At 46.5% G+C, this 286,334-nt stretch overlaps 7 protein-coding genes, 1 long non-coding RNA gene and 1 other non-coding gene across 30 annotated transcripts; 5 read left to right on the top strand and 4 right to left on the bottom strand.

Moving 5' to 3' along the window:
- The first annotated feature begins 11,810 nt into the window (after positions 1-11,810).
- Positions 11,811-13,946, top strand: NR0B2 (nuclear receptor subfamily 0 group B member 2). The gene is made up of 2 exons (XM_069578915.1): positions 11,811-12,412; positions 13,358-13,946. The coding sequence occupies exons 1-2, from the start codon at positions 11,872-11,874 to the stop codon at positions 13,597-13,599; spliced, it is 783 nt and encodes a 260-aa protein (XP_069435016.1). The 5' UTR covers positions 11,811-11,871; the 3' UTR covers positions 13,600-13,946.
- Positions 13,947-25,511: 11,565 nt separating this feature from the next.
- Positions 25,512-32,477, top strand: GPATCH3 (G-patch domain containing 3). The gene is made up of 7 exons (XM_069578916.1): positions 25,512-25,987; positions 27,319-27,737; positions 29,499-29,673; positions 30,007-30,066; positions 30,781-30,902; positions 31,014-31,141; positions 31,730-32,477. The coding sequence occupies exons 1-7, from the start codon at positions 25,552-25,554 to the stop codon at positions 31,983-31,985; spliced, it is 1,596 nt and encodes a 531-aa protein (XP_069435017.1). The 5' UTR covers positions 25,512-25,551; the 3' UTR covers positions 31,986-32,477.
- GPN2 (GPN-loop GTPase 2) lies at positions 31,771-44,216 on the top strand. The gene is made up of 5 exons (XM_069578917.1): positions 31,771-33,300; positions 33,882-34,038; positions 36,292-36,452; positions 40,054-40,184; positions 41,648-44,216. Exons 1-5 carry the CDS (start codon positions 32,890-32,892, stop codon positions 41,718-41,720), a joined length of 933 nt encoding a protein of 310 aa, XP_069435018.1. The 5' UTR covers positions 31,771-32,889; the 3' UTR covers positions 41,721-44,216.
- A 6,610-nt stretch (positions 44,217-50,826) lies between these two features.
- Positions 50,827-52,849, bottom strand: SFN (stratifin). Its single transcript, XM_069574909.1, has one exon. It carries the CDS (start codon positions 52,084-52,086, stop codon positions 51,340-51,342), a length of 747 nt encoding a protein of 248 aa, XP_069431010.1. The 5' UTR covers positions 52,087-52,849; the 3' UTR covers positions 50,827-51,339.
- A 3,778-nt stretch (positions 52,850-56,627) lies between these two features.
- ZDHHC18 (zinc finger DHHC-type palmitoyltransferase 18) lies at positions 56,628-101,591 on the bottom strand. Of its 8 annotated transcripts, none has more exons than XM_069574934.1 (10): positions 100,710-101,591; positions 88,758-88,995; positions 79,855-80,015; positions 65,512-65,661; positions 63,767-63,904; positions 63,592-63,640; positions 62,999-63,101; positions 61,457-61,569; positions 60,496-60,595; positions 56,628-57,373 (listed from the first exon to the last, which is right to left on the bottom strand). In XM_069574934.1, the coding sequence occupies exons 2-10, from the start codon at positions 88,925-88,927 to the stop codon at positions 57,275-57,277; spliced, it is 1,083 nt and encodes a 360-aa protein (XP_069431035.1). In that variant the 5' UTR covers positions 88,928-88,995; positions 100,710-101,591; the 3' UTR covers positions 56,628-57,274. The 8 variants fall into 8 exon arrangements, with proteins under 8 accessions (XP_069431035.1, XP_069431032.1, XP_069431031.1 ...); XM_069574931.1 differs by lacking the exons at positions 88,758-88,995; positions 100,710-101,591 and adding exons at positions 57,945-58,022; positions 84,216-84,634 and having other exon boundaries at positions 56,628-57,001; XM_069574930.1 differs by lacking the exons at positions 88,758-88,995; positions 100,710-101,591 and adding exons at positions 57,945-58,022; positions 84,216-84,634.
- A 58-nt stretch (positions 101,592-101,649) lies between these two features.
- PIGV (phosphatidylinositol glycan anchor biosynthesis class V) lies at positions 101,650-113,607 on the bottom strand. Of its 13 annotated transcripts, none has more exons than XM_069574923.1 (5): positions 113,477-113,607; positions 110,304-110,388; positions 108,474-108,608; positions 103,998-105,119; positions 101,650-102,461 (listed from the first exon to the last, which is right to left on the bottom strand). In XM_069574923.1, the coding sequence occupies exons 3-5, from the start codon at positions 108,549-108,551 to the stop codon at positions 102,180-102,182; spliced, it is 1,482 nt and encodes a 493-aa protein (XP_069431024.1). In that variant the 5' UTR covers positions 108,552-108,608; positions 110,304-110,388; positions 113,477-113,607; the 3' UTR covers positions 101,650-102,179. The 13 variants fall into 13 exon arrangements, with proteins under 13 accessions (XP_069431024.1, XP_069431025.1, XP_069431015.1 ...); XM_069574924.1 differs by having other exon boundaries at positions 110,304-110,393; positions 113,477-113,541; XM_069574914.1 differs by lacking the exon at positions 113,477-113,607 and adding an exon at positions 111,397-111,473.
- Positions 110,792-122,822, top strand: LOC138433010 (uncharacterized). The gene is made up of 3 exons (XR_011254081.1): positions 110,792-110,923; positions 121,093-121,205; positions 121,671-122,822. It is a non-coding gene; the product is annotated as an uncharacterized lncRNA (long non-coding RNA).
- Positions 117,664-186,606, bottom strand: ARID1A (AT-rich interaction domain 1A). Of its 3 annotated transcripts, none has more exons than XM_069574911.1 (20): positions 185,044-186,606; positions 161,538-161,750; positions 159,579-160,031; positions 158,259-158,375; positions 134,851-135,091; positions 134,492-134,581; positions 133,770-133,937; positions 132,746-133,058; positions 131,283-131,428; positions 131,085-131,194; positions 129,676-129,885; positions 126,841-127,048; positions 125,549-125,681; positions 125,188-125,360; positions 124,710-124,860; positions 124,488-124,622; positions 124,311-124,404; positions 122,958-123,849; positions 122,482-122,612; positions 117,664-120,749 (listed from the first exon to the last, which is right to left on the bottom strand). In XM_069574911.1, exons 1-20 carry the CDS (start codon positions 186,187-186,189, stop codon positions 119,019-119,021), a joined length of 6,855 nt encoding a protein of 2,284 aa, XP_069431012.1. In that variant the 5' UTR covers positions 186,190-186,606; the 3' UTR covers positions 117,664-119,018. The 3 variants fall into 3 exon arrangements, with proteins under 3 accessions (XP_069431012.1, XP_069431011.1, XP_069431014.1); XM_069574910.1 differs by having other exon boundaries at positions 125,188-125,363; XM_069574913.1 differs by lacking the exon at positions 129,676-129,885 and having other exon boundaries at positions 125,188-125,363.
- A 29,716-nt stretch (positions 186,607-216,322) lies between these two features.
- LOC138434961 (U6 spliceosomal RNA) lies at positions 216,323-216,429 on the top strand. Its single transcript, XR_011255007.1, has one exon. It is a non-coding gene; the product is annotated as a U6 spliceosomal RNA (small nuclear RNA).
- The last annotated feature ends 69,905 nt before the right edge of the window (positions 216,430-286,334 follow it).

The following is a 286,334-nucleotide window of genomic DNA, read 5'->3' on the forward strand; positions in this document are numbered from 1 at the left end:
CTCTGTTCGTTTCCAAGGCAAACCATTCAATATCACGGTAATCCAAGTCTATGCCCCAACCAGTAGCGCTGAAGAAGCTGAAGTTGAATGGTTCTATGAAGACTTACAGGACCTTTTAGAACTAACACCCAAAAAAGATGTCCTTTTCATTATAGGGGACTGGAATGCAAAAGTAGGAAGTCAAGAAACACCTGGAGTAACAGGCAAATTTGGCCTTGGAATACGGAATGAAGTAGGGCAAAGACTAATAGAGTTTTGCCAAGAAAATGCACTGGTCGTAGCAAACACCCTCTTCCAACAACACAAGAGAAGACTCTACACATGGACATCACCAGATGGTCAACACCAAAATCAAATGATTATATTCTTTGCAGCCAAAGATGGAGAAGCTCTATACAGTCAACAAAAACAAGACCAGGAGCTGACTGTGGCTCAGATCATGAACTCCTTATTGCCAAATTCAGACTTAAATTGAAGAAAGTAGGGAAAACCACTAGACCATTCAGGTATGACCTAAATCCAATCCCTTATGATTATACAGTGGAAGTGAGAAATAGATTTAAGGGCCTAGATCTGATAGATTGAGTGCCTGATGAATTATGCACGGAGGTTTATGACATTGTACAGGAGACAGGGATCAAGATCATCCCCATAGAAAAGAAATGCAAAAAAGCAAAATGGCTGTCTGAGGAGGCCTTACAAATAGCTGTGAAAAGAAGCGAAGTGAAAAGCAAAGGAGAAAAGGAAAGATATAAGCATCTGAATGCAGAGTTCCAAAGAATAGCAAGAAGAGAGAAGAAAGCCTTCCTCAGCAATAAATGCAAAGAAATAGAGGCAAACAACAGAATGGGAAAGACTAGAGAGCTCTTCAAGAAAATTAGAGATACCAAGGGAACATTTCATGCAAAGATGGGCTCGATAAAGAACAGAAGTGATATGGGCCTAACAGAAGCAGAAGATATTAAGAAGAGGTGGCAAGAATACACAGAAGAACTGTACAAAAAAGATCTTCACGGCCAAGATAATCATGATGGTGTGATCACTCACCTCGAGCCAGACATCCTGGAATGTGAAGTCAAGTGGGCCTTAGAAAGCATCACTACGAACAAAGCTAGTGGAGGTGATGGAATTCCAGTTGAGCGATTTCAAATCCTGAAAGATGATGCTGTGAAACTGCTGCACTCAATATGCCAGCAAATTTGGAAAACTCAGCAGTGGCCACAGGACTGGAAAAGGTCAGTTTTCATTCCAATCCCAAAGAAAGGCAATGCCAAAGAATGCTCAAACTACCGCACAGTTGCACTCATCTCACACGCTAGTAAAGTAATGCTCAAAATTCTCCAAGCCAGGCTTCAGCAATACTTGAACCGTGAACTTCCAGATGTTCAAGCTGGTTTTCGAAAAGGCAGAAGAACCAGAGATCAAATTGCCAGTATCCACTGGATCATGGAAAAAGCAAGAGAGTTCCAGAAAAACATCTATTTCTGCTTTATTGACTATGCCAAAGCCTTTGACTGTGTGGATCACAATAAACTGTGGAAAATTCTTCAAGAAATGGGAATACCAGACCACCTAACCTGCCTCTTGAGAAACCTGTATGCAGGTCAGGGGGCAACAGTTAGAACTGGACATGGAACAACAGACTGGTTCCAAATAGGAAGAGGAGTCTGTCAAGGCTGTATATTGTCACCCTGCTTATTTAAGTTATATGCAGAGTACATCATGAGAAACGCTGGGCTGGAAGAAGCACAAGCTGGAATCAGGATTGCCAGGAGAAATATCAATAACCTCAGATATGCAGATGACACCACCCTTATGGCAGAAAGTGAAAAGGAACTAAAAAGCCTCTTGATGAAGGTGAAAGTCGAGAGTGAAAAAGTTGACTTAAAGCTCAACATTCAGAAAACGAAGATCATGGCATCCAGTCCCATTCCTTCATGGGAAATAGATGGGGAAACAGTGGAAACAGTGTCAGACTTTATTTTGGGGGGCTCCAGAATCACTGCAGATGGTGACTGCAGCCATGAAATTAAAAGATGCTTACTCCTTGGAAGAAAAGTTATGACCAACCTAGATAGCATGTTAAAAAGCAGAGACATTACTTTGATAACAAAGGGCCGTCTAGTCAAGGCTATGGTTTTTCCAGTTGTAATGTATGGATATAAGAATTGGATTGTGAAGAAAGCTGAGTGCCGAAGAATTGATGCTTTTGAACTGTGGTGTTGGAGAAGACTCTTGAGAGTCCCTTGGACTGCAAGGAGATCCAACCAGTCCATTCTGAAGGAGATCAACCCTGGGATTTCTTTGGAATGAATGATGCTAAAGCTGAAACTCTAGTAATTTGGCCACGTCATGTGAGATGTTGACTCATTGGAAAAGACTGTGATGCTGGGAGGGACTGGGGGCAGGAGGAGAAGGGGACAACAGAGGATGAGATGGCTGGATGGCATCACTGACTTGATGGACGTGAGTCTGAGTGAACTCCGGGAGTTGGTGGTGGACAGGGAGGCCTGGCGTGCTGCGATTCATGGCGTCGCCAACCATCGGACACGACTGAGCGACTGAATGAATGATGATTTCTTTTCCATATGGTATTTTATTTAATTTTGGCTGGACCAGATCTGCTTTGCTGAGTGGGCTTTTCTCTAGTTGTGGAGAGCAGGGGCTACTCTCTAGTGGCGGTGCATGAGCTTCTCCTTGCAGAACACGGACTGTAGGGCGTGTGGGCTCAGTAGTTGTAGCCTGTGGCTCAGTAGTTTCGTTTCCCCACTCTCGAGTTGCAGATGCCAGGTTCTCGCACCCAGGCTCAGTATTCACGGTACCCAGACTTAGTTGCTCCATGGCATGTGGGATCCTCTGGGACCAAGGATAGAACCCATGTCTTCTGCATTGGCAAGAGGATTCTTTACCACTGAGCCACCAGGGAAGCCCTAATTAGTCTTTTCTTAATACTCTGACCAAGGTTACAATGACCTATTTATTGCCAAAGCCAGTAGACCACTATTATCTTACTCACCTTCTCAGCTGCATTTGACACAGTTGACCCCTTCCACTTTCTGGAAGCAATTTTTTCCCATAGGCTTCTCTTATGGATGGAATTTCATCCCCCTCCCCAAATTTTTATGTTGACACTCTAACTCCCAATGTGACTATTTTTAGTGATAGGGCTATTTAAAGAGGTAATTAAGGTTAAGAGAATTCATAAGGACGGGGCCCTAATCCAATATGACTAGTGTCCTTACTGGAAGAGGAAGACACCACAGAGACTCCTAAGCAAGCTGAGGAAAGGCTGTATGAGGCAGCCATCAGCAAGCCAAAGAGAGAAGCTTCTGGAGAAAACAAACCTGCCAACACCTTGATCTTGGACTTCTACCCTTCAGAATTATAAGAAAATAAATTTCTGTTGTTTAAGCCACGCAGTCTGTAATAGCTTATTATAGCAGATGATCTCATGATTATAGGTGATCTCATGATGCCTCTGGCCCATATCAATCCTGAGCTCCTGGACAACCCCACTTGGGTTTTACAGTTTTTTTTCCCTTATTGTTGTTGTTCAGTTGCTAAATCGGGTCTGACTCTTGCAACCCCATGGGCTGTAGCCCGCCAGGCTCCTCCCTTCATGGGATTTCCCAGGCAAGAATACTGGAGTGGGTTGCCATTTCCTTCTTCAGGGGATCTTCCTGACCCAGGGACTGAACCCGAGTCTCCTGCATTGCACTTGGGTTGACTAGCTAATATCGCAAAACTCACGTGGCTGGTGATGGGTGCTGGGGATGGTTGCATAACAACGTAAGTGTGCTTAATGCCAGTGAACTGTACACTTAAAAATGGCTAAAATGGCAAATGCAATCTTAGGTGTATTTTACCACAGTAAGAAGTTTTATAACTTTATGAGACAATTTGAAATCTGAACTCTTTATTATTATTTTCAAGAATTATTATTTTTAAAAACCAACATGGCCAATACTGATGCTCCCAAACACACAAATTAATTCTTCCCAACATCTTCCCCATTAAACTAAATGGCCCCTTCAAGCACCGATTTGCAAAAACCCAAACTTACTCATCCACCAATTTTGACCAGTCAAAATCTGACCTCATCTAGTCCATTCAGTTCAGTTCAGTTCAATCGCTCAGTCGTGTCTGAGTCTGATCCATTAGTAAGTCCTGTTAGCTCTCCCTCCAAAATACATCCTGATTCTCTTTCTCACCTTGCTGTGTGAAGCAAGATGCTATTACTAGTCTAAACCAGCATCGTCTCTTGCTTGACATCTACTATATCCAACTTCCTCGCTGGTCTCCTTACTTCCTTTTTTGTCACTTTGTAGTCAATCCCAGTTTGGAACCAGTTTGGAACTATTTCAAATCCTAAAGGATGATGCTGTTAAAGTGCTGCACTTAATATGCCAACAAATTTAGAAAACTCAGCAGTGGTTCATCCAGCCAGCGTCTGTTTACAATGCGGGAGACCCAGGTTCGATCCCTGGGTTGGGAAGATCCCCTGGAGAAGGAAATGGCAATCCACTCCAGGACTATTGCCTGGAAAATCCCATGGACAAGAGGAGCCTGGTAGACTACAGTCCATGGGGTCGCAAAGAGTCGGACACGACTGAGCGACTTCACTTCACTTCACTTTACCTGTCTCCTGAGAAATCTGTATACAGGTCAAGAAGCAACAGTTAGAACCAGACATGGAACAACAGACTGGTTCTAACTCAGGAAAGGAGTACATCAAGGCTATATATTGCCACCTGCTTATTTAACATATGCAGAGTACATCATGCGAAATGCCTGGCTGGATGAAGCCCAAGCTGGAATCAAGATTGCATGAGAAATGTGAATAACCTGATACACAGATGACAGCACCCTTATGGCAGAAAGCAAAGAAGAACTAAAGAGCCTCTTGATGAAAGTGAAAAAGGAGAGTGAAAGAGTTGGCTTAAAATTCAACATTCAGAAAACTAAGATCATGGCATGAGGTCCCATCAATTCATGGCAAATAGATGGGGAAACGATGGAAACAGTGAGAGACTTCATTTGGGGGGGCTCCAAAATCACTGCCGATGGTGACTGCAGCCATGAAATTAAAAGACGCTTGCTCCTTGGAAGGAAAGCTATGACCAACCTAGATAGCATATTAAGAAGCAGAGACATTACTTTGCCAACAAAGGTCCATCTAGTCAAAGCTATGGGTTTTCCAGTGGTCATGTATGGATGTGAGAGTTGGACCATAAGAAAGCTGAGAAAACTGAGTCCTGAAGAATTGATGCTTTTGAACTGTGGTGTTGGAGGCTCTTGAGAGTCCCTTGGACTGCAAGGAGATCAAACCAGTCAATCCTAAAGGAAATCAGTCCTGAATATTCATTGGAAGGACTGATGCTGAACCTGAAACTCCAATACTTTGGCCACCTGATGTGAATAACTGACTTATTTGAAAAGACCCGGATGCTGGGAAAGATTGAAGACAGGAGGAGAAGGGGATGACAGAGGATAAGATGGTTGGATGGCATCACCGACCTGATGAACATGAGTTTGGGTGAACTCCGGGAGTTGGTGATAGACAGGGAAGCCTGGCGTGCTGCAGTCTATGGAGTTGCAAAGAGTTTGACACGACTGAGCAACTGAATTGAGTTGAGAAGCCAGAGCAATTACTCTTAAGGATAAGCCAGGTCTTGTTACTCCCTTGCCTGAAAGTAGCCCTTCATGGATCACCACTGTATTCAGGATAAATTCCAAGCTCCCAACCACGGCCTTTGAGAAGCAGCAACATCAGGGCCCTGCCTACCTGGCCAGCCTCATCTTGTCTCACACGCTCCTTCACACACCAGAATCTCTCGTCACTGGCTGCTTTCACTTCCTCAGATGCCCTGTGCTAATTCCAAGGCCTTTGCCAGCAACTCCTTTTTACCTATCAGGTCTCAACCCAAATGCCACTCCGTCTGTGAAATTTTGTGCTTAGTTGCTCAATCGTGTCTGACTCTTTGAGACCCCATGGACTGTAGTCTGCCAGGCTCCTCTGTCCACTGGGGATACTCCAGGCAAGAACACTGGAGTGGGTTGCCATGTCCTTCTCCAGGGGATCTTCCCAACCCAGGGATCGAACCCAGGTCTCCCGCATTGCAGGCAGATTCTTTACCATCTGAGCTACCAGGAAAGTGACCCTAATAGACAGATTGTCTCTATCTCCATGATTTTCACTGATCCTCTGTAATTACTTGCCACAGTTGAAATACACAATTAAGAAATGTTGGTTCTACATCCATTCCCTCTCCCTGGAATATAAACTTCATGAAAGACAGAACCTGTCTGATTTATCCGAGCGTTCAGCACAGAGCCTCAGACATGGTAGAACCTCAATAAATATTTGAGGAATGAATAAATGGTCTTTGCCTGATACTATTGATTTTCATTATAAAACTTATCAATAAATATTGGTAAAGTTTATTTTACAAATTTTAAAATTTATTGTTAAAATTTATTGAGCACCCAGTACTGTGCCAAATGCTTTATCAACATTATTTGATCTAACATAATGTTCTCTTTAAGGCTTCCCTGGTAGCTCAGTTGGTAAAGAATCCACCTACAATGCAGGAGACCTGGGTTCAATCCCTGGATTGGGAAGATCCCCTGGAGAAGAGAAAAGCTATCCACTCCAGTATTCTGGCCTGGAGAATTCTATGAACTGTATAGTCCATGGGGTCGCAAAGAGTTGGACATGACCGAGCGACTTTCACTTCACTTCACTTCACTTCAGTGCTCCATTTAGTGGAGAGAAAACAGGGACAGAGAAGTGAAGTCATGTGCCCAGGGCCACACAGCTGAAAGGGAAGAGCCAAGATTCAACCCCATGCAGCCTGACTCCAGAGGTCTTAGAGTTCTACCTCCCTGAATTGGCATTCTGATTTTAGAATTCAGACCCAGGTTCTTATTTGATGTAACTACGTCCTGGGAGACCAAGGCCTGATCTTGGATCCTGCTAATTCACTGAAATAATAAACATTGCCCAGGAAAGACTCTTGGTGATAAGTCAACCTCCCCTATTGGTCTCTGACCCCATCTACATTTGAACACCACCAGCAGCAGGTAAATGGGTGATTACATCACCCACTAAGTGCTCCATTAGGACTAGACGGCCGCGGGGATCTAAGGGAGGAAACAATTTATTCTTCCAAAGAGGCAGAGAGGGAAAACCCGTGAAGCCTGAGCTAGACCATAAAGAGTGACCCAGGAGCTTACCAAGGAGACAGGGTAATGGAAACACAGCCCAGGCACGGGGAACAGCTTGGAGGCACAGAGTTGCAGGACGCATTCAGAGCATGCAAAGGCACCTAGTCCTCACTCTCTACTTCGCAGTTCCAGCCCTTAACCCGGCCCTCTGCTGCCCCGGGTCTCCCAGCTGTACCGTCAAGTAGTCTGAGTCCTCTGTACAGAACGAGAGCAAACATGTGCACCCTGGTCATAGGACTGCAGAGTATGCCTTAATTTCCGAATGGTGCCCAGCCCAGTGCCTGACCTGGGCAGTGGGCGCTCAGTGTCCCTGGTAACCGTGATGATGATCGTTGTCCCTGCTTGGATAGTAACAGCTTCGTCCCGTTGTCACATGAGGATTAACTGAGGTAACTGCTGTGAAGGCACCCTGCAAACCAGACAGTACTGCACAGATGGGAGAGTGCTGTCATGAACTTTTCCTCCCAAAAGCCTTTCAGATTCAAGCTCTTCAGCCCCACTGCTCAAGGTAGCGCTCCCACCCGCCCCCCCCCCGCCACCTATGCAGGCATCCTGGCTCCCCTCTTGGAGCTACTGGGAGTGGGGCTGTCTCTCTCTCCTCATCATAGGAGGTCCTGGGACCTCCCTGGTGGTCCAGTGGTTAAGACTCCATGCCTCCACTGTAGGGGGCCTGGGTTTGATCCTGCACAATTGCACTCATCTCACACGCTAGTAAAGTAATGCTCAAAATTCTCCAAGCCAGGCTTCAGCAATACTTGAACCGTGAACTTCCAGATGTTCAAGCTGGTTTTCGAAAAGGCAGAGGAACCATAGATCAAATTGCCAACATCCGCTGGATCATCGAAAAAGCAAGAGAGTTCCAGAAAAACATCTATTTCTGCTTTATTGACTATGCCAAAGCCTTTGACTGTGTGGATCACAATAAACTGTGGAAAATTCTCAAAGAGATGGGAATACCAGACCACCTAACCTGCCTCTTGAGAAATCTGTATGCAGGTCGGGAAGCAACAGTTAGAACTGGACATGGAACAACAGACTGGTTCCAAATAGGAAAAGGAGTCTGTCAAGGCTGTATATTGTCACCCTGCTTATTTAAGTTATATGCAGAGTACATCATGAGAAACGCTGGGCTGGAAGAAGCACAAGCTGGAATCTAGATTGCCAGGAGAAATATCAATAACCTCAGATATGCAGATGACACCACCCTTATGGCAGAAAGTGAAGAACTAAAGAGCCTCTTGATGAAAGTGAAAGAGGAGAGTGAAAAAGTTGACTTAAAGCTCAACATTCAGAAAACAAAGATCATGGCATCCAGTCCCATCACTTCATGAGAAATAGATGGGGAAACAGTGGAAACAGTGGCTGACTTCACTTTTCTGGGCTCCAAAATCACTGCACATGGTGATTGCAGCCATGAAATTAAAAGACACTCCTTGGAAGGAAAGTTATGACCAATCTAGTTTCAAAGTACTTCCCCAACAAATACTGATTCATTACAAAGAGGAAAAGAGTAACTGGTACATGACAAAGTCTAGCAGAAATCCCCTTAATCAAGTAATCAAAGTGAACCCTGGGACAAATGGAAATGGGTCCTCCCTGATATATCAGGGTGTATCAAGAACACAGCATCACTTCCAGGGACAGTCCTAGTAGGATACTAACCTGAGTCTAATCACAAAAAAGCCACGGACAAAACCCAATAGAAAACCATGCTACAAAATAACAACTCTTCAAAAGTGTCAAGATTGTGAAAGGGGAGGACAGACTGAGGATAAGTTTTCCTGACCAACAGAGGCTGAAGTGGGGCTTCCTCGGTGGCTCAGCAGTAAAGAATCCACCTGCAATGCAGGAGATGCAGGTTCGATCCCTGGGTCGGGAAGATCCCCTGGAGAAGGGCACGGCAACCCACTCCAGTGTTCTTGCCTGGAGATCTAATGGACAGAGGAGCCTGGCAGGCTACAGTCCATGGAGTTGCAAAGAATCAGACACAACTAAGCAGCTAAACAAGAGGCTGAAGTGTCATGGTGAAGAATTGCAACGTGTGATTCTGGACTGAGTCCTTTCACTACAGTGATTTCCCTGGAGCATTTGATGAAACTTATTAAAAGGTAAAAACTAGAGATTAGGTATTAATTTCCTGATGTTATTCAATGAAATTAGATGTTAATTTCCTGGCTTTATTCAATGTCTGTTTCCTTATGTTGATTTTTACCTAGTATATGAAAACGTTCTTTTTTTTTTTAATGTTCTTGTTTGTAGGAATTGCACACTAAAGTATTTGGGGGTGCTGGGGCTCAGGTTGGCAACTTACTTTCAAATTATTCAAGGTAAGAAAAGTTCCCTGTACTATACTTGCAACCTTTCTGTGTCAGGCAGGATCTTAGTTCCTTGGCAGGGATCGAACTCACGCCCCCTACAGCGGAAGCAGAGTCTTAACCACTGGACCACCAGGGAAGTCCCAACAACTTTTCTGTGTTAGCATTGGCTTAAAAATAAATATCACTAACATGTGAAGAGATGAGTAAAGAGTGCACGTAAAATATGTTGGCAATTATTGCCAGGCACTTCATCAGTAAAAGTACTTTGGTGTTCTTCTGGGTTTGTGATGTCTGTATTTTTGGTCAGCTTATTTTAGTTTATAAATTGTACTAACTTGTTTTTTCATTTATTAAATGTTCACTTTCACAACTGATTTTTCTACTCTTAAAGAAGGCCCTACAAAATCATATGAGTTTCAGTCCCCATAAAACCAATATTCACGAGTGGCTTTTCTTACTGCCCTTTTAAAGGTAAGGAAGCCGAGGCACAGAAGCACGAAGTGACGTGCCCAGGTCGCTCAGCCAAGTGCTGAAGCAGGGTTTAGACCTAGCCCATCTAACTCTAGACTCTCCTTCCAGGGGATGCTGTGAAGACATAGGAAGATATAAGGGCATTAAATGAACTTTATAAGCGCAAGAATTAAGATTACTATGGGATTTCCGAAAAGGTCCACTTTCACAAATTTTATACAATTGTATGACCATGTGAACACATTGCTAGGGCTTCGCCCAGCATCTTAGACTGGCTTTTTTAATATGTATGTGTGGCCATAAAATTGATGTCCTTAGTTTCACATTAAACCTAGGTGATCAACCTAATTATAATTTATCAAAATCTACTTGTGCTTTTTAAAAAAAGATTATTATGCGATTAATTGCATGAAAGATGCGTGCCTATCTGTGGGCCTATTTGCCTTAGTTCCTTAGTCAGGGGAAGGGGGGAACAAAGTCCTCCTCCAGTATGCCAGAAACTGCTTGGAATTTGACACCACTTTGTCCTCACAGCATAGCCCTGCAGGCAGGCACTATTCTGAGTGAAGCTCTGAGGCCCACAGAGATTTGGGGTTTGGCCCACAGTCACACAACTAGGAAGACAGAGAGCCAGGAGAGGATGTCAGGGGTGGCGACAGTTGCCCAACAGTGTGTCAGCAGAAGGCTTGCCAAGCTGGCCTTGCCAAGGTCCACAAACCTGACATAGCCAAGGACCTTGCCACCAGCATTCACTGCCCAGGCCCCAGCATCCGAGACAGCTGCCTGGGGACAGAGGAGCCATGCAGCTGGAGGCCAAGCAACGTTTCTGTCCAGATCGTAAGTGGGCAACGTCTACAACAGTGAGGTGGGGGCCCAGGTCGTCACCAGCTCTGGCTGCACAACTGGGCCAGTGGGTCCAGGGGTACAAGCAAGGATTTTGGAGTCAGACTGATCTAGGCTCTGTCTCTTTTTAGTGATGTGAACTTGGACAAGTCACTTGACTTCTTTGAGTCTCAAAAAGCAAGCATTTTGCCTCAGAAGGAAGCTCTGAATATTAGAGTGGAAAGTGCCTGGCGCATAGTAGGTGCTCAATAAACAGTAGTATTTCATCATCATTCTGCCAGGGCTTCTCAGCAGACAAGGGCCCTTCAAGAGGTCCAGGCTGGGGAGAAAGAGTTCTTAAGGACCTTATTTTTGCAGGCCTCTCCGCCACCCAGAACTTGGGGTTAGAGGAAGGGGGCCTTCCTCCAGACTGCACAGCCAGGCAAAGTCCTCCCAGCAGCCCCAGGATCCTGGCTCCCTTCCCTGCAGCCTGTTCCTTACTGACAACAGGAGCAGGGCCTCAAGGTTAGGCAAACAAGCAAGTGATAAGGCGCTTCCAGGTTGGGCCCTGCGTTCAAGGCTCGTCGGCTCTGGGGCTGGCTCCCCTGCTGAGCGCGAGTCCTGCAGGCACCAATAGGGACACCTGCCACGGCCACCTGCTGATTGTGCACCTGAGGCCTTGGTGCCCTGGTACAGCCTGGGTTAATGACCCTGTTTATCCACTTGAATCATCTGATAAAGGGCAGCGGGGCCAGCGGGCAGGCGGCCCTGTGCCCTGCACCCGCTGCTTCATTGACTGAAGTGATATCGGGGCCACGTGGAGCTCCCAAGTCTCCCTCCCCCACCACTTCCCCCTGGGTCCTGCCAGGGTCAGTGTGAGTTTCTTTTTTTTTTTTTTCAATGAACATGACTTTTGGAGTCAAGGTTGTTGGGCGGTTCCCCCCTCCCTCCCCCATTTGGGGATATAAATAGCACCCACAGCACCAAGCCGAGGGTGGGAGAGCCAGCAGGAAGGCAAAGCAGATCCTCGACCATGAGCTCCAGCCAGCCAGGGTCCTGCCCGTGCCAGGGTGCTGCAGGCCGCCCGACCATTCTGTATACACTTCTGAGCCCCAGCGTCAGGGACTGGCCCTCCGTGGCCCCAGCCCGCGGCCGCTGCCTGTGCAGGCAGCACCGGCCTGTCCAGCTGTGTACGCCCCATCGCACCTGCCAGGAGGCCTTGGATGTTCTGGCCAAGACGCTGGCCTTCCTCAGGAACCTGCCGTCTTTCTGCCAGCTGCCCTCCCAGGATCGGCGGCAGCTGCTGCGGGGCTGCTGGGGGCCCCTCTTCCTGCTGGGGTTGGCCCAAGACACTGTGACCTTCCAGGTGGCCGAGGTCCCGATGCCTAGCATACTCAAGAAGATCCTGCTGGAGAAGCCCAGCAGCGGGGCAGGCAGCAGCCAGCGGCCCGATCGGCCCCAGCCCTCGCTAGCTGAGGTGCAGTGGCTACAGTGCTGCCTGGAGTCCTTCTGGAGTCTGGAGCTGGGCCCCAAGGAGTATGCCTACCTGAAAGGGACTGTCCTCTTCAACCCTGGTGAGATCCCAGACACTCCTGGATGAGGGGGGACAGGGCTCAGCCAGGGAAAGACGCATTCTAAGGACTTAACAACTGAAATCCCTCTGGGTCCTGATTATCTCCAAATAGCCATCTTGCAAAACAAGCTCAGAGAGGCAAAGCGACTTGCGAAAAGTCACATAGCCAGGTGGGGGAAGAGAAAGAATGGGGACTCAGGTCTACTGATGTCAAAATCTAGTCCTTACTGCTCTGCTAAGAAATTTCCCTGACCCTTAGGGCAGAAGGGGAGGGGAGGGTGGGCAGACTATGCCTCGGTCACGCCTTCATGAGCAGACTGCATGGAGAAGTTCTGAAGATGAAACTGCGGTTTCAGAAAGACCACGTAGAGAAGAGAAATGAAAATGGGGGTGGGGAGGGGGAAGAGGGAGGAGTCTTCGTAAATTTCAGCCAGGACAACAAATAGAGGAAGACTTCTTTGTGATCTGAAAGGCGCTTAGATGAGAAATCATCAAAATGCCCCCAAGGAATGCATGATCAGAGTAATTCATTATAGTAATAGCAAACACTCGCATTACATTTACTGTATGTTAGGTCGAGTTCTAAAGGTTTTATATACACTAGCTCATTTAAATCTCATAACAAGCCTAGGAGATGGGTACTATTATTTGTCCCAGTTTTATCAACGAGGAACCCAAGGCACAGAGATTGAGTAAATTTCCCCAAGGGCACACAGCTAATAAGTGACAGTGTGGGATTAAAAGCCAGGCCCCCCAGGGTCTTACCCATGGCTCTATCCTGCGTCTCCATGAAGGATGGATAAATGAAGTGAAAAATAAATAAATGAAGGAGGTAGTGATGGGGACTCAAAGGCGCCAAGCTGGTGGCCTTGGGTCTTGGGCCAGTCTTGCCCTGTGGTATTGGAGTAGGCCACTCACCAGCCATCTTTGCCTTCTCTGTCCGCAGAAGTGCCAGGTCTCTACGCCTCCTCCCACATTGGGCACCTGCAGCAGGAGGCGCACCAGGCGCTGTGGGAGGTCCTGGAGCCCTGGTGCCCAGCAGGCCAAAGCCGCCTGGCGCGTGTCCTCCTCATGGCCTCCACCCTCAAGTCCATTCCACCCAGCCTGCTTGGAGATCTCTTCCTTCGCCCCGTCATTGGAGACGTTGACATCGCGGACCTCCTTGAAGACATGCTTCTGCTGAGCTGACCTGCTCCAGCCCAAGCAGGGCCTGGGTGGAGGCTGGCAGCGCTGATTCGGCCTGGCTGTCCCCTGGGTGACCCAGTGCTCCCAGAGGCTTCCCCAGAGCAGCTGGCTCCAGCCCAATCAGGTGGGCCCTCACTCAGCCACATCCCACCTTGACCCTCCTCAGTTTGGACACAGTGCTCCAGCTGTCTGGCCAGCCCTTGGTGGTTCCAGAGCCTCTGGGCCAAGACTCCTCTCCCCTCCTGGGGCAGGGTAGAAGTGTCCGCTGTTGGGCCAGGAGTTCTACTGACTTTGTACGGAACTGACTTAAGTTATTGGCTTTTGTAATAAAAGGTGTGACACCCTTGGAACCTGACAGTGTAGTTTGTACACGTGGAAGGGACTGGTTCATCTCCAGAGTCCCCCAGCCCACCAGAGGAGCCCAAGAGGAAGGAGCTACAAGTGACACACAAGCCAGAACTCAGGAAACTGGAGTTTTGATTTTTCAGGGTGGGATGCTGATTTCATTTCTGGCAGTGAGATTTATTTTACATGGATCTGATCCAGGAGTTAGTATCAGTTCAGGACCCCACACATCCTTGCCCTTATATCAAGGGGTAGGAGTATCCCTCCCTGTTCCTCAAATCCCCTGCTGATCCCTCCCTCTGCTTCTGCCCCAGCCTCCCTCTCACCTCACTGAGAGTCACCAATAAGGAAAATGAAGCAGCCCATTTCCAAATTGAAAGTTTCCGGGAATCTCTGTCGTGTGGGATCATTCACTTCCCCTGTGGCATCACCGACCCAATGGACATGAGTTTGAATAAACTCCAGGAGTTGGTGATGGACAGGAGACCTGGCGTGCTGCAGGCCATGGGGTTACAAAGAGTCGGACATGACTGAGCGACTGAATTGAACTGAACTTTCCCTATTCTTTCAGCAGACAGAGGGGAGTGGTCCCCTGTTCTCCTAATGGGAGAGGGCAAGGGCAGTTAGGGCTGACCTGGTGGCTGCTTAGAAGCCAAGGCAGACCGAGGTTTAGCTGCCGCACCAGCTATTGAAGTCTGAAACGCACTTCCAAGGCAGCTGGCTCACAGCCACTGCCTGGAGGCCGCCTGCATTCCCTCCCACTGCTCCTCAGTGCTCGCCCTTCTCCTGGTACCCATCCTCCTGTCCAGCACCTAGAGAGGCAACACTTGGCACAGCTATGGCTTCCAGGGCCGCTCCACTCAGAACATGGCTTGTGTCTATTCTGATTGGTCAATGTCTGTGCCTCACTGTTCATTAAATATTTTGAACATCACCCAGGTCAGGGTCAATGACCTGCAGGATGGGCAGGAGGGGGTGATAGCAAAACACACGCCTATAGGACCCCCCTTTCTGGCCTCCCTCTTTCTCCAGCAATGAGGCCTGACCTGACCAGTCCCCACCCCCTCACCACCACAGTCTGGATTCTTCTCACGGGGGGCCAAGTTAATGATTACTCCACAAAAGGTCATTCACTCAGGGACAACAGTCTAGGAGTCATCACTCAGACCTCTCCCTAAGGCCCCAGGGAAAGAGACCACAACCGAATGGGCCATGGACCCATTATGGGCACCCCGTGCTAGCAGCAAGGGTGCCCCGTCCCTTACCCAATCACCCATTCACCACTCAAGACACCGGAATGAGGCCGAAACTCACGGCTCAGACCCCCCCAGTGAAGACACATGCGAAACTCAGGCCTACACGCACACCAAGCTGAACAACTCAGACGTTGCCTACATTGACCCACAAAACAGACCTTCCATCAGCGCACACATCACAGAAATGCACGGCCCAGATACACTCACCCAGTGACACACGGCAAACACGTTCAGGGAAAGGAGAGACGTGCCCAAGCCAGATGTTCACACCTACGCCAATTCTGCAAACGAACGGGACACACCAGGGCATGCTCACCATCTTCTGTGTCACGGTAAAAAGATCAGTGGCCCCCAGCACAGGGAGACCGCTCACCTCCAAGGTCTACCCAGAAGCTACAAGTCCAGGTCAAACTGCTCTGAACAGCATTAGGGCCTCAGTCACTCCCTTTTCCCATGGTGACCCCAACATCCACTGTCAGAAAGGCCATGTCCTGCTCAACAACCACCCCCAGCCAGGACTAATCATAATCCTTAAATAGAGACATCCTCTAGAGACCAGGAGCAAGCCCTACATCGCTCCACCCTCCTCCCCTCCACCAGAACCCCAGACCCAGACCTCAGCCCCAGGCAGACCTCAGCCCCAGGCACCCCTCCCAGCTCTGCCCCCCTCCCACCCCTTGGGCTCATCTCACCTGGAAGATGGATGAGGCAACCCTTTCAAGAGCATACACCTTGGGGACTTCCCTGGTTTCCCAGTGGTTAAGATTCTGTGCTTCACTGCAGGGGGCATGGATTCGCTCCCAGGCTGGGGAACCAAGAGTTCACGTGCCCCAGCTAAGGCTCCTGCACGCCACAGCCAATGAAGAGAGAGGAGAGGCTCGTCTCCCCATGGGAGCCAGTTCCAGCAGGTTCAGGGGTCTGGGGCCATTCTGTCTCTTATGTCCCTTCACTAAGCATCCCCAGTAGATTACTGTGGCACCTCTCTGAACTCTCAGGCTGAGTTCTTCCTGCCTCTCACCCACTACCACGCCCCCCCCCACTCCAATGCTGAGCAGCCATTAGACAGTGCTCTTCTCTGCTATCCACCCCAGCCATTTCCCTCAATTTACCTAATGTTTCCATCATCCAAATAGCTTTCTTTACTAGCCTACCTTGTTCCTTTGCAAATTTCTTTCCTACCCCTCCACATGATTGGGGAGCCACACTTCTGTCTATTTTTTGTCTGTGTCTCTTGAGTCACACTCCTTGTACCTTAACCAAGCCTTCTAGATGAACATAAAGAGAGAGAAAAACTAGGGAAGTAAATTATGATACAGTTTGATAAAGGCAGTAATTCTCTCTCCATGAGACTGCAGGGTTTCTGAAGGTGGGGCACTGTGCCTTCACTATCAATTTCTTAAGAGCAGGAGTAATGTCGCATCACTCAGAGAGAGTAGAGGAAGTAACAGGCTTAGACAGGGTCTACAACTTACTCAGGGTCTGCAGTGATCACCCTCTGTGCTGGGATTTGAACTGTGTGACTGTGGAGGCCAGGCTCCGGCCACCAGCACAGGCTGGAGTGAGTCATGGCCAAGATCAGACTGTCTAGAGCCAGCTCAGCCACTGTTTACTGTCTCTCAGTCTGATTCCTATCCTCAGGCCCAGCCAGGGATGACTCACTAGGAAGCAGGAGAATGGGTATGGCTCTGGGTCGGCCTCAGGTGATTTGATTATCATCATTATTTCTACCGTCATTAGCCAAATCATTATTGCTTATTAAGCTATCAGGTTGCTGACATGTCCTGTGCCCTGTGCCGACACTCCCTGGCCTTGAAACAGTCACATAGCCTAGAACCTATGATGCCAGCAAAGCCAGTGCCCACTATCCATCCATCCTTTCCTGCCATTTTCAACATCTTTCTCTATGTCCACTTGTACCAGACCCAGTGCTAGATGCTGAGGAGCACAGAATAAATACGATACAGTCCCTGCCTTCACTGAATATCCTATTTACCGCAGAGAAAGACACACGAGTACTTGCAGCACAGAGTGATCTGAACTGTGATAGAGGGACATCCAACAGGCAGCAGGGGCTTAGAAATGTGCGCGTCAGTGCTCACTCAGTCATGTCCAACCCTTTACGACTCCATGGACCTCCAGGATTCTCTGTCCATGGAACATTCCGGGCAAGAACACTGGATCAGGTTGTCATTTCCTACTCCAGGGGATCTTCCTGACCCAAGGATCGAACCCGAGTCTCTTGCATCTTCTGCTCTGGAAGGTGGATTCACTGCGCCAATCCGTATGGATTTGGGAAAAATTCTTCAGCCAGGTGGTGACCACTATGACCTAAAGAGATTGAATAGGGCATTGCCAGGCAAGCCAAGGGGGTGGGCATTCTAGACAGATGGAACAACAGGTGCAAAGGCACAGAGGGGTCAGAGCCCAAGAGTGTTCCACTCACTGCCAGTGGTCTGGGGCAACTGGCTCCCAGGAGACCCAAGAGCACCAGAGGATCCTGGAGAGGTGAAAAGCAAGCATGTCACAGAACAAGGCAGCAGAGAAAAGCCATCCAGTGAAACCGGTGGAGGCAACAAGGTTAAGGTGTCAGGGAATCAGAGTTAACAAAGGGAACCCCTCACTTCTGGCAAGTCATTCTGAGGAGCTATTAAACAGTTATGGAGAGCTATGCTCTACACGTTACATCGATTATGTTATTTAATTCTTACAACTCAATGCTGGAAGTACTATCATTATCTCCATTACACAGATGGAGAAATCGAAGCACTGAGAAGTTAGATAACTTACTCAAGGTTACAGAGTTAATAGTAGTAGGGTCAGGATTTGAACTCAGATGGTTATGATTTAAGTGCTGTGCTCATTTTCTTAAATTGATTAATTATTTTTGGCTGCGCTGGGTCTTCGTTGCTGCGCGCGGGCTTTCTCGAGTTGTGGAGAGTGGGGGCTACCCTCTAGCTGCGATGCCTGGGCTTCCCATTGCAGTGGCTTCTCTTGCGGAGCCTGGGCTGTAGGTGCTTGGGCTTCAGTGGCTGCAGCACAGGGGCCCGTTAGTTGTGGCTCGTGGGCCCTACAGCGTGCACACTTCAGTAGTTGTGATGCACGGGCTTAGCTGCTCTGAGGCATGAGGGATCTTCCTGGACCAGGGATCAAACCCATGTTCCCTGCATTGGCATGAGGCTTCTTATCCACTACACCACCAGGGAAATCCACAGGTCCTGTGCCCTTAAACACTATGCTATCATGAGTCTTTAAAAGTCGGAGATGATCAAGTGGAGAATAAATAATGGCACCTAGACTCTTTCCTCTCCTCACTGCACTGTAAGGCAGGATGAGAGTGAAAGTACTGTCTTGGTTACTTTTGGGTTTAAGTTTTTGATGAGAAATCTGGCCTGCTTGTTCCCCCAGGGAAGTGGCCAATTTCTCCTGGAAAGAGTCCTCAGCCACACTCAACAGCACATCCCCATGTTAGTGCCAGGAATATTCATTCCATCAATGATGATTTACTGAGAATCTACTACATATTGAGCACCATTCGAGGTCTTGGGAATTTCATCCCACAAATAACAATTGTGTGTAATCATAAGTGCATAACTTCTTGGGTCATCTAACAACTTTTCCAGAGCATACCATCTTTATTTTGGCACACACTGTTTACCGTATAACACTTACTTTTCAATTTTTGGATATTTAAAAAAGATAGTTTTAACTAAACATTTTCTGTGTAATATAAAGTATGCAAATCAGACCTGTATAACTTGGTGAATTCTCATGAAATGAATACAACCTTGTAATCACCACCCACAGGAGGAAATAAAATACCGGCAATGCCCCAGAAACCCTTCCCATCACTATCTCTCCCTCCTGCCCAAAGGGTGTCACTAACCCCTGATTTCCAACATGATAAACGAGATTGCTCACCTTAAACTTTAAAAACTTTTTTTTCAATTTACTTATTTCTATTTGTGGCTGCACTGGGTCTTCGTTGCTATGCACAGGCTTTCTCTAGTTGAGGCAAGTGGGGGCTGCTCTCTAGCTGCGGTGCCCAGGCTTCTTATTGCAGTGGCTTCTCTTGTTGCAGAGCACAGCCTCTAGGGCATGCAGGCTTCAGTAGTTGTGGCACTCAGGCTCAGTGGTTGTCGTACATGGGCTTAGTGGCCCCAAGGCACGTGGGATCTTCCTGAACCAGGGATCAAACTGGTGTTCCCTGCACTGCAAGGTGGATTCCTAACCATTGGGCAACCAGGGAAACCCAAATTTTATATAAATGGAATTGTACAGCATGTACCCTTTTGTGTTTGTCTTCTTTTACTTGATATTGTATCTGAGAGCCATTCTATGCTCTATGTAGCAGTAACCTATTCATTTTCATTGTTGTAAAGTATTCCATTACACTACAATTTATTTATCCATTACACTACTGAAGAACATTTGGTCCATCAAATAATACTGCTAGCATTATTCCTGCACACATGTTTTGGTACACATATGTTTGCAGAACTGGTGCTATATAATAGGAATCGGAATTATGGAGTCACAAAATGAGTGCTCAACTTGAGTAGATCATGCTAGTTTTCTAAGAAAGTGAAAGTTGTTCAGTCATGTCTGACTCTTTGCAACCCCATGGACTATACAGTCCAAGGAATTCTCCAGGTCAGAATACTGGAGTGGGTAGCCCATTCCCTCCTTCAGGGGATCTTTCCAACCCAGGGATCGAACACAAGTCTCCCGCATTGCAGGTGGATTCTTTACCAGCTGAGCCACCAGGGAAGCCCAAGAATACTGGGGTGGGTAGCCTATCCCTTCTCCAGTGGATTTTCCCAACCCAGGAATCAAACTGGGGTATCCTGCATTCCAGGCAGATTCTTTACCAGCTGAGCTGCCAGGGAATCCCAACAATACTGGAGTGGGTTGCCATACCCTCCTTCAGGGGATCTTCCCAACCCAAGGATCAAACCCAGGTCTCCCACATTGCAGGATCCCTGAGAGGGATCATTTCTTGATCCCTTCCAAAGGCAGCAAGTCCTCCAACAACCAACCAGCTTTCCCTAAGCATCTACTATGTGAAAGGCGTACAAAGATGAATACTGAAAATAAGAACAGAAAGCCCTCTCATATCTGCAGCTCCCCATTATCATGAAAATAACAGGTAACTTTTAAGGAGGGCTAAATGTATCCGATATTCTTGTCTGGGAACTCCCATGGATAGAGGAGCCTGGTGGGCTACAGTCCATGCTGTTGCCAGAGTAGGACACGATTTAGCAACTAACCACCACCACCACTGTATGCTAGGCATTTATGCTAGGCTTGCATGATGACATTACATTCTCACCACAATCCTCCAAGGGGAGGTAGTAATTTTCCTATCCAGGAGATGAGGAAATTTAGGTTCAGAGAAGTTAAGTAACTTGCCCAAAGCCACATAGCTAGCTAAGGATTGAATTTTTGGCCATACCATGTGGCTTGCAGCATCTCAGATGGAACTCAGGCCCTGGCAGTGAAAGCCCAGAATCCTAACCTACCAGGCCACCAGGAAACTTTCTTTTCTTCATGATCTTAAAGCATACTTACATGTGTATCCTTAAAAAATGTTTTTGATTTGTACTTTTTGAACTTTATATAAGTGGAATATTCTGTGCTTTCTGACTTGCTTATTTTCATTCAATATCATACACCTGAAATTATTAGCACTAAATGCCAGTTTTTGTTCTTATGAACACTGCAGCTATGAATTCATATATACTGTCAAATAAAAAGAAACCTGGACTAAGGAAGGAGAGATTTTATTTGTAACAGTTATTGCAAGGAAGGAAAAGAACTACTGTAATAGACACAGGGACGCTATTGCAAAGAGAAGCTCTAACCATAAGATCCACACGTGCCTCAAGGGTCAGGCAAAGAGTTTGTCTTTCATCAGTTCAGTTCAGTCACTCAGTCGTGTCCGACTCTTTGCGACCCCATGAATCGCAGCACGCCAGGCCTCCCTGTCCATCACCAACTCCCGGAGTTCACTCAGACTCACGTCCATCGAGTCAGTGATGCCATCCAGCCATCTCATCCTCGGTCGTCCCCTTCTCCTCCTGCCCCCAATCCCTCCCAGCATCAAAGTCTTTTCCAATGAGTCAACTCTTCGCATGAGGTAGCCAAAGTACTGGAGTTTCAGCTTTAGCATCATTCCTTCCAAAGAAATCCCAGGGCTGATCTCCTTCAGAATGGACTGGTTGGATCTCCTTGCAGTCCAAGAGACTCGCAAGAGTCTTCTCCAACACCACAGTTCAAAAGCATCAATTCTTCAGCACTCAGCCTTCTTCACAGTCCAACTCTCACATCCATACATGACTACTGGAAAAACCAGGGCCTTGACTAGACGGACCTTAGTTGGCAAAGTAATGTCCCTGCTTTTGAATATGCTATCTAGGTTGGTCATAACTTTTCTCCCAAGGAGTAAGTGTCTTTTAATTTCATGGCTGCAGTCACCATCTGCAGTGATTTTGGAGCCCCCAAAAATAAAGTCTGACACTGTTACCAGTGTTTCCCATCCATTTCCCATGAAGTGATGGGACCGGATGCCATGATCTTCGTTTTCTGAATGCTGAGCTTTAAGCCAACTTTTTCACTCTCCTCTCACTTTCATCAAGAGGCTTTTTAGTTCCTCTTCACTTTCTGTCATAAGGGTGGTGTCATCTGCATATCTGCTGCTGCTGCTTCTGCTAAGTCGCTTCAGTCGTGTCTGACTCTGTGCGACCCCACAGACGGAAGCCCACCAGGCTCCCCCATCCCTGGGATTCTCCAGGCAAGAACACTGGAGTGGGTTGCCATTTCCTGGGGTTATTGATATTTCTCCCGGCAATCTTGATTCCAGCTTGTGTTTCTTCCAGCCCAGCATTTCTCATGATGTACTCTGCATATAAGTTAAATAAGCAGGGTGACAATATACAGCCTTGACACACTCCTTTCCCAGTTTGGAACCAGTCTGTTGTTCCATGTCCAGTTCTAACTGTTGCTTCCTGACCTGCATACAGATTTCTCAAGAGGCAGGTCAGGTGGTCTGGTATTCTCATCTCTCTCAAGGGAGGAGTAAATAAGGCTAGAAAGAACTTAGTGTGACGAAGCGGGATGACTGGGAATGACATATGGGACAGTAGATCAGAAAATGCTTTGCTCTGAACCCAGACTATTCTTCGGGGGCAAGGGGGCTGTTAAGGAGGAATTGCACGCAGCTCAAGCTGGGGGAGAGCAACACAGTGCGAAGTTCATGGACCTGGAGGAAGGAGAGCAGCTAAGCTAAACTTTAGTTAACAAGCATTTTGTTTTTATTGATCTGTGGGGAAAAGCAGTTCATCTAAGCATTTATGAGGCAAAGAATTGAAATTTGTAGTCTGTATCCAGCCTTGCCATAGGTAAACAAGAAGGTACTCATGAGTTTCATCTAAGTCATAAAAGGAAGGTTGTCTCTTTGCAACAAGTTGGTTCCAGAACACAAAAGGGTGGAGGGGGTTTCTTAACTTTCACTGTTTTCCAGGATCACAGGGCTTGAGCAAGGTTCAGCACTGTTACTACATCTCCTGATAAACACAGGCAAGAATTTCTTTAAAATGTATAACTAGAGGACTTCCCTGGTGGTACAGGGCATATGAATCTGCCTGCCAAAGCAGGGGACACAGGATTAATTCCTGGCCTGGGAAGATTCCACATGCTTCAGAGCAGCTGGGCCCAGGCAACTCAACTACTGAAGCCCATGCACCTAGAGCCTGTGCTCCACAAGCAAAGCCACTGTGATGAGAAGCCCACACACCACAACCAGAGAAAGACTGCACATGGCAGTGATGACCCAGGGCAACCAAATGAATGAATAATTTAAAAAAAAACAAACATATAACTAGAAGTGGAATTTCTGAGTCAAAAGATATGTGGAGTTCCACTTTTACAGAGTAATGCCAAACTGTTTTCCAAAACAGTGGTACCAGTTTACACTTCTAACAGCGTAAGGAAGCTCCAGCTGCTCTGCATCTTCAGGATTTAAGAGAGGATTTGAGGATTTTAAACTGTTTGCTAATCTGCTGGCTATGAAGTGGGTCTCATTACATTTCCTTGATGAAATGAAATTGAGTATCTTTCATTATTAATTAGATGTTTCTCTTCTGTGAAAGGTCTCTCGCCCACTTTTCAATTGGATTGCCTTTAGTTGCTTCAGTCGTATCTGACTCTGTGCGACCCTATGGACTGCAGCCCGCCAGGCTTCTCTGGCGATGGGATGGATTCTCCAGGCAAGAGTACTGGAGTGGGTTGCCATGACCTCCTTCAGGTGATCTTCCCGACCCAGGGATAGAACCTAGGTCTCCTGCATTGCAGGCAGATTCTTTACCATCTGAATCACCAGGGGAGCCCAATACTGGAGTGGGTAGCCATTCCCTTCCCCCAGGGATCTTCCCAACCCAGGGATCAAACGCGGGTCTCCCTGGGAAGGATTATTTCTTGATCCTTTCCAATAGCAGCAAGGCCTCCAACAACCAAACAGCTTTCCCTAAGCATCTACTATGTGAAAGATGTACAAAGATGAATAATGAAAATAAGAACAGAAAGCCCTCTCATATTCGCAGCTCCCCATTATCATGAAAATGACAGGGAACTGAACCACCAGGGAAGCCCCGGATTCTCTTTTTCTAAATGCTTTTTCCAAATCATTTTCTAAACGTGGGAGTTCACCAGCACGTTTTGGAAGAATGAATGGATTAACGACGGAAAACACTCTAAACTGATAATTACAATTAGGTTTGGGAAATCTTAAACACTGTCCCTCCCTCAGACTTCTGATTTGATCCTCACTAATACGTGAACCATGAACTTCCTGATGTTCAAGCTGGTTTTCGAAAAGGCAGAGGAACCAGAGATCAAATTGCCAACATCTGCTGGATCATCAAAAAAGCAAGAGAGTTCCAGAAAAACATCTATTTCTGCTTTATTGACTATGCCAAAGCCTTTGACTGTGTGGATCACAATAAATTGTGGAAAATTCTGAAAGAGATGGGAATACCAGACCACCTGACCTGCCTCTTGAGAAACCTGTATGCAGGTCAGGAAGCAAGTTAGAACTGGACATGGAACAACAGACTGGTTCCAAATAGGAAAAGGAGTACATCAAGGCTGTATATTGTCACCCTGCTTATTTAAGTTATATGCAGAGTACATCATGAGAAATGCTGGGCTGGAAGAAGCACAAGCTGGAATCTAGATTGCCAGGAGAAATATCAATAACCTCAGATATGCAGATGACACCACCCTTATGGCAGAAAGTGAAGAGGAACTAAAAAGCCTCTTGATGAAGGTGAAAGTGGAGAGTGAAAAAGTTGGCTTAAAGCTCAACATTCAGAAAACGAAGATCATGGCATCCGGTCCCATCACTTCATGGGAAATAGATGGGGAAACAGTGGAAACAGCGTCAGACTTTATTTTGGGGGGGCTCCAAAATCACTGCAGATGGTGACTGCAGCCATGAAATTAAAAGACGCTTACTCCTTGGAAGAAAAGTTATGACCAACCTAGATAGCATATTCAAAAGCAGAGACATTACTTTGCCAACTAAGGTCTGTCTAGTCAAGGCTATGGTTTTTCCAATAGTCATGTATGGATGTGACAGTTGGACTGTGAAGAAGGCTGAGCGCCGAAGAATTGATGCTTTTGAACTGTGGTGTTGGAGAAGACCCAAGAGTCCCTTGGACTGCAAGGAGATCCAACCAGTCCATTCTGAAGGAGATCAGCCCTGGGATTTCTTTGGAAGGAATGATGCTAAAGCTGAAACTCCAATACTTTGGCCACCTCATGCGAAGAGTTGACTCATTGGAAAAGATGTTGATGCTGGGAGGGATTGGGAGCGTGAATCTGAGTGACCTCCGGGAGTTGGTGATGGACAGGGAGGCCTGGCGTGCTGCGATTCATAGGGTCGCAAAGAGTCGGACACGACTGAGCGACTGAACTGAACTGAACTGACTGACATGCACTGGAGAAGGAAATGGCAACCCACTCCAGTGTTCTTGCCTGGAGAATCCCAGGGACGGGGGAGCCTGGTGGGCTGCCACCCATGGGGTCGCACAGAGTCGGACACGATTGAAGCGTCTTAGCAGCGGCAGCGTTCTTGTAAAGGAACGCTGTAACACCACTTCTCGGGAGACTTTTTTCATCACCACTTGCCTGTCTGTGGGAAAAGGACAGAATGACTTCGTTCGAACGTTCCCAGCTCTGGGTTCCATAGCCACAATCCCGGCTGAGTCATCACCGGATACGCAATATTGCTACGTCTCAGCGCCAGCTCGCGACGTTCTCGCGAGAGTTGGTTCCAGCCGATCATGTGACAGCGAAGATGGCGGTGTCCAGTGAGGCAGAAGAGGAGGCGGTAGTTTATTTAGTCGTGAGCGGTATACCCTCGGAGTTGCGGTCAGCCCAGCTTCGGAGCTACTTTAGCCAGTTCCGGGAACAGCGCGACTGTGGCTTCCTCTGTTTCCATTACCGGCATCGGCCTGAGCGGGCCCCTCCCCAGGCTGCTCCCGACTCTGCCCCAACTCCTATCCGCCAGGGTCTTGCCCAGACTTCATTCGACGATGCCGGTGCTCTCTCAACTCAGGACTCTAACCCCACCCGGACCCGCACCTGCTGCTGTGTTGTCTCTGTACGGGGGGCCGCTCAAGCCCAGAGGTTTCTCCGCATGTACTCGGGCCGCCGGTGGCTGGATTCTCAGGGGACTTGGTTACCTGGTCGTTGTTTCATCCGCAGACTTCGGTTACCTACTGAGGCATCAGGTACCCGTGGGAAGGAGGCTAGACTTGGCCTACAGGCACTGGAACAGAGGCACCTTTCCTGAGGAGTGATGAGGATAAGTTAGGTCCCTCGTTAGGGCTCTTCAAGAGTTTAGATAATTTGTGGACAAAGTTTCAGGCTTAGTTTGCACGGTAGAAAAACTTGGGGAGAGGGGGGAAATAGAGGCCTATTCAGATGATCTTTCCAATTTGTTAAGTCTATTCCTAGATCCTTTCGATTTTGCACTGACATAGAGGGGTGAAAAGGAAGTCAAGTATTGTTTTTCTTGCCCCTTCTCTGTTGTCCCCGGCCCAGTCCTCTCTTGGCAAGGCATAGTTGTTGCTCAGTCTCCAACTCTTTGCAGTCCGATGGATTGCAGCATGCCAGGCTTCTCTGGCAAGATGCAAATGAAGAGACAAGGTTTTTTATTTGGACTGTTCCCATTTTCTTGGGAAATCACTTTGATATGGAAACAGGAACCACAGTGCAGGGCCCTCAAATGTATTAGTTCAACAAATCTAGCCTGTATTGATAGACTGAGTGTGAGTCTAGCTGGTATGTAGAAAACAGTCGGACACAGTCTGTGCTTCGCATTCAAAAAGGAACACAGATTTATAAAAAGATAATTGTACAGAGATGCCATTCTAATTGTTAACATTTACTGATCGCTTCCTTATTAGGCACTGTTCTAAGCCTTTCATTTTCTTATTGACGCCTGACAACTATCCTATAAGGCAGGAGCTGTTGTCACCTGTTTTGTAAGTGAGGAAACTGAAGGATGCAAAAGTTATGTTACAAGATGACAGTCACAATATTAATCAGACATTTTGCTCCAGAGCCTATGCTCTTTATCTCCCTCTGCTGTGAGATGACAGAGGAGAAACCGATTTCCTAGAAGGATTAGGAAATGTGGCTTTTCATCTGGATCTTGAAATGTAAACAGGAGTCTGGGAAAGAATGGTATTCAAAGTAAATGGTATTTACAAAGATACAGAGATGTGAAAGTCCAAAAACTTTCAGGGCATGTTAAATTGTTTGATGTGATTGGAACACATGATATGAGGGTGTGCATGGGGTGAGGGTTAGTGGCAGTTGAGAATCAAAAGGTCATCAGGAACCAGATCTGAAAGAAACCTGTGAGCTTACCGAGGTCATGAGAAATGGCATAAAATTACTAGGTGGTTCTGGTCAGGAAACAGAGGAAGGGACTCTGGAAAAGTTTGAAAGGGAGAAACAGTATTAGCGAAAGGATTTAAACCTTGTCCAATTTCTGGCTCACGTGTGGCTGGAGACTTTCAGGTTTCAAGTGCCATTCTTCTCCCTGCTTTCCAAGGTTTGGGCTCCTTTCCCTTCAAGACCCGGAAGGAACTGCAGAGTCACAAAGCTAAGAGTGAAGCCTTCACACTGGCTGACCTGAGGCAGCTGCCAGAGCTGAATCCACCGGTGCTGATGCCCAATGGGAATGTTGGCACTCCCCTGCGGGTCTTTTTAGAATTAATCCGGGCCTGCCGCCTACCCCCTCGGATCATCACCCAGCTTCAGCTCCAGTTCCCCAAGACAGGTTCCTCTCGGCGCTATGGTAATGTGCCCTTCACTTATGAGAACTCAGAGACTGTGGAGCAAGAAGAGTTTGTGTACACAGCCGAGGGTGAGGAAATACCCCAGGGAAGCTGCTTGGCAGACATACCATCCAACTCCCGTGAAGAGCCAGAGGAAGAAGAGGAAGAGGAAGAAGAGACACACTCAGATGACGTGAGTACGGAGAGCCATCTTGTCCTTGCTGGCAGCTTAGTGAGGCAAACGCGTGGCTAGTGCCAATCTTCAGTTGTGTATTCCGAGAGTTCTAAACCTGGGTCCTCAGGAGGCTTCTAAAGACTTTGAACTCCCTGACATTGAATATAAAACTGCATTTGCTTGTGCAGGTATATGTTGCTTTGGGAAAAGGGACCAGAGCTTTTATCCAAAGATTCTCAAAGGCGTCTTTTCATTGCTTCAGAAGAAATGTGAGGAGGGTCTCTTTCATTGATGAAATCTACTAAGAGATACGATCATCTAGGGAAGTAGAGGCAGAGCTCAGATGTGAACCCAGTCCCCTTCACTCCTTGGCTAACCTCTGTGTGCTTTCATCACGTTGTTGAGAGGTCACCTCTGTTTTCTGACCTTGAATCTGGATTGAACGCTAGCCTCCAATCTAACCTCATCAGTGAAAGAGATATTTCTTCTACCTCTTTCTCCAAACTTCGTTGTTCACCCATTGAATCAGGAGATTTTGTTATTTAGTGAAGTGAAGTCACTCAGTCGTGTCCCACTCTTTGCAACCCCGTGGACTGTAGCCCACCAGGCTCCTCCGTCCATGGGATTCTCCAGGCAAGAATACTGGAGTGGGTTGCCATTTATTGGGAAACTTGTTTTTTAATGCGTACCTTGTGTAAAAAGCAATTGATCTATGTCTTCAAAGCTCCCCACTGGGAGTTACTAACACATCTGGACCACATCCTTAGTGTGATACTGTTATGCCTTTTCTCCAGCACCTTCTCTGCAGCAGTGATTCCTGAGACCTCCTGGAATTTAAGTGGGGCAGGAGGCCCCCAGGATTTTAAGCCAGGAGTCATTCTATCATTCCACAATTCCAGTCAAGCAGCTGTAAACACGGGCTAGCACAGGATTCTAGAGACCCTCTAAGGCTCATTTCCTTCCCTCAAAGAGCCTTCAGTCTCCCTGAAGAGGAAGAACAAGTATCTGCAAAGGGTACATGGTATAGAATGGGTTTGCAGGCTGGTGCTGCCCCTCTCTTGGTGTATCATCTTGGGCAAATTACTTTGCTTCACTAAATTGAAGTTTCCTTATCTGTAGAATGGGAATAATGGTACTTATTCAGAGTTGTTGGAGTGATTAAAGGAGCTAAGGTATGTGAAGGGCCTGACACAGTAGACAGTAGGTATAAAGGCATAAACAGTGTATATTGAGTAACACTGAGAAGTTCACAGACCAGTGAGAGTGCTGTGGGCCTCAGTGTGGGGGACTTTATGTGAGCTCTAGCACTTGAGGAATGAGGAGGATTTAACCAAGTGTAGAAGAGGTGGTGGTGGGAGAGCAGGGCAGAGAGGCCAGGAGAGCGACGTGACCAAAAGTGCAACGATAAGAGTGAGTCAGGCTTGGGACTTCCTGGAGGTCCAATGGTTACGATTGGATGCCTGGGAATTGCTTCCAATGCAGGGGACACAGGTTCAGTCCCTGGTCAGGGAACTAAGATCCCCACCTGCTGTGTGGTGCAACTTTAAAAGAAAAAAAAAGACTAGTAGGGGAAGTGGCCAAGTATGTTGAGAAACACTCAGGGCGTGGAGAGATGTCAGGTCGGGCCTCAGGGGCCAAAAACCTGCTGCTTCTCTGAGAAATTGGGAGGAATAGAGCTGAGGTCCCATCTCTAGGACCTCCTGTGCAGCGAGCTGCCTACTTGTGGGCCTTAGGTCAGGAAGCTGGACAGGCAGGTCTCCTCTCTCCACCTTCTCCCAGGATGATGACCGGGGTGAGGAGTGGGAGCGGCACGAGGCACTGCATGAGGACGTGACGGGGCAGGAGCGGACCTCTGAGCGGCTCTTTGAGGAGGAGATCGAGCTCAAGTGGGAGAAGGGCGGCTCCGGCCTGGTGTTTTATACCGACGCCCAGTTCTGGCAGGAGGAGGAAGGAGGTAATGCTAGCACCAGGCAAGGGCAGGGGTGGTCCCTGCTGCATTCGCTCACGGCGCTCTGCTCCACGCGGTGGGTTCCCTGGCGGTGAGCCCGACTAGTGGGCTAGGAAAGAGGCTTACATTGTTGTATTTGAGAGACCAGCCATCCTTTCTAGGGGTGGTGGGTCAGGGGAGTGGAGAGAAAATGCCCTGTTCCCAATTCTGAGTGACCCTCCCAGAGGAGAGATTTGAATATACACTCCAAATTCTAGAATGTATGTCTGAGTCTAGATTTAACTCTTGATAGAACTGAGAGTCCTTGGTTCACTCTGCTTGATGTTTTTCTCTCTGCAGACTTTGATGAACAGACAGCTGATGACTGGGATGTGGACATGAGCGTGTACTACGACGCAGGTACTGGGCCTGGGCTTGCAGTACTCGGAGATGGAATGGTGCCCTGGCCATGCAGTGACACTTTACCAGACCTGCTTAGCAGAGTCTGAGACAGGGCACGAGTCTCTTAAAAAGATCATTAGTTGAGTGCATTAAGTGCTGGTTGTGGGCAGTGTCTTTTTCCTTTCTGTGTGGAGGAAGGACATGTGGGCATAGCCCTCAGGGAGGTCTGATTCTGATGGGCAGGCCTGAGTAGAGTGGGAGGATCAGGAGTTCAGGCTCTGGTTAAGAAGTTAGATTCTGGAGTCAAGAACCACCTAGGGTTGAGACCTCCCAGGTGTCAAGTGGTTAAAACTCCCAAGTTTCCAGTGCAGAGGGCTTGGGTTCCATACCTGGTTGAAGAACTAAGATCCCACATGCTGTGCGATGTGGCCAAAAACAAACAAACAAAAAAAGACCTAGAGTGATTTACAGAGTGGGAGGTGAAGACCTGGGTCCTAATTCCATCTCTCATTTTTTGGCTCTGTGACTTTTATGCACCACAGTTTTTCCTCATCTGTAAAATGGCACAGCCATGGTTCTTACTCTTGGTGAGCTCCCAGTCTAATGAGAGAAATACAGTGATGACACGCTATAAAGATGAATATGTAAATCTTGTGAGGAGGGCCTAGAAACCTGATTTTCCCTACTTCTGCTGAGAGAGACCCTTCCACAAACTGGACTCTGCTTCCTCAGATAGTGGAGACAAAGACGCCCGAGACTCTGTCCAAATGCGTCTGGAACGGAGGCTCCGTGATGGCCAGGAGGCCGGCTCTGTGATCAGACACCAGGTGGGCACCTTCGAGCGCCATACCAAGGTGAGCATTGTGCCCAGCCCACTGACCCCTTTCTTTCCTTTCTTTACCCCCATTCCCTCCCCTGCCCCGACAGGAGCCCCATGTCTTGAGTCTTCTCTCTTTCCTCTGCAGGGCATTGGGCGGAAGGTGCTGGAACGGCAGGGCTGGGCTGAGGGCCAGGGCCTGGGCAGCCAGTGCTCAGGTGTTCCTGACGCCCTGGATAATGATGGCCAGCACCCCAGATGCAAGCGTGGACTGGGGTGAGCATGGCTGGGGGACTTCCCTGGGAGGCTAAGTGAGCCTTTCAGCTGTACCCTGGTTCCCCCTTCCCTCTGGTTCTGGGTTGAGTGCTAGAGACCCCCGAGGGATTGAACTTTAAAGCAGAATTAGAAGGAAAAAGTAGATCTGGCACTAGTCTTTTCAAGACTGGGTCCTCAAGCTTGATTAAGGATGATTAATCTCCTGAGGGAGTCATTCCCTCAAGTCTGAGGAATTTGCACTTGATGATTACTCTTAGGGAGTGACTGTAAGTCACAAAGTGGTAACAGTTGTTCTGAATTTTGTGTACTATTTAAAATGAAAGCAGTATGTGAGGCCCCTGGTTGCTGGCACCATCAACAGATAAGATGAGGGGGCAGGAGATTTCAATGCTCTGTCTTTGGGACAAACCAGATATTTTTGGTGATGGACAGCGAAGCCTGGCATGCTGCAGTCCATGGGGCACAGAGTAGGACACAACTGAGCAACTGAGCTGAAAATACATAGTAGCTATTACCCTGTTCTTTCCCAGCCCCTTTACTGGGGTAAGAGAGCAGCCCTCTCACTGAAAGCCCTTTTTTTTGTTTCAGGTACCATGGAGAGAAGCTCCAGCCATTTGGGCAACCGAAGAGGCCCCGTGGAACTGGCTTGGGGCTCATCTCCACCATCTATGATGAGCCCCTACCCCAGGACCAAGGAGAGTCGCTGCTCCGCCGCGAGCCACCCACCAGCATGAAGTTTCGCACTGACATGGCTTTTGTGAGGAGTTCCAGCTGTGCCTTGAACAGCCTCTCAGAGCCTGAGTGGCAGGTTCAAGGACTCCCCCTTAATCAGGATCACTCATAACTGCACAGTGGCAGCCTGTGCCCAGCCTTATCTTCCACTGAAGGCAGAGAGAACTCTGGGAGCAGCAGTCTGCACGGTTGTTCAGAATGCTTTGTTCAGAACTTGCCTTCTGGTTGTCTACCTCAGGGACATTTTTACAAAAAGCCCCCGTTATATACTTCCCTTTAATGAAAGGAATTAATGACTCCTCCTCCTTGGTCTTCTAACTCTAGTCCCTATTTTTTGGGCTTGCTTCTGTTGCCTCCCCCAGCCCCTTGAAAAGCTGGACTGACTGAGGTTATCAGCAAAACCTTCCTGGGAGGAGGTTACCATGAAGCCCAGAAAGAGGTGGGTTAAGGACACGGAAGAGGAGAGGGCTCGTGCTCCTAAGAGACAGTCTTGGGGCGGGCTCCAGTGTCTACCCTTCACTGGCTGGGACCGGGCAGCGGACAACCTGCCGCAGATGTGCCGGGTCTGTGACCTAACGGGAGAATTAAAAAGTTCACTACCGAATTTCTCTTTCTCTTCGGATTTGGGCCAGGAGTAAGGTGGGGAAACCCCCGGAAAGGTCCCTGCAGTGCCCCCAAGTCGGCCCCATGCCCTGGCGTCACCACTTGGGGCGCCACAGCTCCGGCGCCAAGCTTTGTCGTCATCGTGAGGGCGGGACTTCCTCTCCGGGCCGGGCTTTCCCGACGCCATCCGGAAGTCAGATGCAGGTCCCGTCGGTACCTGGCCTTCTGATCCCCTCACAGCGCGCGGGTTCCGTCCTCTTCCTCAGGCGAGCCCCGGGCATCGCGGCCAGCCCGGGGCGAAGCGCACGTTGAGGGATCCCGTCGTTGCCCTCAGAGCTCGTCTCCAGTGTGGCTCCCGCCTCCCTCCCCTGCTGCGCTCAGCTGCTCCGCACGGAGCCGTGTGCCGGCCGCCCATGGCGGGAGCCGCTGCGACCACAGCGTTTGGGCAGGCAGTGATCGGCCCGCCGGGCTCGGGGAAGACCACATACTGCCTTGGCATGAGCGAGTTCCTGCGTGCGCTGGGCCGGCGCGTGGCGGTGGTGAACCTGGACCCAGCCAACGAGGGGCTGCCGTACGAGTGCGCCGTGGACGTGGGGGAGCTGGTGGGGCTGGGCGACGTGATGGACGCGCTGCAGCTGGGCCCCAACGGCGGCCTGCTCTACTGCATGGAGTACCTGGAGGCCAACCTGGACTGGCTGCGTGCCAAGCTCGACCCCCTGCGTGGCCACTACTTCCTTTTCGACTGCCCTGGCCAAGTGGAACTCTGCACGCACCACGGAGCCTTGCGCAGCATCTTCTCCCAGATGACGCAGTGGGACCTTAGGGTGCGTCTGGGGTCTGGCGGGCCTATTTTGCAGATGGAAAAACTGAGACAGGGAGGAGGACAGATGCCACGCCTCCATGTCCCTCAGTGAGGTAGGGGGCCCAGACGCTTTGAAGTAAAACAGGTGTGAGTTCGAATTCTGGCTTTGCCACTGACTCCACTTTGCCACTGGACCACAATGTGGTCCTGGGCAAGTCAGTTTAATCTTTCTGAACCTGTTTTCTCATCTGTAAAATGGATGTGTCACTACCCAATTTGGGATTATTGGGAATTTGAAGGGGTTAAGTGAAAAGTGGCGTGATGATTGTTGTGACTTGGTAGGCAAAAGAAAGTGAAACAGTGGAGTCAGATGCAGTGCCCACTGGGAGGCTCAGTGCAAGGCATCTTGTAGGAAAAAGTGTTTCACCTCTCCTGGAATAAGGGTTAGCAGTGGCTGTTAGAATGAAACAGAAGGAGGAAGAGACTAATGGGAAGAGTTGCCCTTTGCCCTCAGAAGTCCCCAATCTGATGGGAGGGACAGAGGCCCAAATGTTCCCTGCCTCCCCAGGCCACTCTCATGCCTTTCCCTTCCTCCCTTCCCAGCTGACTGCTGTTCACCTGGTGGATTCTCACTATTGCACAGACCCTGCCAAGTTCATTTCGGTACTGTGTACTTCCCTGGCCACCATGCTGCATGTGGAGCTGCCCCACGTCAACCTCCTCTCCAAGATGGACCTCATCGAACACTATGGGAAGCTGGGTAAGAGATCCCTTTCTGGCAGCCCAGGGCAACAGCTAGGCTGGAGTGATGCAGAGATCTCTGCTGAAGGAAGCCGCTTCCAGGGACCCTGTATGGCCTGGTGATAGTAGCCACAGGCAGATCTGACCCCTGCCCATTTATTTTGTGCCCCTCCGTGCCAGATACTATTCTGGGTTTTGGGGACAAGAGAGCTACAGATGGTGATATATATTATGAAGGAATTAGAAGAAAATGATGGATAATGAGTGAATGAGAAGGAGGGTGTAAACTGCCATTTGAGCTGAGTAGTAAAAAAAAAAAAGCCAGTCAAGGCAGAAGTGTCCTAAACAGGGGATCCAGTAACGGTAAAGGCCCTTAGGGAAAGAGCTTTTTGTGTTCAAGGGAAAAGGGGTGGGGAGTGGGGGAGCCCAGTTGTAGCTGAGAGAGTGATAGGACGAAGCAAGGTCAGAGGGGTGGCCAGGGGCTAAAAAGGAAAGCCATTGATGAATATGAAGCAGGAGAAACCATGAACTGAAAAGGCCCTTTTGGCTGCTTTGTGAATTGAAAGAGGCAAGAATGAAAACAGATCCTATAGGAGGTTTTTGCAGCAACCCAGGCGGTGGTTAGTGGGAATGAAGAGAAGGAGATAGATACAAAACTTAACTCAGGAAATAGGATTTGCTGGTGGATTGGACACAGAAGAATTAAGAATGGCTCTCACATTTCTGACTGAACCAGTGGATGGATAAAGGTGGGAACAACAAAAGGAGAAGCAGGCTGGCACGAGGCAGGGGTGTTGCCTACGGTTCTAACAGCCAGCGTTTTTCTCCTGCAAAATTAGTGCTCTGCTGACTGCAGCATCAGTCTCTAAATACCATCTTCAGCCACAAAGGAACGGAGATAAGAACAGCTGAAAGGAGGCTGTGGGGAGAGTGAAGTTTTGGGGCCTTGTCCAGGGAGGATGACTGGCTGCCAGTTGGGACACGGAAGGATGTCAGCACCTTGGAGGGGCCACCTCAGCCCAGAGTCTTGGTCCATCTCTTGGCAAGCCCAGACACCCCATTTTATCTGTGTACAGATTTATGTCCTTCCAAGCCTCTCTTCCCACTTCACAGCCTTCATTCCAGAAGGCCACATGTTTGTCCTTTGCATTTCTAGCTTTGAGTCTTGCCAGTCATCCTCACGAGAGATTGAGGTACACACCAGATCAGGCAGTAGAGACCCAGAGAAGTTACATGAATAGCCCAAGGTCAGTCACTCAGCTAGCATGTTAGCTGAGAGGAAACCTAAGTGCCAGTGTACCTGGCTGCAGTTTCTCCATTCTCGGTGAGAAACATACCTGTCAGGCAATCCAAGAAGTTTGTTGGAATGCCCACATGTTCTTCCTTGCAGGCACAGGGGTGTCAGTTTCTAATCAGGGCTGGTAAGAATACAGAAAGCAGAGCTCAGGGTGTGAGTCAGTTGGTCCTGACAGCCAGATTCCCTCAACTGACTTTAGGACAGATCTGCTGAGTTCCTAGCTGCCTGAGTCTTCCAGGCAGAAATGGATAATACGGGAAGGCCCACTTTCCTTCTCTTAAGAGGAAGTTTGTATTCATAGAACTGAGTTCAGGGACCTCTGAGTCATCTATTCTGATCTTCTCATTTTATGCTAAGAAGGAAGTGGCCCAGAAAGGGAAAGTCATTTTCCCAAGAGGCCAGCTTGCTAGATAGATGACTTAGAGTGTGTGTGCCTGGTCCTGGGGGCACTGCCTGGCTGTGAGCCTTGTGAGGCAGGGACCAGGCAGTGTTATTGGTACATGTTCAGTCTTATTACCGTTGATCAGGCACTTCTCTGAACCAGGCACTGAGGTTTATGGCAGTTAATCCTCACAGTAGCCTCATGAGGTGGGTAACTGCCCACGGAGCTAGTAAATGGCAGTGCCAACAAGTGAAATCAGTTGTTTTCTTCTTAGTAAGTTCATTTCACTGCCTCAACAAATATTTGTTGAATGAATGAATGAACGAGTGAGTGAATGAAGGTAAAGGAAGAAAGAAAAAAATACATTCCCTGTTCTCAGGTCTTTCGCCTGATGCCAGCTGCTCCTAATACCAGTTTCTCTTCTCTTTCTTCTTTTTTAATTGAAATATGATGGACTTACAATGTTTTGTTAACAAAGTGATTCAGTCATACATATATATATATATTCTTTTTTGTATTCTTTTCCATTGTGGTTTATCTTTAACACAGGATATTGAATAGGGTTCCCTGTGCTAACCAATTTCTCTTCTTAGCCTTCAACCTGGACTACTACACAGAGGTCCTGGACCTCTCCTACCTGCTGGACCATCTTGCTTCGGATCCTTTCTTTCGCCACTACCGGCAGCTCAACGAGAAACTGGTGCAGCTCATTGAAGACTACAGCCTAGTCTCCTTCATCCCTCTCAATATCCAGGTACAAGCATACTTTTTTCTTTTTTCTTCTTTCTCTCTCTCTCTTTTTTTGGACATGCTGCGCAGCTTGTGGAATCCCCAACCAGGGACTGAACCTGGGCCTTGGACAGTGAAAGCTCAGAGTGCTAACTGCTGGACAGACAGAGAAGTCCCTAAGGACGTCTCAGTTTTTTTGCACTTCGCTTTACTGTACTTCACAGCTACTGCTTTTTTCTTTTTTTTAACAAATTGCAGGTGGCAACCTTGCATTCAAATTGCAGGTGGCAACCCTGCATTCAACAAGTGTATGTTCCAACAGCATTTGCTCACTTTATGTCTCTATGTCACACTTTGATGATTCTCACAATATTTTAAGCTTTTTCATTATTATTATTATATTTGTTATGATGATCTGTGATCAGTGATCTTTAATGTTACTCTCTACAGTCCTTTGGGGCACCATCAACTACACCCATATAAGACAGTGAACTTAATCCACAGATGGCGTGTGGATTTTGACACGTATTTTGACAGCTTCGCTGACTGGCTGTTCACTCATCTCGCTCCCTCTCCTTGGGCCACCTTATTCCCTAAAACACAGCAATGTGGAAATTAGGCCAGTTAATAATCCTACACTGGCTTCTGTGTTCAAGTGAAAGGAAGAGCTTCACGTCTCTCACTTTAAAAGCTAGAAATACTTAAAATCAGTGAGGAAACCATGTCGAAAAGCTAAGAAAGGCCGAAAGCTAGGCCTCTGGTGCCAAATGGTTTGCTACGTTGTAAATGCAAAGGAAAAATTCATGAAGGAAATCAGAAGTGCTGCTTCAGTGAGCACAGGAGTGGTAAGAAAGCACAATGGAAATCTTTCAGCATATCAGAAAGCTGATATGGAGAAAGTTTTAGAGGTCTGAATAGATCAAACCAGCCTTAGCATTTCCTTAAGCCAAAGCCCAATCCAGAGCAAGGCCCTACCTAACTCCTTCCAGTTCTTTGAAGGCTGAGAGGTGAGGAAGCTACAGAAGAAAAGTTTGAAACTTGCAGAGGTTGGTTCCTGAGGTTTAAGGAAGGAAGCCATCCCAGTAACATGAAAGTGTAAGTAAAGCAGCAAGTGCTAAGGAGAAGCTGCAGCAAATTATCCAGAAGATCTCGCTGAGATAATTAATGAAGGTGACGTCACTCAACAGATTCTCAGTGTAGACAAAACAGCCTTATACTGGAAGATGTTATCTAGGATTTTGTAGCTAGAGAGGAGTCAGTGCCTGGCTTCAAGGGACAGGCTCACTCTTGTTAGGGACTAATGCATCTCGTGACTTTAAGTTGAAGCCAGAGCTCATTTACCATTCTGAAAATCCTAGGGCCCTTAAGAATTCTGTTAAATCTACTTTGTCTATGCTTTATAAATGGAACAACAAAGCCTGGATACACAGCACATCTGTATATATGTTTTACTAAATATTTTAAGCCTGCTATTGAGACCTACTACTCAGAAAAAAAGATACTTTTCATATTGCTGCTCATTGACAAGACACCTATTCACCCAGGGGCTGTGATGGAGAAGTTTTCATGCCTGCCAACACAGTATCCATTCTGCAGCCTGTGGATCAAGGAGTCACTTTGACTTTCAAGTCTTAGTACTTAAGAAATACATTTCTGAAGGGTATAGCTGCCATAGATGGTGATTACGCTCATGGTTCTGGGCAAAGTAAATTGAAAATCTTCTGGAAAGGATCCCCATTCTAGATGTCATTAAGAACATCTGTGATTCATGGGAACAGGTCAAAATATCAACATTAACAGGAGTTTGGAAGACGTTGATTCCAGCCCTTGTGGGTGACTCTGAGGAGTTCAAAACTTCTGTGGACGAAGTAATTGCAGATTGGTAGAACTGGCAAGAGAACTAGAATTCGAAGAGCCTGAAGCTGTGACTGAATTGCTGCAATCTCATGAAAAAACTCGAATGGATGAGCTCCTTCTCAGAGATGAGCAAAGCACGTGGTTTCTCGAGATGGAAACTACTGGTGAAGATACTGTGAAGGACAAAGGGTTTAGAATATCACATGAACTCAGTTGATACAGTAGCAGCAGTGTTTCAGAGGACTGCCTCCAAGTTTGAAAGAAGTTCTCCTGTCATGCTATTAAACGCTGTCAAACAGCACTGCATGCTCCAGGGAAATGGTTCATAAAAAGAAGAGTCCATTGATGCTGCACACTTCACTGTTGTCTTATTTTAAGAAACTGCCACAACCATCTCAGCCTTCAGCCACCACCACCTTGATCAGTCAGCAGCCTTCAACATGGAGGCAAGACCCTCAACTGGCAAAAAGATTATGACTCACTGAAGGCTCAGATGGTTAGCATTTTTTAGCAATAAGGCACTTTTTGATTAAGGTATTTTTTTTTAGACATAACTGTACACTTAGTAGACTACAGTATAGCATAAACACGACTTTTATATGCACTGGGAAACCGAAATATTCATGTGACTCACTTGATCGTGGGATTTGCTTTATTGGAATACTCTAGAACCCAACCCAGAGTATCTCCGAGGTGTGCTTGTACTAGGCACTAGAACGACTCCTCCCTTGGCTATTGGTCTGAAGTGCCTGGGGCTGCACTTCCAGACCAAGGCTATAGGAAGCTTTGAGGCCTCAAACAGTCGTCTTTGTCCTGGGTTCAGCTATCATTCAGTCTCGTTGGTTTTGAGACCAGTGGGAGGCAAGATTCCAGTCAAGAGGGTGGACCAGACTTTGGCCCTATCTGTTCTGTTTTGCTGGGTTCTCTCCACTTATGTTACCTCCTCTGTGTGAAAATGGATAAGTTCAGAAAGTCCCCAGCAAGGGGCTTGACCAAGGCCTGAGACAAGTCTTTCAGGCTTTTTCCAGATGGGCAACTGTCTGTTGACTTTGCAAAATAGTACCCAACCCTTGTGCCTCTCACCTTGTACCCTGCAAAGGGAACCTGGGAGGAAAAGGTGCGTGTTAGATTCCTTTCTTCTGTGGGTGGACTTAAAAGAACTTGTCTTTTCTGTTCAATGCCACACTTTTCTCCTCTACAATGAGGAGGTGAACCCTATAATATTAATCGTACAATTTACAACTTGTTGAAGGCTTTCTGTGTTAGACATTGTGTGTGTGTGTGTGCCGAGGACTGTGTTTTGATCTCTTTCCCATCATGTGATGTAGGGACCATCCTTACCATTTTTATATGGAGGAACAAATAAGTTACATGCATACTTACTGGGTGCCTGCTGTGAGCTAAGTGCTATGCCAGGCATTGGGGATACCTGGGCAAACAACTTCCTGACCTCAAGGGGTGCACAGTCCAGTGGGGGAGTTACTAACTTGTTAATAGTAAGATGGTAGGCTCATAGCTACAGTGGGGATAACCCAGGGGATGGTGAGTGTGCATGGAGGAGCTTATCTGTTCTAATTTGGGTGAGTTGGTAGTCAGGAAAGAAGGGGTGTAGTCGGGCCTCTGGCGACACTGTAGATATATTCCAGGCCAAGGAAGCTGCATGGACTAGAGGCTTCACGAGGCAAGATGGAGGGAGCATATTTGGAGAATGCAGTTGGTTTGGTACAACCTCAGTTCCACATACCTCTGTTTCTCTCCTCCTTGCTCAGGACAAGGAGAGTATCCAGCGGGTGCTGCAGGCTGTGGATAAAGCCAACGGCTACTGCTTTGGGGTCCAGGAGCAGCGGAGCCTGGAGGCCATGATGTCTGCCGCCATGGGAGCTGACTTCCACTTCTCCTCGTATCCTTCCTCACTAGCGTCCACCATGGCCAAGAGCAGGAGGCCGGGGCTGAGGAGTGGCCACGTCTGCCCTTACAGATGACTGGATTCCTTTTGACCAGGGGGCTCCCTGGTGGCTGGTCCCTTGGAAGGCTTCAGGGTTGTTTGTACCTGAGGATAAAGTAGGACACTGATCAGAAGGAGCAACAAATACAGAGGCCCAGCCATGAAAGGCACTGGTCACGTGGGAGAGACACAAGGGCTTCAGTTTGCCTGGTGTCTTGAATGTGAAGGAGAAGGGGAAGATGCAGTGGTCAAGGGAGGTGGGAAGTGGAGGAGTGTGGACTTCGGTCTGTGGGTGGCCAGTGGGAACCAGCATCCTACCAATGAGCTGAGTGTGATGTGATCAGATGTCCATTTTTGAAAAGCACTGATGGCTCAGAGGTTAAAGCATCTGCCTGCAATGAGGGAGGCCTGGGTTCAATCCCTGGTTTGGGAAGATCCCCTGGAGAAGGAAATGGCAACCCACTCCAGTATTCTTGCCTGGAAAATCCCATGGACAGAGGAGCCTGGTAGGCTACAGTCCATGGGGTCGCAAGGAGTTGGACACGACTGAGCAACTTCACTTTCTAAGTACAGAAAGTGCATTTAAGGAATGTGATTGGGAGCAGGAGCGTTTTTAGTCTCCAGGTGAGAACGGAGTGAGAGTAGAAAAGTAGTGAGTAGAAAACGGAGTAGAGAGTAGTAGTGAGAATAGAGAAAAGGGTGTGGCCTGGGAAAAATACGAAGGCGCCAGACAACCAGAGCTGGTGACCAGGTGGCTCTAGGATGGAAGGAGGTGGAGCAGAAGTTAGGCGCCCAGGTGTAGGGGTGGTTGTAGGGCTTCCCTGGTGGCTTGCATGGCAAAGGATGTGCCTGCAGTGCAGGTTTGATCCCTGGATGGGGAAAACCTCCCACTCCTGGAGGGGCATGGCTACCCACTCCAGTATCCTTGCCTGGAGAATTCCCTGGACACAGAAGCCTGATGGTCTGTGGTCCATGGGGTCACAGTCAGACACGATAAGCGATTAACACTTCGACTTTTCAGGGGTGGTTGTGTTCACTGGGGCAAGAAAAGGAAGAGGAGCGGGCAGGTTTTTCAGGTGGGTAGCAGGGATGGGAGCTGAGGGCTGTGCCATGTTTGAGGGGCATGGCTCCAGAGCATATGCCACAACACAGAGCCGGAAGGTTGGCGCGCTCCAGTTCTCTGCTGCTCAGCAGTGTGGGGAAAAGGCACAAAGAGGAGCATGTGGGTCTAGATGCTTCAGGGGACTTCTCAGACCAGTTGGTCCCCTTGGCCTGAAGCTATAATTATGAGGAAGGGAACAGGATGGGAGAAACCTGCTAGACAGAGTTGGGAGGCAGGCATCACAGAGATCAGATCCTGCCCAGACCAGTTCCCCATCCTTGCCTGTGCTGTCAGCCTTGACAAGCCCCCCCATCAGCACCCTGGGCCTCCAGGAGAAGTACCTGGTGCCCTCAGAGCAGTCAGTGGAGCAGGAGGCCATGCAGCTGTAGCAGCGAGCTGGGCTCCAGAGGATGAGACACACGACCCAGCGCTGGGGGGAGTGGCGGCTCCCAGTGACCAGCTGGATGGCTCAGCAGCTGCAGATCCAAGAGCAGCCCTCCAGGCCAGAGCTGGAAGACAGGCGCGGGGATACTCAGGCCTGCGGAGGACTTCTGCCCTGAAGCCAGACGTGCCGCCAAGCAGAGCACCAGTCACACCCTTGTGAGCTCTGGGTGCTGCCACCGGGCGTTCAGCACTGACGCACTCGGGCTGTGATGGAATGTGCTGCAATACAAGAGCTTATTTTCTACTTCCTGTGGCTTCCAAACTTGCCTTCCGCCACCCTGGCCAAGGGAGGTGGGAACGTGGGAAAGCTGCTTTTCCTCAGAAGAGGAACTCCAGAACAGGGTTGCCCCCAAGCTGGAGGGATGACTCAGCCTCCAGTTGGGCTCCTTTGTTCATCTTCAGCGCTAACAGTGAACTCAAGCCTGAGCTTTCACAAGCACCACTTCCTAGCAGATCTTGCATTGTTTTATTTTATTGTTTATTTCAGTTTTATTCTTTTGAGGGGCAAGTGTTAGTTTTCCATTTATAGTTATGATTAAAGTTGAATGAAGTTATTTATACAAAATGAGTTGTTGAAAGAAAAATATTAGTATATAATATGGTATCATGAAGGCTGTGACAAAAATTATGATGACTCAGGTTAGAAATACTGGTACTTGCTTCTGGTTGGGTGTTGCAGCTAGTTGGGTTCAATTCCTATTTTCAACCATAGATGGCGCTCCAGGCTTTCTTTTCTTTCTTTCTTTTTTAATTTTAATTTTCTTTCAGTTGTAGCCTGGAGGCAGAAGGGGACAGATGGCAGTTGTGCCAGTAGTCTTATTTGCAGACACTCAGGCCTGTTAACACATGGGATGGGCTTCGCATTTCACAAAGAGCTTCCACACAGACAGTCCTCATATGACTCTCACAGGAACGCCTAGGGATACAGATGAGATGGGGAATAGTGCTAAGCCCCACTTTACATGAGGAAACAGAAAACAGAGGAGTTTGAACCTCGGTCAGCCTGGCTCTCTCACACTCACTCTGCTGACTTCTTAAATGGTGAATCCTTAGTGGTGAAAAGTCACGGCCCCTTCTCCCACAGGATTTGTAGCCAATCAGGAGAAAGAATTTAGACACCTGTAGAGTATCCCTGAGTCGTAAATCAGGGGGAACTGTTCTGAAGTGGCCTTGAGATGGCAGTGACTGAGCTTTGCTTTCTTAGTTTTGCCATCAGAGCAGAAGGCAGAGGGGAAGGGGCCATAGGAGGCTTTTCAGACTGGAACAGTATGAAAGCAGTCGACCTCGACTCCCACGCCTCGCAGGATACAGGATAATAAGTGGGTACTACTTCCCCCGCCTCTTTCATCTGAGGAGTTCAAAGCACCTCACCCCTATTAACACTGTACACAGTAGGTGGGGAGTATCAACAGGGCAAGCCAGGGAAACTGAGGCCAGGAGGCACTACCTGGGGCTGTCTGTGAGTCACCTATGAGGCTTGGAGCCTGGGAATCATGACGCCCAGGCTCTTGGACAAATCCCTCATCAGTTAAGGCGTGAGGGTGGGTGCTGTGTGTTTGAAGCTGGTACCAATAGTTGTGGTCAGGGGTTTTGATGCTTACCCCGAACTAGAGGCCCCAGACACCACCAAAGCACACCAGATGGAAGAAAGGCGTCATGTAGAACTTTATGGCCTCATATGCAAGCACCCTCAGCATCAGCGAGTGGGAAAGGATGGAAACACTCCAAGCTTTATTTTCAGGCCTTGGTGTGACAACAAGGGTGTGTCTCCTCCAGTGGATGGAGCTCTGACCACTTCCCACTGATAACAACATGATTTTCTGTTCCCCTGTTAGGACGAGGTAGACAGCACAGTGCAGAAAAGCAGAGGCATCTGAGTTCCAGGTGAGGTCTGCTTAGCGTGATAGAGGCAGGGTCAGAGAAAGACTGGGCTTTCCTGTGGTAAATCCTCCTGCAACGCAGGAGACCTGGGTTCAATCCCTGGGTTGGGAAGATTCCCCTGGAGAAGAGAGAGGCTACCCACTCCAGTATTCTGGCCTAGAGAATTCATGGACTGTATAGTCCATGCGGTCGCAAAGAGTCGGACACAGCTAAGTGACTTTCTTTAGGGCTTCTCTTGTAGCTCAGTTGGTAAAGAATCTGCCTGTAATACAGGAGACCTGGGTTCGATTCCTGGGTTGGGAAGATATTCCCTGGAGAAGGAAATGGCAACCTGCTCCAGTATTCTTGCCTGGAGAATCCCATGGACAGAGGAGCCTGGCAGGCTACAGTCCATGGGGTTACAAAAATCAGGTGCAACTTAAGAGACTAAACCACCAGAGAAAGAATACCCTCAGTTTGGCAGCAAGTGACAACTGTCCTTAAGATTTTTTTTTTCCCCTAATAGAAAAAGAAAATACTTGGGAAATGAAAGTAATAAATTTTCTGTTCAAACATATAAATATATTTTGTGTTTTTTCTTTCAGTCTATTTTTCTATACATTCAGAGGGATAGCTATAGCATTTATATATGTGGGATATATTGTATTGCTTTATAACCTTTTTTCAGTTAATATTTTTTCGTGTAATTAGAACTAGAAAAATCTTAAAATCTTTTTTAACTTTTATATTCGAATATGACTGATTTTTTAACAATGTTGTGATAGTTTCAGGTGGACAGCAAAGGGATTCAGCCATACACATACATGTATCCATTTCCCCCCAAATTCCCCTCCTATCCAGGCCTGCCACATGATATTGAGCAGAGCTCCCTGTGTGTACAGAAGGTCCTTGTTGAAAACTAGAAAAACTTTTTTTAAGGTCGTGATAATATTTTATAGTATGGTTAAAACATTGCTTATCCAGACTCCCATGGTTAGCCTTTAAGTTGTTGCCAGTTTTTCGCTATTATAAATAATGTTGGGATTAACATCTTTGTCTGAGTCTCTGACTTTTAAATTACGATACATAAGTCCTAGAAATAAAATTACCAACATTTTCTAGGTTCTGGGTTCATATTCCCAAAATGCCTCCCAGAAAAGTGCCACCTTACATCTCACAGGCCCTGTCTGGAAGTGCTCTTCTCAGTTCCAACCTCACCTGGCAATCATGACTTCTGAAGGGAGGAAACCATCCCTGAATGTCTTCCAAGGGACCTTCTTGGTCATCTCTGCTAACCACTGACATTATGGCTAAGCTGTGCATTTCCTGGCTCTGAACTGGGAACCTCCAACAATCGGAAGATAGCATTTGGAACCTATCAGACCACAGCTCACTGGAAAGCCTTCCAGCCCGGACAAAGAGGCTGAGGAGTGAGGATGACACCCTGAAGCCCACAGAGCTGAAGCACAGCCAGTCTGCCCTCTGCTGTTGCTGAAGTAGCAAAACGCTCATCCACAAGTGGCTGAGAATAGGAAGCCTGACCCCATTAGGGTCTGTGGGAAGATGAGGCTCCCATCAGGGTCTGAGAGATTCTCAAGGCTTCTGACAGAGATGGGAGTGACTTCCCAGCACCACTCAGGCCCACCCTGTTTTTGAAGAAGCAGGGAGGCCTACCCACCTCAGAATCCTGGCGGGAAATTCCCTATCAAGCTGAGTAGCTCTCCTTTTTCTTCTCTTGCCCCTGGTTGTTGAACCTTTTACTCAGCCAGGTCTGGGCTGCTCACCTCTTCTTCGAGTCCCCTTTGAGTCCCAGATGACACAGACGTCAGTGGCATCAGGCTTGATGAGGGTAGGAGAGAGCCATGTACTTCACTTCCAACCCACTGTGTCCTTCACGTCCGGCCAGCTGCACACAGTCCCAGAAGCCCGAGTTCCAAGTGACCTAAGACTGAGGGACTGTGAAGGGATAGGTTGGAGGTTTGGAGCCCAATTGAGGTGCAAAATACAAGTACTGGTAAAATGCTCTGGACTAGAACACAGCAAAGTTGAACTTTTTTTCTCCCCATCACAAACCCTGAAGCAGTTACAGAGGAGGGAGGTGAGAGGGCCCTTCGGAGTCATCCCAAATAAGCAAATCTAAAGTGGTGTGCTCACTGTCCAAATACGGCTTCAAGAAACGTTCCCTAGCGCTCCCTTTACTCTGGATTGTCACCTCTGCCCGTACATTAATCCTGGAGCCTCCACGTTACTCTGTGGGGTCACAGAAACAGCAAAGGAGATGTACTGGGACAACTCATAAGTCACACCAGTGGTCACATCATCGATTCTGAGCTAAAAACCAGTCCCCTTTACAGTCAGACAAGGAAATTTCAGGTTAACTTTATTCTGGAGGAAGAAAAGGGGGAAATATATCTTCCTCTTGCCTTCTCTTTTAGCAAATATTTATTGAATACCATAATCTGATGTATTTTTAAACACTGTACCTAGCCACATATTGAAGACTCTGTGTTTTCAGAGTCTGGGGTTTCTTCTTTTATCCCTAGACAAAATCTCTATATTTCTTGGGAATTCCTGGGCAGTCCAGTGGTTAGACTCAGAGCTTTCACTGCCAGCAGACCCAGGTTCAATCCCCAGCAGAAGAAAACTAAGATCTTGCAAGCTGTGGCCAAAAAAAGGAGTTAAAATTTTTCAGAGAGCAGTAAGGGGAAGATTGGGTGGAGATGAGAGATGAATCAGCCCTCTGACAACCCCAGGGCGATATACCTGTCTGCTGCCCCCAGAGACATTCCTGGCTCCTGACTCAGTGGGTAGGTGGGGCTAGGGGGTTTGTGAGAGGAGGGGCACTTACCCCTGCAGAATCCTGCCTTCCTCAACCCCTCTCCTCCTACACACAGCAGGGCTGGGGGTGAAGACCCTAAGAACAGGGTGAAGAATTGAAAAGGAACAGAAGATGTAACCAGGTTAAGGAAATCTTAACCTGATGAACAAGCCAGAGAATTCGTCCACTACACATTTTCTTCTCATTTAAAACATCTCCTTTTGCTGGGCCCTGGGGTGGCTTTAGATTAAGTAGAGAAAGAAGCCTCTCTTGATTCTTAGAAAGTCCAAGATAGGAGCAGGACAGCATAGCATAAGGTGTTTCTTTTCAAATTTATTTTTAACTCATGAAACTCCCAATATACAAAAAAGGCATATGTGTGGCTATTTTAGCCAAAGTGTGGGGAAACTGGGGAACCCCTGACCACTGAGCCCGTGCCCTGTGGCAGCTGCTAGGGAAACCTCTGAGCAAAGTTTGAAAATAGCCATTGTGGTTTAAAAACCATGAGCCTTGGAGTTGGACCTGTTCTACTCCCCGAGCACGTAAGTCACGTGTAACCTGGATTATTAGGTTATTTAGCTGCTCTGAGCTTCAGTCTCTTCATAAGCAAAACCAAGGAGATAATATGTAAGGATTAAGGTATGAAACCACCTGGCATATAGCAGTCACACTGTGTGCTCTTAACAACTGTTTTCTGTTCTCTAGGAAGAAGCAAGAATAGGGACTTTTGGTCAGAAGAGCAATCTTGGTGCTAGCATCTGAAATTAAGTTCTTCCAAAAAGGCACTGGACACTTGGGCAGTATGTAAGTTTGTGTGTGAGTCTCTTGCCTTTCTGCCTTTTTGGAAGGAGCCACAGTAGCCTGCCTGACCCCAATGCCTTGGCCTTCCTAGGTGCCTATTTAGTCCTGATAAAGTACCTTAACCCCTACACCTTGCTTCCCATCACCTACCCCTGTGGATTGACAGAGCCAGTTTGAACTTTGCTCTCTGAAGTAACTACATGTAAGAGAGAAGAGTAGATACCTTCTCGAGAAATCTTAGGTTGCAAATTTTCCCCATACAAGGCAAATTCTTGGCAGAGGAAGATCTTTGTAAGCCCTGGGTCTCTGTTTCCTGGGGGATTATCCAGCAATACAGAAAGGATAGGACTCTGTTTACTTAACTCTTGGTGAGCCCAATCTCTGTCTCCAGCCTTGCTTTATCCCCGAACTAGTTGTATTTCCATTTCCACAGTAGAGGACCTGGTACTAACCTATGTTAATTTCCAGGCATTTGGAAGGATGATTTTAAAACTAAGTTTTGAGCTCCTTCCGGTACACGAAACCTTGCTGGAGACTCTGTGGGAAGGAGTAATGGGACAACATTACCATTTTAAGGGAGCTCTCTGGGGAGTTAAAAAAAATAAACCCAGGACATAATTGCAAAGCTAGAGGTAGAACCAAATAGATATGAAACCATCGCTGAATAAATATACCTAAGAAGTGAAAAGAGTTGATAGGCTAGGTAGCATATCCAAAGCTCGGTATGTGTTAAAGGGAAAGGCGTGGTGGCTAGTCTTTTTTTGACCTGAAGATGGCTTTGAAATTTGGAAAAGTTTAGAAGAAAGTGATCAAGTGGAGAGGACGATGAGAAAAGAAGAGTGGCCATCATGAAATTTCCATCGGAACTTTGCATTCTTACCGACTTTGCCCTCTGGGGCTGATTTTTTTTTAATTGAGCATAATTCACAGATCATAAAATTCACTATAAAGTTTACAGTTCAGTGTTTTTTTTTCCCCATATATTCACAAAATTGTGTGACCATCATGCTGCATGCTCAGTCGCTCAGTCTTTTCTGACTCCTTGCTACCCCATGGACTGCAGCCAGCCAGACTCCTCTGTCCATAGAATTTCCCAGGCAAGAACAGTGGAATGTGTTGCCATTTCCTACTCCATCACCACTATTTAAATCCAAGAAGATTTTATCACCCTAAGAGAAATTTCATACCCAAGAGCAGCAGGACTGAAAAAAATAAATTTTAAAAAAATTTTATTGGAGTACAGTTGATATACAGTGTTGGGTTATATAGAACTGAAAAAATTTTAATGTCAAATTTAGGCCAGGAAAAGAGGACCAGAATGCCCACTGAGGCCCTACCCTGGGTAACCTTAAGAAAGCTTTAGATAGAAAGGTCTGGGACCCAATTCAGAAGCTGGTGCCTAAGGCAGCTCACAGCTAGCCTGTCTGGTGATATTCCAAACCATAGCATCTGCTTTTAAAATCTGTCAACACCAACAGGCTACCTTAGAGTAGCTCGTTTCTTTCCCCATAGAGGCCAACCATGGGTGGCATAAAGGGAGTAGGCAAAAGTCAAATGCAGAGAGAAAAGAGAAGAATTTGCTTTCCCAGGACCTACCTCATTAAGAGAAAGTCACCAGACCTGTCTGGTAAGAGAAACCAGGTCACTTCCAAAGCTGAGGGGAAATCACCTGCTCTTTCCCAGAGTCTTTGACCGGTTTGAAACCTTAACACCTAATACCCTTCTGAAAAGAGAAGACAAGGGACCCAGAGAGCATCTGAGTGGTCCTGCCAGCGTCCCGTGAAGAATTAGAAATTCTGATAAGAGCCTTTTAGTCCATGAGTGTGACCAAACTTGGACTCCACCTGATGAGGCTGGATGCAGTTCCCCCAGTATTATCAGGTGAAGGACTGCCCACTTGTGTCAGGCCAGTATTCTCGGGTGACCCAGTGATCAAGAGGGTTGGATTTGGCAGTAAAGCTGTTCCTCAGGACTGGGCCTGATTATTCTGCTTTTGGCACAGAAATGCTAGATAAATCCTGGACTACCGATGCTGGAAGGATTAATAATAGGTAACATGTATAAATATGTATTATGGGCTACTTTACATACATTTATTTTTCTCAAACTTCACAGCAACTTTTAAGAGGAAGGTACTATTTTTTAATCCTCACTTCACAAATAAGGACAAAAGGTAAGCATGGTTAAGAACCCTGGACAAAGCAGGCTTGGAGTCAAACTAAAAAGCCGTTAGTTCAAGCCCCCTATGATACAGAAGGTAGAAACTGAGGCCCAGGGTGGGGGTTAATGACTTTTCCAAAGTTGGTGGCTCAGTCGGTAAAGAATCCGCTTGCAAATGCGGGAGACCTGGGTTACCTCCCGGGTTTGGGAAAATCCTCTGGAGGAGGGCATGGCCAGAGAGGAGCCTGGCAGGCTGCAGTCCATGGGGTCGCAAAAAGTCGGGCACCACTGAGCGACTAAGCACATAGCACAGGGTTGCAAAGCCAGTGAGGGTCACATCCAAGCCTCCTGGCCACCAGGTCAGGGCTGCTTGGGCTCTAGAGTGCGATGGAGACACCTTGGTGGCCTTTTTCCTGCCCATACTGCCAGCCAGGCCAGGCCCAGGCACCGCCGGTAGAGCGGATGACTCAGAGGGCGGGGACTGCTTTTACCGCACTACCCCGCCCCGTCCCGCTGCTCTCAGGATGTAGAGCTCTCGGGTCTGGCGGGTGGCAACTCGTCCGAGTGAAACCAGGAAAGCTCCGCCCCTGGCACTCGGCGGGTGGCGGGGGCCTCTTCTCCCGGCTGCCTGTCCCGGCGCCTGCAGGGCCCGGCGGGCGATGGGGAGACGCTCCCAGCTCGGTCCGCCGCTCCTTCTCCTATTGGTCAGTCTGGCCCCGGGGGCGGTACCCTGAGCAGCTCCTTCCCGTGATTGGATGATATCAGCCTCGGGCCCGCCTCTGGCCTCAGGCTGTGAAGGTAGGGCTTCACTAGGCGGCCGAAGGCGGAGGAGCGTCGCTGCTGGGAGCAGAGATGCGGAGGCGGTGGGCTTGGCCCGCCGCGGCCGAACCCGCTCTTGGCGGCTCTTCGCACTCAAGTTGCACTTCTTCGTCAATGGCCTGTTTTATTTTGTCCCCATCTCCGAACATTGGAAGGCGGTCTTCTCCTCAGACCTGAGCATTTAATGGCGGCGTCATACCCGCCCCCTGGTGATACTTCCCTCCGCTCAGATCTGATGGGACTGTTCCCCGCTTTCAGGTCTGAGGTGCTCAGTGCCGCTCACTGCGGCGTACCCCTCCGACCTCACCCCGGCGACTGTCCCCTCACACCTGAGCGCTTCAGCCTCCCACCCCACGTTCCTGGCAGAGGAGTCTCCAAGCCGCCTTGGCGCTGCTCACCCGACCCTCCCGGGATAGGACCAGTTTGAGGGGACTAGACCAGACCCTGATGGAGAGGGCTGGATCCCCAGCCTCTCTCCTGGCTCCAGAGTCTTGCCTGCGAGTCACTGAGCCAGCCCCAAGGAGGTCAGGGTCTCTGTAACTCACACACCAATCCCTGTCCCACCCTTCCGCAATAACTGAAAAAGACAGGCGGAGTGTCACAGGGCAACTTTATTGAGAGGAAACATGGTCACACCCAGCAGACATGCTCTCCCTCTCATCCTGGGTCCTGGTTGCTGCACAACACACACACACACACACAGGCGCACACACACACCTTCATCACCAACCTCTGCCACACAGTTCGGTTTTCAGCTCTAAGGATGGGACACTCCTCAATTCCTAAGATCCATAGGTAGCAGGGGCGGGAGGGGGTTGGAGTGGGGAGGAAGTGGTCAGGGTGGGGGGGTGTCTGGGACGGGGGGCGGGGGTGGAGACAGAGCAGGGCTGGATGATGACCAGTGGCCAGGAGCCCCTGACAGCTGCAGGAAGTATGGAATCCTCTGGCTCCAGGGGGCTCTGCTTGTTCCTCTCTATGGAGCCTTTCTGAGCTGGGCCAGAGCGTTTGGGGAGAAGGGTCGGACCTCCCACCCCATACAAGTCCTCTCTGCCGGGAGTGGGGGACTGGAGCGGGCAGGGTAGGGCAGGGCGTGCAGCGGGTGAGGCTCAGCTCTGGGGCTCCTCGGGAGCCTCGCCCCCTTCTTCCCCAGCGTTGTCGGCCGTCCACAGCGTCAGGTTGTCTCGCAACAGCTGCATGATGAGGGTGCTGTCTTTGTAGGAGTCCTCGCTGAGGGTGTGCAGGTCGGCCATGGCCTCGTCGAAGGTGGTCTTGGCCAGAGAGATGGCCTCCTCGGGGCTGTTGGCGATCTCATAGTGGAAGACGGAAAAGTTCAGGGCCAGGCCCAGGCGGATGGGGTTGGTGGGCGGCATCTCCTTCTTGCTGATGTCCATGGCCTCCTGGTAGGCCGACCGGGCTGAGTCGATGATGCGCTTCTTGTCGTCGCCCGTGGCCACTTCGGCCAGGTAGCGGTAGTAGTCGCCCTTCATTTTCAGGTAGAAGACCCGACTTTCGGCGTCACCGGCCTCCTTGATGAGGTGGGTGTCCAGCAAGCCCAGCACTGTGTCGCACACGCCCCGGAGCTCCGTCTCCACCTTCTCTCGGTACTCTTGCACCTCCGGGCCCTTCTCTTCCGAGCTTTCTTCATTGCTCTTTTGCTCGATACTGGACAGGACCCTCCACGCCGCCCGCTGGCCACCCACCACGTTCTTGTAGGCCACTGAAAGCAGGTTGCGCTCTTCGCAGGATAGCTCCTCGCCCTTTTCCACAGCGCTCTTCATGAAAGCTGCCATGTCTTCATAGCGTTCGGCCTGCTCGGCTAACTTGGCCTTCTGGATCAGACTGGCTCTCTCCATGGCTCTGGGGACAGGCAGACAGGCAGGCGGCGGGCTAACTGGCTGCCTCGGAACCAAGGCCGGGTTCTGTGCCTCTCCTGCTCTCTGCCCGCCTTTTGGCTGGAAGGCCAGGCCCAGAGAAGGGTGGGAGGGGCAGAGGGCGGGGCTAGGGCCCCGGACCTGCCTCCCTCTCCTCTTCGCCCCCACACCCTTTCCGCTCTTCCTTAAAGGTAAAAGGGCTTGGATGGCGGGTAGGGAGGCGGGGGCCGGGGGTGACTCATCCGGACTGTCAGCGGGAGAGATTTGGGCGTTGGCCTCACCTGCACCGACACCTTTCCAGGCCCCAGGCTGCCCGCTCTGGTTCAGGGCTTCTATTACATGCCTACCGTAGGTAGCTGTCCCAGTTGCTGAAATCAGATCCTCCTTCACCGTGTTCTTACACGGGTTGAGGATGGCTTCAGCTACCTGGCCGCTATGGGCCTAGGCAGAGCCCATAAAGCCAGGTGCAGGAGGATGGGGTTCCCAGTCCTGCCAGGTGTGTTTCCCGTATTGGTTCAGGAGAGATAACTCTTTGTTTAGGTAGGGCGGTAGCTAGCTTCCCAAGCGCCTTCATACCCATGATCTAACTTAATCTAACCTGCTCTGTCTGTGTGAAATGGGCAAGTCTGTGACACTACTCCCACTGTAGAGGCGGGAACGCTAAGGCTCAGAGAAAGATGAGAGTTGCTCACAGTCACACAGCTACTAAATTTGGCTTTGCTCCGATCAAGTCTTTTGACTTGTGAGCTCCAGACTATTTAAAAGTGACATGCAGGCTTCTTCCGGAGTCTACCTGAAATGGTTCTACCCACCACCCCTCACTCCTCCTCAGGATCCTGTCCCTTCTGAGCTCCCAGAATGCAAAAGTGGCAGCTTTCAGAGTGCCACTTAATGAGGTGTTTAACGAGCGGCCTCTGACGCTCTGGCCCAGCCTTTGTAATTAGTCACCCAGTAGGTTTTTTGGATACCTTCCCCATCACAGCACAATTTTCCCTTTCAAGTTGGTGGCCTGTTGCCACTTGTCTGAGGACTTGCCCTCTGGCTGTCCACACCAGGTCACCTGCCCCCCCCTGTCTGCCATCATGTGTCAGTGGGGCGCACAGAGGGTGGGGACCCAGCTCACTGGCTGTTCCACTTTCCTGCCTAACTCAGCCCCGCCCTCTGTCAGAGGCAGGGATGCCCGCCACCTAGGTACCCTGCCCAGCTGGGTACCAGGAGGGGGGGAAACGCTAGCAACTGGGGAGAAAAGACAGGACCAAGGCGATGGAGGCGGCTGTGACGCATGTCGTTTCGTTTTATGGGGCAGCAGTCCCAGCTGAGCGCTGCCTTCCTCTTCCCCCCAGCTGAATGAGCCTACCTCTCAGAAGTTTCCCTGCCCTTCCCTCTGACCACGGCCCCACTTCTGATTCCTGGCAGAAGCTTCAGAGATGGAGACTTCTCTGTTGCCAATCTTTTGTCCCTGTTCACTGAGACCCTGTCTCTGTGTCAGTTGAAATTTTCACCCAAAGGTGTTGGCATTGCACCTAGGAGGGTGGGTTCCTGCTTGTCTACTCTACCTCTAGCCAAAGCTCAGATGGGGCTCAGGGTGGGGCTCCTCTCTCTGGGATCCAGCCAGTTTAATGCTTGAACCAGAACTGTTTCACAAGCCTGTCCCTCCTCAGTTCCTCTTGGTGTCTGAACACCCACCCTCTCCTCCTGGAGGGAGGCTTAGGCCAGAACTCTGAGGCCCAGAGATGAGATCTGCCTCTTTGAAGGGAAAGTAGGGACATGTCTGAGCTGATGCCATGTTTCCCAAGGAAGCAAGCAGAAGGGATTTTAGGCTTGCCATCCTGAAGGCTCTGCCTAAATCACATCACTGACAGAAAACAATGAAAAAGAAACATACTGGAATACCAATTTACAGTGTATGTTTAGGTAGTAGGATTCTAAGTGGGTTTTTTGTTTTCCTTTTACTTTCCTAGTATCTTCAGGTTATCAATGGTGAATGTGTATTATTTTTCTATGACAGAACAGCCTACAGTCTTGGAATCACACTGCCTGGTTTCAGTTCTTACAAGCTACTGTGGCTTTGGGTAAGTGACTTGGCCTCTATGAGCCTCAGTTTTCCTGAATAAAAATGGGGCTTGTTGTGAGAATTAAATGAGTTGATGGAAAGCACTTAGCAGAGTGGATGGTAACTATTAACATCATGTGAAAAGAAAACCGAGCCTTATTATAATAAATATACACACTTGAAGCACTAATATGGAGCTGATTTCTATGAAATAAGGAAGGGCCGGCCCCAAACCAAGTCTCAACCAAAGGCTAGACCCTCCCCAACCAGAGAGACGATGAATGAATGGTCAGAGGCACTCACTCAGCACTACCTCCGCCCTCTCCAGCTCACACATTCCTCTGGCCTCCACAGGCCTTGGGCCCTTGAGGACCTTCCTTGGTACTAGTCATCCAGCCCGGGCTTTCCCAGGTCCTGGGGGAAAGCTGGAGATTCCAAAACATTAGAAACCTGGAGGGCAGGGCCTGGTAGACCCAGGGATTTTGCAGCTGTTTCTGTCTCAAGGCAGGAAGACTTACTTCTCTTCCTACCACTCTCACCAGAGACCTGGTGGCGGCTTACACCACAAGCTCCAGGTCCTCAGCACAGCACTGGGCATGGGAAAGGGAGCCTTGTCCCTCCTTCCCCTCCCCTGCTGAAGCTCAGGGGTGAATTTGGGAGCCAGGCTACCTAACACCTCCTGCCCGCTCTGGCCTGTCAGTCCTGACTCAGTTCCTGTCTCAGGCACCTCCCTTTGCCTCCAGGCCTCCCTTTCCCAAGTCCAGGAGCCCAGGCAGGCAGGAGGCAGCAGGCCCTGACAGGGCATGGGGTTCTACTGTCAGCCGCCTGAGTCAGCAGGGCAGGAGTGGGGTCTGCAGCGCAAAGGGGATTTCCTCATCCTGCCTGCTACCTCCCCACCCTCCCAAAGAGCATCCTTCCTACCCGCAGGATCAAAGCCTCTTGTCCCACAGACAACCACTCCTTCCTAACTGGTAATAACAGGCTTTGAAGGGTTGTGGCATAGAGAAGGCACCAACCAGTTGCTATCTACCTCCATTGAGAACAAGGACAGGGCTCTGATTGCAGCAGGAGGGACACTGGTTAGACTTCAGAGTGAACTTCCTTGGAAATTTTTTTCAGTTTTGGAATGATCAATCAGGTAACTAGAGGAAACTAAAGTGAAAGAAAGTGAAAGTGCAGTTGCTCAGTCGTGTGTGACTCTTTGAGACCCCATGGACTGCAGCCTACCAGGCTCCTCCGTCCATGGGATTTGCCAGGCAAGAATACTGGAGTGGGGTGCCATTTTCTTCTCCAGGGGATCTTCCTGACCCAGGGATTGAACCCGGGTCTCCTGCATTGTAGGCAGACGCTTTAGAAGAAACTAAGGGCTTCCTCAATCCCTGGGTCGGGAAGATCCCCTGGAGAAGAAAATGGCACCCCACTCCAGTATTCTTGCCTGGAGAATCCCATGGACAGAGTAGCCTGACAGGCTACAGTACATTGGGTCTCAAGTCGGACATAACTTAGTGACTTGAAAGAGAGAGGGGAAACTATGGTACCTTCTCCCATGGTTAGTTGTGAACAAGAGTTCAGTTATTCAGCTAAGAGCTCACTCCACTAGTTGGCTGTCTTTGGGAGAGATATTAGATCACTTTCTATCTGAGTCTTGTTTCCTCAAGGCACTGCTGTTTAGAGTACCCTACGTCTGCTTGGCCATTCTAGGACACAGTGTGGAATTACTGGAAAGAGAATGGAATGAGGTCTGGGTGTGGAACTGCATCCTAGCTCCATTATAAGGCCTTGAGCAGGTCCATTCCTGTCTTTTGGCCTCAGTTTCCCCATCAGTTCAAGGAGGCCAACACAGATCATCACTCAGCCCCTGCTAGCTCTGAATGACATTCTTTGATATTAAGGTTTCTTTTCTGAGATCCCCTCCTTCCACCGCAGCCATCTTCATTCCTTGGGTGGTGCAGAAAAGTCAGAGATTGGGAGAGACATGAGGCAGGTGCAGATCTTGGATTTATCAGCTGCGAGACACTGGGCAATTCCTTAAAAGGCTGTCATCACCTTCTTCATAGGTTTAGGCGAGAGAATGGGCCTCGGCGTGTATTCTGATGTGGGGTGTCAGCTGGGGAAAGGCAAGATTCCATTATCACCCTGGGCTGGACTCAGTTCAGGGTGGGACAGCCCCAGACTGGAGTTAAACCCGCTGCCCCAGCCTGGACTGGGACCTCTCCAAGTTCAGAGGTCAGCTAAGACTTGAAGGTCTCTGGAACTGAGACCAGGAGTTCTGGAGGGGCAGAGTGAAGACAACCCTAGCCGCTCTGCCTGTGTCCCCTCTGGTTTCATCGTGCCTCTTTTTAAAAATCTCTAGAACGGCTCTGACCAGTTGACTAGGCTGGCATTGAGGATAAGCCAGATGATCTCCTGCAGATTCATCATAGGCCCCAGCCCTGGACCCCAAATAAAGGTGGTACCAGACACTCAAAGGTATGGCAAGAAGATGGAGATCTTTATTTTGGTTTAAAAAAGGTACAGGACAATAGACAAGCAGCCCCCCACCCCCACCCCGCCATGGGCTCAGCAGATTCCCTAGGCCCGCCTGGTTGCCTTCAGTTCCTCTGAAGAGCTCAGGACTGTCAGCGCTAGCCCGGCCCCTCGGTGCCTGAAGCAAAGGGGGACAGCGTCCTCCTTGCGTCCTACCCGCTGGGTGGGGGGCGGGGGGGGGGCGTGGGAACAGTGTCAAACCAGCTGTGCTCAGAACAGTCACCAAACTTGTTCAGCAGCGTCATCAACACTCCAGAAGGCTCCTGAAGAAACCTGCTCGGCTAGACTAGAGCTCTGCCTGATCCTGGGGTGGGCAGGCTGTAAGGCAAGATTCCTAGAGTCTTGACTCCTGACAGATCTGGGGAAGGGGAAGGAAGGTGGAGGAGGGGAGGGCGAGTTTCAGCAGAGTCTGACATCATTGTGCTGACAGCTGCTTTCTGGCCTTCTACACTCTGGCCGTGTACGCGGAGTGAGAGCGGGGGCAGAGAGGCCAACTCCTGTCTCCTCTGGGGGGTGCTCTAGAGAGAATACGTGTGGGGCAGGCTTGGGGGCAGACCCTGTAGGCACAGACGGTGGCAGACGGGCCACGGGTTAGGCAGGTGGAGGTGCGGGGGGCCTGGTGCCCCCCAGGCCGCTCCTGGAGAGGCAGAGAGCAGCAGTCCTCAGGAGGTCCTTAAGCCCCCGCACACACTGGAGATCCCGGGCAGGACAGCAAAGGAGGAGAAGAGAGAGGGTTAGCGCGATGGGGAGGAGAGAGGAGGCTGGCGGGGAGCAGGGGGTGGCCACAGCACCTGCGTCTTCCCCACAGAAGGACTGAGGCTCGGGCAGCAGGCAACCAGGCAGAGAGAAAACGGGCAGGTGAGAGAAAAAGCTCAGCAGGACAGAAAGCCAGGACACAAGTTAGTGACCGAGGGCCCCCTCGCGCACCAGGACCCGTGAGAGCAGGCCCCAGCGCCTCAGGGCAGGTACGCCATCCTCTCCCGACCTCGCCCTTCACCTCCTGCTCCAGCTGGAGAGCTGCTCTGCGTGAAGCCACTTCCTCCGTGCAGGGTGGGGCGGCTCCTAGCCCTGCGCCCACACCCCGGCCCTTCCGCTGATGGGGGGTAGTCCTGAGGGCCCTACCACCGCCAGCACACACACTGCACCACACACCAGACAGATGAATGGGCCCCGTGGGGGCGGCGAGGCATGCGATGAGGATGGTATGGTGTGTGAGGGGAGCGGGCAGTGCTGCTGGCCGACAGGGGAGATACAGTCTTACCAGCTAACCCTCTGCAAAGAGGCCTGTTAGCTCCCCTCAGGCTGTGCAGGAGATGGCAAAATCCTGACAGGTGTCCTCCTGGGGGAGATACCAGAGAGGTGGGCCAGGGTTACGAGCTGTCTGGTGGGGCCCTGCTGCCCAGGCGGGGGTGGGGGCCAGGGAGGCTCTGGCTCTCAAACTGGAATCTACTTCTTTACAAACATTTTCTTAGCTAAGCAGCCACTGGAGGTCAGAGTGGAAAGACAGAAAAGAAAGAAGAACTTAGGGGTCGCAAGCCCCCAGGGCTGGAGAAAGTAGAGGGCATGGAGAGAGGACAGGATGGCCTTTTCTGCCCTGCCTGCGGGGGCCTAGCTACAGCCCTCTGTGCTCAGCCTCCAGCAAACAGACTCCAGCCAGGAGAGAGCTTCAGCTGGAGCACTGGGCTGCCTGCCCTCTTTCTGTCTACCCAGGCATCACCAACTCGATGGGCATGAGTTTGAGCAGGCTCTGGGAGTTGGTGATGGACAGGGAAGCCTGGCATGCTGCAGTCCCTGGGGTCGCAAAGAGTCAGACACGATTGAGTGACTGAATTGAACTGAAGAGGAAAGATCAAGTTTGGCTAAAAGAACAGAGAGCTGCCAGTTGGGGGTCTCAGCAAAGAAAGAGCAAACAAAAACCAAACCAAAGCAAATCAATTCTTAAAAACAAAAATTTTATTACAAGCAGGAACAAAGAATACTGGCTTAAATAAAAGGCAGGTCGGAGTCCCCTCCTCTAGCCAGCTTCCTCCCCACCCCTCACTCCCACTGCAGCAGAGCCCAGGGCCCTGAGGCTGGGGCAAAGTGGTTTCTCCCAGAGAGGACTCTTGGTGGCTGTGACTTCTCAGCTGCCTGTGACCCACCAGGCTCTGGAGCAAGGAAGGACAAGGTGCGGGGACTTCCTATGTCCTTTTCCAAGGGCTTTGGCCCTCTTAGAGGGCCAAGGAGGGGGATGGAGAGACAATTTCCTATCTATTTTGACAAGAAACTGTCGCTCCCAGGAGAGAAGGGCCATCCTCTAAGTTTCTGGCCCAGATTTAGGCCAACCTTCACTCGTTTCAGCCCACCCTGGTCCTTCCTGGAGGGAGGCCCTCAGTTGGCCATGCTCTAGCCCCTGGCGCTGGGTCCCATACTCAGATTCTGGAGGAGGGGGTGTGGTGAGGCAGCCACTCCCACAGCCATGAGCCCATCCAGCTGACCAGGCCCCAGCCTGTCTGGGCAGGCCCAGCTGGAAGCCTGACCTGGGGGCTGGGTGGCCAAGTCCCAGCCACTGTTTGAGGTCCTTGGAGGGGGGCAAGGAGGATGGGCCGCACTGCAGCAGGAGCCCAGGTGTCTCCTGTGACCAATGCTCACAGTCCCCGTCCCCACGGCTCAGGCCGCTCCTGCTGCTGCCACCACTGGCTGGCACCCAAGGGCGATGGCAGAGAGTGAGCAACCCAGGGGGTGTGGGAGCCAGCCACATTCGTACAAGAGCACACACACGCGCGCACACACACACTCGCTCACTCACAGCCAGAAGGTCTCTTGTAATAAACTTATTAAAACTAGGGTGCCTTCAGATAATCCTTCACCTGGCACTACAAAGATAGCAATGTGGCTGACTTTTTCTTTTTGTCTTCCATTAAAAAAAATGCTATGTAGAAAAGAGGTCTATAAAATTGTGCAAAATACCCAGCATTAATAAACCCGTTTCAAGTATTGCCAGCATGAGTAAAACCTGCCCATCCCCAGACCTGACCTGGGAGGGAGGTGGTGGTGGGGGCAGGTTGCGCCCTTGGAGAACCCTCCATGGGCAGAGGGGGGCGAGGCTCCCCCTTCCTAGTGTGCTGCCCAGGAATCATGCAGGAGCTGAGGTCTCGGGTGTCTGGCTGGCTGATTTGGCTTCCTCTGATGCAGGCTGCTCCCCCCCACCCACCCCCAACTCTGCCCTCTCTACCTGGAGCCCCAGCTCTAGTCTACTGGCTGACTCCATACAAAAACAAAAACGGAAGAAAGAACAACAGCTCTCCCAGAAGGAAGGAAGGGGCCCAGACGCCCAAGCAGCCCCCAGAGGCATCCTCTCCGACAGCCTGCTGTCTGGAGCCGACTTCTCCTCAGTCCGGCTTCACCCACCTCGGACCCCGGCTTAGCAGGGCCCAGCAGCTCCCCGACCCGGGAGGCGTCACACTCAGTCCACAGCCTCACTCACACAGGGCACGGCTGGGCAGAGGCTTGGCGTGGTCCGCTGGGCCTCAGGGGCCCTGGCCTCTCTCTCCTGTTAATCCTGCCACTGACCAGCTGGGGGAACTTGGGGCCCCCGGCCATGTGAGCCTGGTCTGGGGAGCAGAGGGCACAGCCATGGCACAGTGCGGGGAAAGCCACGCAGGGTGGGAAATAAATACGAAAAGACTCAAGCAGTCTTGGGCGGCTCTGCTTCCCTTCGGGTGGAATGGGGAGGAGGTCCTGGCAGGTGTGAAGGGTGGCAGGTGAGTGCGGAGGGGCAGACAGGCCAGCAGGTGGCAAGTACTGAGCCCGGTTCATGGGTGGCTTCCTACCATGCTGGCATCAGGCTTGGCTCCGCAGGCTGGCTCGTCGCTTCTGACGGGCGAGGGCAACACGGTGTCAGACTGCACAAATCCCCTCCGGTCAATCAGGCTTCCAAAAGACAAGGTGGGGGGACACATGAGGGCCCTGCCTGACACCACAGCTCCAGGCCGGGGCCTGGACAGCTGGGTCCATCTCCCAGACGAGGCAAGACCCGGCCCTAGAAAGGCTGCTCCAGTTGGTGGCTCAAGACCCTTCCTTTCTGGAAGGGCCTTCTCTGTACTCTGGACACCTGGCTTTGGGCCACAGAATTTATCCACTGTTAATTCAAACTGCCTGGCTTTCTGTCGGGCTCCCAAGCTGCAGGTGAGAAGAGCAAGGACGAAAGGGCATTGGGAGATCCTGCAGTTCCTACTGTCCTTTCCCCAGGGGCGGGATGGGTGACAGGCAGACGGGATATTGGGCGGGAGGAGGTGGGGAAGATGTGAGGAAATCTTACCCCACCCCCAACCCGCCCCCAGGGCTTCCAATTGAACTCCTGATCTGGACATCTGGCGCCCCCTAGTGTCCGGACAGATGGGGCGTTTCCCCGCAGAGCTGAGCCACCAGGAGGGAGAGGAGGCTCCACCCAGTCCAGCCATCAGCACCGGACAGCAGTCCCTCAAGGTAGACACAATATTCATTGTGGTTATCCCTGGGGAGTAAGATTACATGTGATATCTACTACTCTTTCTGATATTTTGTACTTAAATTTTTTCTACAATGAGCACACAGGATTACAAATTACAACTCTACTGAATTCCTTTCTGTGACAAGTGCCCTGAAAGCACACAGCAGGGGATGATGGACAGAGGGCATCTTTGGTGTGGAGAGATCAGTGATTCCAGAACCTCTTTGAGAGGAGTAGACTCACAGAGCCACCCCACCCCACTCCACACACCGCACCCCCCCCCCGCCCGCCCCCCGGCTTACCTGGGAGGTAGGGGGCCACACAGCACAGCACAGCAGTTGGTGATGACACTTTTATGGCTGTAGGGGTTGACAGAGGCCTCGCCGCCCCTCTTGTTGGACCACGAGCCTTTGATCTGCAAGCAGGAAGGAGCTCTGAGTCAGGTACCTCCCTTCATTTCCCCGGTTCTAGAGGCTGGAGAAGACCAGCAAATTCTGAAACCAATTCTAGCCTATTGCAGGTAATGTGCCTTTACCCTTTAGTCGTTCTGTGAGAATGTGGAGGACCGCTGGGTGTTGGGGAGGCACCCAGAAGAGGAGGCAGAAGTCAGAGCAGAGCCAGAGAGACGCCTCCAGAGGAAGCTTTCGTGGTGCATCCTTCCTTCTCTTGCCAGCCACGCAGGAAGGAGGCTAGTGCAAGCACCCAGGGCTCAGGCTGACCTGGCTGTGAACTCTGGTTCTCCCAGACTTGCTCGTGACCCCGGAGAGAGCACCGTTTCTGAGTCTCAGTTCTCATTTGAAAACCAGGGAACTCTAGCAACGCTGGCGGAGCATGAGATGAAACCCTGCCCCTCTCTAGCTCCACGGAGACCAGCAGTGAAGGAGACCGGCTTGACTGCACCGTGGAGTCTTCCAAATGTATCTGGCCATGACGCCCTTTTTGGCTTAACCCCTAGTGATATCCTACAGAAACAGCCCCCAGGAAATCACCTCGGGGGAGGCTGGGTGACGTCATCTCTGCTCTGTACCAATCACCTGGCATGTGATACCCTGTCATGCCTGTTAAGTTCCTTTCTCCAAATGACAGGCTGAGGTCAAGGAACGTATTTTCTGTTGGTTCATGGGCCTCTGAGCAATATTAGATGCTGGCCCTGGGACAGATGCTCTCATTTGCTTTTTTGTTGTTTGGAAGGATGGGAGGGGAGGGGTCAGATCTGGCCCAGGGATCAGCACATAGTGGGCGCTCCAACAGACAAGGTTTGTTGGTAGAGATCTACAAGGCAGCAGGTGGAGTGGGGAGGCTGATGGAGCTTCAGGCTTCTCTCTTGACCGCCCCCCTCACTAAGGATGCCTCAGAGAGCCCCAGGACTCCCTGAGAACAGTGGAATTGCTGCTGTCTCCAAGGACAGCGTGGTGGGCCTGAGCTTCCGAGTGCAACCCTGGCTCTGTCCCTTTACAGCTGGTGACCTGGGGCAAGTCACTCAGCCATCAAATGAAGAAAAAGCATCTCTGTTCCTCTGCCTCAGAGGCGAAAGGACCCAAAGAGATGATGGAAACTGCAAGAACTCTGGAAATGGTAATGAGCCGGCCAAATATGAGGATAGCAATGGGGTCAGTGCTGGTCTGGTGGGGTTAGGGAGAAAGCAAACTTGGGGACCTGCCCAGGGTCTCCCAGAGCCCAGCCCTGAGCCCTGGAAGGAGATCCTGGGCTACCTTGTCTGTCTGCCCGCATCTGCCCAGAAATTTGGGGGTCAGGGCTGCACTGTGGCTGCCCAAGCTCCTTCAGCCCTGCCCCGATCCCAGGATCTGGCCCAGGGGTAAGCTGCTGCTCCAGCCTTTACTCACATCTTCATTAGTTGTCAGGTTGGAGGCGACGAGGTAAGTGTGAAACCCTGAGAGGCCCAGGATGGACCAGATGGAGAAGAAGCAGATCACCAACTCCAGCACGGTGAGCAGCGCAGTCAAGGACCCACACGGGGACCAAGGCTGGGAGCCTCCCTCACTAGCCTTTCTCACCCATTCCTCTGTGCAGCTACTCCCCCAGAAGGGAGGTAAGTTTGTAACCATCTATAATCTCAGCAGATCCCCTCCTGGGCCACAAAGAGGGTTCAGGAGCACCCAGAGGACAGGACAAGCCCAGGGTCATGGACAGAAGAGGGAACTGAGGGTTTCAAACACCAGAGCTATGGACAGGGCACAGTCCAGACAGCTGGGTGTCTAAGGGGGCTCCTGGGAGTTCTTGGCAATTCCGGCCCCACAACAGCCCATTCAGAATGGGCTCTAGCCTGGGGGTGAACAGGAGCAGCTGGCACGCTGGATTCCAGAGGACAAACAGCAGCTCTATCCCACTGCCCTGTTTACAGGATGTGGTGTGGGGGCCTGCCTCAGGGAAGGGGCCTCGAGTCCCACCAGGGCTCCCCCTTGCTGACAAAGGATATCTCGCTGGTGTCTCCTTCAGAGTGGAGAGGAAGTTGCTTCCCTGAGAGCCTGGGGAGGAAGAGACAGGAGAGGGCGCGGCTCAGGGATGGTGGCCAGGGCGCCTTGAGCTGGCTGCGCTTGCCCCCGGGCCTCCCGCTCAGCCCCGGCCCACCCGCACCATCACCCCCAACTCACGCAGCGTCAGGTGGGTGACCACGCAGGCGAAGATGAAGGCCGTCAGGAAGGAGAGGGAGAGGATGAACGCGTAGAAGAAGCGGTAGTTCCGTTTCCCCACGCAGTTGCCCACCCAGGGGCAGTGATGGTCGAACCGCTCTGCAAGGGCCAGGGAGGCAGGTCAGCGCTGGGGCTTTAGCGGCCTCTCGCCACAGCGGGGTGACCCCACCCCCCGGCTCTGTTCACATGCGACTCTCAGTTCCTCGACACTCCTGGCCTCTGGTCCTTCACCCGCCAGTTCCTCTGTGTCTTGGCTGAGAGGCGACATCCTTGAGAAAGTTCTCCTTCAACCTCAGAGGAGAGTGAGGCCCCTGTTATTTGCCCCACTGCCCTGGAAACTTGTCCTTTGCAGCACTTTGCCTACATGGGCTTATATGTTTATTTACAATGAGCAGGTTGGCTTGTAACCCCTTCCCAAGTGGCGTAGTGGTAAAGAATTGCCTGCCAATGCAAGAGATGTGGGTTCGATCTCTGGGTCGAAGATCCCCTGGAGTAGGAACTGGCAACCAACAGTATTCTTGCCTGGAAAATTCCATGGACAGAGGAGCCTGGCGGGCTACAGTGTGTGGGGTTGCAAGGAGTCGGACGCAACTGAATATGATAAATGCAAACTGTAACCCCTGCTCCACTGTAAGCGCGATGAGGGCCTGGGCTGAACCCCAGGGCCTGGCAGAGTCTGCTATGAAGAAGACCCACAGAAAGGACTTGCTGCCTACGATCCTGGCCCCTTGGCAACAACCAATGAGCCCTGCTCCCTAGCTCTAGAATAGAGGACCGGAGAGGGGCGGGCCCGCTAGGTAACTTGTGGAGAAGCGGCACTGGAGGCCTAGTCAGAGGCTGAGCTCACACCAGCACTGTGTCCCAGGGGTGGGGTCATGCCCAGGCAGGTGAAGAAAGTCCCCTGTGGGAATGTGGGTCACAAGCCTGATGCAGGCCTACACCGGGCCAGCGCCCTTCACAGAGGGTGGGTGGGGCGGATTCTCAGGGAGGAACGACACCCACTGAGTCACCCACTTCGAAGCCTGCCGTCCGGGTGCTCCCCCTGCTCCCCAGCTCAGGGAGTGCTGAGCTAGCGTCATGAGCTCACCGCCCTGGGGACCGTGTATAGTCACCAAGGCTCAGCTCACCTGGGTCCTCTCGCAGAGCTGCTCCCTTACAACACCCTCCCAGAGGCGGCGCACCCTGGGTCCCTGTCTGAGCTGCTGGGCCTCCAGAGAGCAGTGAGAGGGGAGGAGACAGTCTCTGGCTTCCCAACAACCACGGCAGTCGTGGGTCAGGAGCTTAGCTTCCAATCCCAGCTCTGCCCTCTCCACCTCACTGGCATGAACTCCTTGGTTCCCAGATTCTGGTCAGTCCAAACCCCAGGACCTTCAGCAGAGCTGGCCCTGGGCCACATGTCTAGAATGTCATGCTCCAGACTCTGGACCCTGGACCTGCTGAGGACCAAACCAAGGGCTGGGAGGAGGGTCAGGGCGTCTCTATGTCCACTTTAGAGCTGGGGGAGGAATCCACCCATCCCGGGCCGAAGCCGTGATACCACTGGTCACATTCAGGGCCCCTCCCTGCAGCCCCTCCTCAGTCAGAGCAAATCTGAGGGAACCAGACTTCCTGCCCAGACGCCCCCGCCCCCCACAAGCGACTCCCGGTCTCCAGGGCTCCATCCCTCTCAGGACCGCCCTCGGCCCCCTCTGCTGCCGCCCACTTACCCACACAGTTGTCGCAGACACTGCAGTGCGAGGTCCGGGGCGGCCGGAACATCTTACAGGTGAAGCAGTACTTCAGCTTCACCACCTGCCCGTTGATCGTCACCTCCCGCGTCCGAGGGGGCGGCCGGTACGTGGAACTGCCTGTGTTGTCTGAGAAGGGAGGAGAGCCAGATGGGGCATGGCCAAGCCCCGACTGGGGGAGGGGGGAGCCAGTGCCGCCCGGCCAGGACGAGAGAAGCTTCAGGGACGCTGCTTTGGGGGGACAAACATTAGGGCAAGATGGCTGCCGAGGGCATCGAAAGCTGTGACCACCCAGCGAGACTTGCTGTCAAGCACTGTGGAGAAGCTTCACAGGCCACTTTAGGAAGGGTTTTCAGGGAGGGAGACCTGGGAAGGCTTAGTGAGCTTTATCTGCATCTAAACATCTTAGTGAGCTTTATTTGCATCCTTATAGTCTGACCCACCAGGGACTGTAAAGACTCCACCTGCAATGCAGGAGACCGGGTTCGATCCCTGGGTCAGGAAGATGCCCTGGAGAAGGGAATGGCAACCCGCTCCAGTATTCTTGCCTGGAGAATCCCACGGACAGAGGAGCCTGGCAGGCTACAGTCCATGGGGTCGCAAAGAGTCGGACAAGACTGAGCAGCTAACACTTTCACTTTCTTTCACACAAGCCCAGATCTAAGTTCTGGTTTCCAGGAGGGACAGAGGACACAGTGAGAGCAGCGCTGAGGAAGCAATCAGATGCAGAATGTGTGGCGTCTGCAAGCCACTGCCCTGTGGCGCGAACGTCAGTGCCACACTGTGTTTCAACTCTGCTTCACAGTCAGTGTCGCTTACAAAAGGAGAAGGGAGATGCTTCTAAATTTAAAAAGGTTTAAGAGGTAGAAACCAGTGCAATGCTTGATCCTAGAATGGAGCCTGTTTTCAAAAACAAAACAAAACAGGGGCATCCCTCGGTGCTCAGCGGTAAAGAATCCGCCTGCCAGTGCAGGAGACACAAGCCCCGACCCCGGGAGATCCCACACGCCTCGCAGCAACAAAGCCTGTGAGCCACGACTACTGAGCCTGTGCTGTAGAGCCTGGGAGCCGCACCACTGAAGCCCGTGGGCCCGAGAGCCTGTGCTCAGCAGCAGGAGGAGCCGCGGCAATGAGACGCAGCCCAGCCAGGGTAGCCCCTGCTCCCTGAGGCTCGAGAAAAGCCTGCGCAGTGATGCAGACCCAGCGCAGCCAAAAAATACATCCATGAAAGTATCAAAAACAAGCCAGCACAGCAACGAAAGGCATGTGGGGGGCAAGGGGGAACAAATGCCTATAGATTAAAAATCTGGGAACCGTTAGTTTTCCTAGATGGGATAATGGAATTGTCATTATGGACTAGGGTATCCTTAAACATTGGAGATACATGTTGAAGCATTTATGGGGTAAGTGTATATTTCACTATGTGTATAATTAACCGTGAAACGGTTTAACATGACATATATGTTTGTGTGACACATATGACACACTAGTATTTAATCTAGATGCTGAATTTATACAAATTTGTTATACTAATTCTTCCCACTTTTCGGAAAGTTTGAAATTTTTCATAATAAAAATTTTAAGAGAAAAAGAAATGTGGAGATATATGATATTCATGGACTGGCAGATTCAGTATTAGAAAACAATTTATTCTCTCCAAATTAATTTTTAGATTCAACATAATCCCAGTTGGGGTTTTTGTGTGTATGTGTGGAAATCAACAAACTCATTCTAAAATTCATATAGAAATCAAAGGGCCAGGAATAGCCAAGGCACTCTTGAAGAACAAAGCCAGGTCTTATACAGCAAGACATTAACACTTATGATAAAGCTTTAGTACTTAAGACAGCTGGGTTTGGGTAAAAGGGTAGAAATGCTGACCAGTGAAACAGAACAGACTGCAGAAACAGGCCTAACATGTATATGATCATGTGATTCAGGACAAAGGCAACATCACAGGGCCAAAGAGGAAGATGGTCTCTTCCTGATGAAACCATGCTGGATCCACTGGATACACAAATGGGGGGGAAATGTGACTGTTAGAAGGGCTTCCCAGGAGGTGTAGTAGTAAAGAATCTGCCTGCAATGTGGGAGACGCAGGTTGGATCCCTGGATCAGGAAGATCCCCTGAAGAAGGGAATGGCTACCCACTCCGGTATTCTTGCCTGGAAGATTCTGCAGGCAGAGGAGCCTAACAGGCTACAAGTCCACGGGGTCACAAAGAGCTGGACATGACTGAGCACGCACATTACTGTAACCCTGCCTCCCACTTAATACAAACTCAATTCCAGATGGACTACGGTGCTCAATACAAAACATTTTGGATTAAAAAAAAGAAAAAGAAAAACAGAACAGCTTCATGACTCTGGAGTAGACAAAGACTTCTTAAATAAGACATAAAGGAACTGATCATAAAAGAACAATTCAATAAACAGCATTTCACCACAATTAAGAACTTCTGTCCATCTAAAGAAATTATTGAGAATGAAAATGTGACCTTCAGAGTAGTAGAAGATATGTGCAGTATGTTTATCTGACAAAGGACAAAGGATGTGTATCCAGAGTCTATAAAGAAGCCCTATGAGTCAGTAAGAAAAAAATCAGACAGCTGAATCTGAACGCGGACGGAAGATTCAAACAGGCATTTCATAAAAGAAGCTGTTCAAATGGCTAATAGACACATGAAAAAGTGCTCATACTCATTAGTCATCAGAGAAATGCAAATTAAAACCACAATATGCTACCAGTACATATGCACCAGAATGGCGAACATGAAAAAAAAATATCTCAAGTGTTGGCAAAAACGTACAGCAACTCAAAATCTCATCTGACCACTTTAGACAACAGTTCTGCACTAACGACTAAAGCTCAGCATGTGCAGCCCAGCAGTCAGAAATGCACATGAGTTGATGTGCACCGAAGCCAAGTGCAAGACTGTTCTTAGCAACAATTCTCAAAATAGCCAAAATCTGGAACGACCCATCAATAGTGGAATAGAGAAAAAAACTGTAGTATATTCATACAACGGCATTCTATACAACAGTGAGAATGAATGATCCTTAATTATACACAACAATATGAATGAATCTCACAAATGCGTGTGCACAAAATGTTCACAAACAGGTAAAAGTAATCTATGGTGTTAAAAGCCAGGATCATGGCGGGGGGAAGGGTGACAGAGATTGGAAAGGGGAACAAGGGGGGGCTCCACCACTGTTTCTTGGTCTGGGGGTGCTAATTACATGTGTGTGTTCCAATTGTGAACCCTCAACAAACAGAACACTTATGAGTTGTACACTTTTGGAAAGCCCGTTATACTTCAGTAAAAGCCTAAGAAAAAGGAAAAAGAAAACAGAAAGTAACTTGTCCAAAGTCACATGGTGGGTCTGCTGGCAGAACAGGGTGCTGAACCTAGATCAAAACCCACGGAGCTACCCAGGGAGCCTCCTGGTGCCCCAGGCCAGGAGGACCAGTGTTCCCCAGAGCAGCGGCTCCTCCCCAGCTGGAATTCTGCGTCCCAGGGGCACCTGGGAACCCAGCCCTTGGCTATGCTTCCAGCCATCACTTCCACGGGATTGACTCCCTGATAATATCTCTACTTTGGCCACTTGCTCCCAGTGACTACTTACTGAGTGCCTACCATGTGCCAGGCACTATTCTAGGCGCTTGGCATGTATCAGTGAACCAGATTCGTGTCTCACATTCTTAGCTACCAAAGAGACTTTTGCTAGGCTGTCTCTCTACCATCTCAACTGTGGTGTGTTTAAAGTGGAACTAAGCATCTCTTCCTTAGTAATGGCAGTATGGCCAAGGCAGGGGGTTTGAGGCAAACAGACATACTCTGAAACTCAGTTTTGCCACAGGCTGTGTGTGAGGCTGCAGTCAAATGAATTTTTCTCAGTTTTCTCATCTGTAAAATGGGAATAACAGGGAGGATGAGACGTGAATTCTAGCTGCACCTCTTACTAGCTGGGTTTCTTCTGATGATGCCATTTGCGAGATGTGTGACAAGGCGGATCATTTAACCTCTCTGCCTCTGTTTCCTTGCTCACTGAAAGGGAGTAAGGGTACTTACCGCATAGGGCTATTGTGAGGATTAAATGAGTTAATGCACGTGAAAAGCACAAAGCAAATGCTTAAGAAGTGTACACTGGGGGACATCCTTGGTGGTCCAGTGGTTAGGAATCCACCCTGCAATGCAAGGGACACAGGTGCATCCCTGGTCGGGGAACTAGATCCCAAATGCCGCAGAGCAACGGAGCCTGCGCGCCACAACTGCTGAGCCTGCACGCCACCGACTAGAGAGTCCGTGCACCACAGTGAAAGATCTCACATGATAGAACAAAGGTCCCACATACTGCAACTAAGACCCCATCCAGCCAAATAAAAATGAATTAAAAAAAAAATGTGTGCACTGTTATTATCAGCTCATAGAACTACGGAGAGAAAGAAGGGAATGAGAACAGGTCACTGAGTGCTATTGTGTGCTAAGCGCTTTGCATAGATTCTCCTCTTCAGCCTCTCAGGAGGGGAAGTTATCATCTTAATCTCCAGGCTGCCATTTAGGAGCCTTTCCCTGGTGAGGCTAGCGAATTGCCTAAGGCCACACTGTGACAGAATCACGATGTGAATCCAAGTTCCCGAAGCTTGGGCTTGAGGTCTTTTTGTAAATTTGCAATTGCCACAATGAGTGTTATTCTTCCCTGCCCGGTTCCTTCTGTCTCCTGATGGTGCAATCCAAGGGCCGAAAGGCACCTTGAAGAGCATGTAACGTGGCCCCCAGCAGACACCCGCCGCTGCTGCTCCCACTCCTTCAGCTTACAGATGAGAAAAGAGGCCCAGAGAGGTTACGGGATTCGTCGGAGGTCCCACAGCCAGTGAGTGACTGAGCCAGGGGAACCCAGTCTGGAGTTCCCCGGGCAGACCCTTCCTTCTCCTTCATCCGGGCCTGGCCAGTCACTAGGTCTGGTCAAGTTCTTTCTTCATCATCCATCCCTCTCCATTCCCACCCCCCATCCCAGCCCAGGCCCGTATTACCAAGCAGCACCCAGGAAAGGCTCCTGCTTCCAATCCCGTTGCCTTTTAACCTGCCCTGCACACATCATCACATTCCCCTAAATAACCCCTTTCAAGTCACGTCCCAGCTCAGAAACCGTTCACTGGCTTCCCCTAAAAGAAACAGGATAAAGGCAAACTTCTCATCCTGATATCAGGGCCCTCCACAGTCGGGTGCAACCTCCGATTCTAGCTTTGCTCCCGCCACTCTGCCCTGGCTTCCTGCCCTCCATGCCCCAGCTGGGCCGCCCTTCTCTCTGCTCGCCAGGACTCACCGGGCCTCAGCAGCAGCCTCTCTGACCACAAGAGCCTCACACATAGCACAGAACATGCTCTTGACTCCATGCTGAGTTGTGACAGGACTGCTGTGTGTGTACGCTGTCTCCCCAGCTGGACACCACGTCGCTTGAGAGCAGAGACAGTGGGACCAACAGGCACCTGGAGCCTAGGACCTGTGAGGCAGCAGGCAAGGCGGAGAGACACAGGCGGGCCTGGAGCTTACACCCTGACCCTCCCACGTAGGAGCTGGTGCCCTCTGGGAAGCTGCTTAATCTCTGTGAACCTGCACCTGTCAAAGCAGACAAATGACGACAACCACCTTGAAGAGCGGAAAGGATCAGAAAGAGTACAGGTCAAGGAACTGGCGCTCAGTGAGTCCGTATGTGTGAGCTCAGACCTCTGCGACTCCATGGACTGCAGCCCGCCAGGCTCCTCTGTCCATGGGATTTCCCAGGCAAGAATATTGGAGTGGGTTGCCATTTCCTACTCCAGGGGATCTTCCTGACCCAGGGATCGAACCTGCGTCTGCTGCATTAGCAGGCAGATTCTTTACCACTGCACCACCTGGGAAGCCCTGGTGAGTACTTACAACTAGCTGTTTTCATGACGGGCAGCAAGAACGTTCCACCTACCACACAACTGCACTCATTTCACATGCTAGCAAGGTCATGAACAAAATCCTCCAAGCTAGGCTTCAACAGTATGTGAACTGAGAACTTCCAGATGTACAAGCCAGATTTAGAAAAGGCAGAGGAACCAGAGATCAAATTGCCAACATCCGTTGGATCACAGAAGAAGCAAGAGAATTTCAGAAAAATACCTACTTCTGCTTCATTGACTACACTAAAGCTTTTGACTGTGTGGATGACAGTCAAACAAACTGGAAAATTCTTAAAGAGATGGGAATACCAGACCACCTTACCTACCTCCTGAGAAATCTGTGTGCAGGTCGAGAAGTAACAGTCAGACATGGAACAACAGACTGGTTCAAAATTGGGAATGGATTGCGTCAAGGCTGTATATTATCACCCTGTTTATTTAACGTATATGCAGAGTACATCATGTGAAATGCTGGGTTGGATGAAGCACAAGCTGGAATCAAGATTGCCAGTAGAAATATCAATTATCTCATATATGCAGATGACACTACCCTCATGGCAGAAAGCAAGGAGGAACTGAAGAGCCTCTTGATGAAAGTGAAAGAGGAGAATGAAAAAGCTGGTTTAAAACTCAACATTCAAAAAACGAAGATCATGGCATTCGGTCCCATCACTTCATGGCAAATAGATGGGGAAACAATGGAAACAGTGACAGACTATTTTCTTGGGCTCCAAAATCACTGCAGATGGTGACTGTGGCCACGAAATTAAAAGACACTTGGTCCTTGGAAGAAAAGCTATGACAAACCTAGACAGTGTATTAAAAAGCAGAGATATTACTTTGCCAACAAAGGTCCATACAGTCAGCCAAAGCTATGGTTTTTCCAGTGGTCATCTATGGATGTGAGAGCTGGACCATAAGGAAAGCTGAGTGCCGAAGAACTGATGCTTTTAAACTGTGGTGTTGGAGAAGACTCCTGAGAGTCCGTGGACTGCAAGGAGATCCAACCAGTCAATCCTAAAGGAAATCAACTCTTGAATACTGGAAGGACTGATGCTGAAGCTGAAGCTCCAAAACTTTGGCCACCTGATGCGAAGAGCTGACTTATTTGGAAAAGACCCTGATGCTGGGAAAGACTGAAGGCAAAAGAAGAAGAGGGCAGGCAGAGGATGAGATGGTTGGATGGCATCACTGACTCAATGGACATGAGTTTGAGCAAACTCCGGGAGATGATGAAGGACAGGGAAGCCTGGTGTGCTGCAGTCCATGGGATCACAAAGAGTCAGACACGACTGAGCAACTGAACAATAATAACAAGCAAGGCATAGGACCTGGAGTCTGAAATGTTGGGTCTGAACCTTGGTTTTGCTAGTCACTTGCTACTTTAGGAAGTGCCTTCACCTCTCTGAGCCTCAGTTTCCTCATCCATAAAATGGAGACAAGACTGTCTCACTCTCACAGAGCCACGGTGAGGGCTGAGTGAGAGGCTGGGAGGGCAGCCCTGAGCACAGCACTGGGTTCACAGGAGCCTCAGCCCTGACAAACAGCTCAGGCTGTGACACGTAGGGTATAGAACTCCCCAGCTCCTCCCAAAGCCGTTGGTGCTGCTGCAAACTCAACCATAATCCTGTTCCTCAGGCCCTAGGTCCCAGTACCTGCCCCTCCCCACTGGTGTCTCCCAGACTTGGATACCGGCTTTGGAGCCAGACAGGCGTGTGGATACGAATCTTGGCCCAGACGCTTACTAGCTGTGTGATATGTGTCAAGTCGCTTAACCTCTCTGTGCCCTCATCTGCTGCAAAAGAAAATGGGCCATAATCGAATCCACCTCCTAGCGCTGTTAAGGAGATCAGGCAAGAATTCATCAAGTGGGTTTAGCAAAGTGTCAAGCAGCTGGCAAGAGCCTAATAAATACTAGCCATTACTATTACTGGTGTTGTTTCTATGGAACAGTATATTCCAAACAACTGATTTATGAAGACACTTGACAACACAACCCAGCTCTGAGTGAAGAACAGCCACAGATCCTCTTCAGGGACCAAGAAAAAAGTTACTGGACCCCTCACTGGATTCCCAGAGGCCCTCCCAGGGCAGATGGGTGCCCACACCTCTCCCCAGGGCAGGAAGAGAACTCCTGCCTGTATGCTCTGGCCTCCAGCAGCCAGGCCTCCTCCTCCCTAGAACTCTGAGAAAGAGGAAGTAAGGCTCTGTGTACCCAGTGCCTTCAGGCTGCTGGGAGCTGAAGGTGGAGAAGAGGAAAAAGGGCCACACTGGTACAAGGGTGCCACCCAGATGCTGAGTAAGGTCACCAACTGCAGGGTCCTAGGCGGGGCAAAGGAGGCCTTGTGGGCATGCTGCTACACAGCTGAGTCCCATGTGGGGTAGGGGAAGACGAGCAACTGTTTGCTTTTTCTCAGGCCAGACAGTGCTGACCAATAACTGCCCCGGAGTTGGCCTCAGGATCTTCCTCAACCCCATTCCTCCTGCCACCCATCACCAGTGGTAACTTGTCAGTGCTCCAAGCCAAGGCCTCTAACCATGCCAACCACGAGGCTCAAGCCTCTTCACTTTCAGCAGAGGAAAACTACTTTCAAAGCGAGTGGACATTCCCTGTTTCACTTGTACCCAAACACCCTGGGCTGGTACGTGTGCCTGAGTTTTATCCACTTCATTCCAACAGTACAAGGTGGGGTTGAAATTAGAACCCTTGTCCCCCAGGGCATTCATTTGTTCCTTCTTCCAGACAGAAGCATCTGTGATGTCAAGTTACTGTACAAGGCTAAGGAAATAAGGCTAAGTACACAGAGGTGAGTCAAATGTGGTTGCTTTGTTACTCAGTGCAGAAAACAGTCGTTACAGAAATGAATGAAGAAGCAGTAATGAGGGAGGCTGTCTCTGCCCTGCGGGAATCTAAGATCTCCTCCAGGGCTCTGTCTGGTGCAGGCTCTGCCCCAAGAAGAAAAAAGGCACCCCCGGGTGGGAAACTAAAGCCCCTCCCCGGAACGTGGTAATGAGTGGGAGGCTCCTTCTCGCTAAATGACTGGGAGAAGGAAATGGATCTTCTATACCTTTCTCTTGACCAGGGGGCCTGCTCTAGGTCTCTTCACCCCAACCTCAGCCCCACAGACACGCAGCCCCAGCTCTGTAGAGTGAGCCTGAATGGCTGGGGCTGAACCAAAACCCCGTGGCTGGCAGGGAGGCTCCTGGGGCTGGCCATGAGCTACTGAGGAGGTGTTAGGAGGGGAGACCTAGCACCTCTACTCGCCCTGCTGGGCCCCGATGCTGCCTTCCCATTGCCCCAGCTGCGGTGGAAACAGCTGTGGGTGCCCAGCTCCCAGGCTTGTCGTCAGCTAGGGCGGCCAGGCTGTGGGCACCGAGGTTGTTGCAATCTCCGCCTGAACATCTCTGTTCCTGCTAGAGGTTTATGGAGCTCCTGCCACAGGCAGGCTTCCTGGCAGGCCTGGGGATACAGGAAGAGCTTGGCCTGCGGGGCAGAGTGAGCAGCAGTTGTGGACAATTACAGAGTCAGTGCAGGAGGCACTGAGTCAAGTACAGTGACTCTGGGACCAGTGTGACCTTATTGTGAAACCTGGCCTGGCCCCTCGTTAGCCTATGATTTGGAAGAAGTTGCTCAACCTCCCTGAGCCTCAGCCTCCTCGCTGGGTGATGGCAGTATTGACCCTGTCACATGATGATGCCAATGAGAGATGGAAAGATGAGACCCAGGGATGGCCAATCAACGCTGTTACCAGTGTCTGCACTCAACACCAGGAAAAGACGGACTGGAATACATGGGGCTGGGGGCAAGAGGCAGCATTCAAGAAAGCAATGAGAGGGACTTCCTTGGTGGTCCAGTGGCTGAAAATCCACCAGGCAATGCAGGGGATGTAGGTTCAATCCCTGGGTGGGGAACTAAGATCCCCCATGTTGCAACTATGAGCTCGTAAGCCTCAGTGAAAAGATCCCAATAGGGGCAACAGAGATTCTGCATGCCGCAACCTAGACCTGGCGCAAATCCACAAATAAATTTAAAAATAAACACTGAAAAGAAAAGAGAGCAAGAAGGGATGAGGAAGCTGCACTGGATGGGAAACTGGGAAAGAGTGAGACCTCAGGCTCATGCAGTTGGGGGCAGAACACGGCAGCAGAGGGGACCCCGAGAGCCAAGGCAGGAGAGTGCAGTGTGGCTGGGGAGCGGGGAGTGGAAGGAGGTGAGGAGGGAAGGGTGGCCCCAAGCCCACCTTGATTCTGAAGGCCAGTGTGCCTCAGGGGGTGAGCTTTCAGGAAGGTGGGAGACAGGTGTCTCCCGGTCATGACAGTAAGCCACACTGAATCGCATGATGAGAAAAGGCACTCCCAGTTTCAATTCTCTTTCACGCCTTGACTCCACCAGGGCAAGCTCACAGCCTCTCAGCTCACAGGCCTCAAAGTAACTGCTTTCCACAGGCAACTGTAACCACCAAGGATTCTGAAACACTGTTACGCTTTTGTCCTTATGATAATCTTCTACTTGGAGCAAGTGGCTTCTGCTAACAGGAGTGATACACATTTTCCCATGGGAAAATACATTTAAAACAAGCTATTTACAGGAAAACTCTAAAGAAAGGAAGGTACCAAGGTGAGATGCTGAAAGGACAAAAACCACTCAGGTTGTACGTCAATGGCCGGTCTTCAGGAAATGGCGCTGAGAGCACTGGGGGCGGCCCACGTTCTAGGCTGGGGGCGGGGGGCCGGGTCTAACGTGGGTCTTGGAGAGAAGACTGTGACCAAAGGAAGAGCGGCCGGTGGAGCACTGACCAGCCGGGTAGACAATGAGCTGTCTTCCCCGGGGCAGCGGGCTTCAGAAGGACCCCCATGGGAGACATCCTGGAGACAGACAGGATGTGGTTTGTGACCTGCCGTGTGGCAGCGGAGAGAGAGATGGCTTGTTTCTGTCGTGTGAGCTGTAACCGTGACTAGGGGAGTGTCTGCCACCCAGATTCGGGTGTTTCCATGACCTCCCATCACACCAGGGGCTTTCAGGGGCAATGCTGCCGCCTCCTACACCTTCTCCAGGTGCCCAGAGCCTGCAGGTGGTCCAGATGCTGGTCTCACCAGCTGTCAACTCAGGGGCTCAGACCAGGGTGGCCCATCAGCCCCGTCGGCCTGAGCCTCTGGGGTTTCCCCAGACGTCTACCGCTAAAACAGGGACCGCCCTGGGCAAACTGTGAGGTGCTGGCCACCCCACCCCAGACAGTTCTTAGGGGGTGGGAGCCCTCGAACCAGATCCTGTGGGGCTGGAATTGCTGTCTATGGGGCCAAAGCGAGAGGGTCACACTGTCTGCATGGGTGCAGGCCCCCAGTGACCAGCTCATGTTTATATAAACAACATCACCTGCCTCAGAGTCAGCCCCCAACCTTCTCAAAAAGCTCAGGGACAGCGTGGGCCATGACCTGCTGGTCTCTCCACAGCTCTGGGTGCTGCTGTGGCCACCACCTTCTCCATGACCACCGCTATAGAGACAGCTAGTGGGAATTTGCTGTATGACTCAGGGAGCTCAAACTGGGCTCTGTAATAACCTAGAGAGGAGGGAGGGGGACTCCAGAGGGAGGGGACACAGGTTCACCGGTGGTTAATGCATGTTGATGTATGACAGAAATCAAACCCATGTTGCAAGGCAATCCTCAATCGATAAAAAGTAAATAAACATTTTGTAAAAAGGCTCAGTGACGTTAGTCCTTTATAAGAAAATATGTTTCACCTTGAGGAGAAGCCTCCAGCTCAAGTTCAGAATTCAAAGGCCCCAAAGATGCTACCTTCCAGGCTAGGTAACTGTTCTCAAAGGGATGTTTCCAACCCGGACACTCAGGGGTCCACAAGACTATCTCCACCCCTGCTCCAAATTATCCGAAGCACTCGTGTCCAGCTAACACTGCCTGCTCAGCATCCACACTGGCCCCTTTGTCCCACTGTCCTCTCCTCGGGCCCCACTGACACAGGGGGCTCCCCTCACACACCTTCCTGTTCTTGAAGCCCACTCACACTGCAGGGTTTGGCTCAGGGCACCTCTCCAGGAAGCCTCCCTGAAACCTCTCAGCAGAAGACACCCCTGGTTCCTTCTATCCTCTTCCAAAGCCCGATCTCACCTGTGGCGGCCAGATGGGGCTTCCCCCGGGGACTGAGCGAGCCTGGAGACCCCCAGAGGGAGGATTCACATCAGATTCACACCCTCACTCCCCACCCCCACCTCCGTGCCTCCTCTCCCGGCAGTCAGGAGTCAGCATACAGAACTGACACATGAATGGCCAAACCGATGACATCTACTGGGAGACATTCCAACCGTCTTTCCACCGGTCACTGAAGGAAGCAAGGAGGGCCTCACAGAGGCTGGTGCACTCAGCCCCCACGTGCAGACAAAGTGGACAACACACTCACCACCCAGGAAAGACTGCTGGGCTTGCCTGACGATTCTGTAACGACCCAGGGCCAAGCCGGAAGGACGAGGCGCTCTGGGAAGCTACTACAAAGGTACAGCCCCACTGGGGTCACACAGGGTTCCCAGACACTTGAACTGAGCCCTAAGAAGAAACAGCATGTGGCCGTGGAAGGCCAGGACGTGTCCCGGCCGCGATCCCAGAAGAGAAAAAACACAGGGTTTGGGAGCCAAGGCTCGGGGGCCGTGGGACCCCCTGCCTTAGTTTCCACAGCAGCACAGCCAGCCTCATAGCTGTGAGGATGTACAGGAATAAAGGATGGGACTCGCTCAGCACAGTCAGGCTCTCCCCGAACCTGGGGATTATTCGGGTCAGTACGACCCAAACAGCTCACAGGGAGGCCGGAGGGTGCCAGGCAGCCAGGCCTCTGTGGCCCAGGCTGAGTCAGACATTAATCCGGCCTCATTAGCCCCAACCTGGAGGGAGGAGAAACAGGGCTGCCCGCGACCAGCTGCCGGGTCAGACCTGGGACAATGGAACGGCGGACACCAGGAGGCTGAGTGGTAAGCGGCCCAGAGGTGCAAGAAGGAAGGAAGGAAGCTGGATGCAGGCCAAGGAAAAAGGCAACCGAGGGTGTGGCTGAGGACAGGCCAGGGCAGTGGAAGGGGACAAAGAACAGATAGGCGTGGGCGAGCATGCCCCCTGAGCCGCTCCAGAGCTTCAGTGGACCGGCTTCCAGGACAGATGCCGCAGGGCTCTGCCCCTCTCGGGGTTGCCAGGGCTCTCCAGGGGCCGCTGGGCGTTTATTCAGTCTGTCTGAGAGTCACCCTGTTAGCGGAAGGAGCCAGCCACGGACCGGAAACCCCCGAGGTGTGCAACCATCCACATCACTGCTCGGCAGGAAGCAGCCAGGGTGGAGCAGGCTGAGATTAAGGCCCTGGCTGCAGCGGTGCCCGGCCACCTGGGGGGCAACCTGTGCAGCAGCTCCGGGAGGCCAAGGGCCACCTGGGTGCTGCTGGCACAGGTCCTCTGTGGCCATGCTGGCCTTCCTGCCATCCCTCAAACATACCAGTCTGCTCACCGCTCCCAGCTTTTGCTTTTACTGTGTCCAGGCCACATGTGACTGCTCAAGTGCCACCTCCTCCCGAGGGCCGCGCTGACCATCTCATCTAGACCAGCCCACTCCCCACCCCAGCGAGCTCTCCCCAGACAGCGGCGGCGGCTCAACCCCTCATCTCTGCGGGTGCTTGTGTCTTTGCTCGGGTATCAGCTCCTTCACAAGGCCTTCCGCCCCCCTGTTTATAATTGTACACCCTCCCCCAGCTCTCACCCTGCCTCCCCAAGCTTCCTTCTCTGCGTCGCAGCCTAGATATTTGTTAACTGTCTTTCTCCTCCCACTGGAATGTCAGCTCCAAGAAGACAGGGATTATCATTGGATTTGTTTGCTACTGTATCTAGAAAAGGTGCCTGGCACGTAGTAGGGGCTCAGTAAATGTTTGATGACTGAATGAATAAGTGTGTATGAATTTTTAAGAGCAGGGGTTCTGGTTAGAGTGCCTAGGGTCCTATTCGGGCTCTTCCACTTACTGTGTGACTTGTGACCATTTACTTAACTTCCAAAAGACCCAAGGTAATCAATCAGTAAAAGGAGAATAACAACAGTACCTGTCTCACGGGATTACTGTGGGATTAAATAAGATCATGCATATAAAGAGGTGAACACAGAGCCCGGCCTCCTGTAAGTAGTCAGGACTGTCGGGCTGTCAACACCCGCCCTCCCATGCAACTATTTCTTGGTTATCCGCTCACTTGCTTATCCTCTGCGGCTTGCACTCTAGCATCAGCTCCAGCTGGCCCTGCTTGCCCCCGGACCCCCAGTGCCTAGCACACTGTGGGAAGAGAAAATCAGGCCTCCTCTCAAATCAAGGAAGGCGCAGTTTGCAGACACAGCCACAGCTGGAGCAGGAGCCTCACCGATCTGTTTCTCCAGGGCAGCTGCCTCACAGACTGTGGCCCGGGGCAGGATTCCGGGGTCGGTGAAACTTGTCTGCAGCAGGCAGCTCATGACGAAGAAAAACAGGATGGCAGCAATGATGGGGATGGCGAGGGTCAGGTGGCGGGCCAAAAAGGGACAGCTGGAAAAAGAGAGGGAGAGAGATGTGAGCAGATAGCCCGGGGGCTGCCTGGGGCACAGGTTGCAGCTCCAGGCAGGCGCTGTCATCCCAGCAAACACCACCATAGTCCTGGACGGATGCAGAGGTGCAGCCCCTGGGTGAGTGCGGCCACACGCCTTCACGTCCTGCTGCCCTGCCATTCCGTGCCTAGAGCAGACATCACTAATTGGTCCTCGCACTTTCTCCCTGAGCACCTGGCAGACGTGACCAATAGGTCCTGGCACTCAACCCCTGCACTTGGCTGCAACCTCCGAATCCTTCTACACACAGAGCTCAGGCAGCCGCCACCAATAAACTGGACTGTCACTTGGGATGACTCATCCATGACGATGTTCACTCATTTATTTGGTCACTCCACATGTGTTTACTGAGGCTCAGGCGGTAAAGAATCCACCTTCAATGCAGGAGACGGGAGTTCAATTCCTGGGTCGGGAAGACCCCCTGGAGAAGGAAATGGCAACCCACTCCAGTGTTCTTGCCTGGGAAATCCCATGGACTGAGAAGCCTGGTGGGCTACAGTCCACGGGGTCGCAAAGAGTTAGACACAGCTGAGTGACTAACACAACAGTTCCAGTCTTAAAGGCAATACTTTAACAAGCAGCAGGGAGAAGGGCTGCTTGTGAGGAAGACAAGAGTCCCCCTGCTCCTTCAATGAGGCTTAGTCTAGTGGGGAAAACAGATACGTAAACAAAGAATTGCCACACAGGGCGTTGCTTGTATAATGGGGAAGAGAGAAGCAGCGGGACAGTTAGGAAAGACTGGCTGGAGGAGACAGCCTGAGCCAGAACCTGAATGAGTCGGGCCCGCCAGGTAGAGGGGGGCTGAGAGAAGAGCCTGGTCCGGCCACTGCCACTGTCACCCAGAGACCGGCATCCCTGCTCGGTTCCATCAGGCTCCCTGGCCCCAGTGACCCAGCAGCCCGCGCACGGGTCTAATGCTAAGGCCCACCCATAATATCAACCACCGTCCTGTGTGGCCTTCCCTCCCAGATCCAGAGTGGCCCCTGGTGGGGTGGGAAACTACTATCTGGGGATGACTGGCCGCTGGGAGTCCTGAGTCAGCCCAGGTTCCAGGAGCCGGCGAAGCAGCAGGAACAAACCTGTGGGTTATCTGCACACTGTTTCTGGAGCCTCTGCTGTTGGAGGATCTGGCCTCCAGAGAGGCCCTTCCCTTGAGGAGCAGAGACTGCCGAAACCAAGGGCTCCCAGGGGGCCACGTGCTGCTCCAACACATCAGTGGTCCCCGGGCCTGAGCCTCAAACAGAGCTGGGCCCTCCGTGTCACCCACGTGACAACTCAAAAAAGTTCATGTACAACTAGACTTCTTGGGAGACGGAGAAGACCTGAAGTCTGAGACTCGAAGAGCCCTCAGAGACAGCAAGTCCTGGCCGCCTGGTTTTACTGAGGGAGGACCCCAAAGCCCATGGGCAGATCCCAAGTCACCCGGCCAGGCTCCCAGCAAATGCTCTGTCCACTTCATTCAACAAATACATGTAAATAAAGTAAAAATAATAATTAAAAAAACCCACAAATACATGCATTTTCTATTGTACTGTAAAACAGTTACTGTATTGAGTGCCTACTACATACCAAGCCCTGTTCTTGGCACTGTGGGTACAACAGTGAGAATAAATTCCTATTCTCATAGAGGCAAGAAGCTAACAAAAAGCATAAGTACCGTATGTCATATGGAGGTAAGTGTTTTGGAGAATAAGCCAGGGCAGAGGTGACAGGAGGCTGGGGTGCAGCTGCCTCTATTATAGGGATGGTCAGGGAAGGACAGGAGAAAGTGTGGGAGGGAGCCAGGTGGCTCTCTAAAGGAAGAATATCCCAAACCACGCAAAGGCCCTGAGGTCGAAGCATACACGGAGGCCACCGTGCCTGGGAGGGAGGGCACAGGGGACAGTGGGAGGAGACGGAGACAGGGAGGAAGCCATCACCAGGGCTCCAGCTCTTATCTAGAGAGCCACAGGATATTCAGATCTACCCCAGTCCAAGCCCAGTGAGCTCCGGGCCCGAACCCAAACCTTCTTGCCAACGCCACCAGCCCAGGTGAGGAGGAGCAGAGACAAAGAGGAGATGCTCTACCAGCCCTCCTGGAACCCAGAAGTCCTCGCTGCCCCTCCCTCTCTGGGGACAAGCCTGGCACCCATGAAGATATTCCCTCAGCCCAGAGGAAGTCCTGCTTCTGAACGGACCAGATCCCACACTACAGGGTCACAGGGCCCAGCCTGAGCAAGCACCACTTCCTCCTGCCTCAGCTAGGGCCCTGGCTGGGAGGGCCTGGTAGAGCCCAAAGGAGGCTGGAAAAGGCACTTTCAAAAGACCCACATGGGCTGGCCCAAGGAGGTGGATCTGAAACTCAGCCCAGGGGCCGTGCTGGGGACTGGGGGAGCTTCCCCAGAGCTTCTGCTTGCTCATTATTCCAGAACTTTTTAATCCACCCTGAGTCAGAAAGGCAAGCTGAAAGGGAGAAGCTAATTTGTAGAAAGTCCTCACCTTGCTTCAAGGGGAAGCCCAAGGTTGCAGAAACAGGACCTGGGATCTGGAAAGGGTACCTGGGGGCCCCTGTCTTTGTGGCAGCCTGACCTTGGCCCTTGGGAAGGGTTTTCTGGTGATGACAAGTAATAGCAGCAGCCAGCTCTAAACGCCTATTACCAGCTAAAAGCTTACAGGCCTAGATTCATGTCATCTCATGACACCCTGAGGGGGTGGATAATGTCATAAATCCCGCTTTATAGATACGGAAACTGGGGTCTGAGAAGCAAAGTGACGCCCTGAAGTCACTCACTTAATGCCTGGTGGAGCTGAGATCTGAACCCGCTCTGCAGGCTGCAGAGATGGTGTTCCCGACCACCTGGGTAACTGAGGAAGACCACAAAGAAGGATGGGCAGCAGAAGACGGAGAGGCGGGACTCAGGCAGCGCGAGCGTGTGCGCATGCAAGGAAATCAGGGAGCAGGTGGCTCGAGCTGGAGATCAAGGGTGCAGTGGAAAGCTTCTGATACAAAGATGTGACCTGGTAAAGGGACACGCATCCCTTCCTCCATCCCTAAAACGGAGAATCTGTGTGGGCCAGTCCTGGGTCACTGGGGACATGAAGAGGTCAAACGGCCACGGAAACAAATATGACCTGTCACACAGAAATACTTCGGACTCGTGAAAAATAACAAGGCGCTACAGCTGTTCCTGCCATGGAACCAGCCAGAAGGTGCTCTGGAGTGTTAGGAAGAGAAAGAAAGCCAGGAAGTCAGGAGGTAGGGGCAGGGGCCTGGGAGATGTCTGGGGGGAGGGACCACAGGAGGAGAGGGAAGAGCAGAAAGCTTTGGAGAAAATGAGGAAGGTGCTGAAGGGGAAAGGGGCAGTCTGAGAGGCCCAAAGGTGAGGGTCTAGGGTGAGAACCACTGAGGGGAAAGTGAGGGGATCGGGTCTGAGAGTAGAGAGATGATCAGGGGACCCTGGAGGGAATAGGGAAGATGGCTGGGGAAGCTGGATGTGAGAGTATATAGCCAGAGGCCAAGGAAGACATTCAGAAGTCGTCTGGAATGGATACAGAGATAAGATGCTTGGAGGGGTCGGAAAGAAGCTGGTGCCAAGAGACAGTCCAGAGGCTAGGATAGGAGCTGCAGAGGCCTGGGGCAGCTTATGAGAAGGCAGAAAGGATGGGCGTCCTGGGGAGACACGGGGAGGGCAGTGTTCCTGGCCAGAAGCTGGCAAAGGCAGAGTGCCAGGGAAGGAGGGGGTACTAAGGGAGGGGCAGGGATGAGGCGGCTAGCAGGGACGGAGGGGACCAGCTTAGATGATGATCCACATGGGCAAGGGGGAGATGCCGAGTCTGGGAGGGTTGGGGGGGACCAGGAAGGACAGATGGGGGATAAGCAAGGAGACCGGAGAGGCCTGAGGGCAGACTCTGAGAGGCACAGGGAAGATGCCGGCCAAGGAGGGGCTGGGAAAGGAGGGTGCCTGGCAGGTGCTGCAGAGGGTGGAGAGTCGGGGAGGTGGAAGAGGAGACGGGGTGCCCGGCAGGCGACCAGAGGAGCTGGAGTGTCCATCAAGACCTGGGGAAGGAAAGGTGAGCGGCGGAGTGCAACCGGGACCGGAGGGGACGGGGCGCCTAGCGGGGCGGGGACAGGGAGGGTCGGGGGGGGCGCCGCGGAACTCACTCGAAGACGAAGAAGAGGACGGTGGTGGTGAGGATGAGCAGCAGCGTGAGTGCGAAGACGCCGCCGTGGCCGGCCAGCATGAGGCGGCCGCCGCAGTAGAAGCGGTTGCGGCCCGGGAACACCTCCCACTTGCGCCGCGGGCGGCGGCCGAGGCTCCCGCTGCCGCTGCCGCTGCTGCTCCAGCGCGGCGCGGCGGCGGGCGGCGGGGGCCCGGGGCCCTGGCCGGGGGGCGCGGCGGGGCCGGGGCGGCGCGCCCCGGGGGAGGCGGGCGGCGGGGCGGCCCCGGGGCTGATCTGCTGGTACTCGCAGTCCTTCATGCGGCCGGCCGCGGACCTCGGCTCCGCGCCCCGCGGGCCGGCCGGGCCGCACGGGGACCGGGGCCGAGCGGAGGAGGTGGTAGCGCTGGCGGCGGCAGCGGCGGCGGCGGCGCGCGCGGCGCTCGCTCGCAGGAGGCGGCCTCACGGCCGGCCCGCCCCGCCCCGCCCCGCCCCGCGCGGCCTCCCGCCGCAGCGCCCCCTCCGCCCGGGCCCGGGATGGCGCTGCGGCCGCGCGGCGGCCCGGTCCTGACCCGCCTCGAGGTCCCGACCCCATCCCCCGCCGCCCCGATCGCTGCCGCAGGAGCACGCGGCCGCGGAGGCACGCTCCAGGACGCTTTCTGCTCTTTTGCAGTCAGACCATTTGTTGGGCGTCCCCTGGGTGCCGGGCACCGTGCCAAGCCCCGAGATTTGAGAGATGATCTACTTCTGGCAATCTGGATTTCCAGGGCCAGGCTTCACCACCCATCTCTGAAGACTTACTGGACAGGCATCTCCGGGGCCGGCAGGGATGGGCTTGGGACATAATCTGCTTGGAAGGCCAGCGACCTGTTAATTACTGTCGTGAACTTCAAAGTGCCCAAGGAGTCTGTGCGGCACATCTTCTCTGCCCGCTTCACCCAGCTCTGCAATCTGGACCCAGACCCAGATTTCCTATCTCCTAATGGGGGATGGATGCCACAGGGCCCCAGTGTTTTTCAAGAGTTCAGGGTGTATTCCTTTTCTATTGCTGTGTAACAAATTACCACACATGTAGCGGCTTAAAACAACACATCTTTTATCTCACAAGTTCCAGGTCAGCGGCCCAGGACAGCTTAGCTGAGTCTCTTGCTTAATCTCAGAAGACTGCAGACAAGGTGTCAGCAAGGCTGCATGCTCGTCTGGAAACTCAACTGGGGAAGAAAACACCTGCAAACCCACTCAGACTTTGTGGGCAGAACTTATTTCTTATGATTGTCTGACTGAGGGTCTGGCTGCCACCTGGAGGCCTCTCTGGGGTTCCGGAGGCCATCTGCAGTCAGTGGCTTGAGGTCATCCCAGTTCCTTGCCTCGTGGACCTCTCCAACACAGCTGCTTACTTCCCCAGGCTCACAAGGAGAGTCTCTAGCTCCAGGCTGCTAACTCAGAGTTTTATATAACATAGCTTATATATGTAACCGAAGTGACAGCCTGACACCTTCACCATGTTCTATAGGTGAGAAGCAAGTCACAGGTCCCACTTAAAGTTGAGAGAATTACACAAAAGTGTGAATACCAGGGGGCAATCACTGAGGCTCACCTTAGGGTCTGTCCACCACACTGGGATTACTGGAAAGCTTAAGGAAAAGTATAGGAAAAAGAGACAACTGGAGACTAGGATAAGAGAAAGGAAGTCAGAATCCAGGATGCACAGGGGTAAATACAGCAACTGTGACCTTAAGGACCCTTAATTGTTACACATGCCAAAAGCCACTGAACCATGTCCTTGGTGCCACAGATTCTGGATTTGATGAGCCTCCCCTCTTGCTCCTTGGCTGTGGAAAAAAGTTACAAAGCTCGACTCACAGGTTCAAGGACAGATTCCTGTCCCACCTCAACTGGATCTTCTTGCAACCCTAATTCTGGCTCTTTGTCACTTTATAGAAACCAAAACAATCCTGTTTGATTGTCAGCTCCCCTCCTGTCTACTTCACATTTCTCTGCTTGTTTCTATCCTTTTCTCTCATCTTAAAGATGCAGGCCTCATTCTGTCCATGGCCAACCCTCCATGGATGTCCTATCTCTCTTCCTGTTCATTGAGACTACAACTCATGCTCAGTTCTCCTCAATCAATTAAAAAGCAAAACTAAACTAAAAAACCAACCACAGAAACAACTTTCTATGTTTGGCTACCTCCTTAATAGCTTCAGATTTATCTTTTTCCCTCTCATTTGTTGTTTTTCAGTAGTTCAATCATGTCCGAATCTTTGCTACTCCATGGACTACAGCATGCCAGGCTTCCCTGTCCTTCACTATCTGCCAGTTTTCTCAAACCCATGACCTCTGAGTTGGTGATGCCATCCAACCAGCTCATCCTCAGTAGCCCCCTTTCCCTCTTGCCCTCAGTCTTTCCCAACATCAGAGTCTTCTCAATGAGTTGGCTCTTCATATCAGGTGGCCAAAGTATTGGAGCGTCCACTTCAGCATCAGTCTTTCCAATGAATATTGAAGATTGATTTCATTTAGGATTGACTGGTTTGATCTTGCACTCCAAGGGACTCTCAAGAGTCTTCTCCAGCACCACAGTTCCAAAGCATCAATTCTTTGGTGCTCAGCTTTCTTTATGATCCAGCTCTCACATCCGTACATGACTAGTGGAAAAATTGTAGCTTTGACTATATGGACCTTTGTCAGCAAGGTGATGTTTCTGCTTTTTAACATTATATCTAGGTTTGTCATAGTTTTTCTTCCAGGGAGCAAGTTTGTCATAGCTTTCTTCTTTTAATTTCATGGCTGCAGTCACTGTCCCCAGTGATTGTGGAGCCCGAGAAAATAAAATTTGCTATGAAGTGATGGGACCAGACACCATGATCTTAGTCTTTTGAATGTTGAGTTTTAAGCCAGCATTTTCACTCTCCTCTTTCACCCTCATCAAGAGGCTCTTCAGTTCCTCTTTGCTTTCTGCCATTCTTGTCTCTCACTCAGTTCAGTTCAGTTCAGTTGCTCAGTCGTGTCCAACTCTTTGTGACCCCATGAATCATAGCACGCCAGGCCTCCCTGTCCATCACCAACTCCCGGAGTTCACTTAAACTCATGTGCATCGAGTCGGTGATGCCATCCAGCCATCTCATTCTCTGTTGTCCCCTTCTCCTCCTGCCCACAATCCCTCCCAGAATCAGAGTCTTTTCCAATGAGCCAACTCTTTGCATGAGGTGGCCAAAGTATTGGAGTTTCAGCTTTAGCATCAGTCCTTCCAATGAACACCCAGGGCTGATCTCCTTCAGAATGGACTGGTTGGATCTCCTTGCAGTCCAAGGGACTCTCAAGAGTCTTCTCCAACACCACAGTTCAAAAGCATCAATTCTTCGGTGCTCAGCCTTCTTCACAGTCCAACTCTCACATCCATACATGACCACTGGAAAAACCATAGCCTTGACTAGACGGACCTTTGTTGGCAAAGCAATGTCTCTGCTTTTGAATATGCTGTCTAGGTTGGTCATAACTTTCCTTTCAAGGAGTAAGCATCTTTTAATTTCATGGCTGCAATCACCATCTGCAGTGATTTTGGAGCCCCCCAAAATAAAGTCTGACACTGTTTTCACTGTTTCCCCATCTATTTCCCATGAAGTGATGAGACCAGATGCCATGATCTTAGTTTTCTGAATTTGAGCTTTAAGCTAAGTTTTTCACTCTCCTCTTTCACTTTCATCAAGAGGCTTTTTAGTTCCTCTTCACTTTCTGCCAAAAGAGTGGTGTCACCTGCGTATCTGAGGTTATTGATATTTCTCCTGGCAATCTTGATTCCAGCTCGTGCTTCTTCGAGCCCAGCGTTTCTCATGATGTACTCTGCATATAACTTAAATAAGCAGGGTGACAATATACAGCCTTGATGTACTCTTTTTCCTATTTGGAACCAGTCTGTTGTTCCATGTCCAGTTCTAACTGTTGCTTCCTGGCCTGCATACAGGTTTCTCAAGAGGCAGGTCAGGTGGTCTGGTATTCCCATCTCTTTCAGACTTTTCCACAGCTTATTGTGATCCACACAGTCAAAGGCTTTGGCATAGTCAATAAAGCAGAAATAGATGTTTTTCTGGAACTCTCTTCCTTTTCCCATGATCCAGCAGATGTTGGCAATTTGATCTCTGGTTCCTCTGCCTTTTCTAAAACCAGCTTGAACATCTGGAAGTTCACGGTTCACCTATTGCTGAACCCTGGCTTGGAGAATTTTGAGCATTAGTTACTCTTATTAAATAAGAGTAGCTATTACTTCTTTAGTAAGAATAGCTACTACTTCCTTGTCACTTAATCATTTCTTAGCTTTTTGCAGCTTGGCTTCTATGTCACTCCCCCAAGAATTCTGTCTCCAGTGGATCCCAGTGGCCCATGTAGTGTGGTATAAACTGCCCATTCTCATCAAGGCCCACAGCTCCCAGCCTCTGCTACAGAGAGACCCTGGCTCCTGGCTAGTGGGATGTGAGCGGAAGTGGCATTTGTTGTTTAGTCGCTCAGTCGTGTCCGACTCTTTTGCAGTCACTGGATTGTAACTCACCAGGCTCCTCTGTCCATGGGATTTCCCAGATGAGAACACTGGAGTGGGTTGCCATTTCCTTCTCTAGCAGACCTTCCCAACCCAGGGATCGAACCTGTGTCTCCTGCATTGACAGGCAGATTCTTTACCACTGAATCACCAGGAAAGCCAGAAGTGATAGGCTGTCTCATAAAACTCGCAAGTGCTGATCGCTGCTCTTCGTCCCATCTGCTTGTGGAATGAAGGAGACTCTGAGAACCTAGGAGAATATCAAGCCAGATGTGTCCATTCCAAGTTTCAAGGTCCCATTCCTTCTCAGTCACAGGAAAGGCTTAGTAAGACTGAATTCAACTGATCACATTCAACAACATGCACTATATTTTCGTTCTACTTGTAGCAAATAAGTCTGGTGACTATAAGAAATAAGAGATCTTTCATGGGCTATCATGGAAGCTCGGTGACTCTCTGACCATGATTTGAGCTGAGAGTTTAAAGGCCCCAGCTTGTCACTTTCTTTCCGCAAGGACTCTGATGCTCTCAGAATTCCTTCTGTGGCCATCACCACTACAGTCCCTGTAGCCATCCTCACTGCCATAAGTCAAGTGCAACAACCACTTGGGCCCCAAGGCACTAGCTTTGGTCAGCACTCATCACAAATCACCACAGGGGATAATTTGATTAGTCATGTTGCCACAGCATGCCATGATTAGCAGCATCACATTTCTCACTGGCAAGAAGCTCAACACATTCAAACCCAAAGACACAACCAAAACAGTTCCCTAATCCCATCTTTTGAGTCGATTCCCTGGGACCCCTCCTAGCGCCAATTTCTGTACCCCTCAGGGTCCTCCCAATGAGAAAGAAACCACACAAGTCACTGGAGAAAATGTAATAAACAGATTGGTTAGCCATTCTAGGTATAACATTGTTGTTAGTTATCTGAAAGGGTGAAAAGAAAACAGATTCTATGGAGGCAGCAACAGTAAGAGGCATCTAAACTGCTAGGACTAGGAGAACAGAAGGAAGAGTTTGGAATTACAAAAACTTGGAAACTTAGAAGAGGGGTCCTTCAGAGTTGAAACTCAGACCTCTAAGTCTAGTGTTGGTAGAGGAGAGACCAACACTTCTGAGAAAGAGGTGCTACACAGATGGTGCTGGTGTCTCTGATTGGTACGCCATGAAGCGGGGTCTGCAATTTTTGGAAAAAACTGCAAGTGGATTCAGCTGCTGCTAAAGGACGACACTGCTGCTGCTGGGGTGAAGGAGCACAGTTAGGATGATCTCACAGGAAAAGGAAGCAAACTGAAGACAGCAGTCTTTTCCTCCTCCTCTGACCTCACTATCTCCCTCTAGTGGCCTTTATTGGCAGAGTCAAACATAGAGCCCGCTGACAATAGCAATGTGATTTGCAAAGTCCCAGCTCCAGTATCTCATAGCAGAAAGTAGAAGGGTGGATTTGGAGCTAAAACAATAACTTAATAACTAGCACAGGTACCTTCATAAAGTATTGGAAGAAAGAGGTGAATTTAGGTGAGGATTAGCTGATTTTTCAAGCAGAGGAAGTCCAAAAATGATGGGCCTCTCAGGGTCACTAAAAGTGACTGTTTCTGGACTAGAAATTGTATAAGATTGAAAAAGTTCTCAGACAACATGAGTTGAAAGATGTGGTCATCTCTAAGGCAAATATCAGATGAAGACTGTGGCCTTCCCACTTATTATTTCAGATGACCTCAATGTAGCCATCATTACATTGGAAGTGAGGCAAGGGGCTATGGAGGAGATAAATATGTCAGCTTGAAAATTCTATCTAGAAAAGGAGAGTGGTTGTGTCACATGGATCTGACTAGAAGCAAATACAGCAGAAATCTATTGTGCTAATTTTGTGTCAACTTGGCTAGGCCACAGTATACATATATTTGGTCAAATATACTGGACATTTCTGTGAAGGTACTTTTCAGGTGAGAGTAACATTTAAGTCAGAAGACTTGAGTAAAGCAGATTATCCTCCATAAATTAACTGGGTCTCATCTAATCAGCTGAAGGCCTTCACAGAAAAAAGACTGACTTTCTCTGAGAAAGAAGGAATTCTGCCAGTAGAGTGCCTTCAGACTTGAATTACGTCAATTGTTCTACTGGGTCTCCAGCTGCTGGCCTACCCAGCAGACTGTGGACTTGCCAGCTTCCACAATCATATGAGCCAATTCATTAAAATCTCTCTATAGACAGATAGATAGATAGATAGGTATAGATACACACATATACACACAATCCTATTGGTTATGTTTCCTCTGGAGAATTCTGACTTACACACCAAAAATATTTTGAGGTAATGGTATTGTCAAAGAAACCATGAGCCTAAATTGAAAAACAACAACAAAAAAACTTTGACAACATAAATATAACAGGAGATCTCAAAGGACCCTGAATAGCCAAAACAATTTTGAACAAGAAGAGTAAAGTTGGAGGTCTCACACTTCCTGATTTCAAAACTTACTACAAAGCTACAGTAATCAAAACAGTGTGGTACCAGCATAAAGAGAGGCATATAGAAGAACGGAGTAGAATAGACAGCTTAGGAACCCTTGCATATATAGTCAAATGATTTTAATAAGGATTCCAAGACCTTTCAATGGGGAAAGCACAGTCTTTTCAATAAATAGTGCTGGGAAAACTGGATATTCACATGTATAAGAAAGTAAGAACTTTGCCTTATTCCACATACAAAATTGGACCCAAAATGGATAAAAGACCTAAACATAAAAGCTAAAACTATAAAACTCTTAGAAGAAAACATAAGGCAAAATCTTCATGATACTGGATTTGGTGATGACTTTTCTGCATATGATAACAAAAGCATAGGCAATAAGAGAAAAACAGATGCATTGGACTTCAGCAAAACTAAAAAGTTTGTGCACTGAAGGGCACTATCAATAGAGTGAAAAGGCAACACATGAAATGGGAAAAAATATCTGTTAATCACATATCTGATTAACATCCAAAATATATAAAGAACTTCAACAATTCAACAACAAAGAAACAACCCAATTTAAAAATGAGCAGGGCTTCCTTGGCGACTCAGTGGTAAGGAATCTGCATGCCAACGCAGGAGACATGGATTCGATCCCTGATCCAGGAAGATCCCATGCGCCATGGAGCAGCTAAGGCTGTGTACCACCCACACTGAGCCTGGGCTCTACAGCCCAGGAGCCATAGCTACAGATGCCCGTGCACTAGAGGCTGTGCTCGGCAGCAAGAGCAGCCACCGCAGTGAGAAGCCTGCAGGCTGCGGCCAGAGAGCAGCCCTGCTCACTGCAACTCGAGAGCAGCCTGCAGAGCAACGAAGACCTAGGACTGCCAAAAGTAAATAACTGAAATTATAAAAAACGGGCAAAGAGTCTGAACAGACACTTTCCCAAAAGTATACAGACGGTCAATAAGCACATAAAAGATGCTCAACATCACTAGTTATGAGGGAAATGCAAATCAAAACCACAGTGAGATACCACTTCATACCCACTAGGATGGCTAGTATTTAAAAAAAAAAATAGAAGAAGGGACGAAAAAGGAAAATAAGTGTTGGTGAGGATGTGGAGAAATCTGGATCCTTGTGCATTGCTACTGGGAATACAAAATGGTGCAACTGCTGTGAAAAACAGCATGCTGCTGCTGCTGCTGCTGCTGCTGCTAAGTTGCTTCAGTCATGTCCGACTCTGTGCGACCCCGTAGACAGCAGCCCACCAGGCTCTGCTGTCCCTGGGATTCTCCAGGCAAGAACACTGGCGTGGGTTGCCATTTCCTTCTCCAATGCATGAAAGTGAAAAGTAAAAGTGAAGTCGCTCAGTCATGTCTGACTCTTAGCAACTCCATGGACTGAAGCCTACCAGGCTCCTCCGTCCATGGGATTTTCCAGGCAAGAGTACTGGAGTGGGGTGCCATTGCCTTCTCCGAGAAACAGCCTAGCAGTTCCTAAAACAACAACAACAGCAGCAAAGGATGAACATATGATCCAGCACTATATACTTCTCAGTATACACCGCAAAGAATTGGAAACAGGCAACTGTAATGTTCATATGCCTTCCCTGATTGTTCAGCTGGTGAAGAATTTGCCTGCAATGCAGGAGATCCTGGATCAATTCCTGAGTCAGGAAGATCCACTGGAGAAGCAGTAGGCTACCCACTCCAGTACTCCTGGGCTTCCCTGGTGGCTCAGCTGGTACAGAATCCACTTGCAATGTGGGAGACTTGGGATGGATCCCTGGACTGGGATGATCCCCTAGAGAAGGGAAAGCTCCAAACTCCAATATTCTGGCCTGGAGAATTCCATGGACTGTATAGTCCATGGGGTTGCAAAGAACTGAACAGGACTGAGCGACTTTCACTTTTACTTTTCAATTGGCTTCCCCTGTAGTTCAGTCAGAAAAGAATCTGCCTGCAGTGTAGGAGACCCCGGTTTGAACCCTGGGTTGGAAAGATCCCCTGGAGAAGGAAACGTCAACCCACTCCAGTATCCTTGCCTGGAAAATCTCATGGACAGTGGAGCCTGGTGGGCTGCAGTCCATGGGGTCGCAAAGAGTCGGGCAAGACTGAGTGACAAATTCTTAAATCAATTTTCAATGTTCACTAGCAGCATTATTTGAAATAGCCAAAAGGTGGCGCTATCCAAGTATATCCATCAACACACAAATAGACACAATACATAGAAGACAATACATGGAATAAATACAATAACATTTCATTGTTATATCTTTTTGCCCTTTCACCAGTACTTTTGCCTGGAGAATACCATGGACGGAGGAGCCTGGTAGGCTATAGCCCATGAGGCCGCTAAGAGTCGGACACAACTGAGCAACTTCACTTTCACTTTTCACTTTCATGCACTGGAGAAGGAAATGGCAACCCACTCCAGTGTTCTTGCCTGGAGAATCCCAGGGACGGGGGAGCCTAGTGGGCTGCTGTCTATGGTGCTGCTCAGAGTCGGACACGAATGACATGACTTAGCAGCAGCAGCAGCACTCTGAGAAGAAAAGGAAACATACACCCATATGAATGCACAGTTCCAAAGAATAGCAAAAAGAGGTAAGAAAGCCTTCCTAAGTGAACAATGCAAAGAAATAGAGGAAAACAATAGAATGGGAAAAACTAGAGATCTCTTCAAGAAAATTAGAGATACCAAGGGAACATGACCCAGATAACCACGATGGTGTGATCATTCACCTAGAGCCAGACTTCCTGGCTCTAGGTCAAGTGGGCCTTAGGAAGCATCACTATGAACAAAGCTAGTGGAGGTGATGGAATTCCAATTGAGCTCTTTCAAATCCTAAAAGATGATGCTGTGAAAGTGCTGCACTCAATATGTCAGCAAATTTGGAAAACTCAGCAGAGGCCACGGGACTAGAAAAGGTCAGTTTTCATTCCAATCCCAAAGAAGGCAATGCCAAAGAATGTTCAAACTACTGCACAATTGCACTCATCTCAGTTCAGTTCAGGTGTGTCCGACTCTTTGCAACCCCATGGACTGCAGCATGCCAGGATTCCCTTTCCTTCACCAACTCCTGAAGCTTGCTCAAACTCATGTCCACTGAGTCGGTGATGCCATCCAACCATCTCATCCTCTGTTGTCCCCTTCTCCTACTGCCTTCAATCTTGCCCAGCATCAGGGGCTTTTCCAGTGAGTCAGTTCTTCGCATTAGGTGGCCAAAGTATTGGAGTTTCAGCTTCAGCATCAGTCCTTCCAAGAATATTGAGGACTGATTTCCTTTAGGATTGAATGGTTTGATCGCCTTGCTGTCCAAGGGACTCTCAAGAGTCTTCTCCAACACCACAGTTCAAAAACATCAATTCTTTGGCGCTCAGCTTTCTTTATAGTGCGACTCTCACATCCATACATGACTACTGGAAAAACCATAGCTTTGACTAGACAGGAGCTCATCTCACTGCTAGCTCAAATTCTGCAAGCCAGCCTTCAACAGTACTTGAACCGTGAAATTCCAGATGTTCAAGCTGGATTTAGAAAAGTCAGAAGAACCAGAGATCAAATTGCCAACATCCACTGGATCATCAAAAAAGAAAGAGAGTTCCAGAAAAACATCTACCTCTGCTTACTTGACTACACCAAACCCTTTGACTGTGTGGATCACAACAAACTGTGGAAAATTCTTCAAGAGATGGGAATACCAGACCACCTGACCTGCCTCCTGAGAAATCTGTATGCAGGTCAAGAAGCAAGTTAGAACCAGACATGGTTCCAAATTGGGAAAGGAGTACATCAAGGCTGTATATTGTCACCCTGCTTGTTTAACTTACATGAAGAGTACATCATGTGAAATGCCAGGCTGGATAAAGCACAAGCTGGAATCAAGATTGCTGGGAGAAATATCAATAACCTCAGATATGCAAATGACATCACCCTTATGGCAGAAAGTAAAGAGGAACTAAAGAGACTCTTGATGAAAGTGAAAAAGGAGAGTGAAAAAGTTGGCTTAAAACTCAACATTCAAAAAACTAAAATCATGGCATCCATTTCCATCACTTCATGGCAAATAGAGGGGGAAACAATGGAAGCAGTGACAGACTTTATTTTCTTGGGCTCCAAAATCACTGCAGATGGTGACTGCAGCCATGAAATTAAGATGCTTGCTCCTTGGAAGAAAAGCTATGACCAACCTAGAGAACATATTAAAAAGCAGAGACATTACTTTGCCAACAAAGGTCCATCTAGTCAAAGCTATGGTTTTTCCAGTAGTCATGTATGGATGTGAGATTTGGACCATAAAGAAAACTGAGCACCGAAGAACTGACACTTTTGAACTGTGTTGGGGAAGACTCTTGAGAGTCCCTTGGACTGCAAGGAGATCCAACCAGTCCATCCTAAAGGAAATCAGTCCTCAATATTCATTGGAACGACTGATGCTGAAGCTGAAACTTCAATACTTTGGCCACCTGATGCGAAGAACTGACTCACTGGAAAAGACCCTGATGCTAGGAAAGATTGAAGGCAGGGGAAAAGGGGACGACAGAGGATGAGATGGTGAGATGGCATCACTGACTCAATGGACATGAGTTTGAGAGAAATCTGGGAGTTGGTAAAGGACAGGGAAGCCTGGCGTGCTGTAGTCCATGGGGTTGCAAAGAGTCAGACATGACTGAACAACTGAACAATAATAACATACCTACAATGGAATGTCATTTAGCCTTAAAAAGAATGGAAGTATTTTTTAATCTATTTTTTATTGAAGCATAATTGATTTTCAAAGTTAATTTCTGCTGCACAGCAAAGTGACTCAGTTATACACATACATACATTCTTTACATTTTTTTTTCTTTTCGGGCAGCACTGCAGAGCTTGTAGGATCTCAGTTCCCAGACTAACGACTGAACCTGGATCATGGCAATGAAAGCCTGGAATCCTAACCACTAGACCACCAGGGAACTCCCTATATGTTCTTTTTTATATTCATTTCCATTATGGTTTATCCTAGGATATGAATATAGTTCCCTGTGCTATACAGTAGGAACTTGTTTATCCATTCTATATAAAAAAGGAAATTTTCACACCTTCTGTAATATGGATGAACCTTGAAGTGGTGATGGTTAATGCCACTGAACTTTATACTTAAAAATGGTTAAAACGATGAACTTTATGTTATGCATATCTTACCTCCTCCCCACACACATACATAGGCTTTTGGCTAGCCAAGATTTAAAGTAACTTTTAGACTCTCCATTGCTTGTACCAGCAAGAAGTGGCTGAACGTTCACCAAGGAGGTCATACTTCCCAAAGCCCATTTCCTGTGTGGTCATGAAGGATAAAAAAGCCAGGAGCTGTGAGAAGAGTGGAGAACAACAGACAAAGGAGTCTTTCCGAGAGCAAGTCAGGGTTAACCAAGGAACTCTCCCCAGGCCCAGGGAAGAGAGCTTTGACAAGTCTGACCATTAGAGATTCAGAACTGCTTTGGAAGTGACAGTTTTACATCTTCCATTCTCTCCTTTTCTGAATAGGAGCTTACACTGAGGTTACCCTATTCTTGCTCTATCATTGCATATTTTCTTGTAGGGTATGGATAAAAACTCCCAACAAAGGAGCACATGGATTCACAAGAGAATGCCACCAAACTTTTTCTTATGGGTGTGTTTTTTTTTTGGAGTATAGCTGATTTGGGGCTTCCCAGATAGTTTAGTGGTAAAGAATCTGCCTGCCAAGCAGATGTGGGTTTGATCCCTGGGTTGGGGCAGATCCCTTGGAGAAGGAATTGGCAACCAACTGTAGTATTCTTGTCTGAGAAATCCCATGGACAGAGGAGCCTGGTGGGCTGTAGTCCATGGGCTCGCAAAGAGTTGAACCAAACTTAGTGGCTAAATAACAACAACATAGTTGATTTACAGTACAGTATTAATTTCAGGTGTACAGCAAACTGAATCAGTTATATATATACATATATCCACTCTTTTTAAGAATCTTTACCCAGGGATAACTTGGTTTTTTAGTTCATAATCACCGTAAGGAACCATATTAGAAGATGGCTGAGCGATCTGGAGCTGAATAGGGTAACTAGATGGGATGTGGGAGAATCTCCCTTGGGAAGGGTAACTGTTCTTTCTATGGGAAGGGCAGAAACAGGCATTTGGTTCAGAAACACAGACTGAGGCATACTGTGACACACAAATATCTGTGTTCTCTTTGTCCTAAACTCATAGCCAGACTTCACTTCCCACTAGGGTTGCCAATTTAGCAAATAAAAATACAGTATACCCAATTAAATTTGAATTTCAGATAAACAATGAAGAACTTCTTACATGTCTCCTACAATATTTGGAACATAATTATACTGAAAAAATATATGTCATTTACCTGAAATTTAACTGAGCATCCTATATTTTATCTGGCAGCTCTACTTCCCAGCCTCCCTTGGGAGTTAGATGTGGCCATATGGCTGAGTTCCAGTCAATGGGATGACAGTGAAAGTGACGTACAGCTCTCCCAGCTCTGGACCCTGAAAACTTCTCTGCAAGCAGAGGACTCTGAGCATCTATCTGAAGGACGGCAGGGTCAGGAAATGGAAGCAGCCTGGGTCCCAAATGACCTGGTGGAGCAGGCATCCCTCCCCAAATCTCTACTAGACTATGATGTGAGCAAGAAAAGTCTTTTATTATTAAACCACTGAGTTTGGGGAGTTGTTACCGCAGTTAGCCTACCCTGATTAATATCCCAATACCTAAACTCAATAGCTTTTCTCATCCTTTCCCTAACAGCGTATGAGCCTGGTAACCGTTTCTTTCTTCTTTTTCTGGCCATGCAGCACCGCATGTGGGATCTTAGTTCCTTGACCAGTGATCAAACAAGTCTTAATTGGACCTCCAGGGAAATCCCCATTTCTTTCTTCTTGAAACTCTCTTTTCCACCTGATACTATTTGTTCCTGGTCTTTCAGTAACAATGACGATGATGATGATGATAATGACAATAAAAATAGCTACCGTTCATGAAGTTCGCCTATGCCCTAGGTGCTATGCTAGTGCTTTATCAGGCTTCTCATTGAATCTTCATAACTACTCTGTACAGTAAGTGATATCACCCCCATTTTAGAGACATCCCATCCAATATCGTGGCTGCTGTAATTATCCTGTCAGTGTGGATAGCTCCCTGACCCCCCTCTTTGTCTCCAGTTCCACCTTTCCTGGCATATGAATGTGCTGATGGCACTGTACACTCAACATGTCCGAAATGCAGCTATTCCTTGGTTAGTCCTTTTCATTTGCACAACAACCCTATGAGACAAACAATGTCATTATTCATATCTATGAGGTAGATCGTGTTATCCACGTTTTACAGATGAGCAAACAGAGGCCTAGAGATTCAGTGCCTTGCTCACCTTTACACAGCTAGTACGCAGTGGAGCTGAGCTTGTGGCTTTCAAGGCTTAGATCTCAAAGACACACCTCAAGTTCCACTCAAACTGAGCCCTCCTTATTCTGTTCTGTTTCCTGTTTCTTATACTCATTCTCTGGCCTTAACTTTCAAAGTCTATCCCTTGTGAAGTCTTTTCAAGTATTTCAAGCTGGGAGGGACTTCCATCTTGTGTGAATTTACAGTGTACTAACTCTGTAATGTGGGGTCTTCCCTGGTGGCTCAGCAGTAAAGAATCTGCCTGCAATGCAGGAGATGTGGGTTCGATCCCTGGGTCGGGAAGATCCCCTGGAGAAGGGAATGGCTACCCACTCCAGTACTCTTGCTTGGAGAATCCCATGGACAGAGGAGCCTGGCGGGCTACAGTCCATGGGGTCGCAACAGTCAGACACGACTGAGTGATTAAAACACCACCAATTCTTATATCACACTTACTCTTTCCTAAGTAAAATTCATCCTCATCACAGATAAGTTCAAGTAGAGAAATACAGAGCAAGAAGTTTTTAAGTGTCTCTTCATTCCCCAGAATTTATCAGTTTTTCCCTTGATTAATGGTCCTGTGTTTCTGCTAGAAACTCTATCAAACAGCTATTTGAGGACAAGAGGCAAGCCAGTCTTATTCCCCCAAAATAGGCATTACTAAACAATTGCTCAAAGAATCAGTTTCAAATCCCCTAAGCCTGCACACACTACATGTTTTAGATGAAGGTGAGAGGGCTGGGTCAAGAAAAGTGATTTTTTTTTTCCAGGGAGGCTGGTAAAGACATGTCAAACACTCCCTTCTCCTCCCACCTTCATTAAAGAACAAAAAAGCATCTACTTCTAGGTACATGAAGGGTCTGGTTTCTGTTTTAGCTGGGTCTCAGAAGGAAATGACTTTTCTCTGAAATTGTAGAAGCCCAACCCAGCTGCAGCATTGTTAGACCTCAGGGTAAACAGGAAGCTTCCTGACTTGGGCCCTTCATGTCCTTCTCCCAGACTATTAAAGACTGTTAATAGGATAGTAAAAAGACAGCTGCTGGCCATAAAATCAGCCCATTCCTTAGTTCCTTAGAGAACAGCAACTATATCCCTCCAAGGTCAGAGGGAAAACGGTGTCTGTCCCAGGTCACACCAGGTGTGTCCACCTAGCTGGGGTTCTCAGTTATCTCCTCTACGATCAACTGTAACTAGATTGGTCTTTGCAAAATACCAGAGTGATTTAATTCCTTGACATTAGTTGAGAAGGAGAGGTTCCAATTTATAAGGGTTTCTGGTCCTTGAAATCATCTGTTTCCGGGGTGATGAGATCCAGTGTGAAGGTTAAGCTGAGGCTGCCAAAGCAGTGAAATCACCCCCTAAACTATGGAGTCTGAGTCACCTCTTCCAGTAGGGGAATAATCGGTCCTGATTACCCGCCAAAAGCGGCAGTGAGGTGCATCCATGAGGGCAATCCGCCTAGCGCCCCTCCCTCTGCAGTGAAGAGCTGACTCAGTATCTCAACTCTTCCTGCACACAGGGTGGAAGGCCCCAGACTTGCAGCTGTTGCTGAGGAGGGAGGGAGCAGTTTCTGCCAACTGGAGGGACACTAGGGCAGGGGTGATCATCTTTTGCCAAGGGCACTCGGGTGTCTTGGCAGAAGGCAGAGGGCTGTCCCGATCTGTGTGTACATTTTCAGAAGCACTTGACTCTGGACCAAATTCTCTCAGCTGTGCTAAAGCTGGGCCGATGGATGGGAAATGCTTATTGGCCAGGCTGACTAGGAGCTCCAACAGAGGGTGCTGGGTCTCAGCCAGGAGCGTCCCTTCAGCTGGCAAGTTGAGCTTTCAGCCATGGTCAGAGGGAGTGTGTCGTAATTCTAATTCTCACAGGGCTCTCCAGAAGCTGCTTATCCATCTATTTTGAAGTTTCTGCTTGCTGGAATTTTTGGTTCAAATGGGGAACGAGTTGTGATGATGCAGAACCTCTTACCTGGCTCAAAGAATTGAGAAAAAGTAGCTCAGCAGGGATCAAGGTTTTTACAACTATACAGACAGGCCCATAACCAAACGTGGGCCAGAAGATACCATTTCATTCAACCATGGACTTACCTACAATTTATCAACGCCTGCTGCGGTGATGGTTCCTCTGATCCTTGTCTACTAATAAAGCAAGCACAGGCACTCTGGAAGGGAAGGAAAACCAGTCACCGCTCACCAAGCTGAACATCTAGTTGCCTTGGGCAGGTTTACTAACACACAACAGAAGCCTTAGTTGCCAATGTCAGTGCTTTTCCTCATTCAAAGGAAAGGTCACTGAAGTTACTCCTGAGTTGCATCTGAGAAGAGGGAGAGTTTCTTCTAAGTGCTGAAAGCAGGAGAACTGGGTATTTTTCTCCAGTAGGCTAATACAGTTTCCCCTTAGTTTCAGAGAGGTAACTGAGGCTCGGGAAGCTCTTCCTAGGGCACAGCTGCTAAGTGGGGTTTCCTGGGGGACCAGAATCTAGGCCTTCTGCCTCCTCATGCAGTGTTCTTACCATGACTTTCCCCCGCAAATAACTTGATGCAGAGCATGTGGCAGGGTCTCAGCCCTTAATTTGTATTATTTTGTAAATCTTTATTTTTTAAATTATTTTTGGCTGCACTGGGTCTTCGGTGGGCTATCTGTGGGCTTGCTCTAGTTGCAGTGAGCAGGGGCTACTCTTCATGGCGGTGCACAGCTTCTCACTGTGGTGGCTGCTCAGGTTGCACAGGCCTTCAGTAGTTGCTACATGTGGGCTTAGCAGTTGTGGTTCACGGGCTCAGCTGACCCATGGCATGTGGGAATCTTCCCCGGCCAGGGATCAAACCTGTGTCCCCCTACATTGGCAGGCGAATTCTTATCATTGCACCACCGGGGAAGTCCTATATTATTTTTTTTTGAAAGATAATTTATGGGATTTCTCCGGTAGTCCAGTTTAGCGCTCTCACTGCAGGAGCCCGGGTTTAATCCCTGCTTGGGGAACTAAGGTCCTGCAAGCCAGTAGAGCAATAAAAATAAAAAGGTAATTCATTACAGATATAAACAAAAGTTGTTTAATTTGCATATCTTTGTAAGACTTTTCATATAAATAAGTGAACAAATCATGAAAAAACTCATCAGAAACAACAACCCATTTAGAAAAGATGGTCCCATGTTACTTACTATTGCTGCCACACTGTCCAGGCCTCCATCATCATCACTGTGTGGACTATGACCAGCCTGTCAGCTAGAGCCTTTGATGAAATTTATATTTAAATTTACATGTGGGTAGGTGGTAAGCTTAAGACTATCTCTGCTAAGGTTGACTGACAACACAGATCTGGAATAAGATTTCTTCCTTTATAGAGAAACCAGTTACTACTTTAAAATTTACCACAACAAGGACCAGAAAGGGCTCTCTAGAGGCTTTCACTTCTTCCATTCCTAACCAATGTTCAGCTAGAGAGAGAGGTTCTAATGCACAGAGTAAGGATTCCAGGGAGCACAGGCAGCCCCAGAATGTATTTGTACTTTCAGACCCTGGTTACATCTGCTTCAGGCCTGTCCCCTAGGTCTCCAGGTTATGTCCAAGGCAGCCAGTTGCAATGGAGGAGTAGTCCCAAGAGCCAGTAAGTCATGAAGTAGCCTAGGATGCATCGTGTGACCAGAGAACAAGTTTTCCAGTTGTACAAGAGTCCCATCATAGAGTTTCTGGGGACCTTTTGTCCCGGTGGGGGATGCCCTGCAGGAGGCTTCCCAGGCATAGCCTCTAGGGATCTCAGCAGCGGTTCTTGATCCAGAAGCAAGTGAGCTGAAAACCAGTACACAATAGGAGTGGAGGAGCATAAAAACCTGGTGAGAACCTGAAATCATAAGAGGGGGAAATCCACACATTTATTGGAATGTCACTGCCTCAGATGGGATGAGCCTGGGACTTCCCTGCTTCTGGGTAAACTATAGCTCCCAGACTAGGAATGCATTATGCTGGAAAAGATATTCATTCAGCAGAGCTTAGGATCTGCCTTATAAAGCTGTGTATAACACCAGCCAGGTGACTGCAATGTTATAAGTAAACACAGCTACAGACTAATTACCACAATAATGGGCCAATCAATACTCAAAACTCCATGGGGTCCATTTTTAGCCCAGGACCAGGACTCTAAACTCTAGGCTGGGGACCTCCCTGGTGGTCCAGTGGTTAAGACTCAGTGCTTCAAATGCAGGGCGCCTGGGTTCGGTCCCTAGTTGGGGAACTAGATCCCACACGCCACAACTAAAGATCCCAAGTACTGCAACTCACACCTGATGCAGCCAAATAAATAAATAAATATTAAGCTCTAGGCTGCCCCTGGGGCTCTGGGAACCTGAAGCGGTTCTTTCATGCCCTGGGGATGGTAAAGCAGGAGCAAAGGGGCAGGGTATCCTGTGGTTCAACACGGCCCCTCTGGGGGAGTCCAAAGCCAGGTCTCCAAATGGTCTCCCTCATCTCTGGAAACTCTAAGCTTTGCTGGCATTCACTCCAGTAGCTAATCTGGCTGCAAACACAGAATGCTACTTTCTATTTCCCCGTGCCTCTTATTCATATAGCTCGGAGAACTTTAGAGACAGCCAATGTGCAACTCCAAGAGGCAGAAACTGCTGAGGAATGACCAGTATGGAGACCAAAGACTTCCCCGCGGTCATGCTGACCTGAGGCCACAACCAGGAACCAAACCAATTGGATATACAACCAAACCCTTCCCACCTCCCTCCATCCTCACCACTGACCGAATACCGCACAAGACGGCCCCTCTGAAAACAGAGCCCCTGCCAGAGCTCTGAGTACCCCAGAAAGCTGGCATTCAAGGAGACATTCCAGGTACAGTGGTTATGTTAGGGGAAGGTCCCAGAGACATCCTCTGTGCTCATCCCTGTAACTCAGTCAGATCAGGTCCTTTCAGGACTCTCATGTCTTCACCCATGCCCTTCCATCTTCCAGAGTGCTCATCCTCTGCTTCTTAAACAGGATTCCTTCTTACTCTTCAGGACCCAGCCGACATACGATGCCCTCCTCGCCTCCTTGACAGTTGACTACTGTCTCCTCCGTGCTTCCACAATACTTTATCTCAAAAGGATCTCCTCTTCCATTCTACTATACTGTCGTTTTACCTTTTACTTGTTAAATGTCTTGCCTCTCTATTTTGACCGCAAGACCCACTAGGGCAGCAATCTTATCTTATTCATGTTCTATTCTCAGTGGTCTGACCCAGGGACTCACAATAAAAACACCCCCAAATAGTAGCTGAATGAATAAACTAGGTACAGGTCACTCAAATGGAAGAAGTTAGCTGTCTTGCCTGTTCCTGACCAGCGGGTTTGGCCTGTGTTCACACCTTTTCCCAGCCAGGAGTCCACCTCACCTGAACATGCATGCATAGACTGCCAAACAGCAGCAGCGCTGCAGCGTGGACCAGGTACACAAACACCCGAGGACTGAGGAATCCAGGTTCAGGCTTCTCTAGGGTCCTTTTGTTCTTGCTCCTTTGCATCCCAAGTGTAAGGAAGAGCCAAGGGTGGGTGGTCACATATGTCCAAGTTGCCCAGGCAACCAATATAGCCATCGGTGCAGCCAGTAGAAAATTGGGCACCTGCTTGAGTTCATAGTATCTCAAAAAGCCAACATTCCAATAGACATCCTGGATGTAGCTGTATATTAGGGGAAGTTCCCAGGAGCACCAAGGTGGCTTGTTTCCCTCTGCAGTTCGGTAGCCCTGGTCTACAGCTAGTTGCAGCAAGGGCTGAGGAATGGGGTGGGCTGAGCCTGGCAGACAGAACTGGGTATAGGCGTAATACTGAAAGAGGGCAAAGGGAAGGCCGAGTGTGAACACTGATAGGAACACAGAGCCCATCAGCTTCAAGAGCTGTCTCAGAGCATTCTGCACCGTGAGAGATGAGAAAAAGCCTTGGCACTGAGAATGTATGAGGAAGCCAATGTTGACTAGCCCATTGGAGCGCACACCAGTGGCAAGGGCGAAAAAGAGTCCACTAGTCCAGCTTCGGCCCCTTTCCAGCTGCCCCATGGCGCTGAACGTCAGGAGAGCAAATAGAGCTTCTGAGTAGCCAGCAGTCAGGAAGACATTGGCGGGGCTGAGGCAGAAGAGCAGCGCTCCATAAAAGGCCTGGCGGGGACAGTGCAAAACCAAACAGCCCAGGTCATGAAGTACAAGTGCAGCCAGCGCAGAAAACAAGGAATTGAGCAGAGCTACTGAGATGAGCAAGCAACTCCGCAGGTTCAGCAACCCCCACAGCGGTCTCAGCAATTCAGCCCCCAGCAACAGGACCAGCGGGAAACCAGGGAAGAAGGCAAAGTTGTGCTCATACAGGTAGCCGTGCTCGGCAATGAACAGGAAGTGTTCAGCGTCCCAGTGAGACAGGCCACCCAGAAGACCTTCCACGAGTTGGTCTGCAGAGCCAGAGGGGGCGAGGCGAGGAGGAGAGAAGGCTTCTGCACGATGGTCTGGGATGATGGCGTTGAAGAGAGCCTGTGGGATGAAGAAGAACTAGTACTTTGGTTGAGCAAGTGGAAGAACTACCATTTAATAAAATGAGGAAGAAAAGACACATTGGGGAAGAATCATGAGTTCAGTGTGAAGTAGATGTTCCAGCGCAGAGGTCAATGAGGCAGTGAGACATATGAATCTTGAGGGTGAGGAGAACCATCAGGGGTGGAGATATAAATTTGGAAGTCATAAGTGGATGGATAGTACTAAAAGGTATGAGACTGAAAGAGATCACCCAGGGAAGAAGTGCAGACAGAGAAAAGAAGAGCTCTGAGGACTGGGTCCTGGACATGCCAACATTTAGAGGCCCAAAGAGAGTGAGGATCCAGCAATAATGGTAAAGGAGGGTCAGTGAGGTAGGGAAGAAACAGGAGAGCACAGTGTCACAGAACCAAGCGAAGCAAAGGAGTGACTGGCTTTGTTAAATGTGGTTGACAGGCCAAGTAAGATGGGAACTGAAACTGACCACTGGATTTAGCAATCCCATGAAGGTCACCAGTGACTATGACGAGAGCTATTTCACTGAAGTGGAGAGAGAAGACTGCCTAGACTGGGTTCAACAGAGAAAGGGAGAAGGGAAACAGTAGATACAGACAACTATTTGGAGGATTTTTGCTGTAAAGGGGAGCAGAGATGGGGTAGTAGGTGAACGACATTGTGGGGTCAAGAGAAATCTTTTTTTTTTTAAGTGGGAGGTATTTGTTTGCCAACAGGAATAATCCAGCAGAACGGAAACCACTGTGTACACGAGTGAGAAAGGGAAGGGTTGATGGAGCAAGCAAAAGAGGATGGAATCTGCTACGGAAGTGGAGGAGCTGACCTTAGTTTAGAGAGGAGAGACAGCTCACGCCGCCTTCAGCAGTGAAGGTGCAGAGGTGCCGATGTAGGTTTGTGGATGGCTGTGGAGGAAGAATTCAGAAGGTTGCTTCTCATTGCTTCTATTTTCCTGAATTCTCATTCAGGAAAACAAGCTAGAGAAAAGGTGCTAGAGACCTGAGGAAGTAAAAAAAATGTGTAAAGTAATTTCTGACCCTAGCTCTCAAAATAGCCTGTGCACTGGATTTTCAAATACAAGATGCCTGGGTTTCTCCTCTGCTCCACAACATTAATGATTTAACCAGTATGGGGTACAGCCTGGGCTGCTGCTGCTGGTGCTGCTGCTGCTAAGTCGCTTCAGTTGTGTCCGACTCTGTTCGACCCCACAGACGGCAGCCCACCAGGCTCTCCCGTCCCTGGGATTCTCCAGGCAAGAACACTGGAGTGGGTGGCCATTTCCTTCTCCAATGCAGGAAAGTAAAAAGTGAAAGTGAAGTCACTCAGTCGTGTCTGACTCTTAGCGACCCCATGGACTGCAGCCCACCAGGCTCCTCCGTCCATGGAATTTTCCAGGCAAGAGTACTGGAGTGGGGTGCCACTGCCTTCTCCGACAGCCTGGGCATTTAGGTTGTTTTTAGCCCTCCCAGCTGATTCTGATAGGCAGAAAAATTTAGAGAATACGTAGGGACTGGACCAGGGAAATACACTAAGATTGCCAGGCAGCACTAAGGACTCACTTCGGTTAATGGTATTGAATAAAAAGAGACTAGTTAATAGAGTCGTATGCTTTTCTCTGAGCAGATGCAGGCGTAGAGTACACATGGAATTGAATTTCATCAAGGTTGGGCTTTTGTCTTGTGATTAAGACAGGAAGAAGGGAGCAAGTGAGCTGTACATGTATGCATGGTGGACCATGGACTCTAAGCTGGGTAAGAAGCGGAGCTGAAGCCATAAGGTGAGCGAGGGACAGGGAAACAGAGCTAGAATCAATGGCTAAGTCCTGAGGGAGTAAACTGCAAACATAGGAGATAGTGGTTAGATGTATCAGCTTTATTAATATTGAAACCACCAAGAAATACACAGTAATGCTGGAAAGAGCAAGAGTGAATCAGGAGCTAAAACCTTCAAGGAATGAGGAAGAATGAGCTGTCACTAGCAGAGATGACAGAAACAATGAGGGTTAACTGGGGATATAACCTGATGCCAGGAGTTTTAAAGCTGCCAGTGGGGGAGGGGAGGACAATGAAATAGCATTATTATTAAATGTGTTTTTCCCCATTAGATTGTCAGCTACTTAAAGGAAAAGAGATCGTGACTTTTTATACTCCCACCTAGCAATTCTTTGAACAGAGCAGGAACTTAATAAAATTTGGTGGCTGAGTGAACAGCACAGAGGAAACATGCTTATTTCCAAATCACCACCTGAATTAGAACCCCTGCTTCCTGGTACTCTATCCCAGGTGCCATCCAGTCACAGCACTGCTTCCTTAGTTTTGCCAATCACTCAGCTGATGCTGGTTCAAAGCCATCATCAAGTCAGTTTTCCAAAGCCTGGCCACAGGAGTACAACCTCATTTTTAAGGCTCTTTCCTTTTTTGGTCAATTTCTTTACTAGGCTACTTTGAACACAGAAAACAAGTGGGAGAGGACTGACAGTCACAGGGAACAGTCCTAGGCTTCAAGCTGAAGACCCTTTTAACTAAACCTGGGACCTAGCAGAGCCTGTTATGCCGCATATACTTGGGGAGGAGAGCGGAAAGGAGTTTTCCACAAAGGAACCAGCTATGAGCCTCAGAGAGAATGTGCTTATGATGACAGGCACACAGAATATGTTGACAGAACATCCCTAGGCTGCTGACGTACATTCAACAATAATAGATACCGTGGACCTACAAGCAGTGGGTACTGTGCTAGGCACCATATATAGTTCATATATACCTGAAATCGGATTAAAATATCTATCAAGGGCAGTCGTGGAAGGGAAAGGGAGTTGCAAAATGCATTGGAGGTTGTGCGTAGGTGAGACAGGAAGGGAACACAGCTAGGGAAAGAATAGATGACACATGACTAAACAGATAAACACAGATGGTCTTAGGACAGTGCCCCTCTCTTTCACTCAACTGACTGATACTGCGCTCAGCCTCCTGGTTGGGGACCCAGGATAATGCTTTGAGCTGTCATACCCTAAAGGCAAAAGGTTACAGAATGTGGTCTGGTGGAAAGATCACTAGCCCAGGGGTAAGGAAACCTGGGGTATGATTCTGGCCCTTTTCTAACTTGTCTTGTGACTTTAAGGAAGCCATTGACCCTTTCTGGGCCTCAGCCATTTCATGTGTAACATAAGAGATTAATAGATCACTTCTAAGAGTCCTGTCCACTTTTCAGCTGTGTGGTCTGGGTCTCTAGAGTTCTTACCACGTGGAGGGGCACATCTGGGAAACCGAAAGATGAGGCCTATTCTTAGCATCTAGCTCAGTCATGTGGCAACGGCATGTTCGGGACAAAAGATCAGAGACTGACCTGCAGCGCCAGAGTCAGGACACGGCAGCTGACTGCAAACCCCAGGACCTCTTTCCGGGATGGGTCCAGGGGCCACATCCTCTCACCACCAGGAACTCAGGGGGCCTGCTGCCAGGGCTGAGCTCCCTCAGGCTTCTAAACACCAAAATCCAAGGAGGAAATGTTACACACGGGCAGAAAATCAATTCTTGAAAGCATTCTTCATAGAAACACCCTCCTGCTTCAGCATTATTATGGCAAACTTAACCACCTAACCTCCTAGATGAAGAAAAAGCATCTTAAAGGCAGATGGGACTGCCTCCCGTCACTCTGAAGCACTGTATTCTTATAAGGGAAGTTCCACACTTCCTCTAGGCAGGAAGCTGGAAAGCTAAGCTCACAGAAAACCTTTAAAAGCCTGTTGAGAGCCCCTGTGTGGGAACTAAAGGCCTGGGTTCAAGTCCTGACTTTCTCATTCATAAGTTTTCATTTTGCTCTTCTCAGCCTCAGTTTTCTAGGTGTAAGTGAGATTGGACTCTTTTTGTCTGTCTCATGAAATTATCATGATGGCGAAATGGACTGAAGTGTGAAAAAAGTACTACCAAATCTACACTGCGGTTGCTATTATTTGGTGTGTGCCCTTTCCCTCTTGCCCAGAATAATAAACTAGGTCCCAAACCAGAGTCCCAAAAGTGGGGCATAGAACTGAACTGGAAGACCATAATGACTACACACTCTAGTTAAGCTCTCTGATGTGTGTTCAGTTGGTCTGTTAAATTAAGTGGAGAAGGAAAAGAAAACCACCACTCAGCAGGACTTCAGCCAGCTCATATTGCTAAAACAAACTGAGAGGGACGACAAAGCCGACTACTACAGATGGAGAAACTGTTATTTCCCATCTCTTCATTGGAATGGCAGCAATGTATAAACAACTGCAAAGCCATTCTGAGGGAAGGAATGCACTTAACGGCTTTCTTTCTTTTTTTTTTTTTAAACACAATTCCTTGGGTTCACAGAAGTAGCAATGGCTCTTACAGAACCAGTCAGAAATCAGAAGGGAGGGCAGGAGCATCACAGGCAGCTCACCAACTTGGGGTGAAGAACTAACCCTAAAGGAAAAATATTGTACTTACACAGAAAAATTAAGAGGGAGGGCTGGAAGACTTTCCTTTCTTAACACCAATCAAACCTTTAAGTATCACTTGTTTCTGGAATTCGGTGACCCTCACTAGACTATGTGATATGCTCTCATTACCCTCTTCCTTGTCTTTACAGTTATTGTTTACTTGTTTATGAGAGCAGGGGCTTTGTCTATCTTGTTCCCAACTGTCCTTCCAGGGCCTCGCATTAAACCTGTGTTCTGATTTAGTGGAAGTGGCAGGAACTGGATATGGCTTCACCAGTTCACTGGCTCTGGATACAAAATCTCTGCTCCAAGTACTCCTCCCACCATATCTCACGTTGAGAGCAAAACAAAGTCACAGAAGCCACAGGAAAATACAATTTCTCCAGAAGCAGCAGTTCTCTTTCTTCAGCACAAGGGGGCGCCTGTTGATTACTCCATCACCAGGAGGCCTGGAGGAAGGGAGGGGCCACCAACGCCACACCGGTTTGCTCATCAAAATTCAGTTCAAAGGCAAGCTTTCGAAATCCCCAGAGAACAGCGGTAGTTTGTGAATCTACCCAACATTGCCAATATCTGACTCGCTGAATCGAGAGGAATCGTAGAAACAAGAACAGCCAACCTTACACGGCCGCTGGTTCTTTATCCTAGGATGAATTCACTTTTTCCCTTCCTTCACTTCCCACCCACATGCAGAAGAGTCGGGAACAGAAAAGCACATAACCCACCTCTGCCTCTTCACCAGGCTTCCATTCTTCCTTTCGTCTCTCCAGACTCAAGCTCTAGACCCAGCGACCACAGAAGACGTGTAGCCTACACTTAGTTTGCAGGCAAACCAAGTGAAAACAAGAATAAAGCCAGTGAGCTCTCCCTCTCAGCTAATTGCGGCCCTCACTTCCCAACAACCCCTTTGCGAAAGCAGACTCTGAACTGGCAGGACACTTACAGAGCAACTAGTTTTACTTTCTTTTCCCTTGAGATAAATAGGCCCCAGGTAAGTGAGTAATAAAAACTCTCCAGAGTTTTTACACAGAGAGCTCATTAGACCCTGTGTAATTACCATCGCCATTTTACAGATGTGGAAACTGAGGCTCACTAGTATCAAGAGGCACACCCAAGGATATATTTAAGGAGAATGTCTTTTTTTTTTTTTTTCTGTCCGAAACATCAGTCTTTCCACCAGCCCTCACCCCTGCCAAAGCGGATGCGCTCTTTCAGAGCCAGGATTTCCCAACTCCAAGCTCAGTACTTGTCAGGTGACAGCGCATGCTGTTGTATGCTTAGGGCAGGGAGGGTCCCATCTGAGCAGACAGGAAAACCTGCTGAATCGGAGCCCTGGACACCCTGGGTAAGACTAACATCCTCGGGGGCAAGGGGTGTTGTTCGGACCCAGGGTCCTCGGGACCAGAGGCCTTGCTGGCCGCCGGCTTCAGGGGCCACCTTCTGCTCTCCCACCCGGGTCCGAAGCCCGTTCCAGCCGTTTCCTTTTCGACAAGAGTCCCAAGCAGAGATTGGGCATCTCCTCTGCCCAAAGGGCCACAGCTCAGGGGTTACTCCGGAGGGGGCCGGCGACGCCCGGCCCGGCCTACGACCGGAAGGCAGGGGAGGGCGGGAGGCTGTAAAGGAAGAGGCGGCACTGGGAGGCTGCTATGGCGGAGGGGCGGGGCTCTTCGCTTCTCGGCGGCCTCCGCCTCATTTCCCTCGGCCTCCGTTTGACGATTTCCCTCCCCCCACCCCCGCCAACTCAAAACTCCTAGGCTCCGAGGCTGGCGCCGGGTCCCCAGCGCCGGCGGGTCTCAACCTCTCAGGAGGGGCCCGAACCTTAGCTCCTCCATCCGGGGCTCCGAGCGGGCGCGCCTGCGCACTTGCTCCGCGGACGGCGGCCCCGCCCCGCTCCTGCCGGGAGTCGGAGCTGCCCCGCCCCCCTCCGCAGCGGCCATGTTGACTCCGGGAGAGCGGGGCGGGGACGTATAGCCCCGCGACTCAGCGCCCCTCTCCCTTGACCTCTGCCAGCCCTGGTGACACCTGAGGAGTCTCCGCTCCGCCAGCCCCTTCCCCCGCCTTCAGTTAGTCCTCCAGGGCTGCTGTCTCAGCGTCAGTGCTCTTGGCCCAGTTCGAACCACCCCTCAAACATCCATAAGTTCCCTTGAGGGCCGAGGCCCTCGGAGTCGGGGGCTGCCCTGCGGCCCCTTCACGGAAGCCAGGGCCGCATTTTCCCTGCTGTCAGGCAAGAACAGCTCAGCACAGGGCCTGGCACACAATAGCTGTAGTTTGAGTAGAAAGAAAAGCCTTCTTGGGGTTTCTGTGGCCAGCAGCGGCACCCCGCGTCTTGGGTGTGAAGAAAGTGGGGGTTCCCCCTGACTTTCCCCTCCTCCGGCTACTAGGGACCTTCTGTCCTGCCTCAATCCTCAGCCCCAAGTCAGGTGGCTAATGAGGGTGGTGAAGGAAACTTAAGAGAACGCCCCCCCACGACTCCTTTCTCCTTCACTGAAGCCGTTTTTCTCGCAGGAAGTGGGGCCAAAAAAGAAGAAAAAAGAAGCTAACTCAACAAAACCGTCTGTTAGGGAGGAGCGGCCAGTTGGTACCCCTGTAACGGAAACTGTTAGAACAACTTTGCACCCTCCTTAGAGGAAATAGATAATAAATCCTTCTCCGTTGGTGGATTTCTCGTTTCTCAGGATTCCAGAGCCCTTTGTGGTTTCAGTTATCTGCCCTCCAAACGAAGCTAGGGTCTGGGTTAGCCTCTGGCCACAGCCCTGGCTGAGGGAGGGGTTTATCTTCCGCCACAGCTACTCCTGCGGGTGGGAACAAAAGAGGTGGTTGCTATCTCTCCAGGCAAAGAGAGGCAGCTCACAGCACTTCTGTGGGGGCCAGCGACTGTATCTTTGGATTCTTTATAGCTCATTTCAGGCCCTGAGACCTAAATTGCCCTCAGATATTTGTTGTGTGTAAGGTGGATCCATCACTTTGTAGTCGTGGAGTGCTGGAGACGGGGGGGGGGGGGGGGGGGGGGGGGGGAATGGAGCTTAGAACCCTAGGTTTCTCATTGACACACCCTTGTTCTCGGCTCCAGAGGCATGTGAGTGAGTCGGCAAAGCTGTGGGTTACACTCGTGACTGAGGCCTAAGGTTGTTGCTTGAATCTCTAGAAGTCTTTGAGGCTCCAAGCAGTACTGTGTCTGCAAGGACAAAACTGAGAAATCAACTCTCCTTCCTTTCCGAATTCACAATAGAAAAAGACATGCATTCTTAAGATTCCCTCTGTTCACACACGAAATTCTCTCAAAAATCTACTTGTGAAAAGGAGAGGCGTCTATTGTGACAATTCAGAATGTTGTTTTTAAAGCTCAACTGTCACCCTTCAGAGGTAGAACTTTGTCCAGCTCCTCAGCTCTACTTTCTTGCAATTTCTCCTTCCCTTCCTTCTCTACTACCCACCCCCCTCCTCTTCCGCTCTGTTTCCTATTTCATTTTCTGGCTCCTGCTCCGACTGGAAAACAAGGAGGCTGAATCTTGTGCTCACAAGGCTCTGGCTTGTCAGAATGGAGGAAGCCTTAGGTGGGATGGGAGGGGTTCTGGGCCTCCAGGGCTGTGAGTAAGTAGTGGAGGAGGCAGCTCTCTCTCTAGTCTGCTGTTAATCTGCTGCTAAAATGGAGCCTGCAGCCACACAGGGAGCCAGCTGAGCGGCCAGGGCTGTGGGAGAGCCCCGGAGACAGAGCCACCCAGGGCTCCCAAAAGATTCTACACCACTCAGCCACTTCCCTAAAGAAGTAAATATGCCACACCACCAAGAAACGGTTTCATAATACAGATCTCTGACTAAAACAATGTAAGCAGCACACCACTGTTTCTAGAATCCTAGAATGTAAGAAAGTTAGAACATTTCTCTTTCTTGAACTTGCCTGGCTATGCTCTTGCTGTTTCCTCTGCTTGAAATGCTTCACTGCCGACTGGCTGCCCTTTGGCCAACCCACTTCAGGGCTCAGCTGAAAAGCCACCTCCTTGGAGAAGCTTTCTCTGTCTACCCCACCACAATCACCACCCTGTACTTCCCACCACCCTAATTCTGCTCTCTTTATGGCATTTATGATCACCTGGTTGTCCTGTCCATGAATTAAGTATTTGTTTCATTGTCTTGTTTTCCTCTTAGGAATGTAAGTGCTATAGGGGGGAAGGGGGCCTTGTTCACCAAGGTGTTTCCAGCACTTAGTACCTTGTATATTGTGTGTTCTCAGTAAGGATCTAGTGAATACATCTGTTTGTTTAACCTGCACTTTATGGATGAGGAAACTGAGGCTCAGGTGAAAGTGAACAGTTCTGAAGTTACACAGCTAGCGGCAGAGGTGGGATTTGAATTAAAAACCTCCCCCTTTTTTTTTTTAACCACCCCACGCTATTTTCAATCTTTCTCAGGTTTACCTCTTTCCCTCTCTTCCTTTTTTCACTGAACTATGGGTCTTTATGGGCTATATTGAAAATTCTACATAGGGCACACCAAGTCTTAACAGCTCCTACCTACTATTTCCTTCACTAAATTCCAATTTTACCTTTTGATTTACTCGACAAAATAGGACTACTGTGTAATGAGGATGAGAACATAACACTGAACAAGACAGAGTCCTTGTCCTCTTGGAGATGATGGTATCCTTTTAAAATTAATCTTTAAATGAAACAAAGGTGACTTATTTTTAATGATAAATGATACAATTCACAAAGAAGCTAGACATCATAATCCATGATGGTATTGTTTGTTACAAGGATTTTATAGCGCTTGGCACAAATTGCTTGATAAAGTTGGGCTATTAAAACTCCCTGAACAAAAAAGGGAGCAAGTGATTTTCCCATTGACGATGTGAAGGAAGTTTGGTAGTTTCCATAGGATTAGGACCATGGAGTGTCTAGAGACAAAATTACTGAGAGACGGCCAAGGCCATCTCCAAATGTGATGGCGGAGCAAAGCAAGGTAGCTAGAGAAGTAAGCTGTCAGGTTGCTCCAAGGAAGCGTGTGCTCTACGAGAACTACTAAACTTCCTTCAGAGTCGGACAAGACAGAGTACCCGAGAACACAATCCTACGGGAAGGATGGAGTAGCTGATGCTGATCTTGGTTTTGAGGGCATGCCATTATGGGACAAAAGTGACCACACTGGCCTCTGATCTGCCAACTGTTAGCAGGCAGTGCTAATGCCTGTGAGGACAAGCAGATGTACCTTACCAGAACTTTATGCTGCTTCTTTTCATGTGGATTCTTTTTGTGGGCATTCATTGGCAGTTTTCAAGGATGCTGGATGACGCTAAAATCCATCTTGAAACTAGGGGTGGCACCACCGGAAGCATCCTTTTTGTCCTTGCCATATGTATCACTTGAGGATGCCCATCCACCCTGCGACAGAGACCCCACCCTCCTGTCAGTTTCAGCAGTCAAATGCTGATCCTTTAAAGGCCGTGGATACTAGATATTTTCCACCCTTTGGTGTTTGCCTTTCAGTAGTTAGAAAGCCTTGACCCCACAGAGAGGCCTAGTGGGAAGGTCCTTAGCCACTTGGGGGTGGTAGTGGCTGCAGGGCGAAAGAGCCAATGAGGTTGAGAGTATTGTTTAGGCTGGACTTGGCAGCTCTCCAGTTATGAAAGAAGGTTAAGGTCATTTGGGGGGTGGGGAGGGAGGAGCCTGGGAAAAGAACTGCTGGCCACACCCCTGGGTTCTCCACTGGCTAGGTTCTATTTACTTCTCCAAAGCAAATTACTCACAGCTCAGTGGCCAGCAGTTCTTTCTGCATGTGGTAACTCCAGTCAGAAACTGGAGACCAGGCTAGGCTCCTCCTGCATTGCAGGAGAGCAGATGAAAGGAACCCAGGAAACCAAACTCCTAGGTAATGTTCCACACATAGCCCAGAAATGCACTTTCTTGACTAGAAACTGGAGTTTCAGAGGCCCAGAGCAAAAATACCCATTAGCAGTATTACTTGCCAAAATATAGGTATGAAAAGTTTGCCATTTAGTTTTTTTCCCCCAAGAGTTCTAGTAAGGCAGCTTAGTTGACAAACATTAGCCAGTTGTCTCTATTTCCCCCTCTCTCAATGGAGAAATATACAAACTATTCATTCCTGTCCCTGACCCAAATATTAACAACCACACTTAGTTTGACAAACACTTGATTGAAATCAATGGAACAATTTTACCTCATGTTAAACACAACAAAAACCAAATCTTGCCTGCTGTGCTCCACAACTAGATCCAGTTACTCCTGGTTGTCCTCCAACCCAGGAAGGAGGTGGAGTGTGTATTAAGAACATGGGCCTTGGAGTCATGGTCCTTTGTGTATGAGCTCAAAGAAGCTCCTTTTCTCAACTGTAAAATGGGAGCCAGAATACTTACCTCACAGGCACAGAACTGTTGGGGAATTATTTGCAGTACTATGTTTGGTACACAAGTAGATACTCAATAGAAAGCTGTTGTTTCAAGTTTCACTTTAAATGTCCATGATAATAGCATTTTCTGCTACTGCTTTTGGTTTCTCCATTGTGTCCCTAAGGAAGTCATGAAGAGAAAAACTATATATTGCAACATTAACCTTGTAAAAGTAACTGTGTCTGGCCAACATCTACCATTTCATTGAACGACTACTTAGTCAGTGGCTACAATGTGCCAGGCTGTTCTGTAGGACAGGAATATAGAAATGAACTAAATAAACTCCCTGTCCTCAGAGAACTTACATTAATTACAGTGGAAGACAGTAGGTAAGTACAATATACAACAAGTCTGATGGTAACAAGTGCCATAAAGAAAAATCCAGCAGAGAAGAGAAATGAGGCAGGGGAACAGGTTGCTTTTTCCCCCTTTTTGGGATCATATCACATGGCATGTGGAACTTCCCCAACCAGGGATGGAAACCCACACCCCTTGCAGCGGAAGCAGAATTTTCACCACTGGAACACCAAGGATGTCCCACATTACTATTTTAAATAAGGTAGCCAGGGAAGACTCACTGAGACAATATTTGAACAAAGACCCAAAAGAGATGAGGACTTTAGCTATACAGTTATCTGGCAAAACAGTATTCTAGACAGAGGGAACAATAAGTGCAAAGGTCCCAAGGTGGAAACAGCTCTATATATAGTGGAATGTGCAATGGGGAAGAGAGAAGAGAAACCAAAAAGTAACAGCAAGCTAGATAACTGAGGGCCATGTAGGTCATAATAAGGATCTGGACTTTTATTCAGAGTTAAGGCTGAAGCACTGAAAGATTTTGATCTTAGATTTTAATGGGAGCATTCTGGTTGCTATGTTGAGAATAGGTTCAAACACCAGGCAAAGCAGAAGCAGGGAGGCCAGTTTGGAGGATATTTTAAAAGTTTAAGAAAGATACGATGGTTTCTTGAACTACAGAGACAGTAGCTGGACTGAGTATTATTTTTTGAAGAATACCAACGGATGAAAGGAGTCAAGGATGTCTTTGGCCAAACGATGGAGTTGCCATTTCCTGAGGCTTCTCGGGGAAGACAGGGCTTTTTAGGCATGTTCAGATTGAACTTCCAAGCAGAGATGTCAAGAAGACAGCTGAATGCTCTAATCTGGAATCAGGGAAGAGAGCTAGTCTGGGGAAATATTTCTAAAAAAAACCCAAAACTACGATACTCTTTGCCAACTATTTCCAAAAGGTTCCTTTTTCTGGAGTATCATTACTTTCTTTGGCTACTTGAACCCACTTTATTTCAAAAGGCTAAAAAGATTTTTTAGTTTCTCTGGTGGTTCAGTGGTAAAGAATCCGCCTGCCAATGCAGGAGACGCAGGTTTGATTCCCCAGGTCAGGAAGATGCACTGGAAAAGAAAATGGCAACCCACTCCAGTATTCTTGCCTGGGAAATCCTGTGAACAGAGCAGCCTAGTAGGCTACAGAGCTTTCTTAAATTCAGACTTAACTGTGGAAGGTCAAGTGGAATATGGTACAGAAATGACAGGGGCCAGGATGTCACTATTTAGGGAGAGAGCATACATACCAAGGGAGATTTGCAAGAACAAGATGGGTTCCCCCAAGCCCCCCAAAGGTCAAGATTTTAAACAGTTTGAAAATAAAAAGCCTCACAAACGTCTTACCAAGATTTAATGTACATTTATTCTTAACACGTGGAACATATAGTATAAAGATTTCATACTGAATAAATGATATTCATTAAGCCAAAAAAGGAAAAAAGGAGGAATTTACATCAAGTTTTAGCTACATTGTTTGAAATACAAATATGCAGATTTTATCACTGAAAAAATCTCAATTGTGTTTCTTCATCAGGAACTTCAACTGAACCTAGAACTTTTTCACACCTCGATTAGAAAGAAAACAAAAACAAAAACAAAAACCCAGAAAAAAATAAACTATAAGTTGATTGGCTGCTGAGACAGCAAGGACTTTTTACAGAGACCTGTACAGCATCGCACCAAGAGGGGCGATGTCTGGCAAGAGATTAAATAGCTGTGTCTCGCTTTGTGCAGGTCACCAACTTGTTAACTCGTCATACTATAAAGGGGTACCTGGGGGGGGGACCAAACTGTGGGGATCCAAGGGTATGTGCAATGTACAACGTCATATATATACACACGTGGCAGCGCAGCCGCTGCAGCTAAAGGTTAAAACCAGTTCTAAGAGGTGATCTCAGGGTTATTCATACAATCAAGGAGGAGAGAAAGAGGTCAGGGTGTTGTAGGTTCACACATGATACTTTGGGGGAAAAGCCTTTTTTTTTTTTCTCCTCAACGTTTAACTAAAAACATTTTTAAAAACTACAGCTTGCTGCTGACCCAGCGTTTTCTCTTGTTTCCATGTGAGACATTATTATTACAGTATGCTTACAGTATCAGGTGTACAGTACAGTACATGAAAGGGTCTACACTCTACTGCACAGGCCTCTCCAGTGAACAGGGTCTGTCCACAACTGCGAACTTCTCGGTTCCTGCAAGATGGTGAATGTACAACAATAAACCACACACAGTTCAGCAGTCACCTTTTTTGTCCTTCAGGGTTTTTTTTTGTACTTTTTTTTTCCTTTTTTTTTTTTTAACCATTAAAAACAGTTATGAAATGTGGCATCCCCTTGATGCAAGGACCGGGAAAGCCATTTTTTATTTTATTTTTTTTCCCCAAACTCACTGTAAACAACAGTAACTTTGGTTAAAATAAAAAAAGTCTTCTATGTAGGCAGAGCTTTGTCTTTTCAAATAGGGCAGGGTCCTGAGGGGAGTAAAGTGAGGACAGGGAATAGAAAGGTGAGGGTGAAGAAGGGACGAGAAGGGGGAGGAAAGAGGAAATAGGAGAGACTTCTTTTCCTGGGGAGAAGCTGGACAGCACAGGGTAAAGTGGATTCTGAGGTGGTTTTGCATAAATAAAGGGCAACAGTCAGTTTCTAAGTTCTCCACACACGCACACACACACAGGGAGGGAGGTGTCCCACGGCTGTCATGACTGGCCAATCAAAAACAGTACATCACAAATGACTTGTGAAACCAATGAGTTCATCAACGGTGACACCGAGATGTCCAACAGCCGTGACTCATACAGCGTGAACTCTGAGTGGTTCTCGTCCACCTTGGCCAGGGCCAGCAGCGCACGGGCAGCCCGTCGCATCATGTCCACACTAGTTGGCTCAAAGGGCGGGTTCTGCATGTGGAGCAGGCTGGCCTGGCTCTGCTGGAACTGTGTGGCCGCAAGGCTGTCCTCCAGGAAGCCCAGGAGGTTGCCGATGCTGCCCTTCTGCACTGCGATGGCACGGGCTGCCAGGCTGTCGCCCTGTGCCAGGTTGGCCAGCAGGACTACAGCCATCTCCCGGCACACTGGGTTCTTTCGGTCACTGAGGAAGCGCACCATGGTGCTATACAACTTCTCCAGGCGGCTGAAGGGGGGCGTGGCCAGGATCAGGTCCACATTGTTGTCCTGGATGCTGAGTTTGCTGAGGGTTTCCAAGACCAGTCTCTGGGGGGAAAGGACGGCGTTGGGGCCCAGGGTGGAGAAGGGGTCCTGGGCTTCAGCTGAAGGGCAGACTGCCCAGTGTAGGAGTCCGTCCAGGACAGGCAGGCAAATGCTCTCGGGGTATGGGGAGAGGTCCAACTGCCCCGAGATGTTGGCGAGCGTGACCAAGGTGTTTTCCCGAAGCATCTCCAAGCAGTCCCACCACCACTCCACTTTGTTGCAGCTCACCCCTTGGTCCTGCTCCTCCTCCTTCTCGTAAGTTAGTGGTGCCTGCTTCCGTTCTGGGTGCTTGTGGTGCAGAAGGATCAGCTTGCCCAGGATCAGCAGCAGCCCCGGGTGTTTGGACATCTCAAAGTCGTTGCCTGGCACAAATGACAGGCTTCGGATGGTGTTGGAGACACAGATGCAGCGTTTGGCAAGGGAATCCTGCCAGTCCAGAAGGGTACACAGTGGGGTCTCATCTTTACTGTGGGGTTCATCCTCTAGGATCTTGATGTTCCGATGGCTCTGCGCTGGGCTGATGCCGAATGGAAACTTACTGCTTTCCTTGGTGGCCTCTACACTTTTAGCTCCCTCCTCGGTCAGTGTGCTAGACCTCGTGGACAACATGTCATCCATAGTGGCCGTGATCCGTTTTTCTGGAGGGCCATCAGGCGGGGGGCCCTCCTGCTCTGTTGTCCCTGGTATGCCCTCTACTGCTGTGACATACTTCCGAGGGACTGGTAGGCAGGGCACGTGAGGCCGGGAAGGCAGCAGCTCTGTCTTGCTCTCAAAGTGGGTCTGGATATGCTCAGTGGTGTCGCCCCCACCAATCCGCCAGTGCAGCAGGCCGCTGTCAAACTCCTGCACGCGCCCAAGCTTATCTGAGCAGTCCACCACAAACGGGTCATTCTTCTGCACGATCTTTACTGGAAGCTTGTCAAACTTACTAATCAGTTTCTCCTCACTATTCTCTGAGGCTGCTTTGTCCTTGCCCGAAAAGGCCATCTCCTCATCATTTTCAATTACTTCCTCCTCTTCCTCCTCCTCTAGTTTGGGACCTAGCAGGTCTTCCTCCTCCTCCCCCTCCACAGGGGCTGGACTAGACGCTTTGCTGAATCTCCCAGGGTCCAATAGTGTTCTCTGTCCTGGGTCACCCACCTCGTACTCCTTTAAAATGCCAAAGATCTCAATCAGGCAACGTCGGAAATATTCCACAAGGAGTTCGAGCAACCCTGGGAGCTAAAAGAGAAAGAACAGGAACTAAATTAAGGGAGAAAAGTGGCTAAGAAGAGAATCCTCGACTTGAGAGGCCTGCCAAGGTCTTCTCTCTAACCTCCCCTCTTCCCTTCCAGATCACACATCTGTATCACTGGGAGAGTCAGGGTTCTTTCCCAAAGGCCATTCACAAAGCAAGTCATTGATTTCTCCTCTGCCTAGCACAAAGTTCTTCCTTCAGCCCAATCTTCACAGAAGCCTGCATCTGCAGATGGACATGCTGACCAGCAACTCGGTACCTCACCTACCAGGGCCACCCACCTCCCCACCTCGCCTTTCTCAACCAACTCCTGCTTTTCTTCACCAGGCCGTTCCCTACCCACTGGGTCACTGGCATTGTTCCTCTAGGAGGCCACTCTACATTCCAGTGCAAGTGAAGCCCAAGGCTAGGCATGCTGGGATGATGCCTTCCAACACAAGGTAGGTTGGACACATGTGTGTCTACTCTTCTCCAAGCTCCCCAACTTTCCAGGAGGCTGGACCTCTGTGCATCACGTAACACAGTAAATGGGATGAGGCTTATGCTCTCTGAACACTGCTCCAAGCTGGTACAACTTTCCAGCTTAGATCCTGTACAGGCTATTTCCTGCCCCTAGCAGAAAACATTAATCCAGTCAGATTAATCTCTGGCTGAAGAGTATAACTGAAAGGAAAAAAATAGGGCTTTAGATTTAAAAAGGGGTCCAGGTTTGAATTCTGGCTTTTCCAGGAACTATCTGTATGATTTAAAATTCTGAGCTGTAGCTTTCCTCTCTTCCCACTGAAAATGATGCAAATTCCTAAATTTCACAGCGTCGTTCTGAGGTTTAAATGCAGTGTATCAAGTGCCTGGCTTATGGAAATTGCTCGATCAATATTTGTTCCTTTCTTTCTCATGGGAACCAGGCTTTGGATTCAGAAAGACTGCCTACAGCTGTGTGAACCTGGGCAAAAATAAGACTCTGAGCCTATTTACTCATCTCTAAGCGGCCACATCTGCTCAGATGGCTACAGTGAAGACGACACAAAAGAAAACACGAAAGACCTAGCACCAAGTGAGGGCACGGTAAACGGAACTATTAATAACATTGCCCCGCTGGTCAATTCCTTGACAGATGAGCTGGGAGGTACTGAGGATGATCAAAAGACAGAGTAGGATGGTGCAGAAGAACCTCTTCCTAGCTGAGAAAACTCCAGCTACATGTCTCTGGAGAGAAGGTTTGGAATTTGGAAAGCCACCTCTGTGTTAACCTCTCCCACTGCCCCACAATGTACATTTCTTCACACTTTCCATTCTACATCTTAGGAAAAATGGTTGTCAATAAAGACTTCATCTATTCAGCATGGGTGAAGAAAGAAAGGGAAAATAAAGAAACTGCTCTGCTCACGGACAGAGACCACAGGTTCATGGATAGAGACCCCGGGTTCTTTTTGGTCTAGAAAATATGCTGTCCTCATTGGCATCAGCAGAATCTGCCCTTCTTCCCAATACCAAGAAGTTTCTCCCAAATTCCCTTTGAAGTCAGTCCTGATCGACTAACACAAATTATCAGGCCTATGGCCAGTGGCAAAGTACTGGCATAGAAGGTATCAAAACAACAAGTGAAATAAAGGCAACCATGTTGGCCAGGGAGGGTGTAATTCCCTGGTCACTTAGCACCATCTACTTTAAGAAGATCCCAGGCCCTCCCGGTGTTCCTCCAGCACCTAGACTCACCTGACTGAGGCTGAAAGTCATGATGCTGTTGTCATCGTACAGCAGGATGTTAATGGTGTCTAATGCCCACGTGCTCTCTGCCAGCAGCCCAGACTTGAGGGACATCATTACCCGCCATGCCTCCGGGGTTCCTGAAATAAACCTCCACGTCGTCCATCCACCACGCCCAGGTTGGCAGGAGGCCCCCCACCCCAGAGCTGGCTCATTAGTCAGGCTACTCTGAAGAGAACACATGGTGAGAGGCACTTCCCATCTGCCCCTCGTGGCTTCTAGGCTCGCTTAGGACATCACTGCGTGGCAATTCCTTTAGTAAAGCCTGACATCGGCTGATTTCTTCCTTACTCAAAGTTCTTTGGCTCTATTTTAGTCAACACTGGACCAGATTTTAACTCATCCAGAACATCAGGATGGAGAGAGAACACTGAACCAGATGTAAAGAGGCAGATTAAGCAACCCAATCAAGGAGGTCTCCTTACCAATGTCTTTCATTGTGAGCCGCCTCCTCTGCTTCAACACAGGCTGTGTGGCTTCAACAGAGCCAGGTGGGAAGGTGATGTCCCGCCGAATCATAGGGGGCTGCACAGGAGCAGGTGCTATGTGCGAGGCGGGTACTGGGGGCCCTGCCTTCTGCATCTTCATCCCAGAGTGCAGGAATGGAGACTTGCTCGGAGAGGTGCGGTTCTCCATTGGCCGGGGCAGGGGAGCGGGGCTGGATACCTGAGGAATGTGATTCTGCATGCTTGGTGGGGGCTGGTAGTTGGCTGGAGGGGGCCTTGTCATGGGGGGCACGGGGGCAGAAGGACCATAGGGGGGCTGGCGTGTGCCATGGGAAGGCCACGGGCCTTCATGGTTGGCCCTCTGATCCGTGTGCAGCATTTCATCTGTTCGGTTCACGCCATGATAGGCGGGGCCCTGCGGGGCCGAGCCCGTGCTCTGCCTGTTGGCGTAGTTGTAGGTCATGTCATTGCGCCCCTGCCACATGGTGCCTTGCTGGGCAACCTCAGCCGATGCCTGTATGGGGCCGCCCATCATCTGCGGTGGCATGTTCTGCTGGGCATTGGAGCCAGGGGGTGCTGAGACACGGTCCCGGCCAAACTGGAATGGAAACTGGTTCTGGGGGCCGCCTGCTGGTCGGCGCTCAGTAGCAGCGGCGGCAGTGGCAGGATAGGCGTTTCCGTACTGGTTGTACACGTCCTGCTGAGGGGGAGGCTGAGCAGATTGCTGCTGGTTGGCAGGCGGGGGCTGGGCGGGGGGCAGCTGCTGCTGCTGGGGCTGCCCCTGCCCTGCGCTGTACGGCACGCTGTACATCTCCCCTTCGTGCCGCTTGGCAGGAGGGCCGTAGGTGCCATCCATCGGCCGCTTGTAATTCTAAGACGGGGACAGAAGCAGAGAGAAAGTTAACACTCTGCATTCGGGGACGCAAGACCACAGCTGCTAAGATGAGACACCAGACACGTGCTGGGCTTACTTCTGGCCCTCTAGGAGAGGGGACACAGACTCCACGGGAACAAAGGAGTCACCTTTACGAGTTAATCTTTTGAAGCTCCTTCTGAAAGCAAGAATCATTCTCTATTCCCTCTGGCTCTCCCTTGCTCTAAGCAGAAAAATGTAGAAAGGTTCAAAAATCAAAATACAAAATACCCTAACCCTCGTGGAGCACTGGAGATGGGCCTGGACCCCAAACAGGGGAAGAAGAGACTGAAGGCTTGGCTCTTCACACAAAACTGGCTGTCGGGGTGGGAGAAGAACGCCAAGGAATCTAAAGGGACTCCTCAACTCGGCCTGCTGACAAGGAACCTGTGGGTCAGCCCACCCACTGCCCTCCTCACCTGCTGCTGCTGATACACTGTGGTCTGCTGGCTGGGGAAGGGGCTGCCGGAAGGGGTGCCTTGAGCGGAGAACTGATTGCCATAGGAATCATGTCTGTGGGCAGGAGAGAAGTGGACGATCAGGGTGGGAGTGGGGAAGCCTGAATCACAGCAGCATGGCGACCAGGCTTTACTCACCGCTGCTGCTGCTGCTGCTGCTGCGGCGGGTAACGGCTGGGAGAATACATCCCCGAGTCTGGGTTGGAAGGCATGAGATTCGGCTGCGGGGCCCCAGTGCCCATGTTTCCCTCGGGTCCTATGCCAGGCTCCGTCCTAAACAAAATCGGAAGAGCAGGTTGAGTCCATGATAGCTGTGGGGTGTTGGGGTGGGACGGGGTGGGGGTAGGGGGACATGCTTACCTCACTCTGTCATAAGGACCTCCATAGGGATAGTGCTGTCGCGGTCCCATTGCCACATTTCCCAGCCCAGGGCCGGCAGCTCGACTGTAGGGGTCCCCCATCCCGCCATTGGGGCCCTGACCTGAGGACATGAAGGGATCGTTCCCCGGAGCTGAGAGGGAAAGGGAAGGCAGTAAGTAAACTGGTGGGTCAGTGGGCCGAGCAACCTCTGCCTCGCCTGCCCCAAAGACCCAGACCCTCTTCAGAGTTCAGGTTTGTTCCAACTGTTTTCCTGACCGGTTTGAAACAGAGATCTAGAAAGGCCCCAACTAGCAAAGAACATGTACTTGTAAAGGATGATGCGTGAGCCCAGGGAGAAGAGGACAAGAAAGGAGGATGAAGGGGATGGCGTGACGAGCAACAAGAACCTTAAGCCACTCCAACGCTCCCATGCCCTGGCCCTGCCCTCAATGACAGAAGGCCAACAGCAGTTGGTCACCTTTCCTCATGCTGCCGTAAGGATCCTTATTTGGCTCATAGGACATGCGCCCCATCATGTCGGAGGTATTCATACTGGGCTGGTACCCAGGGTTTGGAGTCATGGAATTCCGCTTCTGGAATGTGGGGTCACTTCCATCAGGAAAGGCATCCTGGATCCCGACCGAATTGCTCCTACTCAAGAGTGAAGGGAGCCAATTAGACCCTAAATAAAGCAATTCCTCCAATAACGCAGGTCACATGGGAGTCACTGGTTGGAGAAGCAGGGTCACACCCTGGTTTGCACAGGACCTCGTGCACCCTGTCCAGGCCCCCCAGGCCGCCTGGCCCCCCAGGCCGCCTGGCCCTGCTCCTGGCCTTACCTCATGCCTGGTAAGGGAGGGATCTGGCTGTGCGGTGTGGATGCTGGAGTTGGTGGCTTCAGGTCTCCTCCTTCTGCCATGGAGCTGCTGGTTGACTGAGGTGTCTGTGGCCCCTGCATCGACCCTGATCCCGCTGTGGACAATGATACAGGATGAGCAGGAAAGCTCTCGTAGAAACACACAAACGCCCTAGGATCTCTTTGAAGAGGAACACTAAAAAGGCTAGAACTAGGGTTCTTTAAAACCTAAATCACCCTTCTCAGCAGGAGATCTGCAAGGCCAGTAAAAAAGAAGGGAATTTCAGGGCTCCATCTCTTCTCGCTGCTGTTCACGTTTGGAGACCATTAATTAGCATGCTGGTGATGACGTGAGTCTCTGTCAAGATTCCCAACTCCTTTTCTTTACTTTCCCAAGGACCCTGTCTAACCTATTATACGTTGTAATGCTGGTACACAAGCTGCCAGGGCCTTAAGAGGCCCTGGAAAGCTGGGTTGGCGAGGTTCCCTCTTACTCCAAACCTGCAGAGCACTGTAGGAACCTAGGAACTCCTATTCTCAAGCATCTAACCCAATGTCACCAGCAGTTCGAATGTTCCCCAAAGCTGATGAGCACAGTACCAGTAATTAACGCTTCCATTAGTTACCATTCTCAGCAGCAGATACCCCGCGGCTTGGGCCTCCCCAGCTGATGAGTCATCTCAGGCACTGCTTACACCCTCGGAGGTCAAGCCCAGGGCACATGTGTTCACACCCACCTTATAGGAGCCCTGGCCTTCCTCCCTCACCGTGCCTGTCCAGACCCCATCCTCCTCTCAGAAAGGAGGGTGGGCAGAGGCGCTCCCGGCAGAGTGCTCCATTCATATTCCCACCCCACGCCCTCCTTCCCATTTCCTTCCCATTCACTGCCATCTCAACTCCCTGGGGAATTCAGGGCTCTAGTCTGAGCAGCATTCTAAGGCGCTGACATCAGTGGGCCAAGGCTCCCAGATGGCCTGCCTCACTGCTATTTGTCAGATTTCCCGACTTGTTCAGTGTCCCTCCCACTCACTAGTTTACAAACATTTGGCAAGGCGCCAGGTGCACAATGAAAATTTAAACTTAAGGGTTGCTGCAAACTACCTCCCAAGGGAGGTGCCACTGCCCGCTCTTCAGCCTGCCAACCTGTTATGCTCAGTCACAGGACAGGACAGAGCACACATCCCAGGCGGCGGCCACTGGTGAATGAGGAGCCTAGGCCCTGGAATGCTACCCCTGCAGGGTGAGCCTTGGTGAGGCTGCTCACCCCATCCTTACCAGGCGAGGGAGGCTGGATCTTGGGCTGGGACTTCTTCGAATCAGCAGCTGCAAAGATGTCTGGGGGAGGGTCTTCTCCCCGTTCGATCTTGCACTCAAAGGCATAGAGACACTGGATGTACTGTTTTTTCAAGGAGCTGGCAGCACTGCTTGAGGTGCCGACATTGAGGTTGGTCGCAAGTTCCCGCCACTTCTTGTTCTTGTTGACCTGTACAACCAACCACAAGAGTCGGGGTGCATCTTCCATCTGGCCTTCCTGCCCACATATCCCGAACCCCATCAGGCGACTGACCAGGCATTCATCTTGTAAAAGCACAGTTCTCAGTTAACCACAGAAGTTACCCTTGCTTGGTGGATAGTACACAGCCAACATGAAACCCATGGCTTCCCTCTACCCTCAGCAGATCACTGCAACTGTCAGACAGCGCTTATTCAAAACAGGGCGAACTCTACATCACTATTAGTCAGAGATCAGAATTCAGAAGGTATGTGCTTTGCGTTACACAAGTGTACTGCTGAAAAACGATGTGCAAAGCACCATCAGATCCAAATCATATTTTACATGCACTGATAAAAACTAACATTTTATAAAATGGAGATGTGTGGCAATATCAACAACCACCCTGCCTGACTTACTTTGTCAAACTGGGGGTTTTCATATCTGATTTTTTTTTTCCTCTCAGTGTGGGGCTTCTTGCAAATTTGACATTCTTGTGTCCCTGCTCCCGCATCTCAGTGACGTATGACTGCAAGCCCCTTGCCCTCAGCAGTCACTGTCCTGACTGTCCAGGAGATGCTTTAGGCCCCATGACTTCTTTTTTACCTTCCCAGGGACCAGTCTAGAGCTCTGCTTCCTTTCCTCAGCTTCAGAACACACTGTCTCCCACCCCTACAATCAGTCTGTCTGCTTTAGCCAGGCAGGATTCCTTCTTCACGTATTTGTTTTTTGACTGCGCTGCACAACATGCAGGATCTTAGTTCCCCAACCAGGGCACGATCCTGTGTCCCTTGCAGTGGCAGGATCTAACCACTGGACCACCAGGGAATTCCCCTTGAGGTATTCTTATATTTATTCATCCACCATGTGATAAGCCTGTCTCTCAAGGGCTACAAACACCAACTTTCCAGTCCCAATCCACAGGGAATTCAAATGTTTTGACACCTGCTGATATGGTACCTATGACACCAGAGACAAGAGTGATAAGGAAGCAAAGGAAGGAACAGTTTAGATGGAGGGGAAATGACCAGGAACACTTCCTATAGCAGGCAATGTCTGAGCTGAGACTTGGAAGGCTGGAGGTGGCATTGGTAGGGTATATTCCAGACCCTTTCCCATCTTCATGCCATCAGGGCTAGTCAACTGGAACAGCTCCTCCCTTGACCCAGACCCTGTTAATCCTTCAGAAGAGCTCAGGACTCATCTTTTGCCTTCTTGGAGCCTTCACAAACTAACTCATAACACCACTCTGTCTTCTCTGAACTGTCTTTAGAGTTCAATCGCATCACAGCATCTAAAAGGCTGGCAACCTTTTGGAAACTGGAAGTCAGACCCCTGGGCTTTGGGATTCCCTCTATACCTCATTTTAGGTCCGGTGAATCCAGAAGCCCATGCAATAAAAAAGTATGCCAAACCTAACCCAATGCCCATTTTCTCTACACGCAGGAGTGCCCTGACTATGAGAACTCAACACCAGGGAGAAGGGCAGCAATGAACCCAGGGTCACCTCAGAAGCCTGCTGGGGCTCTGCTTCCCACGCTGGTTATGTGGCAGTGTGCACGTGTCTTGTTTTATTTTGTTTTCCTTTCGTGAGGGAGGGGAATAAAGCCTGAGGGAGAAGGAATTCATAACTGACTGTTGGTTGGCTTCATTCCAATCATTTTCTCTTCTGCTGGTGACAGCTGTTTTCCTCTTCTGATTTAGAAGATTTGGAGTCCACCCCTTCCCACTATGCATCCCCCTGAGCTCAGCTGCACATTCAGATCCAACAGCAAGCTCCTGGTATGATGACTACAGGACATACATAGGAAGAAAGTTTGCAAGGCACGATGGGCTGTCTGCCAGGACTGCCTCACCTGTTTGACTCTCGGGCTGAGTATAAAATAAAGATTTAAGCTATCAGGGCAGGCGCAAGGCTCAGGGTGGTATTCAGTTCGGGTTTCCAGTGGAGATTAATCCATTCATTTAAGTCTCCCATACAGAGTAACTGAACACAATTTCCTACCTACTACTTCCTTCATAAACTATTTCTACTTAATAGCTCCTGAAGTCCCATCTCCACTGGGAAGCTTTCTATTCTGGCTTCCCTTGTACCATCCTGCAGACCAATTTACGTGGCACAAATCTTGCTCCAAGTTTCGTTTGATTATTATCTCCAGCTTTCAAGAGTCTAGCAGGATACACACTGTCCCTACATTACAAATAAGAAAAATGAAGGCTCAGAGTGGTTATACTTCTTGATTAAGGTCACTCAGGTTGTAAGTGGCTAAGAAAGAATTCAAAACCAGACCCCTCTCTGAATCTTGCCCTTGTCTGTCTCATACTCCAAACTGCCTGCCATGGAATCAGAATGCTCATAGACTTGCCCCGATTTGCAACTCAGGGGGACTCTGGGAACATGTGAAATAATGCTAATACTTCACGCTACCCATGGAGACCTCAGCCTCCTCCTGCGGCCTTGTCTTCTGGAAGGCCTGGGCTCCCTGGCCTGTCAGTATGTGACTCAGAGAGCAGGGGAGGGTGATGTGCCTGTGGGAGGCATGGCACCAGTGAGGCCACTGAGTACCTACAGAAAGGCTTGTTGAAACCACAGGGGGAGCCAAGTGCCAGGCACTCACCTGAGTCAATCCACCAATTTCCTTCACAGACACATAGAGGCGGTACAGGTCCAGAGGTTTCCTACCCACAGCAGGCAGATTTGTCATGCCCATGGCCTTCTCCTCCGTGAAGGCCAGATAACGGTCCACCCACATCTTCCTCTCAGGCTCACCACCCAGCTCATACAACTTGGTGATCTTCTCATTGGTTGTAGTAGAAGAACTGGATTTCTGGAAGGGGCAGGTCAAGATTCATAGGAACTGGTCAGATTCAAAGCCTATGCTAGGGGTCTCAGAAGCCCCTTGATTAGGGCAGTAGTAAAGCTTCTCATTCTGGGGTGGTCACTCACATCTGCCCTGCCTTCACAAAAACCAAAAGGGAGCTAGACCTTCCTGTAAAGAAAGCAAGCTAACCCTGCCTATACATTAGGTATTGAGTGCTGTGCCAGAGGCCTTTACACATTAGGTATTACAAATCATCCTTCTCTTAAAAGGTTAAGGCAGCAGGCACCAAGGAGGCCACGCCTAAGATCTCCTAGTGTTTCAGTAGCAGGACTGAGAGTCAAACCCTTGTCCACCTGACATCAGTGTCACTGATACACCCACACCATTACCCAGGAGCCTGGACACGCTTTAACAGACGTTTCAGAGAACTCAAGAAACTCAAAAATATGACCTTGAGACAATAGACTAAAATGAAAAGGAACTTTTCCTCCTCTCAAGAAAGGAAGGGTTCTGCTTGAATGGCTTTGGATGACTATCCAAGACATGAGGATGACTAAAAGGGTCTGGAAGCCAGAGGTGAACGTCCACAAGAGGTGGCAGTTATGATTGTTATTTCCCCTACTTTATAAGGTAGGGAAAATGAGGTATGACAAAGGGCAGAAATATTTTAAATGACTCAAATACTGAGCAGATCCCCAGAATGCCACACAGCCCAACAGAGAGCACACCCAGGACCAACCTGAGAGAGGTCAAGGACCCAAAGCCCACCTGCCTCTTCTCCCCCTTTATGGAACATAGGGCACCAACCAATCCTGCTGTTCTGAGTCCAGGAAGGTCCAGGAAGACAACAACCAGTCACCCATGACATACGTCATCTATCAGTGCATAAGGACAGGGGTCACAGTTTCAGAGAGTACAGCGTAGAGAATTCTACTCTGCCAGTCTGGCATTTCCTCCGTATCAGAGAGCCATGAGAAAACACTGTGTTATTTACATTAGGACCCCTTGGGCTAACTCAAACCTAATTCAATGAACGATTATCCTGGGACCCTTCATGGTTAAGAAGAGGTAACAGCAGCCTTTGCCAAGATTATCTAGTCAGTGTCATATAAAAGGCTGGAGGTCTAATCACCCTCTCTTCTTTTTCCTTCCTATCACTGAAAGGATGGGACAGAAAGTTGAGGAGTCAAGATATAAGCCATTACCTTGGATTTAGATTCTGTCTTGGGTGTCCCATCTGCCTTGTTGTTCATTTTGGAGGCTGGAGTTAACTTGACATCCCCAAGACCCATCATCTCTGGACTGGCTGCCATTCCTACAAAAGGAGAGAAAAGTCCGATGGGTTTGTGACACAAAGACCGTTCTGGAAGAAATCCCTGGGGTGAGCAATGCCTATGACTTACCTGCTGAATTGTTGGCCATGGTTCCACCCATGGGATATGGGGGTCCCTGAGGGTTGATCATGCCAGCCATACTATTAATCCCCTGTCCATAGGGAGGTCCAGTTCCCATTATGCCCCCTTGATTCATATTGGGGTAGCCGGGTGGCCTAAGGAAGAAGATGCAGAGTGTGAGAGACAAGAGTTAGAGACACTAAGCTTTCAAATTAGGACTTGAGATAAACAGGGCTGTGTGAGCCAAGATCACCTAGTTAGGCTTACAAGGGAAAGTCTTATGGGTCCCACAAACTATATCCACGCCATAGATATTCTTATTTTCTACCACCCACAGAAAGTTCTAAGAGGGTTTAAGCTCCCAAAAGGAAATCATCGCTCAATTTTAAAGGATGCACTCCTTGAAGAATGGAGTCTAACTATGTCTCTTAAATACTACTTCCCTTTAAGGCATCTCCAAAGTCAAGCTGTGTTTCCATTTAGGGGCCCTCGCTATGGCAAAAGGCCTAGACTAAATGCTCAGTTTTATTACTCTGTCATGTCACCCCAACCAAACTTGCAACATAGCACCTGGAGGGGCTGTGCATTTTTAACTATGCCTCAAAAAAAAAACCAAACCTTAGTTTTATTTATTTTTTTAGCCACACTGCACAGCTTGTGGGATCGCAGTTCCCTGACCAGGTATTAAACTTGAGCCATGGCAGTGAGAGCCAGAATCCCAACCACTAGGCCAACAGGGAACACCCCTTTGTATTCTTCCTTGATGGGCCTACTGCAAACTTTGTGTTTCTATCATCCTAAAGTACTACCAAACCCACCTCTCTTTATTCAGTTACCCTGGTCTCCCTTTGTTCACCAACATCCCAGTTAAGAGTCACTTTAAGAACTGTCAGCATCAACAATGGGGTACACAGACAGAGCCTTCAGAAACAGTAGAATCACAGTCACTGAAGCCAGTGGCCAAGGAAGAGATGAATGTTGGAGTCACAAACCAAATCACACGAGCCGTCTGCACTTTTGCACCAGAGTCAAATACAAAGGACCACACAGAAGAGTAAGAGAGATGGCAAACCACAACCTCACCATCCTCCATTTCCCACGCCACAGACCCAAATCATGTGCATCATTAAAAACATTTTTGGAAACCAAGGAGCTGGATTGGCAGAAGAAATAAACTCTGAAGACCTATTTTACTAATCAAAGGAACGTATACTTTATACATTTCTTTACATATGATGTCCGATACCAATCTGAGATGCTTACAAGTCAGCACTTCTGCTCTTTTTCACTGTAAAGAAACCTGGTTTTCTAAAGAGCTCTCAATAAAATGCCTATTTACCAAGACAACATGGTTTAGGTCCAGAAGTATCTCCACGACCTAAATGACTCTGCAGTTAGATTAAATGCTTGCTTCCCAATTACATGAAACGCTCTCCTTGCACTACCGTCCCCCTTCACTTCCCAGGCCTTACCTGTTTTGGATAGAGTTGGCAGCAACATGCATGGCGACAGCAGTTTCTTGAGTTTTCCGGTTCATGCCCCCGGGAGGGGGACACATCCCTGACCCAACCTGAGGTGGCATATTGGCCATGTTAGGGCCGTAAGGCCGGTTGCCCATGGAGGCGTGACTCATCCTCCCGGGAGGGAGTGTGCCATAAGGTGGGATGCCAGGCTGCCCATGCATCTGACCTCCAGCACCCATAGGGTTCATGCTTCCAGCCATGCCTGCACTGGGGTAGTTAGCATTGGGCAAGGCATTATAGTTTGGCTGCCTGGGGTAGCCTCCTGGGAGGGGAAGGAGAGAAGATGCAGAGACTTGGTTAGTGACTCACTGGCAACTCATTAATAATGCTCAACTCTAAAACTCTAAAGACATAAACAATGGGAATCATTCAATATTTGGTCTGGAAAGAGACCAATTTCATGGTCTCTTTAAAAAAAGAACAACAAAACCTCATAGTCCATTAAAAAAAAAGTAAGGAGGGTGTGGCAGGAGTGTATAAAGCCAGGCCTCAGTTGCCCCTCATCTTAAAGACAGCACAGCACAGGGCAAGGCTGGCTGGCAGGCAAGGTTGGCTAGGCTGCTAAGCCAGGTCCTTCAACTCCCAGAATTCTTCCCTTTCTACATACTCATCTTCCATGCTCTGCCTAAGAAATTCAGCTTGAGATCCATCTAGGGCTGATTCTGAGCAAAGATCTATTCCATTGGGACTAATTTACTAAAAAATAAAAATTAATAACCAGTAATTACCACTTACTAAGTGTCTGTGCTCTGTCTTGGGCTAAATTACCTTATCCCCACTTTATAGATGAAACAGAGGCTCAGAGAGATTCAAGGACTTTCCCATGATGGCAGCCCTGCTCTACTTTAAGGCCTGGCCTGGGTAGATTTAAGGCAAACGTAGTTCTATTCTTATAACCCAGATAGCAGCGTATCAACCAAGGAACTCTTTTCTAGTCTCACCCCATGTACTCCTACCCGGGCCGTATACTCACCCTGTGGGCCGTACTGACTCCCCTGGGGACCGTAGCTCCCCATGGAGTTCTGCTGGTAGGAGCCCATGCCTGTGTGCATCTGTCCTCCGGAAGGCTGACGTGGAGATAAGGCTGACCCGGGCTGGGGGGAGCTGTACTGGGGCATCTGGGGGTTCCTCTGCATGTAACCTATTTGTGGATAGTGTCCACATAGTTATTATCTCAGTACCATGGGAACGAATGCTCTCCCTTATCCTAGGACTTCACCATCTACATTTTCTTTAGCAAATACTTACATGAAGTCTCTTATTTGTTGTATAATTATGTGTTATTTTAGGCACCCTCAAAAGTGACACAGTCATTAACCCAGGGCATACCAACTGTTTCTACTAAATGGAGGTTTGGGGGAAAAAAAAAAAAAGGCAATGACCCTGCCCCAAATCCCTGATAAATGCTGTAGGATTTACAGGGTAAAGATCTGATGCTGAGTATTTAGTATTTGCTGACCAAATAGGGCACAATGGAGGGGTAATCCATCAAAACACATGACCAACAAAAATGGCTGTGGGGAGATGTAATTCTGGAGCCACCAAGATGGCCAAGCCCATCCTAACTTCACAACCTGCTGCTGAGATTGTCCTAAGCCTCATGGTCATATAGTTCTCCAAAAGCTGTTGCAGAGACAATCAACCGAAGGTCTGCCTCTGCCCTCCACCCCTCTCCCTTGAAGCCCAGGCTCTCACCTCGATCTTGGGCAATGCTTGATTGGTTCATAGAAGGATGCATGATGCTGTCCGACTGGCCACTGGGTGGCCGAGGTGGCATCTGGTTGCCTGCTCCAGAGAGAAAGAAATAAGCCAGTCACGGCTACACCTGGAAATCCTAGTCAGCAGGTTAAGTTCGAAGTAGAAATGGCCTCTGGGAAGGCCAAGAACCTCCCAGGATCCCATACACTGGATGATCCAGCAAAGGGGCTCCCATCTCCTTTCTTCAAACGCTGAAGGGAATCTCTCAGCCAGTGGAAGGCTGGGACTCCCTAATATCATGCGGGGGTCACGGCAGTTCTCCTTCCCTTTCCCCAGAGGCCAGCACTTGATGGTACCTGGCACTGCAGCAGGCGAGAGTGGTCCTGAGCGAGACTGGGCAACACTGGCAGGAGAGCCAACTGGGGACGGGGAGGGGCCTCGGATGCCAGGCAGGTGAGGGGAGGTGTGGGGAGAGAAAGGAGACTGAGCTGGGTTACTCTGCTCCCCTTGGCTGCTGGAAATCCCTGATGTGCTCACTCCAGGGCTCAGAGCTCCTTCTGTCCCCATGGGGAGATCATCTATTGAACCAGACAGATCCTGGAACATATACACAAGGATATGGATTAGCAATTTTGAGGCAGAAAGATTCTTTGTTCAACAATCCTATTACATGATTAATATTTTCCTTAAACAGCCAAGTAAATACACGGCACACATTTATGTACTCATGATACTAGAGCTTACATACAGCCAACCCTCTATTAAGGGCTAGATACAGAATAGTTTAGACTCTGCAGCCCATACAGTCTGTGTCACAACCGTTCAACTCAGGCCATCAGAGTACATACAAAAGTAGTCACAGACAATTCGTAAACAAATGGATGTGATTGTGCCCTAGCAAAATATTATTTATAAAAACAAGTAGCCAGCCCACAAGCTATTGTTTGCTGACCCCTGGTCTATCCACCAGAGGCAGATTGAGTACTTTCATCTTCTTTCCCAGCCCCAACTTCTATAGTCATAAGAGAGCAGCTCTTTCAGGGAGCCTTTAGTTCTCTTCCAACCGGGAAACTTACAACACTGCCAGCATGGCACCAGGAGCTATAAGAAAATGTTAACAAGTTTGGGCAACATTCACAGATCCCCTCTGCATCAGATTATTATAACCTACATTTACCAAGAACTCACTCCAAGTTGCCATACTTTAAAACATAAGGGGTAGGAGGTAAGAAAGGGATATATTACACAGACAATTCCTTAACTGCCAAGAAGGCCTGGGACTACATTCCTAACACCTGGCCAATAACAGGGATGAACAAATGTTTGCCAACTGAACAAACCAAGTTTTTTTTTTTTTTAGTTTTATGTTTCAGTGAGAACTTGGTGTTTATTTGGGGGTTGTGCTTAGGGATTATGTCTTGAATTAAACTGTAAAGAGTTCACTCTTACAAAGTTGATGCTACGTCAGTAAACCCCAAGGTCAGCAATTAGGACCTCAATATGAAAAAATACTCGGAAAAAGAAAAAAATAAATAAATAAAAGAGGGACTTCCCCAGCAGTTCAGTGGTTAAGATTCCATACTTCCACAAAAGGGGGCATGGGTTTGATCCTTGGTCAGGGAACCAAGATCCTGCATGCCATGTGGCCCGGCCAAAAAAGAAAAAGGAAGATATTCACCCCAGGAAATGTATCCCCACCCCAGCCCAATTTCACTCTCTGGCAACACCACAGGCTCAACATCATACATTAACTTCAAGCCGGGAACTAACTATACCTTGAAGAAAAGGATGAGAGCTTTGGGAACAGGCTCAGGTCTAAGAAAACCCTAAGACTCAAATGGTTAAGAAAAGAGTTCTCTTAAAGAGACACATCTGAAGAGGAAAAGAATCCAACATGGCCTGATTTGAGCCTATTCCTATTCCCACAACAAGCTCACCTTGGAAAGTTGAGTTCGAGGGGATTCTGCCCCTAGAGTCAGACACTAACACTGGATATCAAAGAGTACCTCTTAAGCTCTCCCCAAGTGTCCAGGTTGCTTGGATCTTTTGCAAACCAGTTGGTTACTTTACTAGGTTGGGAGTATTTCTGCTGAGTTTTGTGGGAACAAAGCTTGCCTTGAAAGCAAGGCAGGCAGGTAGGTGTACATTTGTGTCTGTGTTCGGCTCTCAGGGTTAACTGAGATTTCAGAAAATGCTAGCTTTTCTATAAGAAGCAGACCCAGTACACCATAGCATGCTTTAAAAATGCAAGTAGAATTAGTCCCAGCATGGAAGAGAACTCAAGAAGCCCTCCTCTAGGTAACACCAAAGGGCCTCTTTCTTTTCAAAGGACTAAAGCACCTGGAGTTCTAAAGAGCCTTGGGTTCATCCCAACAGAGGATTCCTTCCACGTTGAGGGCTAGGCTGTCCCAGGACACCTGGCTTCTGAACCAAGAAGGGTAAACCCAAAGTGGCAGCAAGATGACAAGAGAAGCCAACTGTGTCGGCCAGAAAAGGCCTCGAAAGCCACTTGTTAAGCCCTGGTCTCTAACAGAAACCACAGTGCAGTGCTCTGTTTTAGGGGCCACGAGCTTCCCTCGCATTCCTTCCTACTGTCTCCATTCCTTACCAAACCACCAGCTTCTAGGAATAAGAGCTACTTGCTTAGAGGAAAAAGAAATCAGTCTATTTTGGAACGGAACAAGAATCAGTGGTCCAGCCATAAGACAAGAACTCTTCCAATGGCCTTGAAAAATTGTTTTAAACATTTCTGTCTTTCATTAAACAAGTAAAACATGACCATTTTCATGGTAAAAATAGCTCAGATAGTACAAGTGAACTCAAAGTCCCCCTCTGCTCTCTTTTGGCTGCCTTCCATAGAGGCACCCCTATTCCATTCGGTGTATATCCTTGGAGACCTGAGGAACTGAGGAGGGGAAAAAAAGAAAGGATGTTCAACATCACTAATTGTCAGGGAAAAGGAATCCAAACCATAATGAGCCTCACGTCTACTAGGATGGCTATTGACAAAAAGTAGAAAGAAACCCATTTTGGCAAGGATGTGGAAAAAAGGGAACCCTTAGGCACTGTTGGTGGGAATATAAGCTGGTATAGCCACTACAGAAAACAGTACGGACGTTCTTAAAAAAAATGAAAAAAAGAAAAAAAGAACTACCAAGTGATCCAGCTATTTCACTTCTGGATATTTATCCTAAGTAAACCAAAGCAATAACCTGAAAAGATACATATACTACCATGTGCATTGCAACATTATTTCCAACAGCCAAAGCAGGAAAGCAACCTAACCCCATTGACAGATGAATGAATAAAGAAAATGTGGCGTGTACACACACAGGAATATTCAGTCATAAAAAAGAATGAAGTCTTGCCATCTGTGACCACATGGATGGACCTCGGGGGCATTATGCTAAGTGAAAGAAGTCAGAGAAAGATAAGTACCATATGATATTACTTACATGTGGAATCTAAAACAAAACAAAGCCAGCTCACATTGGTTGGCTGCCAGAGGGGGAAGGAGAAATGAGAAGGGAGTCAACAGTACTAACTTCCAGTTATAAAATAAATAAGCCAAGGGGGTGTGATGTACAGCATGGTGACTAGAGGTAATAAGACTGTATGTCTGACATCTTTCAAAAGTTCTCATCACAAGGAAAAACATTCTGCAACTATAGGTTAGTTAGCCAGTGGTGTCCGACTCTTTGCGATCCCACAGACTACAGCTCTTCAGTCCATGGCATTTTCCAGGCAGGAATACTGGAATGAGTAGCCATTCCCTTCTCCAGAGGATCTTCCCAACCCATGGATCGAACCTGGGTCTCCGGCATTACAGGCAGATTCTTTACCGTCTGGGCCACCAGGAAGCCCCTGTAAACTTCACAGATGATGTTAACTAGACTCGCTGCAGTACTCGTTCTGCAGTATACGCATATACTGAATCGTGTTATGCACCTGAAACTAGTATCATGTTGTAAGTCAACTGTATCTCAATAAACAAAAATAAAAGGAAAAAACCCTACCAGCTCACCGACCACTGCTACAAGGTCAGAGTAAAGCCTGCAAATGCTCCTTCAGTTACAGAGTGTGGTATAAATCAGGCTCTCCAGAGACACACAGGCGAATGTCCTAGTCCAGCTGAGGGATCCCAGGGGCCTAGAGGCCTGTGGTGGCAATGTGGCGGCTTCCTTCACAGAGGCACTCTGAGGAGAGCTGTCAGTTTTGGTAAAGTGCCCTGAGGCTCCTCTGGAGAAAAAGTACTAAATAAACCACTTGTCAACAGCAGCCCACGTGGACTGGAATGCCTGGGCAGAGAATAACAGTAGGGAAAGAATCAGCATTAATCTTCTTATCTCTCTCATTTGATTGGTATGAGGCCAGTCCCTCAAAACTACCCTTTTCATCAGATGGCAACTGGTCGGAGGAGGGGTTGATTAAAAAAAGAAATGTTTTAAGAATCAGAATGTTGGATTCCCCTGGTGGCATAGGGATGAGAATCCGCCGGCCGATGCAGGGGACATGGGTTCGATCCCTGGTCCAGGAAGATTCCACATGCCGCAGAGCAACTAAGCCCAAGCACCACAGCTACTGAGCCCACACGCTAGAGCCCGTGCTCTGCAGCAAGAGAAGTCACTGTAATGAGAAGCCTGCACACCGCAACTAGAGACAGCCCACGCATAGTAACAAAGACCCAGTGCAACCAAAATAAATAAACTGAAACAAACAAACAAACAAACAAAAAACTAGAATGTTAGCACAGGAAAGAACTGAGCATTTATATTAACATTGAGCATCTATGATGCTTCGGACATTTTATGGAAATGGAAGTGTTAGTCACTCAGTCATGTCTGACTCTGACTCTTTGTGACCCCATGGACTGTAGCCCACCAGGCTCCTCTGTCCATGGAAATCTCCAGCCAAGAATACTGGAGTGGGAGGCCATTCCCTCCTCCAGGGGATCTTCCCCATCCAGGGATCAAACTCGGGTCTCTCCTGCATTGCAGGCAGATTCTTTACCACCTGAGCCACGCAATGGAGTTCCTTAATTTTCCACAATTCTCAGATGTAGGTTCTAGTACCACTAATATGTTAAACAGGAGTAAGTTGATGCTCCGAGAGACTAGGTTACATGCCCAAGCCACCCACCAAGTAAGTGACAGAAATTAAGACTTTGAACCCAGATCTGCTGAACCCCAAAGCCTGTGTTCTCTCTCTCTCCATTATGTTGTGATGCCATAAAGACTGAGGAAAAAGCATCACAACCTTGAGTTAGGAGACTAAAGCTCTTGGTACTATCAGCTGTGACCTTGGTCAAGCTAGCAACAAGCTAGGCTTCAGTTCTGTCACTTAAAACGACAAGATGACTGGACAAATCTGAGTCTGTAATGCCCCTGGGGCATTTGCAAGAAACTCTACTGGCACCACATGGTCAGGGCCATATGGAAAATGCAATACCAGCAGCAGTACCCTGGAATAAGAAACACAACAACACGCGGCAGTATAAGATGTAAGACACACCCATCAGTCCCAGCAGCTAATCACAGGAGAAGTTTTTATTGGGAAATGAGAGGGAGAGGTAAAGGCGGAAGACTCCAAAAAAGGGCTCCCCGCTCCATCTACATGGACACTGCTCTAAACTCTGTGTCCTTTTATTGCACAGGACACACCTCTGCTTTCTACCCTACAAAAAGCCAGTTTTTCAGGTCTTTTGTTCCACAAAAAGCCGGATGTCTGGTCGTTGAGTCAGACTTCAATATGCCTAACGAGTTCGACTTTCTACAACACTTAGCACACAAAGTCCAAACAATCCAAGCCCCTGTTCGCTCTTTCTGCTGGGGCCACCTTTTAGCATTTCAGGACCCTGGGTCTCAGTTCTCCCAAGTCCACCCAACAGGTGCCCTCTAGGAGGACTGCTGAAAGAACTACAGCAATGCCCTGTAAGTGGAACGATCTCTTTTCCCAGCTCTGTTTTCCTCCAAGCACAATCCTGCTGAGAGACAGGAGGTGAGGATCAACCCACTCAGTGCCCTGCCAGTTCCAAGGAAGCAGCAGGGCCAGGGAGAATTTCCTCACGTGTTTCCAACGTGTTCCATGCATTTTATTGCTCATCTACCATGCAGATCAAAAGCGCTGGAGCAGGTCCAACTATTTCACACAGAATCTCACACTCCAGGCTGGCTACAGCCCCGAAAGCCTTCGTTTCTTCACTTGAAATACTGCCCAATGTTATTTTGGGATATGACCTGATAGAGGAAGCCCATAGGGATTCCATGACGATAAGCGTTCCAGCTGTGATTGGTTGCCCAGCCCCAGCGAGTGCCAGCATGAGTTTGTCAGGCTCTGCTGACAAACAGAACTCAGCAGCTAACACCTTCTCTTCACACCACAACAAAACCATGCCCGAAAATCACACAGTCCATACCTCATCGGGGGTGTGGGGCGGGGGTTTGCTAGTGCTCTCGCAGGAAGAGCTTGCGAGTTCTAACATGAATTGGCTGCTTGATTGAGTACATTTTCAAGCAGAAAGATACCAGATCAGGGTTACAGAAGGGGGTTAAACAATCTCCCCACAGAGACTCACAAGGATGACATCAGTGCATTTTGCTGAGCAGATTAAACAACATCAATAAGGAAGTTTCATGGCAATGTTCAGTTCAGGGTTTTCTCAGAAATTTGGCTGAATCCTTGAGAAATGGAGCTGTTGTTACCCCCCCAGATGGAGTTCTCATACTCTTTAAATTGTGAAGAGCTTTTGCCAAGTTGTGCTGACTACTGGCAGGGAAACCACCCACCCCAGGTAAATGCTACACACACACTTGTAGTAAATGTGCATGTGTGGGGGCACGGGGTGCATGTGTACGTGGTAGGAACTTCACAGCTCAGCCATGCTCACTTAGATGACAAGTCCCGGATGAAAAAAGCCCAAATGCACAGACCGAAGAGACCAAATCTGCACTGGCACTCTGCCAGCCTAGCCTACCGGCCCCACGGCCACGGAAGGAGGCTGCCCCCAGGCTAGAGAATGGGAGGGAGTCCTGAAGAGCACGGAAGAGGCTGGGAAACTTAACCTTTGATGAAAGGCAGGTGGTAGGAAAGGAGGCAATAGTTTTGACAAACTAAGGAATGACTTAAACAAGTTTTGAGGAGGCCTGATTTTTCATAAAGCCTTCTTTAAAGCAACATTTATTTGTCAAGGATGAAGGGAAGAAAAGACTACCTCTATCAAACACCTCCCCCGCCCCAAATATTCAGTACAGTAATTCTCTTTCTCTCCTTCAGTCTTTGCTAAACAGAAAGATGGGTGATCTGACCTACCCAGACTAGAAGGGGCTCCAGAGTCACACGCCTGCTGCTCTGTTGCTCCAATGAGGGGTCTTTGTCCAAGAGGTTAAATGCCAACCCTCCCTAGAGAGCACTGCTGGCTGAAATGCCAGGAACGAATCAACACACAGAAGAGGCTGCCTCTTACTCCCCAGTCAGGGTTTAAGCAGGCACTAAGAAAGAAAACGGGCTTCCCTTGTGGCTCAACTGGTAAAGAATCTGCCTGCAATGCAGGAGACCAGGGTTCAATCCCCGGGTTGGGAAGATCCCCTGGAGAAGGGAAGGGCTACCCACTCCAGTATTCTGGCCTGGAGAATTCCATGGACTGTGTAGCCCATGGGGTCACAAAGAGTCGGACACGACTGAGCGACTTTCACACTTCAAGGAAGAAGAAAAGACAAGGAGACTGGCACCACCCTACAGTTTGGGACCATCATCCTGCCTGGACTATATTCACTGTGTGGAAAAGCAGAAACCACTCTGGGAAAGGCTCAGAGAACTCTTATTTCTTACCCCCCACCCCAAGTTTCCAAAAAACAAAAAAACCCTCACCAAACTCCCTCTTCCCTTTTTCTACAGGTTATTACTCTGTGGACAATGAATGATTTCTTCCCGGTACCTTCTGGCTGCCTGGTGGGGAATGCACGGTAGAGAAAAGGTCAGACTCTTCTTGTCTCCAGGACGCTTTTCAGGGCCCACCCACCTCCAAGAGGAAATCCCATACATGCACATGTTGAATTTCATAAAGAAAGCTCTGGGAGACCAAATCTCCAAAGTCAAAGAATGTTAGAAAGAGGAGTAAAGCAAGATCCTCCGTATCTTCCTCTTGAAGGGACTCAGAACTGACATGAATACATGACTCTCAGGTGTTCACCCCAAGGGTACATGGCTGGCTCACACTTCATTCTCACATCATTTTCTGAGGTAGGGATCATGCCCATTTTAGCAAAGAAGCAAGAAGTTCAGAAGTTAAACGACTTGCCCAAGGACAGAAAACTGTTAAACAGGAGAACTGGGTTTAAACCCGTATTTCTGACTCCAAAGCCTGCGCTCTTCCCACCATAAGGTGGCAGCTTGCCAACATCAAAGGCTAGGCTCCATGCTCCACACAACATGAGGCAGCAGCCTGTCTCCAGACATGCTGGGTGCTTAGCTACATGACTCTTAAGAGGCTAACCTCACTCGGCATCACTTAGTTCTGTGCAGAAGGAAAGAGCAAAACTAGATGACTCAGCTCCCCCAGTCTACCATGCTGTGTGGCCCTCTCTTTCCTAGCCACTCTTCCTTACTAAACTTTCTTTCATGGTTATTTCAAGTCAGCCCTTTCACCTTTAACTTTCTTAATTTAGGCCTACTTTTTCTAAACTAAAGGGTATAGTGCTTTTCCTCACCTCTGGGTCCTCAGAAGGGTACTTAATGGATGGAGGGGGGAAGAGAATGACTTGGAATCTGGGGAGACAAGCAGAAGTCCCATGAAAGTAGGTATGTGATCTCTGCCTGTGCTCTGTGCCCTAATCCTACTATCAGGCACAAGGGTGGGGCTCAGAGAGAGAGAAGTCAACACATTTCTGGCCTCCAGGTGGCCTCATCTCGGATAATCTCAAACCCTCACACTTTCTTCCTCACCCGGCCCTGTAGCCACCCTTCCAAACTGCAGGACAACTGGGTCTTGCTGAGCAGCCCCAAACTACAACATGGGAAAGCTCCTTTCCAGGGGCACGAGCCAAGCAAGCTCCAACCCCCTGCCCACAGCCATGCTCCAACGATGGGGCGACAGAATGCGCCTTGACAGTACCAGGCGGCCCATTTCCCAGCCAGCAAAGAGAAGCGGGTGGGAAGACCAGTTGTGTGAAGTTGCACCATCCATGCAGCAACTACAGACTACAGCTGTTTTCGGCCTTGGGAGCTTCAAAGATGAGAACAGCTTCGTGGAGGCAAAGCCTCCACAACCACAGTATAACTTCCCTGATCCCCCTCCCTCCACAGACAAAGCCCAGAGTCCCTTCAAGATCCCCCAGACCCAAAGTTCAGGACTGGTGGCACTGTGCTGAGTCTGCCCCTATCCTCACTAGCCCATGGGGCGAGAGCCTCCAATGTTACTACTAACGCCAGGCCCACAGACAGAACGCTTGATAAGTGTTACTCAAAAGCATCCTCTTTAGATCCAATCTCTATTAGCCTCTCTCTCTTCTTTAACAGTCCTCCCCTGACCACAACACTGCACCTTCACTCTAGACCTCCACAGCTGAAGGAGGGACTCGGGTGTTGTCATCAAGGGAACTGACTTTCCTGACTAAAACTGAGAAGTGCAACGCTGAAAGGACCTCGGCCACCTGGTAAGAACTCCTGACAGAACTGCACTGGAGAGGAGGCTGTTGGGAGGCGGGTCTCTGTGTCACTGGAGAAACTTCCATCTAACTACAAAAATACAAGAACCTGCTGTCCTAATCCACCGCAGCAGAATCTCTTGAGGTAGGTCTGACCCTTTGAGTGAAGGTTGAGGGCGCCGCTGAGGTGAAAAGAGGGGAGAAGAAAGACTGGCGGGCTGCCGGCATTCCTACAGTGGGCACCCCTTCAAACGGCAGCTCGGCAGCTGCAGCAGCCATTGATTTTCCAGGGGTCGATACTCTGCTCCCACAGATCTGCTCAGCTGGAGGCTGAACCACATTGAGTGCTTCTGCTCAACATCTCCCTGCACTGGCCCCTCCCCAAACCAGTAAAACAAACACCAAACACAATGCGAGTTGGAGACAGAGAGATAGTGCTCCCCACAGACACCCCACCCCCAGAAAAATTATAAACACTAGTTCAAGGGAACCAAAGCTACATGGGCAACCCACAAGACGCTGCCTGGGCCAACCCACAGACCCCAGAGAGCCTTTTAATCCACTGCCCAACATCCCCACAGAGATCTTTCTAAAGATGTAGACGTTCTATATAAAAAAAATCCAGGTTCCCAACTTGTGAAAACAATAGATCCTAGAACTCCCAGAGAGCGCTGATGGATTGAAACCTTGCTGTCTGGTTTGTCACAGACCCCACCAGGTCTGCATGATACCCATGTTACTACCTGACCAGTCTTCTGACACACAGCCCTCCCTCTACCAGGGTTTCTCACTTAGGCCAGAATAGAGAACGTCTTCTCTAGTCAGAAACCACCTCTTGGCCAAAAATGTACAGCGTGTTCTAAGGGTCACTAGCTAAGACTCAAATTTAAAAAAAAAAAAAACAAAAAAAAACAAAGAAACTAGGGCAGAGCTGGGTCTGAGTTAAGCAGTCAAGACCGGTGCATATTTATGGAAAAGGGCTATTCTAATCCCAGCAGGAAAAGAGCACTGTAAAGCTAGAGAAGGCAAAGAAGTGAAGAGCTCCCTACTTTCTCCAAGTCCTGCATTCCATCAGGAAGGCCAACCACACAGACCATGTTCCTTCACGGTCATCAGCTTGGATCCTTGAACTTGAGCAAGGAGACTAGGAAAAGGGGGACAGGAAATAACACAGAAAACACAGTAGAATTCTGGGTCTGAGAAGTCTAAGGGGGAGGGGTACTACCTTAAGCATCCACCTCCTTTGGCTGCTCCTCGGAAATACAGCAACCACAAAGCAAGGGGGATGTGATGTGCACCAGAGAGGAAGGTGAGGTTGGCACTGGGCTGAACACAGTGCAGACCAAGGTCTGGGGGCTGGAGGGCCTCCTTGGTTTGATATTTAAAGCTCTAAATGTGTATCTGCCAGTGGTGTTCCCGACCGTGACCTACAGGTCTAGATAAAATCCAAAGATCTAGAGGGAAGAGTGGAACAAACAAATCTGAGTGGGAAATGGATAGAAGCTTAAACCAGAAAAGACAGCCATCAACCCTGAAGGCCTTTAAAACCAAAAACACCAACTCTATACACAGGGAAAGACACGTCCTAAAGGCAGAAGGAGGGGAAGAGGGGAGGACACACATTCGTGGTAACAGTGCCTCTGAGCACAGATCCTCTGCCTCTATCCGAACTTCTCTCCTACCTTTCCCCCAACCATCAGGAAATCACCTGCTCACATCTCAGTAAACAACATTCAGGGTTCTTCCCACATCAAAGCTGGCCTTCAGGAAGGGACAGATACGCTGTCAGCTTAAGCCTCCAATGCCCAGTTCCCACCTTCAACAAGGCAAGGCTTCTTAGCTCCCTTGGGAAAAGTCAAATGGGAAGCAAGCCAACAGCTTGGAGGTGAGCTCCGCCTCAGGGCAATCAGAGATTATGTCACAATACCAGACAATTCCATGCTGACAGCAGGTGTGGAGGAGGAATAGGTTCTGGCCACCAAAGTAGACGGAACAAGAGATCAAGCAGTGGCCCCCAGAGGGACAGCCCTGGATCACACAAGTTTCATCACAGCTTTCAGGTAGAACACCAAGTATCTTAGAAATATGAGAAAAAGACAACAGAGCTGATTCTATGCTTGATTTATCAGGTATGTTAACATAGCTCCACACCTATGGGCCCTCCCCTCTTGCCCCAGATTCTCACTCTGCTGCAGGGGCACCCACTGGTTTCTGTAAAGATAGCACTGCTAGGCGAACTTTGTTCAAAAACCCCAAGATACCCCCTCACCCTCCACTGCTTCTCACCCTCTTCCCCAGAAAGACAAGACACAGCTTGGCAGTGCCACACCAAGGAGCTAGCTTTTGGATTTTGGTTGGTCTTCTTGAAGGAGGACAATGGCAGAACCAGGGTAGGTACCTCACTGAGGTCATCTCCCAAACAGCTTTGCAGAAGGTTGTAAAAGCACCAACAGGAGAAAAGAGGAAGAGGAGATAAAGATGGAGGAAAGCCACTATCACCAAGGCAACTGAGTTCATCCATATGTTGACTCGGGAAATTCAAGAAATTTGAGCTTTTGAGGTTTCTTCCTTCCAGAATAAATGCTTCCTACATCTTCCTGGGGAGCAGGCCCAAACCCAGAAGCTATATTATCATTACCTTTGCCTAGAAGTCTCAATCTCACACCTCTCCATCCCACCTCCTTCCCTTTCTCCAAAGAGAAGAAAATATGGAAGACAAAGTCTGTCTTTTTAATATGGCATTCTTCCTTCTCTTAAAGGAGCTTTTTGCAGATCCTTTACAGGAGTTGGTCCTAATAGTATAAGCAATGGGCCAGAAGTCAGGGAACCCCACGTTCTCAGTTACTAAATGACCTTGGGCAAGTCCTTTACCCTTTCTGGGCCTTAGGTTCTCGTATATGTAAAGTGTGGGGTGAAGGGGGACGATGGTGTTTGTGTTAGTGTGGTGAATATTCTGTGGAGTAGCTCATGCTGCCTCCACTCTACTCTATTCCCAATTGCAGAGGTTAAAAAGCTAAAAACTACATTTCCCAGAATCCCCCTGCAGATGCTTTTGGCTATAATTCAGGTTCTGCTAATTAGAATCAGACTCAAGATTAGATCAAAGTATGTCAGCGACCACACTACTGTCTCCTTCACTTGTTTCTACAGGAGCATTTGGTTTCGTCTTCCAGTTAACTGGTGCTAGTTCTGGTGGCTGCGGCCGCCGCTGCTTGATTCCAGCTTACCGATCCCTGGAAAGCAGATTGAGAACACTCAAGCTGATAGAGGCTCACAAGCGGAAGTTCCCTTGGTGGGTCAAATCTAGGTCTAGATCCCGATTCCTGGAGGACAAGCCTAGAGGCATGCTCCCTCAATGCTTCGACCAATCTTCAAGCCCTATTTACTATATTAAATCCATCTCTATTAAACTACCTAGGGTTTAGTATGACCTAGGTTCAGTGTAGAAACCACTCTGACATAATTTGGTCAGACGACAAGAGTAGTAGTTGTGAAGACAAAAGAGATTATTCACAAAGCATATTCCCTAAGTCAGAGTCTTCTGAGGAAAAATGGGAAAGATGGGGAAGCCTGTAACTTTAAAATACATTTGTCCAGGACAACTTCCTTCACTTCTTCCCTTTTTACCATCTTCCTGTACTTTCTCCCTCCCACTCTAAGCTCTGGGGGGAGTTGAATGGCTCACAGACGATGGAAGGCTGAGTCAGCACATGCTCTCCTTTCCATCCCTATATTCTCTGCAAGCTTTTACTCTGCTGAGGGTAGCATTACCTGCCCAACCCCAAATAAGTATTCTCTGGGCTTGGCTAGAGAGGGCACCAACTGTCTTCCTCAGAAGCAGGAAATATGTTTACATAATCCAGGGGGTAAAGAACCAGGCCACAGCCCTGCACAGCTAATGACCAAAGACACAACTGGCCCATACAAGATCCTAGTTTATCTTCTTATACCAATTTCTGGTTGAAGTAACAAACCACCAGCTTCCTGTAGCAGGAGTGCGGACAAACGGAAAGAACAAGGTCAAATTCAAGTGGCATGCCTGGTGGAATGGGGTATTTCCCACGAGTCCTCAGTAATGCTAACTAAGCCCAGGAGCCATCACACTAGAGGTAAGGCTCGGTTAGTTGTCAGAATGAAGTTTTCTGAAGAAAACAAAAGGTTCCAGCAAGAGGAATCTGTGTGAGACACACAGGCAGGAAGCAGAGCTGAGCCACCAGCAACTAGAATAGAAACAGGAAACGAGCCCAGGAACAAGCATACAGTAATCTGCTGCAAGCAGCGCCGGCTCCAGCAGGCACCAGGCAGCATCAGGGCCGAAGCAGCGTGACTAAGATGGAGAAGCAGACTGGCTGGTCCTGCCAGGGCACAGGCGCTTAGAGAAAGGATGGCTACCTGCACAGGGTGCGTGCTGCTCTGAGCACTCTGGGCAGATGTGACAGAGGGGGTGGGGATTTCCTTGAGACTTTGTAAGATCACCTGGGTTACAATTCAAGGGGACAGAGCACAGATACACAGTCAGACATAAAGAAAACAGGTCACCGACCTCAGAATGGCTCAGCTTCTCTGGGTACCAAAATTGCTAGTGACATTTCTGTTATCCCTTAAAAAAATAAATCATCAAAAACCTAGGCAAAAACTGTTGGTCCTGCCTTTTACCACAAAATGTAACAAAAGGGAACATAGTGTAAAACTTAAATCCTTCAAACATTCCAGTTTATTAAGCTTTTAGCGAATTTCTGTTACCTCTCCTACCCCTCACCAATAAACCTAGACAAAGACAAGCAGGTCCCCAAGCTCAGGCAGGTAGTAAGAACCTACAGGCTAGTCAACAAAGGTTTACTAAGATTTGCCTAAGTCAGGTATTAGACACAGGTCTGAATGCTCAAGCAGAAGTACCAGCATAATGCTACAGCAACATGAAGAAAATGGGAAGAAGTCCCAGAGAAGGTATTTCACAGGTAGGTTTTGAAGCCAAAGTAGAACTTTGCTGGACATTAAAAAAAAAAAAAAAGGTGGTAGGGGAGGAGTAATAAAGATGACACACACACCTTAAGCCAAAGGACAATGGCTTTGTGAGGACCAGGAGTTGCGAGGAGCTTAAAGGCACCCCTGAGTGGCCAGAGATGAGGCTGCAGAGACACACACACGCGCACACACACACACGGTTTCTGGCAAGATATTTCACTTGCAAATTTTACTCAGCTCTCAGGGTCTAACTCTTCCTTGCTCCAGAACCATAAGACACATGAATCACCTGAAGACCTTGTTAATAGTGTTGGATTCAATAAAGCTGGTGTAGGGCCCAAGAATCTGCATTTCTCACAAGCCCCCAGGTAATGTCCATGCTGCTTCATAATGGACCACATTTCCTCAGCGACAAGGATATGATTGATTCAAGTTTCACCATTAATCAGAACTCTGTTTAAGAAAAAAGGCACAGAACAGGGCTTGCTCCCATACAACACAAGGGAACCAAAGAACCATTCTCGTCAACTTCTCATTGTTGGAGCTGATGCCCTGCTTGGTGAGCTCCTTCAGCAGGCCTGACCTATAGATTTAACCACCTTCCCTCTTCCATGTCCTCCCTGCCCCTTCAGTTCACAACTCATCTATGCTTCCATCACAGGGATGTCTGGGGGAAGAAAGGGAAATGGATGTCCATTTGCACTCCTCCTTTTAGGACAAATCTAGCAAATGATAAATGACAAAGGGTTGAGACTTGGCTAAATATTAAAAGAGAATCAGACTGTCCATGCCTTTCCTCTGCTGGGCGGGATGCTAAAGGAAATATTTCATCTGAAATATCAGAGAAAACTGAATTAAAATTCTAACTCCAACCCTTAGTTTCCTATGTAAAATAGAAGTGATTATTAAACTTAGTACATTTCAATTCCTGCCCTTCCAGGAGGATTCACTATGGCTGAAGATCTTTTCCTGGCCTCACACCTGCCCTTTCAGATTCAGATTCTGTAAGAGTTCCTTTCCGTTTTCTCATTCCAGATCACTATAACCCAAGCTCTCAAGATTTGAGAACATCACAGTAGTAAAGCTTGAGTGTGAATAGGTACCCTGATGTTAAGTAGAAATGTAAAGGAGGGCTTGGAAACTCAAGCTATAAAAGAATACCTTTCGATAATTTAACAGATATTAAAAATCCTATTTCTATTTACTTCACTCCTGGCATCAACAACTTTCACTCCTGTCCAACCAGAGCAAGCAAGTATGGTCTAGATCTTCAATAGCAGCCTCTAAGGCTTTTTCAGTCAAGGATATAGTGTCCCTTTTAAGCTAACCCAGTGCCCTTGATTCCCTTCTCTTGTTAACTCCTGGAGGATGTGCCTGTTTATATCTTCCTAACACTCTGGCTGTCCAAGGGACTCTCAAGAATCTTCTCCAACACCACAGCTCAAAAGGATCAATTCTTCAGCACTCAGCTTTCTTTATGGTCCAACTCTCACATCCATACATGACTACTGGAAAAACCATAGCTTTGACTATATGGACCTTTGTCAGTAAAGTAATATCTCTGCTTTTTATTATGCTAAGTTTGTCATATCTTTTCTTCCAAGGAGCAAGTGTCTTTTAATTTCATGGCTGCAGTCACCATCTGCAGTGGTTTTGGAGCCCAAGAAAATGAAGTCTCTCACTGTTTCCATTGTTTCACCATCTATTTGCCATGAAGTGATGCGACCAGATGGCATGATCTTAGTTTTCTGAATGTTGAGTTTTAAGCCAGCAATTTCACTCTCCTCTTTCACTTTCATCAGGAGGCTCTTGATGTGGTGTTGGAGAAGACTCTTGAGAGTCCCTTGGACTGCGAGGAGATCAAACCAGTCCATCCTAAAGGAAATCAGTCCTGAATATTCATTGGAAGGACGGATGCTGTAGCTAAAGCTCCAATCCTTTGGCCACCTGATGCGAAGAAATGACTCACTGGAAAAGACCCTGATACTGGGAAATACTGAAGGCAAGAGGAGAAGAGGATGACAGAGGATGAGACGGTTGGATGGCATCACTGACCCAATGGAGATGAGTTTGAGCAAGCTCTGGGAGTTGGTGATAGACAGGGAAGCCTGGCGTGCTACAGTCTATGGAATCTCAAAGAGTCAGTCATGACTGAGTGACTGAACTGCACACTCCAGCAGCAACTTCACTTTGTACCCTATCTGCTTTATACACATAAGGATCTTGAAATGAAGCTGAGGAATTCGAGCCAATTCAGCCGACTCCTCCTAACACGCCTTTCAAGAGTCCTCTTCACCTTTACACCCTTCCCTTACTCATTTCCTTCCCTCCAGCCTCAGAAATCAGGGCCTCTCCCTACCTTTAGAAGGGTCCCAATAAACCGCTTCATGACAAATTCAACTTTACATTCCTTGAAAATACATTAGATGCAGACCATCTTTGTCCCTTTCCTTGGCTTCCAGAAATATGACACAACCCTGGGCCCCCTCCAACCTTTCCAGTTATGTGCTGGGCACTTCTACTCAGTGACCCCCAAGCACAGTCCAGCGTGCCATCTGACTCCTCACTCCCTGCTGCATGACCTGGGAGGTTTAACTATTAACCACTATGCAGACAGCTCTCAAACTCTATCCAGACTCAGCTCTTACCCGAGTTTCAGCCTCCTAAATTCCAACTAGTAATGAAGCATGCGTTTTTAGACATCTCACTGTATGGAACTTAACTTCTCCTCAAAGGTGAGTTTCCCTATTAACCTTCTATTTCTGTCAATGAGAGCCCCACCCTCCCCAAACTTGGGATATCAAGATTGTTACATTTTCCAGCCAGTAGAATCCACTTATTCCCAGTTCTATAGATTCTTTCCTGAGCACCTCACAACTAAGACTAGGTAGCTATGTAAATGAGCCTGAGGAGTAGAACTCCACTGAACGCTAGAATTATTTCAATAGTTTAACTCATCCCCTTGCTTGCAGACTACGCCCTTTCCAAACCATACTACACACCAGTGGATCATTTTTGTTAAAACATTAACTTCATCACGTTATTGCCCTAATTAAGTATCTGCAGGCCTATGAGATCAGATCCAAGTGGCTTACTTATCGTACCACGGCTCCAGCCCCTGTGATCTAGCTTTTCTTCCTGTTCCTGCCCACCTCAGGAAGCTTGATCCTGACCAGCCCCCCAGAAGTCATCCACACTGCACCCCACCCCCACAGAGGCTCCGTCCAGCACTTTTCCTTTCCACCCCACCCAAGACATCTGTATCTAGTTCATTCTAATTAAACCTCTGCCATGATGTCTCTGGAGAAGGCAATGGCACCCTACTCCAATACTCTTGCCTGGAAAGTCCCATGGATAGAGGAGCCTGGTAGGCTGCAGTCCATGGGGTCTCGAAGAGTCGGACACGACTGAGCAACTTCACTTTCACTTTTCACTTTCATGCATTGGAGAAAGAAATGGCAACCCACTCCAGTGTCCTTCCCTGGAGAATCCCAGGGAAGGGGGAGCCTGGTAGGCTGCCGTCTATGGGGTCACAAAGAATCGGACACGACTGAATCGACTTAGCAGCAGCAGCAGCAGCATGATGTCTCCCCTCTACGACTTTTTTTATGCTTATTTTAAATTGATTGATGATTACTGTGCAATATTGGTTTCTTTCATACATCAACATGAATTAACCACAGGTGTACATATGTCCCCTCCCTCTTAAATCTCCCTCCCATTCTACTCTTTAGACATAAAAGGATCACTGACTTCCCCAAACCCTGATAGCACTCACTGTAACATTCAGGCACACATTCTTCTATTTTACCAATGAAATGGAGGAGGATCCCTGAGGGTTACAACATCATATAGTCAGAATCACCCACCTAAGAGTTCAGGTTACCTCAGAAGTCATCGGAGTTCAACCCTTCCCTGATGCGTCTAGGCCTTCTATACAACAATCAGAGCAAATGGGGTGCCAGAATTTACTCCAGAGACAGGGAGTTTACCTGCTTTTCTTTCTGAAATATCCTCAATCCTCCAGATCACAAAGGAATCTGTATGTCACGCTTGGGCTTAGACCTATAGGATTCAAGTAGTCAGAGGTAGTGTAACTTGTGAAGCTTGATTTTTTAAAGATGATCACCCTGGTGATTATGTTGAGGATGGACTCGGAAGAAAAGAAACAGCTCAGGACTCTGTAGCAAACAAACACCGGTTGAGAGATAATGGGAGCCTGACAGAAAGGCAATAAGGAAGGACAAGGGATCCAGTGATGAGTGCCAGAGAGCGAAGAGTTCCCAGGGTGGAGCTGGCAACACAAGAGGTGCCTTAACCCAGGAATAAACTGGGTTTGTCTCTCCCAGATCTCTCTTCCTTCACCCATTTTCAACCCAGTCTTCCCTCCAGATCATCAAGAGTCAAACTACAGCGTAAGTCACCACTATTACTCAAGTTGCCATTGTGGCTTCCCAGTCCAGTAGTCTTTTCTTCCCTTTTCAAAGGACTACCAAAGCTCACTGCTATTCATTCAAGTATGGTCTTAAGAACTACAGCACCACCCGAGAGCTTGCTAGAAATGCAAATTCTTGGGTTCTACCCCACAACTACTGAATCAGAATCTCTCTGGGTGGATGTCAGTAATCTGTGTTTTAATTAATCTCCAGATGATTCCTAATGCATGCTTAAGTTTGAGAAGCAGTGATATAGCTAACGTCCCCAGATCAAAGCTTTTAATCCTATATCCATTTTGTACCACTGAATGGAAACTCTATTCCAGGTACACTTGCAAGACTAACATGTAAATTTACAAATGTGCCTCAGTAAGAAAAACCCGGGAAGCCATCATTACTCTTAAGGAAACCACATACACTTGAATGAGTCACTTAAATAGAAGCTTTTCAAGATGCAACTATTCCAAGTCATTCTCAGAAATGACTATAATCAAAAGTCAGAAACCAATTTTCAGATAAGTCCCTTACAGATTTCACCCCCAAATAAAGAAAACTAAAGACTTAATGTAACACCATGAGATCTGCTCACCTACCCCTTACAAGAACTTTTTTTGGGGGTGGGGTAGGGGTGGGGGAGCCGCACTATGTGGCATATGGGATCTTAGCTTCCCTGACCAGCGACTGAACCTGTGCCCCCTGCAATGGAAGTGTGGATTCTAGACCCCTGGGCTACAGCAGGGAGGTCCCAAGAACCTTCTTAACGTAAGGTGAAGTGAGACTATTTTACAAGATAACGACAAATCCTGACTCCACTTCTTCCTAGACCACTGTCAGGAAGCACAAATAAATTAATTCATCCTCTAAAATGAAGTTTGGGCGGTCCCATAACAGTCTGTAATAACTGTCTTGCACTAGTAGGGAAAACAACAATTTGGTAATATGGTCAAGTTGTTCCCTGTCAGTCATACACTTTTGGATGAGCAATGAATCTGCTCAGGTGTACCTACTATTCGATGAGTTGGAACCTATTATATGGCAAGCACTATGATAGCAATGAGCAAGACAGAGCAAGTCTGACCCTCAGTGAGCTTGAAGTAAGTAACAGAAATTATCCTTGAGATGAGCACTGACAAGAAGCATGGGTGCTAAGACGGTCTATTGTAGTAAAGGAACCTGACACAGTTTGGACTAGAGAGGATCTCTACCAGGGCTGTAAACCAGAATCACCCAACATAGATTCTAGCATGCCAAAGCCCAAGCCTTACCCCGTACCAAACAAATCAGAATTCTGTGAACCCTGGCCATTGGTTTTAAAAATCATTTGCTCCCCCAGGTAATTCTAACATGCAGGGAAGGTAGAGAACTATTGGTCTTGGGTATAATGGGACACGGTTTGGGGTACAGAGGTCAGTAAGACAATGTCTGCCCTCCAGGAGCTTTCTATCTAATGGGAAAGACCCAACAACCCAGAGGTATTAGCAAAATGCTCTAGCAACATGGAGCAAAAACCCCTCAGATCCAGCATAACGCTTTCTGGGCACAAGGATGGGGAAGTGATCCCAATGGATTATATAAGGTGCTTTTACCTATGGCAGCAAGGTTTCGCTCAGGCACCTAATTATTCTTTATACCTTTTCATATATCTTAAATATTGCAGGCTTTTAAAAAAGTAAAAATAAAAACTGCCTTTAGTCAGTGAAGGCAACATAGAAATTATTTAAGCTGAATTTTGAAGCTTAAGGGGTTTTCTGAAGAAATGATTCTGAAGATATAGTCTGAAATATAAACAGAGAAAGTCAGAAGGAAAAGCACCTTAGGCAAAGGGAAGACTGTGCGCAAGAGCTGGAAGCAGAAAACGCATGGGGCCCTACAGAAACTGAGAGAAGGCAGAAAGCAAAAAAAAAAAAACGATGAAGCAGAGGTTCTCAGGGGCTTCCCTGGTGGCTCAGACAGTAAAGAATCCACCTGTAATGCGAGAGACCTGGGTTCGATCCTTGGGTTGGGTAGATCCCTTGGAGGAGGGCAAGGAAACCCACTCCAGTATTCTTGTTTGGAGAATCCCCACAGACAGAGGAGCCTGAGGGGCTACAGTCCATGGGGGTCACAAAGAGTCGGACACCACCGAGTGACTAAGCACACACACAAAGGTTCTCAGAGTGCCATGTTCTTGGTCTAGCAGCAGCAAGAATGTGCTGGAAATGCAAATTCTGAGGTCTCACTCCAGACTTACTAAATCAGAAAGAGGTGAGGAGGCAGGGATAGCCTTGGTAATATTAAGGATTTTGGATTTTATTCTTAAATTAATCAAAAATAATTGAGAGGTTTTAAATAGAGAAATAACATAATCAGGATAACAATAACTAAATGGTTTGGCGTTAATAGCTGAGCAAAACTCCCTCAAAATCTAATTTTTGTAATAATTAGGATCAGAAACCATACTGAGTCTTTAAATCAAGGGTCACAATCATAACGCCTTTAGGGCTAAGCTGGAAGGGTGCCTGAGTGGAAAGTGGGATGTGAAAAACTGAAGGGGCTGCCCTCCAGTCAGCAGAGCATCTGCTCTGGAGCCAAACACAAACACGTGCTGAGTGGAGGGATACACTGGTGAACCTAGGGCTCCCTTAACATAGCTGCTTAAGAAAGGAGCGGGCTCCTTGCAGGGAATCCCGCCTTCTCCTTTCTTCAGATGTGACTATTTCCCCAGCCTGGCTAGGCAAATCTGGCATCAAACCAGCATAAATTTCAAAGAATAAACCACCTTTTGTTTCTTTGTCTAAGTAGCAGAGGGATAAAAAGCAATTCAACAAACAAGATGCCAATAACCCGGCCAGTTCGCCTCCCACATGGAGCTTCTACTACTACAGAACAAATGACCTGTTTGGATGAACCCAGGGCAGAAGCCTGAACCTGGGAATGCTCTTTGTGATGAGATACCCAGGAACAGCTCTCTCCTGCTCCAAGAGGCTACGGGCTACTGGTGTCTTCACTTCAGTAGGTCAAATCAAGCTCTTGGATTCAACTGCATAAGGCTCTCAAGCCTTAACAGACAACGTGTTTGTATGCTAGGTTTCTCAGGACTAAAAACTACCAAACGCAGTTCAACCAAAATGTCACCAGAAACAAGCAGAAACTTTCTGATGAGGCACAGCTTACAGCATGGGCAGAAATCTACCGATTTGGGTTCTTGCTACAGTAGTACCTCACCCGGATTTAGCCACAGATGATAGGTGATGAGGGAGTGGTTGCACAGTTCTGACTGAATCAGGTTAAAAAGCACATTCCAGTGAAGCTCAGGATGCAGAACAGGATTGTAACAGACGTTAATGAGAAGGGAACAAGAGTGATTGCCTTATTCAGACATTTCCTCCCCCAACCCCTCAGCTGAAACAGTCAACAGTCTCAGAAGGCCTAGCTGACAATGGTGATTCATCCTGGCCTGGGACGCCTGAATTACAGGTGCTGAGGGACTCCACAGACCTTGTCCTACTAAGGTTATGTCTTAGAGATCTTCAGGGGAAGCCATAGGGCCTTGATGATAAAGTGAGTTCCCATCTCCTACCTTAAAGATCCAGAAAACCATTTTCTTACAAGTCAGAATAATGGAAGAGACAAGCTTCAAATCCAAGTAGAATAAAAATTTCAAAAGAATCTTATTCTTACCTGCGCCTGAATTTCCATTTCCTAACTGAAGCCAGATTTGTAAGGAAAGGTTTGCTCCCTACAATCTTCTCAGGACAGTCCATTTTATTCCTGTGCCCAGCCTGCGGGACTTGCTGACATGTAGTGACAGAGCTAAGACCAAGGGTAAATGCTCCCAGGACCAGCCTACTATTAAATAGTTGGTGTTACCTGCCTTTGAGTATCGAGTATAGTTCCTTGAAGATGATGGTCATTAGAGCCGATGTTTACGGAGGGCCTACAAGCACCAACACTCTCTTTATACTAACTTAATATTAACCTCTCTATGAAGCGGGTACTTTTAGTTTCATTTTACAGATGCAAAAGCTAAGGCATGGACAGACTAAGTGACTTGCTCAAGGCTACAGTTAGTGGCAGAGTCGAAATGCAGATCCAGGGCTCTAGAGCCCAAGCTCTTCATCAGCAGACCATACTGTCTTTTTCAGGATACTGTCCATCCACTCTATAAACACTGCATCAAGCATCTGGCACCAAAAACTCTACTAGACAAAAGCACCTATTCACATAAAACAACTAGAAAACCTGCTTTTACTCCTCCATGCTCAAACGTGACAATCCGTGCTGAACACACTCCAGATTCTACCTCCTAGCTAAAAGTTAAGACAAATACCTAAAAATTTAGCTTTCAAAAATAAGATATAGAAAAAAGCAAACAACACTGAGCTTTTTCTCAGCTTTGATGGAAAGCAGACAGTGCTTCTATCATTTCCATCTTCTCTGTCCCTCAGCTGCATCTGTGCCTAAGAGCCCAAGATTTAAAACAAACAACAAAAAAACCCCATTTAAACAATGTTTAGATCTCTGAACAGAGATCACAAATATATTCTTCCCTGGGCAGGCAACCAAAACAGACATTCTATAAAGTCAGTCCACAAATGCCTATTCAGAATTCTGAGCTTGAATTTAAGGAATAGTTCATCATTCATTTAGCTCAATACCACCAAAACATCCAATCAGAAACTGGTCTTCCTTTGCTTTTCTCTCTGCCCCCATCAGCTTTCAGAGAGTGGCAGAAATACTCACAGGCAAGCTGGAAGGTCTTGACTGAAGACTCAGGTTCATATCTTCTTGCCCTCCCTTACTGGAGGTCATTGAGGGGGCTGAGGATGCCTGAGACCCAAATGAATCTTGAGATAACTCCTAAAACAAGAGAAACAAAAGCTGTGAGAGCCTGGTTATTGATAAACCAGGCCAGCGTGCTTCATGGTGAAAAGGGCTATGGGACTCTATCACACAGGGGGAAACTGGGTTTGAGAGACTGACCACTCGCACACAATACTATTCAAAGGCAGAAAAATACACACTGCAGCTCTTAAGAATGTCAACAGTGGACATAAGACTCTCTGATGGCACTACTGACCATTTATCATCACCAACAGAAAACTGTTCTTTGGGAACGAAGGCTCAAATCTAGCTAACTACAAATGGTATCTATCAAGGAAAGAGACCAACTGATTTCAAAACACCAACAAAAAACTCATACTAGAACCTCTGCATTAAGGTGAGTACTGCTTCCTTTAAAGGCACTGGCCTGGGATGAGATTCCAACAATGCCACCAACGCACACTCTCTAGTGGACTTGTCATCATCCAGTCATTTCTCCTCTTTTCATTCTTTAGAGAATAAAGCCCAAATTGTTATTTTCAGGCTTTATCACCTAACTTGTTCATAGACGTGGCTACAAATGAATTTTAGCTATTTCCCAAAATCCATTCTAAAAAAAAAAAAAGTATTTGCTACAACTGAGAACGGGCTTCCCTGGTGGCTTAGTTGGTAAAGAATCTGCTTGCAATGTGCCAGGAGACCTAGGTTCAATCCCTGGGTTGGGAAGATCTCCTGGAGAAGGGAATGGCTACCCACTCCCGTTTTCTTGCCTGGAGAATTCCATGGACAGAGGAGCCTGGCAGGCTACAGCCCATGGGACAGCAAAGAGTTGGACACGACTGAGCAACGTTCACTTTCACCACCAAGAATATTCTAAAGAATGTTATATCAGCCCTGATAGCAATTTCAAATGAAGGGGTCCAAAATATTTTGAGCAGTAGCAGAACAGAATGGCAATTGCATGGAAGTACAGTACAGTCTCCCAAAGCGACTGTTTTAAAAAAGACCAAACTCACTTGGATGCTCAAGTTCTGAATGCTCAGTTAAAAAAAAAAAACAAAAAACTAGTCCATTATCTTTTCTTCCTGTCTGTCTATGCAACTTTCCACTGCCCTATTAGTAAAAGGAGCTACAAGTTTTTATGCAGCTAGTTCAGTTAGAGAACCAATTCGTGTGGCAAAGTTCTTGTGACACCAACCCCCAAAGTCTGCGGTCACATGGAGGGAGGGCGCATCTTACCTGCGGTGGAGGGAAGCGCTGCTGGGAGTAGGCAGTTTGCTGTGACTGCTGAGACTGGGGCTGAGGATACGCAGCCTGCTGGGAAAGCGTCGAGGATGCTGGCTGCTGAGGTTGCTGCTGCTGGTAAGGAGACTGTGCCTGCGGCTGTGAGTAGGGGGGCTGGCTCTGGGGGTGCTGCTGGGTGCTGGACTGCTGGGAGGGGTATGGAGTCGGGGACGGCTGATGGGGAGGCTGGGACGGCTGCTGGGAGTACGGAGGCTGAGAGGACTGGAGCTGCGGTGGCTGAGACTGAGGCTGCTGCTGATACGAAGGTTGGGCATGGGGGGTCTGGGATGGTGGCTGCTGGGAGTAGGGTGGCTGCTGTTGCTGGGGGTGAGGACTTTGCTGGTTGTAATATGGAGTCTGGCCCTGCTGACCATACCCGCTGGGGCCTTGCTGTCCATAAGGAGGAATCTGTAAAAGGAAAGGATACTTTTAGCACTGACACTTCTGAATGAAGAAACGTGAGGTATTCTGTCAGAAGCTATGCCCTGAAGATGGGTACTGAAAGCAGGCAAGCCAAGCCTCACACTTGGAAGGCCCAGGGTTTTTCTACCAACCCTGTTAAACTGAGCCAGGAGGGTCAGCCAAGCTGGGTTACTAGGTTGGTTTGTTTACAGATGGATGACATTCATCCATGGAAAATTTACACTGTTTAATAAAAATTTGGGCAACTTACAAGAGTTCAAGAACAGCTGTCTTCACCAATGAGACTACTCTTTTTTATCATGGCCTAGACGGTTTTTATAAGCGCTAGGAATCTGTATCCTAGCCACAGTGAAAAGTCACTGGCTCAGTCTACTGAAAACCTAGGGTTTAGTAGTCTAGATGGTATGCCAATGACTAAACTACTCTGGTTCTCTTTTTCACTTTGTCTTTATTCATAAAGTATCTGAGAGCCTACTTGCTTACTTGTACCAGGCACTATTCTAGGCACAAGGGATACATGTGGCCAACGAGGAAAGAAAAAAGACCAATAAAATTCACCCCAAATCTCCTCCATTTCTCAGTGGGGGTGGAGGGGAAAGGCAATTACCTTTAAGGGCATACTTTGCTTCACAGTCTTAGAAGTAAAGTTAGGTTTAATATTCTATTCCTCACACCATTTTCAATATGCGTATCACTCATATATAAATTATAGAAAATGCTATCAAAACAAACAAAAAATGAATGGCAATAAAAAGATGGTGCAAATGGTCAGACAAAAGGAGATGAGTAAAATCTTAACGTCTGTAATAGCACCGTTAGCACCTTTACTGTTCAATCTTCCCTTTTCCTGCTGCTCCCAGTCCCTTTCACCTATTTACTGTAAACCAGACAGCTATATGTTGAAGGCCTTGAGAAACACAAAAGGCCTCTTCTCTCCTCGGGCTTCCCTGATGGCTCAGATGGTAAAGAATCTGCCTGCAATGCAGGAGACTTGGGTTTGATCTCTGGGTCAGGAAGAGCCCCTGGAGAGGAAACGGTAACTCACTCTGTATTCTTGCCTGGAGAATTCCATGGACAGAGGAGCCTGGTGGGCTACAGTCCATGGGTTGCAAAGAGTTGGACACGACTCCACTTCTCTCCCCAGGACAGATGGTATGAGTGGTTTTTCTTGATAGCAGTGGATTGGTGTTCAGCTACTGCCTTTTTCTTTCTTTCTACCTCCTTCAGAGATAACCACTCAGTGGATACAAGCAGGCCAGCCAGGTCAAAGAAGACAGCTATGTATAGCCAGTGGCCGGGGAGTAGTTTTCCTTCAAGTATACACGCTATGATGGCCACAACCTCGGCCTTGTACGTAGCACACTGAAATTGAGTCAGCTGGCCTATGTCCCTTTCAAGGGGTTTAGAAGCCAAAGACACATTCTGATCCTACAGCTCAAGACCAGATCTTGGACAGCAACAAGGATTAAGGCCATTGGAGTCACCATCTACCTGCTGTGCATAAGAGAGGCCGCCCATGGTACTCTGCGCTCGGCCCTGCATGGTCATCGGGTACCGCTGTGGGGTCTGGGACCCATATGGCTGCCCTGGGTACCCATGTCCTTGCTGCGGTCCTGATGGAGGTCCCTGTTGTTGCGAGTATGGGTTAGTCCCGCCATATGGCTGCGGTCTCATCTTGCCCATCTGATCCATTGGACTGGATGGCTACAAAATAAAGAGTATTTCATTAACCTGAAGCTTTGATGGCTTCTGGCCAATATGAACACAACCTAGGCATACAAGTCTGTGTGCCATAGAGGAAAACAGTTACTATGAAAAAGTAACGGTATATACCCAGTAACCCTTGGACAAGTCATTTAACCTTCTTCAGAACTGGATTCTGTCATATGTAAAAGAGAAACACCACCCATTTATGAAAGCATCTTGTAAACTATATTCTACTTTATAACTCGGGTACTGCTTGAGACCGAAGGAATAGATCAGGTGTGGAGCAATGAATACATGGACTCTGTGATACAGAAAGCAAGACCACAGGCCCTTTAGTTGGGAGGGCTTGGTGTCGCTATACTCTCCCATGATCCTGTTCAGTAATACCAAAACTGATGCTTCAACACTGTGGTTGGGAATTTAAATATATAAGCATCTAGGTATTTTTATTCTTTAAATAGTGAAATCTTATTTCCTTGCATAGCAGTAGCCCATTTATACTATGGCACAAGCTCTTAAATTTATACTTTCTTCCAAATGGGTAACATAGCTAAGTTACCGTTGTTGAAGGAATCGTGACCATGAGTTTACTTAAAAGCCTGTACAACTCAACTGAAAAGTTCACCTCCTTGAGAGTGGCAAGGCGGGTAGAACTTATGTCTCTTTAAAGAGCAAGATACAGAGGTACCGATAATGAGAGTTCAATTCATAGGTATTTGGCTACAAACATAACTTTCAGCTCTTTACGGTGCAACACGATCAATCAACTCATTCATTTTCTGACCTAACTGTATCTTACTGGAGCTGCATAGAACAGAGCCCTGGCACATTTTCCCCTCCCCAAGACACCCAGCCACATCTACTGAAGGTGAGGTGAGGAGGGAGTGTCTCCAAGCACTTAACTAGGTACACCCTGGCTGCAGGGCAGGCCTGGACCTGACATAAAACTTGAAAGCTGAATCTTAAATTGGGGGTGGGGAGCAGATAGTAATGCCATGGACCTGCATATCAGTAACTTCAAATTAAGGAATTCAGAGGCTCTCAAACTTTAGAATACTCCAGAATCACCTGGAGGGCTGGTGAAAATGCACACTGCTGGAACCTACTCCCTGAGTCTGATTCTGGAGGTTCAGGGCTGGGCCTAGGATATGCATTTAGAACAGTGCTCAGGTGACGCTGATGTTGCTGGTCCAGGGACTACCACACTTAAGAACCACTGACCGAGAACCACTGACCGAGATTATACCAAGGGTCCCTTCTGGTTCTATTACTCTCTAATTAATATATTACTTTAGCCTTAAAAACAAAAGCCCTCCAAAATAAGGGGAGGGGGGTACTCAAGTAATTGGTTCTCTGTACATATCCCTTTTTTTTTTTTGGTGGCATACTACATCTAAGTGTTTTATGTTAGAGGAAGTTGAGCTGTCTTGAAGAAAATGGCTAAGATTAAAAAGCCACAGAGACTATTCCTCTAAATATCAACAGAGAAAAAGCAGAAGCAAAGCTCTCTCAAATCTCAGCCTTAAAGGTAACACGAATCATGAGAATACCCTTCTCATAGTTTAGAAACTATGAGAATCATAGTAAAACCATGTCCCAAATCACTATTACATATCAGTATTATTAAAGTGCTCTTTCCAACAACCATAACTGAACAATTTTGCCCAGTCCAGCCTTGGTATCAGAAGCTCCAACAACATTTTCGATCATAATTTTGGAGCTACATGCATTCTTTTGGGAAGTTCAAATTCAACAACTGCACCAGTGAGTAATAAATATCATGTGAACTTCCCCAGATACATCTGGCAATGGAGCCAAAATATCACCGTTCTCTCTTACAAGGAGCTCTGGGGCTTACATAGCCACATCATGCTGCAGATGACAAGGAGATTCTCATTTATCCTAGACTGCAGCTGCTTTCCATGTGGCCCCCAAGCGAAGAAACTACATTGGCTGACAGAGACCAGCCCACTCTGGGTATCTCTGTCAGTCTAGGTCTCCTCAACACACAAGGGGCAGTCACTACCATGGTTACTATGGGGCTTCTAGAGCAGCAGCTATTAACCAGGGCTACAGATCGGAGTTTTCTGTGAAGCTTCACAAATGCCTGGGCCTCTCCCTAGAGATTTCAACTTAGTGGGTCCAGAAAACCTTGGGCTCCTTCCTCCCTCTCAAGCCCCCTAAGGTCCCTGGATGATTCCAGTGTGTGCACATTGGACCGCACATGCACGCTGAGATGCACAGTTTGAGTGACTTTAGTCTTAGTTCCTTAACCAGGGATTGGACCCAGGCCACATCAGTGAAAGCACCAAGTCCTCATCACTGGACCGCCAGTTCTAATGTATCTTACGAGCTGAGAATCAGTGATTTAGAGAAACATGCCCAATAAAATTTTCTGTGTTATATAACTATTAAGTCCTTCAAATATGCCTAGAGTGACTGAGGAACTGAATTATTTGTATTTACTTTTAATTAAATTCAAAGAACCACATGTAGCTGGTGGCTATCCTATCGGACTGCACAGCTCTAGAACAGCACTCACGAACCATTTGCACCTCTCCCTGCTCAACAGCAGCTCCAGTCTTCCTACAGACTACGTCATGTACAGTATCAAATGGAAAGAGCAAAGAACACAGCAGATCGACAGACTCGAGTTCACATCCTAACTCTACCACTGTCTGACCCTGAATACATCAGTTCTTTATCTAAAATGCACATAACACACTTCACACAGTGCCTGGTACTTAAAACGCCCAATGAACAGTAGCTATTATCAATAATGATAAATCGTGCTTCTGCCTGGCTCTAAAGTCCGCCACAGTGTGCTCCGGTTCTTCACATTTTTCAGGCTCATGCCAAACTTTCCACTGTTCAGCTCCACGCAACTGTACCCCGCCCCACCCTCCTGCCCACAATGGCTTCCACCAGCAGAAACTCAACCGTTCAACATGAAGCCACTTCCCAGTTCTTTAGCATACTCTGCTCTTTCACATCTCTAAAGGTTCTGCTGTAAAATCAGTCAGAGGCACAGGTTGCAGCACTTAGTTGTCCAGTTCACCGGCTGCACCTCTCAAGGCTAAGTTCTTGGAAGTCAGAGACCAGGTATTTTATCTTCAAAGTTCCCCCCCAAGACCCCATCTGCAGAACTAGGGGTTCAGGAACTTCAATGTGCCAGGCTGTCTTACTTTAGGAAGTGGTAGAGGATAGCATGGGTGGAAAGCCTAGATTAAACCATCGAGTCAAAGGACCAGGGGCACTGCTAAACCCTAAACCAGGTTACGACTCTGAGGGCAGAAAATGGGGATGACACTGAAAAAGCAGAGGGGAGGGGAGAACAAGCAGTCAGAGAATGAGCACATTTCTGAGGAGAATCGTGGGTGCCACCCTATAACCAGAGAGGCCATCAAACTACACAGGCGTCCACAAACACGCCGCTTAAAAAACAAAAAGGCTAAAGGCAACCTACCTTTTCCTCTCTCACATCAGGGAGACTGCACTCCCAATTAAGGACAGCTACTAATGTAGGGGCTAGTTAATAAAGGGTTCAAGGATTCTTCCATTAAGAAATTCCTTGCAGACTAAAAATAAATGCAAGTTAAAGAAATTCTTACTCTTAAAAAAAAAATGAAATGAAGACATTTCCCTTTCCTGGACATGAGATTTCTGACCCCCTCCCTTCAACAGAATATGCAGCTTAGCAAACTAAAACGTATTCAGTTCAATCAGATTACTCTGGTCTCATGTGAAAGTTAAACATGTGCTCATATTAGGAGGGGAGGTGGGCAGGGACTGAATTGACACTTCTGACATTTAAAACCATTGTGAAAGATTTGTGACTTGCAGTTATAGATGAAATGTCATCTTCCAATCTTTCCTAACAGAGAAGGGGGCCTTAAATCTTCACTAATCAGTTTTATTGGAAAGTAGCAATTGCAGACCAGAAAAAGATCCCTACTACACGCAAGACAGAAAAACCAGTATCAGCAGTCTGCAGGCACCCAGGAAGAGGCAGAGGATGGGAAATACCAAAGAGCCAGAGGTTCCACTCTGGGAGAGACGGAGAGGAAATCCTTTCAATGGGAAACCACGGGGGTAGATTACTGTGATTACACTTCAAAAGCAAAGGCTCTGCCACAAAGACACATAATTGAGAGGAAAATGCTGCCCCCTTGATCAGGGAAGTCGGGCCTCCCTGCTATATACTCTCCTGCATTCATAAAAATAAAAATAAAACGGAGGAAAAGAGCCATAAGAAAACCCCCATCTCCATTCACCATTTATCTCTTTCCAGATCACTGGACGTGTTACAAACTGCCTGCCAAATGAAGTGCATCAAAAGATGCTGTTTAGGGGCATCAAAAGGAAAAGGATGCCTGGCAGGCTGGACCCTTTGAATATATTCAGAACAAACAACTTACAGACTCACCACTTGCATAGAGTCCCCCTGCTCTAAGCAAATGGAATTAAAAGCCCCACCAGATCAGAGGGCTAACGGAATCCCTTACAACTTCTTATTGCACCAAGGGAAGCCCTAACAACCTAAGGGGTTGCTGAGATATAACACACTTGACTTCCAAATTCTCTTGTGATCATGACTGATTCAGAAGGGAGTAGAGAGGGCAGGGCCAAGGACCCAACTACCAAGCGATATACAACTCATCAAAACACACCATACCACATGGCAGGGGCAAAAGCAAAGAGAAACTTCTTAATTTTCTTGAAATAAAAGCTACACTGAGAAAAGCTCCAGGTTTCAGTCCCAGTCCAAAGATGCAGAAAGGAAGTGACCAGGCAGAAAACCAAAGGCGCTAGATTTAGTACCCGAGGACCAGCAAGAACGTGATCAGAGAGGGATGGGCTGGGGGCTGCCACAAATGCGCCCATCAGCAAGCAGAAGTCTTTTGACTGCCACTCAACCCGGCACCCTAAATGCCAACTAGTTGGGGCCAGCAGAAACCTACAATATCATTTCTTACTCCTTGTGCTTTCCAATTTATTCCTGGCCAGATTTGTTGTATGACTTTTAATAATAACAATAAAAAAAAGCATCCCTGGCTCTTTAACCGAAAGAACCCCCTAATTGATTCCCACAGTAATTAACCTGCATTTTACCTCAGAGAGCGGTAGTTAAGGAAGTCGGCACTGCTATTTATAACTCATCTCAAATTGAGGGCAGACTGCCTAAAATCTAACACATCCCAGCTGTACTCCTGTTTGAACTGGGGCCAAGGGAATTTTTTAAAGCAATCTTGGCACCGAATGAATGACACCAACAGTAAGAGAGCGCGAGTGGTTGTGTTGTGGTGACGTAGCACTGGAGGTGGAATGGGAGGGGGCCAGTGTACTGTGATCCCTCTCGTGCACGCCTGCTGCTTGCTGAGTCCCAGTACAGTAAGCTGGGAACCGCCCACTGAGAGCCAAACACAGGAAAAGGCTTTTCCTGTGGAACGCCTTGAAGTGAGAAACACATGGCTAATCTGCATAAACGCGAAGCCATACCGCCCCTGCCAGGAAGGTTAGTGCTCGTAATCTCTGGCCATGAAGCTGGCTGCCTGGGAGGACTTGGACTGGCGCCTGATAACCCAGAAAGAGCCGAGAGAACAGATGGGTAAGGACCCCGGCAGAAAACAGCCCCAGGTCACGTGACGCGCCACATGGCCCCGCCAGCACAAACTATTGTCTGGCTGCGGAGCTCCCATACAAAGGCACCCGGCCTCAGCTTCCTGTGATTATAGGGAAGGGCCGCAGCTGTTGATCCAGTTCCCGGGTGGGACCCTCCCCTACTGAGCAGCATTCCAGGCAGGGACAAGTAGAAAAAGTTAAGGTCTCTCGGCTTCCCCTCAAGCTCCACGTGGCCCCACTCAGATCTAAGGAAGGGCAGAGTAGACTTCCATAAACAGAACCACCCTTTGCACCCCAGACACACGTGCTGACCAGCATAAATCATTCTTGTGCTCCCCTCCCCAGCCACACAGACATCTGTATCCTCATCCAGTCTTCTCTCACTCCTCCAGCACGCTTCAAGGCTTTGAAGACTGGTCTAGGGGCCCAACCCCAATCACCGAGAAATTGCCCAGAAACCTGCTTATTTAGTTCTAGCCCAGATCCTGCCTCCAACAATAAGGAGATTCCTTCCTTTTCGTTTTGCCTTGCAGTTAAGCAGTCATTTCCCCACCGATAATGTGACCCAGGGCAGTAAGAGATTCTTTACTTCCTATCTGGTCTCACCAGAGGCATTCACTGATGATTTCCTGAATCTAAATTGATAATAAAAATCTCTCATCCAATCTACCCATACCTGACCCAGGAAATCAACCCACTTAGCCTATATGTCTTATCATTCAAAACCTGAGAATCACACCCCATTTTTCTACTTCACAAGAGACTGAAAATTCTTTCAGTTTAGTTCTAGTTCATTCAGGTTCTCAACAAACTGGTCAAACGCCTGTGGTGTGAGAGGAATTACCAACCACTAGTTTACAACTACTACTCCAAAGAGACAGTCAAAAAAAAAAATTCTTTCAAAGTTCTGTACGTGTTCACACTGAATATAAATAAAAAATCCAAAGTCAATGAAAAGTTCTACCTACTCCCATTCTGTTTACCGAAGTGATTCCTGAAGATCAGGGCACATTACTCTTTGCAGCCTTAAGTAAGAGCTCATTTCAGAGGCGTTGCCTGAAGGATCAACCTCAAGGAACCCCTAGGAGGGGCTGCAACCAGACAACAGACTCAGGACCTTCCAACCCACACTGTCTCAAAAGTGACAGAGAACAAGACAGGAGGCTTCGCTTGTCCAGGCTCAGAGGTATTTAGGCTGCTGTGCTCCATCCTTCCAAACCAGAAGATCAGGGGGTTAAAAGCAACACCCTCACTAAAGGCAGAAAACAGAGACCAGAGGGGGAAAGTCATTGAGTCTTCAGATTATGAGAGCCAACTGTAATAACCACCTCACAGCTGTCCATCCAAAACAGGCATATGACAGAAAAACCACGACCAGGTGGCTGATATATCTTTATTTCTTCGCTGGTTCCTGAAAGGGCCTTCAAATAAAGCAGCTAGAACATCAAAGTAATAAATTCCCCAACAAATGATAAAGTTCTTCTCATTCCGAGCACTTTTATTAGCTACCTTTCACAGAGAAAGTGGTCTTCCAAAAATGATTATCACTTTTTTGAAAGACCAAACTTAGCAAACCAAATTCTCCCAATTTCCAGTGAATTACAAAAACCTCTAAGAAAGACACACACCTTCTTGAGAAAGGTACTATTAAAACATACAAATAAAACATATAAAACAGTGAGGCCCCAAGACAAGACTTCCCTGATGGCTCAGTGGTAAAGAATCCACCTCCAATGCAAGAGACACAGGAGTTACGCGTCTAGATCCCTGGGTTGGGTTGGGAAGATCCCCGGGAGGAGGAAACAGCAACCCACTCCAGTGTCCTCGCCTGGAAAATCCCACGGAGAGAAGAGCCTGGTGGGCTACAATCCATAGGGTCACAAAGAGTCAGACACGACTGAGCATGTAGGCACACAAGGCCCCAAGACAATAACTAAACAAGAATGAAATGCCATTTGATAAAATTAAACATCCCCTTCTTTACAACCTTTTAATCTGAAGAGTGAGGGAGCAGTACAACGTGGCGAAAAGAGTACACCAGACAGAGAACGACTGGGTTTCCATCCCAGCTCTCTGACCAACTGGGGCGAGAGGGGAAGGTGCTAGCCAGGTCGCACCTTAACCTCATCAGCTGCCCTCCAGCTTCTGAATCAGCAGCTCTGGGAGGGGGCCAGGAATCTCCTCAGGCGAGTCTCAGGGCCAGTCTGGAAGCATTTGGGCTCCATGGCCTCCCTCCAAATCTCCTCCATCTCCAGCACAGAGCAACTGGAGAACTCAGATGCACGTTCAGTTTTCCTTAGCCAAACAACGATCTGAAGAGGGCAGTGCCCAGCCAATTGAGCAAAACCAGGAATGGAACTCAGATTCCCAAGTAAGCAGCACTCTCAAAGCTAAGATTTCCCCAAATTGTTAATACTCAATCCCTGACTGTCTTGTCCACCTAAGCACCTATTACTAACCATTACTATAAACTTTACATATTTATCTTGTTCACTGTCTATACCCTAGAGTAGAACATAAGCTCTGGGAAGGAACATAAGACACCTGTATGTAAAACACACTTACCTACTTTAAGAGGGAAAGAAAGGAGACTGTGAAAGAGAAAAGTGGGATTCTGTAGGTCCTGGCAATTCCTACCAGCATTCATGTTGAGAGGAAATGCTCTGGCTAAACATGGTCAGTCCTAAGAGCTCTGCCTCCAACTTCTACATCAACAGAATAGAGGTGACAGTAGTAGCACCCTCAGGGTTGAATGAAATGTTAGTAAAACAAAACAACACAAGACACTGTTCTTTAAACCAGCTGCACATGCTCCAGCCTCAGAGTCTTTGTACTCACTGATCTCTCCACTTGGAATATTCTTTCTCCTTCCAGGTATTAGCACAGCTCTCACGGAAAATATCACTTCAAACTGACCTCCCCTGGTGCACCTATTCACAATTTCAATCCAACACACTTCTCACAGCTGACCCCTGATTAACTTTGCTTCTGAGCACGTATCACTAAGCATACTATATGCTAAAGTTTACTTATTTATCTTGTTTAATGTCTAAACCCTAGACTAGAATATATAAGCTACAAGGCTAGAATACAAAGCATGTATCTGTGTTTAAATGCTTGCTGTATCCTCCAGAACTTAAAATGTTAGCTATTATCATCTACACAAATCCCAAATTTCTAGCAATGAAGCTTAGAAACCAGAATAGTTAAGGTCCGGTCCCACACACTCAAGACCAGAAACCCAAAGTGGTCAACTAGAAGTTAACAAATTACTTCCCTCTCTACACCCTCAACAAGAGAAAAAGCAGAATGGAACTGCAAGTGGTTTCAAAATACCTACTTAAAAAACAAAAGCACACACAGACACCAAAAGGGCTGACCAGTCCAATCCTCAAGCTCCACCTACTTTCAGTGTGTTCTTCCAAAGGAATTTGCTCAATAGCTCCTTCCAAGAATCCTGACAGTGAAGTCCAACAGTTTTCAACCAGGACAATATGAGCCCCTGAGAAATGTTTGGAAACAAATGTATGAAAGTGCCTTTCTGGTTATCACAGCGGTTCTGTAGAGTTCCTGGCACTTGTTACCTGGGGAGCAGGATGCCAGATGTCCTGCAATGCATCGCCACACAAAGAAGAGCCTCTCAGAAACAATGGACTCTAGCCCATTACAAGCCGAATCTGAGATGGAGAATTTCCTGCAACACTTGACTCAGGAGCAGTGGAGGGAAAGGGAATCAGAACTGACTGGTACCCATCCCAAGTACAAAGTCACTCACTAGCCAAGATCATCATAAATTAAATATTTACTTTATGAAATAGCTGGAAGATAATTTATTGAAGGTAGTACTTTCCCAGTGTGTAAATCACAATAATATAGTACTCCATGGCATTAGAATCCTGGTGCCTGATACACTGTTCAGTTCAGTTCGGTCACTCAGTCGGGTCCGACTCTTTGCGACCCCATGAATTGCAGCACGCCAGGCCTCCCTGTCCATCACCAACTCCCAGAGTTCACTCAAACTCACGTCCATCAAGTCGGTGACGCCATCCAGCTATCTCACACTGTAGAAGCTCATTAAATATTTGCTGCATTACTGTAAGCAACTGCTGAATGGCAGGTAGATACAGGTTTTTAAAAAAAAGTTTTGCCACAAGACTTCTTACACTGGCAAGTCCCAACTATTGTATGCTTTAAATGAGACAATATTTCAGTAACAGGACTGGACAATTAAATGAGCTAAAAAAAAAGTTCTTATCCTGAAAATTCTTGAGAAATGGAAGCATGATCAAAGCCTAAGAAATCTTGATGATATACAAGGAAGACAGATTGGTATACTGTATCCCCCATACATGCTTAATAATTAAAAACGTAATGTACAGATCTTGCTACCCACACTGTTATGGGTAGACATCAGAAAAAATGTTATTTCCTCCTGCAAGCCATCCTTTGGTGCTTCTACTCAGAAAAGGACCTTAGTGTGGATGGACCACAAGCCCAAACAAGAGGGGCAGTTTTTTAAGACATTTTCTTCCCTATCTATTTGTCATTCATCATGAATTGATACAGTACACTTAAGGGACACCTGGAGAGACAAGGGTCACATAACCTTACACACGGAGCTTTATCCAGGAGAGTACCTATCAACTTTTCAGTAAGGACAACACTTCTAAATCACACCTAGTTCTTTTGACCTGGTTTCTAAAATACTACTCTTTCTTCCATGTATTAAACTGCTCTGCGGGTAACTGCTCAGAAACAAAGAAAAAAGGTAAAAACTGTTCTTAACCAAAAAACTTTAAGGTCTCCTTGCCCTGTCTTTTAAAAAGCTCTCTTCCCCCTTTCCTATCCCCCATTCCTTTTATCTCCAAAGCTGGACTGATCTTGCATGGGTTATATAAAAAGATCCTAAACTCTTGAGTGCACAGTTCTACATTCTGCTAGTTTTTCCTTCTTTACTAAAAAAGATATCTGTGATACATCACTTAGCTGTAGGAACGTGACTTACATGCAGTAGGGGATTCTGTTTGTCATCATGCTTTGACTGTCATCAATCCAACCAAGTAGTATATTTTTGATGAAGATACTGACAAAAGGCAGCCATATCACTATTCATTAATTCCTAGGGCTGCCTTAGACCACTCTCCAAAAATGCCAGCCTTTCCCTTGGTCCCCCTACGTCCACTGGGACTATAACAGGTACAATAAAATAAGTCAGAGAATGGCTGAGGGAACAGCCAGCCTTAAGATTATGCTGTTGTTCAGTCGCCCAGTCGTGTCTGACTCTTTGCGACCCCATGGACTGCAGCACGCCAGGCCTCCCTGTCCCTCACCATCTCCCGAAGTTTGCCCAAGTTCATGTCCATTGTACCGGTGATGCCATCCAGCCATCTCATTCTCTGAGATGCTTCCAAATCAGGCTTTTTTTTAAGGTCATTAGTTCCCCAAATGAAAAACCAGAGAGTCCTTCCTATAGATTCTCCAATTCTCTCTCTTCAGAGCTCCAAAAGTACCTGGGTACCAACCTCCTCTACACCACTGTCCACACAAATGTGTAAAGAGCCTAGCTTCATCATTTACACCAGAAATACACGAGAACAGACCAAAGATATCAGCTGTCTTTCTTGCTATCTCTGGCCAGTATAATCAAATTGGGATGGATACTTGGCATGCTAAGCTATGGAAATCTAGCTAATATTTATCCGTACCCCCACCCCCAAGTCTGTTTTGGCTCACAGACTCTTTTGAGGCTGTCTTATTCAAGGCACACAGAATTTCCCTTTGGTAAATGTGTCTGGGTGGGTGAACACAGCTATCTCAATCTCATTTTATTTTAACCCAAAATACCATAATGAGACCACATATTGGTCACTTGAGGTTTTATGTAGGGGTTTTAAAGAAGCCAATTCAAAGCTGCACTGGGAAAGCAGAAGATTGAAATCACAGACTAGAAAGAAAAACAAGAATGTTACAAATCTGTCCTAGACCAACAGAACCCCCAAAACAGACTAAGGAGGGCTGAGAAACAATCCCCAGACCAAAGGAAATAAAGTGGGAAAGGAGAAGAGGCAGAAATCACCTAGGGGACTCTGGTTTATTAGCTAATTAGACAAAGGCACGTCCTGCCTCTAGTTAGCCAGGCCATTCCAACAGAGGTGAGCAGACATCAGGAATCTTCACGGAAACGATGCTGACCTGAGAGTGGTACAAATTGCCTCTCCAGTTCTTTCAAGACATTTTACCAGCTCCGGTGTGTTAAAGTTACTGATGTCTCCAGGTGCTCTGCATTCTACTAACAGAGTTAGACACCAAAGGAGAGAATGAAAAAGCAAGCAAGCAAGAACAGAGAGAAAATAAAGCTAAACGGCAGAGGGATCATCCAGTGAGTCTAGAACACGGAAACACACACGCAGCACGTGAGTGACTCCCTGCCAGACTATTCACCTGCACATACAGACATCAACTCACAGACCAAACTGTCGACATACTGCCTCCTGGAAGCCTCTGCCTTCATCGCAGCCAGGTCGCAGCAATCAGTTTCCCTACTCAGGCAGGAGGGAAAAGTGGTCTGGTACAGGAAACTTATTTTTAATGGGAAGGATTCAGAAACCACACAGGGTTTTCAGAAAGCCCACATGAACTAGAACACTAGTTCTCCTCTTGGTCTTTCCATTATTAATGTTTATCATCTGACCATTTCTGTGCCAAGCACAATCCTTCTTAGGACATACAATGAGGGACAGGTCTTGGCTCAAATGTCCATTACTCAAAAAGACCTCATCCACTTCAGAGACAGGGTAACTTGTCAGGAGTTTTCTTAGAGGGTTTATTTACTAGGACTTGCCAACAGGTGACGCAAGGAAAGGAAAAGCAACAAAACTCAAGATGGCCACGGGACAATGGGGCAGGGATAAGAGACAGAGGGAAGTTATTAAGAATGATCTGCTCAGGGACTACCAGATTCTCAGATCAGCCGGCCATCAACAAGCTGAAAGGTTATCATAGCGTTAAATTAGGGCTCCCATACTGGCCTCTGAGCAGTATTTTCAAGCATCTGTTTTTGGGCAGTTTTCTTAACTGGTCATACTTGGGAGACCACCATAGGTCACCATCCTAAAATGAGCTTTTCCACCTTCATCAACCGACCAGACCACAGGTTCAGATTATCCTCATGCTATGCCACCAAAGAGCTAGAAGAGAAAGAAATGGAAGGCAGGGAGTCCCCAGGTCCTATAAACAGAGTTTGTCATTATTGCATAGTAGAAAATATACTATGTATATCAAAAGTATTTTCTTGGGGAAAAAAAAAAAAGTATTTCCTTTCTTCTCCCCCAACTCCAAGCACTTTTAAACTTTTCTCTAACTAACAACACACTTTGAACACAATGTCTGGGGCAGATACATCTGAAACATTTTCGCCTTTGGTACAATTTGGAAGAAGCCCCTCAGGTAATTCAGATACACTCTGTAGCCTAGATGAGCATAAATCCAGTTCTCAAGCTTGAGTATGCACTTCAGTGGACAGTGGCCTGGAGGCCTCACTGAAGCACACTGCCACAGCTGCAGACTTGGCAGGTCCGGATGAGTCTCTGCACTTCTAAACAGGACCCAGGCAGTGCTGGGTGATGGCGGATGGGTAGGGATGACACTGAGAACCACTGCACTAATGTAGCTCTCAAACTAGAACAGATGCTTAACAAAATTTGTTGCGGTTTTGTTGTTTTAGCATTAATACAACTCAGATGTAGCTAAATACTACAGGACAGCTTTTAATTTAGCAAAGACTAATGCTGTGTTTAAGCACTCAATTCTATCCCCTTCTCAAGCAGAGGCCTCTATCAACTAGGAGTTGTGTTCGAATTTCAATTGATAAAAAATAATACTTTCATATATGTTATTTAACATTGACTACAGTTGCAAGGCAGTTGGTTTTCCTCCTTACACAGTTGAGGATACAGATTCAGGGAAGTTAAGTGACCTGCATAAAGTCACACAGCCTAGGGGAACTTTAAACCTCAATTTCAGAACTGACTCTAACATGAAACTGTGAGGCACTTAACCTTTATGTGTTCACTCTCTTGAAGTAGAAAATTAAGACAAAAATCCTCATCTCTCCAGTGAGTGCTCCAAGTTCTAGAAAGTAAAATCACTCAGCAAACATTTTCATAATGCAAGTTATGTTCACTTAGATCAAAGTGAAGGGTTCTATCTTTGAGTCTGAATCCTACCTCCACCCCCAACTGTCAAAGAGAACAGGGCCTCAGGACCAAATGCTGCCAATTCTTACCACTGGTATCATACAGCCATTCATCAGAAACTTAAACAAAAATCTAAATGGAAGAGATGGATGGGACAGAAATCTTGGCATAATGTCAACTGTAACTAAAGGCTTTTCAGTCTTTCACCCCATTTAAGAGTTTTAGACTACTGCAAAAATAATGTCCCAACAAGCTCCTGTGTTTGAATAATTTATTTTGGATAAGCAAACTTAGTATTTTATAATGTTACATAGCTCTGGAGAATCAGACAAACCTAGATTCAAATCTGAACTCTACCTTTTACTAGTTTTTTTTGCCCTAGGGCAAACTTCTCATTTTTACTCGACTTTCTCGTCTGTGAAGTGGGAGGAGAAACACTAGAACCCGCCTTTCAGGGTTCTGAAGATTAAATGAAGAAATTCATGGAGAGACACAAGCACAGCGCTTGGCACATAGTAAGTACTCAAAGACATGGTAATTGCCATTAACAGTCACCTCCGACATGCCATCGGTTGCAAACTGGGAACTCAGTGAGGTCCCTGGTCTATCCCTGGCCCAAGACAAAACTGTGGACACATTAACTATAGAAGTGATCCCCAAATCTTTTATAATATCTTTGGCAGCCCAGATTCCTAAACAAGTAAAAAAGTTAGAAGTCTAGAAACAAAAGACAGGCTAATGCTCATGAAACTCCATCACTTTGTGGCCAGAACAGAATCTTGTCCAAAATGCAAGAGAGAATGCCATCTGTATTCACCAGAGAAGGTGCAGTAACAAACAGTAACCTATTTCCAGCATTTCTGCTCAGGTGACTTCTTTAGGAACAGCAGAAAGCAGTAATAAGGTCTACCCAAGAAAGAGGGGAAATCACTGGGCAAGAAGAGCCCAAAGACATATCTGTTTCCTCTAAAAGGAAGCACCCAGCATGATGTAGCCTTTAATCCTCTACCACGTGGCTGAACTCACACTCTTCTTAAAGTCAAAGTACACCAGGCACCAGTCAGTTGAGAAGAAACAGCTGGATCCAGATGCACTCATGCAAGTTGTGACCTCAAGGAAAACAGGAGGCAAAATAAAAAACACTAACCACGCAGCAAATGGGTTTTCAAATGACTGATATCACACCAGTCCCTAATCTCCCCTGCTGCTGTCATGCTGCTGCTACATCTTGAAGGGGGAGTTCCTTTTAACAGAGGCGTCTATAAACAAGCAAGCTGAAAGTTAACAAGTTTAAGAGGGAAACGCATACAAAATTCTTGGCTGCTGGTGAAGAGCCACAAAAAAATCATGAATGCGCCAGTGCCAAGGGAAGAGGAAGTCTAACACTGCAGACTAGGGAACCCAGAAGCAATGAAGCCATGAGGAAGCCCAAATGCAAAAGAGGAGGAGAAAAAAAAAAAGCACATGGCACATTTCTTCTTCATATTCAAGCAGCAACTCTGGGCCTGAAGAGCACATAGCCCAGTGCCCAAAAGCCCCTTAGTATTTCATATCAACATTAACTTCCTGGAGGGCGACAAAAATCTGTCCTGGATTACTGAGTGATTTCTAATATGTACCATAACCAACACTAAGTCAACATTTCAGGGATCAAATTTCCTACTCGGCTGCATGCTGGAATGCATTCTTGGCATCAGACTTCTTCCCACTGCAGTCCACCCTTAGAAAATGCAGACGCCACTGGGAAATAAAGATTCAACCTGTCCCAAGACCATCTTCTAGTATGCACAAATGACTAACAAAAATAAACAAAAGTTCACTCAGATGTCCATTCAAATTCAATAAAAAACTAATGCCATCCATTTAAACAGGGGGAAGAGTGAGTTCAGGGAAGAATACTTAGGACAGTTAAGCCAATATTCACCCTAACTTGGATTCTTCTAAAACCTAGATTGACTGAGGAGTTCATCTCAGCCCCTACAAACTTGCTGCTGAACCACCGTGCCCATTTCCAAGTTGCTGGAAACTCACTTTTGCAAAATGCCAGAACGGCTAGGAAAAGGTGGTGAAAGAGATATTTCCAAACTAGAATCTGTATTCAAGACTCCATACAACTTTACATGGGAACAGCATAACCCACCCTCCTCCTCCAGGTGGAAGCCCTGTAGTAACCTGGCACTGGATCCTCCATGCACCTTTAGCTGTTAAGCATCTACTTAGAGCCCTTTGAGAAGTGCCAAAAATTGCTTGTGATCCAATCACACATGGACCAGCAGGTAAAGAGAAACCAAAATTACTACATTAAAGAGGCTCCTATAAGGAGTAAGCATGTGTTTGCAGCATTTAGGAGCTTCTTGGCCACAGCCAACCTAGTCAAAAACAATACTGAAGGCCATTTCTGTGAACAGATGGGCAAACTGCATATGCGCAGGTTTACCCGTTCAACAACCCTCAATATAAGGTCTGATCCAAGCAACTCAGCTTGAGCATGGCTCCCAAATCTTCAAAAACAGCAGGAGTCTAAGATCTGGACACGTACTTCATGGCTCCTGTTTTAAGAAAGGTCAATTAACTCTGCCAAAAAGGAAAAAACTCAGGCTCTCTAACCAAAGTTGAACCACTGACACTGAAGCGTCCAGGGCACACAACTCTGAAGGTGACACAACCTTCCAAACCCAAAATTACTACAAAAGAGGCCCTGAACTGGCCAAGAACTTGGCAGGTTGTACTAAAGGCCCCACATAACCACAGGAACCACTAAGACCCTGAAACCACTCTCTTTCATGGAACTGGTTACAGTCCAAATTTCCCCAAAGTCACCAGAATGAGACAACTACAGGTCTGGGGATGGATGTGTAATTTGGATTCTGTAAAGCCCGTGAAGCTCAGAGTAGCACTATGAAAAAGCAAATTAGTAATTTAACTTTCCCCTTTCTGGACGTTTAACTTCATAAATCACTGCCTCTGAAAAGTTGTCCCAGGTTTACCCTGCCCAAATCTGATCGCTCCTCATTCCCAGATTCCTTCAGGCCATGCACTTAGTTTGGTCTACATCCATTTATAAAACCTCGCTCTGCAAGTTTTCCAAGTGTGTGCACATGAGCATGCTTCCCAGGAAAACTCAATTCCTCCGAAGCAGATATTGCCTCTATCTTCCAAGTCCCTCCCTAGTATCTAGCAGATACGTTCACACAGAGCTCCTTCCCACACTCATCTGAAACTCCAGACCTCCCTGAGCTAGAAATCAGGCTCTTAGCAAGAAACCTGAAGTTCTAAGACCCTCCCTACCACCATACTGGGAAAGGCCTGGATAACCACTGTCAGTGTCAACCCAAGTTTTTGTATCTTGTTTTAAAACAAGCTGATAGTCTTTGGTAAGTGAGCTGAACCTAACTAAAAATTATGGTCAGAGCCATAATTACATTCATACTCCCTACTATCGATACTATGCTGGGTCAAAAAGGCACTTCCAGGAATCTGGTCTAAAAAACACTTCTTGGGAAGAAAACTGGTGTCAGAGCCAGTGGATTACGTTTGAAAAGGGACTTTGAGAAAGTGAATCCAGTCATCTCACAAGACCACCAAGGGAGATTACAATCAGAAGACAGTTCAAACAATTCTAAAACACTTCCTCCTCCATAAAAAGGATGTTTCACTAAGAGAACCCAGAAACGTGTTTAATCCTAAAATGGAAATTTTAAAAACAAAAATTGAATCTACCCACATTAACCCTTCAGGCAGGATTTGTTGAGCCCCCAAACACTGTACTGAAACCTGGGCATTAATTTTCATATATAAATAAGCAGTGCATAGGAGTCCAGTGAAAACTACATAAATAAACCCAGCCCTTGGAGTGGGCTTATAATCCTGAGAGCCAAAGCACAACAGAGGCTTGGGACAAACAACACTCAAGTTGTAGTATCTTTTTTTCTCTTTATAGTATTCTAAAAACGCAAACCCCAGCCCTAAAAACATCTCACCAAACTACAAAACCTTTCTGAAAGAATAAGGCTTTAAATTTAAAACTCACAGTCTCATAAACAAAGCTTAAGAAGCACACTTAATTCACTGACTGAAACTTAGGTCCTTCCTTCCAAACTTCTATTTATTTTCACTCTAAACTGCAATCGATTTTAAACAGGGCTCCACGTGTCCTGAACTTAGCACGGAGCCAGGAGGCTTCTCTTCCACGGCATCATCTTTTCACTTCAAATTCTTTTAGATCATCTCTTATCTCCATGCTCCCTGCCCTCACCCTCACCCCCTCTCTCTTCCCTATCCCCAGGTCTTTTTCTTCAATGTTATTTTATTCCACCACATGAAAAGAAACTAGCATTATCTTTGCTTGAAAACTGTTTATTAATTTGCCTGTCAAACATTCTATAGAGCCGCTTACATCTTACTACAGAAACCTCCTGGGTACATATTGACAGCTCAGCAAGTATTTACACAAAGCTCTGAAACATTTGGTTCCTTCAGAGAGAAGAAGCTGCTGTGTCAAGCAGAGAATTATCAAACACCTTTCCCTCATTCATAAAGGGAAGCTTCCTTCTAGCACCCCTCTAAGATGCCTAAATTACACTTTTTAACTACTAAACCAAGAGGAGAAAGACTGGAAATTCAGGGGCGCTGGAGGACACCTGAAAGAACAGCGTTTCCAGGAGCAACTGCAAGCCACACCACCTGGTTTAAAACCAACAACAACAAAACCAGGGGTATGTATGAGAAAAAGCAGTACACCCACGAAGCTGACCCTGAAACACCTAAGCTTTTCCTGTTCCTGTTCCAGTCTCAGGAACTTTTACTCCTCTCTCAGCAAAACTTACAGGGCAAGTTCAGGCACTCAGATTACAACCAACTGCCCAAACCAGACCTAGACCTGCCCAAACACCAGAAGAAGCTGGAGAGCTTAATGCTGCCTCTCCCCACCTTCCTATCCTGCTCTGGAAAAGAAACGGTGTTAACATTCAATTTATGAACAGCCACTCCTCACTCCATTCCTAATCTACCTCCAAAATCGTCTTGTGGAGATTTTGAAGGAACTATTTTTCAAGTCTTGCTTTAATGAAGTCTGCCTAGTTTTTTCAATTACTACTTAGTGTTTTAACACCACAAGCCAGGTGGAATGACTAATGACAAACAGATTAACAGTCTCAAAGCAAAGGAGTTTGGTAGGGCCTTTTCTGCGAAGGGCCACAGACACAGTGGTACCCAACTGTGTAGAGCCTGATCCTGTAAATCCTCAAGAGAAAACAGCCTCGAGTTCCATGAGCCCAGGGGAAGAAAGACGGTCTCCGGATCCCTTTCAAAAAAGGTACAGGAAGAGGCTGCCCTCCTAACAAGCCAGGTATGGAAGCACAGACAGATACGTAGCAACAGAGAAGGAGGTCATGTAGTCCGATGAAGAGAAAATGAACCAGAGAAGGCAAATGCCCTGCCCAAAGTCACACAGCTTAATCCAGGGCTACATATGGAGCCAAAGCTCCTCTTCCCGAGTCCTGTGCTCGTCACCCCTCACTACCGTGCCACACGCAACTCGATGTACAACAGTAATGATAATGACCAGTCTAACCAGGGAAAAACTCAAGAGATAAAAGCAAAGGGAATTTAGGACTCTATATCGGAGATTGAGGTATCACTCCAGCTCAAAGACAGAAGAGAACTGTTCAGTGCCAATTTATTCTGAATACCATATTTGCATGCTTCAGACCCTTCCAGAATTTGGGGATTTGTAGCCAATCAGTACAACCTTTTGAGGGATGGGGATGGGAAAAGCCCCTAACCATTACTTTGTTAGCTGATGTCCACGTTTCAAAAAGGTTCACTAACTTTGTAAAAGGCCTGCTAGAGACATCACACGCTCCAGGAGTCAATCTAACATATGAATGTTTAATGCAATCCAGGACATCTTGTTACAGCAGGTGCCACTTGTCATGGTAACTCTGTGTTACACACAAAGGAAGGAACCTTAAAAAGTCCCCACAGGGCCCAACACAAACAAGCCAGCCTTGGTCCTGAAGGCTTTCTCTCTTCTCTCACCATCAACTCCACTCCATTACCCCCAGTTCTCTCATAGAGAGCAGAGACACACGAAGCCCTTACAACTAAGCGCTGTCTCATGTGGTTACCCTGATCCCTCCTACTTGAGAGAACTCCAAGAGTCCTGTGTTTCAGCCAGCCCAGAATTTCTGCCAGTAGGCATTCCCATAATAAGCCTAGGATTCCTGTGTTTGTTTCCCAGGATTCGGAAGTATCGTTTGATATTTCCATAGCAGGAACTAACAGCCAAGCTTCTACAATCAAATTCACTTTGATCCTGGACTACACAGTCTATTGGATTTTTTTTTACTTTGATGAGCTGGTACTACTCTCAAGGTACTATAGCTAAAAGCATCCCAAGTAAAAAGCTTTAAGTGAGGGTCAGTCACATAGGTGACTGAAAAGTATTTCATTACTAGCAGGATACAACTCTTTGAGATACAATTTTACTTATGGAAAGGCATAAAGGAAAAGTCTGTTTGCTGGGATCTTTCCAGCTCCTGTGAAAAAGGCATAGCCACAATACCCACACTTATCTAACCTTTCTTTCATAAAGGCAGAGTCAAAGGAGAGCATCACTATCTTAGATGTGTTAATCAAGTATCTACAAAAAACTGTTAATTCAAGACTGAGGGAAAGAAAAGAACAGAGCAATATCTTATTATTTAAGAACATTAAGAATAGGCCATCATGGTCTGACAAGAAATTTATCCTTAAGTAGCAAAAAGGAATTCAGTACGAAATCTATCCACCTACAACCTTCATCTAGATGACGTATCTGAAGCAACCTACAAAACTGGAAGTTGCACTGTCTCTCCTAAGAGTGAATGCTCTCCAGCCCATGGCTGTGGGTCTCAGGAGAACAGGCAAACGAACTGAAATCCAACAGCAATCTATGTTGTGTGAGGTGCTAAGCCTGGTAATGTTGAAAGGGAGTCAGAAAATTTGCCCAAAAGCAGCACAGACAAGCTTCTAAACGGGACTCTATCTGCTTTCCCACCTTTTACCTCGCATAGAACATAGTACCAAGTACAGACAGAGAATGCTCAAACATTTAATGACTGAGAAGCAGAAAATGCTATACGGTAAACGTTAATTAAAAAAAAAAAAGCCTGAATATCCCCAAACTGAAAGAATTCAAATTAATTTCTGTCTTTAAATGAGCCTTGACTTACCCCAAATTCTTCCTCCAATGGTTTAAGAAAGGTAAATTTCTCAGCCCTCTTTCCCCCTCCTCCACGAATAAAGGGGGAATGAGGGCAAAGAGATACAAACTACAGAATGACCCAGAGACAAGAAGATGTTCTCAAACAAAATTTATCCTCCAGACACTAGGAATCCAATTTAAAATTCCCCTATTTCTTGCCGAGATATAGGACATCATGGAAGACATGGAGTCAAGGCACAGACCTCTAAACCTGCTATCTGATACAACCACTTTTAAAAAATCCCAGCTCCAAGTTACAGTGGAAAAGCAGTTCTAGAATGGGGAGGGAATATATATACATAATTAGGCTGCCTAAGTGAACAAAATGTGAATAAAATCTCACAGGACAAAGGTACAACTGGGTACTGCTGAGAGAGGGGCAGACATGAAAAAGCATCAGGCCTTTTCCCCTTGCTTTGAAAAGATAAGATGACTCCATAGAATACCCAATATTCCTGACCAAAGCACTGAAGACAGAACACGATGAAGAAGGAAGAAGAGCAAAATAAAGCAGAATGCACAGAAACATACCTAAAAGTTGTAATTTCTAAGCAAATCTTAAGTATCATTGTAGGTCATATTTTTATTATCTTGGAAGACAGAAATAAATGGAACTTAAAATGCAGAGAAAAAAACTGACCTGTATTTCAAGCTGTAAAATGATGACAAAACAGAAAACTGGGTTTTTTGATATTCCAGAAATATATGATAAATTTCACCAAACTAAGAAACAGTACCTCTCAAGATCAGGAAAGATGAAAGATGAAAGATGTCCTTCCCTTTAAATTGAGCTGCTCTCCCAAAGTTTAATTAACAAAAGAAAGTGTTAACAAGATTTAACATGTAAACAAAGAATGACGCCAGCCTTCCTTAGAACACTTAAATGTGAAATTCTCTCTCAGAAAGCCTCCAGTTCTCAAAGTTTTCTCTTACCCCCTCTGATAAAGATCCCACATTTGCCACTCAATAAAAAGCTCAGTAAAATAATTTCAATTCTGCAAAGCGAACAGGGTCAAAATTACTCAAGACAAACGCATCTTCAGAGCCATCAAAGAAGTCATTTATACCATCAGGAAAGTCACAAAACCAAAACAAACAGCAAACCCATTGTAGAGAAAAACTCAGCTACTGTTCGGACAACACAGAATCTATTTCAGGCTGCATAAAACATAACAAGCAAAATAAATCCAAGGTACAAGCAAAATCCCACTGCCTCCTCTTTTGTTCCAGGCACAATGTAACAAGGGCAGCCTGTCTGGGGCTCTGCTCCTGCTGATACAGTATTGCTGCTTAAATCTCCCTCCTCAAGGTCACAGCCAATTTCAGCTCTGGAATAAAAGGCAGATAGTGGCAGCGATGGTTTGGGTTATCACTGGCAGAAAAGCAGAGTGTAAAAGTTTATGAGCTCATCAGGATTGTTGTACCATTACATCAGAGGCAATTATAAATGGCCAAGAGCAGGAGATGGGGAGCCAATCAGATCACAGATAGGATGTCAACCTAAGACCAACTGTCTCCTGGCTTTGACAGAAGGATTTTACCTCCATAATTCAAATCCCAAACCAAAGCAATCTGCACTTACTACTCCAATCACTCAGCTGTTTACCAGCACTTCCAGGGAGAAGCCCAGGCCACTGGGCCGACGGAGACTAAGACAGGAGACGACCTGGGCTGCCCAGGGTGAACCGAAGCCGGGCTCTAGCTGCTCCCAAGCAGGCCCCTGCCCTCCCTCGAGGTCCCCCCGAGCCCGAGGGGCCCCCTCCTTGAAAGCACAGATGGGGACCGGCCTAGAGGAAGGTAGGGAGGGCAGAGAGAAGCGGCAGGTGAGCAAAGAACTGTTCACTCAACTCCCGACCTCCGAGGGCTGCCTACACCCCTAACCTGAGCCCCCAACACCCCCTCACCCCGGGCCGGGCCCTTTTCCCGCACACCCGGCTCCGCACCCCTCTGAAGACCCCCTGGAGCTGGAAGGGACCCGGGGAGGAGGAGGAGGGGAGCAGACACCTCAAGGAAAGCCCCACACAAAGGCTGAAGGAGGGAAAGAGAGGACGGCAGACGGGCAGCCATTTTAAGAGAGAAAGAGCGAGACAATGGCAGCTCCCCAGCAGTGGGGGCCCCAGACTGGGGGTAGCCCACGGCCGTGGCCCGCTCCCCGCCGCCGCCATCCACTCCCAGGACCCCCCCGCCCCACTCGCCACAGCCCCCCCTACCCCACCAGCCGTGTTACCTGCGGGGTCCGGGCGAGCGGCTGCCCCCCGCCGCCGCTGCTCCCAGGGCTCATGGGCGCGTGGTGGCTCCTTTGTTGGGCCCCTCCCGAGGCGGCCGCGGCCGCCGCCGCCGCAGCAGCAGCAGCCCCCCAGCACTGAGAGGCCATGTCCGCCGGGCCCTTGCCGGCGCCCCCGTCCTGGGGCCCGCCGCCGTAGTCGCCCCCGGGGTAGCCCTGGTAGCCCCGGGCCGAGCTGGGCGACGTGAGCAGTTGGTTGAGGGTGGGGGTGGCGGTGGGCTGGGGGGTTCCCCCTGCGGCCGCTGAGGGGCCGCCTCCCCCCATGGCCCCGAAGCGCTGCTGAGCGAAGGACGAAGACGACGAGGAGGCGGAGGCGCTGGAGGAGGGAGGCGGCTTGGAGCCGGCGGCCGCCGCCGCCGCCGCGCCGGAGCCCGGAGTGCCACCTCTCGGGGAGCTCAGCGCGTAGGCCTGGGGGGGCGGGGGGTAGGCGCTGCGGTTGGGGTAGTAGGAGTTGTACTGGTGGTTGGGGAAGCCGTGGTCGTGCGAGTTCTGCTGGGGCCCCGCGTAGGGCTCCAGGCCCCCGCCGCCGCCGCCGCTCTGCAGCGCTGCCAGGCCAGGGCTTTGTTGTCCGCCATGTTGTTGGTGGAAGACGGCGGCCGCGGCGGCGGCGACGGCAGACGGGCTCCGGCCGTAGGGTTGCCCGAAGCCGTAGGCTGGGGGCGGCAAGGCGGCCGCGGCTGAGTGAGGAGGCGCCCCCACCCCGTCGCTGCTGCCGCCGCCACCGCCGCCGGGCGGCTCCGTGAGGTTATTGTTCAGGGCGGGCCTAGGGCCCGCGTTCCCGTTCGAGTTCTTCAGGTCCGGCTCCGCGCCGGGCCCGCCGGCTCCGCCGCCGCCGCCACCCCCATTGCTCTCGGCCCCGTCCTGCAGCTCCTTTCCCAGTGGCTGCGGCGGCCCCACGGCGGGGCCCTCGCTTTCCTGCCCGGCGGCTGCCTTCATTTCCCCGCGCTCCGCCGCGACCGCCGCCGCCGCCTCGCCCCCCGCCTCCTCCCGCTGCTGCTGCTGCTGCTGCTCCGCTTTCTTCAGCTCCGAGGGCGGCGGCGGCGGGTTGCCCAGGCTGCTGGCGGCGGCGGGGGCGACCTGCGCGGCCATGATCCCCGCTGTCTCGTCCGCGGAGAGACCCGGCCCTGTCTTCGTCTTCTCTCACCCCCCTCCCACCCCACCCCGCCCCGGGGCCGAGTCCCCCCGGGCTTCCCTCCCCACCCGCCCGGGCGGGCCTCGCGGGGCTCCGCGGCTTTTGCGCTGCGCTCGCTCGCTCGCTCGCTCGCTCGCTCCTCTCCCCCCCGCCCCGCCGGCTCAGGCTCCGGGCTGGCGGCGGCGGCGGAGGAGGAGGAGGCGGCGGCGGCGGCCGAGGCGCCGGCGGCTCAGCTGCTCCCGGCTCTGTAAGCTCGGGACCCGGCTCTCCCGGCTCATTCCCCCCCAAGCCCTTGCCTGGGAATGAGGGGGGCGGTGGAGGCTCCGCTCCCCAGGGCCTGGCCCCGCTGTGACTCTCCGCTTTCTGCTGCCGGAGAAAGGAGGGAGGGAGGGAGGGGAGGGAGGGAGGCGAGGGGGAGGGGGCGGGGAGGGAGGGAGGGAGCGGGGGGAGGGGGACCCGGGACGGGCGGGCTGGAGGGCGCGCGGCAGCAGCCCGGGCGCCGGCAGGCAGAGTCGGAGCGTGGGCCGGGCCGGGCGCCCTGCCTCCCCTCCCCGGCCGCGGCGCCGGGCCGAGGCTGCTGCGCGGCGGCGAGCGGGCGAGCGGGCGGGCGGCCGGACTGAGCGGCTAGAGCGCCCCACTCTCCTCCGAGTCCCCCTCACTCCGACACGAGGCTCAGCACTGCCATTTTACCCAGCGCCGTCGCGGCCGCCTGGCAAACCCGGAACGGAGCGCGGAGCGGGGCGCAGGCCGTGGAACGGACTCGCTCCCTTCCCCTCACAAAGGAGGAGGGGAGAGAACCAGCCGCGGCGGCGGCAGCGGCGGCGGCAAGCGCTCTGCCGCTCTCGCTCGGCAGCGCCGCCGCCGAAGGCTTCGGGGAAAACCCGGCCCGGAGCTCGCGCCTCTCCGGAGCCTGCGCGCCGCCTCCCTCCTGGCCTCCCTATCCAGGTCGGTCCCCTTCGCGCCGCGGGCAGCGTGAACTTTACTCGCGGCTGCAAAATTGGCCTGAGCCCGAGACCGCGGCCGCCTCGGCCCAGGCCTGACCCCCCCTGGCAGCGGGCCTGGTCTCTTGGCCGCTACTTAGCATCTCCGCGGCACTTTTCCTTCTTCAAAGCCTTTTGCAGACCTGCTCCAAAGACCCAGCTGAGCTTTACGTTGTATCCTCTTTGCAAGCTGCATGGAATGACAGATCATTGTTTCAGACTTTCCGTTTTCCCACTCTCTGCCCTCATTAGCCGGTCCTCACAGGCCCTGGGGGCACGAAGTTCCTGATCCCCATTTTACAGACTCATAAGATAGCGAAGGGGACCGGCCTATCACTTAGCCTATCACTTACAAAGACAAGGGCAGTGGAGGGTGACTTTAAAAAGTAGCAGAGTCCCCAGTGCTGCCCCTGTCTACTTAGCGTTAGAAATAATAGTAATAAAAAGAAAAGTGGTGCCATATACAACAGTGGGATCAGAACATCAGAATGGGTTTGAGATCCAAGCTGGTCATCTCAACCGATATAAAATGGTCACCCCTGAAGATATTTTGGGGACATATGACCGCCTTCTTGGAGGAAGACACAAGCCCCACCTTTGCCCACAATGACCAAGGTCCCGTCTCCAAAGACAGTACCTGTAAGACTGTAACAGACCACAGAAGAGACTCCAGGGACTGGTGGAACCTGAGTGTTCAAAGGAACCTCTGCCGAAGAGGGATGACCAAATAGAGGGAACCGTTTTCTCCTTAAAAAGAGAGAAAAGGTGCAGTCTAACACCTCACTCAGAAAACAGATGCAGCCTAAATTTGTTTTTCTATCCTTCATTGTAAGGAATCATTAAAGTTTACTGTTACATTCTAAGAGATGCTGAGTGAACTGGAGGTATACACAGAAAATTCTAGATTCACAGGCTCCACCACATCTCAGCAGCAGCCTTGTCCTCTGACTGACTTAGAATGCTCTGACATGACAGGCTACACAGGCCAGAAGGGATACCGGCTTCTCACGAAGCCCAGGGCTGCCTTGAGAGATGCTAGGTCAGCTAGTCATTAGACACCAGGGTTTCATCCCCACTTAAATATTGTAAATAGATGCTTCATGGCCACAGAACCATTACCTTAGAATTTCCAGATTCCGCAGGCCCCTGGAGTTTTTTTGGCTGTGCCACTCACTGGCCACTGAATAATTCCCCAAACCTGAACTCATTCTTAACCCCCAGAAAACCTAATATCATCTTACACTAAAAAGGCACAAACTTCTTAAGACTCTAAGAGTGGTGTTTTCTTCGCCTCAAGCCAAGAACCAAACCAGCCTACCAGAAACTGACTGACTGGAATGGACCAGTGCCCTCCTTTCATTCACAGTCCTCAGGGGCAACAACTCTCCTGGTGCATCAGGTCCTAGAAACCAAATTATAGGCTGCCTCAGAAATGGAGCTTGGCTATTTAATCAACTGCCTCTGAGCTGGCAAACAGTCCTGAGTCCTGCACACAAATGAAGAATTTTTTACATGCAATTACCCTGCCATTTCCTCAGAGCTGGAGTGTAATGAGAAACCTGGAGCCCAGTGAAAATCTGGAAGCCAGAATGAATTTGCCTCCAGAGGAAGCCCTCATCTCCCTTCTTCAATGGCTGTGAAATTTGGAAAATGCCAAAATCCCTTTCTGACACGTGGGCACGCTGTTTTGAAAACAGCCACCATCTTTATCTAGCAATAAAGTGCACAAAAATCTATCTACTTGGGTTGAAGGAGGTAATTTAGGATTTCCCCTTTCCCACCTTTTTTTTTTTCTTTTTTTTAATTTCAAATCCTTTAGGATCCACTTCCACGGCTACCTCTAGAGCCCACATCACTGTCCCAGGGACAGCCGAGTGGACGGGAACTTTCTTAGAAACTGGCCCATTAGCTTTCCCGAGGGGCAATGGCAGCGGGAAAGGGGGGGAGGGGAGGAGCTGGGCACGTGGCTGGCCCGAGCTCCAAGACCCTGGTTTGGGACTGTGGGTCCTCCAGTTGGTGGAGTTTTCTCCCCCACGGTCCCTGCCTTTTAACCCCACACCCTGGCAGCTCAGGAATCCCGGCGCAGATTGGAGAACTAGGACTAGGACAGCGCTACCCGCACGAAAGCTCCAGTGCCACCAACAGCCTGATGGCAAATATGGACTGAATCGTTGACATGGAAACCGGACTAAAGTCTCGCTGGCTCCCTCACGAGAGAGTTCTTATCGCCGTCCCCGACCGCACGGCACTTGGCAAACGTGGACTGGATCTCCGGCCCGGAGGATAAGGCGGAGTTTTCTGCGCGCAGCATTAACTCCCGCTGCTGCCGCAGCCAGGGAAGGGGGCAGGGCTGCCAGGACAAACCGACTGAAAATGGCAGAGGATGTGCTCTCATTTAATCTGGCTGCACGGTGTGCATGGATTGGGCCTGAGAGTAAGGGAGCAACCTATTAAAATCCACGCAGTCAACTGCAAAATGTGGAACCCAGGCCTGGAGGGTTTGCTAAGAGATGGTAGCGTTTGCAAGGTGGACCGCCTTTCCTTTCTGGCTATTTGCTTCCCCTAAGTGTCCGAAATACAAAATTCAATAAACAAAAGATTGGGCCCGGCTCTTTCTTTTCTACAATTTTTTTTTTTTTGAAGGAAAACGTTTAAGTCCAGGGACCCAAGTGAGGGTTTGTCTAGGTTCTGAACTAAGACCCGGGGAAATCGGATGGAGCGCCGGGTGGTGGCCCTGCACGCGTCTCCGTCGCGGCGAAGCAAGCAGACACCCAGCAGAGCTCTCCCGAGTGAGAACTGGAGCTGCGAGTTTGAGCAAAAGGGCAACTATGTCAGTTGACGGAAGCCAGAAGCAGAGCTCAAAGCCTGGCGTGGATTTCCGTCTGGAGCGGTCTGTTTCTTAAAGTTTGTAACTCCGTGTTCCGAAACAGCCCCAGTGGAGGCTTTGGGAGCAGTGTGAAAGTCTAGCACTACCATCTGACAGCGAGCTGCAAAACTTTGGGCTGCATATTAAGCGAGGAAAGTGGATTGAAGCAAGAGTCAAGGCAATTCATTATATTGCCGGCTTCCAGGCGGGAGCTGTAAGATACGAACTGGATCGCCACCGAGAAAAATGGAACGGAGTCCGAGTGGCGCTCTCAACAGACCCTGGTAAAATTGCCCTTGCCCAGCACCTAGAATTCCAGAGGAGCAAGTCCAGAGGTATCAAGCATGGTGGTGGCTCAACAACTGCTTGTCTCGATCCTTTTGCCATTCATTTTAAACTTTAAAATAAACAACTTGAAGGAATTTATCTTTCACAATAAGAAAGAACACATTTGGAGAAATGTTAATTTCTGAATGAGTCTTTTTTTTTTTCACCAGAAGAGGAGCCCTGCAAAGAAAACAAAAAACAAAAAACCTTAAGTATAAGTCAACTTGCTTTTTTTGTACCACTATAAAAAAGAATTAGCCTCACCATCACCTACCCCAAAACTGAAATGTAAAATAAAATAAAGGTCCAGGCTGATCTGGATTGTGGTAGATTTCAAACAAAGCAAGGACTCAGCGTCAATCTAACATGAGGAGAAAGGCACCAATTCTCTCACTAATATATTCATTCTCCTTATCCACCTGTCTCATTGGTGAGCTTGCTGACGATTCTTTTGCAGAAGATAGTGCAAAAGTATTAATACTAATTTAAGACAAACCATTGCAGACTGGAGTTTTATAAAACTACTAAGCATATCAGGAATTTGGGCATTTCTGCTGAGCCTCCTTGAAGGTTGACACAGAAACAGTGCATATACGAAAAACCTACTTACAAAGAAGTTTGAAAGCCACTTTATAGTCCATCAGAAGACACAGGACAGTTTTGTATTTAGCACTTACTACACAAAGCTGTTTTTAGATTTGGAGAACTAAACAACACACTAACTAACAACACACTCACAACACTACCAAAGAAAGATAAGGTCACCAGTTTTAATACTGAAGGCATTGCTCAGGAACAGGAAAAGTCTGTTTTCTTTGACTTCCCATATTAAACCAATACAGGGTGCTTTTGTTCTGCTTTATTCTTTAAAAACCAGTCTAGAACATTTCACACATGTAAAATGATTGTAAGGGAAATTTTTGAAAGTTGAGAATGAAGAAGAATATCAGAAAGAAAATCAAATATTCTAGGTGGGTATTTATTTCAACCCTGATTGCACAGAGCTTTCTTACACTGCCATTTTACTGAGATAGGAGGAAAAAAAAGTCAGAGAGTGGGGAAGTTTCTCATAGCAACTCTGGAATGGATCTGGAATGGAGTCTTTTGCTCCAACACAAATCTGTAGAAGAGAGGTGGAAAGTAAAGGAAAAACCCAGTGAGCACGGACAAAATGGAATGAGGCAGGGCATACAGTCCTTTGAAACATGAAGGGGGGCTAAAGCAGCAAGTGTGCAACTCAGCCACCTCAAGAGAATACTCCAGCATGATCATCCCAGGCTTTTTATGTAAGCATCAGGGAAAAGCCAAAGGAACTTACAAGGCAGAAGGCAGGAAGTGAATGGCCTTTAAGGGAAAGCATTCCAACTAGCTTTAAGAGAGTGTAAATCCATCTATCCCTACGGAAAAATGGCTTCTTCCGAAGATGAGAGTGGACCGATTGAGAAGGTCTGCTGTGGAGTATTGTAGTAGCAGTGGTGTGGTACTCCAGTGAAATGCAGAACTTACCAGTGACACCAAGGGAAAGCTGCCAGGAAAAATTACAGTCAGTTTTGGCACTTTTCCAAATTATCACTTTCTGCCCTGAAATTTAACAACATTGAAATGAAGCTACAGAGGGGCTGGGGGTGGAAACGAGTAGGTTGGTTCCAATTGGCTCGGGTATGAGTGTGTTGTTGTTCTTCCAGTCTTGCTGTAGAGAGAACAGGAGACAAAAAGTAAAACAACCTGACACACTGCATCAAGCCTACCCAAAAGGCCATTTAAAAACTGAAATAATCACACACACACACACACACACACTCACGCACGCTCCTCTCCACCACAATGTATTTTGTTTAATAGAATCCATCCACAAACTCTGTTCAAGCAAAAGAATACATTATATCACACAACATTAGGTATGATTTTTGCCCCAGACACCGAGATCATGATATAAAATACCCATTTTTTAATGTGAGGTCACTTTTGACCTCAGAACAAAGTCCAAGAACTCATTTAAGTATTTTTTCCCCCAGGCAATGACAGTTAACTAAAAATATGGCAGTCTGCTCTACAAAACTTGGGAGTTCATGACTGATGTTGTTCTGCTTTAGTCCAGCTAAAGTTGGAAGTCCAACGTAGCTAGAAAAGAAGGATTCTAGTCGACTCTCACGTACTCTGGTTTTTTATGACTACAGCTGTGTTTTCAAGATGAAAACATAGGAGAACTCAGACACTACATAACCTTCCTAAGATATTCTCTAGGACTTCCCTAGTGGTGCAGTGGATAAGAATCCACCTGCCAGTGCAAGTCCATGAATATTCCACAAGCCACAGAGCAACTAAGCCCATGTCCCACAATTACTGAGCCCGTGTCCTGCAACTACTGAAGCCCCTGGGCCTGGAGCCTGTGCTCAGCCACAAGAAAAGCCACCGAGATGAGAAGCCCATGCACTGCACCAAAGAGTAACCCCTGCTTGCCACAACTAGAGAAAGTCCATGTGCGGCAATGAAGACCCAGCGCAACCAAAAATAAATAAGTAAATACATACAATTATTTTTTAAAGAAAGATATTTTCTAGGAAGACGCTTAGAGAGCTAAGGAGGTCACAACCTGATTGGCTACTGAAATTTTTAGTAATCCATTATGAGCACAAGTGGTAACTATTACAGGGAATTTAGGTAGAAACCATTTTATAAACTTCACCAAGGACACACAGTCTATACAATGAATATTCACCTTTCATGATGAAGCAACTTCACTCTATGTGCTTGCCCTTCTTCAGCAATCCTTGAGTTGCATGTGCTGTTCTGACCCAATTTCCACCCAAAAGGGTCTTCTATTTAGGCTCCAAATTCCTGTAAGTGTTTTATTTTTTCAACTAGAAATTAATATTATGACTATTGCCAATAATGTCAGTATAAAACCATATTTTAAACCACACTAAGTAACTTGTTCCTTGCTTTAACTGTCTCCTAGAATACTTATTTATGCTATCGTTGGCAGGAGACATTTCTGAAGTCCCACAATAAAATTCAGAGGAGAGCCCTGCCGTAGCAATGGTGCTAGGACTAAAGCAATAGCAAACAAGCAAACATGGTGAGCCATAACTGTTCACTGACATCACTTTTTAACTGCCTGTGAGTGATCTGCTAATTGGATATGAATTAGTTTAGTAAATACTTCACCACTGTATACACTGTACTATCTAACCTAGTCTTTCCCTGTATAAACATATATATACACAAATCCTGATCAGGACTAGGGTTATATCAAATACATTCTACACTTCCATTTCCCAAACTACTTGAAACAGAACAAAAACATGGATAAGAAGGAATTTACAGGAATGAGGTACTACAAAGACAACAAAAACTTTCTTAGAAGTGTAATTCTTAGGAGTGATTGGGGGTGGAAAGGGAAGACAAAAAGTTAAAGGAGAACAAACTACCTAATAATCAAGGCAAAGAGCCTACCTACAGTTTGAGAGTATCTCGTCATTGGAGTTAAAGGTCCAGACTTTCATTCTGTCAGATTTCCAAAAGGCTGTATCCATTTATAGACAGCAATGATCAAGATTTCAGACTCACAAAATCTAATCATGTGGACTATGTACACTCTGAAGCATCAGGGCACAGGTTTTCCATGAGTCAAATGACTGTCTTTTCACTGTGATGCTTTGAAACCAGTCTGGAAGTTTCCACTTTTTTTATTTTGGATGCCAATCCTCTCATTCAGTTTACAGTAAGTGGAAGGTTCTCTGACAGTTACCCTGCTGTGATGTACAACACTGTAATATACACTACTTTTGTTCATCCCGTAAACACCGTGTAGGATGATCTCTAACAGGAAAGATATTATCTACCTCCAAAACAGTATATACCTTTTTCCTTCAAAATTTATGAGTTTCTAACACTCAGAGCAAAATCCCTCATTTTGCAAGAATGTTGATGAATAAAGAGAAACAGGGAAAAACTTAAGACATGGTTATTCCCATTCTGTGGGGCCTTAAAGAGACTTTGGTGAGTACAAAGAAAATAGTGGATTTTAAAAGTACTTTGAGATCACTGGCCTAATTATCAAAGATATTAATATTACTAATGCTCTTACACTCAGGTTATATTTTAGTCATTTTTCCCCCAGAGGAGAAGAGAATGGAGATAATTCCTCTCCTCCTGCTCCTCCTCTGCTTCTGTCTTTCTGTTTCAGGGTCACATAGACTCTCACAATGGGCAATTGTACTTGGACTAAACGGCACAAAAATGTCCACAAGGCGCAATCTATGCCACACTGGCTGCACTCAGAGCTCAGGCTCCTGTACGTCACAGTGCTTATGCCTGTGATTCCTGTATAGATTGGAGTCCAGTCCTCCTAAGGCAGGTATGTGGAATTATGAGATATTTGTTTTACCTATTTGGCTGACTCTGGGTTTAGAATGGTCTTTGGCCTTTAACAAGAGAAACAACTGTCCACCAAAATGAATGGCTAAGATGCACCAAACCAAATAATGTCCTTAATTGGCCAGAGGAGAAAGGAAAGAACAGGTCGACTTAGAGTCCACCCCAGGGTAACTCTTCACCAGAACCCTGGTGCTAGATGAGGAAACAGGATGCAGACTTCCAACCTTTTGATCCTTGCTACTGAAGAGAAGAATTTGGTCATTAAGATCAATGTTTAGGGGGTTTTTCAAAATTAGTGACCTGGGAAATCCCCAGCCAGCAGCTAGCACTTCCTCACTCCATGAACACGTGACTGTCCCTTCCAGGGGGCTGGTGTTTCTAGTTCAGCCTTTCTGAGCCCCTCATGCAACAGTGACACAAAGCAGAACAGTTAACAGAAGAAATCCTAAATATTCAAAGCTGCACTGAAGAGGCAGAACCCCTTGTTTCCTTCTCCAAATTTGAAACTATGTTTTCAACATAATTCTCCATAAAACAAAAATTTTAATTTGTTTTTGACATCTCCAAAACCAGTTTTCTATTACAGCATTTACAAAAATTAGAGTGCTGTTTACCTTAAACTCTAAACATTTACCAGCTGACACCATTAGAGTCTTCTATAATTGAAAAAACAGAGAAGGAAACATATTTTTAAGTCTACATACTGCTTAGGTCTTCATATAGGTAATGCTGAGTACACAGTGATAGTAGGTGTTGGCAAGAGGCTAAATTTACAAAAAAAAAAAAAAAGAAGAAGAATTATTTATCACTAAGAAATGAATTTCGCTAATGCTTCATACCAGGAACTTTCCAGTGACAATTAGTATCTGCTACATATTCTTCCAAAAACCAGGAAAATCCAGGAGATAAAGTCAGCCTAAAAGTCAAAAGAATATAAAAACAAAAGAAAGCAAATTCACTGGGCAGCCTCCTCCTGCTGCTGCTGCTAAGTCACTTCAGTCATGTCCGACTCTGTGTGACCCCATAGACGGCAGCCCACCAGGCTCCCCCCATCCCTGGGATTCTCCAGGCAAGAACACTGAAGTGGGTTGCCATTTCCTTCTCCAATGCATGAAAGTGAAGAGTGAAAGTGAAGTTGCTCAGTTGTGCTGTGTGATTATGCTGTTGTTCAGTTGCCCAGTCGTGTCTGACTCTTAGCGACCCCATGGACTGCAGGGATTTTCCAGGCAAGAGTACTGTGGCCATTGCCTTCTCCGAGCCTCCTACTACTAACAATCAGATAGTAGCCCAAGTATAACATGGGAGAACAAGGCACCCGGGTGCTCACCTAATACTGTAGTCCATGGACCTCCCAGATCAGAGTACTACAAGAGGGAGAAGCAGCAGTCCTCACTCTGGCCCAAGTTGTGCGCCTGTGATGTCATGTCATTTGCAAGAATCCCTCTTCCATAGGGAGCTACTAAGAAGCAGCTCTGCTCTAAACCAGGATTTCCCGAATTGCCTCTCTCTGTAGGCTTCCCTGAGGACCAGGCATTAGAAGAACTTGCTTGCTGTACCTGTAAAGGAAAAGGAAAACAACAGAAGCCCTAAAGTGAAACTGAGTAACAGCTTGAAAATTCCTTTCCCCCAAAACAAAAGCCATTGTGGTTGAATTATTTCAGCTTTGCACTTGAGAATTGGGGAGACCAAAATTCCTTATTAAATTAAATATCCTGAACTTTTACTTTGAGTCTCTTAATATCAGAACCAATAATCTCCCCATACAAAAAAGAAAACACACATCTATGTATTAAAAATTATTTTCCATATGGATTTTACTAGAGTTCTAAACAACACCTTCTTCAAGCAGATAAAGAAAAATAATCTTAGAGAAGCATCTCCCACACAACTAAAATTTCAAGATTTAGGAGATTTAAAAGAAAATACAGAGTGTGCAGATGTGAAAAGGAAAGTGGGGTAGCTCTCTCACCTCACACAGATTTGATGACAACAATAGTGGTTATCTCAAGAGTGACTCACAAAAATCCGATGAGATAGGTATTAGTATTTCCATTCTATAAACAAATAAACTGAAACACAGATAGTTCAAGGCCATGACATTGGTAAATGATAGAGCCAGGATTCAAACCCAGCCCTCTTACAAATTCCAAATCCTGAACTTATCAATGAAAAACAGATCATGCTTGATTTCCCAGGCAAGAATATTGGAGTGGGTTGCCATTTCCTTCTCCAGGGGATCTTCCTGACCCAGGGATCAAATCCATGTCTCCCCTGTGTCTCCTGCATTGACAAGCGGGTTATTTACCACTGAGCCACCAGGGAAGCCCATAAAGAAAAAGATAGTAAACCCTATAATGTTAGTAACGTACTTTATTCAACATACCTGTATTAACTGTTGTTAGAAGCATCATATATATATTTTGCCTCTAACAAGTAAAAATGAGGCCAAAATAAAAAATTTACCTGGCATTTTAACTTCATACAGAGCAGACATACCACTGATCCCAATCCAAGAGTACATATAATTTCATGAAGTCTCTTAGAGTCTCTCTATTCGAAGTGTGGGGCTTCCCTGGTGGCTCAGCGGTAAAGAATCCGCTTGCCAGCAGGAGATGGGGTTTTTTTCCCTGGGTTGGGAAGATGCCCTGGAAAAGGAAACGGTGACTTATGAAGGACTTAGTGACTAAACAACAGCAACGATTTAAAGTGTAATTCCAAGCCAGCAGCTTTTGGATACCTAGGCGCTTCTTAGAAATACACAGTCTTGGGCTCCACTTCAGACCTTCTGAAACAGAATCTGCATTTTGACAAGATCCCCACGTGATTTGTATGCAAGTTAAAGTTTAAGAGGCACTGACTTAGACATGGGGGATTCCAGGTAAAGGAATTTCTCTCATCCCTACTGAAGTCTTCCATATTCAAAGACCAGGGAGGGAGAGAATGGTTAAGAATACACTCAGATTTCCTCTCTGGTTTTTAACTAAATCGTCTTCTTCTTCTTTTTTTTTTTTTAGTAACAGCATTATTGAGGTTTCATTACAGTTCATCCATTGAAGTGCACGATTCAATGGCTTTTAGCTTATTCAAAGTTGCACAACCATCACCACAATCAATTTTAGAACATTTCATCACCCGAAGAAGAAATCCCATACCCTTTAGAGGTCACCCCCTCTTTGTCTGCCAGCAATACCAGAGACCACCTGCAGTGCAGGAGACCCAGGATGGACTCCTGGGTTGGGAAGATCCCCTGGAGAAGGAAATGGCAATCTACTCCAATATTCTTGCCTGGGAAATCCCATGGACAGGGGAGCCTGGCGGGCTACAGTCCATGGGGTCACAAGAGTCAGACACGACTTAGTGACTAAACCACCAGCACCATTTTCTTTGCCCCCAGCCTCAGTTCCTAGGTAACCACTAATCTGCCTTCTGTCTCTGTAGATTTGTCTATGTCGGACATTTCATACAGGTGAAACTGTACAATGTAGGTCTTTCATGATTGGCTTGTTTCTCTTCCCATGTTTGCAAGGTCCATCCATGTTGTTCATCGATCCGTCTTGCTCCTTCCTCTCAAGTGGCAGTTGTTCTTTTTACAGATGTGCGGGTGTCAAGCAATGTGACCTCCTCCCCCATTTCTTCCCGGGGAGCTCCTGGGTGCCACTGCTCCCCTAGAAGAAGGCTTTTTGCTTCCATTGCTAACTACCCTGCTACGGAGGCCTTTTAAAGAGTTCCCCTTTTCCATCTTTTCCCTGGAACTTAGCAGCTCAAGCCCGGCTGGCCCTAGGCCAAGTTTCTCTCCACAGCACCTGCAGGCACTACCAGTGCTGCCACCTTATGCCCGTTCCTTGAAGTAGTGGACACTGGGTCAGGCACTGTCTTCCTCCCCGAGCCCAGCTCTTTGCTCTTTGCTCAGCACTCCAGGGTGTGACTCGTGACAGACTGTGACCAGGAGAGGTCGAGGGTGTGCTGTGTGGCCATGCATGCCTGGCGCCTCCAAACAGCCAAAAGCCAGAGAAAGAAGCAAATACAGATGCACTTCGGGCTAAAGGGGGCCTGTTTTGCAATCTCTCTTCCTGATTCTTGGCTGTTTCTTCAGCTCCCATTTCTCTTCCTCTCCTCAGTCCACTTTCATTTCCCTACGTTACTCTTCACAGAATAGGGAACCTAAACATCTTTTCCTGTTCATTTCTACCTGGATTGTTTTCTCTTGTCACTTCCAGCAGCATAACAGTTGTGTACATAGACATTTGGGTATGCTAAGTTACTTCTATAAAAAAGACAGCCAGTCTAAACATTCTGCCCTACTGAACAGCAAAACAAGGAAACGGTTTTCTGTTCTCCAAAATCAAGATGTTCTTCTTTAATGAATGAAGCTGCCCAAAGCCAAATTTTTGTTATGAAACGTAAATGATCAGTCCCAAAGAAAAACTAGCATGATAACAAAAGCATTTTCCCTAGATGCCTTTTCCTGGATTTGGAAACTTGTCTGAGTTCATTTGGGGGCGTATAGTTCCATTACAGATTGTTGTACATTGCTTAGCCTATACGTCCCCAGGTCATGTCCTTATTCCTGGGAAAAGCTTTCCAAAAGAAGACTTCAAGTACCTCAAGCTCTCTTTGCCACTCTATCATGTTCGTTCAAGAAATGCTTGGATATTACTACATGCCAGCCCAGTGCTGTACGCAAGGCACACAAGGTACCAGCTCTCATGGGGGTTTGCCCTGGAGTAGATGGGAGGGAGGACAGGTAACAGACTGCAGCCCTGACCGACCTGCCATGTGCTTGGGTGATTCCTTCACTGCGTCTTGAAGAGTTCTGCTCTTACTGAGTGAAGCAGGAAAGAAAGACCCTGAGGTCTTGGACAGCAAGGAAGAAAAGCGGATATACTCATGAGTTCCTGGTAGCCTTGTAGAACCTTCTGCTTTCAACCTACTTTGAGCCTTGAATAACAAATAACCCTAAAAGCCACAGAGGTATCTCAGAGGGTGAGAACAAGAGCATTGATGGACTTCATAATGTCACTGGGTTCTTAAGCAATAGCTTATATGTATTAGGTTTAGAGGGCTTCCCTGGTGGCTCAGTTGGTAAAGAAATAGCCTGCAATGCAGGAGACTCAGGTTTGATCCCTGGATTGGGAAGATCCTCTGGAGAAGGAAATGGCAACCATTCCAGTATTCCACGCCAGTATTCTTGTCCGGAAAATCCCATGAGCAAAGGAGTCTGGTGGGCTACAGTCCATGGGGTCGCAAGAGTCGGACACAAGCTAGCAACTAAACCACATTAGGCTTAGAAATTGTTCTTGTATATAATCTTTGCTAATTTGTATACATTCATGTTATTTAGCAGTACAAATAATTTACATTGTGGGTTTGTTTGTATGATCATCCTTTAATCCTTGGGAACTCAGAACTTGGTGTCTCATAACTTTCCTTATTTTCTACTCTTTTTCTCTTCTACAGGGCTGGGCACACCAATGGGAACTTGTTACACTTTTACTGTTAGTCAGCTTCTAGAGGAATGCATTATTTATTCTCTCTTGCTTGGGGGGAGGGGGAGGGTCAAAGCAACCAACCAGATCTAAGGACACATTTAGAAGACCTGTCAATGTAAACAGATGTGTATTTACTCTGACTTTGCTATTACAATGTATTTTTTTAACAGTGAAAAAATTTTTTTTAATTTATTTATATTTGGCTGTGCTGGGTCTTCACTGCCGTGCAGGCTTTGCTCCAGCTGTGGTGGGCACCACTGTCTAGTGTGGCGAGCGGGCTTCTCACTGTGGTGGCTTCTGTGGCTCTAGGGCGCGTGGGCTTCAGTAGTTGTGGCGCTCAGGCTCCAAAGAGAACAGGTTCAGTAGTTGCAGTGTATGGACTTAGTTGCTCCAAGGCATGTGGAATCTTCCCAGATGAGGGATCAAAGCTGTGTCTCCTGCACTGGCAGACAGATTCTTTACCACTGAGCCAATAGGGAAGCCCTGCTGTTACAATTTAGAAAAGCTTCATTTCTCTAACACCTTTAGAGAATGTGAAAATTCTGAATTTGTTTTCTAAATAAATAAATTAACTAAATGAATCCTTTTAAGTACAAGATGTTAAAAAATCTGCCTTTAATAAAATATTATTTTAAATAAAATAGATGCTTGCCTTCCTGAAACACACAGCAGATACACTCCAAGCTCTTCTCGTGGTCTCCACTGGCATTAAGAAGCAGAGTTTGCAGTAACGCATCTTGTGCTACTGTGCTCAGTCGGGTCCGACTCTTTGCAGCCCCATGGACAGCAGCCCACCAGGCTCTTCTGGGTGGAATTCTCCAGGCAAGAATACTGGAGTGTGTTGCCACTTCCTCCTCCTGCACTGGTCAAACCCACATCTCTTGCTTCTTCTGTATTGGCAGGTGGATTCTTTACCACTGAGTCGTCTTGGGAAATATTAAAAAACGCCAGGCTTTTGCTCTACCCCAAGTGACCCAAGGCTGGTGTGTCTTTGTGTTCTTTGATGTACTTCTAATAATTTTCTTTCTGGCTTCTCCCCCTTCCTTTGTTAAATTGTTAGATAGTACCTCTTGCTACTTCCTAGGCGCCTGGCTTTGGCAGTCCTTTTCCTAATCTGTGTCCTAGGAAACCAGATAACTATGTTTATTAGCATTGTGTGTAAAATAGGGGCAAATAGGTTAATCTGAGAGTTTTTCCTGGAAGTGAGTTGTATTGGCTTTTTAAAGACAATTCAATGTTCCTTTTTACTAGCTCCAGTATCCTCAATTTCCCTACAGATGTCCTAAATTGTTGGATAAATTATCTTCGTGGAAAACTGAATTACCTTAGTACTTTTCTGTTAACGAAATTTAGCCAGATATGCTTTTTCCCATCAAAAGTTCTTTATTTCTTTTCTTTTTAGTTCTTCTGATTTCAAACTGTTAGTTCCTCCAATATGGGCATAAAGAAAACCTCAGTAACTTAGAAATCTGATCTTACAGATCACAGGGAATGCTCTAAACACAGTTTTGGTTTGGGATTTGTGTGTGTATGTGTGTGTGTGTGCATGTGTGTGTGACAGGAAAAAGGCCCAAGTTGTAATTTTAATTTAAAACCAATGTATTCAATTTTAGAAACGTAACGGCTATTATTTAAAATTGACTGTCCACTATATGCCAGGTATACCTAGTTTCTTTACTTAGAACAGTGCTGTGAAGTATATAACAATCTTACTTTACACTTATGAAGCTAATAGACATTAAAGGGATTTAATCAGTTCACAGGAGTATTAAATGTAAGAGCTAATATTCAAATTCCACCCTAAATCAAGAGTCTATGTTCTTTTCTCTTTAAAAAAAAAAAAAAAACAGAAAAAAGAAGTTTATTTCTCAAGTAGCAATCTGGAAGATGCTGAACAGCAGGCAGCTTTGCTGTCCCAGAGGAACAGAGACGGGTTCCTTTCCTACTGTTGCTTGCCCTCTCTTAAGGATACCACCTCCGTTGCATGATCAGAACTCACTCACAGGCACATTGGTCCAGCTTGCTCTGGAATGGTGGAGGTCAGACTGGAGTGGGTAAGGGATCCTTCAAGTCCTGTATGTTGAGGGAGAAGAGGGTGAGGGAGTCTGGGTGCCCCTGGATAAGTAAGGAGTCTTAAGGACGGGGGTTGCCCATCTCCCCATCTCCACCCATCTCCCTCTCTCTGGTATCCAGACCTAGAAAGCTACTCTCAAAGTCTGCATGCTTTCTATTAAGTCAAGTTGTCTTCCTTCTACTATTGCTGAGAGGTAATAAAAGAATGTTCAGCATGTTTTCAGCAGTATAATTGAGACCAACTTGCCCATGGACCTACTAGTAATAAATGTAACAAACCAGCTGTGTTTGTAATTGGCAGTTATCATTACAAGATAAAGTGGAAGTGGTTCTTCCCAGTTGCTAGACTCTCCTTCTGAGGGAGGGGTCAGGGCCAAAGGCCAGCTGGCTTAAAAGCTAGGATTGGGTTCCATAAGAGCAGACCTAAAGCCATCTGATGAAAGCCAAATGGCCAAATACTAGGCAATCAGGGATATGAATATCCTGACTCAGTGGACATGAATTTGAGCAAACTCTGGGAGATGGAGAAGGACAGGGAAGCCTGGCGTGCTGCAGTCCGTAGGGTCTCAAGGAGTCGGACATGACTGAGCAACTGAACAACAACAAGGGGTATGAACACCCCATCCAGAGTGCAAAGGCAAATGTTGAATTAAGATAGTATAGCATTGAGACTTTGGTGAGAATGCGCACAGGCATAGTTCAGTAAGAGGAAATCTTAGGCAACTTTCTAAAACATCTGTTATTGAAAGATATACAGAGGGGTCAACCTTCCTTAAAAGAGACAAGGTCTTCTGTGATGGCCTGGGATGATTTGAATCATAGGTGCCACTTACAAGCTTTGTTCAGGCAGTGGCATAGCCCCCTAATGAATGAATGATGGTGAGAACTGTGCTTTTCTGAGTTCTCGCTTAATATTTACAGCAACTTTTAAAGTGTTTAATTCTTTATCTTTTCTTCCCTTTTCCCCCTCTAATTGTGATAAACACCAATTCTAGTGTCTCTCAATTAATTCTTGCTCTTTCTTCCACTTGGTTTCTGCTTTAATTAGTTGTTTATATATTTGTATCCGCTGCTGGTAAGTCGCTTCAGTCATGTCCGACTCTTTGCGACCCAATAGACAGGAGCCCACTCCCTGGGATTCTCTAGGCAAGAACCCTGGAATGGGCTGCCATTTCCTTCTCCAATGCGTGAAAGTGAAAAGTGAAAGTGAAGTCGCTCAGTCGTGTCCGACTCTGTGCGACCCCATGGACTGCAGCCTACCAGGCTCCTCCGTCCATGGGATTTTCCAGGCAAGAGTACTGGAGTGGGGTGCCGTTGCCTTCTCCAGTATTTATATCTAGATATATTTATATCTATGTCACATTCTCTCTAGTTATGGCAATCAGGGCCACTCTCTAGTTGCGGTGTGAGGGTTTCTCATGGTGGTGACTCTCTTTGGCAGAGCACAGACTCTGGGGCATGCAGACCAAGTTGTGGCTCATGGGCTTAGTTGTCCTGTGGCATGTGGGATCTTAGGGATCAAACTGACCAGAGATCAAACTCATGTTTCCTCATTGTCAGGAGGATTCTTAACTATTAGACCACCAGGGAAGCCCCATGACTCTTTTTTGCCTTCAGATTTTCAGATGTATAGTTTTGTCTGTTACTTTGCCTTCTACAGGGGCTTCCTTTGTGGCTCAGATGGTAAAGCATCTGACTACAATGTGGAAGATCCGGTTCAATCCCTGGGTCGGGAAGATCCTCTGGAGAAGGAAATGGCAACCCACTCCAGTATTCTTGCCTGGAGAACCCCATGGACAGAGGAGCCCGGTAGGCTACAGTCCATGGGGTCGAAAAGATTTGGACACGACTGAGTGACTTCACTTCTTCACTTCTTTGCCTTCTACATACCTCCTGTCTTTCTCCCTAGGAGATGTGAAACATCTCATCTTCATTGTGGTCAACAAGATTGGGATTCTAGGGGTTCTCCTTTCTTCAGACCCCTCTATTCCATCTAAGTTGGGGCCCAAACTCAGTGTGATTAAAACTCAGTTTAACTGAAAGTAAAGAGAGGCCTGCAATTCACCGTTAAAAGCTTTGCTTCACGCTTGTGCATGAGGAGGAGGGACATGTGAGGCTGTGAGCTGTAGTGCCACCTTAGTGTTGGGCCTTGTGTTTCCCCATCAGCGTTTTGTTCCTCCCGTTCCTATAGTCGGAAGCTGCAGTGACTGAGACAGGGGTTAACCTAGTGTGGTCTTGCTCTAATAAAGACTCCTCTCCAATGTATTAGGAAACATCCCTTCATAACTTATTTCATGCTGCTCCCTTCAGCGGAAGGACTCCTGTGGCTCCCCCAAGCCTCATCTCAAATATCACCTCCTTAGGAAGCAGCCTCTAATTTCTCTAACCTAGGGTTGGCAAATATTTTCTATAAAGAATCAGATAGTAAATATTTTAGGTTTTACAGGCCAAGGGCAAAGAGAGTGCTATGTAAAGTCTCTGTCCCAAAGAAACAACCCTACTATTGCAGTGTAAAAGCAACCATAAACAAGAGACAAATGGGAAGGGTTGTCTTGCAACAAAATTTTACTTACAAAAAAAGGCAATAGACTAAATGAAGCGCATGGTTTGTTGACCCCTATTCTACTCAGATACATATTCTTTTAACATTTATTTTTTATTTGGCTGCATCCGGTCTTAGTTGTGACATGATGGATATAGTTTCTTGAGCAGGGATTGAACCTGGGTCCCCTGCACTGGGAGAGCATGGTGTCCTAACCACTGGACCACCAGGGAAGTCCTGACTCAGATATTTATTTTTCAACCTAATTGTTCATGCTTCCATTATCACATTTGTACTGTGAGTTTCCTTCCACTAGAACATGAGTGTCTTGAGAGTAAATATTCTGTCTTTATATCTTTCTGAACTGCGCAAAACTGAGCTTCTAGTGATGGGTAGGTACTCTATGAACATTTCTGGAAGATAGTGGGGCAGAAAGGTAGGAAGAGGTGTGTGTTAGTCGCTTAGGTGTGTCCAACTCTTTGCGAACCCATGGACTGTAGCCCACCAGGGTCCTCTGTCCATGGAACTTCCTAGGCAAGAATACTGGAGTGGGTTGCCATTTCCTTCTCCAGGGGATCTTCCCCACTCAGGGATCGAACCTGGGTCTCCCGCATCGCAGGCAGAATCTTTACTGTATGACCCACCAGGGAAGGTAGGGAGCAGGAGCATGCTAGTCCTCTACTGACATGCAGTTTTGTAAGACCTTACTCGAGTAAAACAAACAGAGGCTGTTTATAAAATGGTTACACTGGGTTCTTCTGAAAGTCTGATTTCAGCAAGCTTGCATTTGGAGATTCATACAGGTGGCAGTCAGCCTCCATGATGATCTTCAATAGTCTTACCTCCTGGTAGTCATGCCCCCTCCCACACTGACAGGGATGACCTCTGGAACCAGTAGGATAGTGTGGAAATAAAGGTACAGGATTTCTGAGGCAAGTCATAAGAGATTTGTAGCTTCTGTGTTACTCTCTCTTGGATCACTCTTCCCAGAAAAAAACTAATGGCTATGTCTTGGAGACGAGCAACTCTATAAAGTAGTCCATGAGGCGAAGAACTGAGGCCTCCTGCCAACAACCAGCTGAACGAGCCATCTTGGAATTGGCTCTTTTTGCCTCAGTTAAGTCTCAGATAACCGAAGTTCTGACTGACATGTTGCCTATAAACTCATGACAGTCTCAGAGCCACACTACTCAGACACTCCTGAGCTCCTCACCCATATAAATTCTGTGGGATAATAAATGTTAATTTTTGTCTGAAGTTTCTAATTTTGGAAATTATTTGTTATATAGCAATAGATAACATACAATAGACTTAGTGGCTTTCCTTTTATCTAAATTCCCTATAGTTTTGCAAGACACCTTGAACTTCTCTTCTTAGTTTTGAGAATAACTAATTCTCTATTTGTTTAATGTCTGTCTATCTCCTTCAATGGAGGCAGAGACCACATCTAATTTTTCTTCAAGGACAACTCCTAGCATTCAAGAGGCATTAAAATATGTTTTAGTAAATATCTAATAACAAACAAAATGAAGAATCCTAAACCCAAGAATGATTTGTTCCCAACATTTTATATCTCTAAAAATATTATAGTGATGTCATTCCCTAAATCATTTTTCACATAGTGTTAAAACATATATGTTCCTCTATTATAGCATTATCGCACATAGTAATAGTTGGCACTCTGTGAGCTCCATGAGGGCAAGGATCTTAGCTTATTGACTCGGCTTTCCAGCATTTGCAAGCAGCCACCACAAAGGTGTTCAGTAAATGCTAGTGAGTGACAAATTCAGAGAGGTGATCGATCTGCGGAATGACTAAAGATGGACTTCTCATGACACTTACTATTCAAGACTTTAAGGTATGCCATCTCATTCTCTGCAGTTCGGAGGATTCTTTTCTTTGTTGTGGAATCATCAGTTATACTGAATTAGAAAGAAAAAAAAAGAACCTTCTAAAAAAAACCCTGCTAATAATACCCATTGACCAAACCAAATTTAAACAAGAGGTTCTACTCAGAAAGACAGTAAACAAGAGGAAGGATAGTAGCATCTTCTGGTCCAAATGCTGCTTCAATTTGGCAGATGGAGAACACAGGAAATATACATTCCATGAGACAGGTAGATCCATAGACTAGTCACTTCATGTTCATACTGAACTAGCAAACCCAAGAATGCTAGGTACAGATTCTATAATTAGAAGGGCTCCCTTGGACCTTCCCTGGTGGTTCAGTGGTTCAGAATCCGCCTGCCAAACCAGAGGACACCAGTTCGGTCCCTGGTCCGGGAAGACTCCATTCACAACTACCAAAGCCTGGGAGCTCTGAAGTTTGTGCTCTGCCACAGGAGAAGCCACTGCAATGACAGGCCCACACGCCGCAACAAAGAGTAGCCCTCACTCACTGCAACTAGAGAAAACCCATGCACAGCAACAAAGACCCTGTGCAGCCGCAAATAAATAAATAAATACTTAAGGGCTCCCTTGAGAGAGATTGTCATTCAAAACATTAGAAAGTCCAAGTGATAACAGAGGAATTGGGTGATACATGATACATAGAATAGTAAAACCCAGAGCAAAATACCTGAAACTGTATAGTATTTATATAATACTCAGAGGGCTATGGGTACAAATACCATTATTATGATGTCAACAAGTCAGCAGATTCTTTTAAACAATTTTTTATTTTATCTTGCTGTGGAAATTTCAGAGAAGGCAATGGCACCTCACTCCAGTACTCTTGCCTGGAAAATCCCATGGGCGGAGGACCCTGGTGGGCTCCCGTCCATGGGGTCGCTAGGAGTCGGACACGACTGAGCGACTTCACTTTGACTTTTCACTTTCATGCACTGGAGAAGGAAATGACAACCCACTCCAGTGTACTTGCCTGGAGAAGCCCAGGGACAGGGGAGCCTGGTGGGCTGCCATCTATGGGGTCGCACAGAGGCGGGCACGACTGAAGCGACTTATGTGGAAATTTACAATAGAACTGTTAAAGTCATTCTCAGTGAAAACAGTACATCTAAAATATTATGTTAAATACTGTATAATGTCACTTATATGTGGAATCTAGAAAAATGATATAGATTCACTTTTTTGCTAAGTAGAAGTAGAGACACAGATATAAAGAATGAATGTAAAGATATAGAGCGGGGGAGGGGCTACCATGATTTGGAAGAATGGGGTTACATATGTACGCTATTATGTACAAAATAGATAACTAATGAGAACTTGCTGTATAGCACAGGGAACTCTAATTGATGCTGTATAGTGACCTAAATGGGAAGGAAATCCAAAAAAGAGGAGATATATGTTATATAATCCAAAAGGAGGAGATACCTATTGCTGATTCACTTTGCTGTACAACAGAAACTAATGCAACATTGTAAAACAACTATGATCCAATAAAAGTTAATTTAAAAATATAAATAAAGTACCATGTTATCCTAGAAGGTATCAAGCATGATCTATCTGACTGCAACCAACGCTGCTTATACAAATTCTGTAATAAGTATACACTCTGATGAAAGTTAGCCAGAGTATCCATTGATTTAGGAATGACTGAGAGTTGAATCAGTTACTTTTCTTCTGTTACTTACAGTTCCTACTGCCATGACTACTAGTATAACTTCATACTATTGCATCCATGCAGAGTTCCATCATCAGAATAATGCGGTCATGTCTTTCACTGGTGGTCTTTCTAACTGTTGATGACCTTCTCATCCCATATACAAAGAACTGCCATAAAGCAATAGCAAAAACAAATCTATCTTATATTGCCAAAGTATAATGACCAACATGAAACATAGATATCTTGACTAAAAGAAAAAAAAAAAAGATAACATTTAAGCTGGTACTCCCATATTCAAACATTTTCATTTGGATATTCAGTAAAAAACAGGAGGGCACAGTAACGCCAGCAATGGCTCACACAGCTTTGAAGAGGATCTCCCAACAAAGCCACCAATGTACACTTGGTGTTTAATGAAACATAAAAGTGCAATGTTCTAGGAGAGGGCTATGTTTATACAGCATTGGTGTAAAGACCATCTCAGCTCCAACTCTGGCTTGCAAGGGTCATGAGGGAAGGAATTTTGTTAACTGATGAAGCTGTTAATTAACAGTTCCGAAGACATAACCGTGAAGGCCTGAATGCTAATTTTCACAGAAGTAGCCAATTTGATGTTATCCCTATTTAATATACTGGATTTCATTATATATTCTCAAACTACGATGGCAATCATTCATCCATATTTCCCCACCTTGATCATTCATCAGGTATTTATTTTACTACACATTTATTTTGGTGATAGAAAAGATTTTATTTCATTTTTTTAAGTGTCTTGACGTGTATCTTTTTTTAACATTCATTTATTTTTTAAAAGCCTATGATTTGCCTGGCCTTAGTTTTAGTACTAAGGAAACAGGGGTGAACAAAATGGACAAAAGTCTCTACTGTTAAAAACTGACATTTTAGTGATGGGAGCTAGACAATAAAAAATAATTAAAGTATAGTTATAATATGCCAAATGATTCATTGGAGAAAAATAAAGCAGGAAAGAGGGAAAGATAGCTGGGGTTAGATGGGATTGTAACTTTAAACAGGGTGGTGAGGAAATGCCTCACTGAGAAAGCAACATCTGAGCAAAAACCTGGAGAAAGTGGTGTGTGTTAATCAATTCAGGCTGCCATAACAAAACACCATAGGTAGGGTGGCTTAAACAATAGACATTCATTTTTTTTGAATTCTGGAGGCTGGAAATCAGAGATCAGGGAATAAGCATGGTCCAGTTCTGAGGAGAGTTCTTCCTGGCCTGTGGAATGTAGCCTTCTTGTTCTGTGTGCACAAGGAGACAGAGGGGGGAGGAGAGAGGGAGGGAGGTGGTGCTCAGGTATCTCTTCTCATGTAGACATTAACTTTTTTACATCGGGGTCCACCTTTATGACCTCATTCAACCTTCATTAACGCCCTATCTCCAAATAGTATACTGAGGGTTGGGGCTTCAACATATAAATACGGGTTGGGGGACAACACAATTCAGTCCATCGCAGGTTATCAGTAATGTGTATATCTGGGGGAAGGATGTTTTGTTTTTAAATTGGAGTATAATTGCTTCGGGCTTCCCTGGTAGCTCAGCTGGTAAAGAGTCTGCCTGCAATGCAGGTTCAATTCCTGGGTCAGGAAGATCTCCTGGAGAGGGGATAGCTACCCACTTGAGTATTCTTGGACCTCCCTGGTGGCTCAGACAGTATAGAATCTGCCTGCAATGGGGGAGACTGAGCTCGATCCCTGGGTTGGGAAGATCTCCTGAAGGAAGGCATGGCAACCTACTCCAGTATTCTTGCCTGGAGAATTCCACGCACAGAGGAGCCTGGTGGGCTACAGTTTGTAGGATCACAAAGAGCCAGACTGAAGCAAGCACGTAGTTGCTTCACAATGTGGTGTTAATTTCTGCTGTACACCAGAGTGAATCATCTATGTGTGTACATGCAGCCCTTCCCTCTTGAGCCTCCCTCCCGCCTTCTCCCCCATCAGATGACCCCTCTAGGTCATCATAGAGCACGGAACTGAGCTCCCTGCGGGAAGAATGTTTTAGGCAGAGAGTTTGGGACAAAGATACCAGTCAAGGAGCTGTCAGCATATAGATGATATTTGAAGCCATCAGGCTGGATGAAATCACCAATAGAGTAAAAATAGGGAAGGTCTGAATCCTAGACTGAAAGGAGCAGTCAGTGAGTGTGGTAGGAGAAAACCAAGACAGTGTAGTGACCTGGAAGTCTAGTGGATAAAACAGGTATTTCAAGAAGGAGGAGGCAAGAGCTTTGTCATAAAGAATGAAGGCTGAGTCTTGACTGTTGGATTGACAACATGGAGGTCACAGGTGGCCTGACCAAGAGCAATTTTGGTGGAGTGGTAGGGGCAAAAGCCTGGTTTTGGACTAGGGTCAAGAGAGACTGAGGGGAGAGGATTCAAAATATTGAGAAGACAAACAACAAAAGAAAAAAAACAGAGAAATTGGACTGTATCACAATTAAAAACATTTAGCTGCAAATGATACCATCAAGAAAACAAAAAGACAACCTACCATATGGGAGAAAAATTTTTATAAATCTGATAAGAGACTTGTATCTAGAATATATATTTTTAAAAGCTTTATAACTCCATGGTGAAAAAAAAAAAAGCTCATTGTTTTCCAAATGGACAAAGGACTTGAATAGTCATTTCTCCCAGGAAGATATGTAAATGGTCAGTAAAAATGTAAAAAGGTGGGACTTCCCTGATGGCTCAGTGGTTAAAGCTCTGCACTTTCAATGCAGCGGATGTTGGTTTGATCCCTGGTTGGGGATCCCACATGCTGGGCCATGCACCCAGTAAATAAGTAAATTTATAAAATAAAACAAAATAAAATTACCTACGGCTGATTCATGTTGAGGTTTGACAGAAAACAGAAAAATTCTGTAAAGCAATTATCCTTCAATTAAAAAATAAATAAATTTTTAAAAATAAATAAAATTTCTTTAAAAAAACATAGAAAGGTACTCAAGAATCATTAGTCATTAGAGAAATGCAAATCAACACCACAGTGAGAAACTACTTCATACCCGCTAACATGCATATAATACTAAAGACAAATATTTACAAGTGTTGGTGAGGGTTGAAGAAATTGGAACCCTCATATGTTGCAGGCAGGAATACAAAATGGTTCAGAATTTGGAAAACAGTTTGGCAATTCTTCAAAAAGCCAAGCATAGGAATAACCTACAGCTTAGCCATTTCACTTCCAAAGATATATCCAAGAGAAACAAAAATATATCTGACCCAGATAATCATGATGATGTGATCATGTGTAATCTAGAGCCAGACATCATGGAATGTGAAGTCAAGTGGGCCTTAGAAAGCATCACTACGAACAAAGCTAGTCGAGGTGATGGAATTCCAGTTGAGCTGTTTCAAATCCTGAAAGATGATGCTGTGAAAGTGCTGCACTCAATATGCCAGCAAATTTGGAAAACTCAGCAGTGGCCACAGGACTGGAAAAGGTCAGTTTTCATTCCAATCCCAAAGAAAGGCAATGCCAAAGAATGCTCAAACTACCACACAATTGCACTCATCTCACATGCTAGTAAAGTAATGCTCAAAATTCTCCAAGCCAGGCTTCAGCAATACGTGAACCGTGAACTCCCTGATGTTCAAGCTGGTTTTAGAAAAGGCAGAGGAACCAGGGATCAAATTGCCAACATCCGCTGGATCATCATGGAAAAAGCAAGAGAGTTCCAGAAAAACATCTATTTCTGCTTTATTGACTATGCCAAAGCCTTTGACTGTGTGGATCACAATAAACTGTGGGAAATTCTGAAAGAGATGGGAATACCAGACCACCTAACCTGCCTCTTGAGAAATCTGTATGCAGGTCAGGAAGCAACAGTTAGAACTGGACATGGAACAACAGACTGGTTACAAATAGGAAAAGGAGTATGTCAAGGCTGTCTATTGTCACCCTGCTTATTTAACTTCTATGCAGAGTACATCATGAGAAACGTTAGACTGGAAGAAGCACAAGCTGGAATCAAGATTGCTGGGAGAAATATCAATAACCTCAGATATGCAGATGACACCACCCTTATGGCAGAAAGTGAAGAGGAGCTAAAAAGCCTCCTGATGAAAGTGAAAGAGGAGAGCGAAAAAGTTGGCTTAAAGCTCAACATTCAGAAAACGAAGATCATGGCATCCGGTCCTATCACTTCATGGGAAATAGATGGGGAAACAGTGGAAACAGTGTCAGACTTTATTTTTGGGGGGCTCCAAAATCACTGCAGATGGTGATTGCAGCCATGAAATTAAAAGACACTTACTCCTTGGAAGAAAAGTTATGACCAACCTAGATAGTATATTCAAAAGCAGAGACATTACTTTGCTGACTAAGGTCCGTCTAGTCAAGGCTATGGTTTTTCCTGTGGTCATGTATGGATGTGAGAGTTGGACTGTGAAGAAAGCTGAGCGCCAAAGAATTGATGCTTTTGAACTGTGGTGTTGGAGAAGACTCTTGAGAGTCCCTTGGACTGCAAGGAGATCCAACCAATCCATTCTGAAGGAGATTAACCCTGGGATTTCTTTGGAAGGAATGATGCTAAAGCTGAAGCTCCAGTACTTTGGCCACCTCATGCGAAGAGTTGACTCATTGGAAAAGACTGTGATGCTGGGAGGGATTGGGGGCAGGAGAAGAAGGGGACGACCGAGGATGAGACGGCTGGATGGCATCACTGACTTGATGGACGTGAGTCTGAGTGAACTCCGGGAGATGGTGATGGACAGGGAGCCCTGGCGTGCTGCGATTCATGGGGTCGCAAAGAGTCGGACATGACGGAGCGACTGAACTGAACTGAACTGAACACAAGTACTTATATGAAAAGAAATGTACATGGATGTTCACAGCAGGATTATCCGTAATAGCCAAAAAGTGGAAACAATGCAAATGTTCATCAATTGATAAGTGGATCAGTGAAAGTGGTTTATTCAAGCAATGGAATTATAATTGAGCAATTCAAAGGACTCAAGTACTGGTGTATGCTACAACTTGGATGAACTTCAAAACATTGTGTTAAATGAGAGAATCCAGTCAAAAAAGATCACATAGCATAATTCCTCTATATGAAAAGTCCAGAATAGACAAGTCCATAAAGACAAAAATTTAGTGATTGTATAGGGTTTTATTCGGAGAAGGCGATGGCACCCCACTCCAGTACTCTTGCCTGGAAAGTCCCATGGACAAGGAGCCTGGTGGGCTGCAGTCCATGGGGTTGCGAAGAGTTGGACACGACTGAGCGACTTCACTTTCACTTTTCACTTTCATGTATTGGAGAAGGAAATGGCAGCCCACTCCAGTGTTCTTGCCTGGAGAATCCCAGGGACGGGGGAGCCTGGTGGGCTGCCGTCTATGGGGTGGCACAGAGTTGGACACGACTGAAATGACTTAGCAGCAGCAGCAGCAGGGTTTTATTGAATGGGAGTGATAAATGGACTGGAGGTTCTTTCGTGGAAGATGAGAATATTTCAAAAGTGCTTCTTGTTGCACAAGTCTGTGAATATGTTAAAATCATTAAATTTTACACTTTAAATGAATGAATTTTATAGTATGTGAATTACATCCCCATGGAGATGTGGTAGGGTTTTTTGGGTTTTCTGTTTGTGTTTGAAATTACTTATTTATTTATTTTTGATGTGCTAGGTCTTTGCTGCGCACAGGAGAGGGCAGGGACGACTCTGTTGCAGTGCCCGGGCTTCTCATTGTGGTGGCTTCTCTCGGCGTGGAGCACAGGCCCTAGAGTGTGTAGGCTTCAGTAGCTGTGGCGCATACGTTCAGTGATTGTGATTTGCTGACTCTAGAGCTCGGGTTCAATAGTTGTAGCACACGGGCTTAGTCCTTCTGCGAGATGTGGAATCTTCCCAGACCAGGGACTGAACCCATGTCCTCTGCACTAGCAGGCAGACTCTTACTCCCTGGGCCACCAGGGAAGTCCCAGGTTCTTTCGTTTTTTAATTGCATAGTGATGATGAGAGCCACAGAAATAAAACTCTAGGAAATACTTATTCATCACTGTTTGCGATCCAATTCTAAGTTTATCTTACTCTTAACCATTTTGCTATACTACCTGCTAAGGATTACTTTCTCAAGTTAGATTCCTTGGAGAATTAATTACTGAAACAAAGTATCTGAACAATTTATTGGAAGGGCTGAAGGAGTCCATGCAGCCATTTGGGCTTGCCAGGTACTTGGACCCTTTCTAAGCAAAATGATCCAAACTGTCCTTTCCTGTTCAAGTGATATGACTCATACAATCTGTTTTGAATGAAATATACTCTGCTATCACAACTGATTGACCAGAGGCCAAGACACAAGTTGAAGGCAGCTATATAGAGGCTAGTCAACTGCCACTGAGGCAGTAGCAGTAATTTAGCGTTCAAAAGCAGAATTCACTGGAGAAGGGAACGGTAACCCACTCCAGTATTCTTGCTTGGGAAATCCCATGGACAGAAGAGCCTAGTGGGCTGCAGTTTATGGGGTCACACGACTGAGCATGCAAGCATGAGCTGATGGAGGGAGATGGGTTGATAGCAATAAACAGAGGTGCTGCTGCTGCTGCTGCTAAGTCGCTTCAGTTGTGTCCAACTCTGTGCGACCCCATAAACAGCAACCCACCAGGCTCCCCCATCCCCGGGATTCTCCAGGCAAGAATCCTGGAGTGTGTTGCCATTTCCTTCTCCAACAAACAGAGGTAGAACTAAAAACAAAAAACAAGAACGCACAACTCAGTCCTGAGTAATGGCAGATCAATCCAATCAAATTATCTCTTTAGGGACATATGCCAAGTGAACAAAACAAGGCAAATAACTCAAGCCCTAGCTGTTAAGCTTTTAGCAGCTGTGTGGTAAGTATAGAAAATGAATTATTTGTGAAGAGTTTCCAGTTGTCCAAAGAATGAGCCCAAACACCTCTTGAAGACAAGCCCACACCGCTAGGAACCCACGCGTAACACATTGGTGCCAAGTTAATTATACTAATGTAATTATATGAAGCATTCTCCAAACATAAAGGTTTCAAAGGGAAACAAAGTCATTCCATCAGATTGAATCATTATACCAACAAAAATTTTAAATAAATTATCTTTTGTTCCAAGGTGGGGAAAATGAACACGAACTAAAACATCTAATCCAGTAAGGCCTCTGAGTCTTCTAAATATTCAACTGCCCTCAAGCCCTAACATCTTTTTCTGCTCTGCACCTAGCTAATAAATTTGCCTTTATGCCACTGGGAAAATATGGCAACCAGATAAGAACCTTCTCATCCTCTCACCACCAAATCCACCAACCTATATCTGCATCAGCACCCATATTCTCAGGGGTGTCCTGTTCTTATTAAAGACCAATCGTCCCATTTAGGCTTTGTTTCACATTTCCTTTAGCCTAGTTATAGACTTTGCTCCTGAAATTTTCCTTAATCTCTCCTGCATTATCAATTTCTACCTTTCTATTGAAATCATGTGAACACGCTCCAGAATCTCCTTTCCCATACTTGAAAAACTCTCCTGGGAAATTAAAACAAAAGAAACAAAAACTTTGGGGGTGGGGATGGTTTTCGAAGTATGACACAAAACTCAGAAAAATTCAACTGTGTAAAAAAAAATTTCTTCAGAGAAAAATCAACATAAATTGAAAAGACATATTTGCAGTTCATATCACAAAGAGAAGGCTAATGTGCCTAATATATTCAGAGCTCTGACAAATTAATAAGACCAATAATCCTTTAGAAAGATGAAAAAAGATAAAATGGATAAGAAGAGACAATTCAAGGAAAAAGAAATACAAATAGCTTTAAAATTTTTGAGACTATATTCAACCTCACTTAAAAGAAATAAATGAAAATTTAAAATACACTAAGAGTGCTCGCTTCGGCAGCACATATACTAAAATTGGAACGATACAGAGAAGATTAGCATGGCCCCTGCGCAAGGATGACACGCAAATTCGTGAAGCGTTCCATATTTTTTGACCCAGCAATCCCACTTCTGGGCATACACACCGAGGAAACCAGAATTGAAAGAGACACATGTACCCCAATGTTCATCGCAGCACTGTTTATAATAGCCAGGACATGGAAACAACCTAGATGTCCATCAGCAGATGAATGGATAAGAAAGCTGTGGTACATATACACAATGGAGTATTACTCAGCCGTTAAAAAGAATTCATTTGAATCAGTTCTGATGAGATGGATGAAACTGGAGCCGATTATACAGAGTGAAGTAAGCCAGAAAGAAAAACACCAATACAGTATACTAACACATATATATGGAATTTAGGAAGATGGCAATGATGACCCTGTATGCAAGACAGGGAAAGAGACACAGATGTGTATAATGGACTTTTGGACTCAGAGGGAGAGGGAGAGGGTGGGATGATTTGGGAGAATGACATTCTAACATGTATACTATCATGTGAATTGAATCGCCAGTCTATGTCTGACACAGGATGCAGCATGCTTGGGGCTGGTGCATGGGGATGACCCAGAAAGATGTTCTGGGGAGGGAGGGGGGAGGGGGGTTCATGTTTGGGAATGCATGTAAGAATTAAAGATTTTAAAATTTAAAAAATAAAAAACTAAAAATTAAAAAAAATAAAAAATAAAAAAAAATAAAATACACTAAGAAACCATGTTTCATTAACTAGATTGGCAAACATAAAAAAAATTAATAACATGATAGAGGGAAACAAATACTCTTGTCATTGCTGGTGGTAGAGATATTGGTACAAATTATATTGAAGTCTTTTGGAACCATATCTATCAAACTCACAAATGTACTTATCCTTTGAGTCAACAATTCCTCTAAATAATTTTGCCCTATAGACATATTGCCACACATGTGAAAAGACTTATATATAAAATTATTCATTGCAGTTTTGTAATAGCAAAAGATTGAAAACAATCTAAATATTCATCAACAGGAATCACTAGGGGGTTGAACGAATAAATTATGGTAAAACAACACAGTGAAACCACAAGCAAAGTAAGTGGAAGGCCTTTTTGTACACCTAAATGGAACAATCTTCACGATATGCTGAGAAATAGAACAGCAAGGGACAGAAACAGTGTGTAGAATGCGCTACCATTTGTGAATTTGTTTAGAAGGAGGGGAAGTGGAAGAATATATGTATATTTGCTTGTACAAACACAGAATATCTCCAGAAGGATTCCAAAAAGAATGGAAACATTGGAATGAGGAGGGGAAACACTGAGCTGGGGAAAAGGTATGGGAGTGAGACTTTTCACTGTTTACCCTTTTGTATCTTTATAATTTTGTACCTAATGCAACCTATTCAAAAGTTGTTTCTATTCTTTTTTTTCTTAAGTTTTTTCCAAAGTTTTCCCTGACCTACCTCCCCTCCCAGCTATCCTAATTCTTTACAGAACCACTCAAAGGGTTTGTCTCTATTTGCTATCTTTACTTTCTCATCTTTATTTTCTCTCCAATTCATTCAAACCTAGGTTTTATCCCCACCATTCTACTAAAGCAGGTCATTATAACCTCCATCTCTACCTTCATTTTATCCTCTCAACACTGTTCGACACTGCTAATTACTCCCTGCTTGAAGTAATTTCTTTTGTTGACTTCTAGGACACTTCATTCTCCTCGTTTTCTTCTTGCCCCCGTGGCCACCCCTCAGTCATCTTGGTTGGGTCCTCCTCTTCCTCTATGTAACTTCTAAAGATTGGTTCTCTCTTTGGCTCTTTTCTACTCTACCCACACTCTGCCCTATCAGTCTGATAGCTTTAAATACTGCAATTTACCACTTGATTTATAATCCAGTCTTGCCTGTCTCCACGACCTTCCAGTTCATATATTAAATATACACTTGAAAATTCACTGGATGTCTAGCAGACAGCTCAGATTTAACATATCCAAAATAGAACTCTTGGGACTTCCCTGCTGGTCCAGTGGTTAGGAGTTGGTGCTTTCACTGCTGGGCCAGCCAAAAAAAAAAAGAACTCTTCACTTCTCCTTAAAACCTCTATCTACTTCAGTCTCCTCCAACTCAGTAAAAGACTCTTCTGGGAGCTTCCCTGGTGGTCCAGTGGTTAAGAATCTGCCTTGCAATGCAGGGGACACTGGTTCAATCCCAGGTCCAGGATGCTTCCACATGCCGTGGGGCAACTAAGCCCGTGTGCCATAGATCCTGTGCTTGGCAATAAAAGAAGCCACTGCAACAGAAGGCCAAGCACCCCAGCTAGAGAGTGGCCCCCACTCTCAACAACTAGAGAAAGCCTGCACACAGCAACAAAAGCCCCAGTGTAGCCAAACATAATAAATAAATATGGGAAAAGCAAGAGAGTTCCAGAAAAACATCTATTTTTGCTTTATTGACTATATGCCAAAGCCTTTGACTGTGTGGATCACAATAAACTGTGGGAAATTCTTCAAGAGATGGGAATACGAGACCACCTTACTTGCCTCTTGAGAAATCTGTATGCAGGACAGGAAGCAACAGCTAGAACTGGACATGGAACAACAGACTGGTTCCAAATAGGAAAAGGAGTACGTCAAGGCTGTCTATTGTCACCCTGCTTATTTAACTTATACGCAGAGTACATCATGAGAAACGCTGAGCTGGAAGAAGCACAAGCTGGAATCAAGATTGCTGGGAGAAATATCAATAACCTCAGATATGCAGATGACACCACCCTTATGGCAGAAAGTGAAGAGGAACTAAAGAGGCTCCTGATGAAAGTGAAAGAGGAGAGTGAAGAAGTTGGCTTAAAGCTCAACATTCAGAAAACTAAGATCATGGCATCTGGCCCCATCACTTCATGGGAAATAGATGGGGAAACAGTGGAAACAATGTCAGACTTTATTTTGGGGGGCTCCAAAATCACAGCAGATGGTGATTGCAGCCATGTTATGAAAAGATGCATACTCCTTGGAAGAAAAGTTATGACCAACCTAGGTAGCATATTAAAAAACAGAGACATTATTTTGCCAACAAAGGTCCATCTAGTCAAGGCTATGGTTTTTCCTGTGGTCGTGTATGGATGTGAGAGTTGGACTGTGAAGAAAGCTGAGTGCCGAAGAACTGATGCTTTTGAACTGTGGTGTTGGAGAAGACTCTTGAGAGTCCCTTAGACTGCAAGGAGATCCAACCAGTCCATTCTGAAGGAGATCAGCCCTGGGTGTTCATTGGAAGGACTGATGCTGAAGCTGAAACTCCAATACTTTCGTCACCTCATGAGAAGAGTTGACTCATTGGAAAAGACTGTGATGCTGGGAGGGATTGGGGGCAGGAGGAGAAGGGGACGACAGAGGATGAAATGGCTGGATGGCATCACTGACTTGATGGACGTGAGTTTGAGTGAACTCCGGGAGATGGTGATGGACAGGGAGGCCTGACATCCTGCAGTTCATTGGGTCGCAAAGAGTTGGACACAACTGAGCGACTGAACTGAACTGAACTGATACATATAAAGACTCTTCTGGATATTATTCACAATTATTCAGGCCCCAAACCTAGGATCATCTTTGATCCCTCTTTTCCTGATACCTATGTCCAATGATCAATAAGTTCTTTCAGTTTTACCTTTAAAATGTAACACAGATCCACTCACTGTTTTTTGGCACAAGATATCTCCTTTGAGTCATGTGGGATCTTTTGTTGGCCACATGGACTGTCTAGTTGTGGTGCACAGGCTTTGCCCCACAGCATGTGGGATCTTCCCAGACCAGGGACTGAACCCACGGAGCCTGCATTGCAAGGCAGATTCTTAACCACTGGACCACCAGGGAAGTCTCTCATTCATTTCTTCTGTCTACAGCTTCTTAGCCTGAGGCATCATTGTCTTTCTAGTGTGATGCTCATGGTAATTTAACATTTTTTTTGCACCTACTGGTAATTTAACATTTCCACCTCCCCAAATACAGCATGAGCCTCTCAAAAGCAGGACCCACATCTAAATTATTTTTTGTATTCTGTTATAATACAGAGCTTGGTACATTATAGCTGCTTAATAAATATTTGTTGAATAAATAAACAATTAGAGGAAATTATGGAGAATGGTAACAAGTAAACCATGACTAAGGTAAATAACAGCACCCATATCCAGTACCTTCTGTCATTTCCTTGCAGTTGTTTGCCGATACTGCTGCTGCTGCTGCTAAGTTGCTTCAGTCGTGTCTGACTCTGTGCGACCCCATAGATGGAAGCCCACCAGATTCCCCTGTCCCTGGGATTCTCCAGGCAAAAACACTGCCATTTCCTTCTCCAATGCATGAAAGCGAAAAGTGAAAGTGAAGTTGCTCAGTCGTGTCTGACTCTGTGCCACCCCATGGACTGCAGCCTACCAGGCTCCTCCGTCCATGGAATTTTCCAGGCAAGAGTACTGGAGTGGGGTGCCATTGCCTTCTCCGAGTTGTTTGCTAGAAAGGCCATATCTTTATAACATTTCATACAGTAGACACCCGTTAAGTTTTCTAGCCAGCATCATGTTTTCTGTGAACTGCTTTCCCCACCTCCCACCACACTGTGGTAGTGGTGGGTTAGTTGCTAAGTCGTGTCTGACTCTTGCAATCCCATGGACTGTAGCCTGCCAGGCTCCTCTGTCCATGGGGATTCTCTAGGCAAGAATACTGGAGTGGGTTGCCATTTCCTTCTCCAGGGGATCTTCCCAACCTAGGAGTCAAACCTGGGTCTCTTGGATTGCAGGCAGATTCTTTACCAACTGAGCTATGAGGGAAGCCCCACCATACTAAATTCACCTTATATTGGTAGTGGGGCCATGGTACCATTTTGTGAGATTTTTGGATACCAAAGACACCACAAACTAAATAAAATGGAAGGAAAATCCTCCTGGACAGAAGGTTAATGTTATTAATTAAAAATAACTCCTATGAATTAATAACAAAATGATAAACAGGAAAAAACTGGGCAAAGAATAAGAACAGGCGGTTTATTAAAGATGAAATGGAAATGTTAAAGAACAAAACAACAAAAAACAGAAGATGGTCAACTTTACTCGTAGTCAGAGAAAAACAAAATAGATTTATTTTATTTTTAAAAAATTATGATGATGATGATGATGATTTTGACTACACTGAGCAGCTCCCAGTGTCTTACAGCAAATTCCCACTGGCTATCTATTTTATATTTGGTCATGTGCTTTCTCAATTTGTCCTGTCCTGCGGGAGACCAGGGTTCGAGCCCTAGGTTTGGAAGATCCCCTGGAGAAGGAAATGGCAATCCACTCCAGTATTATTGCTTGGAAACTCCCATGGACAGAGGAGCCTGGTAGGCTACAGTCTATGGGGTGGCAAAGAGTTGGACACGACTGAGCGACTTCACTTTCACTTTCCTTCCCCTGCTGTGTCAAGGCTGTTTTATCTGTCTGTGTCTCTACTGCTGCTGCTGCTGCTGCTGCTGCTAAGTTACTTCAGTCGTGTCTGACTCTGTGCGACCCCATAGATGGAAGCCCACCAGGCTCCCCCGTCCCTGGGATTCTCCAGGCAAGAACACTGGAGTGGGTTGCCATTTCCTTCTCCAATGCATGAAAGTGAAAAGTGAAAGGGAAGTCGCTCAGTCGTGTTCGACTCTTTGAGACCCCATGGACTGCAGCCCACCAGGCTCCTCTGTCCATGGGATTCTCCAGGCAAGAGTACTGGAGTGGGGTGCCATTGCCTTCTCCGGTGTCTCTACTGCTGCCCTACAAATAGGTTCATCAATACTATCTTTCTAGATTCCATATATATGTGTATTAATATACAATATTTGTTTCTCTCTTTCTGACTTAACTCACTCTGTATAACAGGGTCTAGTTTCATCCACCTAGCTAGAACTGACTTGAATTCATTCCTTTTAATGACTGAGTAATATTCCATTGTGTATATGTACCACAACTTCTTTATCCATTCATCTGTCTATGGACATCTAGGTTGCTTCCATGTCCTGGCTCTTGTAAATAGTGCTGCAATGAACACTGGGGTACATGTGTCTTTCAGAATTGTGGTTTTCTCAGGGTACATGCCTAGTAGTGGGATTGCTGGGTCATATAGCAGCTTTATTCTTAGTTTTTAAAGAAATCTCCATACCATTCTCCATAGTGGCTGCATCAATTTACATTCCCATTAACAGCATAATAGAGTTCCCTTTTCTCATCATATCCAAGATATTGTTACCAAATCCAGTGACATGAAATTTTTCTTCTGCTTATTTCTCCTGAGAGTTTTATAGTTTTAGTTCTTTCATTTAGGTCTTTGATCCATTTTGAGTTAATTTTTGTATATGTTATTAGGTAAGAGTGTGTTGCATGAGGGTATCCAGTTTCCCTAAAACTGTTTGTTGAAAAGACCATTTTCTCCATTGAAAGATCTTGACATCCTTACTGAAAACCTTTTGAACATCTATGCAAAGATTTATTTCTGGATTCTACTCTATTCCATTGATTATGTTTTTCTTTATGGAAAATAGACTTTTATGGACTTCCCTGGAAGTGCATAAAACTAAGATCTCACATGCTGCATGGTGAAGCAAAAATTAAAAAAAAACAACAAAAAAATAGACTTTTAATATACTATTTTTAACTCCTCAGATTGGTAATATATCAAAACACTGATATCATTCAGTACTGGAAAGAATATGGGGAGATGGCAACTCTCATACATTGCTGGGGGAAATAACAAGTACTATGACTATTTGGGAAACTAATATGGCAGTATCTTTTAAAATGTAATATATCTTTTTAACACAGCATATGGGATCTTTTTTATGGAAATAAAAATGCCAGTACATAAAAATGCCAGTAAGTATGTGTACAAAGATACTTATTGTGGCATCGGTTGTAGTGGGAAGAGGTCAAATTGGAAAATAGGTAGCTTTCTCTCCATGCATCTTTGTTTCCCTGGAGTCACATGCTTTCTCTTCTCTCTTTCTCTCTGTATGTCTTCTTGGACTTACAGAACCAACAAGGTCACCAGAGTTGAATCTCTCTGATCCTCCAAATTTAAGTGCTCACCATGTCTCTGTCTAGAGTTTCTACTTTGTTCATTTACAAATCTGCTAATGTCACTTTTTATAGTTTCTAGTTCTCTGCCAAATTGTTCAAGTATAACTTTTATCTCCTGGAACATAGTAAACAGAGTTGTTTTATAGTTGTCTGCCCACTCATTGTAACATCAGAGTTCCTTTGGATCTGTTTCTATTATCTATTATTTCTCTCCTTCCTCATAGTATCTTTTCTCCTCATGTGCCTGGTTATCTTTGTGCTGGCCACTGTATTTGAAAAAAAAAAATTGGGAATTCCCTAGTGATTCAGTGGTTAGGACTCTATGCCATGCTTCTACTGTAGGGGGCATGAGCCAGGGGCACAGACTTAATCCTTGGTAGAGGAATTAAGGGGCTTCCCTTGTGGCTCAGCTGGTAAAGAATCTGCCTGCAATGTGAGAGACCTGGGTTCGATCCCTCGGTTGGGAAGATCCCCTGGAGAAGGAAATGGCAACCCACTCCAGTATTCTGGCTTAGAGAATTCCATGGACTGTATAGTCCACAGGGTCACAAAGAGTCAGACACGACTAAGTGACTTTCACTTCACTTCAGGGGAATTAAGGGGCTTCCCTGGCAGCTCAGATGGTAGAGAATCCACCTGCAATTTGGGATACCTGAGTTCAATCCCGGGGTTGAGAAGATCCCCTGGAGGAGGGCATGGCAACCCATTCCAGTACTCTTGCCTGGAGAATCTCCATGGACAGAAGAGCCCGGTGAGGTACAGTCTATGGGAATCACAGAGAGTCAGACATGACTGAGCAACTAAGCACAGCACAGTGCAGCACAGGGGAATTAAGACTCCCCATGCTCTGCAGCCCCCCACAAAAAGTGTATATAAATAGCCTGAAGCCAATGATGACATTTTCCTCCAAAGAGGATTATTTACTGTTCTCTAAATATATGCTCTTATGTTACATTCCTGTGCCTTTTCATATGCTATCCCTTAGTCAGGATTTCATCCCCTCCTATTCTAGTGAACAAACTACCATTTCTTTTCAAGTATCTTGACAGTTGCTTGGACAGCAAGATCAAACCAGTCAATCCTAAAGGAAATCAACCCTGAATATTCATTGGAATATGCTGAAACTGAGGCGCCAATACTTTGGCCACCTGATGCGAAGAACTGACTCATTGGAAAAGACCCTGATGCTGGGAAAGATTGAGGGCAGGAGGAGAAGGGGGTAACAGAGGATGAGATGGTTGGATGGCATTACGGACTCAAAGGACATGAGTTTCAGAAAACTGAGGGAGATAGTAAAGGACAAGGAAGCCTGGTGTGCTATAATTCATGGGATTGTAGAGTCTTAGTGACTGAACAACAAATCGTTGCCTCATCTCAAAAACAAGAAAACAAAAAAATAAACAAAAGTGCAAAGACAGACATTCCTTCGTCTGTATGCTCTCTGTAATGTGCAAAACATTTTCAGAGCAATCATTCTGTCCTTCAAGATAGGAATTATTTTTTCATCTATGTGTCTTTGGAGTCTATGTTTTCTATGAAAATTAGAGAATGAGGAATCAAAGCAATTACTAACAAATTCAGAGCATTCCTCAGGGATTCCCGTATCAACCAATGCAACCAATTTCACTCCAGGGGAGAAATGGCAAAATGTTTTGAGAACTAAGGACCCATCTTTTGCAGATATTTTTAAGAAAGATAAGGAGGACAGGGAGGCCAAACAGGCTATCAAGCACCAATCACCTTCATCTTCATCAAGAAACCAGAAAGCATCGCTCAACCATATTCCCCAAAAAGAAGAGAGTAGGAAGAAACAGACAGACCACTAATAGTAGCTCTTTGCAGAGGAATAAAAAGAGAGGTTGAAGTATGACCAATTATACAAAGCAGGAAGGAGGAAAGAAAAAAATATCATTAAAAGTTGCTTCAACTCTAATGAGAAGACATCTACTGTGTTTAGAAAAGCATCTGTAGCCCAAAACCAAAGAAGAAACAAAATAAAAATAATAAAATTTTACCCCCAAAATGAATCACCAAGTAGATTAGCTAGGTTTTTTTTTTCCCTCCTAAAATATACTTATTTAATAACAGTGTGAAACTTCTGGTATTCCATAGGTACTGATAACCTGAGCCACTGCTTTGATCTTTTGAAAGCCTTCATTTCAATAGTTTCGGCTTCCAGGCCTCAGAATCATTAGTGAAATGATGGCTTTAATATAATTTCCTAAGGTCTGCATGGGAATTTTCAGTCTATTATGTTCAAGAATCTAACCTTTCCACTCCAATAATTTTATTTCTGTATACAGGAGGAAAAAAAATTAAGTTGGGGAAGGACTAAAGACAAGACGGAGTAGACCAGGCTGTTTCAGTAAATGCTTGTGAATGAGCTAATGGCTACAGAAGAAGAGTTAGGAAGGAAAACAGGATGGGGCAAGTGCTGATCACGTCTTGAGCACACTGATTCTTAAAGAACGCTGGCTACTTATGTAGTACTTTTGCCGAAAATGTTTAACTTCACTCATAAAGAAATAATCTGATTAATCCAAACTGAGACCTTACCTCTCCAAAAATGGCAATGTCATAAAGAAAAAAAAAAGGTGGGGAATTGTTCTAGAATAAAGGGAACTAAAGAAATGAAAAACGCTCGAGTTTCCTGGTGGTTCAGGGGTTAAAAATCTGCCTTCCAATGCAAGGGACTGCAGGTGTGCCCCTTAGTCTAGAAACTAAGATCCCAGATGTTGTGGGGCAACTAAACCTGTGCGCCGCAGCTACTGAGCCTGCGAGCTATGAGACGCAGCTAGCAGGTGACACAGCCAAATAAATAAACTTAAGAAATAAAATTAAGAAAATGCCATGATGTCTACAATATGCAACTTACTTCTGAAAGGATCATAAAATCATATTTTTTAAGGCATGGATGTATATATTTTTAAGATATATGCATATATACACATCTTAGCAAATAAGACAAATATTAATGTTATCAATTCATAAATTTAAATGACGGCATGGATGTTGTACTATTTTTTCCATTTTTATATAGAATTGAAATTTGTAAAAAAAAAATAAAAGAAATTTGGAGAAAATGATAAAAGTGTACTTCTCTAGCTAAATAAGAAAAAAAAAAAGATTTACTGGCCATGGGGCTGTCAGTTTTTAAAAGCAATATTCACAGGCAGAAGGACAGTTATTTCAGAACGCTTCTTGGAAATCTTCAAAACCAGCAAAATCGGCTGGCTGATATCCTCCACCGAACCCTCAAGACGAAAGGGCTATGAAAATTAATGCTTCTAAATGGCAGAGATAAACAGGCTCCATATATCACATAAACCGGGATGAGACAGAAAAGGTAGAGCAGCTAGTTTAAGTAAAGCCAGAAAGAACCTTGGAAATAAATTTGTTTGTGATATTCCCTGTCTTCAGATTCATGATCTGAAGAAATAATTCCACCTGTACATATGGGTTCCTCCACATTCCACCTTTATGGAGTCAAGTACAAAGACGATTAACTTGAATGGTGCTAATATGATTTAAGCCCTCTGAGGAGGAAACAAACTCAAGGTAATAGTTTTTAAAAACAATATAAATATTATAAGCCGTATTCAGACAAAACAAATTCAGTGACCCAGTTAAACTCTTTGCTCTCAAAGCTGAAAGTTAATGAAAGCAATTTTTACAAGTAAATCAGGAAAACAAACACTGTGGAAGTGAAGAGAACATGGACTAACCAGCTCAGTTCTGTAATGGTATTTAACCGAAAAGTCTCTGTTAAAGGTGACAAGTCACGAAATAAAGCAACAAAAGTGAAGACAAATCTTTGAACACAATATACCTGTTCATTGTGAGGATGTTGATCTGCACTCATGCTAGCTGCATTGCTAATTTACGGAGAGAACGAAGCAACTTTCTGGAGCCTAAAGATAAAAACATAGTCAGTTATTTCAATTTAGTTTTCCACTCATTCACGGTCAGTTTTCATTCCAATCCCAAAGAAGGGAGATGCCAAAGAACGTTCAAACTACTGCACAATTGCACTCATTTCACATGCTAGCAAGGTAAAGCTCAAAATCCTCCAAGCTAGGCTTCAACAGTACATGAACCGAGAACTTCCAGATGTTCAAGCTGAATTTAGAAAAGGCAGAGGAACCAGAGATCAAATTGCCAACATCCATTGGATCATAGAAAAGTAAGAGAATTCCACAAAAACATCTACTTCTGCCTCATTGACTACCCTAAAGCCTTTTACTGTGTGGATCACAACAAACTGGAAAATTCTTAGAGAGATGGGAATACCAGATGACCTAACCTGCCTCCTGAGAAACCTGTATGGAGGTCAAGAAGCAACAGTTAGAACCGGACATGTAATAACGGACTGGTTCCAAATTGGGAAAGGAGAACATCAAGGCTGTATATTGTCACCCTGCTTATTTAACTTACATGCAGAGTACATCATGTGAAATGCCAGGCTGGATGAATCACAAGCCAGAATCTAGATTGCCAGGAGAAATAGCAATAATCTCAGATATGCAAATAATACCACCCTTATGGTAGAAAGTGAAGAGGAGCTAAAGAGCATCTTGATGAAGGTGAAAGAGGAGAGTGAAAAAGCTGGCTTAAAACTCAACATTCTAAAAACTAGGATCATGGCATCCAGTCCCATCACTTCATGGCATATAGATGGACAAACAACGGAAACAGTGACCGACTTTATTTTCTTGGGCTTCAAAATCACTGTGGATGGTGATTAAAAGACACTTGCTCCTTGGAAGAAAAACTATGACACACCTAGACAGCATATTAAAAAGCAGAGACATCACTTTGCTGACAAAGGTCTGTATAGTCAAAGCTATGGTTTTTCTAGTAGTTATGTATGGATGTGAGAGTTGGACCATAAAAAAGGCTGAGCACCGAAGAATTGATGCTTTCAAACTGGTGTTGGAGAAGACTCTTGAGGGTCCCTTGGACCCCAGAGACCAAACCAGCCAGTCCCTAAAGGAAATCAACCTTGAATATTCATTGGAAGGACTGATGCTAAAGCTGAAACTCCAGTACTGTGGTCACCTGATGCGAAGAGCCAACTCATTGCAAAAGACCCTAATGCTGGGAAAGATTGAAGGTAGGAGAAGGGGATGACAGAGGATAAGATGGTTGGATGACATCACCAATTCAATGGACACGAGTTTGAACAAGCTCCGGGAGATGGTGAAGGACAGGGAAGTCTGGTGTGCCCCAGTCTATGGGGTCACAAGGAGTCAGAGCAACTAAGCAACTGAATGACGATTCAAATATTTTTTGAGCATCTGCTATGTGTAAGACACTGGGGTTGGCAGTGGGTGGTCATTGAAAATACAAATAGGAAAATGAGCTCCTAACTTCAAGGTATATATGAAAACATATTTTTAATTTATATAATTCATATACCATAAAAATTGACAGTTTAAATGTAAACTGTGTAATTTGGTGCTTTTGAATATATTCACAAAGTTGTGCAAGCATTACCACTATTTAATTCCAGAACATTGTCATCATCCCCAAAGGAAATCTTGTACCTATTAGCAACCATTTCCCTTTTCCCCCTTCCTCTAGTCTCTGGTGACCATTAATCTCCTTTCTGTCCCTATGGTTCTGCTTATTCTAGACATTTCATATAAATGGAATCATACATTATGTTGCCTTTTGTGATTGGCTTCTTAAATTTATCATAATGTTTTCAAGTTTTATCCATGTTGTAGCAAGTACTGGTACTTCATTCTTTTTTATTTCTGAATATCATCCCACTGTATGGATATACCACATTTGTTGATCCATTCATTAGCTAACAGACACTTGGGTGTTTTCTAATTTTTGGTTATTATGAATACTGATACTATGAACATTTCTTTACAAGTGTTTGTGTGAACAAAGTTAACACAGAATGATTATACTAATTAGGTATAACTTAATAGAGAAGTAATGGAATGTGTTAAGCATCATGTAATGGATTTTTACTGGCTTTGACTGCCCAGCACTTACTCCTCCTTCCCCTTAGAAAGAGTGCCCATATTCTCTTACGTATAATCACTAAAGGAAGCTTCACCCTCAAAACCAGGATAGACCCTATTTGGCTTAAGCATAGCACATGCTATCTCCATGGACATTGATCAGTTCAGTGATGGGCAAGTGATCTCGATTCAGGCCGATGAGATATGAAAAACCTTTGCTGGGGCTTCTGGGAAAGATGCTTCCTTGTTATTCTGAAGGAGCTTACGTAAGAGATGTCCTCGTCCCACTAGAGATGAAGGAAGCACATGTAGCCGTCTGAGAAACCGCTACATCCATACTGAGATTATGAAAGAGGAAACTTTGGAAAATCAAATATTTTAGAAGAAGAAATGAAAAGAAACTAGGTCTTTAGTAACATCACTGAGCCTCAACACTGAGGACCAAACTTTGGTTTATTAGTTGATAACTAGTAAATTCCCTTAATTAAGTCTGAATGAGCTTTAAGCTAACAATCCAAAGATTACATCATTTGCGACCCCGTGGACTGTAGCCTACCAGGCTCCTCCATCCATGGGATTCTCCAGGCAAGAATACTGGAGTGGGTTGCCATTTTCCTTCTCCAGGGGGTCTTCCCGACCAAGGGATTGAACCCAGGTCTTTCGCATTGGAAGCAGACGCTTTAACCTCTGAGCCACCAGGGAAGCCTATAGTGTTAACAGAAACAAAATTTTTACAGCATTTTTATAGTATAACTTCAAGCTATGTGAATTCAGTGGTAGATACACTGGCTGCTGCCTGTGGGAGTCATGAAAGCCTTCATGTGAAAAGTAACATTTGAATTACAACTTGCAAGTCATAAAGTATTTACTGAGTACAATGGGCTAAACAAAATTAAGCAGATTTCTTTTACTGAAGATGTTCTCAGAGACTTTAATATTCATTCATAATTATTCATAACACGAATCATCTCCAAGTAAGGGATATAATATACAGTGTTTATTAAATGTATTTCACCCAGAATACCTACTAATATCTCAAGCAACTGGCTGGCTTGGGAAACACTGATATGTTTTGTGTGTTCATGGATGACTAGAAGAGAAGAACAAGAGCATCTTGGCCATCTTATTAGGACATTTTTATGAAGAGAAGAGCATTTGAAACACATTTTAAGAGACTGATAAGTACTGACCAAGTAGAATGGATGTAGGTTTTAAGTCAAGCTCATCAACTAAGCTCTTCAGTCAAGAAGAAATCTGAAAGGGTAGTCAGTGGTGAGTCACTTTAAAGTTTATCAGTAACACTCTTTTTTCTGGAGTCCTGGAGCAAATTCAACAAATAAAAGAAAATTTTTTTCTCACTTTAGCCTTTCTAAAAAAAATAATTATTAATAAAGAAAGGCCAAAGTGAGAAATCTTTTTAATGTATTGGCCACTGTATTTATAGGAAAGACTTGCAGAACAGAGGCATGAGTAATAAGCATGACTCTTTTATATTTGAAAATATATTCGATGCAGTGATTTATATTTGATAAAGTGACTTTTATATTTGATAAGAAACTTGGTAATGTGTGCGTCACATTCAGCTTCACTATATAATTGTGAATACAGCCTGGAATCAATCTTCATTTTTTCAGTTCTGGCTATCCAATACGAACAGCTGATAGTTGGAGAAAACTCCTCAAGTTTGTAGGGATAAAATAAGGGAATTAGAGTTGTTACTTTATTAAGACAGAATCATTAAGTCTCTAAAACTCACTCGCAGTTATCGATCGTAACTCCCTTAGCTCCAGATTAAGAGGTCTTTCTCTTCTATGTTTTACCAAATATATAAATAACAGGCTGATGAAAGGAAAAGAGACCACTGATACATACCCATCGTTATTTTCCAAAGAAAACTGTACAACTTTGACATAAATTGCTTTCAACAAAGACTTCAGGCAGTCAGTCAGTTCAGTAGCTCAGTTGTGTCCGACTCTTTGTGACCCCATGAATTGCAGCACGCCAGGCCTCCCTGTCCATCACCAACTCCCGGAGTTCACTCAAACTCACGTCCATCGAGTCGGTGATGCCATCCAGCCATCTCATCCTCTGTCGCCCCCTTCTCCTCCTGCCCCCAACCTCTCCCAGCATCACAGTCTTTTCCAATGAGTCAACTCTGCATGAGGTGACCAAAGTATTGGGAGCTTCAGCTTTAGCATTATTCCTTCCAATGAACACCCAGGACTGATCTCCTTCAGAATGGACTGGTTGGATCTCCTTGCAGTCTAAGGGACTCTCAAGAGTCTTCTCCAACACCACAGTTCAAAAGCATCAATTCTTCGGCGCTCAGCCTTCTTCACAGTCCAACTCTCACATCCATACATGACTACTGGAAAAACCATAGCCTTGACTAAATGGACCTTTGTTGGCAAAGTAATGTCTCTGCTTTTGAATATGCTATCTAGGTTGGTCATAACTTTTCTTTCAAGGAGTAAGCATCTTTTCATAACATGGCTGCAATCACCATCTGCCATGATTTTGGAGCCCCCAAAAATATAGTCTGACACTGTTTTCACTGTTTCCCCATTTATTTCCCATGAAGTGATGGGGCCAGATGCCATGATCCTAGTTTTCTGAATACTGAGCTTTAAGTCAACTTTTTCACTCTCCTCTTTCACTTTCATCAGGAGGCTCTTTAGTTCCTCTTCACTTTCTGCCATAAGGGTGGTGTCATCTGCATATCTGAGGTTATTGATATTTCTCCCGGCAATCTTGATTCCAGCTTGTGCTTCTTCCAGCGCAGCGTTTCTCATGATGTACTCTAGTTTACACATAAAAAGATGGGTTGGGGGTGGGAGTAGGAGATTAACTAATAAAAGAAACCCAAAGATCACTTCTAGAAAAGCTACAAGGCAGAAGGAATAAAATGTAAACACCCACCTCTCTCTTTAAGAGTAAAGCTTGCAGGGTTTCCCTCGTGGCTCAGTGATAAAGAATCTGCCTGCCAACACAGGAGACTCTGGTTCAATCCCTGGTTCAGGAAGATCCCACATGCTGTGGAGCAACTAAGCTCACGCACCACAACTACTGACCTTATACTCTCTAGAGCCCAGGAGCCACAACTACTGAACCCCAGTACTGCAACTCCTAAAGCCCATGCGCCCTAGAGCCCATGCTCCGCAACAAGAGAGGCCACTGCAATGAGAAGCCCTCACAGCAACACAGACTCAGCACAGCCAAAAACTAATAAATAAATAAAAATGTTTTTTAAAAAAGAGAGTAAAGCTTCCATTGATGTCTTACATCTATCAGTCAGTGCTTATCCAGTCTCTAGGATGAAACAGTATCTCACATAAGGCATACCTATCAATGAAAAGTGAAAGTGAAAGTCACTCAGTCGTGTCTGACTCTTTGTGACCCCATGGATAGTCCATGGAATTCTCCAGGCCAGAATACTGAAATGGGTAGCCATTCCCTTCTCCAGGGAATCTTCCCAAGCCAAGGATCGAATCCAGGTCTCCCGCATTGCAGGTGAATCCTTTACCAGCTGAGCCACAAGGGAAGCCCGTACCTACCAATAGAAGGCCAATTTGTCCCAAAGTAGGTAAAGTACACAAAACCAAATTTCTGGGCTGTAAGATGCGGATGCTGGCTAAGGTGTTCACAGCGTACTTCTTACCCACAACTAAGTCTTTAAAGGTAGAGAAAACCTGAGATACTCCTTAATGTACCAGATTCACATACCAAACATTCACTCCCAAGTTTTTCTACTTATTGGCTGAGTCTCTAGCGGAACTGTCTTAAAAATATATGAATTATAAGAAAGCAACTGAATCTGCTCTGCTCTTTAAAAATTGCTACAGTGTTCTTAGGACCCGAAGTTTTATTCTTACCCTGAAGTCTTCTACCTTCCCTCATGCTAAATAATTTTTTTCTTGATATTTTATTCGGTTTCCTTAAGCATGATTCCCAAAGGTCTTTTCAAATAAAGAATTCAAAATTTTAGGAAAAAAGATAGGGCATATTTTCAGCAGAATCAAAAGGCAATTCAAACTCTACTCTGTGAAACTTAACAAAACATCACACATTCATTAAAAAAAAATTATATTCTAAGTCCTTTTGATTGTTTCATTGGGCTACGGTAATTTTTATTGTAAAGACGGGTATTATCAACCACAGTTTTTCTTAAATTACTTTAAAAATATTTTATAAGTATAAAATAATACACATTAGACACACAAATACTCAAGGATATCTTTCATTATCTTAAAACTGTCCCAGCTACTCCCCATGGTATCACTCCAGGAAGTAAAAATTAAGAAAATACAATTATTTTTTCACCATTCATCAATGGCAAAAATGGAAAGAGAAAGATAGAATGCACAAGCTAAAGTTTCTCTTGAATGATAAAAAGGCAAAAACAAGGAAATAAAGAAGATCCAGGTGACTGACAAGAATTGAGAGCTAAGAAAAAGATAAGGGGAGGAGAAACTGAGGGAGAGATTGACAGGCCTACATCCAAAAACTGGGCTGTAGAAAATATAACGTAGAACATGGATATTGAGATAGAAAGACCACTGTCTTGGGAATCAGGATATTGCATTCATGCCATACTTCTGAGATATCAGCTTTATGATATTAGCTCTGTTTCCTCATCTCAAGTATAAGGAGACTGAACCAACTGCTTCTGATATTTCAACTCTATGAACTACTGCATGGACCCCAGGTGGCAGAAGCTAATATAAGCCAAGATGGAAATCTGGGGGAACCTGAAGACTAGCGGGAATCTCACAGAGTGACAGGTCAGAGGGACAGCCAGGGTAGGAAAAGTGAGTGAGAAGTTACAGATTCAAGAGCAGATACCACATGAACTATCTCCATTTTCCTACCAGTTCCCTAAGAGAAGGGAAAACACACCACTCCCTTAATAATACACTTGCCATCAGGTTGAGCCATATGAAACTGTTGACATTTAATTGTTAATTAATATTTTCCATTATCTCACTTGGAGACAAGGCATCCCCAAACTGATGACAAATAGCTGATTTACACTGATTCACATGGAAAATGATAGATCTGGTTTCTTAATTTTTTGATAAAGCTGATTTACTCAATAACTAGTAAGACTAGTAAATGGCCCCCACCATCTATAATTGTGGTTAATCTCTGTATTTTATAATTCTGAATGCAATATTCCCCCTTTTTTCAGCATATTTTGTCTTAATTCTCCACCAGTTAAGGAAACTGAGTCTTAGAACAATAGAAATGAAAACACAAGATTTAAAGAGGGCTTCCCTGGTGGCTCAGTTGGTAAAGAATCTACCTGCAATGCAGGAGACCTGGGTTCCTTGAGTCAGGAAGATCCCTTGGAGAAGGAAATGGCAAACCACTTTGGTATTCTTGCCTGAAAAAGCCCAAGGACAGAGAAACCTGGTGGACTACAGTCTACAGGGTTGCAAGAGTCGGACACAGCTTAGCAACTAAATCACCACCATCAATATTAAAGAGACCTTGAAATGGAGCGGCCTATGGAAAGAAGTTTAAACAATAAAACATCCTCACTCTGTGGAGGAGGGGGATTCAAATAATACCACATAAAAGAAGCCTACTATGTACAGAAAATGGTTGGCAATAAGAAAGATATTAAACCTACAAGAGGAGAGATAACCCAGCTCAGAAACTTCAGATTGATCCTTGCCTAATCATGAAGGAACTGAAAGAAGCATTTAGTTATGTTACTTTGGTTCTCTAGTAGAAGGAACTAGCTCTAAGGAACCAAGAAACTAAAAAGAGAAGTAAAAAAGGGGTGGTTCAACCTTTGTCATCCAACACAAATACCAAACAATTCAGTTGGTGTAAAAAGAGGACTGACATCTGGGTATCTGAGTTTTGGCCCTAACTCTATCACTAACTTATTGTGTGACCTTGAGCAGTCTTCTCCTTCCAAAATCTGTTTTCACCTCTTCAAAGTGAGGGTGGGACAATTGTTATAAAGCAACGTAATTTCAAACTTGCAGAAAAATTTCAAGTATAGTAGAAGGAACTCCCTTAAGTCCTTTATCTAAATTTTAAAATTATTTCTATTTTTTCCACTTACTGTATTATTCTCTCTTCACATATAGACTTATAAATACATGTATTTTTTCCTAAACCATTTGAGACTTAGAAATACACACTTTTACCCCTAAATACATCAGTGTGTTATTTATTAGGAACAAAGTCATTCTCTTATGTAACCAGTGTGTGTGTATAAAAATGAGAACATTTAATGCTGATACAATACTATTATCTAATTTACAGTCCATGGACAATTTTGTCAATTGTCCTAAAAACACTATGTAGAGCTATGTGTTTTTCTGGGTTTGGGATTAAACCTAAGGGTCATACACTGCATTTACTTGTCATGTCTCTTTTGTCTCTTTTAATCTGGATCAGTTCCTCAGCCTTTCTTTTTGTTTCCTGACCTTGACATTTTTGAAGAGTACAGGCCAGTTATTTTATAAAATGGCCCTCAATTTGGGTTTGTCTGACATTTCCTCACGATTAGATTCAGTTTGTGCATTTTGTCAGGATTACCACTGAAGTGATATTGTGTCCCCAGTGCTTCTTATTAAGAGGTACCTGCAGTCAATTTGTTCCAATATCAGTGATGTAGGTTTGATGACTTGGCTAATGTGGTGTTAATGAGGTTCCTTCACTTTCTTTGTAACTATTAAATAGTTTATGGAAAGATACTTTGCCTGGTAAATATCCTGCTACTCAACAAACTTTCACTCACTGGTTTTAGCATTCATATTTATTCATTGTCAAACTACTGAAAGAAAAACTTTCACTTTTGCTACATTTATGTAATGATGCATTTACTTATTTATATCAGTGTGGACTCATGGATTCTTATTTTATTCAATGGTTTAAAGCCCACTAGTTGATGTTTGGCAGAAACCGACAAAATTCTGTAAAGCAATTATCCTTCAATTAAAAAATAAATAAGTTAAAAAGAACAACAACAAAAAAAAAAAAAACCCACTACTAACACTATTTATTTTTGATTAAAGCAGAAGTTCTTAATCTTTCATTGTACCAAGGACTCCTTTAGCAGTGTGGAAAAACCTATAGATCCTTTCTCAGAATAATGCTTTTAAATGCATAAAATAACTATAGAGGATATGACGTTGGTTTACAGAGTAAACCTATTATACTGAAATAATTATAAAAACTTTTTTGGTAGCTTGTGGGATCTTAATTCCCCAACCAGGGATCAAACCCATGTCCCCTCCACTGGGAGTCTGAAGTCTTAACCATTAGACTGCAAGAGAAGTCTCCCAAATTTTAAAAATGTATGACACAGTAATGAATGTATTTCTTTTTTTTTTTAATGTATCTCTTTATTAACACGTTAAATAACAAGATCTCCTAGTAATGAATACAAACTGTATCAGCATGTCTGCAGCAATTGCAGTGTTGTTATGAAATTAACCTGTGATTTCTATCAGTGACTGTCACAGGTACAGTACTGCTAATACTGCTGTGGTTTTGTTTCATTCAGACTAAAAAGTAATGTTAAATTTCAATTACGAATTAGTGAAAATAAAGATGTGATTTTCCACAATCCACATTCAGGACCCAATGTATTCTATCCTGGATGCCAGGTTAAGAATCCTTGGAATAGTCTCTTTGTTCCTCTACCACTCTAAGGCCTTGCCTTAACATAGCATCATTTTCTAACCCCAAAATTTCAATCCTTCAATGTAAAAGTTCTCTCATCAATGTATAAACGCTAAATGACTCAGATTTGAAGCAAAAGAAGAAATTACTTTAAAAATCCAGAGCTCTGCAGCACTGAGGCAAAGAAATGACCCACTGTAGAATGACCTGGGGCTGGTCATGGGTTCAGCAAGATTCTAGATAGAGAAACTGAAGCCCAAATAAGAGGAATGACTTACCCAGGATCCCAAAAAGAACAGTCAGAGGCAGTGACCAGAATAATCATCTTTAGAAAGCTTGATGATAAAAAGATTTAATAGGTATCTATTCAAACTATGGCTCATAAAATGACTAAAGAAATGGAAGCCTTATGACTTTCAACTTGGATGCAAGTAAGGATCTATTTTTGCTATATGACCCAGAGGTTGACAATAAAGGGAAAAGCAAAACCTGAATTCCATTATGATAATGCTGATGACTGTGTCAATTCTTCTATAGGTTTTAGTCTACAACGTGATTTTCCCTTAGGAAATCAGATGGTGCCACTGATCTCCCAGTTCAGTGAGAATAAACCACAGCAGTCTGATTCTAATGTCTATGGGGCACAGTTGCGTGTGTGTGTGCATGCACGCTAACTTGCTTGTCATGTCCGACTCTTTGCGACCCTATGGACTGTAGCCCACCAGGCTTCTCTGTCCATGGGATTCTCCAGGCAAGAATACTGGAGAGGGTTGCCATGCCCTCCTCCAGTACATACAAGAGTTCAGGAAATTATCCCCAGATTTAATGAAAAGTAAAGAACTAAAGAGCCTCTTGATGAAAGTGAAAAAGGAGAGTGAAAAAGTTGGCTTAAAGCTCAACATTCAGAAAACTAAGATCATGGCATCCAGTCCCATCACTTCATGGCAAATAGATGGGGAAACAGTGGAAACAGTGACTGACTTTATTTTTCTGAGCTCCAAAATCACTGCAGATGGTGATTGCAGCCATGAAATGAAAAGATGCTTACTTGTTGGAAGGAAAGTTATGACCAACCTAGATAGCATATTAAAAAGTAGAGACATTACTTTGCCAGCAAAGGTCCATCTAGACAAGGCTATGGTTTTTCCAGTGGTCATGTATGGATGTGAGAGTTTGAATGTGAAGAAAGCTGAGCACCAAAGAATTGATGCTTTTGAACTGTGGTGTTGGAGAAGACTCTTGAGGGTCCCTTAGACAGCAAGGAGATCCAACCAGTCCATCCTAAAGGAGATCAGTCCTGGGTGTTCATTGGAAGGACTGATGCTGAAGCTGAAACTCCAATACTTTGGCCATCTGATGTAAGAGTTGACTCATTGGAAAAGACCCTGATGCTGAGAAAGATTGAGGGCAGGAGGAGAAGAGGATGACAGAGGATGAGATGGTTGGATTGCATCATCCACTCAATGGACAGGGTTTGGGTGGACTCCAGGATTTGGTGATGGACAGGGAGGCCTGCCATGCTGCGGTTCATGGGGTCACAAAGAATCGGACACAACTGAGTGACTGAACTGAACCGAATACATTTTCACATGTAATTTCTTCATTTTACTCAAGAAAGACTATGTTCTTGGGGTTGTTACAATTTAACTTCTGAATCTGTTAGAAGTAGAATAGAATTGAGCTGAAAACCTAGTTACACTATAATATAGCACCACCCCCATGAGAGGTATCAGTCCGCAAACCAGGATGTAACAGCAAAGTTGCAGTAACTGGAAGCAGGAGCCCAGCAGAAACATTCAGAGTAGCAGAATGAAGCTAAAGCTTATAAAATCACTGTAGAAATGTAAATTTGAATAATAAAGTTCAAATGCAATGCATCCTTAATTGATCTAAAAGTATTTAGATTTAAGTTATATGTTTAATCTCAACTATAATTGATTTTCTTTGGCAGTGGGGTAGGTAAGAGTTTTGACTCCAACCTAAATCAAAGGATTTGATTTCCAAAGTTTGAATTCCACTGCAAACTAGATTTTTCTTCTCTACCACTGGTATTCCTTAAAACTCCACATCAGAGAATTCCCTGGTTCAGTGGTTAGGACTCTGTGCTTCCACTGCGGGAGCATGGTTCGATCCTTGGTTGGGGAACTAAGATCCTGCATGGTGCATAGTGAGAGCAAAAAAAATAAATAAATAAACTTCATCAAATCTGTGTCGGTAATCATGTGCTTAAATACAAAACTGTTTCATCTTTCCTGAAATAAAAGCTACATTTATGAACACTCAGGCAAAATTAAACAGCACATAATTCCTAAGGCCTTCCTAGCTTTCTTCACAATTTAAAATCTGAAGACCTGGATCTTCTTACACTTGCATTTTTCTTTCCTGCCATTCCTATAATCTCATTTTTCAATACTGAACTATCATTATTCATATTCCCATTAAATCACTGCCCACTACTGATCTTTTCTATTTAGATGCTTCTTGGCTCTCCAGAACCTGAGAACTGCACATGAACATGGGGGAAATTTTTTGGAAACCTCAAATCAATATAACTTAAGTGATAAAAAAAATAATAATAATCAACCTAGAAATAACAACGAATTTTTACTGATTTGAGCCTATGGTAGAGAATTTTATCTCCACTTAGACTGCTTCTTAAGAATAGCCCTCCCTAGCTTGTCAACTTTATATCTCACAAAAGACCTAATACAGTGCTTTACACATAGAAAACATTTATTTACTGAACAAACGTTCAGAAAGTTTATCATGCAACATTCAATCAACTTAAAAAACTGCCTTGAAACAATCTGGACTGGTTCTTCAGACCATCATTATGCTTAGAAGACATCAGTCCAATAAATAATTTAGAAATACTTGCAATAGAAGGAAATAGTGATAAAACAGTCATTTAAAAGAAAGTCCCACCAGTGACTTTCCTGGTGGTGCAATGGACAAGAATTTGCCTGCCAATGCAGGGGACACATATTCCATCCCCAGTCCAAGAAGATCCCACACACCACAGAGCAACTTAGCTCATGCATCACAACTACTGAGCCCATGTGCTGCAACTACTGAAGCCCAAGCACCCAAAGTCTGTGCTCTGAAACGAGAGAAGCCACCACAATGAGAAGCCTGCACACCTCAACAAAGAGTAGCTCCTGCACGCAGCAACTAGAGAAAGGCCCCAGCAAGGAAGACCCAGCATAGCCAATAAATAAAATAAATTAACAAAACAAAACAGATCCATATTTACAATGCTTGGAATGAGAATCTCAAAACATTTGAATCTGAAATAATGAATCTCTTGATATACATAAAATTACACAGACCTTTTCCTTTAATTCCCACTTACAGCTTTAAAGTTTGTACACAAAAAGTTTAGAGATGCAGTGCCTCAAGATTCTCTATGACGTCTCTTGCAAACCTCTCACCTACTGGGGATAACTTTTAACTGGAGCTGACGGTCCCATCACTTCATGGGAAATAGATGTGGAAACAGTGGAAACAGTGTCAGACTTTATTTTCAGGGGCTCCAAAATCACTGCAGATGGTGACTGCAGCCATGAAATGAAAAGACGCTTACTCCTTGGAAGAAAAGTTATGACCAACCTAGATAGCATATTCAAAAGCAGAGACATTACTTTGCCGACTAAGGTCCATCTAGTCAAGGCTATGGTTTTTCCTGTGGTCATGTATGGATGTGAGAGTTGGACTGTGAAGAAAGCTGAGCGCCAAAGAATTGATGCTTTTGAACTGTAGTGTTGGAGAAGACTCTTGAGGGTCCCTTGGACTGTAAGGAGATCCAACCAGTCCATTCTGAAGATCAGCCCTGGGATTTCTTTGGAAGGAATGATGCTAAAGCTGAAACTCCAATACTTTGGCCACCTCATGAGAAGAGTTGACTCATTGGAAAAGACTCTGATGCTGGGAGGGATGCAGGAGGAGAAGGGGACGACACAGGATGAGATGGCTGGATGGCATCACTGACTCCATGGATGTGAGTCTGAGTGAACTCCGGGAGTTGGTGATGGACAGGGAGGCCTGGCGTGCTGCAATTCATGGGGTCGCAAAGAGTCGGACACGACTGAGCAACTGAAATGAACTGAACTGAACTGAACTGAAGCCCAGGGAAGAACTGACTTTAGGGATTAAGGTGTGGAATTTCGGAATAATAATCAACCATACTAACAAAGCACTTCTGTGGTGTCTAAGAAGGTAAACACTCTGCCTGAAATACAGCTGACCCAGGTTCAGTCCCTGGGTGTGGAAGATCCCCTGGTAGAGGAAATGGGAACGCACTCCAGTATTCTTGCCTGGAGAATCCCATGAACTAGAGGAGCCTGGTGGGCTACAGTCCACGGCGTTGCAAAAGTCAGATGTCACTGTGCGATTAACACTGATACTAACAAAAAGGAAAAGTTTGTTGTTGTTGTTGTTACTGAGAGACAAATTATATCAAAATGTTTTCAAAACCAAAACCATGATCTCAAATTGGGGAAGGAATACGAGAATTACAACATCTAAGAGAAAATATTACACAGTGCGTTTAAAAACGACTTCACATTGAATAAATAGCCTATACACAACCTCTAAAGTCACCAATTGGCTCTTTTTCTAATTTAGAGGTCGCTACATAGTTGATTTGGGATAAATTGTTTCTATGGTGTTTGCCAACTGGGCTCGGTGGTTTGGCCGGAAGAATTGAGGGTGCCAAGACTGGGACTGGCTTTCCAAGGTTGCTTAAATTGTAGCAAGTCAAGGGTTTCTCTTTCCAAAGCCAGTTACAGTGGGGGACAACTCAAAAGGAGCCTTTTCATACTGTACATCGGAGTCTCCCGGCGAGAACACTAGCGTGGTTTACCATTCCCTCCTCCACCGGACCACGTTCTGTCAGGTAGTTAGGGAACATCACCCACTCAATGGATAGGAGTTTGAGAAAACTCCGGAGATAGTTAAGCGACTTGGCAGCCTGATGTGCTACGGGCCGCCGGGTCGCAGAGTCGTACACGACTTAGCGACTGTACAACAAGGAGCCTTTAGAGACAAGCTCGTCGGCGCTCTGGACTTTAACTTCCTCATCTGTAAAATGGAGCAGCCATCGCCTGCAGGAGGAATACAAGGTACTACCCAGAGGCCCACCAACGTGAACGCACCCATCCAGTTAGGGCTGGGAGGAGGCGGCGCCGAAAGGAGCGAGAACGGGGTAGTTTGCAGGAAGTGCTTAAGGGTTGGGAGGGGAGATAGAAGGCGGAGGCGGGAATGTGAAAGCTGAGCCCTAGCTGCGGAGTTCGTACCGAAGCTCAGGGGAGGCGGGGCGAAGCTGGGGTGAAGGGGTTAGTCAGTCGATGGGCAAGATGGGCCACCTCCCCCGAAAAGAGAGGGCTGGGTGCGGGGGAAGCTCTGAGGTGGCGGCTGAGGAACGTGGGGGGAGGGGGGAAGCGAACGCGCTCAGGAAAGGGGCGGGAAGCGCGCGCCCACCGCACGCATGCGCGCGCCTAGCTCCTCCAGGTCGCAGGCCTGGGTTTCTGACCGCGCGCCCAGCGCCGACGGTGCGGACGTTACTGGAGGAGGAGCCACACGAGCCTTCCCCGCCGGGACCTGAAGGTCCTGCAGCGCATTTCTCGAAGTGGCGAGTCGCCACTTGTCTCTTCACTAGGCATTTAGGAAGCAGAGAAAGGGAACACGTTTCTGTCTCTTCTTTTTTCGTTCCCCTCCCCCAAGGAGAGTGGGGAGGGAGGTCCTAGGCGTGTCAGGGAGAGTCCGCTCCGGGTTTTCCCGCCCACTTTAACTCTGTGAGCGCTTCGACCGCGCGGCGCTTCACTCCACCCGGCGCGTCCGAGCCCTCCGCCGGAACTCGTTCCGCCTCCACTACACATATTTCTCCAGGAATGGAAAGTGGGACCTCGGACCTCTTTCCCAGAGCTCCCCAGGCCAGAGAGCTGTTCCCAGTCTTTTCGGAGTTCCAACTCCCGACAGCCTCTGGCAGCTGGAATTCTCTGAATCAGGTCGCTCTCAGGGACTACTTGACGTCTCCGTGCGCTCGGTGGTGCGACCGCGCTCTGAGCTCTTCCTGGAAACTCCCGCCTCGGGGAGCCAGGAGAGCCCGGCCGGGGGGAGGGGAGCGGAGGGGACGCACACGCCCCCTGTCCCGGGGGAGGGCTCCGCACCCCCGCCCTCCTCCCCGCGGGGAGGGGAGGGAAGGCAAGGCAAGGCGAGGCAAGGCGCGAGAGGGGGAGGGGAGAGCGCGGGGCACGGAAACGAGGTGGGGGGGGCAGCTTCCCGCCCCACCCCCTGCCTGGAGAACAACGGGTTCCCGCTGCTGCCCCCTGCCGCCCACGGCGCCCCGCACCCCGCGCTCCTGCCCGGCCCCGAGAGGGGCGTCGGGGGAGCTGCAGCTGCCGGGGCCGTGGGAACCCGAGCCGACGCTTATAACAACTGACCGGTTTCCTGTCAGAAAACTTCCAGTTACTTTAGAGAAGCCCGTTGGGCCAGCTTGGTCCCAGGCGGAGTTGGCCACATTTCACTACAGCCCGGTGACCTCCCTTCTACTTTAAAACAACGGGGAATAAGCTTCGGGGAAGCAGTCGGTTCATAAAACCAAGAGCAACACCACGTTGCACCGCTCTGACTCAAAGGAAATTAAACAAAATACTGATTGTGGGGAATTTTTAAAGGGCTACTAAACAGAAGGAACTCGGGGTTTTTCAAGTGAAAGCTTTTTTCCCCTCTGTATGTACACAAAGATTTAAGTCATGAGAATTTATTACAGCAGTAATCTGCTTGTAAGCGTACATGAGTTTGTGGTTTAAAAAAACCTTAGTGAACTTTTTAAAAGAGAGGCGTTTGTTTCTGAATCCAACAGGAAAAAAACCAATTCGAAAAAGCCTGAAAAAGTTCAATTAGAATAGCAGCCACATTTCAACATTTCCCAGATTTTGCAATATTAAACTGTGAAGGTTTGTGCCAAATTTTAAGGCAAGAATTCTTACTGCCAAATTACAAATTTCTCAAAATGAGGGGTGTTCAACCAAATTGCTGCCAGACCCCATGAACAGGCACTAACAGCACTGCTATAATTACACCTTATTATCTCCCTCGCAGCCTTATTTGATTCACTGCCTGATAAAATCCTATCCCGGGTGTCACTAGCTGGCCTTTTTCTGGGGCTGAACAATCACACTTCACCCATGCCTCAGTTCCTCCAACGCCTCTTTAGCTGTGTAACCCATCGCCTTCTATTCCATTCTTCACAGTACATCTCTTCCAAAAATGCAGCCCAATCAGATAGATTCTTTTCACCCTAGCTTCCCTAGAGACTAAGAAATGAAAAAGATGAAAACAAATTTATCAGAGTTACTCACAAGAAAAATTTCTTCTTTGAAGAAAAGGATTTAGGCCAAGAAACTAAATTTGTTGTTTAACTAGAGCCCCCTACGGGGATTTAGCATAGTGGGTTGAATGCAGTTAAACCAGCTTAATCACTTTCTTTGTTCTGGGCTCTTTGCATTTATTTAATGTTGTATTTTAACATGATTTGACACAACCTAAACTAATCTCTTCTGTTAGTGTAGTCTACACTGTAGACCATACAACATGACCAAACGTAACTTTCTGTGGACCCTTTGACTTCTTGTAGAATTCTGTGCTAAACTGTTATATGACCAAGACTAAAAAGGGGGGTTGAGGGGGGAGGGGTGGGCAGGAAGTCGTGTTTTCATTTTTTTTAATCCAGAGATTTAAAAAATACAGAAAGTCGACCATTGTAGACCATTTAATTCTTTGGTTAGATCTGTAGCTCCACAGCCCTTACTGGGATCTACATTTACTCATTTTTGAAAGTGGGTTGGTTGGTTTGTTTCAACTGGGGGAAAAAAGGAAGAGAGCATGCCAGATCTTCTGCCTGATAGATTATAATTCTTCTAGCCTTTACTCTCTCTTAAATAACAATTCTACCCTGCTTCTCCCCAGCCCCCAGATTGAAGGGCATTCATTCACAAATGTTTCTTGAGCTTCTTTCGGAGTGTCTGCTTCCTTATAAAGCCAAAACCTCAATACTAAGGCTCAGTGAATTAAGGTTTGTAAAGATGCACACAGAAAACCTAAGTACCTAGGAAGAATAATCTCTTTTCTGTTCTATCTTTAAATTACTTTCCAGGAATAATAATATTTGTCCTTTACTGCATGTGATATAGGCACTGTTCTAAGCTCTTCATATGAATTAACTCCTCACTGCAGGCCTATGAGAGGTGGGTACAATTGTTGCTATTATTTTACAGATGATGAAATTGAGACAAAAAAGTTAAGTAACTGACACAACCCAGGATGGAACCTACAGAACTAGGTTTTAAACCCAGACTGTTTCCATTGTGCTTCTCATCACCCAAGCTGGTTGTCAGTTTAACTGTCCATAAAATGAAGAGTCATCATTCATTAATTCACCGTCTTTTGTCTTCAGGATGTCCCCTATATGACCAAGTCTGGGGCTATGCTTTTTCCTCTGGAACTCCAGTAAAGTGAAATCTGTTGAGATCTGCTTAGGAAAAGCATTCCCAAATCAGATTACTCTCTTGGAAGCTAGCCTCAAACTGTCAGCATATGCATTGTAAATGTTAACCAGGACAGACACATCCAACCTCACCAGATTCAGAAAGAAGCAAGATGGTTAAAAGTGATTTGGATTCTCTGATGTTGAAATGGGTAGAAACCAGGAGATGAAGTGGGAAGAGATAAGGTGGTAGAAGCTGAGAGAAAATAAATGTAACTTATGTGCACAGGGAGCGATCAATCTGACAGAGCAAAGAATGAGGATCAAGGTCGTGCCGAAAAGAACTGAATCGTGTGCACGTGTTACAAGAGAACTAGGAAAGGAGCATAAACGAGAAAATCGAGTACATAATGAAGAGGGGTGGTGGGGTGTCAGGTTGGGTTTGTTCAGCAAGTGGGGCTTCAGATGAATTAAATATAATTTTAGGCTGGATTAATAGAAATACAGCATCTGGAACGAGGAGAGAAAGAGCTCCACTTCATTCTATGTTAGACTTCATCTAGGTAACGTGTTCACTTTTAGAGGGATGTAGTAAAGAGAGCAACCAACCAAGAGGGTGAGGAGACTTGAAATCCAGGCTTAGAACCAATACAGTATTGTAAAGCAAAAAAAAAAAAAAAAAGAAAGAAAGAAAGAAATCCAAGCTTAGGAGGAAGAGTTAAAGAATTCATAAGTGATGGTAGAGCCATCTTGAAATACCTGAAGAGCTATTGTGTGAAAAAAAGAATTGAGACTTGTCCTGGGAGGTTCTAAGATTCTAAAACTGATGATTTAGGAGCTTCAGAGACACACACTGTAGCTCAGAATATGGAAGAAGTCACGCAAATATGAAATAGATTGTCTTAGAATGTAACAAGCTCCACATCCATCACTAGAAGTATTCAAAATATATGTGGAGGCTGGACCGTATAATATTGAGGTGTGTTTCGTCCTGGCTGCCATTCACCTGGTCACTGTAAAAAAGGGAGAAAAAGATATTACATACTTCAGTAGTTTGTTGAAAAACACTTAGCACATAGTGATGTGAAAGCACTCACTAAAAGTCAGCTGATAACAATATCCCTGAAGTTCTAAGAGTCAGGATTTCTAAATTTATCAGTGGGCAACTATTTGTCTTGTGTTTATAGATCACTTCTTTAGCATTATCAATACTGTCCTGAATGATGGCTTGGGTATCAGTTGGCACCTTTAGGAGATCTTGGTGCAACTAAAACTTATTTAGTAACACCTAGGGAGCAGGATGGTGAATTCTACACCACCAGGATCTTAAAAATTGAATTGTATTATTACACTGCAATTCCAGAGGCAAACAACACAGTAAGATAATGTGGGGTGACTGTAGGAAGGGTGGATAAAGTAAAATTAATAAAATCTGGCAGACTGAGAGAAATCAAGCAGTACAGCTTTGTGTTGATGGTTGAAAAACAATAGCAGCTAGGTCAGCCTTAAATTTCACATGCAAGAGTCAGATCAGACAGCTCATTTTGAGCAAAATGTGTCATGAAGCCCATGAAACTGACTGGGAAAGCTGGAGACAAAAACAAAGACAAGCCCACTAGTGAGCTGGTTACACGCTTACCCTAGGAAAGCAGTATGGTAAAGACGAGGCTGTTTCATGGAGAATAAAGCTGATCTCAGCTACATCTTCAAACAAATACATGACCGTTGAAAAGGACCATGAAGCTGTCTTAGACTTACTTAGATTCTTTTTCCTCCCACCAAAAGTGGGAAATGGAAAGGGGACAAGACTGCTGTGGAAGAGGGCAAAACTAGGACTAGAGACCCAGCTCTGCCTCTGCTAGATGAGCAGCTAGAGCAAATGACTGTGCCTTTCTAAGCCTTAGTTTCTTAGCTGTAGAATGGAAATAATAATAACATCCACCTCATGGCATTGTTGTTGAGGGTTATATAATAAATTACATGTAAAATATAGTTAGGACAATGCCTGACACAGAGTCCCTAATATATTAACAGAATAAATGTTATTGGGGAAGCAGGGGAAGAAGTGTGACCATATTAATATCTGTGATATAGATTCTGCCATGTAGAGATAGTGATATTATACAAAGGGAATGAAGAGCCATGACCACTGCATAACCGTTCCATCTTAGGTGGTCACTAAAGGGCGTAAAACTTATAACTTGTGTAACTTATAGGAGAAAGTCAGCTGAAACGGAATTGCAAGTGTCCTTGCTCTAAATGCAAGGTAAATGATTGCCTTCTCTCTCCTTTGGTTCTGTTTTTCTCTTCATGCTTTAATCATTTTGACACCAAGCTGTACAAAAGTAATTTAAAATTAACATGTCTGACACTTGGTAGCTAGCAGAACCTGATTCGGAACCCTGCCCCCTCTTCAGGGTACCCAAAAGTCTTTTTTGATTGGCTACTGGTCCTGCAGCAGCTGATGAAAGGCCCAGGAAAACACATCCAACAATTAATTTGCTAATTTAGTTTTCTGTTTAATTTGAAACCAGAAAATCCTCAATCACCCAGGAGCTTGGCTCTCTGGCTTGCCTTCTGAAACTTCTCTTTCAGTAGTGAGCAAAGAAACACAAAGGGAGAGGAAAGCTTACCTTCTTAGCTACATACCATACCTTCCGTGCCCTCCTGTCTTCACAGTGGTTTTCTGTAGGATCACAGTTCACACCTCCTTTCACCAGAAGAATTGGGAGCAAAACATTCATACTCGGGGTGGATAAAATGCTTCCTGAGTCATAGGGAATTTCCGGACCAATATGTGTTCAGAATTTAGGGTTACAGACAGACCCAGATGGGCTTCTAGCGTTAGAAGGTTAGAAGTAAGGATTGCTCTAAATTGTGAAGCAGCTTTCAGGTTCCCTGGGAACTTTCTGGCTGATTTCAAAAGGAAGAGGCAAGTTTATATCAGAGATAGAATTTGTATCAGAGGGTTGGGTGAGATGAAAGACACAAGCTTCTTCCCAGATTCCTCTGAAAGCTTGCCCTTGCTGGAAAGAATCTTAGAATTAAGAGGCAGAGAGGGAATATCCACCAGAACCCATTCCTTTTCTGCAACTCAGAGTGGATTTTGGTCAGCTGGCAGTTTGATTTTTACTCCCAGTTTTTCCATCTCAGGGAAGTTAAACTCTTTTGCCTGACACCCAAGACTTTGTACAATCTGGTCTCACCTACCCATCAATCCCTATTTCTAGCTCTTCCTCATAGTGTATTTCCTAATTTGGTCGAAGACACACTGCTATGTTCCTGCCTTTGAACCTTTGTTCAATTCCCTACTGATATTTCTCCTACATGCTCCTCTCCCCTTTATTTAAATCCTATCCAAACCTCAAGGCCCACCAAGGTTTTACTTCCTCCATTCGATCTTCTCCACCACTAACTTCTCCCCTCTGTCTTCACATTGGTAACGTTTATATAAAGTACCACATGTTTATATAAAGTACCACATGTTGACCACTCTGATGAAACCATATTCACTTATCTCAGTTCTAATTTTGCAAGTAAACTGTAAAGTTCCAAAAGCCAGGACCCATATCATATACTTCCTTGGTATCCCAACATGGCCATCCATGATAGTCACCAGTGCTTATTTACAAACACACATTATCAAGTTGTACCCTCTCTGAGTTTCTGTTTTGTTAGGTCTCCAGTGAGACCCGGGAGTCTTCAGGTATAGTCCTGAAGACTATAGTCTTGACTGTAGTTAGAGATCACTGCTCACAGCACATGACACAGGAGTCACTCAACTTGACTATGAACATCTGCGTATAAACTACAATACATGTAGTTATTTTTATCACACGATGACCTAATTGGTGGGCACTCCCACTGCCAAATGTATACCTCAGGGCACAGGTTTGGAGGCAGAGAATCTGGCTTACCTTTGCTGGCTTCAGTTTGGTATGTTTGGAATTCAAATCTCTCCACCTTATGATCTCTTTGTAATTACAATTATAGAGATTGGGTTGATTGAATTGATAGAATTGTAGCTGATTAGAAACATTCCCATCTTCATTTCCCATTCTGTTCAATCAGTTACAATCTATAGTATTTGTCTGTGAAGTAATATTTAGGGGCAAGAGGACTTTGGTATGTGAAAAAAAAAAAAAAAACTCCAGGGATAACTGCAAAATTGGTAAAATGTATCTTCCTCCTCAGTCCTCACCCCATATACTAAATCCAACTCAAGTGTTAAATGATGAAGGATTAAGCTGTGATCCCCTCCTGGGGTACTAGTATTTCAGAGGGAATCCTCTGGAAGTAAGAGGAGGAGATTATCTTAATGATCCCTAAACTTACTTGACAGGCAAACTGCCAGAGCCCAAGATTTGGGTGAGCATTTTCTTAGAAGATGACCCCCTGGGCGCACCTCTGCTTCTTCCTGAATTCTACAATTTTCAATAAAGTAAACAGTCATCATAGAAGTTTACAATCGTTGTTTCCAGAGCTGAAAACAGTTTAAATGTGGACATGTTGGTCTGCTGTGGATGGTGTTAGAAGAAGCATCTGAGTCAGAGTCCCATTACTGCTTTGTCAAAACAGTATCTTCTGGATTTTTCACATTCTTACACTATTAAATTCAAAAGAGAAAACCCTTGAAGTCTTCTTTTATTCATCTAACAAATATTTATTGTTTGCCTGTTATGTCCCAAGGACTGTCCTATTTTCTAGAGATACAACAATGAACAGATAAAATTCATGGAGGTTGTTGTTCAATCGCCAAGTTGTGTCTCACTCTTTGCGACTCCGTGGCCTGCAGCGTGCCAAGCTCCTCTGTCCTCCACTATCTCCTGGAGTTTGCTCAAATTCGTGGACAGGGTTTGTGAAGGGCAACACATAAACTAAATAAATGATCATGTTATACATTAAATGATGAATGCCGTGGAGAACAAAATAAGCAGAGAATGAAAATAAGCAGAGAAATGTTGGGGAAATGTTAAATTTTAAATTGAATGGACAAGGAAGTTCTGACAGGGTATCACTGGAGTAAAGACCTAAAGGAAGTGAGGAAGCAAGCCACGTTCTGCTGCTGCTGCTAAGTCGTTTCAGTTGTGTCCGATTCTGTGCGACCCCAGAAACGGCAGCCCACCAGGCTCCTCTGTCCCTGGGATTCTCCAGGCTAGAACACTGGAGTGGGTTGCCATTTCCTTCTCCAGTGCATAAGGTGAAAAGTGAAAATGAAGACACTCAGTCATATCCGACTCTTAGTGACTCCATGGACTACAGCCTACCAGGCTCCTCCATTCCTGGGATTCTCCAGGCAAGAGTACTGGAGTGGGTTGCCATTGCCTTCTCCAAGCCATGTACATATCTGCAAAAAGAAAATTTCCAATAACTGGTTTAATACCTCTCAGATTATAGGTTAAGAGTTAGGTCTTGCAAATTCTAATCAAACACTTTGCTAAATGCACAATAACTTCCCCCTTGAAAGTTATTCAGTCCTCAACTGTGAAGTCTTCTAAGGCTTAGTTGAAGATTTTCTACTGAAAAGCAAAAAAAAAAAATTATGAAAGCTTAACAGTACTACTGTAATCACTTAAAGGCATAGAAGACCATCCTAAAACCAAACAAACCAACAAAGTTTCTTGTAATTTGCACCTGAGAGATCCCATTTATATTACTTACTTAAAAAACATTATTCACATAAACAATTAGACATTGAAATTAAATGAATTGCTTGTTTTTAAAAGATAAAAAATAGTTCCTCATTTGCTTCTCTGAACAAATTGTGATATGTGCAAAACTAGCATTATGTTCAGTATACACATTAGGATGCTAAGGTCCAGAGAAACTGGGTGCCTTGTCATAGGTCCCACAGTGTTAAAACTCAGGTCTTTTGACTCTAAATCCCATGTTTCTTCCCTCTATCATAGCTGCCATTTCAGTTCTCAAATTAGGAAAACAGCTACAGCATAGTACTTACTTACAGAATTTAAGCAACCTCTAGATGCCCTGTGAAACCACATCTGTCATATAAAAAAGAGAAATAACAACAGTATATTGGCAAAGCTAGTTGTGAAGTTAAACTTAAAACCCAAGGGACAGACAGCTGGCATCAGTTCCTAAGGCCTAAGTCTTAGAGGCTGGAAGTCTAAATCACAGCAGAAACATTATACGTTTCTACACTGGGCTCTGGTACAAGGAATGCTTTCCACCTAGGGCAGAGTGGATGCTAGAAGCAGCACAATGTTCCATTAAGTACTAAAATTGATGAAGACCCAGTTCAGGCAAAAAGAGACAGATAAAGAAGTGGTTATATTACTGGAATTTGGTTCTTTCCCCTTATGTCCAAAACCACCCAATCAGGACCCTTGTCACTTATTGCTCACATCTATGTAAAAGCCTACTGTCAGTTTCTCCCCTTTCCCTGACCTTTTCCCCAAACTTTTACTTCCCAAATTTTACTGTTTTGCATAAAGTACTTTAGTGACGCCAAAATACATTTCATTAAGAAAATAAGATTCAGTTTAGCATTCAAGATATTACCTATAACACAACTTACTAAAATTGACACAAGATGAAGTAGAAAATGCAAATTGCCCTATATCTCTTAGATAAATCAAATTTGTTAATAAATATATTTCTTAAAGAAAGCTCTAGACCCAGATGATTTCACTGGAAAATTCTATCAAACATTTAAGGAAGAAGTAAGATCAATCTTCCACAAATTCTTTTAGAAAATAGATAAGGAGGGAATACCTCCAGCTCATTCAACCTTAGATAGTCCATCTGATCTTTGACATTCCTGCCCTAATTACCAAAATCTAGAGACAGAAACTATGCATGTTTCCTAATTTACTTCCAAACAGCATGCTACATGCTCTTGCTGACAGTTCCCCTTCCTTGAAATTCCTTCCTTGGAATTCCCTCCCCACTCTCTTTGCCTATTCAAGTACTTTGGATGGATAAAAGTGAGTTTTCTTAGGTGATCTGAAACTTAGCTCTATTCTTTTTCCTTTTTCCTTTTTTTTTTTCTGTCTGTTCTTTTGTCACTTGCCTCTAAAGACAAGTATAACCTTGAGAAATGAGCACAGGAAAAAAAAAAATCCGTGTTAGTACTATACATAAATGTTAAGCCCAGCGTAGTATACACAAAAGAAAAGTCAAGGGCTTTTCTTTCTTTTTTCTCTTTGTTTTGTTTTCAAGGGCTTTTCTGATTCAACAAAGTAAAGTGTTCCCACTCACCAGTGAAATGCAATAGAGAACTATGCAAAAGGCAGAAAAAATGAGAATTTTTATTTTTTAAAGAACAGCAGCAGAATAACAGTGAGAATCTTCTGTCACTCAGCTTTCCAGCAAACATTTATCAAGAGCTACTATGAGCCAAGATTATACCAGGAATTGTGTATATACTTGGTGGTCCCTTCTTTCATGGAACATACAGTCTAGAAGAAGAGACAGATAATAATTAGGTGACAAGAATTATAAATTGTGATTAACTTTTCGGAATGTAAAGGACAGCTCTCCTTTTTGGGGGGCCCTCAACAAGTGAGGATCTTAGTTTCCCAACCAGGGATTGAACCAGGGCCCCGGCAATGAAAGCACTGAGTCCTAATCGCCAGACCACCAAGGAATTCCCAGAACAAACGCTCAAAGAAAGAATAATTAATGGTGGGAACTTTTTCTGATGATGATGGTCAGGAAAGGTCACTCTGAGGAAGGTAAGTTTCTTGCAGGATGAGAAGGCACCAGCCACTTGGGTGAGGGCCATTGCAGGCAGAGAGAAGAGGGTATAATAGTTCTGAAACCAGAAAATTGTTTTCTTAGCAGCTGAACAGAAGGTCAGTGTGGCTGGTGGGTTGGACAGGTAGTTGAGGCCAGATCATGATGGATCTTCTTGGTTTTGGAAATATATATATATTTTTATTCTAAATATAGTGGAGCCTGTGGAGGATGATAAGTTAATGAAGAGAGTTGAGAAGACACCAGATCGATAATATTTCAAAAGACATTATTTACTCCCATATTCAACTGGCATTTATGGAGTATCTCTGTACCAGGTATTCTTCTCAGCACTTTAACATCTCATTCAGTTCTCACCATAGACTTGTCCGTGTGTGTGTGCGCGTGCGCGAGCATGCGCACCCACAGGTGCTAAATTGCTTCAGTTGTATCCAACTTTTTGTGAACCTCGGGCTGTAGCCTGCCAGGCTGCTCTGACCATGGGATCTTCCAGGCAAAAATACTGGAGTGTGTTGCCATTTCCTTCTTCAGGGGATCTTCCTGACCCAGGGATCGAACTGGTATCTCCTCTGTCTTCTGCACTGCAGGGGGGCTCTTTACCACCGAGCCACTGGGGAGGCCCTAATAGACCTGTGAGTGAGGTATTGTATCATGATCACTTTCTTACTGAGTAAGAAACTGATGCTCAGAGAGATTCAGTGACTTGCCCAAGATTATATCAATATTAGACCAAAGCCGTGATTTGAAATTCAGTCTCATCTATGATTCAAGGTCTCTCTGTTCATCCCACCAGATTATCTAACAGTTACTCAGGCCAAATATCCACAGTATCTTTGACTCCTCTCTATTTCTCATATATCCCTCCCCTCTTATAGTCATCAGCAAATCCTGGTACGTTTACCTCGAAAATCTAACGACTTGTCAGCATCTCTGCTGCTGCTGTCCTGATCTGAGACACCATTATTTTTCGCCTGCTGCTGCTGCTGCTAAGTCGCATCAGTTGTGTCTGACTCTGTGCGACCCCATAGACAGCAGCCCACCAGGCTCCTCTGTCCCTGGGATTCTCCAGGCAAGAACACTCGAGCGGGTTGCCATTTCCTTCTCCAATGCATGGAAGTGAAAAGTGAAAGTGAAGTCACTCAGTCGTGTCCGATTCTTTGCGACCCCATGGACTGCAGCCCACCAGGCTCCTCCGTCCATGGGATTTTCCAGGCAAGAGTACTGGAGTGGGGTGCCATCGCCTTCTCCGTGTTTTTCGCCTAGATTCCTGCAATTGCCTCCAAACTGTTCTCCCCACTTCTGCCCTTGCTCTCCTATCTTCTTTTTTTTCTGCACAGCAGCCAGAATAAACTTTTGAAAACATAAGTCATATCATAAAACATAAATCATTCCTCCAGTGACTTCCCATGCCACTCAAATAAAAGTCTTTAATGACTTCCAAGGCCCTACAATTCTGCCCCCTGCATTCCCGCTTCCCTGGCCTAGCTCCTAAATCTCTCCCTAGCTCACTCTATTCAGCTACACTAGTCTCCTTCAACAAGGAAACTCTTGTCTCAAGACCTTTACATTTGCTGGTCTTTCTGCCAGGAATTCTCCTTTCTGTAATGTTTGTAAAGTGTCCTCCATTTTTTAATGTCTGAGCTTAGGGGGCCCTTTCTGATCACCCTTTGTAAAATGGATAACTCTACCCAAACAATAAGCCTCATCTCCCTTAACCCTACTGTCTGATTCTCCATAACCCTGAGCACCATGAGGCAGACTGTAGGTTTACTTATTTCTTGTTTGCTTCCCCCCGCCCTTCAAAATATAAGTTCCTTGTGGACAGGGATTTTATTCTCTATTCTTAGAACACAGATTTCAGCTCCTAGAACACTGCTTGGCTCAATGAATAGAGGAAGATGACTAAAGAACAGAGCCTATTTGATCAATGACTAAATGAACAGAAAACAAAATCATTATCCTGAGGATGGGAAAGTACTTTGTAAACTAGGAAGTCATGCAGAGGTCTATTTCTTCCAGTTGATTCTTTGGTTTCAAAGCCTGAAGAACAGCTTCTGGACTTCCCTAGTGGCTCAGTGGTAAAGAATTCACCTGCCAATGCAGGAGACACAGATTCAATTCCTGGTCAAGGAAGATTCCACATTCCTCTGGGCAACTAAGCCCGTGCACTACAACTACCAATTCAGCGAGCCTAGAGTCAACGTTTTGCAACAAGAGGAGCCACAGGGGTGAGAAAGCCGGCCCTGCAACAAAGAGGAGCCCCCGCTCGTCTCAACTAGAGAAAGCTCGAGTGCAGCAACGAAGACCCCGCACAACTTAAAAAAAACCCCGAAACCCAACAACTTCTGAAAGCCTTAACTAAATTGAGTGGATCAAATGATCTTGGTTTATGCAGTGCTGACTACCAGTTGGCAGGCTACCAGTGATATAACTGGGTAGGTTCAGGAGCCCAGTCTTGCCCCCACTGCCTTCTCTGGTTCACTTCAAAGCTTAGTGAGTACCTTCCTCTTTTCTTTGTTTCTTTTTAAAAATATTATATGACATATTTATTTAACATGTATATTACACATATGTCACTCTTTTAAGACACACTTACTTACATGCTTTGGCTTTTTTGAGTTTTTTATTCTGGGCAATGGGAGTGATAGTTGGTCCCTATCTGTGGTTGGGATTCTATACAGGGAAAGTCATTCAATTAAATCAAGCAGTATTGAATCCTTAATTGACACAAATGAGACAGACAGACAGCTGGAGGAGTGGGGGAGGGACAAGGAGCAGGTGCTCTGCATAATGGAGAAAGAAGAGGGGCAGAATATAAATTCAGCTCACTTGTGAGTCTAGGTTTTGTACCACAAGATAGGTAACTTTTGCCACAGCTTACTTTACATACAGCAGAAAGGATCTTGTGGTGTCTTGGCCAAGGATAAGGCAACCGATTCCAAATGCTTGTGCCCTTCTGGCTGCCCTGATGGCCAAGTCTGCCTCTTTTCAGGTATGGTCGTTTATGAAAATCACTCTCGGTGGAGCCCAGGTTTTTTTTTTTTTTTTTTTGCCAGATAGCTTTATCATGTAATGTTTGAATGAAAGAAACCACTTTTTAAATTCCATTTCTCAAACAAAGGGATTCTTAACACATGAGTTAGGAAAGTGAGGGAAAGGATGCTTCCAAATCATCAAATGCCAGATATAGGGGCATTCCTGCCGAGGAGGCATGTCCCTTGACAACTCTGGAATTTCCCTGAGAATGTTGGGGGTATTTTTTCCTCTTAGCCCCATCCTGATCTGAGCTTTGACTCCTCAGCTCAGACAATTCTTCTCTGTATCCATGGGAATTGCTCCCATAATTAGCAGTGTCTCCTGCCTGGAACACAGACAAGTAAATGTTCAAACCTGGCAGCTGATCCTGGGAAGGAGAGCTGATTAAATCTTTCCTGTTGAGAGGCACCTCTCTAATTTGAATGTGACACCTACATCCTCCACCTCAGGTTTGACTGAGAGAAGCAATTTCACCCATGCCTTCATAACCGGAGATCCTGATATTTAAAGATATTTAATCTTAAAAAGAGCCCACTAGTTTCCCAGTGATTTAGTAAAAAGCACGGGCTTCTCCCCAACCCCCTTTCCTGGCCCCTTCTCCACTAAACACCACCCTGGATTTGGTATGATGAAAGCTCCTGCTGCACAGGTCTCATCAAATGCTAGGGAGCCTTGAGAAATAAAAGGAGTTCAGAACACCACTAAGTACACGTAAGTATTAACTGCAGTGGAAGAGTGAAAGAGCGGGCAAACTCTTTAAAAGTTTTGGTAAGATAGGCTGGAACCATCAAGCTCCAAAGTGAACACTCTCGGTGATATTCTGTTCCAGAAAAGCTTTCTATGGGAGGAGGTGTATTCTTATCTGGATGTAGCTAGGATTATGTACGACCATTCAAATGCATGCAGGAGAAACAATATCCATTTTCTTCTGACATCAAGGCAACCCTTTAAGTTTATCCAAATTTATTTCAGTTAGTGCAATAAAAAAGCCAGGTTGGAGAATTATGTCTAAACAAAAACAAAAGCCATTGTATGCTTAAAGTTTCCCACTGAAAGCCTGCTTTTAAAGCAGTTTGCTGCTCCACAGTTCCAGTCACCTCACAGTATTTGCATTCAGGCAGGTTGGCTGTAAACAAAGCAAGTTTGCTTCACAGGCAATAGCCCTAAACATACTGTCTCAGGACAAAAGTTTTTCTTCGCAGTGTTTTCTACACGGCTCTGGTGAAGGGCCATTCACTTACCTCCAACCTTTCTCCTGGGAGACAAAGGCACCTTTGGGCAGCAGTGACATGGGAGAGTTAGAATCAGATTTGTTATCGCCTTTGCAGCCTTCAATTTCAGTAAGAGGCTAAATCTGTCTATTCCAACTACAGGAAGGCAGTCTTTATAACCCCTGGAGCACTTGGCCAATTATGCACCTGCAAATATACCATACAGGACATTTCAGGTTCCTAAGCACTTTGAAAACCGATACTTAAACAGTCTCAAGGGATCCTATCACCCACCTCGAATAATAGCTGCTTTGGAATCTGTTGTTGGCACCAGAAAAAGAAAGAGTCCTCTGAAGTCATTCTAAAGCCATTTTTATTGTGCATTTTCAAACAAAGAACCTCACCAAAAGAACTTCTGTTACAAAATCAGGGTAGAAAGTCAAACTCATCTCATCTAAGAGTCAATTACCCTGGCAATTTTGTGAAGGGATGGGAAATGAGTGCTAGGGGAAAGGGTTGTGGGGAGGGGGTGGAATTGGCTTTTAAAATCCCCTGGGTGAGAAGGGTGTTCCCACTGACTCTAAGCTCTAACAATTACAACAGAAGGGCCTCTGTGACTTTCTGCCTATAAACTTTTTATGATTATTAACTGGGGAAATCTAGAATATGTGGAATTTTAACAATCGGCTTTCAGCCTCCATTTGCTTCTTTCTGAGAAATTTGTTTTTGCACAGAGTGTCATAACCTAAGGCTCAGAACTTACGTTGACTACCTTATATTCCTTGCTGAAACCCACCTTCTTACATATCTTACTTCCAGTAAAGAGGCAGATGCCCTACATGCTGTTTATCTCGGGAAAGAAATACATGTGGGAAAAGAAGCAATTTTCTTCTTGCAATTAAATTGTCATGACCACCTGTTGTGGGATTATCCTGCCATCTGCTGTTCAAAAGAGAAACAACAGCAGAGAAACAGGTTGGACGAGCTAAAATGTTCCTCAGTTGATAAAGGGTTTCAGTACATTTTAAAATCTTCCTTTTTTAAAAGAGTATCGCTCTCTATTACTATTGTGAGGTAGAGCTAATGGCTGATGGAATATCCCAAAAATGGGAGACAACTGGCACTGTTGTTTCTAGCTATAGACCCTTCTTTACCTTGACCTAATCATTTCACTCCTAGAAACCTCTTCCAAAGGATGAATCTGAAATTCAGAAAAGGCCATGTGTGCAAAGATGTTTATCATAATGATCATTTTATATTGAAAAAAAATTACAGAAGCAACTCAGAAGTCCAGCAACTAGCAAATGGTTAGGATCATCTACTTGGTGGATTATTCTGAAGCTATTGTAATTATTTACATGAAAAATTCGTGACATGATGGTGTGCTTAAAGTGCAACATAGAAATTAAACAGATTAAAAGAGCAGATTAAGGACTTCCCTGTTGTTCTAGTTGTTAAGAATCCTCCTGCCCACGCAGGGGACACAGGTTTGATCCCCGGTCCAAGAAGATCCCACATGCCGCGGGGCAGCTTAGTCCCTGCACCACAACTAGTGAGCCCTCGTTCTAGAGCCCATACAATGCAACTGTCGTGGCAGCCCGAGGGCAGCTAGGAAAAGTATTTCCAGACACAGTATTTCAGGGAGGAGTGAGTTTATTAAGAATAAAGAGCAGAGATAATGAGAGTGCTGCAAGCTCAGCGGGCTGACCTCCTGACAGACCGGGAGAGTCCACAGGACACTGTTAGAACAGTGGGCGGGCTCAAGGGAGACCCGACACTTTTGTGGGCTAGTAGCCAATTCTTCGGAGAAGGCAATGGCACCCCACTCCAGTACTCTTGCCTGGAAAATCCATGGACGGAGGAGCCTGGTAGGCTGCAGTCCATGGGGTTGCTAAGAGTCGGACACGACTGAGCGACTTCACTTTCACTTTTCTCTTTTATGCATTGGAGAAGGAAATGGCAGCCCACTCCAGTGTTCTTACCTGGAGAATCCCAGGGACGGCGGAGCCTGGTGGGCTGCCGTTTCTGGGGTTGCACGGAGTCGGACACGACTGAAGTGACTTAGCAGCAGCAGCAGCCAATTCTTATAGCCTCAAGACAAAGAAAATTCCTGCTGGAAGGGTGGCACTAGGTGATTAGTTAGGACACTACAGGGTGAGTACACCCAGGGTGGGCATTTTTGCCTAATATGGGGTCAGAATACTCTGGTGGTGGCTCAGCTGGTAAAGAATCTGCCTGTCATGCAGGAGACCTGGGTTCAATCTCTGGGTTGGGAAGGACCCCTGGAGGAGGGCATGGCAACCCACTCCAGCATTCTTGGCTGGAGAATCCAATGGACAGAGGAGCCTGGTGGGCTACAGTCTGTGGGGTCACAAAGAGTCAGACAAGTCTGAGCAACTAACGCTTTCACTATTCGTGGGGTCAGGAAGCTGGCTGGTAAAGATCAGGGGGCTTTTGGCAACAGTTACAATGGGGCCCAGTCAGTTCCAGAGGTGACCTTGGTTCTGGGCTCCACTTTCGTGGCCTTGGTGCAAGGCCTCGCACCTGTGACCTTGGCATGGAATTACTGAAGCCCAGAGCTTGTGCTCTACAACAGAAGCCACAGCAACGAGAAGCCCACACAGGTAGAGAGCAGCCCTTGCTCGCTGAAGCTAGAGAAAGCCCGCATGCAGCAACAAAAAGACCCAGAGAAGCCACAAAGAGATAAATAAATGGCAAAGTTCCTTAAGCTTTTTGGCCGCTCTAATTATTTCCCATCTGACCATCTTGTGTAGTCTCTCTTCCCTCGCAGTGTTCCTTATACTACTGCCACCCAGAGTGATCATTCTAAAATGCAAGGTTGGGATTTCCCTGGCAATCCAGTGGTTAAGACTCTGCGCTTCCATTATAGGGGGCATGGGTTCGATCCCTGGTTGGGGAACTAAGATTCCTCATGCTGCATGGCACGGTCAAAAGAAAAGAAAAAAAAAAAAAAAGGAAGGTTGATGAAGCCATTTCCCAGCTCAGAATCTTTCAAAGGCTCCCAGTGCCTTATAGAATTAAGTTCAAACTCCAGGCTATTTCACCCGTTTGTGATTTTGCTCATGCTGTTCCCACTGCCAGGGATGCCTTTTCCCACTATCTGCCTGAGAACTCCCCATCTTTTGGGACTCAGTTCAGGCATCAGCTCCTCTTGACACCTTTCCTGACACCTGGCCCTTCGACAGAACTGGCCACAGCCTCCTTTGTACCAGTGGCTCCCCTCCCCACCATACTATAATAGCATCACTCATCACAGAGTCAGATAATTTTCTGTTTCCTTATCTGACTCCCTCCCTGGATTTAAGACTCCTTGTTTATGAATCTCGAATCAAGGGGTAGATCCCGGACTTCCCTGGTGATGCAGTGTTTGAGAATCCGCCTGCCAGTGCAGAGGATGCAGTTTTGATCCCTGGTCTGGGAGGATTCCACATGCTGCTTGGCATCTAAGGCCATGTGCCACAACTACTGCAGCCTGTGGCCCAGCTCTTGTGTTCCACAAGAGAAGCCGCTACAGTGAGAAACCCACGCGCTGCAGCTAGATTAGCCCCCGCTCGCTGCATCAGAAAAAGCCCTCGTGCAGCAACAAAGACCCAGTGCAGCCAAAATAAATAAGCAAAATGACAACTTTAAAAAGCTGTATATCCCAGCACCTAGTACTGTGTCTTGTTTATACTAGAAGTTCTATAAATGCTTGCTCAATAAGGAATTCACCTAAAACATTTTGTTTGTTTATTTATTTTGGCCCTACCGCTCAGCTTGCGGGATCTTGGTTCCCCAACCAGGGATTGTACCTGTGCCACAGCAGTGAGAATACTATCCACTCGGTCACCAGGGAATTCCCACATCTAACACTTTAATTTCCATAAGGCTTTCATTATAATGTGGCATTTGATTCTGATAAGCGGCAAAGCAAGGACTTGACCCCAGGTTTTCTAAAAGGAAGAAAAAAACTCAAACCCTGTAGTAGATACAATGTTTGCTCTCCCCAAATCCTCTCAGGTCTTTTACCAGTTCCTCCCCACCTCTTTTAGGTGCTGTTTGCCTTTGTTTCCAATAACCAGTACCTGCAGCTCTTCCCAGGCGGATGGTCCTCAGACTACTAGAATGGCTTTGATTCTTTCCTCTTCCCTTTGCGATTGTGTTAAGTCACCTCAGTTGAGTCAGGCTCTGCAACCCTGTGGACTGTAGCCCACCACTCCTCCATCCATGGGATTCTCCAGGCAAAAATACTAGAGTGGGTTGCTGTTCCCTACTCCAGAGGCTCTTCCTGACCCAGGGATGGAACACACATCTCTTTTGTTCCCTGAATTAGCAGGCGGGTTCTTTACCACTAGCAGCACCTAGGACGTCCTCTCTCTTCCCTAGCCTCTAGCAAATGACTAACTGGAGGTGGGAATTTGCAAACTCTGTTGACTGTCTCCAGTAGACTTTATACTCTTGAATTCCCTAAGGGATTAAGCTACCCTTTCTGGGACTGCCTGAAACCTCCTTTTTGCTTGGCTTCCTTCTCCTCTTTGCCTTGCTTCCCCTTGGCCCTTTCTGGCTTCTTAGAGGACTTCCTTAATTAATCTCCTATCTAAGATTGTTGTCTCAGACTCTGCTTCTAAGATTCCCAAAGCATCCAACTGAGCATTTCCTTAGTTCCTATTATATGTCGGAATCTGTTAAGTGCTCTTACAAAAGCTAGTTTATTTATACCTCACCAACTCTCTGTGAATGGCATATATAAATTTTTTTTTTACACCTGAATAAACAGGCTGAGAAAGCCAAGGTAATTTATCCAAGGTTAGAGCCATCGGAAGAGTCAGAAGTTGAACCTAGTTATTTTTACTCCAAAGATGTGTCCTTTTCACTAAATCTTGATGCCTCTTGTGACTCTAAATTCAATGTTTTTCTCTTTGTGAGGACGGCATCATAAGCTGACTGAGTTTAGTGGGAACTCTTTTATTTTGGACATTTATCTGCACATTTGGTGGGTTCATTTGCCAGTTTGTATAACTTTTAGTAATGTCAGATAAATAGTAAGAGCAGGTAAGAGACGAAAAGCGCTTCATCAAGATAGGCTTGCTCTTTTCTCTCCTACAGGATGCTCCTAGAATAACTATGTATCATTCAAATAACTTGTGATCTTTTTCCAGTTTCCTAACTCTCTGGGCCTCAATTTTATCATCTTTAAAATGGGGAAATAAGATAATAAGAATACCCACCTTACTTGATAGGTTAGTGAAAAACACTTAGAACTGACACAAAGTGTGCGTTCAATAAATGTTGGTTACTGTTGTTGTTATTAAAACTGCTACTTAATATTAAACATGTTATTTTCCAAAAGGCTGTGTATAAATCCTTTTGGTCACATGTACATTACAGTGTAGAGACTCAGGATGGACAAAACACTAGCAATGAGTCACTTACAGAAGCCCTGTGTGTACTAAGAAAGAACTTGTTCCTCAGATATTAATATTGTTATCAATATTTCCAAGTAGGTAGATTGTTGTTGTTTAGTTGCTAAGTCACGTCTGACTCTTTGCGACCCCATGGACTGCAGCACGCCAGGCTTTCCTGTCGTTCACTATCTCCTGGAATTTGCTCAAACTCATGTCCATTGAATTGGTGATGCCATCCAACCATCTCATCCTCGTCGCCCCCTTCCCCTGTCCTCAATCTTTCCTAGCATCACAGTAGATAAAAAGTATTATTGAGTTGTTCACAGTCCATAGAAGTTAATTCCTAGTCCCTCTTGTGGTGACTCCTAGAATTACTAGTATCACTTAGATAAATCACAGACATAGGATCACATTTGCAGGAGTTGTCAGACACGGAAAGACCACTTTAGTTCAGAGGTTACAAAGCTAGAGTTTGAGACCCCCATATGTCAGAGAAGGTCTAATGAATATTTTTCAAAATTTCAAAAAGTCTAGCTAAAATTGTTCTTTTACTTATGACAGAAAAAAGTTTTTTTCCATACATATTAACTCTTTTAATCCGTTGAGGTAGGTGTCAAACTATTATTCCCATTTTGCACATGGGGAAGTTAATTCATAGAGACATTGAATAATCTGTCCAAATAAGCAAATAACAGAAATGGCTTTGAACCCAGGCAGTGTAGCTTCAGGGCCTATCTCATCACCTAATTGCCTAGCTGTATAGTTGCAGTAGTACCAGCTCTATTTTCCCAGTGCCCACTATATATACCAGTCCGCAAATTAAGCTCACATCCTAATTTCTCACTCTGGAGCTGCATTTTGCAGATAAAAAAGCTCAGACTCGAAAAGGGCACAAGGAAAGTTAGGAGTGAAAGATTCGTCACCTCTTTGTGAAGATGGATTCACAGGTATATACAGATATCAAAACATCCAATTTACACTGTGCAGTCTATGGTATGTCAGTTTTATTTCAATAGAGCTGTTTTTAAAAACAGCAAGAAAAATATTTTGAGAATAAAAACAACATGGAGATGTCAGGTTGTAACGAGACTGATAAAAATTATAAAGCTGGGGAATGTTAACTGTTAGCCGGAATGAGGGGATATAGAGATTCAAGGGCCAATGAAGCCATTCAGGAGAAGTTTGCCAGTACACAGCCAAGTGTACTGGCTTTAGCCTATGTCCCAGTAATTCTGTTCTTGAGTCAACATTAAAAAAAGAGTCACATCATAGTGAAATTGCACAAAATCAAGGAAAAGAAAACACGAAAGTATTCAGGAGAGGGGGACCTTTTTGGCTCTGTGGTGCAGCTTGTGAGACCCCTAGTTCTCCAATCAGGGATCAAACCTGAGCCCCCTGCACTGAAAGCACACAGTCTTAACCACTGAACCACCAGGGAAGTCCCAGAAGAGGGGTACTTTTAACTACAATATTAATATTTACTTTAAATACTATAAGGCTATAGTATAAATTATACTATAGTATAAACTATAATATAAAGCTTTAGTAATAAAACAGTGTGGTATTATGTGAAGACATATAGCTCAACAGGATAGAGAGGTAAGGGACAGAGCCACATGTATATGGTCAATTGGTTACCAAGAAAGTGCTGTAAAAGGATAGTCAGTCTTTCCAAAAATGGTGCAGAACCAACTTGGATATCCATAAGTTAAAAATAAATTTCAACTCTTCTCTCATACCATATTAAAAAAATTAGTTTGAAGTGGATCATAAACCTAATTATAAATGTTAAAACTTGGTAAGAAAGTAGAAGAAAATCTTTGAGAACTTGGGATAGAAAAAGCTTCTTAGGAGCTTCTCCGGTGGCCCAGCGGCTAAGACTCCATGCTCCCAAAGCAGGGAACTTAGATTCTATCCTTGGTCAGGAAACTAGATCCCACAAGGCCCAACAAGAGATCCTTGCATGCTGCAAGGGAGATCGAAGACCCCATGTACTGCAACTAAGACCTGGCACAACCACATAAATGAGTAAAAAGGACTTTTAAAGTCACTTTAAAAAAAGAAAGAAAGAGAAAGCTTTCTCAGAGTTAAAAAAGAAAATTAACCACCAAAGAAAAACTTTACATTGAACTTAATTGATAAAAAAATCTTCTGACCTTCTAAAGACAACACAAGTTGCAGACTAGGGGAAAATATTTTTTGTGTATATTTCTGACAAGGAAACTGTATCCAGTATATGTAAAAAAAAACAAAAACAAAAAACGAAAAACAACCTATCAACTCAATAATAAGAAAACTCAGGGAAAAAGAAGCGAAAGATTTGTTCAGACTGTTCTCCAAGGAAGATATACAAACAATGAACACGCACGTAATGTAAATGTAATGTTCTCTCATAGTGTAAATGTTCTGTATCATGCTTGGGGAGTTTTTGCATAAGTATATATATTTGTCAAAACTCATTCAACTGTATAGTTTAAGTGGATGTATTTTATTGAGTGAAAATTATAACAGGACATTTCTTTCACTTTTTCACTTTGATTTTAAAAATAAAAAAGATCAGAAAGAAGACAAAAGAAGTAGGAGGAGGGAGGGGAAGAGGAAAGCGAAGATGAGGGAGAAGAAAACATCACTGGGGTCAGAAATGGAAAGTCATTTACCTAAGGTCACATAACTGATGAACTGTTGAGCTGAGAGCCCAGTCTAGGTCTAACTGGCTTCAAATCTCAGTCTCTTCCCACTGTTCCCATCAGCAAATGTGGTTTGATTTTACACACAGGATTGGTGAAAGAAAAAATAACATAAAGGGAGATTTAGTGGTTTTAAGCAAACAGAACAGTTGGTTGGGTTTTAGTCCCTTATATTACAGATGAGAAACCTGAAGTCCAGAGAAGGAGGGGACCTACCCAAGGTCACACAGCTGGTAAATAACAGGATTGGGACAATAACTTGGCTTCAGTGTTTTTATGATTTCTCCATGAGACATTTTTTCTCCAATTTCATTCTATCATTTTTCTCTGCCTCAAAGAGTTACTTAAGAAAAGAGTAAAGAAAGAGTAAAAAAAAAAAGGATTGAAAAAACAATAGTCAAATGAGTGTTGCAAGCAACAAAAATAAAAAGAGGCAAGAGCAAGCTATGGGGCTTATAGCTTGTTAAGAATGTTTTTCTGAAGGAGGTGGGACTTGATGGAAACCTGGAAAGACAGCCATAGTGATATTTGTGAGCAAGAGAGTTTAATTACAGGGGAGAAGGTAGATTTCATGGGAATATGTTTACAAGGTACCCTGCCATCCCATTCAGAGTGTTTTCCTCTGGAAACCTGCCAACCCCAAAATGTTATTTTTCACTGGAGCCTTAATTTTTTAGGTTGAGATCATATTCATATGTTCCCAGGAGTCCTAGGTCAGGGAAAGTCTCCATCACATGAAATGAATAATTCAATCGTGAGCTCTTCCGTCATTTCATAACTGTGTCTCCTGAGGAGGGGTGCAGAGTATGAAGAGCTGTGGCCTAACGGGTGCGACCCTGTGTGAGCTTCTCAGGTGCAAAAAGATAGGTCCTGGGAGACTCGGAGGCTGTGGATGATGAAAATGGCCCCTTTGTTGATCTCTTAAGGTAGTACTTGCTGGGGTAAGAAACAAACCCATGAACAATTTATTTTGGACTAATGTGAAGTCCAGAACAGGTGTCCCTGATTGACATGTGACCTTCTTCTAAACAGTGATTCATTAACCCAAGCTCTTTCCATCTCATGGCTCTGCCATCTCACCACATAAAGCCCAAAGTGACTATGTTTGTCAAACCACAGAAAGGAGAAAGAGATGGGGAGGTCTTCTTGGGAGGATTTTGTGAACAGATGATGTCTGCTCGCATCCTATTGGCTAGGAAGCGGAGGAAACAGCGTCAGAGAGGACACAGACCAAAGGGACCTTGCCCACAGCACGCAAATAAAATAACTACCGCGTTCAACGAATGTCTGCTTTAGGGCCAAACACGGTGCCGGGCACTTTGCTTAACTCAGTGCTCTGAAACACTTGTGTAAAGTAGGTATATTATACAGAAGATGATAGAGAAAAACACTGAGGTTCAGGAAGGTTGGATATTTTACCCCAAATCATACAGATAGTGGGTCATAGAGCCAAGTTTTCAAGCCTGGGTCTGTCTGATTCTAGAGCCCAGTCTAGTTGTAAGAATGGGATCCCTTGGACTTGTGTTCCTTATTTTTATTTATATCTGATCATCTTTCTATACACTACTAAAAAGCAAACAAATTATTCATGTGTGTATCCTCCCAGTGCTTCCCAGTACTGGCTGTGATCAATAATTTTTTTAAAAAATTCTTGGCTGCACTGAGTCTTCGTTGCCATGTTCAGGCTTTCTCTCGTTGTGGCCCCCTCTTGCTGCAGAGCATGAGCTCCGAAGTGTGCAGGCTTCAGCAATCGCAGCTCTTAGACACTAGAGCACGGGCTCAGTAATCATGGTGCCCAGGAGCCACAGCCTGTGGATTTCATTTCATTTTGCCCCTGAACAGCATTCCACGGACTGAATGTGCCACAATTCATTTAACCCATTCATCTGTTGATGGACATTTTTCCCTATTTTGGCTCATATGAATATTCATAGCTATGAATATTCATAGCTCATATGTAGGAGCTTTGTGTGAACATATGTTTTCACTTCTCTTGGGTAAATAGAGTTAACCCACAGCATGTGGAATCTTCCCGGACCAGGGATTGAACCTGTGTCTCCTCCATTAGCAAGCAGACTCTTAACCACTGGGCCACCAGGGAAATCACAATAATGTTTTTTGATTAAATAATAATACATTTATTTTTTAATATAAATTTATTTATTTTAATTGGAGGCTACTTTACAATATTGTATTGGTTTTGCCATACATCAACATGAATCCGCCACGGGTGTACACACATTCCCCATCCTGAACCCCCCTCCGACCTCCCTCCCTGTACCATCCCTCTGGGTCATCCCAGTGCACCAGCCCCAAGCATCATGTATCATGCATCGAACCTGGACTGGTGATTCGTTTCATATATGATATTATACATGTTTCAATACCATTCTCCCAAATCATCCCATCCTCTCTCTCTCCCACAGAGTCCAAAAGACTGTTCTATACATCTCTGTCTCTTTTGCTGTCTCACATACAAGTTTAAAGTGCCTTAAAAGTGTACAAAGCCCTTTTGTGACTTAAAAAAAATCCTCACTAAAAAACTTAAGCAAGGACTTCCCTAGTGGCTCAGTTAAGACTCTGCATCCCCAGTGAAGAGGCACAGGTTTGATCCCTTGTCTTGGGGTGATCTGATGCTGCATGCCACTCCAAAAAAACCCCCAAACTTCAAAAACCTTAAGAAAAAACTAAACTGAGTTGTTCAGTGTTTTGCCTAAAATCACATGGTAAAAGCAAAATCAGAACAAAGTCTACCAATGCCAAGTCCAGTACTGATCCCTGCTTTACCACTTTCTAACAGGATGATCTTGGGTAGATAATTTAACATCAAAATAATTTAACCTCATACTCCTAAGTAAAGCACTTAGTACAGTGGGTAGCACCCATAGCACTCAATACACATGAACTACTGATAAAGGATTTAAGTTCTTTGATATTTCAGTTGTTTAAGTTCTCTGACATTCCATTTTTTCATGTGTGAAATAATATCTCTTTGATGTGGTTTTTGATAATTAAATGAGCTAACCTGACTTGAAGAGCCAACTCATTGGAAAAGACCCTGATTCTGGGAAAGACTGAGGAAAGGAGGAGAAGGGGGCAACAGAGGATGAGATGGTTGGATGGTATCATTGATTCAATGGACATGAGTTTGAACTAACTCCGGGAGATAGTGAAGGACAGGGAAGCCTGGCATGCTGCAGTCCATGGGGTCACAAAGAGTCGGACATGATTTAGCCACTGAACAGCAACAGTAAAAACCAGCATTTCAAGGTCCCGGTTAAGTGGTGAGCATGTGGTAAATGGGAGGAAAGAGGAGTGATTACCTTTTAACAAACACCAAACCAAAGTCATCATTTTTTCCTCCAAAAATTAGATGTTGGGTAGGTGCCCAGGAAATGTTTGTTGACTGACAAATGAGCTCATGCCAACATCACTGCGAAGTATCGTGTAATAAATAAATTTCATCTGTCTAAACATGTTGCTTTTCAGGCAATCAAAACACTTGCCCATCCCTATTTAGGCTTTCTCAGTTTCAGTGCTGGGAATCAGTAAATCATTCCTTTTTCCCATGGTGTCCCTGAGAGTAGTTAAGTGTAGTTAAGACTCCTTGACATCCAGAAGGCAGAAAGGTGGCTCTACAGGGCTATGGTCAAGGGTACAGCAGCTGATTCTGAATCTCTGCACTGGTTTGGTTCTTAGGATGTGTGCTTAGGGCTGGACTAGGTTCTGAAAACACACAGGCACACATATATGTGTGTATGAGTTTGTGACTTTTTTTAAATCCAGAGCTTCATCTTAAATAGTTAAGTATTTTAAAAGCACAAAGAAGAATCATTGTTAACATTTTGTTGCCTATCATTTTTGTTTTTTCTGTACATATAACATTGGGGAAACAGTGGAAACAGTGTCAGACTTCATTTTTTTGTACTCCAAAATCACTGCAGATGGTGACTGCAGCCATGAAATTAAAAGACACTTACTCCTTGGAAGAAACGTTATGACCAACCTGATAGCATATTGAAAAGCAGAGACATTACTTTGCCAACAAAGGTCCGTCTAGTCAAGGCTATGGTTTTTCCAGTGGTCATGTATGGATGTGAGAGTTGGACTGTGAAGAAAGCTGAGTGCCGAAGAATTGATGCTTTTGAACTGAGGTGTTGGAGAAGACTCTTGAGAGTCCCTTGGACTGCAAGGAGATCCAACCAGTCCATTCTGAAGGAGATCAGCCCTGGGATTTCTTTGGAAGGAATGATGCTAAAGTTGAAACTCCAGTACTTTGGCCACCTCATGAGAAGAGTTGACTCATTGGAAAAGACTGTGATGCTGGGAGGGATTGGGGGCAGGAGGAGAAGGGGACAACCGAGGATGAGATGGCTGGATGGCATCACTGACTCGATGGACGTGAGTCTGAGTGAACTCCGGGAGTTGGTGATAGACAAGGAGGCCTGGCATGCTGCAATTCATGGGGTCGCAAAGAGTCGGACATGACTAAGCGACTGAACTGAACTGAACATTAAGAAGATAAATCTATCTTATATTGTACTCATACTTGATTTTTTTTTTTTAAATATTTATTTGGCTGTGCCAGGCCTGGGAACGATCAGTTTCAGCATGTGTGATCTAGTTCCCTATCCAGGGGTCCAATCCAGGCCCCTGCATTAGGAGCACAGAGTCTTAGCTACTGGACCACCAGGGTCAGGAAGTCTCCACAGTTTTTTAAATGAAGCAAAAGTTTTGAACAGACAAAAGAATAGGTAGGAATAACTGGTAAATACATGAAAAGATGTTCAGCATCAATAGTCATTAGAGAAATGCAAATTAAACCCACAAAGGGAAACCAATTCACACCCACTAGAATGACTAAAGTTAAAAAGACTAATAATACCAAAGATTGGCAAGGGTATGAAGCAAATGGAACGTTCATACATTGCTAGTCAGGGTGTAAAATGTCCTTTGGAAAACAGCTGAGTCATATTTTAGTTAAACCTACACCTACCCTAGCAGGGAGCAACGACACTTCTACATATTTACCCAAGAGAAATAAAAACATGTGTCCACACAAAGCTCCTATACAAATATTCATATGAGCCAAAATGGGGAAAAAAGTGTCCATCAACAGATGAATGGGTTAAACGAGCTGTGGCGCATTCAATCCATGGAATGCTGTTCAGGGACAAAACGAGATGAGCTCCTGACACAGGCAACAGCACAGACGAGTCTTCATAGATATCATGTCGAACAAAGGAAGTCAGACATGAGAGAGCACGCTCTGTATGGTCCCATTCATACAAGCTCTAGAAGAGGCCGCACTAATTTACGGAGACAAAACATTAGAATGGTGGCTGCCTCTGACCTTGGCGGAGATTGAGAAGGGACAGGAGGAAATTCTCTGGGTAATAAAAACGTTCTGTATCTTGTGAGCAGTATAGGTGTCATAGGTGTACACATTTGTCAAGACTCCTCTGATCATATACATAAAATCCATGCATCTGGTTGACTATGAATTAAACCTCACATAGTTGATATAAATACACTTGTGCAATTGCTTCCTGGTCTGTTCACTTCTGTTGGAGTTTAGGAAAGGAACCTCCCTCCCTGAGTCAGCTCAGAATAGAATAGGGCCAGTCGTAGTCAAGGATTTGCCCAGCTGCTGGCAGTTTGTCTGCACCCCCATAAGCTGTATCCACACCTCAGCTCCTGTGACCCCAAGGCGTTGTTTTTTGTTTTTGCTTTTTGGTTTTTTTTTGGTTGTACTATGTGACTTGTGGGATCTTAGTTCTCTGACCAGGAAAGGAACCTGGGCCCCAGCAGTGAAGGTATCTAACCACTGGGCAGCCAGAGGATTTCCAACTTTTTATTACCATTATTATTTTTTTTTTCAGGCTGCATGTGGTGCTCCGGCTTTTCTTGTTGTAGAGCATGGGTTCTAGAGCCCATGGGCTTAGTTGTTGCGGCAAGGCATATGGGCTTAGTTGCCCCGAAGGGGATCGAACCTGCATCTCCTGCATTGGAAGGTGGATTCTTAACCACTAGATCACCAGGGAAGTCCCCCCAGGGCCTTTCTTATGCAATGCTGATCCTGCTAGTCTTGGCTAAACAGAGGGAACTTAGGCAAGTCACAGGCCTGGGGAGGGGGCCCTCTCCTGATACAAATGTGGCCAGCTTTGTGGTCAGAGATTTAGGGTTCCAATCCAGCAGTAGGCTTCCTTCCATTCTCAGATGTCTGTGCCTTGGCTAAATCACTTATCCGCCCAGACAGGCAAGGAGCGCTGGTCTTAGCATCTTCAGTGCATGTCTAGTATGTCTACTAAGTGCTGGGATAAGAACACTGTTCCGCATACTAGTCAAGTGAAAGTCTAATATCTGCTCCCCTGAACGCAATTTTAGGGGATCACAAACCCCTCTGAAAATCTGATGAAAACCCTGAACCTTCTCCCCCAGAAAACTACACAAGCGTACACCCTTTTACATATCATTTCCTCGTTTCTGGGAAGCCCATGGACCTCAAGTTAAGGCCCCTGGTTCTGGAGGGTCTCTTTCAGCTCTGAATGTTCTATCAAGCATTCTTGCAACATAGCTACCATTTTCTGCACCTAGTCTCTGCTAGAGCCTTCACTCTTATGACCCTCTGAGGATGGTTTGCAAATGAGGACAACGAAATTCAGAGAGGTCAAGTGACTTGCCCAAGATCACACAGCCTGTCATGGCCGACGTTGAGATCTGACTTCACTCTCGTGCCTTCGGATTCTAATCCTCTACTCACTCCTCCAGGTGAGAATATTCAGTCCCTGTCAGTTGCTCCCTGATGCTCACACAAAGGGTCTGGGAGCTGGAACGCTTTGTAATAACAGAAGGAATGACTGTCCCGACCCAGTCCTCTGGTAAGAAGATTCTGCAATGGGTGAGTGACGCCAGGCCCAGCCCAGGTGCAGACCTCAGACTCTGCTCAAACATGTGTCATCTGCCCCTTGATTTCTCAATTTAGCCCACAGCCTGAAGAGTGGGTGTGGAGCGGAAGAAGGGAAGAGAAACAGAGGAAATTACTTATAAAAAGAAGTTTCAGATTGAGTCACACACATGAGTTATAACTCAGAAAGGCGCTCTGAGGTAGGAGAGGAAAAGACAGAGACAGCCGTTTTGAGAGGGTTTCTTCTTCTCATAGGACAAAGATGTTCAGGCGAGTTGACTGGTATCTCTGCTCTGGAGACAGAAAGGCAGAGAGGCAGAGGAGCCTGTGCTCTGGGAGGAGGCAGTGGGTAGTAGTGTTAGCAACACGTGTTAAGCATTTCCTATGTGTCAGGCCCTGTGAAATGTGCTTCTGAGGCGGTGCTTAGTTTTACCTTTACCAGAGTAGCCACTACTATTAATTCCCACTTTAAAGAAGGGGAAATTGAGGCAGAAAGGCTAAATGACTTGCCCAAGGTCACACAGACTAGTGGTCAACATTGGATTCTAACCCAGAAATGCTCATACTTCAAGAAAAAAAGTAAACCATGTGGAGTCTTGCCCCAAGGCTACTGAGCAAGGCCTTGCACCAAGGCTACAGAAGCAGCATCTAGAAACAAGGTCATCTTGGGAACTGACTGAGCTCCTTGTAACCGCTGCCACAAGCCCCCCTGATTATCACCAGTGGGCTTCCTGACCCCAGTTCTGTTCAGTTCAGTCTCTCAGTGGTGTCTGGCTCTTTGCGACCCCATGGACTGTAGCACGGCAGGCTTCCCTGTCCTTCACCAGCTCCTGGAACTTTCTCAAACTCATGTCCATCCAACCATCTCATCCTCTGTTGCCCCCTGCTCCTCCTGCCTTCAATCTTTCCCAGCATCAGGGTCTTTTCCAATGGGTCAGTTCTTCGCATCAGGTGGCCAAAGTATTGGATCCCATATTAGGCAAAAATGCCCACCTCAGTGCTCACCCTATAGTGCCCTAACTAGTCACCTAACTTCCCTGGTACCTCAGACGGTAAAGGATCTGCCTGCAACACAGGAGACCTGGGTTTGGTCCCTGGGTTCGGAAGATCCCCTGGAGAAGGGAACAGATTCTTGCCTGGAGAATGCCTATGGACAGAGGAGCCTGGCGGGCTACAGTCCATGGGGTTGTCAAGAGTCGGACATGACTGAGCGATTTTCACTTCACAATGCCAACCTTCCAGCAGGAATTTTCTTTGTCTTGAGGCTATAAAAATTGGCTACTAACCCACGAAAAGCGTCAGTTCTCCCTTGAGTCACCCCCTGTTCTAACAGCGTCTCAATCAACTCTCGCCGGCCTGTCAGGAAGTCAACCCCCTGTGCTCACCGCACCCTCATTATCTCTGCTCCCTGCTCTTAATAAACTCACTCGCTTTTAAAATGCTCTGTGTCTGGAAATTCTTTTCCAACCCGCGCTTGGACTGCCACGACAAACAAAACCAGGACAGCTCTGACCGGAGTCCGTGCTTAACCCCAGACTCTGGGTTTCTTCCTACGTTCTGTTTGACGCTTGCTTTTAACCGACACTCTGTAGACACACCCTCTCCTTTAACACTCACATCAGTCCCGTTTGACCATTGGGGAAACCTCAGAGGAGTGAAATGACTCGCCCAAGGTCAAACAGCAGGTCAGCCTTGGGGCTGGGGTGTGACTGCAGATCCAGCTGTTTCCACCACCACCACCTGCCTCCAGGGATGAGTTGGGCTAGAGGGCCCACTGCACAGCCCTGGGGAGGCTGCTCACTTCCACATCTGTGTCTCTTGACAGCACAATCTTTGCCCTGTGTCTGCAGCTGCTTCTCTGAGGGTGGGGAGGGGGGTGTCCTTTAGATTTCCCTCCTGTTACTGCTGAGTCATTTCTCCCTCGAGTCCTTGGAGTTAGTGGGAATCCCCTCAAGAAATGGAAGCTACGCAGAAGACCTAGGTTCAAAGCAGAGGAACCTTCCTGCCGTGCGGGGACTGCCTTGTGATGTGGTGGGGGGGTCTCCGTAATTGCTAGCAGTATCTGAGTAGAAACGGGAGAACCATCTGTTGGAGATTCCTGTCGTGGGTGGAGACTGGGTTGAGGCCTTTAGAGCCCTTTTAACTGAAATTTTACAAGTCAGTGTGGGATGAAATGTAGGCTGTACAGCAAAGTGGCCTAGAATGAGCTTTGGGGCCAAATAGCATGCGTGCTTGCTTAGTTGCTTCAGTCATGTACAACTCTTTGCGACCCCCTGGGCTGTAGCCCGCCGGGTTCCTCTGTTCATGGGATTCTCCAGGCAAACACTGGAGTGGATTGCCATGCCCTCCTTCAGGGGATCTTCCCAACCCAGGGATCAACCCCGTGTCTTCTGAGGCTCCTGCATTGCAGGCAGATTCTTTACCGATGAACCACCAGGGAAGCCCGGGCCCAAACAGACCTGGGCTCAAAGCCTGGCTCAGTCAACCTCCTTGCTGGTGACCAGTGGGAAAGTTTCCTCTCTTAGCTTCAGTTTCCTTGCTATAAGATGGAAATGATCATACCCACCTCGTGAGAGTGCTTTGAGTATTAGGGGTGATGTATATACTGTGCTCAGTATAAAGCAGGAACTCAATCATGCCTACTATCATCGCCAATAAATGAATGGCCAGATCAAGGATTAAATCCATATGTTAATCAAAGCACCAAATGTTTGGATGCTTAACGTTTAGGGGAAATCAGCCTTTTCTCTGAGGGTGCTTGTCCCAGAAATAACCATGAAAAACATGAAATGTAAGTGGGTGAAATACAAGAAACAATTAGGGACTTTGATGCCTGTGCCGACAATTGAGAACTGGCATCTCTGACTCAGAGGGGGTGTGTAAAATCATCTAGATAAGTCCCCACCTGGCAACAGGAATCCTCTCGAAGATCCTGACAGGTCTCATTAGTTCTCTGCCTGAGCCCAGGCTATGGGGAACTCACTGCCTTCTGAAACTGTCCATAGGAAACTCCCCAAATTCCCTAAGCTGTTTTCTGCCCTTTGCCAGCTGGGAAATACTACTTTCTAACAATATCTTCTAACTGAGACCAGATCCCAATACTGTAGGCACCTTTATGACCACATGGCTGGCTGAGGGGAAGAGTGATAACCAGATAAGTAAGTATATTTTGGGCTTCTTAGAAGCGGAGAGGTGGGACAGTACCCTGTTAACAGCAGTTTCAGAACCACACAGACCTCAGTCTGAGTTCTGCTCTATCACTTAGCTGTATCCTTGGGCAAATCACTTAACCTCCGAGCCTCAACTTTCTCATGCTTGGAATGGAATTAATCATATCTCTGGGGACTTCCCCAGTGGCCCAGTGGTTAGACCTCTGCGCTTTCACTGCAGGGGGGCTGGGTTCGATACCTAGTTGGGGAACTGAGATCCTACAAGCCATGTGGCACAGCCAGGAAAAAAAAAATCTCCTTCACATGAGGATCAACTGAAATGAAGCCTGGGAAACATCTGGCATCCAGCGCCTCCACAGAGCAAGGATCTGTTTAATAGGCGCACAGGGATATTTCATGGAATGGGCATCCTAGCGGATGGGAGCTCAGGCTCTGTTATTCGAGCCTTAATGGGAAGAGTGACTCTGGCACTTGGGAACATCTGGACTGACAATTCGATTCCTCAAGTCGGGTTATTTCTATAAGTGGGTTTTGCCCAGGGAGTCAGCACTCAAGAGAGGAAAGTTCCTGGCTAAGATGCTGGTGACTGGGAAGTGTGCTTTTGAAATCCACTGAGTTCCTGAGGGCAGTAGCTGGGATAGGGGCTCACCTTGTAAAAGTTAGAAGAAGCTTAACTGTGTAAGCTACACTTCTTACCTTCCAAAACATGTGCAAACTCACTTGCCCATTTGATCTTTAGGTTAAGCTGTGAGATGAGCCCAGATTGTGATTCCCATTTAGCAAGTGAGGAACCTGAGGCTCAGAGAGGTGAAGTACATGAGTGTCGGGATTTAGCTGCTGAGAAAGCCGTTGCGGACTCTCACTCTAGCCATCTTGGTTCTTGAATCCCCCCCTGGTGCCTGGGGCAAGACACTAACTGCTTGGTGTGTCAGAGCATCGGCTTCTTTTCTTCCTCCTTGGTTGCCTCTCCAGGCTCCTGCAACTCTGTGGGTGAAGTTTCTGTGCTTCCCCTTGCACCTCCAAGCCCACTGTTCCTGCGTTCTCTCTCATTCACTCATTCAACAAACGCTAGCTGAGAACCAAAAATATTGTGTGCCAGGCCTGGAGCTAGGTGCTTAGGATACAGAAATGAACAAAACACAGCCCATACCTTCGCGTTCACAGACGGGGTAGGGAGAAAATACATCATCAGCCAGTTCCAAATCTGTATAACATAGAGTGTCTGGGGATCCCGAAGGAGAACTGCCAAACCCTGTCTAGGATGTCCTAGCTGGCTTCCCGGAGGTGTCATTTGAATTTTCCTAAAGGATGAGTAGAAGTTAGCCAGGCAGAATCCAGTGGAGACAGGAGCCTGGCAAGTTCAGGTCTTGTGAACAGTCTGGGGACAAGTTATGAGAGCTGATGCTGGGGCTCAGCAGCGACCAGGTCACACAGGACACTGACTGTCAGACTAGGACTGACTGTCTGGGCTCTCTCTGTGGACAGCAGGGAGCCACTCCAGGCCAGATGCTGGGTCAGAAATTGTGATTCTAAATGGAGGATGCTGGGGACACAAAAGACCAAAGGGAAGTAGTAGGCAGTGGCAAAGAACAACAACAACAAAAAACAAGATCGGGACTTCCCGGGTAGTCCAGTGGTTGAGAATCCGCCTTCCAATGGGTGGGGTGGAGGTGCTTGTTTGGCCCCTGGTTAGGGAACTAAGATCCTACAGGCAGCAGGGCAGCTAAGCCCATGTGCCACAACTAGAGCAAAGCCTGTGAGCCGCAACAAAGATTCCACGTGCTGCAGCTAAGACCCAATGCAGCCAATAAATAAATAATAAATATTAAAAACAAAAACAAATAAGCAACAAAAAAGAGGCATATGGGGAGAAGGGAGAGAAGGGGATGGATCCCTCAAGTATTTAGGGAACAATGTTGAAGGGACCAGAAGGCAGATTGGATGTAGGAAGTGGGGGAAGGGGTCAGGGATGAGCCTCAGGATTTCAGCAAAGATGATGGCGTTCAAGGTGGACGACCTCGGGTGGTGGGTGGGACAGTAAATGTTGATTTCATTGCACAGAGAAATGGAACACACCCTGGTTGGGGGCTCAGGACTACGTGTGTGAGTGGGTGTTCAGGAGAGCACCTCGGCCTTTGGGGTTCCAGCTCAGCTTTCCCTGCTCCTGTAGGGAGACTGCTAGCTCAGAAACCGCAAATCAAGGTCAGCTCAGAAGTTGAACTGCCATGTCAGGATCTCCTTCTATTGTGATAAGACTTACTCATCTCTTGGGTCCTGGATTTCTTGTCTATAAAGTGAGGAGGTTGAGAAATAACAGAAGCAGAAGCCTCTGGTTCGTAAAGCTCTGGACTGTGCCAGACTGGCAGGTCCCCATTCCCTGTTCTCTCCTTTCCTTTGCTGGCTCTCCCTCCTCCAGGTCATCTCCTCTAAATGCTAGTATGTGCTCATTCTCCATCAATCCCCTTCCCTGCTCTCAGTCCCTACAACGGTTATTATTGTTCAGTCGCTAAACTGTGTCTGATTCTTTGCGACCCCGTGGACTGCAGCATGCCAGGCTTCCCTGTCCTTCACCAGCTCCTGGAACTTTCTCAAACTCATGTCCATCCAACCATCTCATCCTCTGTTGCCCCCTGCTCCTCCTGCCTTCAATCTTTCCCAGCATCAGGGTCTTTTCCAATGGGTCAGTTCTTCGCATCAGGTGGCCAAAGTATTGGATCCCATATTAGGCAAAAATGCCCACCTCAGTGCTCACCCTATAGTGCCCTAACTAGTCACCTAACTTCCCTGGTACCTCAGACGGTAAAGGATCTGCCTGCAACACAGGAGACCTGGGTTTGGTCCCTGGGTTCGGAAGATCCCCTGGAGAAGGGAACAGATTCTTGCCTGGAGAATGCCTATGGACAGAGGAGCCTGGCGGGCTACAGTCCATGGGGTTGTCAAGAGTCGGACATGACTGAGCGATTTTCACTTCACAATGCCAACCTTCCAGCAGGAATTTTCTTTGTCTTGAGGCTATAAAAATTGGCTACTAACCCACGAAAAGCGTCAGTTCTCCCTTGAGTCACCCCCTGTTCTAACAGCGTCTCAATCAACTCTCGCCGGCCTGTCAGGAAGTCAACCCCCTGTGCTCACCGCACCCTCATTATCTCTGCTCCCTGCTCTTAATAAACTCACTCGCTTTTAAAATGCTCTGTGTCTGGAAATTCTTTTCCAACCCGCGCTTGGACTGCCACGACAAACAAAACCAGGACAGCTCTGACCGGAGTCCGTGCTTAACCCCAGACTCTGGGTTTCTTCCTACGTTCTGTTTGACGCTTGCTTTTAACCGACACTCTGTAGACACACCCTCTCCTTTAACACTCACATCAGTCCCGTTTGACCATTGGGGAAACCTCAGAGGAGTGAAATGACTCGCCCAAGGTCAAACAGCAGGTCAGCCTTGGGGCTGGGGTGTGACTGCAGATCCAGCTGTTTCCACCACCACCACCTGCCTCCAGGGATGAGTTGGGCTAGAGGGCCCACTGCACAGCCCTGGGGAGGCTGCTCACTTCCACATCTGTGTCTCTTGACAGCACAATCTTTGCCCTGTGTCTGCAGCTGCTTCTCTGAGGGTGGGGAGGGGGGTGTCCTTTAGATTTCCCTCCTGTTACTGCTGAGTCATTTCTCCCTCGAGTCCTTGGAGTTAGTGGGAATCCCCTCAAGAAATGGAAGCTACGCAGAAGACCTAGGTTCAAAGCAGAGGAACCTTCCTGCCGTGCGGGGACTGCCTTGTGATGTGGTGGGGGGGTCTCCGTAATTGCTAGCAGTATCTGAGTAGAAACGGGAGAACCATCTGTTGGAGATTCCTGTCGTGGGTGGAGACTGGGTTGAGGCCTTTAGAGCCCTTTTAACTGAAATTTTACAAGTCAGTGTGGGATGAAATGTAGGCTGTACAGCAAAGTGGCCTAGAATGAGCTTTGGGGCCAAATAGCATGCGTGCTTGCTTAGTTGCTTCAGTCATGTACAACTCTTTGCGACCCCCTGGGCTGTAGCCCGCCGGGTTCCTCTGTTCATGGGATTCTCCAGGCAAACACTGGAGTGGATTGCCATGCCCTCCTTCAGGGGATCTTCCCAACCCAGGGATCAACCCCGTGTCTTCTGAGGCTCCTGCATTGCAGGCAGATTCTTTACCGATGAACCACCAGGGAAGCCCGGGCCCAAACAGACCTGGGCTCAAAGCCTGGCTCAGTCAACCTCCTTGCTGGTGACCAGTGGGAAAGTTTCCTCTCTTAGCTTCAGTTTCCTTGCTATAAGATGGAAATGATCATACCCACCTCGTGAGAGTGCTTTGAGTATTAGGGGTGATGTATATACTGTGCTCAGTATAAAGCAGGAACTCAATCATGCCTACTATCATCGCCAATAAATGAATGGCCAGATCAAGGATTAAATCCATATGTTAATCAAAGCACCAAATGTTTGGATGCTTAACGTTTAGGGGAAATCAGCCTTTTCTCTGAGGGTGCTTGTCCCAGAAATAACCATGAAAAACATGAAATGTAAGTGGGTGAAATACAAGAAACAATTAGGGACTTTGATGCCTGTGCCGACAATTGAGAACTGGCATCTCTGACTCAGAGGGGGTGTGTAAAATCATCTAGATAAGTCCCCACCTGGCAACAGGAATCCTCTCGAAGATCCTGACAGGTCTCATTAGTTCTCTGCCTGAGCCCAGGCTATGGGGAACTCACTGCCTTCTGAAACTGTCCATAGGAAACTCCCCAAATTCCCTAAGCTGTTTTCTGCCCTTTGCCAGCTGGGAAATACTACTTTCTAACAATATCTTCTAACTGAGACCAGATCCCAATACTGTAGGCACCTTTATGACCACATGGCTGGCTGAGGGGAAGAGTGATAACCAGATAAGTAAGTATATTTTGGGCTTCTTAGAAGCGGAGAGGTGGGACAGTACCCTGTTAACAGCAGTTTCAGAACCACACAGACCTCAGTCTGAGTTCTGCTCTATCACTTAGCTGTATCCTTGGGCAAATCACTTAACCTCCGAGCCTCAACTTTCTCATGCTTGGAATGGAATTAATCATATCTCTGGGGACTTCCCCAGTGGCCCAGTGGTTAGACCTCTGCGCTTTCACTGCAGGGGGGCTGGGTTCGATACCTAGTTGGGGAACTGAGATCCTACAAGCCATGTGGCACAGCCAGGAAAAAAAAAATCTCCTTCACATGAGGATCAACTGAAATGAAGCCTGGGAAACATCTGGCATCCAGCGCCTCCACAGAGCAAGGATCTGTTTAATAGGCGCACAGGGATATTTCATGGAATGGGCATCCTAGCGGATGGGAGCTCAGGCTCTGTTATTCGAGCCTTAATGGGAAGAGTGACTCTGGCACTTGGGAACATCTGGACTGACAATTCGATTCCTCAAGTCGGGTTATTTCTATAAGTGGGTTTTGCCCAGGGAGTCAGCACTCAAGAGAGGAAAGTTCCTGGCTAAGATGCTGGTGACTGGGAAGTGTGCTTTTGAAATCCACTGAGTTCCTGAGGGCAGTAGCTGGGATAGGGGCTCACCTTGTAAAAGTTAGAAGAAGCTTAACTGTGTAAGCTACACTTCTTACCTTCCAAAACATGTGCAAACTCACTTGCCCATTTGATCTTTAGGTTAAGCTGTGAGATGAGCCCAGATTGTGATTCCCATTTAGCAAGTGAGGAACCTGAGGCTCAGAGAGGTGAAGTACATGAGTGTCGGGATTTAGCTGCTGAGAAAGCCGTTGCGGACTCTCACTCTAGCCATCTTGGTTCTTGAATCCCCCCCTGGTGCCTGGGGCAAGACACTAACTGCTTGGTGTGTCAGAGCATCGGCTTCTTTTCTTCCTCCTTGGTTGCCTCTCCAGGCTCCTGCAACTCTGTGGGTGAAGTTTCTGTGCTTCCCCTTGCACCTCCAAGCCCACTGTTCCTGCGTTCTCTCTCATTCACTCATTCAACAAACGCTAGCTGAGAACCAAAAATATTGTGTGCCAGGCCTGGAGCTAGGTGCTTAGGATACAGAAATGAACAAAACACAGCCCATACCTTCGCGTTCACAGACGGGGTAGGGAGAAAATACATCATCAGCCAGTTCCAAATCTGTATAACATAGAGTGTCTGGGGATCCCGAAGGAGAACTGCCAAACCCTGTCTAGGATGTCCTAGCTGGCTTCCCGGAGGTGTCATTTGAATTTTCCTAAAGGATGAGTAGAAGTTAGCCAGGCAGAATCCAGTGGAGACAGGAGCCTGGCAAGTTCAGGTCTTGTGAACAGTCTGGGGACAAGTTATGAGAGCTGATGCTGGGGCTCAGCAGCGACCAGGTCACACAGGACACTGACTGTCAGACTAGGACTGACTGTCTGGGCTCTCTCTGTGGACAGCAGGGAGCCACTCCAGGCCAGATGCTGGGTCAGAAATTGTGATTCTAAATGGAGGATGCTGGGGACACAAAAGACCAAAGGGAAGTAGTAGGCAGTGGCAAAGAACAACAACAACAAAAAACAAGATCGGGACTTCCCGGGTAGTCCAGTGGTTGAGAATCCGCCTTCCAATGGGTGGGGTGGAGGTGCTTGTTTGGCCCCTGGTTAGGGAACTAAGATCCTACAGGCAGCAGGGCAGCTAAGCCCATGTGCCACAACTAGAGCAAAGCCTGTGAGCCGCAACAAAGATTCCACGTGCTGCAGCTAAGACCCAATGCAGCCAATAAATAAATAATAAATATTAAAAACAAAAACAAATAAGCAACAAAAAAGAGGCATATGGGGAGAAGGGAGAGAAGGGGATGGATCCCTCAAGTATTTAGGGAACAATGTTGAAGGGACCAGAAGGCAGATTGGATGTAGGAAGTGGGGGAAGGGGTCAGGGATGAGCCTCAGGATTTCAGCAAAGATGATGGCGTTCAAGGTGGACGACCTCGGGTGGTGGGTGGGACAGTAAATGTTGATTTCATTGCACAGAGAAATGGAACACACCCTGGTTGGGGGCTCAGGACTACGTGTGTGAGTGGGTGTTCAGGAGAGCACCTCGGCCTTTGGGGTTCCAGCTCAGCTTTCCCTGCTCCTGTAGGGAGACTGCTAGCTCAGAAACCGCAAATCAAGGTCAGCTCAGAAGTTGAACTGCCATGTCAGGATCTCCTTCTATTGTGATAAGACTTACTCATCTCTTGGGTCCTGGATTTCTTGTCTATAAAGTGAGGAGGTTGAGAAATAACAGAAGCAGAAGCCTCTGGTTCGTAAAGCTCTGGACTGTGCCAGACTGGCAGGTCCCCATTCCCTGTTCTCTCCTTTCCTTTGCTGGCTCTCCCTCCTCCAGGTCATCTCCTCTAAATGCTAGTATGTGCTCATTCTCCATCAATCCCCTTCCCTGCTCTCAGTCCCTACAACGGTTATTATTGTTCAGTCGCTAAACTGTGTCTGATTCTTTGCGACCCCGTGGACTGCAGCATGCCAGGCTTTCCTGTCCTTCACTATCGCTTCGAGTTTGCTCAAATTCATGTCCATTGAGCCAGGGATGCTATCCAACCATCTCATCCTCTGTCATCCCCAACTCTTGCCCTCAGTCTTTCTCAGCATCAGGGTCTTTTCCAACGAGTCCCTCTTCCAATCAGGTGGTGAAAGTATTGGAGCTTCAGCTTCAGCATCAGTCCTTCCAACAAATGTTCAGAGTTGACTTCCTTTAAGATAGACTGGATTGATCTCCTTGCAGTCCAAGGGACTCTCAAGAGTCTTCTCCAACACCACAGTTCAAAACCATCAATTCTTTGGCGCTCAGCCTTCTTTACGGTCCAACTCTCACATCTGTACATGATTTCTAGAAAAACCATAGCTTTGACTATATGGACCTTTGTCAGAAAGTGATGTCTGTAAACTTTTTAATATGCTGTCTAGGTGTGTCACAGCTTTCCTTCCAAGGAGCAAGCGTCTTTTAATTTCATGGCTGCATTCACTGTAGTGATTTTGGAGCCCCAAAAGAGAAAATCTGTCACCGCTTCCACTTTTCCCCCATCTATTTGCCATGAAGTTATGGGACTGGATGCCATGATCTTAGTTTTTTGAACACTGAATTTTAAGCCAGGCTTTTCACTCTCTTCCTTCACCCTCACCAAGAGGTTCTTTAGCTCCTCTTCACTTTCTGCCATTAGAGTGGTTATCATCTGCATATCTGTTGTTGATATTTCTCCCAGAAATCTTGATTCTAGCTTGTGATTCATCCAGCCTGGCATTTCACATGGTATACTCTGCACATGAGTTAAATAAGCAGGGTCATAATATATAGCCTTGACATACTCCTTTCCCAATTTAGAACCAGTCTGTTGTTCCATGTCTGGTTCTAACTGTTGCTTCTTGACCTGTATACAGGCTTCTCAGCAGACAGGTAAGATGATCTGGTTTTTTCATCTCTAAGAATTTTCCACAGTTTGCTGTGATCCACATAGTCAAAAGCTTTAGAGTAGTCAATGAAGCAGAAGTAGATGTTTTTCTGGTATTCCCTTACTTTCTCTATGATCCAATGAAAGTTGGCAATTTGATCTCTGATTCCTCTGCCTTTTCTAAACCCAGTTTGTACATCTGGAAGTTCTTGGCTCACATACTGTTGAAGCCGAGCTTGAAGGATTTTGAGCATAACCTTACTAGTATGTGAAATGAATGCAATTGTATGGTAGTTTAAACATTCTTTGGCATTGCCCCTCTTTGGGATTGGAATTCCAGTCCTTTGGCCACAGCTGAGTTTTCCAAGTTTGTTGACATATTGAGTGCAACACTTTGGCACCATCATCTTTTAGGATTTTGAATAGTTATGCTGGAATTCCATCACCTCCACCAGCTTTGTAGTAATGCTTTCTAAGGCTCACTTGACTTCGCACTCCAGGATGTCTGGCTCTAAGTGAGTGACCACACCATCACGGTTTTCTGGGTCATTAAGACCTTTTTTGTGTAGTTTTGTGTATTCCTGCCACCTCTTCTTAATCTCTTCTGCTTCTGTTAGGTCCTTACCATTTCTGTCCTTTATAGTGCCCATCCTTGCACAAAATATTCCCTTGCTATCTCCAATTTTCCCATTCTGTTGTTTTCCTCGATTTCTTTGTGTTGTTCATGTAAGAAGGCCTTCTTTTTTCTCCTTGCTATTCTCTAGAATTCTGCAATTCAATTTCTCCCTTGCCTTTCACTTCTCTTCTTTCCTCAGCTATTTGTAAAACCTCCTCAGACAACTACTTTGCCTTCTTGCATTTCTTTTTCTTGGGGATGATTTTGGTCACTGCCTCCTGTACAACGTTATGAACTTCCATCTATAGTTCTTCAGGCAATCTGTCTACTAGATCTAATCCCTTGGGTCTATTCGTTACCTCCGCTGCGTAAATCATAAGGGATTTGATTTAGGTCACACTTGAATGGTCTAATGGTTTTCTCTACTTTCTTCAATATAAGCCTGAATTTTGCAATAAGGAGCTGATGATCTGAGCCACAGTCAGCTCCAAGCCTTGTTTTTGCTGACTGTATAGAGCTTCTCTATCCTTGGCTGCAAAAAATACAATCAGTCTGATTTCGGTATTGACCATTAGGTGATGTCCATGTGTTGAGTTGTCTCCTGTGTTGTTGGAAAAGGGTGTTTGGTATGAACAGTCCCTACGATAGCACTTCTCAAACTTTAATGTGTACACAAATCACATGTAGATCTCATTAGAATGTAGATTCTAATTGAGCAGTTCTGGGGATGGCCCTAAGTTTCTGCATTTCTAACAAATTCCCAGGTGATGCTGATACTGCTGGTCCAGGGACCACATTTTGAAAGTCCAACCTCCTGGCTCTACAAACTTTCTCTAAACTAATGGCTCCCAAATTTAGACTTCCAATCCAGACCTCTCTCCTGAACTGCCACTTTTAATTACAACTCTTAGTTGACACCTCTGTTTGGATATTTATAAGGCATCTCCTAAATTTTTCAAGGGCTTCCCTGGTGGGTCAATGGTAAAGAATCTGCCTGCCACTGCAGGAGACACGAGTTCAATCCCTGATCTGGGAAGATCTCCTGGAGAAGGAAATGGCAACCCACTCCAGTACTCTTGCCTGAGAAATCCCATGGACAGGGGAGCCTGGCAGGCTACTATCCTTGGGGTCACAGCAGAGTCAGACACGACACAGTGACTAAAGAACAACAGGGTTCTCACACTACTCCTGCCAATGTCGCCCTCAGGACTCAAGAACTCAAGTCAAAACCTAGAAACTATCCATGAAAGGCCCTTTTCTCAGTCTCTATATCCAAACTGATAGCAAGCGCTGTCTACTTTACCTCCCAAGCTTACCCGGACCCTTTACTCCCTCTGCTGTCCACTCCCACCACCCTAGTCCAGGCGACCTCCTCGTTTGTGTGAGCTGCTACAGAGGCTACTGGTCGCTTTGCTTTCTGCCTGCCCTCTCCCCCTTCTCCCCCTGTCCATTCTCTACACATTAGAGTGATTTTTCTAAAATATAAATCAAATCGCCTCACTTTCCTGCTTCACGAAATTCCTTTAGGAGCTTGCATCTCATCTAGAATTGAACCTAACTCCTTACCCTAGCCTATAAAACCCAGCATGTCTGGCCTCTGCCTTCCTTCTGAGCCTCATCTCACGTGAACCCCCGGCCCAGACACCACAGTCTTGTTGGCC

Source organism: Ovis canadensis, chromosome 2 (assembly GCF_042477335.2).
Source record: "Ovis canadensis isolate MfBH-ARS-UI-01 breed Bighorn chromosome 2, ARS-UI_OviCan_v2, whole genome shotgun sequence".
Lineage (NCBI taxonomy): Eukaryota > Metazoa > Chordata > Mammalia > Artiodactyla > Bovidae > Ovis > Ovis canadensis.

What these genes read in the sequence shown, in the direction of transcription:
- NR0B2 (XM_069578915.1), top strand. Translation starts at nt 11,872, where the DNA reads ATGAGCTCCAGCCAGCCAGGGTCCTGCCCGTGCCAGGGTGCTGCAGGC. An exon ending in GACTGTCCTCTTCAACCCTG is followed by an intron (nt 12,413 to 13,357) that starts GTGAGATCCCAG and finishes CTCTGTCCGCAG; the next exon opens with AAGTGCCAGGTCTCTACGCC.
- GPATCH3 (XM_069578916.1), top strand. Translation starts at nt 25,552, where the DNA reads ATGGCGGTGTCCAGTGAGGCAGAAGAGGAGGCGGTAGTTTATTTAGTC. An exon ending in CTGGCAGGAGGAGGAAGGAG is followed by an intron (nt 29,674 to 30,006) that starts GTAATGCTAGCA and finishes TTCTCTCTGCAG; the next exon opens with ACTTTGATGAACAGACAGCT. An exon ending in GAGCGTGTACTACGACGCAG is followed by an intron (nt 30,067 to 30,780) that starts GTACTGGGCCTG and finishes CTGCTTCCTCAG; the next exon opens with ATAGTGGAGACAAAGACGCC.
- GPN2 (XM_069578917.1), top strand. Translation starts at nt 32,890, where the DNA reads ATGGCGGGAGCCGCTGCGACCACAGCGTTTGGGCAGGCAGTGATCGGC. An exon ending in TGACGCAGTGGGACCTTAGG is followed by an intron (nt 33,301 to 33,881) that starts GTGCGTCTGGGG and finishes CTCCCTTCCCAG; the next exon opens with CTGACTGCTGTTCACCTGGT. An exon ending in CGAACACTATGGGAAGCTGG is followed by an intron (nt 34,039 to 36,291) that starts GTAAGAGATCCC and finishes TTCTCTTCTTAG; the next exon opens with CCTTCAACCTGGACTACTAC.
- SFN (XM_069574909.1), bottom strand. Translation starts at nt 52,086, where the DNA reads ATGGAGAGAGCCAGTCTGATCCAGAAGGCCAAGTTAGCCGAGCAGGCC.
- ZDHHC18 (XM_069574935.1), bottom strand. Translation starts at nt 84,532, where the DNA reads ATGAAGGACTGCGAGTACCAGCAGATCAGCCCCGGGGCCGCCCCGCCG. An exon ending in TGCCCTGGAGAAACAGATCG is followed by an intron (nt 65,662 to 79,854) that starts GTGAGGCTCCTG and finishes CTCCCTTCTCAG; the next exon opens with ACAACACAGGCAGTTCCACG. An exon ending in GGTCACCCACCTGACGCTGC is followed by an intron (nt 63,641 to 63,766) that starts GTGAGTTGGGGG and finishes CTTCCTCCCCAG; the next exon opens with GCTCTCAGGGAAGCAACTTC.
- PIGV (XM_069574923.1), bottom strand. Translation starts at nt 108,551, where the DNA reads ATGTGGCCCCTGGACCCATCCCGGAAAGAGGTCCTGGGGTTTGCAGTC. An exon ending in TCCTGACTCTGGCGCTGCAG is followed by an intron (nt 105,120 to 108,473) that starts GTCAGTCTCTGA and finishes TTCATCCCACAG; the next exon opens with GCTCTCTTCAACGCCATCAT. An exon ending in GTCTATGCATGCATGTTCAG is followed by an intron (nt 102,462 to 103,997) that starts GTGAGGTGGACT and finishes TTATGATTTCAG; the next exon opens with GTTCTCACCAGGTTTTTATG.
- ARID1A (XM_069574910.1), bottom strand. Translation starts at nt 186,189, where the DNA reads ATGGCCGCGCAGGTCGCCCCCGCCGCCGCCAGCAGCCTGGGCAACCCG. An exon ending in CGCTCGCCCGGACCCCGCAG is followed by an intron (nt 161,751 to 185,043) that starts GTAACACGGCTG and finishes TTTATTTTGTAG; the next exon opens with CCATCCAGTCCAATGGATCA. An exon ending in CATGGCCAACAATTCAGCAG is followed by an intron (nt 131,195 to 131,282) that starts GTAAGTCATAGG and finishes CTCCTTTTGTAG; the next exon opens with GAATGGCAGCCAGTCCAGAG.